Source organism: Bombus huntii, chromosome 14 (genome assembly GCF_024542735.1).
Source record: "Bombus huntii isolate Logan2020A chromosome 14, iyBomHunt1.1, whole genome shotgun sequence".
Classification (NCBI taxonomy): domain Eukaryota; kingdom Metazoa; phylum Arthropoda; class Insecta; order Hymenoptera; family Apidae; genus Bombus; species Bombus huntii.
The window spans coordinates 11308708-11524851 of record NC_066251.1 but is presented as its reverse complement, the minus strand read 5'-3'; the positions used below and the strand labels follow the sequence as shown (position 1 = coordinate 11524851).

At 36.1% G+C, this 216144-nt stretch overlaps 7 protein-coding genes, 1 long non-coding RNA gene and 1 pseudogene across 20 annotated transcripts; 2 read left to right on the top strand and 7 right to left on the bottom strand.

Moving 5' to 3' along the window:
- Nucleotides 1–10729: 10729 nt before the first annotated feature.
- On the bottom strand, nucleotides 10730–28265 carry LOC126872963 (uncharacterized). Its single transcript, XR_007692271.1, has 3 exons — nucleotides 27866–28265; nucleotides 14231–14421; nucleotides 10730–13936 (listed from the first exon to the last, which is right to left on the bottom strand). It is a non-coding gene; the product is annotated as an uncharacterized LOC126872963 (long non-coding RNA).
- Nucleotides 28266–51614: 23349 nt separating this feature from the next.
- Nucleotides 51615–51733, bottom strand: LOC126873595 (5S ribosomal RNA; annotated as a pseudogene).
- A 22671-nt stretch (nucleotides 51734–74404) lies between these two features.
- LOC126872938 (zinc finger protein 484-like) lies at nucleotides 74405–80942 on the bottom strand. Its single transcript, XM_050633222.1, has 12 exons — nucleotides 80924–80942; nucleotides 80086–80318; nucleotides 79839–80012; nucleotides 78909–79097; nucleotides 78498–78826; nucleotides 77920–78161; nucleotides 77635–77815; nucleotides 77338–77575; nucleotides 77118–77258; nucleotides 76921–77040; nucleotides 76654–76809; nucleotides 74405–76587 (listed from the first exon to the last, which is right to left on the bottom strand). Exons 2-12 carry the CDS (start codon nucleotides 80305–80307, stop codon nucleotides 76354–76356), a joined length of 2226 nt encoding a protein of 741 aa, XP_050489179.1. The 5' UTR covers nucleotides 80308–80318; nucleotides 80924–80942; the 3' UTR covers nucleotides 74405–76353.
- A 726-nt stretch (nucleotides 80943–81668) lies between these two features.
- On the top strand, nucleotides 81669–85400 carry LOC126872940 (glycerol kinase-like). Of its 6 annotated transcripts, XM_050633227.1 has the most exons (10): nucleotides 81669–82116; nucleotides 82384–82642; nucleotides 82757–82974; nucleotides 83049–83261; nucleotides 83348–83458; nucleotides 83529–83785; nucleotides 83892–84097; nucleotides 84209–84346; nucleotides 84417–84494; nucleotides 84563–85400. In XM_050633227.1, exons 1-10 carry the CDS (start codon nucleotides 82036–82038, stop codon nucleotides 84658–84660), a joined length of 1659 nt encoding a protein of 552 aa, XP_050489184.1. In that variant the 5' UTR covers nucleotides 81669–82035; the 3' UTR covers nucleotides 84661–85400. The 6 variants fall into 6 exon arrangements, 5 of the variants coding, with proteins under 5 accessions (XP_050489184.1, XP_050489183.1, XP_050489185.1 ...); XR_007692259.1 differs by lacking the exon at nucleotides 84563–85400 and having other exon boundaries at nucleotides 84205–84346; XM_050633226.1 differs by having other exon boundaries at nucleotides 84417–85400.
- LOC126873437 (testis-specific serine/threonine-protein kinase 3-like) lies at nucleotides 84824–86451 on the bottom strand. The gene is made up of 5 exons (XM_050634278.1): nucleotides 86293–86451; nucleotides 86036–86208; nucleotides 85778–85927; nucleotides 85426–85707; nucleotides 84824–85322 (listed from the first exon to the last, which is right to left on the bottom strand). Exons 1-5 carry the CDS (start codon nucleotides 86449–86451, stop codon nucleotides 85208–85210), a joined length of 879 nt encoding a protein of 292 aa, XP_050490235.1. The 3' UTR covers nucleotides 84824–85207.
- Nucleotides 86452–86991: 540 nt separating this feature from the next.
- Nucleotides 86992–88066, top strand: LOC126872956 (RNA-binding protein 8A). Its single transcript, XM_050633247.1, has 4 exons — nucleotides 86992–87180; nucleotides 87330–87476; nucleotides 87619–87880; nucleotides 87961–88066. Exons 1-4 carry the CDS (start codon nucleotides 87120–87122, stop codon nucleotides 87989–87991), a joined length of 501 nt encoding a protein of 166 aa, XP_050489204.1. The 5' UTR covers nucleotides 86992–87119; the 3' UTR covers nucleotides 87992–88066.
- Nucleotides 88067–88556: 490 nt separating this feature from the next.
- Nucleotides 88557–90568, bottom strand: LOC126872949 (26S proteasome regulatory subunit 6A-B). The gene is made up of 3 exons (XM_050633239.1): nucleotides 90345–90568; nucleotides 88867–90000; nucleotides 88557–88794 (listed from the first exon to the last, which is right to left on the bottom strand). The coding sequence occupies exons 1-3, from the start codon at nucleotides 90384–90386 to the stop codon at nucleotides 88684–88686; spliced, it is 1287 nt and encodes a 428-aa protein (XP_050489196.1). The 5' UTR covers nucleotides 90387–90568; the 3' UTR covers nucleotides 88557–88683.
- A 1927-nt stretch (nucleotides 90569–92495) lies between these two features.
- LOC126872936 (alpha-catulin) lies at nucleotides 92496–173403 on the bottom strand. 5 transcript variants are annotated; one of them, XM_050633219.1, is made up of 14 exons: nucleotides 173174–173402; nucleotides 163539–163705; nucleotides 162486–162546; nucleotides 139520–139709; nucleotides 117824–118101; nucleotides 114346–114588; nucleotides 111697–111960; nucleotides 110763–111014; nucleotides 110318–110477; nucleotides 110016–110134; nucleotides 109552–109881; nucleotides 106178–106384; nucleotides 104971–105461; nucleotides 103313–103445 (listed from the first exon to the last, which is right to left on the bottom strand). In XM_050633219.1, exons 3-13 carry the CDS (start codon nucleotides 162498–162500, stop codon nucleotides 105054–105056), a joined length of 2466 nt encoding a protein of 821 aa, XP_050489176.1. In that variant the 5' UTR covers nucleotides 162501–162546; nucleotides 163539–163705; nucleotides 173174–173402; the 3' UTR covers nucleotides 103313–103445; nucleotides 104971–105053. The 5 variants fall into 5 exon arrangements, with proteins under 5 accessions (XP_050489178.1, XP_050489176.1, XP_050489177.1 ...); XM_050633220.1 differs by lacking the exon at nucleotides 163539–163705; XM_050633217.1 differs by lacking the exons at nucleotides 162486–162546; nucleotides 163539–163705 and having other exon boundaries at nucleotides 173174–173403.
- A 2385-nt stretch (nucleotides 173404–175788) lies between these two features.
- Nucleotides 175789–189373, bottom strand: LOC126872933 (myosin-IIIb-like). Of its 4 annotated transcripts, XM_050633209.1 has the most exons (17): nucleotides 189207–189373; nucleotides 187931–188265; nucleotides 187487–187768; nucleotides 186787–187371; nucleotides 186337–186728; nucleotides 185920–186248; nucleotides 185268–185774; nucleotides 184911–185197; nucleotides 184491–184765; nucleotides 184002–184369; nucleotides 183768–183878; nucleotides 183435–183688; nucleotides 183149–183357; nucleotides 182957–183037; nucleotides 182334–182498; nucleotides 182080–182101; nucleotides 177621–177777 (listed from the first exon to the last, which is right to left on the bottom strand). In XM_050633209.1, the coding sequence occupies exons 1-17, from the start codon at nucleotides 189220–189222 to the stop codon at nucleotides 177766–177768; spliced, it is 4230 nt and encodes a 1409-aa protein (XP_050489166.1). In that variant the 5' UTR covers nucleotides 189223–189373; the 3' UTR covers nucleotides 177621–177765. The 4 variants fall into 4 exon arrangements, with proteins under 4 accessions (XP_050489163.1, XP_050489164.1, XP_050489165.1 ...); XM_050633206.1 differs by lacking the exon at nucleotides 182080–182101 and having other exon boundaries at nucleotides 175789–177777; XM_050633207.1 differs by lacking the exon at nucleotides 182080–182101 and having other exon boundaries at nucleotides 175789–177777; nucleotides 183771–183878.
- Nucleotides 189374–216144: the final 26771 nt, after the last annotated feature.

Here is a 216144-nt window from a genome sequence, read left to right as displayed (position 1 = left end):
ATAAATAACGATACAGTAGGGCTAAGGATCATAAAACAAACGACTTTGAGGAAGTGAGATATAAATACAAAAAAAAAAGAAATAAGCGAGTGACGAGTGAAGATACTATCGTCTAAAAAGATCTGGTAAAATTGTAGATACGGGAAGAAAAGAAAATTGTTACGACCGTTCGCGGAGAGACGCGGTCGCGAGGAAAACGCGTCAGCGAGAGGCGTAAATTCTCGCTACGATTCGGTGAATCGACGCCGCTAAGTAGTCGTTCCCCTGTTTCGGTTGGGATAACAGAGGTAGTTGATATGAATATGACACAGTAGTAAGTTATATTTCACCGTTTATTCCACAACTTATAACGAGGATAGTTACACTGGTGCGTATGTACGAGATGAATGACTGAGTGATCTGCGGGTGTGTATACCCGCTCGAAGGATGTTGACCGTTCGAAGGATGCAAAAACAGTACTCTTGGAAGACGATGCTGTCTCGGAGGAGAGCTAAGGATGAGTGTATCTAGCGCACGGGACCATCGGATTTGTTGGTGCCGATGTTATTTAGGAGAGTGAGGGAATAAGCTTCGTTTTTAATTGGTTAAACGAAGGGTCTTAACCGCCCTCGAGAGAAAGTTGTTAGTGGGAGGAAAGTTGCAGCGTGCGTGACAAAAACTGACTTTCCCTTGTTAAGCCGTGGTAGACAATAGTCTCTAGAAATTCCTCCGAACCAGATGTTTGTTTCGTTTGAAGGACCTTTTCTAGGAAATCTATGTGATTTATGGAAGGTTCTTGACATCATGGAGGATACGCTGCGAGTATCCGAAGACATCTGGTTGCCATATTGCCCGCGGTGTGTGGCCTCGGCTAGGTAGAGTGTTACGCGACGTAACAAAAATTAAACAGAGTTAATCAAAAGAGGAGGAGGGAAAGTGTAAAAACTTATTCGACAAAGTTAAAAGTCAGCCATAGAATAGATATGTATATAATAGATGAAAACGCTATGACATAATAGAGTGAACTACCAGTAAAGTGGTAGATACGATAAGATTTGTAGAAGCGAAGAATATTTAAGGGAAAAGCGTAAACGAAATAACGGAGACGTCGAGATGTCCTGAAAAGTGAAACTTAGTAATAAGCTGAGATGAAAAAGTAAAGGAAATGAAAAGTTTAGAATAGCAAAGTAAAGAATACAGAAAAATGGTGCGTGAGAGGAGAATATGTGAAGAGAGGAAACGACCAAGTGACAAACTAAAGGAACGATTGTTGAAGATGATCGGAAAAAATGATTGGTGAAAAATGGAGATAAAAAGAGATGGAAGGACAGCGCACGCTGGAAGTTAATGGAAAGTCGAGGAAACAGATGGAGAAGGCTCAGAAGAGACAAAAACAAAAGAAAATGGAAAGAGGGGATGCGTGAAGAAGATGGGAAAATTGGTTGAAAGTGGTAGAAAAAAAGAGAAGACAAAGACAAGCGGAACAAGAGCCTAGAGAAATAAGTGGTACTTTGTTATCGTTCAATTCTCAAAGAACTTAATTCGCTTGTTCTTAAATGAAAAAGAAATAAAAGAACCGTGACTTTTGACTATACGTAAATTAAAGAAAATTGGAATTAAACTGGGTTCGCATTAATCTAGTAGCATTCCAATCCAGTGATCCAATCCAGCATTGGATTGCAATCGTACTAACGCAAACAGTGTTTTTATTCCAGTACAATGCATCATTCCAGCAAGTAATCCAGTCAAACGATTGAATTGAAAGTCCGCAATAATGGATATCGACCGATTTCTAGTCAAACCACTGGAATGCGATCACTAGATCCAGCGACTGGACTAATGTAAATCCAGCTTTACGCTATCCTTTTTAAATATGGCATTGTGACTTAAATTAATTACCGGCGACTACGAACGAAGAAGAATCGAGATATCGTTTTCTTCTTTTGTACATTTCCTATCGTAGTTAACATTTCATTACACAATTCATTGCATAAAAACAACGGAAACCGATACAAAGAACGTCTAAATAAAACTAAACGGAGGAAGGTGGAAATGAGAACAAGAACAAAATTCAAAAGTTAAAGAGGAATAGAATGAGGCAGTTCTTGGAAGGATAACAGGGTAACCATCGGAAAGAAAAAGGAGGAAATAAAAAGAAGAAGAAATGCGCGAAATCAAAGCAAAAGACAAAAAAAGAAGTAAGTGGGAAGCAACGGAAAAAGAGAAGGGACAGGAGAGAGAATGGAAAAGTTGAAAAAGAGAAACCAGTCTTGATCTAATCGCAAAGACTGCAGTCCTTCAAAGGATAAAAAGCTTCGGTAATTTGCACCGAAACGCGGACAAGGGGAAACGTGAAAGACAATTGGTATCGCGAAGGTTGGTCGACGTCGATTACAAACAGAGAAGAGAAGAGAATTCCGTTCCACAGAGGAAAGTGCATTATCGTTATTAGATTTATGAAATCTTAATATGCGAAGATGTTGGTTAAAGCTTGATTGGAGGGAATCTCGGAGTTGGTGGTTCGTCGTCAATCAGTGTGGAATACCATCGTTGAAACTGTTCACCAACTGTGTGCGACGACTAATTTGTATTGTGATATTGTATCAACGCACGGCGTTGAGTATCGCGTATACGAAATTTTCGTAATTTTGAAATGGAAAATATTTTCGAATGCGACACATTTGTGAAATTTCATATTCGAAGATAAACACGAAGATGGTAAAATTTGGCTGCAAACTTGAAAATTAAAGTATTCGTAGATTTAATTTCTCGTTTTATCAAAAATTCAAATACGTTACTACATTATCAGTTACTATGAACAATGACCCGTATTTTACGACTTTATAAGAATTATTTGTTGTATCTTTTATATTAATTTACATTGTATATTGTATATTTATATATACATAATTTATAGATACAATATGTTGCATCTTATAAATACGCCAAGCTGCGTTAAAGAGACTTTGATTATTATTTTTGTATTATTTATTTAACTTTACTCAAGTAAAATGTCGTTTGCATATTTATTAGCTGTTGAACATTATCGATCAAGAAATTAACTAATGTATGAGATTTGTTTGATTTCAAAAAGAAATGATAATCAAATCGACGCTTATTTCTCAAAGCAACTCGTATTATCAATCAGTAGTGAGATTTAGTACGCTTTAATGATTACAATCGTTAAAAGTCAGTACGCTATCAAAGGAATCTTTCGAGAAGACACAGCAGTTGCGCATTGACACTCTGCGTTTCCCCTTTGGACCTTCACCTTCACTACGTTCCTTTTTGGTCAATAATTGCTCACAAACGAATTTCTCATTGAATACATATTACTCTAACTACGACCAACTTGTATTACTTGAAAATTTTCTCTTCTCCTGTTACATTACTTTTGTTGATCAAAATAGATTTTATATTTTATGTTTGGGAATAATTAATTCGATTCCATTATTGGAGATATTTACAGAATTATAAATAGATATATGTTGAAGAAAAAAGTAAAAAATCATTTCGCATGTATGATCAGTCGAAACGAGTTTTAATATAGGAAAGATAAAATCGTTTGAATCTTTCGAAAAACATAATGGAGATGGAAGAAAGAAACTTGAAATAAGAAAGAACACTATTGTAAGTTTAAAATAACTTTGTAATTCATTATATTATATGTAGAAAAATAACAGCGAGTTAAAGCAACAGAAATAGAGGGCGTTTCTCCTCTTTTATGGAACCACCATGGAACACCAACGAACCTGATAGACGATGATTTCATAAAACTGTTAGACGACACCTTGGACAAATCTTGTCCAAGAAGACGGGAAGTTTCAGGCTATCCTCTCGGTGTATTTCCCTCACGCAAGTCTGATTAGGTATCCAGAAAGTTGTAATCACATTAGGCCGTCAAGGGCTGTCTCACTGTTGGCTGAAAATTAATAGACGCCAAGCTCCGTCAAATATACGCAGAGCTCTCTAGGCGCTCTTGATGATAGATTTCATGAAGAAGCCGAATGCCTCTCAGAACGTCGCATACTATTGATAAAACGTGCTCGGTTTATGGATAACTTCGAATCATTGATTTTATATTGGCTATACAATGAGATTAAAATAAATGCATATTTTAAGCACTCATTTTATACATTTTTCTATATCGTTCTCCGTTTTAACGAAATAGATAATTTAATACATTCGTTAGACGAGAAAATTTTAGATATCTTTTGTTCGTCGTTTAACCTTAGACTAGTATCGTTGGGTCGTAGACTGTCTACGATACTCGAGTTACTATTTTGCTTATTTATTTTATTCTTACATGGGTATATATATATATATATATATATATATATCGCGACAGGATAATTATATCAAAGTAGTTAAATATTCAACGAACGACACAGAACGATTATGTTGATCGAGGTTATTTCGTATCAATACATTAGAGCATTTTCCTCGGAAAAGATATCCAAGTGACATGAAAACTACCGTCTGATGGATAACAGCTAAGGAACAACTTGCATGTCATTAAGCAAGTTAGGCAGTGCTGAAACCTAATTAACTCGTTTCGATACTGCCGGCAGGTTCGTGTTTCGCAATTGTTACAAAGAGCGTAGTAATTTCAATCTGCGACATTTGCTCGTGAATCGAATAACATAATTAAAAGTTAAGCAGTTAGAATTTTCAGTGAATTACTCAAACGATATTTCTTTCACGATTAGCATTCACGAGTTTCGTATCATGGATTTCTTTACCCAAGTAATATTAAAATAACTTGGCAATAAAGACACTTTCCATTCGAACAAATGAAAATTCTATTATGACACAAATAAACTTTTCGTACAAATACTTTGACATTTTCCTACATTTTGTTTCACATTTACGTACGTAATTGGTAATTTTCGAAAAAATTTCGAAAAATCTTGTGATAATTCGAGGTATCATCTTAACCAACTTTAAAGGGGAACAAGTTTTCAAATTTCTCGGTTTCATCGATTATCACTATCGATCCGATTCCTAAAATGAACATGGAAAATTCGGCTATATAAAAATATCTACCGGTTCATGTATTCCTCTAGAAGAAACTGTTGGATAAATCCGCCAAGTTCAACCCATTCAATCCCCGAAAATAGAGTTGAACTTATTCTGAAATAACAAGAGAAACGTCATGTGCGAAAGATCTTAGCTTTGGTCAGTAAAACGCGCCCGAAATACGTGAGAGATTGTTCCTATTCTTTGTACGAGCCAATTTATATTAATTCAGTTTCGATATTACAGGAACAAAAATTGATCAATTGATAAGAAGTGATTTTTTCTTATACAACTCAATATAATTAAGTTGATTGAAATTGGCAAATTCTACTCCTGACGTTGAAATATGAATTCTTTCGTACCGCTTCTTTCGATTGTTGATGTATTTCACGTGTAATGGAAAATTATGAAACACCAGATACTAAATTAGGAATAACCAACAATCAAAGATCTAATCGTCCCAGTACAAAATAGTTTCGTTACCGGTAGATCTGTAATAGCGAACTTATAGTACTAGCATCATCTCCTCGATTGAAAATGGCTATCAGGTTGACTCTATTTATGTCAATTTCAGAAAACCCCCTATTTCTATTTGCTATTCCATTTTATCTAAAAAATTAAAATCAGTTGACATTGGAGGTTGTTTACCATCTTGGTTATGTAGTTTTGTTAAATGCAGACGTTCAAATTGTTAGATATAATCGCTCTTTTCCTATAACAATTAAGATTAGTTCTGAAGTATATCTGAAGGATCTCACCTTGGAGTTCTTCCATTTGATATTTTCGTTAATGATATCGATTTAATACTTCAATCCTGATTCTTTCTCTTATATGCTGATGATTTAAAAATATTTTTTAGAATTAACACTCATACTAACCAATTATCATTGCAGAAAGATTTTAATAGACTGGAACAATGGAGCATACGTAATCGTCTATTCTTCAATATCTCTAAATGTAAAGTTATTTGTTTCTATCATAAAAGATCTCCCGTAACAGTTAGCTATACTCTCTGTGGTATCAACTTAACATGTATTCAAACAATTTGTAACTTAGATACTTACTTTACTGACAACTTAGTCTCTTTCGATTACCACATTCGAGTATTACAGTTAAGAATCCTACAGCTCTTGATCTCACAAATATTTAGAATATCAAAATTAATCTACAACATTAATACTTAATTTGAAATTTGGCTCAGTAATTTGGGCTATGCTACAGTAATATGCTCGACTGAGTACAACATCGTTTCCTTTGATTAGCAGCTACTCATATGAACTCTCCCATGCAGACTACATCTCACAACTATAAGCCTGTTCTATTCTAAGAATGAAGCTTATGACGTTGGAAAAGAGACGAATTATGTCTCATATTTTATTGATTTCTACATTTATCCATAGAATCATACTGATTGCCCAAAACTGCTGTATCTTATAAAACTCTATGCTCCGACTAGAACCATTATTCATCTTTTTTATACATATCAATCGCCTTTGTAAACTGTGCAATAAGTATTGCAAATCATATTTTTCGACAACTCGATGTTTTAAGGTATTTCTCTGAGTACAATTGCGCGCAAGAATATAGGTCGCGATGCGTCAGAAAGTGCATATCAGCACACGTGGGAAGAAAAAAATTTTTTGGAAAAACTGAATGCTTTACCCTGCCTCTAACGTAGACACGCGTGGAAGTTTTATATCTGTGCATACGCATATTTTATATTCATTCAAAATTACATCGATTTGCATACCTCGTACTTCTTTTAACACAATTTCACGTTATATATTAATTTTTTGAAAAGTTGCTAAGAAAATTTTCGCTCCAAATAAATGAGAATGTCGCCTTGGCGGCGGCTTAATGTAAGGATTACGCATTAAACATGGAAACTTTGAGGATCAATATCTCGATTTCTGTACCGCTAGATTTCCTTAAATTTTAACTACATGTGCATTTTGAACATGTAGTTAAAATTTGAAGAAATTTTTAAGGAACTCATTTCCTCGGAAAAATACCTTAAAAACTCGTTTATCAACACCCTGAACTACTAATATTATTCCAAAGGACTTTCCCTCGTATACATAGATGTATATTTATATACGCATATAAATAAGAATGAAATTTTTCAAAGAAATTTTTTTTACAAAAAATCTTGCAATTTTATACTTTTCCAAGCGATAAAAATTTCAGTTACAACATAGGAACAAGGCACCACAATTAACGACGATTAATCGGTTAAGCAAAACTGGAATAAAATCACCACAATATACATAAGTTTGGTGAAAAAGATAAGAAGATAGGAAGATAGAAAGAAAGAGTCAATAAAAGAAAGAGGGAGAAAAAGAGGAATCGAGCCTAGACAAAGGGAAAAAGCAGATAACTAGAAGCGGGTGCGCGCGGTTCGTACAATTGACGACGGGCACGGAAACGAAACTCCATTTGCTCTTCATTTTCCGGGGTTGCGTGGATGATACACACAGGCCCGAATGAATACGCCGGACTATAGCAATTACCGCCGCTGCGAGAATGTACGGATCGTCGCAACGTGTTAAACGACACCGATTCCAGTAAAGTTTCTTTGATGTTGCGCCCGCGGATTAGCCCGTGTACGCGCATTTAGGGGCTGCTCGCAAGAACGCGGCTGTTCGAAATTTCGTAATGCTCGTAGAACTTGAAACCAGGACGTTATCCGGCTGTGAGTCCTATTCCAGGAGAAGTAGTTTCGCGTTGATTTTTGTCGGTGAACGGATGTTGGAAGTTTAAGGACTCTCGGAATTGATGACAGAGAATCTCGCTTTGTTGGGGCGAGAAATAGTCGAGCTAACAGGGATGAGGAAGAATCCTTTGGAATACCGGTGAAGTCGACGTTAACGTGGAATCGGGATAAAAATGTAAAAAAGTATTTTCAATGTGTTTTTCTGCTTAAAAAACGCGTTACTTGTAATAACGAAATTTTATCGAGACATTTTATCTAATATTATCGGAAAGTTGGCATAGAAATTTTAAGAAAATTGTACGTACGGCAGCGTATTTGTACAGAATTATTGTTTTATTAAACAGTATGCGTACTGTTCGTTCCGTAACCTTTAAAAACTCTTATTTTACAATAAAGCGTTAATTTAATAGTTTAAATAATGGTACTGATGGTTAAAAGAGTAACGAGAATATTACGCAACGTGTCGCGAAAAATTGCGCCAAGCTTTTTTACAGCGTTTAAGGACCCCCTTGAAATTTAGTAACTACAGCAATTATCGCGTATGATGAAATACACGGGCAGACAGTCGCGACGAATTAAGCGGGTCTCGGAGTTTTCTTTGATGTCGCACGCACAAACTGCGACGGAACTTTAATAATAATTAGAAACGGTTGTGCGGTTTGCTAATGACAATCACCGGTTGTATAATAAGAAACTCATAGAATATTAAATAGTTTATAATCATATATTAGGTACTTATCGCATGTAGGCTGCACAATTTTGTTCAGTTATCGACTAATTTTTCATCGATTAATTAATTTTCATTGTACGCCCTTTCCTATTTCCAAAGACTTATACTCTCGACTATTTCGAAAGTCTCCCCACATTAAAATTAAATATTTTATCTCGATTATATAACTGTTCTATCCGTCACTTAACATTAACATACCAATGGTTTTAGCCCCTGGAAAGCTTGACAAATCCTCTTAAAGTTTCTTTGATGCTGCGCGTGTCCTTATCCGTCGATTCGAGGGCATTTATGCGCGTGTTTACGAGCAAGGTATTTTCATGAAAATTCTAGAAGAATACCAGTAGCAACGGACGGAAGCAACAAAGACGGAATATTTGAAGAAATCGTCGCGGAACGATTGGCGATCCCGTTTCGCGGGATTAAAGAGCGTTCTCTGGTTCTCTGGGCCCAGAAAACGAGCGACAATTAAAACTGGAAATCGCGTTCACCGGATTGCTAATCATAAAGATATTAAATTTAAATAAGCTTTCGCCGGTTTACGAAGTGACCCGATACGAGGTCCAGAAACCAAGAGGATGTTTAAGCGGCTGTACTAATTGGACACAGTTTCCAGCGGTCACTCCCTGTCCGGTCGTTAACAATTTTTCTAATTAACTTTGAAAATTCCTAGAAAATTGACCCGTCGTCTTTATATATGGTGTTAAGATAAGCAATGTTTCCCAGACTACCGTATTAGCTTTCTCTGTAAAGGGACATAGCGTGTGCGTCTATGTAGAAACAGACGAAAGGAGGGCCAAGATATCACTTAAAATCTACATACATCGTCCTCCTGCAGACGAGTTTTCGGTCTCTAGGTGGTGTCAACGAGTAAAACTTCAAATATATCGTAGCCCGTTAAAAGCGGATGAAATTGTCGTACACGGTTAGATCCGCCTCCTTACAATGGCAAATGTTATCGATTTAATTTCCTTTTCCAAGCCTTCTTACGCCTTTCCCCAGCTCACCAACCACAACCCTTACTCTCGTTTTCTTCAATGGAAGGAGGATGAACATTCCCTCTATCGTTTCGCTTCGCTCTTTATTTTTTCTCTCTACTCGCTACATGTTCAACAAGATTGAAAGCGACTTGTGATCTTTGAATATCTTACCAAATTACAGGGAGACCGATGAACAAGTTTGAATGGTTTCTCTTTATTATACCATGTTACTTTAGTCTGATTATCTTTCTGCTGTCTTTGCTTTTTCTTGTTTTAATGAAATATAATAGTTATATCTATGTAATTAACTATTCTCTTTCTGTAATACGATATAGGATCCCCTAATTCATTTTCGTTACAATCTAAATGTACGTCTTGCGTTGAAAGATGCAACTGCGGTTATTTATGTAAAATTAATATTGCTAATGTCGTCTAGTACCGTGTTGATTGATGCACTACAAATCTCAAAAGAAGATTTATACAAACTATAATACATTACATGAAATTTGCATTCGATCCAAGTATTATCTGGCTAAATTTTTCATTGATCGATGTATTCAGAAGGCTATTTCAAACATACTAGAACGAAGCGATGGAATATACATAATAAAAAACCGTCCTCCGTCATTTTCAAGTACATGCCTATTGATTTTCTCACAGGGAATTACATAGTTCGAAATTAAATCGATAACAGCTCGAAATATTTGTATATTTTAAAACCGTGCGAGACTTTTATTATTTTGTAACTTTGCAGTTCTTCCCATGTAAGGCACACAAAGATTTGAACAAGCGTCGCATCGTTTCGTTTACTATCGTTCGATGGTAAATGCTAATTAGAAAGCACAGAATTCGGATGATACATTTTGTAGAAACGTCATGAAACGGTTCTAGAAAGTCGATACAAGATACGAGCCTGTTTAATATGTTATTAGTTAGTTATAACCGAATTCTTCGGTTTCGCAACTTTCGTATGTCTGCTCAAGTTTTCTTCGTTTTTCTGTCGGTTCGCCAACAAAAATTCCTGATGCACGGGAAAGAATGGAAAGAAAAGACACGCTTACCGTGCTTTTTGCCCGCGTTATATTCTGTTCCATGTGCGACAAACTCCGACAGCGCATCTGAATTTTCGTATGAAAGGAAACACGCGGTCAGACCTGTTATGTCCTCGTTACTAGGTTAGGACTTTAGAAATTTGCCGGAAGCCACACCGACTTTTGTACTACCTATGCGAACTAACTTTTAACAGAGAGTGTATTTCTATAAGAGTAACGCAAACATTACAACTTAATAACGCGAATTTTATTCGTTCAATTATATTTAGAAGCAGATTTTAATAGTTTCTACGTTTTTATAGTTGATATCTTTCTTCATTTCTAAATACACATAAAGTATATACACAGCGTTCTATTTTTGCTGTTCTTATAAATATCACACAGTTTTGTGAAAATCGCAATAAGAACAATATCTTCATTCCCTTAAGGTTAATGAGATTAAAAGATCGATTTGGTTTCTTTAAACACAAGACGCTAACATATACTCATTCGTATTCTATAATGGTTTCGAAAATTTGGATCTGTATCGATGGATTGAATATGAAACATCATTTAACGAAGCATTGATAGGTTAATCGACGATAATTGTAATACAGAAACTTTTCATAATACAGAAACAGGATCGTTGAATTCTAAAGTAAATGATATGGTGAAAATGACAAATGCTAAGAACGAGCAAGTTAGTATAACTATTTCATAATACTTCCAGCTTACTGCAACGATATCAAACAGAAATGCAAGTTTTATTTAATAACTGAATATGGTAGATATAATTAAGAGGGCATATTCCAAGTCGAAGGAATTCTCGAAGCTTCATTTCCAAACTTTGTCGTACAAGATACGCGAAAGGCGAAAACTTGTTCCGGTTGATAATTTTCCAATGCTTGTCCCTTTTGAAAACTAATCGTAAGTTCAACTAATAAAGAACCATCGCGAATATTTTCTATCGATTGCCTTCGACATTTCATGAGAAGATCATTCGACCGAGCTATCTTTTGGAATTAGTTTCCTCTCTTCGCGAGTTCCAATGGCGATCGTAGGATATTATTTTTCCCGGCACTTCGGGATATTATTTAAATTGGAATTACTTTTCTCATTATAACCCACCCAAGAGGAAAATCTTCCTTCCCACTGGCTTACTTTTACTATTTTTCATCCTGGAGGAAAAAAGTTTATCTGTGACAGTTGACAACGCTGCATGGACTTTTCATCGTCCCGACGCGACGCGACGTGGTCGACGATTCCTAACTCTCTCGGGAAATCGATTGATATTTCTACGAATTATTACTAATTCTTATGTTATCTTGTTAATCAATATATTTTGTCACTTACTATTTTTCTTTCTTCCTTTTTTTTTTCTTATAGTTTCAAAGTTGTAGATCACTTTCAATGTGAATGAGAAACTGCTCAGTGTACGTATAATTTAATTTTCTTACGTCTGTTAACGTTGAAAAATATTTAAAGTTGTAAGGTTCTTTAGTCAATTGAACACAAAATTTCTTCATCGAAACAATTTCTTTTTACCGTTTTTGCATCATGATTCAGAATAAATGTTTTATTCCAAATATTTCATTTCGAGGATTTTTTCTTAATTTAACATAGTTCAATTATTTTATAATTATGCTTTATTAATATTTTCCCGAAGTTTTCCAAAACTTGTGCATATGTATGAGAAATTAACAAATATACCTAATAAGTTTAAGAAAAATCAACTTTTTTTCTATGAATCAAAAGTATTTCAAATATGTGTTCCAATAGTTTGTGTATGAATTCATGAAAACAACAAAGTTGCAGCACTCCATTTAGCGAAATGCGTCAGAGTTCAAAATGGCAAGAAACGACTGAAACAATGGACAAGTTTTCTTAGATATATTCAACACTGTTCGAAGCCAATTTAAAGACACTTATCCAAAGGATATCCGTCAAAAAGATACTTAAAGAAAAAAATTTTGCATTTTTTGTTTTTAAATAACTAGGACAGATGATAGAATACATGTCGATAACGATTACATCCTGGAAGAGATTCATAAAATTGCATAGAAAGAATTGAAATGAGAAAAGATTCATTCTTCTAATCAAATAATTTAAGTAATTCAATCTTATACTCTCTCAAGAAATTTTTGTTTAATATTTTCAATAGTTTTCTTAAGGAAAGTTCTTAAAAATCTGAAACTGTTATCTCTGTTAACTGTTGTGCCGTTACTGTGTAACTGTGTCATCAAATAAATCAATTCTTTCCATTCCGCATAGATACTTAGATACATATAATACACATAATAGATAATAAGTACATATAATACAATACAAATGCGCCTAGGAGAGAATCATGTAGTACTGATCGACATACAGAACCGACCCAAAATTAATTCTGGCTTTTTCACCAAATATTAGCATTTTTATTTGTATTAACAAATAGCTATGAGAACTCTTTGTACGTAATACGCAACACTGTATCAATGCCGTGATGTTATTTTAGACGCAATATCTCTATTCTACCTTCAATATGAATTTCAACTCGAATCAGCTGGTACAAGCGATGTCGTCGTGAGTTTTACAAAATTTATATTTAATGGAATCATTTATTGTTATCATTATTTATCAATTTATCATTATATAATAATTATTTAATTAAATCAAAATTTAATGATGCATTACGGAAATAGAACAGCGACATATCGAGCAGCGTCTTACGCTGCATTCTCTGTAAATGAATCTTTGGCCAACAAATGTATTCTTGTGGTTCCACAATTAAGGTTCCATATGACCTTTTACCTTCCCCAAAAATCAAAAGCCATCTTAGGAGACATCATTTTGGTTGTAACCGACCAACTGAAAACAGTTTTAACAGAAGAATTCCAACACTGCATCCAGGAGTGAAAGCATCACTTCCGGTGGTGTATAGCTGCTTAAAGGAACTATTTTAAAGGGGACATTGTACATTTTTCATTAAACGACATATAAATATTTTTACGGGACCAGCCTCATTACTTTCGTGACACACCTCGTATTTCAGAGCCATTGTGTTAATTCCATTATTTTTGTTGCTCTAACACTATTGTTAAAAGTTATCTTCTACAGCTAATATTTTTCAGGTAAGTAAATGATTTTTTTCTATTATGTATAGTATATCTAGTCTATTAAATATAATTTCCACCCCCCCCCCCCAGTTTTGTCATTTTCTTGATATATTATATACATTATAATCTAAAACGTTTCCACGTGTTTATCATGCAGTACCGACAATCAGTACAGACCAAATCTTCTTTATCTGTAAGTTTAATCTATTGGCAATCGAAATTAAATTAGCTGAAATTCCACAGCAGAAAAACAGCAAATGGACAGGGGAGAACATGAATGCGGCTTTGGAACTCCTCGAAAATAAGATGACCCAGAAACAGGATGCTGTGGCTTTCAATGTTCCAAAAACGACGAATGTAATAGCTGGAAACGTGTTGAATGCTCGGATCTAGAAAACATTAATTACTTTGTACTTGTGATATATGTACAAATAAAATTTGAATGAAGATGTGTATTCTAAACTCTAAATTTTTTCTTTAACATTGCTAATCACTGAGACCGAAAAATCTACTAACTAAATAATTGGTCGGTACTAGATGACAATTTTTCATTTTCTATAAGTTACAACATTTTTATTCTTACAAATTATCAATTCTTATTATTGAATCTCACAAGATTAATTTATCTACTTTTATTATGTTCCATTTATATTATAAACTCATTTCTTTTTTTTTATTTTTACCGACTCTAGTCCAAGATATAACAAAGGAATCCAGAATGGTCGGCACCTCTTCTGTACAATATTTGACTCTCCTCTACTATATTTCTCATAATTCCCGCATGTGTACTCCAATGTTTCAACCAGTGCTTGCAATTAATACTTGTTCAAAGTATTTCGTTGATGGACTGCGTACTTCTATCCTCTTACTGTATCTGCAAAATATATCGTATAAATTATCTCCAGAAACAAAAAATTTGACAAACATTTTCGACAGCAAGCTTTCTCGCAGCTAAACTAATGGAACCAAATTTCCATCTGACTGTTCGCAACGTGAAGAAGAAAAGGAAAGAGAAATTTTCTCACCGGCAATCGCGTATTCATGGCGAATCAAAGAACGTGTTATGTTGCGCCACGAAGAAATGACGGTTGTTGCTTTTGAACGTTTTGCGTTTCTTGATCAGCGTGGTGGCTTGCGGAACGAGCTTTCGCGTTTTTGTGGATTGATATATGAGGTGACGTTAACGACACTGCTAAAAACCTCCATATATTAGTAGCAAGTACGCACTGATGTACTATATAATACGACGGCGCGTAAAAACAGTGGAAGTGGCCGAATGTGGATGTGAATGTATCAAGTGCAACACGGTACATCGCGTTTGGTGAATACGAAATTAGGCTGTCATGGGGTAAAAAACAAACAATCTTACAACCAACCGTTGCATCGCGGCCACACCGACCGCTAATTAGAATTCCAAGAACGATCTCAGATTTTCACATTAACTGGAAAATAATTAACGAAAAATTTTATTAGTCTAAAAAAACGACAAATTGTTTATCAGAACACTAGGCAGGATTTGAAAATGCCCCTAATAAGAAAAGGAAAAAGCGAGGACGATCGTTTTCAGTATTAATAAATTTACTACGTAAAAATGTAAGGAAAACATTAGTGGAACTAGACCTACGTCTAAGTAAAACGAAAATTAGCAGCGAAAATATTATTTTTACAGTTTTTCCAGCGTGGTTGCAGTCATATGTATCGTTGCTATTTATATCAGGACATTTATGTTATGACATTTTCTGCGTTCACTAATTTGTTTATCACGTAAAAACTTTACAGTTATAGGCGATATTTAGGTAAATGCTTTTTGATATAAAGTACGATATTTGTCGCGTATTAAAAGGTATACATTTTTATTTATTTATTGTGCCATCATTGATAATTTGTAACATTTGTAAAAATTGTATATCCGAGCAGTAACTGTATTCGTTCATAGATCGATAAAAATAATTTTCTGAAACTTTCTCAACTTCTACAATATTCAACGAGATTATATAATATTTTGAAAATGTCAAGAAGATAGCACGATGCAGTATATATTTTGAAAAATATTTCCATGCTCGTGGTGCGGTTGATTCGCGGCGGGTAAAAAAACAGAAAAAGGAGAGAGGAAGAGAAAAAGAGAAAAAAGGTTAAAAAACAACGCCGAGAGGGAGACATATTTCGACGGTCTTTTTGGTATCGCGAAAAACACTGGCATTCACGGTGAAATCCAGCCGTATTAATGAACGCATCACGCCGGCCGCGTACAGGTGTGATCATTAATTCTGTTAAACGGCGATAAATGACGAGGACGTTAAGTGACGTTGACCCTGTTTTAATAATTGTCACGTGCATCATATATCGACCGAATCTGTCCATATTACGTTACGAGAGAATAAAATGGGTAAAGTCAGGTGTTTTGCACGATGGCCAATTTATGGATAATTTCGATGGAATAACTATTTTAAGTGCGCTTCAATGATCAATTAGCGCCAATAATAATCTCGTTAAAGGCCGAAAGTGACAGGACAAAAAAAGCAGCTGCAATCGCAATGGATACTTCTCTCGATAAAACCACAATTGAACGAAAGATAGAAAATCATATTGCGACAAAAGATTATCATTCATATGTTACGGTAAATATATCGATTTATTAAATATTTACACTTCTTACTGATGTAATATTGCATTCGTAGATAACGAATACAAGCATCGCGTAACTCAAATATGGTTCTAACACAAAATTAAGAAAATGATCGGTAAACGACTACAATATTTACCTATCTATTTCTTAGGTGCGTGGCAAGTTTGTTGAATTATTTCTATAGCGAAAATAATATCGTCGAATATTGGAAAACAATAACTGTGTAAATACCCGCGATCAATGCGACAAAAGAATTTTTTTGGAAGCTATCCGAATAATAGGTTTATCGATGCGTAAATCTCATCATCCCACTCCAATGCTTTTATTTTCTACCAAATCAATCGAATTATTTCTGTGCAATCGGTATATACATACATATATACACATATATCCATACGTTACATTCTGCCATTTTCACGAACAGATCTGTGACTCTAATCGATTAACTCTACTTTTCGTAAACTTCTCAATTTCATTAACCTTGTACACAATTAATATTTAATTCTCAAAAAAGTACAAGAAAGAAGAAAACAGATTACTTCCATAAGTTTATTTATCGTAGGTTGTTGACACAAATAATAAGAAATTCAAGAATTTGTAATGTTGTAATAAGATATGGCTACGATCAAGCGAAAATACATTCTTATTCCTAACAAATATCTCTGCTTCTAATGCTTATATGATTTTCCGTTTCATAAAGTTGTGTCAGTCTATCGCCAATTAAATTTATCATTAGCAATGCTTGCCAAACGCTGTCACATTCAACTTAAAAGGAGTTCAAGCTGCCTGATCGTATTAATAGATTCCCGTGCATTCAACTTGAAACAGCTGACTTAACGCATTAAACGTTGTGTCTCGGTTTAACCAACTTTGCGGAACATTCGATAATAATCGGTAAATTTCTCTCGCGACAGACTGAAAGTTCGTATCAACCATTATATTTCGTAATATACCAACTAGAACGATGTTTTCACTATGTGAATGCATGCTGTAGCTGCATACTATAACCTTTCTGTAATCCCCTGTAATTTAGTAGCTACACTTCCATATATCTACATATATATCTCTTAAACTGCAGGGAAAGGTAAAGTATAATGAAGAATCACACTCTTTGATGAAACGTCTTTTTACGATGAACGTGAACGTGAACGTGAGAAGTGAACAGACTAATCAGTCTTAGTGATTAAGTTATCACGATCGTTTCTCCTTTTACCGTTCCTTCCCGTCGCATGCCGTAAACCGTAAGCATACATACACGCGCTTCGATCAAAATCTATATCGCAGTGTGGTATCAATCTACAAACATTTTTGTCGAACCAACAGGCGACGTCGACTGCCAAGGCAACAAAGTATGCGCAATTTACTTACAAAATCTTACTTAATTCGAAAAATTCGAGGCTTGCACGGTTTGGAAATGCACACTGTTGTCAAAATTAAAAATTTCAAACGTGAATATTACAGTCGAATGATATTTGGTTCAAGTTCGACGTGTAAATATGAACCAAGAACGAAACACGCGATACGCGTCAAGTCGGTATAATAACGCGACAAAAACACATAAGTACCATTTTGGTTCGCTTCAGAGAGGCACGGCGTCGCGTTTCTGTATGCCAGTGACGGGGATGACTAGTACTGTACTGTACGTTATGGGGCCGCTGATACTCCGTCTATAATTCATCGGTGTTCGAATGCCAATCACCATTCACGCACAAATCACTTAATAGAAGACCGAGCTCCGTTCGTTCGCAGATGTTGACAGCGACCGCAAACCGTATAAAGAGTCATAATGTGAAAGCAAATTTTGACAACTAATTCTTCGCATCGCAGTTTTTTTCGAGGTTTTGTTACTTAATTCGAGGCCATATGTTCCATGTTACTTGTATACGATATTCGATCAATTAAAAATACAAAAATGTAATCTGTTTGCTGAAAAGGTGAAACGCAGTGAAACGAAGGTAGAAAAGCTACTTCCTCGCCGATTTCGATAATTTTATAATATGTCATAAAGCTCAACATTTTGAATAACTTTTTCCTGCACGTGTCACTATTGATTAGCCATAGTTCCCGAAATAATCGCAAAGAACTATCGATACCATTACAGTGAATTCTGTTTATATATGGTGACACAAGACATGTGGAACCCATTTCAGGAACTGACTGTATACCTAAAAACAATGAAAACAGTTCATGTAAATATAAGGAATTTTCTGTTGTGATTTCGTGTTATCTGATCACATTTACAGAAGATGCTCAAAATGACCAACTTATATTTCGAGGTAAGCCTTTATCTACACTCTGGATGATTCCTGGTATTTACTGAATTCATTGGAAGGCTTGTTCTATTCTGAACCTTGGTATTTCAACATTTTCAATAGGTGTTTCGTACGCAATAGATTCGTCATATCTCATAAACGAAGACAGGGCATATATTTATATAAATTTTTTATATTTATTTATATGAAACGAAAGATTGGCCAACAACCAATTTTAAGAAAAATTTGACCCAAACCTGGAAAAAATCTCATTTTATTTATTGCCACATTGCAGAAAACAATGTGCAGTGGGCCCGCTAACACGGACTTCGTGTCGTACCCGTCATAAAACTGTGACAGACCTTGGCAATTACAGGTAGAATTCAAACCGATAGTTATATATACTAAAAAAGGTTGTTCAAGATGTTGATTTCCGCAATATATCACAATAACGGTTTCACCGTTAAAGAAGGATCGTGTGCACATTGCGAATTCCGGACAACTTCTCGCTACATAAATCTAAAGAAATTAAAATTAAAACTGTTTTCGTTCCGCGCAATTATTTTGCGCGTTAGATTGTATGCGACATTCTACGCGCACCTCCGCACAGAAAAACGGTCGTATCTTTTCCTGGCAAGCTTTTGTATTGTTCACCCTCGAATTACAGTTTTCGCTGGCGTAATATAAACCGCACGCCAGGAATCACATAGATCCTGTAACAATACTTTCTTATTAATTACGATAACAACTATTTATCCTGCGTTATTATGTTCCATAAAGAATGACAATATTAATTACACTTGACTGCGCTACGCAGTTACCCCATTCAAGGCTAACCGGTGGCATAGTCGGTAAAACACTATCTCATATGTATCGTATTGGCGCGACTATTTAATTTTATAAGTAATGCTCTCCGTTAACAGTGCTTAATAGCAAAAAAAAAGTATTCATCAAATATGGACGGGAATTTTTTCTTTTAACGACGAATTTCCGTTTTTAGTGGAGTAGATACGAAGAATGAGGTTGCAACAAAAAATTATGTACAATACTATATATAAATTTATATGTATTTTGTTTCTAGATTCGAATGTCGTAAATTTAAACAGCAAGGATAGGGACGTCAAGTCGATGTAACTTTCGACTATCGGTAAGTACTGATTACCGATCATTTTATTGTTTGTTTATTTTATTTAAGGTCGGTTGGAAGACCAAATTTAATTTTGTATTGGGGAAAAGTACTGCAATTAAAAGGATGATCTACAGGCAGAATACAGGTACAGTCACTGCACTTATTTGGCTCATTTTTAGTTATAAGATAAGAGTTTATCAGTTTAGTGTGTCCAATCTTAAGTTTGGTGAGAATAACTTGTTCTTTCCTATTCCAAAGAAGTGCTGGACTTTTATCAAGTATTTTTGTTACGTATTCTATGTATATTGGATGGAGGTGCATTCTTCCTATAATCGTTTTTAATGTTTTTTATCCTAGATTTAAAGAAAGTTTAGAAATCTCTAGAAGGATGATAACTGTTGTATATTTTTCTGAACTTTTATTATTGAAACATTAGAACAGCGACTGTTGGAAGTATTTAAATAAGTTGACGAAGTTGCAATTATGACATCTTTAGATTCTAACTGTAGGTCATAAGTTTCCTCTGTAATATCTTGTACTAGTGGATCATTTATATTGTTATCAAAGAGAATGAGCTCCGAGTTAGCAAAAATTACAATTAAAAATCTTTTTTGAATATCATATTTGATATAGTTTGTGACTTCTTTAATAACATAAAATATACAAGACCGTTTTGAATACTGTTTTGATAGATTGAACTGACTGCATCAAATAGATGTAATTAACTTGCAACCCATTGAATTTTCGAATCTGGCACATATAACATATATTTTTAGTGTAGCATCAAAATTAATTAGTTTAATGGTCGAGGTGTTTGGTTGAGTTTTGAGAATTGACTTATTTTCAGTATTAGGATCGATGGAAATTAAAATATTTGGAACGTGAAGGATTCGTGGACATGTTTTATAATGTCGTTTTTCGAGAAGTGAAGGCATTTTGATTTTGAGATCATTTGGCACTTTTTGGGCTTTAATCCTTGAAGGTTGCGGATAAAAGTGCTTTTCGCAAGAGGAGCGTTTCTGTTTTACTAGAAAAGAGGATTTGGTATGTGCTATCGTGTTGCTGTGTAGTTATTGTTACAAGATTTAGAGCTAGTGTCATTTGAGGGAACTCGAGAGTGAAAATTTCCTTTGCTTAAAAGATTACAGATTTGTGATTAATGCAAAAAGCACCAGTGATTATCCGTGCTCCAATATTATTTATAGGCTACAGTATACTTAATATCCATTTCTTTACATAATAGTAAATCAGTGAATCATAGTGCAATTTCGAGCGTATTAGAGCTTTCAAAGCGATGGAGAGGGCAGTGTAATCAGCCCTTCTCCAATTCTTTCCTGTAAATATTTTTCATTAATATAGCTAATCTTTTAGCTAGTACAGCTGATTTAAACTTTTTAATATGAGAGAATCGAGTTACTTCTGGCTCAAAGATCAAACCTAAGATTCTAAATTCTTGGCTTTGCTTTAGTTCTACATTGTCTAAGAAGAGCTTAATTTTGCCTTGATTACGGACAATTCGCAAGTGACTAAAAATTAGGAAGGTAGATTTTGTCTTGGAAAAAAAGAATCTAATGCTTCAGAAAATTTTTGGAGATTATCAAGAGCTTTCTGCATCGATGATTGAGAAGTTTCTGAGGGATCTTCCAATTAATAATAACGTAATATCGTCAGTAAACATTGTCATTTTTAACGGTTTTGGCATTATAGTTGTTACTTCATTAATAACGATCAGAAATAATGTTCTGCTCAAAACCCACCCTCATAGTATATTATTTAAAGATATTATATTATTTAAGACGGGCTCTAATAAATCTTTGATGTAAAACGTTGTTGATACTGTTGAATATATTACCTGTAATTTTTTAGTTAAAAAAATGTCTGATAATCATATCTTTCCATATTGTATGTTTTTTCAAGATATGTAAGCACACAACATGATCGTCTTTATTTTCTCGAGAAACCATTATGTACATTAAACCCATTTCTTATGGAGATAGTATATTGTCTATTTCTAAAAACCATTATAGTCTTCTGTTTAAAATTTTTTCCACAAGCACAATTTACATAGACAACAAGTTAATAAATCTGTATATAATTATATATACATAATATCAATATGTAATTTATTATCGAAATTATTATAGGAATGTTGAATGTATTTTTTAATCCGTTGGAGCATATTTTCAATACTTTTTTCTCAATTTCCTTTAATTGTTTTCTTCTTAAGTTGTTTGATTGTGTCGGTTTTACATAATAAGCATATCTTAATTTGCGATTGTATCGTTGATTTTATCAATGCTAGAGAGGTTATTGGAGTTTTCAGTACTGTCAAATCTTGTCCGTTTGATAGACCGGTTTATTTCTAGTAGTATCAATTTTAAGGAGTATATCTGTATTTTCAGTAGCTTGATTTGATCGAATGATGCAGCCTATATGTTACTGATTTTTTTAATTTAAAGTAGTTGTATGCACTTACAGCTTCTTCTGATGCAATACCTAATAAGTTGATGTTATCGCTCTCCGTATTCGTATAGTTTCTTGCTAAATATCCCTTTTATTAGCATAACAAACATTTGAGTGCTTTGAAGGATGAAAAAATCCAATGAACGGCATTTTCGTGTTCCATTTTGATTATCTCAGGTAGTTTGTGAACCTGCTCCGAGTAAATGTAAATATATCTATGAAAACTGAGAATGTGTGAAGAATTTTTCTCAATCATGTTTGCTCTTAGGAATATTATAAAGGAGCCTTTGTGCATATTCAAATTGCAATAATGTTTTCTAGTAGTATATGTAGATATCATTGGATAGACGTTGGACAGTATGATTATCTTGTACTTGTTTAATAACTGTCGAACTTGAAGACTCAATCCATTTATTTCGATGATAGCGTAGTTGTTGGTAATTTCTTTGGCTATTCCTTTGACAGCAAGAAAAACGCAAATTTTTTTATTGGAGATTCTTGAAATAAAACGTACATTTCTTGGATTTGTCATTTTCCTAATTGCAAATGCATAGTTTTTTCTTTGAATTCTGTCTTTGGCTTCGATAGCTATAGCTTTATCTTTTTTTTGCTAAGCAGCCACCCTGAACGACGTTCTTGTAACCGACGATTGACTGTAGGAGATTGAATGGAAACGGTACCTATAGGTAAATGACTTCCGTAATCAGAGGCCATTTCACAATTTTCCTGTACCGAGGTGCAATTTATCTAGTGAATGTATATTACTTTCAGTCACTCACTGATCACTAATCACTAGTATTTTAAATTCACAAACCGTATATTACTATGGAATCACTTCGACAATTAACCGAATGCACAAAACTTGCGGAGAAAAGAGGGCATTACTATTTAGTTAGTATTATTATTTAATGGAATAAAGTATTATTCCATTAAAATCTATGAAACTCTGTTTACGGTCAGTATGCACAAGTCTGTGTTATATTACTCTGCGCTATCATTTATCCTTGTTGTTGCTATCACTAGTGAGCAATTTGATTTAACTAAAGTCATGACGAATTCTTTAATCAAACATAACGAGTGCTGGGTAATAGGATGGGAAGGTAATATGAAGGAGGATGGTTACAGATAACAAGGACGACTTAAGACGAGGCGACGCGCGACGAAAGAAAGACATAATCCGGATTATGCTTTCGTTTCGAGGATGGTAGATTCTTAATTATCGGATTTGGAAGTATATGAGTATGTATGTATATATGCCAGTTGAGTCTAATAGAACTGGGACTCAATTAAAAATTACATGGCCCGGGATTAGAATTCCAATAAAGTTTCAAATTATTGTTCAGTCACCCAGATACAGAAACGATTATATGTACTTACTATGTATACGTATATGTATAGCAGATATCGTCGGTTTGTTGGAAAAGTAACATGACCGAAAGAAAAGTGAATTTTTCAAGAAATTGGGCTCAAGTAGAAAATGTATCAATTAAATTAATCAACCATTTAACAGTGAAAAATCTATTTTCCTTTACAATTTAGCTGAAAAGCTTTGAATTTCGGGAGTCTCTAATAAAAGATGGTTTACGCGTATTGTTTAGTATTAAGGAAATGATTAAAATATATATTACTCTCTGTGTATTATATAATCGTAATTTTATATAATCGTATTATTACCCATCATTCGTAAGACTCGCATAAGGACTTAATGGCTAATATGTACATTAATTTGCTCCGGTTTAAATTACTCGAAACTTTCAGACTACAAATTCAAATATATTCATTTGCCAAAATTGTCATTTGCCAAAAAATATCAAAATTGGACAATTGCTGATTGGGAACGTGTAATTTGATCGCACGAAACAAAAGTTAACAGAATTTTCTCCGACAGAATCTCATGGTACTGAATTCGCAGAGGCGAATCTCTCAAACCACGACATGTGAAGCAAACGGCAAAATATGAAGGTGGGTCCATTATGTTCTGAGAAAGCTTCATTGCTTTTGGCGTTGATCCACATTACATCGAATTAGTGATATTATGAACCAATACACATAAAAAAGATATTTTGCAGCAGTACCGTTTACATGCTGTTGAGAATATGCCAATTGCTGAACAATGTCTAATATTCCAACATGATCGAAATTCGAAGCATACAACCACAAGCGTACAGGAGTGGTTTAAAAGACGCAAAAATTTTTGGCTTCGGAATGTCCCGCTCCAATCCCCAATCTCAACCCAATTGAGAATCTATGGTGATTAATGAAGAGACGTCTGCGAATACGATGCACCGTCGACGTCAATTACAAAATTGGAAAACAGAATTCAGAAACACTGGAAAAAATATCTTCAGAATATCATAAAACAATAGAGCATTACAAGGCGAATTAATTAATACATTAATGTAATTCTAAAAGCGAAAGGGTTATGGACAGGATATCGAGAATATATTTATTCTGAAATGTTGCATTATTAAAAAGGTGGTGTAAAATTGAACCATTAATTTTTTTACAAATTAAAAAAAGCAGATTATTATATCAATAACATTTACATTTACTGTAAACATGACATTGTACATATCTTTTCTTTCATTTTTGTTCTTACTTATAACAATAAAAAAATGATGTATACAGAAACTGCGATTATTGGTTCAGTTATACTCTTTACTGTATATCTTTTGTGGGAACGAAAAGCACTTTGTTTTTTCTTAAAACGATAGTTCATTGAAGTTTAAAGATAACGTTTCTGTCCACAGTTCAAGTTCCAAATTTTGCTTCACATGTTATAATATATGACATATTTTTACATATATAACAATAAAATATGATAAATAGATGACCCAAGCCGATTTTAGAATGCGTCACATATACGTGTAATGCAGGGATAGTGGAAAGCAACTAATTCGTCACATATGTGTGACGCGTTAAATAGCTACATAGTTAAATACCTATATTTGCCAACTACGCAACGTTACAGTAAAAAAGTTAATAATGCACCATGCAAATGAAACAGGAATAAAAACGAAAAATGCACGGTGAAAACGAACAACAGAATTTGTTGCATATTACGTACTGTCTTTAAAATGCTTGAATTTAAAAGTTTGAATGGAAAATTATTGTACCGTGAATATTGTATCAGGGCAAAATCCGTCTTCCATTTCCCATGCGTTTTAAATAAACTTTTTCTCTCCTTTCTCTTTGCCTCTATTGGATTAAAAAACTTTTTTAACATTCATTTAATCAAACCGAGCGAAATATTTTCCAAAGTTACAGGGATATCGAATTAACGTTTAATTATTTTAACGGGCAATTTGCAATTTCTTTAATACAATGCAATTGTATGTGAGTTGATGATACGCTTATGTGTAATTTTCTACGTTTGCGATACAATTACTATACAGCCACTTGCAATATGGAATACAATTGTCACGATATAAATGTACTTGATACCAATTACTTAACAAACAAACTGAATCCTTCGTTTCATTTCGTTTGTTTCAAAATAGATGAGATTTTAACTTTTTTACAGTATCTTTGCCGAACGAAACATTTATTTGAGAAAACAAATAATGTTGCAAATACGAAAGATTTCGAACATGCTTGCTGTTAATAGCAACAAAGAATTTCGGTAGTTTCGAACAAAAAATACGTTATAGATAGTAAACGATGAACAAAATAGTAAAAAAAAGAAACAAAAAACTTTTATTTTTCAATGCACTTATTTAACATGGCAAACTTACAAACTCCCCAGGTACTTCACATGGTTCTAATAACAACGAACTTCCGTTCTTGTGAAGCGCGGCAAAGTAGAAGTAATGAATCCAAGAGGGCTTCTTAAGCTAGTTGAATGTTTATCATAGTCAAGTAAATATTTAACAATACTACGAGCAAGCTTTTAACCTGTAGGTATACACCGAGCGTGGGTCATGAATCTGCTGATTTATAACGTTATACTATATGACTAAACTAATTTTTAAATGACTAGAAAAAATGGCATGACTTCGCACGTAGTATAATTGTATGATGTAAGTTATTCGTTATTTTATTTTTTAAATTCTTGGAATTAAAGTAGGAAGCTCTTCTTCTCGAAAGGATTTGAAAGAGAATCTTTTCGTTTCGTTTCGTTTTTCTGAAAGAAGTACATACTTTGGGAAAGAGACAAGATTTTCAAAAATAAGATAAAAAAAATTAAAACTGATCATGTGGAATCGAGTAAAAGCCATAAGGTCAAGTCGTAATATTACGACTATATATATACATAGTAGCTACTTGTACAACGTAATGTAATAAAACGTGTTAGGAGGTTGACTATTCCGGCAAGGCACTCCGTGCGTTGAGAATCGAAATAAGTTAAACTTGTTGAGTAACTGTTTGATTGTTCATTCTGAGATGAACAAAGAACTAATGGAAATGACACATAAGAGACAACATTGCTTTCCAGAAAGCATTTTCTACTTTTTCAAAAGATTTATGAAAGTAGGTCAGAAGACATCAGCACGATTAAAATTGATTTTAAATCGCGATTGACTTTATATCGATTTGTTGAACGTGTTGTTCCCTGTGAACCCTAATCTTCTTACAAATAATTAAAAAAAATATTTTATTACCTTTGGTTTTTTCGTAAAATTACACCCTACACAATCTAACGATAGAACCAATTCGATGGTATCTAAGTATCGAAATACTTGAACACGATGCTCCTTCTTCCGGTTAAACAGTTTCTGTTTCAACGACCGGAGAAGTAGAATCGGCCGTTCCTCTTGAACAGGCAGATAACGCTGAAAACCAATAGACGAAGGTTGGCCGACAATTTTTTGGAGATCCGGTCCGGTCCCGTAGCTCGTGAAAGGTATAAAGATAACGGGTCGTTCGAAATGACATACGCGACGCGTACGTCTTACGGGTCACCGTCGTCCCACGTAAGAACTCGTTGCGATAGTTGGAGGCTGACGGGTGGCGTTCGTCCGCGCGGCCGCCGACTCAATGTACCAGAGGAAATCGCTGACTTATGGCTTGAAGTCGTAGCTTTTTTCATAAACCCCCAGTCAACCCCCAACCTCACGTCTCTTTTACATTGTACCCAGATTTCAGCGATTAATTTTGCCCCATTGTGTCGTGGCGCATCTCTCGCCACTGCCAACCTGTCCACCCACCGCTCTCCTTGCTCTATATCTCTCCCTTTCTTGATCGCTCTTTCCACCTAGAATCCCTCTCTCTTCGTTCTCCGCGCTGCTACGTGGTAGCAAGCGTTTTCAACCGCGGACCAACCCTCACCGACACATCCTCTCGACTCTTCCCGCTGCCGCTGCGATCTACAGCCTATGCCTACTTGCTCTCTACAGCTGCACAGTCCGCATTGTCATTGGCAAACAAATCTCAATGGTAGTATTAAAAGTATCCGCTCTAATGGAACCTAGTATCCGTTCTACAAAAATTCTCGTTCCATCTGTACGTGGTTCCCTTTCCACCATCTCTCCTTCTGTCTGTCTGTCTGTCTGTCTGTCTGTCTGTCTGTCTGTCTGTCTCTGTCTCTGTCTCTCTGTCTCTCTGTCTCTCTCTCTCTCTCTCTCTGTCTCTTTCTCTCTCCCCCCCTCTCTCTCCCTCTCTCTCTCTCTCTCTCTCTCTCTATCTATCTATCTATCTATCTATCTATCTCTCTATCTATTCTCTATCTCTCTCTCCACCCTTTGTTTCGTACGCTAACCGTTTCTTCCTCTGCAGCACACAGTGCTCTTTGCAGAGATCGTGCGCGTGTCCGTCTGTGAGTGCGTGTTGCAGAGAGTGGGGAGCACGTGCACGCGACCTGAGTCGAACGCATGCGAAAATTTCTGCTAACGTCGGGATAATTATTCACTGATAGTCGCGTGGTAATTGTCTGCTGTAATCTATGGTTAAACGTAAGTGGTGGAGTAGCGGATAGTACGTGGGCGTCGATAGACAGCTCGATCTCGAAGGACTCTGTGATTATTACGTTGCCGTCGACTGTTTCGCTTCCAAGCTGCCGCCAGACTCCAGAGAAATCGATTTTCCAGGGAATCGCGCGTTGCGGAAGGTTAGCGATTGTGACACGTACGACGCACGTTCCCAACGAGTTCACGAGTACAGAGATAATTATCTGCGCGTATTCTTTATCTCTTTATTATCTTTATTACCTTGTTTTTACGTTAATCGCGTCGTTCCTTATTGTAAGATTTATTAATATTATAATATATAAATTCAATGAGTTGTTAAGAACTGTATTCCGTTGGATGAATATCTTTTTATATGAAGCGTAGAATGAAATCTCTTTCCTCGTCTTAAAAACTATTAGCTGGTTCTCAATGCTTCCACCGTAAATTAAGATAAATTACGTAAATGATCTACATTTTTATATACTTTCCATATACATATGTATATAAATACATAAACATATGCAGTCTAATAACTACACAGTTTCATGTTTAAATAACATCGTGCTAGAATTTAGAATGACTAACATCGATTCAAACAGTAATCGACGCTTTAGTACCCGTAATATATCTGACGCACAAGTGTAAAGACTCTTTGATTATGGCGACTTATCGCTCGGGGGTGCAATGGCAGTTGCCCGTAACCATTGTTTCCACCCTCTTCTCCCGAAATGTCGACCCATTGTTTAGATTTTTGCGCGAGAATCGAGGCGATCTTAATATGGGGAGATGCTTGACGTGGTTTGAATGCACGAAGGAAAGCATTCTTAGCTCTTCTACCACTGCCTTGTGCCGTTGCTTGTCGTAAGAAAGCAGAGAACAATAATCCCTGTTTCTTTCTTTTCCACGTTTTACGCGCGAATAAGTATGAATCTTTTGAAACTAAGACGCGGTTTTCCTTTCTACGAATTCGCTACAGCTCCCCTCAAACATTATTCACTTCGTTATATCTGTGATAAGAATTGTGTTAATATCTTCGACAGCCCGTTTTCTTTATTTCTTATATTATGCCACATGATAAGAAGAGAAGCATCCAATATTCTGGCGGCTTATAGTTTTCATCGAGAAAAGTAAAAACTGCTTAATCGACGATGTAAGCTTTGAAAGCAATCTTTTTGGTGTAAAAGTTACCATTGTGCTTATGAAAACCTGAAATATGAAATTGAGTAAGCATCCAGAATTGAATTATTAGAGATACATCAAACTGCCGGATGACGCTTATTCATTAACCGTAACCTATGTTGATCGATTATTTTGCATTCGTGTCAAACGGTGAACGGTATCATAAGCTCGTTTAATCTTCCAGTTTATACTTCCATATAAGTATTTTATTATATAAGTATTATATAACATAGTATATATAATAAGTATTATACTACATAATTCTTATACTTTGAAGTTACCAGTTTGATAGTACTTTATCTTTTATCGTCTTGTATATATGCATACGCTTTTATATATATGCATAACACATTTTGCAGTTGTATTCGTTTCAACTTTGGATTTCAAAACTTCAACATCACCTTCCTTCGTTCCCACTTCTCCCCTTTTTCATAGAAGACACACAATATACACGGGTAAGAATCATTTCATAAAAATCCCTAAGAACAGAACGGACAACAGGAAGTAAAACTTACTCGGGCTCGATTATCGAAGTCTCCCGGAAGCGAGTAAATCCCGAATAGGTCATTCAACGACAGCCATAGTGGGACCGATAAATAGTGTAATTGCGCCTCTGTCTTCTTGCTCTTTCGTATATGCGGCTAGGTTCAATATCCATCCACTGGAATACAGATGCAACTTCCCATAAAACGTCAGGATCTCACCGAGATTGAGATCATAAGATAGCTGACGGTTTTGCTGAACTGATGCGATGCACATGACTTCAGATCGGTATCACGTTCGCAATGTTTCTGTATAAACATAAATACCGTCGATATAGTTTGCCACATTAAAATTTATCCGATAATTTCTAGACATCGCGTTGTTACTTTCATTTTAATCACTTTATTTATTGCATTGAGTAAAATCAATCTATTAGTCACGGAATCTGTTATAATAATTAAATCGTTCGATTTCAAATGCACTAACCAAGAATTTTCTACAATTGCGAAAGTGCAATAAAAAATGGAAAATTCGTTAATACAGAAATTATCATGTCCAAAGGTTAACTTGTCTTCAATATTTTTTGAACATTTCGAGTTTTAAAGTTATTGTGTTTTTCATATTTTTCCTCTATGATCCTCGATCGTAATTCCAGATATAAAACAAAATACTATAAACCACAAATACCTATATCCACGATTTGGCGTCTACGTGAAATAACTTATTTCGTATTGTATTAAAAAACATGAAAGTAATAACAATAATTTTGAATATCGTGTTTGTCTTTAATTTTTTCTCAAAGACGTTACTCCTTAACATTCCAAGAGAATCGAAACGCTTGAACAACGTTTTTCACGAGAAATTACGGAACATTTCCAGAAACGATGATAAAGGAACTCAATTAAGCGAATCCAAGTTCCTCAACAAAAGTAGTCCGGTAGCGGTTTGAGTCGTCGAATTAAAAAGGAGTCTAAAGGATAAAACATTCCGCGACAGAAAATCCGAGAGAGTTCGATCGCAGAGCAACGAAGAGGAAAAGAAAAAAGAAAAGAAGAGGATGACGTAGATATTGGTATTGATTCGATCGGCTCTCTATTGTTCGTTCGTAGTTTTCCGGCCGCTCTCTCAGGGTTGATCAGACGACAATGGGCTCGTTAATTAAACAGGACAGTCCTTCTTACGCGTTACCTGAAACTCTCAGAGTTCATGGGTGTCCTTTAACTCACCGCGACACAGACAGAAAGCTCTTATGCAAACCGCAGAGTCCGAGCTGCTCCGAGTCGGAAGAAGCTTATTATGGTCATTTGCCTTCCCATTTAAGTGAGCGTACTGAAAATTGTCATCAACCCTGAAACGAGCCAACTACCCCGTCGTACAATGTACTATCGAGTTCCTAGTAAAACGAATCCGTAAAACTATATACCTATAATATAACTATATAAGTTACCACCAGACACACCAGGTCTTCGGCGGTTGCTCCCTTTCTAGATTTTAAGTGAGTCGTTTACCTACACTATCCAGCACACTAATCGTTGCTTTGCTTGATACTCAATCTTTAAGAAACACAAATTTCAAGATGAACAACCAAGTTCTTATTAGAAGTCCTGGTAAAAATTATTTAAATTAAATTTGAAATTCTCATTTTATCGGTAAACTTTACACATATACGACATTTGTTAAGTAGTTTCAGCTCGTTTCATTATCCTTAAATCAAAATTTTGTTGATTTAAAATTTGCACGTAACGTTCTTGCCGCAATCGTAAAAATCATTTTTGACATATATATATATATATATATATATATATATATATATATATGTCGGAGATGAAAGGAAAACCGGAGCCTTCCCTTTGCAATTTTGAGGAAGCCTTTTAATGCTTTAGCCTAGATTTTATCATAACTGTAATTAAGCAATTGTCATTTGTAATTGTTTGATATTTGTGAAAGCGAAAGTGGGTTCGAGGTGACAACTGATCGCCGAACGTAGCCACGGTCACGGGATAAACGTTTTGCCTGACGAAGCTGTGGATCGGTTGTATTGTTCTCCCTAGAAATCACATAGAATTGTACTTTAGAGATGTCGATATAATGGGACACACGTTGTATTAGGAATCAATCTCCAGACAGAAACTGCCTAGCAACGGCGTTTGGATCTTTCTCGATGTTACCAAAGAGTATACAACAAACTTTTGACAGAAATTGCCTAGCAACAACGATTGGAACCTTCTCGATGCCTCCAGCGAGCATATAACAAACAAATGCAGTCGTATAGCGAAAAAGATTTTCATCAGATATTCATTCGTGTGATCGCCTTGGAAAGTGATACATCGAGCAATTTACCGAGTGTCTCAGCAATCGTATTTTTGTGTTTAAAATTATTCTACGCATAGTAAAGAGTTATCCCGTTGGCCGTGGATTCGTTTGAACCCCGGAACATTGTTAATAGCGTTAATTAAATTCATTATTCGTAAAACCTATCAATCGTTAATCTCATTATTCTTTAAATTTATTATTCGTAAGACATATTATTCGTTCCTCTTATTATTCGTTAAACTTATTATTCTTTAATCTAATCATTAGTTAAACTTATCGTTTGTTAATCTTATCATTCATTAAACTCATTATTCATAATATTTTGTAAAATCTTGTATATTCGCGTAAATATAATCTCTGTTTCGTAAAACAATGGCTAATTCAAACGAAGAATCATTACGCGCCTTAAATCCTAATGTTAACCCGACATATATATATATATATATATACATATATATATGTCGGGTTTACATTAGAATTAGGGTTAGGGGCGTGAAACGAATCTTCGTTTGGGTTACACGTTGTCGTTATGCAATAGAGAAGACGTTGACTAGTGCAAATACGATTATTATAGAACCGGACAAGTAACCGCGGTAGTTAGGTACTCGAGAAACTAATGACAATGATCCTAGGTTCAATAACGAATCCGCCGTCGACGGGATGATAGATGAACGTACTCACAAAATCTAAGTCGGACGCGTAATATTCACTGGTCGTAAAGGGTTACTCCTTTCATCAATGAGGTCGCGAGCGAGAATGCCTTTCCCGTCCCGATGATGCCACAGAGGAAAACTATAATGGGGTGTGTCTAAGGATACGAGATCATCGGATTCGTCGAGAAAAGCCTTCGTTCAGAAAGTAAGGGAAATTGGCGTTGCTGCTAATTGGTCAATCTCCATATCGGTGGTTAGAAAAAGATGCTAGCCGCCCTCGAGGGAAAGTTGCTAGTGGGAGACGCCGCTCGTTGAAAAATAGGTCTCCCCTATTTTCCCGTAGTTGGGACAAAGACTGTTTGTCTGTTTGAAGGACTTTAGTTGACTAAATCTTAAGATTTATAACGGGCCCTCGAGCTAGCCGAACATGTACTGCGGAGACGCATCGACATCTGGCAATCATCTTACTCGAAGAATAGGATCTGCGTGTGGCGAGCCACGGGACAGAAACCGTTGGAATGTTTACTCTCGCGTGTCGCCACGAATATTTCTTTTAAGGAGAGCTATAGAATTACTCCATACCTTTGTTAGGCAAAGCGTTCATCCCGTGACCGCGGCTACGTTCGGCGACTGACTGTCGCCTCGAGCCCAAGCTCATTATCACAACTCTCGAACAACTACAATATATATATATATATATATATATATATATATATATATATATATATATATATATATATATATATATATATAATGAAACGAGCTGAAACTACTTAACAAATGTCGTTTCAGTAAAATGGAAAAAAGAATTGGAAGTAAATAAAGGAACATCTGCGTCAGCATTTTTCTCGATTTGGAAAGTGAACAATCGTGGGAAAAGCGATTGCGGGGATCGAAATGAGGTTCGCGTCACCTCCCGTTCACGCGTCACAAAGCGTTGAATTGATCTATCCCGCGCGTGAGAAGTCGATCGGCCATAAAGTTATTAATTTCACTCCCATTTTACTTTTTCTTCTTTTGCTTCAACCTGTCTTGCAGAACGGTAAAACTGTGAGTCGGAAGTCATCAATTTGACACGTACCTTGTACTAAACCAATGAAATCCAATGATAAATTATTATTCTTGGTATTGATGATTTATACGCCTTGAGGTGTCAAGCAGTGAAATAAAATCCAAAGAGACGAATGTCAGAAACATCGCATTTATTATTTTCAAATTTGTATCGATTTGTAACAAGCTTATGACGAAAATATCCCCGTTTCTGTCATCCGTCGATCACTTTTAAAATATAAAGACATAATAGAAATATTATAATAAGTGATACTACAATGAATAATACAGTCATATACATGATATTATTAAAAAATTGTGCGTAGTCAGAGCACCCTATGTGTTTCAATATTTGAAAGAACTAAAATAGGAAACTTTAGGGAAATATTTAATCCAATTAACACCTGACTGATTTATTTTAGACGTTATACAGCTATGTATCTATAATAAAAGTCTATAATAAAACGGGATCTGCAGTAAAGAAATGATATAGAGAAATAAGGAAATTTCAAAGAGAATATTTTCAGTACATACGCGGCCGGTAATTTTGCGGAAAATTAAAAATTGGAAATAGTAAGTTTGTTGCAAATAAAAAGAATTCTTTTTCCAGTGAGGTCATGATTAATAACCAGAAAACAGACCAGGAGAAAAGCATTAAATTGCATAAACGACCCTTGATACGATACACCATTGTAGGTAAACATTCTTTTCTGTACGTTATTTCAAACGTTATCATCTCATAAGCTTTAATAACATATTTATTTTACAGAGAATCGTTGAAATGCATACGACGGAAATTTCGCTGAAAACTTGAAATCGGAAGTCAGTTGAAAATTAAAAGGTCAAATAAGCCGGGAATCGTTACTACACAATGTCCTCTTGTAAATTTCAATAAAAACACGCCCCTAAATAATCCTGGAAACGATCTTTGCCCTTTAAACGTCCGGCACATTTATGGTGGGTTTGCCGGACGAAACGCAGTTGCAATTAATGTTTACTCGAGTAAATTAATTTATTTGACTATCTTCCTTAGAAGGAACAATAAAGTGTATGTTTTTTCACCGGTGCGGCGCAGTGACTGTGTTCACCCACGCGTGCTGTGTAATTTCCTCTTCTAGTTTATAGGAAACGTAGAAAGGGGAACTTTGTCTCTCGTTCTGCCGCGCACATTGTGTAACAGGAGCGAATTTTCAAAGAAAAGACTCTCCGTGAAAGAGAAGTTTTATATTGCACCGGCTATGTAATGTGAGAAATCATAATTATGCGTTTCTCCCGGCAACAATAGCTGCTTACGTGTCGCGATCGTGTGACTTTTAACTATGTACTACCACCATCTCCTTCTCTTTTTCCAATGTTACGAATTGTTAGCACACGAGTCGAGCAATCGTTATTCAACGTCAAAATATTTCCTCTTTTAAATATGTATCCTTCTAACATAATACAAATATTGTATTATGCAAATATTAACTATGTTTGTTCTTCTTTATTTCTTTTCTGTTTTATAAAGCTGGCAGTTAATAAGACGGAAAACGAAGGACGAACGCGTCTCTCGTAGATGGAATCTCCCTCCTAGCCGGATGATTAATTTTTCTTTTTTGTTTCATCCTTCAATTTGAAAAAATGATGAAATATCTGTTTTCAAAGAGCATAAATTTTGCAATAACGCAGTGTCCGTTGACCAAGTCTTTTTTGTAATTTGCGAGAAATATTAGCCTGCGAAGTGAATATTTCGTGCCGTTCAATATTTAGTAAGGTAAATATTAAATAAAGCTGTAAGCTTGCAAATGAATATTTCAAAGGCAGAAATGTTTCGAGAATCGATATGATTGACGTTCTCCGTTCATGTACTTATTACGAGAAAAATGCATATAATTACACAATATGCGTAATCGAAATAAATGAAGCAATGACCTTTTTATTCGATTCTTTTATTCTTTATCGAGATAATACAGTATGTTGCACGAAGACAGTCATTGTTTAAACACTGTTTAGCATGAATTTATTCAATTTCTGTGATATAATTTCGAATAAATTTCAAGCATAAACTGAAACATGTTAGACACATTTTGCTTTTTATCGCAAGACATAATTCAATCAGTGATAGTCGTTATTAATATTTCGTGAAGATCGTTTAACCCAATTTTGTCTTACTGGCGGTAGGTCGTAATCAACTTACTTCGTAAATTTTCAAGACCTATAAGGCTCGTCTTTTCTTTTTTGCGATCAGTTTTGCGATCAGTTTCGCGTTCATTTTGGTATTAAATTCAAAGCGTCGTTCTTTAAATCAAATCCTAATTAACAATTGCTGGGACGCAAGGTTTGCGACAATCCTTGATTTTTCCCCTTAGCTTTCAAATAATATGTCAACAACCATACCGTGCGATATTTGAACAAAATCAGCCCTTTTCTCGAAATTCAGGTGCTCTTTGCACCAAGTTGAGGGAAATAAAAAAATAATTGTGGCTGCGACGAATCGGAGATAGCTCGAGAATGATCTCAGCGGTCAAGTTCGTCGCGAGACAGAAGGTTTCAAACTATCCGCGACAAGGTCGGGGCTAAGGGATGGGTTCAGAGTTAAAATCCGACGAGATAATATTTCGATGATATGCCGAACCACGTCACAGCTGCGGCACACGAGCGACGGTCCCTCATCCTGCGTCATACAAGATTGTTAAAGCTGAGATCGGAAGGAGAGATTGCGGGAAGCTGGCTGTGCAAGGCCGGACCTGGCGTGAGGCTAGTAGTGAAACAGCTGGCACATACTGGCGATGGCGACAGCCCGCCCGTCACTAACTCAACCTGGATACACACGCGCCATGTGCGCCAGATACAAACTTCATTGATGTTGGGTGAAAAGAACGACTGAGACTTCCGTTATGCCGACGACGCGCCGCTGCCTTTGCTCGCCTTCGGACGCTCTCTCGGACTTGTTCCGCTGGATTAACACCTTCACCACCACCACGAAAAGAAGATGCTACGCTGGTACTTATCAATTGCTCTTTTCAATCTTTCCTTCCGGTTGATATATCAACGATAAATAACCAAACAACAGGTCTCAGTATGAAGCGTGCGTTTTTTCTTGATTCAAATATATATGCGTTTCTCTTACTCATTAAGAAAAGTACATAGTTTTCCCATCGAAATTCACAATGTCTCTGATAGATACTACTATCTTAAAAAAATGTTGTTCTCTTCTAGATTCTATAAAGTATGGAAAATTCTACGGAATAAAAGCAATGTCCACTTCAACAAGCGTTTTAACGGTTAACGGTTTAAAGAACGAAATTCTGTGGCTGTTGTTCACATTGTATTACAATTAATAATATATTTTATAACAAATTTTACTAGAATTGTATAGAATGTTAAATTTATATGTATAATAAACCTATATTCACAGATGGGTCGGCAATTTTTTCCAAAATAACAAAGGAACTCTTAACACTTTCCCGTCGCATCGTTGGTGTGACACGCAAAATGAATCTCACATTTGTTTTAATAAATGCCTTTGCAAAAACAGTTTCGCATGTGCACAGCTCGCGACTTTAATTATACATCGTACTGTTGTCTAATGAAAAGTGTAGATAGGTGAAACTTCTCATTTATTTCACCTACAAAACTCTGCTTTAGCCGGCGACTTCTCACAGTAGATTAGGCACATGCTTTGGTCAACCACGATCCGCGTTATCAGAATAAAAACAAAGGGGGATCTTCTCATTTCATGATTCCCCATTCGATAGTGCGAGAAATAATGAAATAATGCGAAAAATCTCTCCCATAATCGCCAATATCTATCTTTTCCAGCTAACATCGAGTAAATTGAAATATTCCAGTTTATTGATTTTACAATTATTCAATGGTAAACCGTTTTCTATTTATTTCTGTTTCTTCGCTCAAGCTATTTATTTTCCTAGCTTTAACGAATTACGAACAATTAAATTTATGCATTTTATTTCATTAGTCGTGTCCATTAATCGTTTTTTACAATGTAAAGTTTAAGTCTAGTTGCACTCATTAAGTCATCGATTAATAGCAATTGCAAATTGTATCGAATAACAGTAATTAATGTCTTAACAGCAATGAGTAAATAATATTCGTATAATTTTACAAGGACTTCTTTGCCCAAGTTAAAAGGTACAAAAAACCAAGATATATATACTATACATTCAATTTCAAAATGTTTTATCGTGTTTAGGAAAATGATATATTTAAATTTAATACTAGTTTAAACGATATTTATAAATATTTGAAAAAACATGGAAAAATTGTTATCAGATGGTAGGTTAAATACGAATCGAAGACTAAGGAACAGGTGGTTCTGATGAGCAAATTAAGTGCATAATTTACGTAGGGAATCTAACCAAACGAGACTCACACGAGTAGTATATGGAATTGATATTGCCGGCCATTTCTCAGTAACGATCCATTCTCTCTCTTTGAAAAATGACCATATCAGGGATAAAATTAAATTAACGAGGAGGCATTAAATTTCCGTACAGCTCGATGCAAGCTGTAGGAATCAGACTTTAGGGGACAATTGTGATTGAAGTAGCTTGTCGCCTTCAACGCTCGATAATATTAATTCAAATATTCACATAGAAACGTAACAACGGTTGTAGCTATTATAATTCTGGTAATGTTTTAACATGACATGAATATTTTTTAAGTATTTATATTATACTTTAAAGTCATGTCTCGTTAATACTTTGCATAAACAATTTGTAGTAATACGATGAAGTTTTCATAAAGTATTGTATTTCTAACTATTATTATATGTATATTTTATTATTTTATTTATAATTATTTAATTTATAATTATTTTATTTATAGTCTTTTGATTTATAATCTTTGTAATTCTTCGGCAATTAAATTTCCCCAATGATACCAATAATCTTAGACTCTATAATACTAACCATCGTAAGCTTAAATAAGAGAGTTTTTCAAGGGTCGAGATTTTTCCAGGCGCTTATCTTATTCTTGTCAATTTTTAACACAACATCAGCAGTTTTTTTCTAAAAGACGCTCCGAAATAAGGCCGCTTTGCTGTTATAGGTATGACATGACTCGGTTTTCGACTTTAAGTAGTGATTTCGTTTTGCTGTCTACACTACTACTGTTCCCCTCTTTCACTATAACAGTTCTTTCGTCATCGGGCAAGACCCGTGACAGTTAAGGCGAAGAAATGCATTCCGAAGAAACACGTACTGATCGTAAAGCTTATACGAGGATTGCACAGGGCAAGCGTAGATGCGACGACGGTGTTACATCGTAAAGCTTTGTAACGATGTTATACTTATTTACTGCTGTCAAATTTTGTACCTTTTTCTTAACAAGACGGGAATCACAAAACGTCCACGTCGAATTCGGAAATTTTTCACATTTATTATGGTGGTGTACGATGCCATATCGTTTAGTACGTAATTGCAACACCATCGCATCAAAGTTAAAAAATAACTACGAAATATATATATTATAGAAAAAACGCGACAAACTTCTTAAGATTCGATTTTTTTAGATTTTGCTTCATAGTTACGAAAGGAAACTATCGTTACTAAAATCGTTGAATTATCGTTGATATTGTTTTGGTTTCCATGTGCAGCACATTTCATTTAATCTTATTTTTTTAATTATTACGATTACTCCAATATTTCGTTACATACTGCTTTTTACGGAATTTCACATTTATATATTAAGAGATTGCAATTGAAGTTTTCAAATAGTGTGGACACGAGCAGAATTTTCGATAGATTTCTGCTATATTGCGCGAATTGAAAGCGCAAGATTTATGTAGGGCAAACAAGAGTCCTGACTGGGGAAAAAAGAGAAGTCAATAAACAGAATTATTTATCACACGTGTGTCAAGGCAACCTTACGAATCTCTAAAGGACACGCGTCCTTTCTGCGTCTCGTCGAGCTTGTTTCCGCCTTCTCGGTTCGTAAGGTTCTAAAGAACGAGCAAAGAAGGAAAAATATATAGGAAGGTTGAAGAGAACTTCCATGTACGAGGCTCTTGGTGCGTATACTACTCTTTCAAATTTGTCGAATCTCCTACTTGCACGCGTCTTACAAGTGCGAAAACACGCAAGCCCCGTGATCTTACGGAACGATTATAATAATGGAAATTTATGAAATCTAGGAAAAGGCAATTAAGAGAATGAGCATTTCGAAAGAACTTGATTATTCATTGCCCCCTAGACGGCGAGTTTATTATTTCCTCAAACTTATTCTTTTTTTTTTCGTGAAAGTTGCAGAGGGTACGGCTCTAAATCTCTATCTTTTATGTTTGAAGAAGCCAGGTCGTACGTGGACAAGTGAATGTGACGATTCTTTTTGTTAAATATGACAAAATAAATTGGAGAAATAAAATGAAAGAAAAAAAGAAAGAAAGAATGATGTGTAAAATACGAGCGGTATGTGGATTCCTTTGCAGAATTGTCAGTCGGGCTCCTTCCCCGGTTTCCCTGGGCTTGATCGTTATTCAAATTTCACATAGGAGTGTATCCGACTTTTCTGCATACTCTTACGTATCCCGGACGTGGAAAAGTCACAGATCGGAGGCTGAGAGAAGAGAAATAGGGTGAAGATGTCAGAGCGGAGCAGCGTCACCACCTTACTTTTTCGGTATTTTTGAAGGAAGATAGATATTCACTTAACCCTCCGAATCCTCATCATTCATATATCTACATTTTATTTATTCTATAACACAAGTAAGTTGACATCTTAGGTTCTAATAGCGACTAACGTTAATATATATTTTAATACATCAGCTTGTAATACCGATTGTTATACCGATGATATGATCTTTGATTTCATTCCTGATTCATTTTGTAGTTCGGTTTGTCACAGATACCCTGTAATCTTGATTTGTTATACCGATCTATAATTACTTTTAATTCTCGGTTATCGATAGAAAAGAATCTATATAAACGATCTAATAGTCTATAGTACCTACTCCATCTGTAAATCTAGTTTACGAATCTATGTAATATGTATCAATTTTCCTTTCTCGATCTTAATGCTCGCTCTCTGAAATGAAGTGTCGTTAATTCTGATATTATCTACTATAATCTAAAACGGATGAATCTCAATGGAACGAAGTAACTGAAATCGTGAGACAAAAATATAAACTCTCCGCAACGATCCAATCGAAAACTAAATCACTTCACCGGTGACCAACCCCGTCGAGAACAACTAGGAATAAAGGTAAACCTAACTACCTAGGTAGCTGCCGAAAAACATTTAGGATTCTCCGTACAAGGTTCCGCACCCTCGCGAATTACATTTACAAGAGCTAACAGAGGCGGGCATCGTGTCTCCGACTTGCCAACACAGGATACGCCTTATTCGTCCAAAGAAAGCCCCAACGGAGTTCCTGAAGGTAGATGAGGGTGCGATGCGGCTCCGTATACCTCTATCGTGCGTACGTCACCCTCGTACAACAGAGACCGTCCACACCGATGTTCACACACGACCGTTCCTCACATCTGTGTCTCGGGCTTTTACTGGTCTTAGTGTTCCATCATGCCAGTCGTCAGGGCGGCGGCTTATCTCTACGAGCTCTCTTCGAGGAGACTAAAGTGGAGTGAGCCATATCCTCCCACTTCTCTTTCTCTTGGCTTAGTCGTAACACAGCACCGCACCGGCGCGGCGGCGAAGCAATGACGTTTCGGCTGCTTTTATACCGGGCCACCGATTTCTCCGACTCCAACCTAGTGTACTTACAATTAAATAGTATTTATCTGCGACGAATTATCATCACCCATCCGTCTCTTCTTGCTCGATGATCCACTGCTGCTGGATAAAATAAAGACAGATTCCACCAACCGTCCACTTATTTCGGGATTAAGCCACCGAATTACTTTCAGATTTAAGTCTCGTCGATGAAAATTCTAAGGTTTCAAATATCTGAAAATATTAGATTCAAGTTTCGTAAAATTTCCGAATTTTACCAAAATACACAATCGATGTTGCATTAGATAAATGTACAGATAGGACATAACCTCTTTGATGTCGATGATTTTTTAATTTTGTCGTATGCATTAACGTTCCGTTACTGGCGATCGGCTTTAGTTTCCGAGATATTTGAAAAAAAAACTGTCGCTACTACTGTAGAGAATAGAATACTGCTAGAGTAGTACCTACTTAGAATAGAGCGTCTGTAGCAGCGTAAGATGTAAGCGGCCGGATAAACTGACCTGATTGAAATCTTCTATTAGTGTATGCAAATGAGGATGGGGCAAGCTTAGGATTAGAGCCAAGATAAAAATTCGTGTACAACGTGCATGTGCGAGATTGTAAGAAATGTCTGTTATAACTCAATAAAAAATGATTATCATCAATGTATTGTGTTTGGATTTGAGTCAGTATTTTCAATTCAGCTATCGCGAAGCAGTTGGCAATGATTGCACAAAATGATAAACATTCTATTTCATAAAATAATATCAATTATTCTATTATTATTATTATTATTATTATTATTATATTATATTATATTATTATTATAATTAATTCGTTATTATTTCAAGCAAGCATTTGCGACCGCCTCGCGACGGATTGAAAATACTAACTCAAATCCGAACCCAATGCATTGATGATAATCATTTTTAACTGAATTATAATAGCCATTTCTTGCAGCCTCGCATATGCAGTTGTGTTCGCGGCCTGTAAGCTCGTCCGACTTTTGTGCATAAAAAAAAAGATAAGTGGCCAGCGGCCGGCAATGAATGCTGACGCATATATTGCCACAGGCGCATAATTATGGGCAAAATTCACTGTGTGGTACCAACATCTTTTTACGAATATCTCGGAACTAAACGAGACCGCCGACTATATGTATAAGAAAAAGTTGTTTAGTATCATGCCTCCATTACATATTAAAAAAATTATCGAAATCAGAGAGGTTGAGTTTTGTCTGTAGATTTTATCCTTTCATTTTTTGGAATGCAGAAAATGAATCTCCATGGCCTCCATGAAATTAATCAGCTTGACGTATTAGAAAATTTCTGAATTTGAAATTGACACGAAATTCCTGGTATTCGTTTCAGGCGATTGATTTTGAACTTGACAGCAGAGATACATATTTACCGAGCTTTAGATATTTGCAACTTTTCATCGTTGATAAACTGTGATTTTCGTGGCGCGACGAGGAAAACAGGCGAATGGTTCTTGACGAAGTGCGTGTCAGTGAGATTAATTCTAATACGAACTTGATTTCATTCGATGAAATTTGCCGCACTGTACTGTAGATTATAAAGTGTAAAGTATTGAGCTATGAAAGTTGTTGAAGTCTTGTTACGGCGCGGTGTGGCAGTCTTATCATCTGTAATAAATGTTTATGGCACGGACAGGTCCATTCCCTTCTTTAGGAAATTTCGAATTACATGTCCTTCCTGAGCTGTAAGCCTAATGACTCCGAGGTCAGATAAAAAACCCCAGGAAAAGCCCAGTTGGAAAGGCACGATGGACAGACGAAATCCAACGGCTGGTAGGGAGAATCAACAACGTAGGAGGACAGTTCATCATCAGACATCGTAACGTGTGGGTACTTCACTCCCAACAAGATCTTATCACCGCCGTGTTCATAACATCACACTTTACTTTTATACAACAAGTGCAAATACAGTGCTAGATTATTTTAACACTCGATCTATTAAACCTCCTTCATCTTGAGTGTTAGTTTATTCGGGGTACGCTATATCGACCGATCGGTTTGACCTGACCGGTTACTCTTTAGTCGAGAATTCGCAACATATTAATCTTTCGAGCCGGATCAAGGTGGATCACTCGAATGATAACAATAGTTCGCAGAGCATCACATCGAACCTCAACGCTTCTCTACTGAGTCCACACAGTGCCACATCGAACAAGTCCTTGATCTCAAACGTCTCCCTGGAGTTACTCTCGCCTCCAACGAAGCCGGCACACTCGCCAATGTCAAACCAAGTCCCACTTACGGACGCCATGGCACCCAACGTCCCTTCACCAACTATGGCATTCAGCACAAGCAAGCCGAAAGAAAGACGAGAATGAGAAGCTCAAACGAACTCACAACACGATCAAGGATCTAACATTTCGAAGTCACACTATCGAAGCCTTTCGGGAGATAAACTATCAGACTACGACGAAAATTAGAACCCTCCCGGGCAATCAAACCGTTTGACCTGGCCTCCCACTGATGAACTCGCCAAGAAGGACGAACCAGTTCATTCATTGCATAGTCCCAGCATGGTGACACTTCCCGGAAAGAAACAAGGCCTAATGCTGGCCAACTCAGAGCGTAACTGCCCCCTGAAACCAGAGTCTAGTCTGGAGAATCCGTTTAACGCTAAACCAGCGGACGCTATCGCACACAATGTGGCACTAATATCAAGGAGGCAACTTCGGAACAATCCAACACCGGATAAAGATCGACACAATGAAGCAGGATGGCTACAAACGCCTGCAGCTGTAAATCCTAATCTACTGCATCCAACCGAAGGAATCTGAACAAACGGAGGATAAGATATCTCTGATTTTGCCTTTCGCGGATAATTGGGCCAAGAGACTCTACTCTAACGAGACGACAAAGAGTCTACGGGTCAAGCCAGTACAACCACCAAGGATCATCACCAATAAAACACGATTGTGGATGGGTCAGCGGGGGGAGTCATGTCCCCTAATCAACCGTAAACATCTTTTACACCTCCACCTGTAGATCCGTATCTACAGATGGACCTCGCTCGCGTATGGGAAATCGACGAGGGACCACCAACGAAATACATGACTAAGACCACAACAGACCACTCCTCAGACAACAGTTACTACCTGCCACATCACGACTTAATCAGGGACAAGAGACAAACTACAAAACTCCAGGATCGAGGCGTTCCACGACACTTCCTGGGCCGCGGTGCCCAACGACACTTCCTGGATAGTGGATTCCAGCGGGGAGTTTATGAGCAACGAAGAGGATGACTGCTATCCGGATTGCTTAAAATACATACAGAAATTCAGCGAATTGAACGTTAATTTACATCGATTACACATCAGATCTACAAAAATTAGCAACCAACTTAGCCCTTTATCTCTAGGGAAAGCAATGACATATAACGAGTATTTGAAACAACTTGCAACCTTGGATTCGACTTTAAAGAAGATCAACATCGAAATTGATAAGCGTAAATATGCACGAGACGATCTACTCGAGGAAATCAGAAACTCAAGAAAGACATGCTATTCGTACTAAAGGAAGACAACACTCATCCCCTCCAATGGCCTATGGGTCGGATAATAAATCTGCACCCAGGAACTGATGAGGTCATCCGAGTAATTATAGTTATTCACTACCTACACCTTACCTACTTACTTAGATTACAATCTAAAGATTAGTTGAAGTAACCTACCTAACCATAAATCACATCTACGTAAAAAACTAAATATTTGCTTATTCTATCTACGTAATAATATAAATCTAATAATGGGAAAGGGAAGAGATATTGTATGGAGTATGAGTCCTCTTCACTAGTAAAATTCTATGAAATATGTGTAGGCGATAAAACGCGGAAAAAAACTCTCTCGAGTATCCGTGTCAGTCATCGCTGTACGCGGCAGACCGTGCGCCGATAATCCAAACATTCCCCAGCATCGAAACGTCAATGATCAGTTCGTCACATTAAATAGCTAAGTAAACGAACGCGACTCGTTCTTTTTTTTACCATTATGCCCTCTCTCTACATATGTATAATTACTTCCTAATTGGTAAGGCTCAAACATTATTTCGTAATATCTAGCACTTTTCGTTTGTCCACATCCTTTATTCCTCCTCATTTTTTGAGTCTCTAGCATACATATTTAAAATATTCTATACTATAAAATATTCAAATATGTAAATGAAATGTATTTTCTGTAAATCGATGAATCTGAAACAAACTCATGCACTGGATTAGTATTTAAGAAAAACTGGCACCGCTGAAATAAGAACATGAAATTATACATGAAAAATGAAGTACTAATTATCAATTAGATTGACTCACTCTAGGAAATCATTTATATCTTTTTAATCAAAACTAGTGAGGTGGAGATAGTTATAGTTGTGGTGATACTGCTACTGCTGGTGTAGAGGCCGAGATAGGTTCTGGCTGCTGGTGCAGATGTCGCTGCTGGGGTACTGGCTGCATGTCGAACTACGGTCGCCGGGATTTGAACCAGGATCCCGAACGTTCGTAACCTCAGGCGCTAACCACTGCGCTGTTGTCGTCCGACTCTATTTGGTGTCGAGTGCAGCTACACTAGAAAAATTAAAAGCAAAAGTTTTAAGTTACTAAATTAAAACTGAATTAAAAATTGAAAATTTGAATATTATGATAAGAAAAAACCCGATTATTATAAAATCACTTGCTTTGTCTTTTAACATTTGCTATCTGTTATTTCTTATTCAACATAATGAACCGAAAGATATGCAAATAAATAATCTTTTGCAAAATTTTTGTTACAAATGATCGATGATCGCGAATGAACTTCGATTCATGTAAACAAAATTCAAATATTTATAAAATCCTACATTACTATTAAAAAATTGAAAATATTATGGTCGAAAAAATTGTAAAAATTATGGTTCTAATAACGAACAACCACTAGTATTTATTCCAATAGTAATAAATTCAGTTTTAACTGACACTTAAAATAAATTAGCAGGTACTTTAAAAAATAATATCAATTTAATGATTTAATAAAAAAAATTTCAAGCGTCCATAGTAACATGAAGATATTTCATTATAATATTTTGTTACACGTATCGATGATATCACTCACAATTTCATACGTGTATATATATGTCGGGTTTACATTAGAATTAGGGTTAGGGGCGTAAAACGAATCTTCATTTGGATTACACATTGTCGTTATGCAATAGAGAAGACATTGACTAGTGCAAATACGATTATTACAGAATTTGACAAGTAACCGTGGCAATTAGATACTCGAAAAGCTAATGACAATGATCCTAGGTTCAATAACGAATCCGGGGTCAGCGGGATAACAGATGCGCTTTCTTCCAAAGCCTAAATCGTACTCGACTTACTTGGCTACGATGGAAGTGTAACTAAACTAACTCTTTGTTAAAACGTGGAATATCCACCGAGCGTACAGACGCTAACTAACAAGCTAATCCGACCTCACGAGAGAATGACTTTCCGTCGCAATGATGCTGCAGAGGAAAACTATGATGGGGTGTGTCTAAGGACACGAGATCATCGGATTCATCGAGAATAGCCTTCGTTCAGAAAGTGAGGGAAATTGACGTTGCTGTTAATTGGTCAGTTTCCATATCGGTGGCTAGAAAAGGATGCTAGCCGTCCTTGGGGGAAGGTTGTTAGCGGGAAGCATCTTCCGTTGAAAAATGGATCTCCCCTATCTTCCCGTAGTTGGGACAAAGACTGTTTGTCTGTTTGAAGGACTTTGGGTAACTAGATCTTAATGTTTAACCGTTAATTTACTACTAATATTTGTAAAACGGAAAGTTCTCAAAATCAAACGCGAAGAAGTGCTTCATATCTACGATATCAATTAATTTATCATTTACAAAAGAGAAAAAGAAGCAATACACGGCACTAATGGCGAGGGATCCCAATGCAACCATTTAGGAGGTTACTAATGAACGATCACGTTTGTACAGCTCTTGTAGCTGTATCGAGTAATCCGGGAACAGCCTGCAACGAATGCAGTCAGAGGACTTTGAGAATTTTGTAAATGTAAAAAAAATAATTTAAAATCGCGATGGAATAATATCGTAACGCTAACTTTTAAAGTGAATTCAATGAAAATTATTTATTATATGAATATTTACTATATGAGAAAGCTATTTCAAATATTCTGGTCGTGCAACTCGCAACACTATAAAATTAATTAAAAACTAACATGTTCATAATCTAATTTTAAATTCACTAAGGAGTTCTAAAAATTCATAATAAAAATTGCAAAAGGTAATCGAGATATCGTAACTCTATTCGCAACTCTAAAGCAAACACGATTATCATTTTATCGCAACTGTAATTCAAACCACAATCATTCACGACATTACTAAGAGCAATCGCAATTTGCCCAATATGATAATGGACTGATATATACACCGGCCAAAAAAAAACTACCACTGCTACTACTATAAGTACTAAAAGCGAGCATAGTGACAAAATGGTAACAAGAATAACTTCCCATGCTCTGGATGATCCAGAGGATAAGGTCATTCCACCGGTTGCTCTCTTCTATGACATTTTGCCGTGTCTCTTCGGCTCATAGCCTCTTCTTTCTTCGGGCGCAATGCACACTGAAACTTAAATCTAAACTCGAGTCTGTCTAATCGCAAACAAAAAGAAACTTATAAAAGTGAAATAAAAATATAAACCGCGGAAACTGATTCAACTGCACATGGACTGATCAACGATCACAGCAATGATCGTTACCCATACGCATGTGCGTGTTCGAGCAATAGATGAACGTTCGAACCTATTTGCAACCACAACCACGAAATTTGAAAAATCGATAAGCAAAACCAGGCGAGAACATGCCCTACCCGTACCAGTTTCACCGTCGATTTCAAATTAGATTTCCAAAAATAGGTTCGTCATTCGAAAACGCGCCTACCCGACCAGAGACTGTGCCAACCTGTCCTATCTACCTATAATTAATTAACAGATACGCCAGAAAGATATTTATCCTACCTAGTCCTATATTTAAAACATAGCAAAACAACACACTCACTTCACGATTCTCACACAAACACTTAAGAACTTACACAGAAAGAACGTCCCAGAGCGCCTCCGACATTCGAGCTTAACATACAACATGCACACTCTAATTTACGTACTATTTCCCTAAAATCGACTCACGAAGGCTAGTGACCATTACTCAAAACATAATAAAACACGTCTAAACAAATTATATTGTTAAAATAAATGTAAATAAACTTTCAATTATAATTGTAATTGACAGCAACATTAACAGTTATACTTAATTGTGTAGAAGATGGATATTATCACAAATTATGATTGCATTGATACAGAAATTGAATTAATATATGTCTCAACATTTTTAATATTTTAAGTCGCAGCGAGTGAGAAAATCGACGCAATTCCATAGCCTAACTACAGACACACAATGTGGAAAATACGTCGTATATGATACATTAATACATCTTCAATCACTGAGAAATTTTTACATTAATTATGGTCACCGTGCCCAATGTCTTTCTCTCATTCCAGTAGAATCTGGACACTTGAATGAGATCCTGACAATGAGCGCGGGAAGGTTAAATCTGAAAATCCTGATCTAAAAAGATGACTAGTTTGTCTAATTTGTATTTAACAGACTTAACAATATTTAAAGTATTTAACATTCTTTGATTTTATATTTTATTACTTCGTTTCAGACTATAATAACTTTACTTTATTAATTTAATAAATCTGAAATTTTAATATTACAAAAAAAAATTAATTGAAAAAAAAAACTAAAACTCATTGAAATGGAATAATCGACTCTAAACATATTACTAAGATAGAAATAAGGCAAAAACCAGGCAATCTTTTCATCACAGCACATTTTCGAAACTGCAGAAGCAGTATCATACAGATGTATTCGTGTAGATATTTGCCATTTGCAAATATTTATACTGAATACTAATATAATACATATTTATAGGTACCATGAATACATTCTCAAATTCATATGTTTAAGCTAATTATTTAAAAACTAATTATATTAGTCGCGATGTGCAGGAAGACCTATTCTAAACTAATAAATAAAGATTTGAAAAAAAATGTTATTACTCATGGGTATAAAAAATATCCGCGCTCATTATTCTGGCAAAAAATTCTGCATAATACAACCAGTCACCTGTGCCAGTTCAGACCTTTCATCCTACGACATGATTGAATGACTGCAGGAACAGAAATGCATGCGCTCACCATTGGAGACAGAAAACATACCATCGATACTGCACTATCCCAGCGAATATCATCAGGAATACTAGCATCAGGCAGGAACCTTTGAAAATCCAATGGTGGAAATAGAGGTTATGAAAAATTTGTCACAAAACAAAACATAATATGTGACTGCTGATTATTTGAAAAATTGGAGATAGTGAAAAATGGAAGCTTATTAAATTTGTATCTTTAGTAATGATAAAGATTGAAATTCTAATAAGCTGTAATAAGTATGCAGCAAAATGAAACTCCAACATTAGAATTTGAAATCAAAAAAATTGAGAATTCAGTGACTTTTGATACGTATCAATTTTATTGTAATTGAATGTTAACACTTTAAGACTTTATTTCAATTAAAAAAGAACATTTATAACCTTTTAAATTATCAGTCAGTTTTATTTTGTAATTAACCTCTTAGGTAATTTTGTGTGGGACTGTTTCTCTGTACGATAGAATTTGACGCGAATTGCGCGTAAACGATACAGCACTGTACTGCTGTCCTCTACACAAGCACATTGGAAATTATAATTTTTCTTAAAGATATGATGCATATACTTTAACTTCAATAATTTACTTTAATAATTAATAATACAATTGAGTGTGATATGTTTTAAAGCGCGGTACGACACATAGATCCACGTTACAGTTTTCACACTCATAGCGCGATAGTGTTTTTCAAATTACTCTTCGTTTTCTATTTTGAAGCGATATTTTGAGTTTGAAGATTTTAAAAAATTATAAAGATACGGATCGGCATGTTAAAAAGAGCATCTAATAATGATACATTTATTTTAATGAAAAGCAACAATTGATAGTGACACTGGCGTATCAAACACAAAGACTATATATTCCATCTGTATATTTTCAACACTGTTATAAAACGTTGTAAGCAAAAAAGTGTGAAGCAAGACAAATGAAAAAAATCATTTAGTTCAAACGGTGAGCGAATGAGTCAGTAGAGTGAGTCACTATAGTGGCGCATCGTACCTAAGAGTACCAAGAAGAGTACCAAAACTTCCATGATGGCCAATCCAAGCGTATAAGGAGGAAGCCCTGGAACCCGCGATAGCATTCTATACCTGTAGTCACAGATTACGGCGCGGTGTGCCGCCTTCACACACCGCACCTTGTGACACTGAGTCTTACCCTCCAGCGCGTAAGATCTACCGGAAAGCGAGGTCGACGCGCGGAGTGCTGTCCAGGATTCTTTCGGGATGGGATCCCGTACCCTCTTCCGCTCTGCCGTGCTATGGAGCATTACGTGCTCACAGAAGGAAGCAACCACCCCTCGCTTACCAGTATGACCTTCAGGGCGGCGAGAGATCCGCCCCTCGGGCAATGCCACAATGCGTGCTACGGCGACCTCGTGTCCCTCCTCCAACAGTGATGGCATCGCGTGGTCGCCTCTCTGCGTCTGCCCTCTGTATACTCACGGAAGCCCGGTGAGTACCTGTGTTATCCTCTAAGTCAGCGGAACTCTGATCCCGCTCAACCAAACGCCCCAATTCGGCTGCACGGTCTCGACCTGCCGCACGACAACGCCCGTCTCCTCGAGGCTAACACGCCAGGCATCTAGCAGGGTCTGCCGAGCCCTTGCTCTCAGGACGGCAAGCACCGGTCTATATCCCGCACATCACCTCTCTTGTGCTAAAATATATATCCTGGCACCTGAAGACCTAAAGTTGGGGAAACCCGGAAAACAGGGAGACACCGCAAGAATCGCTCCCGAGATGGTGTACAATCCTCTCGCCATCCTGATAGTTATCGTCCGGTGCAGCCTCCCAACCAGCTAAAGGCTAAGACGATTGGCCATCACGTCCCCGGCCCAGATTGGAGCGCCATACAGGAGCCTCGATCGCATCGCCCCGGCGTACAGCCGTCGCACTCCAGCATCCGGCCCGCTCCGTGAGGACAGCAAGCGCCCTAAGGCGTTTGCCGTCACCTCAACAGAGGACATCAGGCCATCAAAGTGGGCGCCGAAGGCCCGCGGCTGTCGAGAATAAGCGCCAGGTACTTCACTTGAAGGACACCTCCAGCCCCTACCCTAATCGTGGCGGCCACGCCCGGCACCACCACTTTCGCTTCGCCAACGCCACACGGAGTTCTCAGGCGATCACCCATCCAAGTACTATCCGTGCTCGGCGCTGCTTAACTTTCCTGATCTGACGGGAACGAGTGCACTCGGCGCGGTAAGGGCGTTGGCTCAACCTCGAGGCTAACTTCTTGGCAACCCCCTTCCACAGACAGGCAGGGATATCCGAACCTGAGGCCACCAGCCAACTCCCCCTCGAAGACCCACCGTTCCGGATTCCTCCACGCGCGGAGTATCCTGGGATCGCGGCAGCTCTCCGCCCTTGAGAAAGAAACTGCCGATGACCACATCTTGAAACTGAGGGTCCATTCCCTCCGTCGTAGCAAGCGATCAAGGGCGGAGTTTATTCAACACCGCCCTGTACAGGCGGCCCCCGTGGGTCGGAATCCAAGGTGACCAGGAGCTCGTCCCAGGCCCGTCTCTTTGCCATCAAAATGACCCTGTAGAGGGCGATTAAACGTGTTGTTGATTAATGACTAGACGAGTTGGATACTGTAAATTCGCACGTTCGTGGGGAGACGCGATCTCGAAGAAGCGTACCAACGGGAGTCGTAAATTCCCGTTACGATTGACTAATCGACGCCACGAATCGTTCGATCCCTTATTTCTTGTGGGATAATAAGGGTAGTTAAATTGACGATAACGCTACTATTAACAGGTTATTATATATTTGCACAATCCAACAACTTCGGTGTAATACAAAGTGAATGGTTGATATAAGCTGACTACGAAGGAGTACGACCTGAGACTCTGTCCGTGTTGTCGCGTACGATAATGTATTGTGTTGACTGACTGTATTCGACTTGTTGACTGAATTGAGTTGATCCTTGGTGAAGACTGACTTAAGCAGATGTTTGATCGAGACTCGAATTACGTGACTGTGTAGAATAAGTAGATGACCTTTCTAATGATGTAGAAGAAGTAGAGTTGACCCTCCTGATGTCGTAGGAGAAGTAGTTGACTTGACCGATGTCGTAGGAGAAGTAAGTTACAGCGACGATGCTATGTCGGAGGAAAGTTGGCGAGGGGTGTGTCTAGCGCACGGGACCATCGGATTTGTTCATGACGTTTTTGGTCAGGAAAGTGAGGGCAGTATGCATTGCTTGTGATTGGATAAACGGAGGTTGGTGGACTAAGAAGGGTCTTAACCGCTCTCGATAGAAAGTTGCTATTAGGAAGCATCGTACGTGAGAAACTAACTTTCCCTTGTCAAGCCGTAGTAGACAATAGCCTTTAGAAATGATTCGGAAAACAGATGTTTATTGGGTCTGAAAGACCTTAGCTAGCAAATTACTGGGATTTATGACGGGTCCTTGAGGCTATTGAAGGTACGCCGTAAGGATGAGCGGACATCTGGTGTCCGTCTGGCCCGCGGTGTATGGCCTGGTCCAGGTAGAGAATCGCCCGACGTAACAGATACTTAGTGTAGTGAAATGTATGTAAAATTATTTGCAGTACAGAGTTAGTCGTCAGTCTCTCAGTGTTGCTCGATATGCGTATACAAGGTAATGCTTACGTTCGCTCGATACTAATTTGCTATAAGAATGCTCGATACTGATTCCTGAAGATCGTGTTCGTTTATATATACTGGTCGGGGGAGTACCGGAAAGTTTAAATTCAACTTCAGTTGACGGCTGTGCGCAGCGGTTATATTGTTTTGTCCGGAGTTTGTTTGTTATTACATTTCGTATATCATAACGGTGTTAATACTCCGAGGCAAAACAACAATATGGGTCAACCTCGATTCGAATCGTCCTATGATTCATGTGCCACTACACCCCGTTACAAAGACACACGCGCCTCACGGTAGGTCCCGCGCAGTGGGCTCATCCACCGCCTCCTGGGGCTGGCACGCGTGTACCGGTACCAGCTACGAACGCATGCGTCTCTAAGACGTGCTATATCGCCCGACTAGCGGCAGACCTGCGTGAGGTATACACGCTTCGCAAGTGCACGTGCACGTCCCGCCTTAGCCTGCCCGCCTCCACCTCCGCAGGAGGACCCACCTCTCAAGCAAGGACTTCCATGCCAGCCCTAGTCCCGGCAGGCCCCCCGGCCCCCGCGTCCTGGACAGGACCCCTAAAGGTCACGTTCGTCAGGATGTAGAGACGGTTCCCCGTTTCCCTTCTACCCCTTCTCCCCCTACCCCAGCGGGCTGCGTCGCCGTCAGCCCACCGGCGCGCTTAGTGGGGCGGAGGGGGCGTCACCTGAGCGAACGTCCTCGCCTTATCTCGGGAAGTCGACCTCTCTTCCTCTTTGGCACCCTCGTTAGGAGCCGCACTTCTCACGAACGGCATGGACGCCACTCGTAGAGGTCGCCAATGTCGGAGCGACTTCCTTTTTGCGTCTCCTCCTCCTCACAACTATTCCAAACTCGTCCTCGTCCGTCGATGGTTCAGCCGTTGACTATGGGAGGTTAACCGAGGCTGAGGCCGGGGCACGTAAGGGCACTTGAGGTTTTTAGAGGTGAAGGCGATCCTCTCCACCTCCTTCCTCTTCTGCACAATTTCCGCATAATAATTCCGCATAATTTCCAATGTCAAGACCGCCGACTTTATGTCGGCCACGCACTCCACGAGTTCACCGCCGGCCTCTTTCTTTTTTCGGGGGTCACAATGGGAGACTCCAATTCCGTTCCTAAGACCATCTCCTCCAACCCCACCTAACCCGACTCTATTGTAGGGAGATTCTCTTAACGTCGAGGAGGGTGAGATCTGGCGACATCTCCGCGGGGACAGGAGCTCATCCCAGAACCAACCCCGATCGCTCGCCCATACGGTTCCGTCGGAGTCTTTTCCGATGACCGCAACACCACGGAGCGCACCATTCCTCACCAGGCGCAGGAACACAACTGAAGGCCTGGTGGTCCATCGCCAAAGTGCCGCGGTCACAAAAAGGGCGACGCAGCGTGACCTGCTTTACAACCCTCATTCACGCACCGTAAACGTTATTGCTGTTTGCAGTGTAGCGGCACATGATTTAAGCGTCAAACGTAAACGAATTCGAATTTTCCGGTTCTCCCCTGACCAGTATAAATAAACGGACGCGATCGCAAGGAAAGGAGTTACAGTCAGTTATCGATCAGTTTTCAACCAGTTATCAACGAATTATCAGTGATCTAATTAACGAGTCAATAGCGATCCTATTTTACGACTTATACACTGTCTCAGCGAATCGGTTAGTACGAGCGTCTTTGCGAGTATTATCTGTATAATAATTTATCATTGTAAATATATTCGATGGTTTCAACAACGAGCAATCACGCCCATTAAAACTTACTGACCAACCACCTTTTACACATAAACCTCTACAGCAGTCATGTGCCATCAATTTTATTTCATTTTTTCGCTGGGTCGTCATCATGAGTTTCAGTCCGGACGGGGTACTCTTTTGTACCCCACTCCGGTCAAAGCCGGTGCAGGGTGACGGCGATTCCCAACGCGATGGTGATCTGAATGGTCTTGATAGGCATGGCGGAATAGAACAATGACTTATTTAATCGTCTTTACTTTCATCTTAGTATTCCAAATAATTAAAAAATTATCTATTATGAAATATGTATCAAATATATTTTAAAACAAATATAAATTGTAACCAAATGTTACAGCTGTCTTAGTTAAAATAATTAAACATCACCAAATTTCCATGAAAATTCATCGGATTGATCATTGATCGTTGTTGCGTCCATATATTAATATTCCTGATTCTTCTATATTATCCCTGCTATCGATGCTATAACCTGTACAAAAAATAACTAGAAATTAAAACAAATGTATAAAATAATTAAATGAAAATACAATTAAACTCAAATTTTCATACAAAAACGTATCATATAAGTTAGCAGTAACAATATCATTTAGTAAATAGACGACTGAAGAAAAATTAAAACAAAAAATGTCAAAAAAAACCGCTTAATTTAATTATCTTAATGTTCAATGAATCGTTAAATGTACATGTATTTATTAAACGATATTAATAACGAGATAGAAACTATAGTAAAAAAGTAATGAAGAAACGGTGCCACCGAAAACACGCCACTTACAGGTTAAAATATTATAGGTTATCGGCACAAAATGAGACAACTGAACGATTACGCAACTTCCAAAGCGTTGTGAGGTTGCACGAGTCAGAGGCACAAACAGATGCCAACGCCCATGCCGCGCTGAGTGCACTCGTTCCCGTCAACAGGCTACATCCCCCCAGAAGCTTTCCTATACCTAGACGAAAAAAACTACCTCCAGGACCAAAATAATATCCCAATAATCTATCACATAAAAAGAAAGATAGGGATCAAAACTATACTCTACGAAGAAAACTTAAATGGACAGACCGCAGACATTAGGTGGAGATACAACATGGCCCTGCCCCAGAAAGACACTAAAGACAAACACAGAAAAAACACAAAAAAATATTGGTGGATACCGAATCCATAATAAAATAAGAAAGCCATTAAACCGACAGAACTCAATTCTGACACCGTGTAACACAGGTGTAAACTGTAAATATTTGTAAATTTTGTAAATAAACCTATTTGACATCCCCCTCCCCCGCCCCCTCTCTCTCATCCCATCCCTCCCCAAAGTTACACAACACCCAAAAAGTAGACTACCGAAGCGTCCTGTTTTGCGACCAAGTTTTCAGGACAGAAAAAAATCAACGAAAAACAAAATCATATAAAAGCTCCGCTCCCCAACGGCTTAAATCCAAAGATTGTATTAAACACAAAAAATGTAAAGCGCCGACACATAATATAAGTATGGCTACGTCGTACCGTCGCGTATCGATACCTTTGCCTAACACATCATTACCAAAATTCATAGTTTATTGTGAATATCCAAATGTATTAAAATATATCTTGGTGTAATAAACATTATTTGAAAAAGCACTGGTTCCTGTCAGATCACGAAAGTTAAGCAGCGCCGGGCACGGATAGTGCTTGGATGGGTGATAGCCTGGGAACTCCGTATGGCGTTGGCAAAGCGCACTGGGTCCGCCCCCCCTCCCCCCGGTGGGATTCGGGCTTGAACGCTGGCGGCTCAGCGCCTCGGGGCCGCCAACAGTCCGGTAGGGGAACCGGGCTGCCTGGCATGGCGATTCCGGCAACGAGGCACGGTGTGATATGGTCACACACCGCTCCATCAGCGGTGATATTGAGTGCGGGAGGGGGGGGGGGGGCGGTGTGTCGCTCGCACCGGTTCCCGGGCCTCTCTGGATCGCAGCCGGGACAGTCATCGTGGAGGTTTTAGTCAGTTGGAGTCCATGAGCTATAAACAATGTTAGGAGAAAGCCTAAGTGCCGAAAGGGTCGGGAAACTTCAATAGGCCAAGTGACTCATCAAAGTATCGTCGGTTCTTCAGTCGAATAGTTACGCCGAAGAAGGCGTACGTGATCATGATCGCAGACGATTACGGAACACGTACGTGATGGAGGTATGAAAAGGCGGCAAAGGGATGCTTAAGGGAAAAAGACGAATTAATCGGCAATCGTTAATTGAGAATCGAGTTGTGAGGAGTTAGTTAGTTGCGAGTGGGGAATTGAGTTGAAAGAGTTGAGTAGACGGAGAGAGTTGCCGAGTTGTTATGAGTAGTAAATTATTAGTTGTGAGTTGTGAATTATCAACTTAATTGCCTTAGTTATATTACACTACTGCATTAAGTTCACGTTAAATAACCATCGTTTTCTGTTTAATCCACTGTAAATAGATCCATTTATCAATAAATTTATCATATAGAATAGAAATCATTGAAAATCCTAATTTCTAATATTTCTGAATAAATAATCCTATAGTACAGAATGAGCTCACAATAGGTATCTATCTCATGATTAATTAAAGTTAAAATACACGCATCGTACGGTATCTCACGACATCCCACGGCGTCCACGGCACCCGTAGGGAGAGGGATATTAGTTCAGTGTACATCACCAAAACAGTTTTGAATAATCCAAACTAGACTACATTAAAGTAGTTTTTAGCTTGATATTGTTTTTCAAATAGTAATACTCGGAAATATTAATGTATGTCATTTCCCAATAGCAATCTAATGCTATTAAAATTAATGTTACATTCATTTTCTAATATTCAGAATAATATTTTATGTATCATTATTTGGAAAACGATACCAATTAGCGCGACCCATCACGGAGAGGTAACTACACTCGGGTCTCATTTACGTAAAGAGTTTTAAGCATCGGCAGCAGAAGATGTAACATTATTTTATAGCAAAGTTTTATTATATAGTAATGTGTATTGAAATTTATTAATTAGAATAGGTATAGTATCATTATGATCGATGAAACCAAACCATGCAACTGACCAATTGTACCACTCATGAATGGATGATGAAATCTTGTTGCCTTCGATCAAATTGCACTTACTGCCTCAATTCCATGAATACGGTTTGATCTTTGGCTTTGAGTGGATATGAAGAATTACATTCCATCCATAGACGCTCAATAGTTAGACTTTGCATTGGCACTGATTATTAAATAGATTAATTAATTAATTAAATAATTAATTAATTAAATTAAAACTAAATAGAAATAAAATACCATTCCGAAGACTTCAATGATTTCGTTCATATTAAATGAAACAAAATAAATCAATAATTTAATCACTGCGAATTGATGGTATATAAATTAAGAGTATAATTATTTTTAATTAATGGAAGCATATTGTTATAAATTATTGATATAATTGTTAAAAGTTAATGGAGTAATTGTTTCAGATTAATAATAAATTGTTATAAATGAGTAGCGTAACTATTATAAATTATTAATTTATTGGTTGTAAATTAATAGTTTAACTGTAAGAAATTAATAGATTAAATGTTGTAAAGTAATAGTTTAAATATTATGAATTAATGGCATAAATGTGAATTACGTAAAATTTGTACGTAAATAACTGGAAATTATTAGGTTATCGCATAACGAATACTATTTTCTTTGATAAGGAAAAATCTTGTTTAAAAGACTGATTCTTGTATCTCTTGAATGGACTTATATTGTACATTGTACATACGTCCAGATATCAATAGGTTTCGTCATCTATACCGGTGGTTTTAGTAATCCCTGTCTTTCTCATGCCACATGTATATCGTCAAACGAAATCCTTTTTTTCTAAATATTTTTAAATCTAATCTTCTTATGAGATTAATCTACAATCTAATCTTCTTATGAGAGTAATCAGTATATGGCTTCTTTACGTGTACGATTGATGTAATTGAAGTTACTTCCCACTGGGAATTCCTCATTGGATTTCTATGTATCGTTTGTAGTGAGGTCTTGGGGTTGTTTCCTTTCCAATCTTCACGAGTTCGTATAATGTATCAGCTGTACTGCTTTTGCATTAGAATGTTGTTGTAGTCGTGCACTGTGTTTTGTGGCCTATTTATTGACTTCATTTTTTATTTCATTTATTCCTAAATCTCTATGGATGTAATCATTCCCCTTGTACCTTGCTACATTTATTATTTATTATTAGTGTCTTATTTTCGAATCGTAATATATTTAGGTTTGATTTACTTGTACAACTCCATAATTGGATACCATAAATCCATATGGATTTTATCGCCGCATTGTACAGAAGTAATTCATTGTATAAAGATAATTCTGATTTCCTGTTTAGTAGCAAGTACATTGTTTTTAATGTTGCGCCTGATTCGCACCGTGAGTAGGAGGTAAAGTGTTGATCCTAATACGCTGCCTTGTGGAACTTTTGCTTTGATTTTTTGTAGTTCAGTGTAGTCATTTTCTGTTCTCACTATAAAATAGCGATCGATTAAATATGATTCTATTAATTCGCAATAATTTTGAGGTATTTGTTGCTTTAATTTTTACAAAAGACCTTCGTTCTAAATTTTGTCGAAGGCTTGTGACATATTTAAGAATAATGCTAAACAGATCTTCATTCCTTCCAACCACTTTTCGATAATATTTGTTATTCTGGAAAACTCAAATTGGTGTCTGGGATATAGATTCTGCTTTGTAACAATTGACGTAAGGGTTTTCAGGAGTAGCTTTTTGAAGAGTTTAGATATAATCGATGGAAGTGATATTGGGCTGTTTTTGTTTATTTCTTCTACTGCTTTCGTTGGTGATACGTATTTTATGGAATTGTTTTTCATCTTTCGTCTTTCATTTTTCTCTAATCGACTGATTGCGTTGAAAAACATTTTTTAGGCGCTCAACGAATATGTTTGCTTTTCGTTTATCACTTCTTTCAATTCTCTCATAATTGGAGTCAATTCTCCGCCTTGTCGCTTATTAAAGATACATATATATTTATAATCTTTTTAATTTCTTTATTGCTTCCCACAACGAATAATCGGTTCTCTCGTTATTTTAAGACTTTCTATGTATTGGCTTATGAACTCATTTTTTATTTTTTGCATTACCTTTCCTAGTTTCAGTAATAGTCTATTAAATACTGTTTTATCTTGGGGATGTCTCGATTCTTACCAACTTTTTCTTGCTCTGCGACTTTCGATGATTAATTCCTTAGCTTACCGTCTCATGGACTCCTACATTTGGTAATGCTGCCCATGTTACTTGTTGTGACTTTCAATCGCGTCATGTATCATCCGCTGTTTTATGTTTTGCATTTAGTATTATTCTGTCTTCGAGCACTTCTCCAAATCGATCCCAGTTAGTACGTTTATTTGTTAATGCCGGTTAACGAAAATTTAGAAAGCGAATAAATCAGTCACGACGCGATATACAAACAACTCCGGTTCATTCCGGTTTTATTCGCTTCTTAGCTATTACATTACTTGATAAAGAAACGCGATTTGTAAGCAAATCCTAATGACAATCGCTAATTTTCCTTTTTCTTCTTCTTCTTTTTTTTTTTTATGTAAGATAGGTAACGATTAGGCTAAGGTAGGATAGGCGTGGCTCGATTTCTCGAAATAGAACGTCCACCGCGCTATCGGTGGTTATCAAACAGTGGTGATTGATGAAGCTCCGGCTTTTATAATAATTACTCGATTATCCTCGTATTAGGCCGTAATTGTTTACCGCAATTTGGACGGCTAAACATGCAGGGAAGGCTACAGTCGACTCATATTTCGAGACGAAGAGCAACACCGTGCTCTCTCTCTCTCTCTCTCTCTCTCTCTCTCTCTCTCTCTCTCTCTCTCTCTCTCGATTAAGCGTAATTGATTGTTGACGGTGAAATCAAATAGCGATTCTGCTAAAACATAGTTGAAAATTATTTTATATACGACGTTCATACTATTATGAAGTTACTTTGAATTAGTTTGGGACGAATATTCACATTTAATCTAAAAATAATATATATTTTGACAATTTACGGAAAGAAATATCTTCGAATATCAATTGCTTGTAATGTCAAGAATCGGAAACTGATTTCCTTTAGTTTTAGTTTAGAAAGTTAAGAATTATATTTCTCGGGAAAATTCCTAAAATTAATGATGTTTTCTTTCTCATACAAAAACGATATTATTAAAATTAATATAAATACAAAATTAGTGAAGAAGAATAACGATACCCAAAGATGTGGAGTTTTTATGGAAATTTCTTATTGTTGCATGGTTCATTTCCTTTATGGAACTTAAGGGATTTACGAGATTGTTTTAAACTTCACCCTACATGCCCTTCATCCTATTTAGATATCCTTTTTCGATCAAAACTCTGACAGCTTCTTCCTACAGTACCTCAATGGAGAAAATCTCTCTCAATCACTTCATCTTATCTCTTTACTTTCCAATATTTTACATATATTCTACCTTTGATACTTCAATTCAAAGAGAAACTTTACATCGTTGCATCGAATAGGAATAGGAAAGATAAAAAATGAATTTCAAACAATGGTGATAACAATTCGAGTAGTCAATCAAAAATATCAGTGTATCTTAAAAACTACAATGATAAAAAAAGAGAAAGAATTAAAAAATTTCTTGCCTTATAAAATCTCTGTAATTACCAGCGGAAGAGATAAGAAAAAGAACTGGAGCTTGAGGTGAAAGATCGACCGATGGCTAGGTTGGAAAACGATTTTCTTTTCCGTCCCATCTAACTCGTTCTTTAATGACCCAACTGTGTGTATAAACTCTTGGTAACCATTCTATCGTTGACCAAGACGTTATACACAATGTAAAAAGTACAACAAATGTTATACCACAGAGAGAATAGAAGCTCTAAAAATTCGTAATTTTGTTCTAGATCGTCTGGATGTTTTCTCGATGTTCTCTTGATAAAGTAGTAGTAGTCGAAAAACAAAAGAAAGAAAGGAAGAAAATGACAAAACCTGCGAAGCTTGGAAGAATAAAGGCTTGACGAATAGTCAGAAGTAACTAAGTGGATAAGCGGTAAGTAATTTGAGAAAGTATGATAAAACGGATAAGATTGACGGAAAGGGAAGATGATTCGTGTTATCGATAACAAAAAGGATGGAAAATAAAGAACGAAAAAAAAATTGATAAAAATTGAAGCAGGCAAGAAAAACTTGTCGCAAATTTGATTCCGCTATGGTGTCTCGTTCAATGAAGTACCTAAAATAAAGTGCAGGGAACAAATAAGTCGGGAGAAGTGAACTAAAGACTAAAAAATTTGGAAAAAATATCTAGAAAAAAGTAAATATATAATAACTCTCGTTTTGAGCACAAAATCCCTTCGTAAAAATACCAATTATTTTGTAAACAGCATTCTAAATCCTCTTATTTAATTCTCCTATCTAAAATTGAATAATCGTTAGCATAAACAATAAACGTAGAATTTCGGAGGCAAAATCACACCTTATTCGATGTACGTACTTCAAGAAACGCACTATTACGGTTAACACGTACGATTTCCCTCAAACGCTGATGATATTTAATGCACCAGTGCATTACACGCTCTCGTGCACGCAGGGAAGAAGCCACAGTCTGCCCCGGAGGTAAAATAATAAAACAATGCCTGATGTATTTCGATTATATACGTTGAAGCAGAATGGTGAAAGGAAAGTAAGAGGGTGAGATCGAGGGAGCCCCGGTAAAGATATTAGGTAGCAGGTTCGAGGAAGCACGGAAACCCCATCAGCCCGTAGCTCGTAAATTTCTCTGAAAGCTGCCGAAACTCTCCTCCAGTAGGCCTACATAAGAATATACTGCAGACTAGTTGCGGCTTGAATCCACAACTCCTCCTCCTCTATCCTAGTTCTCCACTTCTGCCAACGTGACATGGCCTTTGCAGCAGAGTAGAAGCTTCGTGTTACTTATCGGGTCCTTCGCCTTTTTTCCATTCGTTTCTTGGGCTGATCCACGTTGACTGACGAGACTCGATCAGAGATCCTAATGTCGAGTCGGCTCGGTGAACGACTGACAACGAAAACTTCCGCTGGAGGAACCTCTCATTCTACAGACAAATCATACTCGGCCGAAGGTGCTCGACTCTCTTACTTTGCACAGTTTGATCAAATCTTTCTCGAATCTTTTTCCTTTTTTTCTTTGATTTCTTTTATCGAAAATTCAATTATATAGAACTTGCCTACTCCTTTAAAAGGAATCCTTTGTGGCTTAACTCGCCACGTGTGCTTTAAACATTGTTATTAATCAAAGCAAAGGGTGACACGTCTCGCTCCTTTTTTACTATTATGCGTATCAATAAATTCTCGATTCTAAACTGTGACGTTTCTTATTTTATTTTCTTTTTATACCACGCCCGGTATTTATAACAAAACTTTTGACAGGACTAAGTAATTTAGCATAAAATATTATGTCTTGAATTCATAAAGATCAATGAATAAAACGAACAAACTGAAAACGGTGATCATGTCGGATGTGTCCGTATATACCATGCGTGCGTGCGTTAACCATTTTATTTTCAATTTATTTAACAACATCAAATATTTATCTGACGATTGTCTTGCTTCTAAAAAAATCGGTACGTACAATCGGTCTCATAAATATTCGAACTAGTATTATGATAGTAAGATACTAGCATAACTTTGACTTTTATATTCTACATCTGAAGTAAACCCAGATAAAACAAGAACAATGTTTCGCAGCATGTTGAAATACTACAGTATATAGATATCAGAAAGCAAAAAACTTTTAACTTAAGACAAACCGTTGTTTACATATTAAAAGTATTCAAAAATATTCGAGTGCTTTATAAATTGACGTTAAAAAAATTAAAATGGCAACTTTTTATAAAAGTTTAATATTTTGTTCGATGTTGTCCTGTAACAAGAAAAGTTATACTCGCCTGTACAGGATAATCTTATTCTTTAACGTTACTTTATCATTAACAAGATAGAAAATAAGATACAATGAAAAGGGAGGAAAATAATGAAACAGAAAACTCTGCGAATGTTTACAAATTCTTGAAGAAATTTACAAAGTTCCAAGGCTTTCTTTGTTCGGTATTATACAAATATTAAAGGAAAACTTATTATAAGGGGATGTTTTTAACCTATAAATCTATAATGTAATATCGTATCTTGCGGGCATGTAAATAATTACCTTGAATAAAAAATATCCCGATAAGAAGTTCACCTGAATATTAGCGAATGAGCATGCCAGCGATCATCTTGATATGTGAAAATTATTTCTCTAGGAAGCTTGATTTTAATGGACTACCCGGATCGGAAGTTTTCTTACAGCCTGCGGCTACGTTCAATAAGTCCTCTCCTGTTCGTAATTTTCCATCGATACGTCTCGTGAATACAGCGTGTTCCATAGAGCATGCTTAGATGGAAAATTGAAAGATATTTAACCTTGGACTACTAATACATTCTCTACTCATTTTTGTCTTAGCTACTGTTCAGATATGGTATCTCTTTGTTATTTATTCGGATACTTTCGGATACGTAATTTGACGGCACGGGGAGCCGAGGAGTATTTCATCGTTACTGCCAATACAGTTTCACAATAATTTCAAGAAAATCAAATTTCCTATAAAGCATGTTGTAAGAATTGTATGCGAAAAATGAATTTTATCAATAAATAACGGACTGAACGCAAAACGCTCATACGAATTCAAATTTCCTGTTCGTTAATGTGAAAAGAATTTTCATTTTATAATACTACACATTTTATGAAACGGCCTATACGCGGACGAGCGTGCGACCCAAGCACACGAACAAAGACATTCAACAACCTTTTAAGAAATTCTTCAGAAAAAGTTGGCAAACCCTCGCGGATACGTAGAAAAAAGTCTGTGCACCTTATTCTTACACTTTACAATGCGAGAAAACTGCCACATGAACAATGTATGTATAGCAAAATAGAATTGTTTAGATTTTCTACTCACGATTATTATTATACGAAGCGCATTCTCTTTATTATTTAATATCTGTCTCTCTCAAGGAAAATATTCAATTCTTCTCTTTATTATGATAGAACAACGTAGGTATGCATATATCGCATACGCATGTCATAGGGGTAGAATTCAAGGAAAAGATAGCATAATTCTGATTATTTTAATTCGATGCAGCATCCCTCTAATCGACTCGCTTACAAGAACCAACGAATCGCCTGTTTAAGTATTCAACTTCATTAATTCGTTGATCCGTCGCGGCGTGACGCGGCAGGACATCGAAACAACAAAGGATTGCCTCAGATCAAGTCTCCGGCTTGTCCCCTTTGAAATTATTTTACAGCGAACGAGGAGTTACGAGAGGCCTTTCGAGAGGGCGAATCTAAAGTCGATATCGAGTTCCCCTTCTGTCCCCGTTGCTGAATAACATGCATTAGCTTTTCGCCAGATTAGAGAGGAACCGGAGGAGTTTGTACCGTCCAGTCAGTCTGGCTCGTAACCCCGACGAAGATAGCAAAAAGAAGAAAAGACAAAGACGACCAACAGACACAAATCCGGAAGAATGGGAATCGAAGCGAGGACAGCGAATAGATAGGATTAGCATATTATTTACTCGTGATATCCGACCAGATTTGGACACAGTCTAAACTTGAAATCTTCTTTCGAGGGTGGATACTTTTCGCGGCAGTCTCGCTTCATTAAAACTCTTGCATCTCTCGAAGAAATTCCTTGGACACGTTCGTGTCTCTGGCATCATACCCTTCCTTTTACGATGATCTACCAGGGATTTTCCTTTCGACACTGACGAAAGGCAAGGCGAAGTGACGCCTCTCCAAGATATTTGCGAGCGTCAACGTGAAGCACGTAGCAGGACAATCGACCGCGCCGGTGGGAAAAGAAAGTCACATTCATTCCGAGTCTAATTTACCGTGCAGAAATCGCGGTGAATGCCATTAGCGCCGGCAATGACCCCATGTATACCAAAGAACCTTTATGCTACGTGCCTGCCAGGTGGAAAGTACGAAGGAGCCTTTGGCTCCGAGCCCAAAGACACCTGAAATTAACGCGCTTCACGTCCTTCTTAACGAGGTAAATAGGATTACATGATGAGATGTGCCGATCGATTGTTGCGGTTCACCTCCTTTCCACCCCTACCCTCAACGTATTTGTAATAATTTATTAATTCGGCTGGAATTCATGCAAGGATAAATTCATGCGAGGATAGTTTATAGAGGTAGTTTATATAGCAATAGTTTACGGTTGGCTCAAACTTCTCTACATTAAGTATCGCGTATAGAAAGAATAGTAGTTATCGAAAAATGTATCGATCAAAGAACGTCTGCGACAATTTTGAAGGGCTCGTCGCTTTATCGTGTTTTGGAGCACCTCTGGCAAACGAGTGATCATCTGGAGAAGACACTAGTTCAACTTTCTTTCAATTGGAATCCGTGATTTCGCTCAGAGATAAAAAGGATAAATTACTTCCCTGGCGAGTGAAAAAATTCAATTAAAAATGGGGAAACTGCGGACGACAGATGGATTCAAAGGACTAAGCACACATCTGCAGGCTCCGACGACATTGAGAGTAAAACGTCGCCATCGTCGTAGTAGTCATCGATGCTCTAGGTATGTGGACTTTTGCAGAGATTTGCAAGAAATTCCTATAAATTTCCTGTCCGTACGTCCTTGACAATTCTTCTTGACTTCTCGCGGCGATGAATATTTCCTATGAGAAGCCCAATCCTCATTCTCGAATCTCGAAGAAGGAGCCAGTGATCTCGATGTGTTCGTCGATATAATTACGTCATTGCCAGCCGAGAATAGCTTTGCGAGAAAAAGAGAAAAGAGAAAGAAAAGGGACATCCACAAATTTTACTTTTTCTCGAAAAGGGAGTAGTTTGATGGTCGAGTACCAGCTCATCGGTGCGATTCATTATCGGGATCCTTATGAATATGAAGGACCATTAATAATATCCCACAGGCATGATAACACGCTTTTGCACTAGCTACCGCGATAAAAAATGTATGTAACGCGGTGCGATATACGTCTACCGAGCTTTCCGTTACTTCTTACACGGTTCCGTAACGCGCAAAACCTACAAAGGCTTTGTTTTGCGATAAATGGGAACTTTCTGTATAAAGAACTGCTATTACTAATATTGGTTGAAGATAATTTCAGTTGCTTGGTTTGGATTACTATAGCCAACGGTTTCGCGAAATCTTTTGAATACCTGCTCTTAGAATGTTAATTATTCTCAAATTTTCAATCTGTCGGATATTTCCCTCGGTATTGGAGAAATATATGATAGCATAAAAACCCTTAATACCAATTCTAGTTCTGGATATAGCGGCATTCAAAAAAGCGGAAGCTTTTTTAAATTCTGCGCATTTATCATGTCCAGGAAATTTCTGTTTTTCGGCACTTTTTTGGTATCCTGAATACTTTGTATAATTAATACCGATCCTAGAAATCAATGATTTACCTCCTGTTACAAGTTATAGACCAATTTGCATTCAAAACGTTAAGCCTAAAATTTTCGAAGATTTCATTATTTGTAAGTTATCTTTCTTTTGCAAAAATATTATTATCAATCAGTAACATGAGTTCTTTTACGGATGTTTCGCTGCAACTCATTTGGTTAATATTATCACCATATTTCGGTTTCCATAGAAAACGGTATGCAGGTTGACGTAATTTACATTGCCTTTCATAAAACAATTGAAATTGTTAATCGCTCGATACAATTATTATCTCTAAACTTATTTCTAAATTTCAAACATTTGGTATCAACGGTAATCTACTAGCATGGCTTGCTGGATGTATTAGGAACAGAGTGTGAATAGTTAAATTTGATAACTCTTACTCAACATTCATTAATGTTAAATCTTGAGTCCCTCGGGGGTCTCATCTCGGACCCTTACTTTTTAATCTAGGTTTTCCTACTTTGTAAATATTTGTTATTCACTGATGATTTAAAAATCTTTCATTCTATCTTCAGTCCCACGTCTACTCCCTTAATTTACAATAACTTATCTAAATTACAGGACGGGGTGTTTATTGAACAAATTATGCTTTAATATAACTAAATATAAAGTCGTAAGGTTTGTTGTACGTTAAAGAAAGTTATTTATATCTGTTCTCAAAACAATACAATTTTATGCTCTCCTGACTCGATCCAGATTCTTGGTATTGTTTTCTCCACAGACTTAAATTTTATCGAATACTATAAAAATATATCTCGTACCTTTAGGTCTTGAGGATTTATTTAAAGAACCTCTAAATTTTTTCCGGGTATGGGCACTCTTAGACTATTGTATTGTTCCTTAGTTAGACCGATTCTGGAATACGGTTTCATAATCTGGCCTCTCTATTATAAAACTCCCTACTATAATTTTATTCACCTTAGTGCTAGATTTAATAAATCCTTCCTATCCCTCGCCACGAACATGTCATAATTACGAACACTTAATATCAAGTATTAACTTTACAACTTTTAAGAATAGGAGAAAAGTATTAGACGTCTTATTTGTTTATAAAACACTCAATGATTTAATTACCTGCCCTAACATTACACAAAAATTGTAACTTCATTCCGCTTAAACACTTGCGTCATTCTGAATTATTACGGGTCGATTATTATCGTACATTGTATGGTTATTTCAACTATATTAATAGAATGATTAATTATACATATATGCTAATAACACATCTTCTGATCTTTTCTATCAGCCGCCTCACATACGTAAATATTTGTAAATATTTACAACCTCATATCTCACCTTTATTTTTGTCTGTCCCCGCGTCTCTGTGTTATTTTTCCTTTTATACTACTTTGCATTTCATACCTGTATAACCTTCTTTTCTCTTTCATAATGAGTTTTTCCGTTAAATAAATAAATAAATAAATAATCTTCGTTCTCTTGCAAATTCAAATGTTTAAAAGCGTTTCAAGTACGAATAATATTTTATTGTTATCGACAGATATTTTATTAATTGTATTACCGCACGTAACGAAAAATTGTATTTTGAATTGGCACTCGATTTTGTTCAGACATCGTCGATAATTAACACATAATTAATTAAACGGTTAAATCTGAAATGCAGAATCTGGGTCGAGAAATAAAATCACTCAATATATGATTAAAATACATCGCAACAACGTTATTGAGAATTAAATGTTAAGAGTGAAAGAAACTCGTGTAAAAATTCAGTTGAAATGCAAAAAAATTTTAAATATGGTATAATTGATGTAACTAACGAACCATATAATAGAATCTATCTAATACGCGAACTGAATTAACGCGAAAGTAACGCTTATATTAAATTTAATAGATCTCTAATTTCAATATGAAGGAATGGATGTGAAATATAATTAACATTTCTGAAAGACGCGCGATCTGTAAAATATCCTGTAATTTCGTCATGACCCCGAATGTCGAAAATGCTAAAATCGATTTCCATATTTTATTATACCCACGTGTGTTCTCACGTATCGTTTAGCGTTATTGTAAATATAAACATCCTGTTTGTCTGTATCTATGAAATGGTCGTAAAAAATTATTCCAAGTTTGTATTGAAAATACATATCCGATCGATATGCAATAAAATAAGAGTTCGAAAGTTCAACGTCAATTTTTTAAAAATTAAACCGTATGTACTTCTTAAAATGTTCTTCGAAGTTGTAAGGTTCAAGTTAACTGTAACTAGTGCACGAGTCTTTTCACGATGATTACTCATGAAATTAATTTTGTGTAACTTATTTGAATGAAAAGCAAGTGAAATTGATAATTACTTGCTCGAAAAACCATCTACATAGATTGCTGTACGGTGGGAAAGTTGCAGAGAAAAACGTGATAAATCCATTTTCCATTTTGTATATGATTTTAAGATTCGATAGTTGTCGATAAATCGCATGTTACCGAAATTGCCTTTCTATTTCATTTTCGAATCAAATATGTATCCTTACTATTCTCCTGAACATTGCAAAAATGTATCAACTATCATAAGTTACTTCAAAACTTTCTAGATTCATTAGCTACTTTTATTAGCTACTTTTAAAAGCCTTATATAATTATACCTAACAATGTTCGAAATTATGTTCGATGGTATCAAAAATGTTTCAGATAAAAGTTAAGTATGCCTGAAGTGTTATTCATTTATAAAAGATGTATATAGCTCTCGAAATTCTATACAACTTTTATTTAAAATATCTCCCGTATCATCTGTAAAATGAAAAATATTCCCAGATTACTAAAACTATTTGATTAGAACATTTGATTGATACTTGATTGATAAGCGTTTATTATTATTATTAATATTATTATTAAATTAGTCAATACTTTTGTTGGGTTTAGATGATAATGATAAAATCCGCAATCACTTAGATGCCAAACCAATATTTGATAAGATATGTTTTTCTTTGTTTGAAACATTGTCATTCGTTACGTCAGTCTATTTTTACGCAGTGTTTTCTTGTAATTTTTGTTCCAAGGAGCCCTTTATTCCCTTGGAATCTCTAACGCGAATCCGCAGGGAAAAAAAGTAAGTCGCGAAAATGGTTCATAAATCTGGCGAAGAGCTCGAACAAATGTCACGAAAATCTCGGGTGCCAGCAACTTGAGCCATCGTATGGCGTGATACGTATTGAGCTCTAGACGATGAAAATTCCGACAACATCCAACGAACTTGTATTCTTTCGGCAAGTTTTCGATCCTACAAGTACACTTCACTTACAAGTAAATCAGAATAGGATCAAAGGATCCTAGGATCGACTCGACATATGGATAGGTCGGGCCTGTGCTTGTTTCTACCTCGTCGTATGTTTCCTCGTGACGCTTTTGTGTATCTTTCATGCACGACGTTGGTAAAAAAACAAATCTCTCGGGAGTTTCGCTCATTCTGCACGTGATACTTGAAAAAGACGGTACTCTGAAATAATACACGTGTACATTTGCATACTCTGTACACGTAGCGTAAAAATAAATGGAAGAAAAAATGGGAGAAACGAGCAAGAGGGAACATCGGGATAGAAACGAAATCGTAGAAATACGAAGATAATGCATATCGCCGTGATTAAAGATATGATGACCTCCAAACAGGAGAATACCAATTGGACATTGATATCTGCATTCGATTAACAAATCAAATTTGTGAGATACTTGCTCGGTAAATGAACTTATGAGCGATTTTCTAACTTTCAAACGTTCAACTTTTAAATCTCCGAACATGTCGCCATCTGTCTATTCACGCTATACATTTTTTAATATTACTGACGTACAAATTATTAATTCGTAAAATATTTTACAAATATCTTAAAAGTTCCTGCGAGTTAGGTCTTCGTCAGGGCCAGCGCAAGGCAGGTTCAGCGGTTCGCCGGAACCCGGCCCCGCGTTTTGAGAGGCCCCGCGATCTACGAAAATTAACCAATTAAAAACACCGAATTTGATTAACTTTTTATAGAATGATGATTAAGTTTAAAGGAATGTAGCGGCACATGAGTCACAGGACGATTCGAATCGAGAGTGACTCGTGCTTTTGTTTTGCCTTGGAGTATTAACATCGTTACGATGTATAAGATGTAATAATAAACAATCTCCGGACAAAACAATATCGCCGCTACGTGCAACCGTTAACCGGAGTCAAATTCAAACTTTCCGGTACTCCCCCGACCAGTATAAATAGACGATCATGCTCTCCAAAAAGTTAGTATCTAGTATCCTTGCAGCGAGTAGCATTGAGCGAGCGACAATCAAGACGTATTATATTAACTCTGTATTGTTGTACTTAGAGTGATTTTTAAATATACCTGACTATCACAAGTATTCACTCTGTAGAGGTTTGTGTAGAGGGCGATTGGTCGGTGAGGTTTAATGGACGAATTGCTCGTTGTTGAAACCGTCGAATATATTTAAATTGATAAATTAGTATACAGATAATGCTCGCAAAGACGCTCGTACTAACCGATTCGCTGAGGCAGTGTATAAGTCGTAAAATAGGATCGCTATTGACTCGTTAATTAGATCGCTGATTATTCGTTGATAACTGGTTGATAACTGATCGATAACTGACTGTAACTCCTTTCCTTGCGATCGCGTCCGTTTATAAATAAACGGTCCGTTTATTATAAATAAATACTGGTCGGGGGAGAACCGGAAAATTCGAATTCGTCTACGTTTGACGGTTGCATGTAGCGGCGACATTGTTTTGCTCGGAGTTTATTTTTTCTCACATTACAGTCTTGATACTCCGAGGCAAAACAACAACATGATTTGAATTGTTCTCTAAATCATGTGCCGCTACAACTCGTTTTGCCATTTGAATCAACACGTTTGATATCCTCCACAGGAGTGACAAAAATCATCAAAATTCAGTGTAACTCCATAAAGTCCTTATATCTTGGAAACTGCTTTAGATAAAAAAATCCAGGCGCTTTCAGAGAAATTTACTTTTTAGAGAAATTAAACTACATCAATAGTTTTTTGCAAAAGTCATACATGATTACAGATTTTGTACTTTCATTGAATTTCTTGCCCCTTGAAAGCGAATTATGGATGCGAAAAAATATTACTTGGATTTGTTTAAAAAACTGCTTATAAAAAATATATAATATGTAACAGCATTTATAAATAAATAATTCTTCGTAGTAAAATTTAAGTGTAGGATTTGAATGTGTCTTCAGGCCCCGCAAAATTTTTGAACCGGCCCCGCAAAAGGTCACGCCGGCCTTGGTCTTCGTTTATCATCACGTAATTTACACGTATTGTAACGTAGAGATGTAGAAAGCTTAGAGAAACGCTGGTGCTTCCAAACTTCTTGTTGATAGTATATGTATGTACATACATATATCTAACGATTTTTTTCATCTTTAGCTAAATTTTCATCCGAGAAAGGACCAAAATGTCCCTAGAATTATTCGACGAGCACGACATTCAAGTTCGTCAACTTTCCTTGTTAAAATAACTTCGCAAATTGCGATACCGCTACCATTATAAATAATGTATTATAATATTGCCATTACAGAATGGAGTTGGAAATCTTTGGTAAGATTCATTAAAGATTCATTTTGGACACGGCGTTTAATCGGAGTAGAACACCGCGATAATACATACATTTGCATGCAGTGCGTGTACAGAGGAAGAAGAAAAAAGCTTAAAGAAAAAGATTCGGATTGGGAAAACAGAGAAACCACAAACGGAAACATACGGAATCTTCGTGAGTGAAACAGATATTTTGCGGAAAGATAAAACGACAATGAGGGAATGCAAAAAAGACATGTTGATATTCCGCCACTAACGACGCGATATTTACGAGAGCTTTTTGCCGTGCAATTAACCAATTTATGATCAAGTTTTTCCTTTTAGTTTCCTTTATAGTTAGTGATTATTATTAGTGATTATTAGTGAATTAAGATAATTGAAATTTCGTGCATGCATAAGAGTGTTCTTTTCTCGACAATTTTGCAAACATCTTATTTTCATTAATTTAAAGTTACTTATAATGTAACAAAAATGAAATGATCAACGTTAATTTCATCAATAAACATATTATACGTTTTTGTGCATTTAATGAAACATTGATGACACATTAAAATCACGGTTTTCAGACAAGGCAATTCAATTAGACTTGTCGATTAATTAATGTGAGAAGCGTCGTGTATTCGTGCACTTGTGGAGAATGAACAGAGAATTCCTAGGCATCTTATGCAAGTAAATTATTCTTTCAAAGGGAAATTGCTGTAGATCTTTTCTAAATTTACACAAAGTTTCGATCTTATTAAAGCTTTTACTTAAATTAGTTTAATTCGAGAAGGGAACATTTCCTATTATTGGAAGATAAAAAAATCTTACGATTTTACTTCATGTTAGCTCTCTGTTTAATAGTAAAGTTTTAGAAAACTTAAATTATAAAACGTTTTTGAAAGAAATTCTTGTAATATCCTTGTGGACTTTAAAATTTCGACAGCAAGATATAAATTAATCCAAATAACATTTTTGTTTAATCGATTCGTAATTAGCCATGTGTAATTCTAGAAATCATGATTATTTAACGGGAGACTACTGAGATCTCATTCTTTTGTGAAGAATTGAATATTCTTAGATGTTATCGCGTTAGTTCGTTTTGAAAGACCGAACTGGATAAAGAGGCATTAAGGGTACGAATTCTCAACACAGAGACTGCCGGATTCGAATATTATTCACACTCAATTTAACTTATTGAGAGCCACGAGATGCTGCTTGATGGCTCAAGCTACAATAGCGTAACAATTAATCGCTGAATGGAGTATCTCAGACCTCCGTAATTTCCTGTCATTTATCAAAACCATCCCCTTAGCGTTTCTGCAAAACACATGCACTACTACTGACATCTATCATTGATAATTACGGTAAGAATTGATCCCAGAGTTCATTTAACGAATTGTCTCTAAATGACTTATCTTGAATGTTAATCATTTAATAGCAAGTAGACTTTCATTTGTTTATCATCGCAAATATTGCTAATAAAAGAATGAAGAAAAAGACAACGACTAAGAACATTATAATTTTATTTAATTGTACATATTTGTATTAATATTTATAAAGAATGTTACATAACTAATAATACATAGAAATTAAATACATAGTATGATGCCATGTCTATAACAAATATTATTCTTATACAGTTTGTCATAGGAGATATTATACATAGAAACGATGCAATATATTGATTTCAAAAGTTCAGAAAGGCGATTCGTTCAAATTTTGTATGGTACTTTGAAGCATTTAAATCTTAAATTCTCTAATTCTACCGCTAAGGCAAGTTCTTGGGTATTCTTCCGAATGGTCTCTGAGCAGAACAAAATTCAATGAGTATCATTGGGACGAGGTAATTAAGCTTGAAATATAAAATTTTACCTTTGAAAGGTTATACGTTCGAAACATACTATTAAGATACTCCGTTCGACATTTTTCACGAAATTAACGGCAGTAGCATGATATGCAACTGTGGATAAACTATTCGAATAAACTGAATCATTTCTACGTACAAATCAAGCCCTTTCTTCTTGCCTTTCTTCCAATCACGAAAACATAATATGTACTCACATATCGTTGCTCTCTTTGATAGTGACACATCTAAAAAAAACTTCAAATTTACTTTTATTCAATAGGAAGCCTATACTATGTTTCTATTTTTATCATGTTAAACCGTATATTTATATTTTTAACTACCAGTTTTGCGTCAGATGGCAAAATCATTACGTATACCGTTATCAACCAGGCCTTAGTCCTGCAACAACACTGGCCCATCTTCATCTGTTTTATAACGCTATAAATGGAAGGTTGTACTACTTTCGCGAATAGTGGCATATCTCGTATTAAGTAAGCCTTATAATATTGTTGAAATGGGTTACAAAGATTTCTTTGTAAATTTTAAAACGCCCTCTTTTAAAGTTTACAATTTTTTAATTGTGCCACCATCAAAGCAAAACAGCGATATATACTTACGTAATTCTCTTACTGGTTTTTGTTTCACGCATAGAGATATCCTTAACCATCTTTATCCTAAGCCAAAAGACCGAAACATCAATAAGCGAAAAGATTAAAGACACATTAAAAAATATCGACATGAAGTTTGTATTGACATTAAACGCTTTTGAATGTAATATACATATACGTACCTCATTCATACCCATATGGTTATATGTACTAATTGTCGAATGCACCGTGTATCTAATAGCAGTGAAGATCTATTACATATAGAGACCTGCATCTTCCAAACTTATAATATCCCGAAGCTAAGATCTTATATTTCAAATCTACTGTCTCATCCAATGATATCAGCTAAATTTCGTCTCGTTCGGTCACGGATGCTTTTCGGTAGTATAGCCAACATGTTTGTTACGAACTACAATTTATGTTAAACGCGTAAAAAAGTATTGATATCAAGAAAATTAATACGATACATTTAGTGAATTATGATGGAAGTTATTAGAAAATATACAAACATATCTACTAATAGGCACTATTTACTAATTTAGTATGAAACTAACCACTAATTTTCGTTGATTTAACTTGAGTAAATTGCTTATGCGCAGTGACCATTATAAGATAAGAAAAGATAAGGGTCATAAACATAAAACGCGGCTTAAGAGAAATAAATTACAATTAAAATGATACTATTGACTGCTTTGCGTTATAAATAACCATATAGAATATCTAGTTTGATATTACTATTTTTAAACATCATTTTCATGTTCTCTGAGCAATTTCTTCCACCTTCATTTCCATAAAAGTAAATTGAAAACGTTAAATGTTATATTGTATAATGAGTTTAAGTTTTTTGCCTTTTGCATCAATTACAGCTAAATACAAAATTCAAGTTTAATCGAAGAATAATATAGCAGTTTCTTCAAAATTACACGTACTTAAACTTAAAGATTTATTAAGAAGCGGACTCCTTATTAAGAAGCTATAGTACATCACAATGATACAAAAATTCACGTGTTTTGTACTAAGCTTAACCAACTTCGGCCTTCACCACCAACCGATGTTGGAAATCGAATTTGTACTAATCGTACAGCATTTTTCTCTTCTTCCGCTTCTTTGTACTCTGAGGTAGTTGGTACAACTATTGTTTCCCCATCTTCCGTTTCATTATAGTTATATACCTCTTCTACTTGCTCCGAATCTTCAGTTTTACATTCCATCACTTCATTTTCAGCGAAGTTCATCTGAAAAATATCATCTGTTTTGATCTGCACGATATACTACGTTGTAGCATATAATTTGGTACATACTTCTCCATCAACGAGATGATTTACTTCCTCGTCCGCAACATTTTCCTCTGCTGGAATATTTAATACATCTTCTTCATTATACATTTGATCCTCATTTTGCTGCTGTATGATAACATGATCTTTTAACTCTGTCACATATAGTTCAGTTTCATCCAACTAGAAAATAATTAAAATATAAAGGGTATTAGTTACACCTTACAACATAAATAAATATATGAAAAATAAGAAAAGCATAAAGAAAAATGAAAAACAAACTTATTTAATTACCTGGTCATTTTCCGCTTCATCTACTAAAAGTTCCACGTTGCCATTAGAAATTGTTATGACTTGATCATCTTCCGTAGTGAGACGCGGTTGATTCACCACAATGGTATCATTTAAGTGTCCCTAAAAAATATTCGTGTCGTATTAGTACTGTCGCAGAATTTACAGAATCTCGTTGTTGTAATATGATATCAGCTCACCTGAGTCTGCATATGAGCATACAAGGAAGGTTTTCTCATAAAACCCATACCACATACTAGACATTCATACGGCTTTTTATCACTGTGTATAAACCGATGCGCATTTCTATTATCTCGACTATTAAATGCTTTACCACAAACCTGAAATGTTACAATACAATTCCAAAATTAAAAAAAACATCGTCGATATTAGATAAATAATCATTTTCAGTACAAGTACCTCGCAGAGATAAGGTTTCTCTCCAGTATGTATACGCATATGTTTTTTGAAATGTTCGGGATATACAAATGTTGCTGTACATATATCGCATTTGTACGGTCTTTCACCGGTATGAGCTGCTTTTATATGATAGTCTAATAATCTCCGCCGTTTAAATCCTTTTCCACAATCGTCACATTTGTACCGTTTATCATTATAATGCGTTGCACGCTTGTGCGATTGTAAATTTGATCGTTGACTAAAACGTTACGAAAATATTTTTTCATTATTTTTACATTTGCTAATTAATAGACATACCTAAATGTAGCTCCACAAAATTCACACTGATATGGTTTCTCTCCAGTATGTGTCCTTTCATGGTCCCTTATTTCAGCTTTACGGGCAAATGCTTTACCACATACTCTACATATGTATGGCTTGTAACCAGTATGTACTATATTGTGTACTTCTAAATTATGTGGCGAACCAAAGGCTTTTCCTGTAATTATTCCCATGAATACCAATATATTTTTGGATATATAGGATATATAGGATATATAGGATATATAGGAAACTGAAAAAGGAAAAAATAATGAATCATACCGCACTGGTGGCAAACGTACTCCTTTACACCATTATGAGTTCTTTCATGTTGATTAAGATTTTGTTGGCTCAAAAATGTTTTGTTACATTGTGAACACTGATAAGGACGAGGTCGTATTTCATGTGTTTTTACGTGTGCTTTATAAGTATATTTTGAAGCAAAATCTTTACCACAATTTTCACATACATATGGGCGTACACCTGTATGTGTATTAATATGTTCCTCCAATAAATTTCTAGAACTACAAAAGTAACAAATTGCAATACACACTAGTTTACACTACGTGAATACGTAATTTAACACTAGAACTACCGATAGTTAACATGAAGCTATTTCTACCAAAACCAGTCAAAATGGCTGGTCTTTAAAAAATATGTAATAATAGAATATTTTTATATTTATTGATTTATTACTTTCTTACAGAAGAAATTCCATGTTATGTAATACATTTTTGGTATTATTAATCCCTCTGGGACTATGATCTCTAAACGAGGGTTGATACATTTATAAAATTGTAGAACTGGTCATTTTAACTGGTGTGGTATTTCTAGCGTTAGAAATCGTAGTTTATAACTACCTGTATCGTTTACCACAAGTTTCACACGGCCAAGATTTCACTTGTGGATAATGTATTCTTTTATGAATCCTAAACAACCGCAAATTACTAAATATTCTATTACATATTTCACACTGAAAATCTCCTTCCTCTTTAGCAACATGATCATCAAGATGAATAGATAGTTGATTTCTCTTTTTAAAGTCATCCCCGCATATGTCGCAAATATATAAACGAGTTTCGTGCACACTCCTTACATGAGCGATAATAGACTTTGCATCTCCTACAGCTTTATCGTCTTCATTTGTACATAACAAACAGCTATATATAGAGCCATCTCTAGTAACAATCTGGAAAATAAATGAATAATCGCAGATTATCATTTCACAGTAATATAAACTACTGTTGAACATATTATTTGTCATTTCTTACTCGCTCTTGGGGAGGTTCAATTTTTGGTGTAATTTTTGCCCGTTTTATCCTCTTTCTTTCTTCAGTACCGCTTGTTTCTGGTATGGCCTCAACTTTCAGAATAATTTCCTCTGGTTCACAAGAAGGTTCCTCTTCTTCTTCCTCTATTCTTTCTTCTTCCCCTTCTATCTCTTGAATTTCTGATTCATCCTTACATAAATTTTGAAATATTACACATATATATGTGTATATATATGTATATATATAACTGGAACAATCCATAATATTAAAATGATAAAGGATAAAAAAGAATTTCATTAGGAAAAATTTAATGATTTCCAATGTTGTATCGCATGGTACATGTGTCTTCTCCGAAAGTGAAGGTATTTCAAAGATTTTAAGCTTATATCTACTTTCATAAATGGAACTATATATTTTTTTATACACCATTCAATGCATTTTTTAATTCTCTACAAAGGAGAAGGTATTTGGTTTGAGAAATGATTAATTTAGAAAATATTTTAACTTGATGAAAAACAAGAAAAACATAAACCAAAAGCTACTGTGTTGTTCTTCTCTAGTAACAAAAAGTTTTACAATATTAAGGTTAAAATATCTTTTAAACCAATCATTTTTCGACCCAAGTACCTTAATACATTTTTGTAGAGAATTAAAAAGTACATCGCATGGTGTATAAGAAAAGCATAGTTCCATTAAAAAAAAAATAGAAATGACCCTAAAATCTCTGAAACGCCACCACTTATATAAAAGGCACAGGTACCATATGATGCACAACTAAAAACCATTTAATCTCTCTTAATAAAATCTTTTTCATCTTCTACCATTTTAATGGTATTGTTTATTCCAGTTGCATGGATATCCTGTACATATATATATTATAATATTTATAGTATATGTATATGTATAACTAGTTTTTACTTTATTCATTACCTTTTGTATATATCTAATTTCTCCATCTGTATCCTGACTTTCTGTATTTTCTATGTAATCATGATCATTATATTCTTCTTCATTTTGCATATCAGATATCTTTTTAATAGTTTTCTTGTAGTTATTAAATAATTCTAATTTTACCTCTGTCAGTCGACTTTCAAGTTCATCAATCTATAAATGCCAGTTATTTTTTTAATTACCCTTGTATAATTTTATATGAATCAATAATTGATATCTCATTTACCTCATTAAATAATTTATAACATTTTTTACATATGACAAGAGAATGTACATTCTCTTCATTCAAATCTGTTTCTAAGACAGTACAAATGGCATCTACAAGTGATTTTTCTGACGATGTTACAGAGTTTTCATTAAAGATTCGTATACTATTCCTAGTAGATACACCAACTTTACTGTTACATATCAAACAATGAGTACTATCTTTTTCTGAATCAGCTGTCATCTTTTTGGCAACTACAAAAACAATACAGATATTAAAACATTGGTTTAAAGTCTCAATAAAATCATACAATAAATTGCATGTTAGTACTAATGCTGTCACTTAGTGTATATATAATCATTCCTTCCTTTTTAATTGGATACATTAGTAGTTTTCAATATAGTGTTTAAAATATAGTATATAAAAAAGTAAAAAATGTTTAACATAATACATAAAATTATACCGTTATTCTAATTAAAAAGAGCAGTTGCGATAGTTTGCATGTCGCGGAATAATTTTTAGCTTTCATGATCGAGCAATGTGAGCAGGGGCAAAATATCCGTTAAAATAAAATTTTCTCGATGGTCTCTTCTTATGTAATAGCACGCACGGTGTATACCGAATATTGAGAATAAGAATGCAACCATCGATATCGTTGTATCCTCGAACAATAACGTATCTGACAATTCATTCTGCAAGCGAAGGAACAAGAAATAATGTGTCGAAGCACGATACAATGAGATTGCTTCCGTTATAGCATGGAACGAAGCATTCTGTTCTTCGCTCGCATCGATAAGTAACCGCTAAAATCCAATAACCCTAACAATAACGTGCGAGGAACAGTAAACAAAATATTTGCCTGCGTTCCTCGTCAAAATGAAGCCTTATAATAAACGTAAAAAGTTGCCAGCACTGACTTGAAATTTTCGTGTCTCTGTTCGAACGATTGGCAGCGAGCGAAACGGTAGATGGGTGTTGATGCCAACGCCATTTAGGTCCTCATGACAGATAGAGCGGTTGGTTCCGATGAAGGTATTACGAAAAATACACGCCAAAACGGTTGCTACTTTTTAAAACGTAAACGACAATTTGATGTCGTCTTCGCGTTAGGTGGAGGTACGCGATTGCGTATGCACGCGTTGAATGCCCTCTATCGGATCCTTTCTACGCGTAATCCAGCCATATTTTACAAAATTTCCAATCTTACAAAATTCATAAAATTTGAAAAAATACACTAACAATATTTTAAAATATAGATATTGTGAGGTAAACGTCTATTTAGCAAAAATTTTTCATTACTTTATAAAGGAAAAGCTTATTCGTTTGACTATTTATTTTGTATAATACTACTTTTTATTGAATTTAAGTGATCTAATTGGAAGATTTTCAATTGATATAACAAAATATTTTTGTTATTCTCCTTTCTATTAAGTTGTACAGATTAGTAACTATATTCGTGAAACGTATTTAGTATAATATTTCTGCATGTAAATGAAGAAGGATCATTTTCTTCTCTTGGCGCTTTATCAAAACATTCCATGAACCAATCACAGTATTTTCTTCATAACTCGTTTTTTACTCTGTAGATTGACGTTCAAAATAAGATATACTTTATGAGATACCTTGACCACCGATAGTTTTTAAGTAGTAGTGTACCATTCTATGTTAAACATATCCATAAATGGAAACCGGTAATCAGTTTGTGAATGCGACATACATCAATGTATAAAAGTTGTTCTTTGACGAGAAAGCGATCGATGAAAAACTGTCAACAACGTGCGGGTGGTTGAAAGCACTTATTTTTACGAATGATTCCTTCAGTACCTAACCTTATAATGTCATATTAATCTGAAATCTTTCACTTGCTAATTTCACATTCATGATTGTGACACTTCATTTAAATTGCCGGCTGATAGCGAATAAACAAAGACTTGTGATTACTAATAAACCGTTCGAGCAGTCTTTTATGAGATGAACAAAAATGAGTCGTCAAGTAGATATGGACCCCTCGTCGGTGCAATCGATGAAGGGACAAGTAGTGCTAGATTTTTGGTATTAAAAATTTGATTATCATATAATTAAATTATTCTAGTGTAATATCTCTAATGTAATAAAAATTTATAATATTTGTGATAAACAAAGTAATATATCGTTTGGGTCGTAATATACATTACATTTATTGAATCTACTTTTACTAATATATTGAGGAATGGCTTGGTGATTAATTGATCCTTCCAAAAAATATAAATAACGCATCATTCGATGTACATTCTTTATATTTTTATTAATGATTTACTAATGTGTGTACTATTATTTTAGGTTTTTGCTGCGGATACTGCCGAAGTATTAACATATCATCAGGTTTCCATATCACAATCATGTCCAAAAGAAGGATGGGTTGAACAAGATCCTATAGAAATATTACAAGCAGTCAGAGAATGTCTTAATCAGACTATATTTAATTTGAGGCAACTTACCATTGATCCTAGTGATATAGTTGCAGTTGGTATAACAAACCAAAGAGAAACTACAGTTGTATGGGACTCTATTACTGGAGAACCATTATACAATGCTATTGGTAATCATTGATCCAAAATTTTTTACATACATTGTTTTCAATCATATATATCAATATCAACAAATCAATAATTAAATATTAAGAAAAATAAAATTTAAATTTACTATCTTATAGTATGGATGGATATGAGAACAACTTCGATCGTGGATGACATATTGAGAAAGATACGTAATCAAAATAAAAATTATTTGAAACCACTTTGTGGCTTACCGATTAGTCCATATTTCAGTGCTTTAAAATTAAAATGGTTACTAGAAAATGTGCCTCGTGTTCGTGAGGCTCTAGATCAAAAACGTTGTCTCTTTGGTACAATTGATTCTTGGTTAATTTGGGTCGGTTCAATAATAATTGTTTATTGTGAAACGCATTTTTATATGAAAAATAAAAGCATTTTATTTTTTTGTAGAACTTAACTGGAGGGACAAGTTTTGGTGTCCACGCCACTGATGTTACAAACGCTTCGAGGACAATGCTAATGAATATTACAACTTTAAAATGGGATCCAACATTGTTATCATTTTTTAATATACCTCCAGAAATTTTACCTGAAATCCGTAGTTCGTCAGAAATATATGGATATATACAAGATGATATTTTATCTGGAGTACCAATATCAGGAGTTAATATTTCTTATAATTAATATGTTTATCAATAAAATAGTAATTATAGATAAATATTTATACGTAAATATTTATACACACACAGTGTTTAGGTGATCAGCAGTCAGCGTTGGTAGGTCAAATGTGTTTACAAAAAGGACACGCAAAAAGCACATATGGCACAGGTTGTTTTCTCTTATACAACACTGGAACTGCTGTAAGATTAACTTTAATATTTTTCAAAATATTTTCCTTCATACCTTGTATATTGATAAATTATTTTGAAGATTGTAGATTCGTCTCATGGATTATTGACAACAGTCGCCTATCAGTTAGGACCACAAGCAACACCGGTATATGCTCTTGAAGGGTCAGTAGCCATAGCTGGTGCTGTTATTCAATGGCTAAAAGATAACCTTGGTATACTGTCTGATATAAAAGAGTCTGAATCCCTTGTTGAACAAATTCCTACTGATAATCGCGTTACATTTGTGCCTGCATTTGCTGGATTATATGCTCCATATTGGAGGAAAGATGCAAGAAGGTAAATAACATGATAATTAAACATTATAATTATTCGTTAATATCAAATTAGAAATCTTAATTAATTTTGTTATCACATATCCCTTGCAAAGTATTTAATATTTCAGTGTTATATGTGGAATTACTGAAGACACTAATAGTACACATATTATAAAGGCAGCTTTGCAAGCCGTTTGTTTTCAGACAAGAGACATTTTAGAAGCTATGAAAGAGGACACTGGTTTAATTTTATCTAAATTGTTGGTAGATGGTGCTATGACTACCAATAATTTGTTAATGCAAATGCAAGCAGACATTTGTGGAATTCCAGTTGGTAAGTGGATTCATTTTTCATAAAGACTTTACCTTTTCTGATTAAAACAAATAAGAATAAAATATACGAGAAAAAGAAATACCTGATTAATTAAAAAATTTTACAAGAAAGTGAGGCCTTTAATGTGTGAAACTACTGCACTTGGAGTTGCAATTGCTGCAGGAAATGCAGATGGTATACGTAAATGGGATGTGAAAATAGACGCCGCTGTACCAAGCGACACCTTTCTACCTTCGATAACTGAGAATGGTAAGTTCAATATCTTTTCGAATTTTTGTCTCATTCAATTCATTAAAGATATGAATCATGTTTTATTTAGAACGAGATATATTATATTCTCAATGGAAAATGGCAATCGATCGTAGTTTAGGTTGGGAACCAGTAACTGATACCAACGGTATGTTTTCATCTTGGTCTCAAAATTTGATTTTGTTAATTTACTTGAAACATTACGTTATTTTACAGACGATACAAAGAATATCCACAAAGCAACTGCTCCTGGTATTTTTGTGATAAGTACGATACTTTTGCTTATGATTGCCAAGTATCATTCTATGTTATGACTGAATGAGTACAGTACTATGTACTGTATTTGTCTCAGATTATGCATTTAGGCAGGTCCTGTTTGCTAATAAATATTTGGACTATTATTTGATATTAACTATACTGGTCATATTAAACCTTGTAAGTATGAAGAATGAACTAAAGAACAAATACAAATAAAAGTGCCATAATATTGTGATAATTTTAATATTAAACGAAATACGGAAAATCAAGAAAATGTCCTTTGGAGTTTGGAGATAAGAGACTTGGAATTTATTTCAAACAGCGGTATCGATTGCTGCTTTCATCTGAAATGCTGAAATTAGATGACCGAACGTCGGTAACTGACGCTTCAATACCAGTCGCATGCCTTTTTGTTCCTTTGTTCTTTTCACTTGCTATTTTCTTTATATTCGGTACTATAGGAATATCCTTCGAAATTATATAAAATATATTACTAACCATTAGCGCAACATATAAAACAAAGAATTTGAAATATTACTGTTAAAATGTCGCTAGTAGAGGTCTGGGCGGTAACAAGAGACGTAGCAAGCCAAACATCATTTCTTATGTGATCAATATGCAATCGTATTCGTTGCGATACAAGTATTCGTGAGATAAGTGAACGACAAGCTTGAGACACGTTTGGTTCTTTAGGAAATATAACTTTATTTTGTACTTGCTATATCGCAAAAGAAAGAAAATGAAATAACATGGTAGAATTCTTACTTAAGCGAATAAAATTTTAAGTTGAACTAGATTCTATTACTTTCTCTTTAATGTACCTGGGTACCTTTAGAAGTTGGCTGTAATTTGTATCATCAAATGGTAGTCGACCATAAACCATTGCATAGAGTACTACTCCCATGGACCATACATCAGACAATTGAGGTAAATATGGAACACCCTTTAATATTTCTGGTGAAGCATAAGCATAGCTACCGCAGAAAGTTTCACTTAACGGAGCTATACCGTTCTTCGATTTCATTTGTCCACGTGCGAATCCAAAATCGGATAATTTGATATTGAAGTTCTGATCCATTAAAAGATTTTCGCATTTGATGTCTCTTAAATAAAATTATGTAGTTAAATGTGATATGCGACATTTAATATTTTTTCTTTTCGTTAAACTTTTACCTATGTACAACACCACGTCCATGACAATAATCGATAGCTTCTAATAATTGCCGAAACCATCGACGGCTACGGAATTCATCGATAAACGTATCATGCCTTATCATATCCAATAAACTACCGCATCGAGCATATTCCATAATTATATAAACGCTAAATATTAAGTATTTATATGGATTATATATATGATCAGTGAAAAATATGAGACACAATTATGTTTTTAAATGATATAATGATAAAATAAAAAAAACGATAACTAACCGGTGAGTTGTTTCGATTGCTTGAAGAAAACGAATTAGATTTGGATGTTTTAAACCTTTAACAACTTCTATCTCACGAGGCAAAAATTTTTTTAAATAATCGCCGGGTGCTTGAAACTTTGAAACAATTTTTACTGCTACTTGGCAATCATGCCGATTAGATTTGGCAATCTTTCATTACAATTTTTTTTTATCAATAATTGACTAGTTATTAAATATTGACTTTTTTAATATCAATAAATGGTTTACATAACATACTTTTACAGTGGCATACGAACCGGTACCTATTGTTTTACCAAGAATGTATCCGTGCGATTCAAGGATAGTTAATTTCTTTTCTAATTTTTCGTCATTTTTACCTTCCACGGTTTTTAGTAAGGATTTTGGGGAGTTATCTGTTATTGGTGCAGTTGCCATGTTATGCGTAAACAATTACTGTACTATATTATAAATTCAAATAATCACTATGAACACATTATTATGCTATTTTCTTTGTGTTTTTACGTCTGTTTCAATATACGCAACGATGTCATTTTACTTGTTAAGTTACATGTTTTAATGAATCTTTTAAGGAAAATTGGTATTCCATAATTTGTCAATTTGAACGCTATTGAAATTTGGCATGATGCTCGTCATATATATATCCAGTTTAGCAAACATTTGAAATACGATTGTTATTGATATCACGATGATTTTATGAAAAATATCATAAAATAATATTTTTTGTAGTTTATGGGTTTACGAGTTTCATCATAAGCAATTTTTAGAAGATTACTACATATAGTTTATAAAATAGTTTTATCTTATTATCAATAGTTTAATTTTTTCAAAATAAAAAAAACAAAATTAGGGATATTTATATCTTACATAAATTATTTAAGGACGATGTTTTCTAAATGATAGAAATAAAAACTGGTAAAAACATACATCTAGAATCTAGATAATGTGTACTTAGTGATTGTCGACTATTATGTGTAACGTGAGTCGTGAATCATCGTGATTTGTATCCATTACATGGTGGTAAATACAGTGGTACGGTATTTGATCAAGGTTACTATTGAAAGAAAACATTTAACAATTTAATTATGGCAGATGTGTTGGATATTGATAATGCAGAAGAGTTTGAAGTCGATGATGAAGGCGATCGTAAGTTTAATATTTTATCATGAGTTATACATAAGCGTGTGACATTTGTTATAACCTCTTTACTTCGTGATTTCGTTTAGTATGATTTAAGTATATCTTTATAGTAATAAATAAGAATTTTTGATAATATTCCTGCTTTCATTTATTAGAGGGTATTGCACGTTTAAAAGAAAAGGCAAAAAGGAGAAAAGGTAGAGGACATGGTGCAGAATTGGTGTCCACTCGTGATGATGTTGGTCATTATGAATCAATGAACATTGTTGAGGAAGACGATGATGAACCAGGTCCACAAAGATGTAAGAAAGCATTTTAAATACTTTATATTTAACAGAGTATTTGTATAATTTGTTAATAAAAAGCTATTATTATAATAAAAAATAATAAAAGTGAAATTATTAAACATTTAATTTTGAGATATTTATAGAGAATTTATTATAGCTGTAGAAGGATGGATTTTATTTATAAATTCAGTACACGAAGAAGCACAGGAGGATGACATTCAAGATAAATTTTCAGAATTTGGGCAAATAAAAAATTTACATTTAAATTTGGATAGAAGAACAGGCTTCTTGAAAGGATATGCTTTGGTAGAATATGAAACATTTAAAGAAGCTCAAGCAGCAAAAGATGCTTTAAATGGGACAGAAATCTTGGGTCAACCTATTTCAGTTGATTGGTGTTTTGTAAAGGGACCAAAGAAGTAAATATTTATTAAAAACTTTAGTATAAAAGTATTTATTAAATTTAAATTTGACTAATAAATTAATTTTTTTATTACAGAATTAAGAAGAGAAGTCATAGAAGACGATGAAAAAGAAGATTATCAAGAAAGATTTTTATTTCTCTTATGTATGACTACTTTGAATAAAGATCGTTTTGTACTTGACAGATATTGTAAAGACATAAAATATTATAAATATAGTTTGCAGAAAATTTCATAAATTGTAGAAGTTCTATCCATTTATAATTAACATATTGAAAAGGATTTAACTTAGATTTATAAAAATAGGAGCTTATACAATTTAAACATATATATATTTATTTAATATAAATTTGCCAGTAACTAAACTTTTAGTATTGTACATAAAATTTGTGGATTACAATAGCAGATAATTAAAATGACAAATGTAATTTTGTTTTTCCATTTTCAACAAGCATTTTTAAATTTATAAATCGAAAGTTAAGTATATAGGGTGGCTCAGCTAAATCTACTTTGTTTATTGTTGTAGGAAAAAGCTTGTCAGGACAAAGTTGTAGTATTTCAAAGATGTCAGACTATAACATTGTCCTCAGTTTTTTCATAGAACAATAAATATCTAAGTTATTTGGGTAATCCCATTTAGCTGGGCTTTCCTATACATATAAAAACATCCACAGGAATTTTAACATGCTCGTATTGAGTCGTTTATTTAACAAACGAGGTTATTTTGTTATTGATATTTAATTTTGTTTACAGTTTCTATAGTCATTTATTATAGAATGTAACTTAATAAATAAAGCACATTAGGCATAATAGTTGAGATTGGCTTTCTTCTTTGCTTGAACTTCATTAATAGCTTCCATTAAATCTTCGTGTGTAACTGCTGTTGCATTGCGTCTTAGTGCTATCATACCCTATAAAAAATGAAGAAAAATTGATCAATGTCTGAATTATATTATTACTATCAAATATTATAATATATGTACCGCTTCAACGCAAACGGCTTTACATTGAGCGCCATTAAAATCATCGGTAGATCTTGATAATTCTTCAAAATTGACGTCCGGAGACATATTCATTTTTCGCGAATGAATTTGCATTATACGAGCCCTAGCTTCTTCATTTGGATGCGGAAATTCTATTTTTCTATCCAAACGACCGGATCTCAGTAAAGCTGGATCTAAGATATCTACCCTATTTGTAGCTGCTATCACTTTAATATCTGCAGTAGAACTAAATCCATCTAATTGGTTTAATAATTCCAACATAGTACGTTGCACTTCTCTGTCACCAGCTTTTTCAGAATCAAAACGTTTTGTTCCAATTGCATCCAATTCATCTATGAAAATAATTGCTGGTGCTTTCTCTTTTGCAAGCGAAAATGCATCTCTTACTAATTTTGCACCATCTCCGATAAACATTTGAACTAGTTGGGGTCCAGCTAATTTCAAAAAAGTAGATTTTGTTTGTGCAGCACAAGCTCTAGCTAATAAAGTTTTGCCAGTTCCTGGTGGTCCATACAATAATACACCTTTGGGAGGTTGGATACCAAGATTTTCAAATTTCTCTTTGTGTGTCATAGGTAAAACAACAGCTTCTATCAATTCTTGAATTTGTTTGTCCAAGCCACCAATATCTGAATATTGTTCCGTAGGTCTTTCATCCACTTCCATAGCCTTCACTCTTGCATCATATTCAGCAGGTAATGTTTCAAGGACAAGATAGCTATCCTTATTGACACCAACTAAATCACCAGGTTTCAAAGCTTCCGCATCAACCAATCCAATTACAGGTAGAAAATATGTTTGACGAGTAGAAGTTTTAATAACTGCACATTTGCCTTTCCTTTGTGCATCTAAATCAACAACCGCACCATCTTCTTCTCCCATATTTTGGGGATCTACATCTAGCAACTCTATAACATTAGATACTAAATATGGTAAAGTTTTATTTACTTTAATTTTTTCTGTATTCTCTTTAATTTTGTCATTTTGTGCCTGAAGTTCATGAGAAATACGCATTACTTCGCTTTTCATAATTTTGATCTCATTGTCTAATAAACGTGTACGGGATACAATTTCATCTGTAGACATTCTCCAAACATCTTCACCCAAAGCTTCCTAGAAGAACAGTTACAAAAATATTCATTTTTTATTTACCATATATAATTAACTTGATTTTAGATAATGTAAATTGCAAGTACTTTTAGAAATAAATTTATAATAGCTTTTTAATATTTATTGGCTGAAATTTTTGAATATAAATAAAAAATGATTGTATTTTTTGCAATATTTTCTTGTTTCACAAATATTTTACTAATTGTAATAAATCTAATTTATATCAAATCTTATATGTTAAATACTATACGAATCATATCATATAAAAAATACAGGATTCTGGAAGATAATTTAGATATGCTTGTCATTCCACCTTAACCTATATGAAGTAAATTTGCGATCTATACCTCTCCATCCTCCCAGAGAGATTTGTCCTCGAGGGTAGCCATTTATTTAAATAAATTTATTATTTTTAAAACGACAAAAGTTCAAAATCTTTTATAAATTGATGCGATGCGCAAAGTTTACTGAATTATGAAATTCACTAACCACTTGCACTAAATTCATAAGTATCTACAATCTACATATATGTAAATATAAGCAAAAAATCAGCTAAAAAATGTGCACTAAGAATAGGGCCCTCTAGCAGGTAGCAGCTGAACTATATGCACATTTTCTGGCACTCTTGGTGGGAGAAACATACATATGCACAACGAGAAGGGAAATGTACATTCGTATCGGCGACTAGTGAAAAAACATAAATTGTTTAAAAGTTTAAATAAATATTACAGATAAATTGTTCTTTTTATTGTAATGATTACGGAAATGCCACTTTGAGATCATCTTGAAAATGATTATATAATACGATAAAAATGAGATTATTTATTGTAAAATAATTACATAAGATGTATTTAGAAAGAATTTCAACAAATCCGAATAGTTTAACAGCATTTTACAATCTTGTTATTTATTTTATGATTATTTCCTAATATAAAATGACTATTTTGACCGATAAGTCTTTTGCTCTCGAATTTTCTTAAAAAATGGCTCCGTTTTCAAAAATTTCAAAATGTTTCAAATATCTCTTATATAATTTTACTCTCTTAATACTTTTAAGTATTTACCAATTTTCTTGAACGTTTCTTAAATAACTTGTTCCTTAAACTTGCGAGAATTAGAAAGAATTTGAGGTTTATGGCTGTTGGAAGAATTTAAAATGATTAACGTTTTGTTAACTTATAAACCAAGTATATTTTAGTTATTCAATTCAATTTACAGATTTACAATAATTGTACAATTGTACAATAAGTTTATAATTTTCTGTATAATAATTTGTGTAATTGTGTCAATTTAAATTAATTTGATTCCGTTACTTGACTAATGGAGCTAAAACAACTTCTCTCATGTGAAAATAACATAATTACAAAACTTATAAGTGCTCGTGATACGGCGCAGTGTTTTGCCGCTCATTTTTGAATTACCAATTCACTATTAATCATAAAATAGTAAGCACATGCTTTCCGGTCAACTCTATATGGAGTACGAAGTACGAATGCACATTTCCCCTGTCGCCATACATTCGCACGTTTCCCCACCATTAATCGTTAGAGGCAGTAATTCGTGAAGCCTATTTTTGTCTGAATTTTTCCCATGCTCGTTGACGATCTTCCTATTCATCTCTGATACCTTGAGATTCTTTCTATGTTGATGACGTTTCTGTGTTTTCTTAATCTATGCTTCAATAAAAGTAGAAAAATTCTTTTTTAAGAATATTTTTACTGTTTTTCGAAGGAACATGAAGGACGACAAATACTTATATAAAATAAAGTATGTATTACTTTATACTCTTGTATAGTAATATAGGAAGAAATATAGGTAAGAGGAATTTAATACTTTTCTATATGGAGTAACGAGATGCATCGACCAACGAATGAAGAAATGTAATTCTATTAAAAAAAAACATTGTCCTCCATGTATTCACCTGCAAAGAAACTAATAACATCAAATTATGCCCTTTTCGGCGTCATTCAACTCTCGTTTGAAAGCTTCTTTCATACAGCAAACAATTTTGTAATAATTTGAAATTATGAAGTTAGGTGTTTTATTCTATTTAAGTCAGACCACCATACGTGCTAGGGAATAATTCTCTGTTTATTTATTAATATCACGTTATTTACTTTGATCTGACCGCGAAATGCAGATATATTGTCCATAATGTTAATGGAAAGCCAATGGAATTTTATCAATATTTTTCAAGAGAATGGTTCAAGTACCAGCCATGATTCTGTGACAAGTTTGGTTTTCGTGATAAGTAGAATACGATGCAAACGAAGAAAAATTTGATCTTGAATTTCAAGAAATTTTTTTCAACAGATTCTCACCGACCCGAAGGTGTAGAAGTGGCCTATGCCAGTGACGATAAAATATATTATTTTCTACTGTACGTTTTTCTAAAAATGTATTGTAATTTACTTATTTGTGAAACCTAGATATTTCTATTTAGAAGATAACAAGATGAGGCGTAGAATATCATTCTTTTATTTTTTATTCCATCTAGAAATTTTGGGAATTATCGATAGATCTGACATATACAATGCTTTTTCGTATCCCGCATTTTGTGAGTCATCTGATCCTCTTACCATTATTTTATCTCGAACTCATAATTATTATCTTTATGTTTTTTTGTATATTAATCAATTTTTTTTAAGTAGAATTAAATTATGACACGGATATTAAATTTCTAAGCACGGGTATCCATCATAATTTTTGCGTATATATTTCTCACTAATTCAAAGCTTGATTAAGGAAGCTTTCAATTTTTTGGTTACAATTATTTATTTTCAGTTGTCCTCTGCGGCTTCAATACATGAAATACTTGATATACAATAATCCAATATACAATGATTCAATAATGTTCATTAAATACGAAGTACGAAACCTATCTACGCTAAATTCATCTACGATCGATATCGTATCTTTTGCCGTATATCGTCGATATAAATGAAACGTTCGGTAATAAATTATCGCAGGTAGGTAAGCGTTTTTTTCTTTTAATTCTCAATATTCTTTCTCATTCTCTCTCTCTCTCTCTCTCTCTCTCTTTCTTTCTCTCTTTCTTTCTCTCATTCTCAACTATTACGCAATTTCACACATAGCAGCTTAAAGCGTAAAACCGAACCTACCATGGATAAAACGAACTTCCTTCTATTAAAAAAATCTACAATAGAAATCTCATATCTCAAATCTTGCGGCTGTTTCTCCGACCGCTCGCGTTCTTATTACAAATTAATCTTTCAACAAGGAAACATTAAGCATCGTTGGGAAGACCGTATGAACTACGAAGGCGTGTGTTCAGACGAAATTATACGAAATATTCTATAATTCGCAAGTTTTCGTCGTCTTTGAACGATCTATTTCGCTAAGAAGTCACGGCAAAGAACGAAACGAATGCGACGCCGTTTGAAAAATTTACCCCACATCGTGCTAGGGCCATTTTATTTCTTTCTTTGTATTTTTTCTTTTTTGGTTTTTTGTTTTAGTGACAATCACAGCCCCACGTTGAACAGTCGAATGAGGAGAAGAGAAAGAAATTAGTGGCAGAATCGATAATACCTTTTTTTTAATGGCATTCGATTTCTCACCCCTGCTAATTTAATAATCGAACCGAACCGTATAATTCAGTGATCGAACGATCACATTATTATAGGTTCTTAAATTCCTGATGCGATGAATCGTTAGAACTGGGAAAATTAACTGTTAAATGAGCTCGATCCATTATTTCTTTAATCTATTTTAGAATCAAGTTGGAATATTCTATTCGCACTAAATAGACGATACAGATTCTTACTATTCGACTCTCACCGCAGACTATACAGAGACGAACTGGAAGAACGGTAGATAATATCGATTGAAAGAAGTAATTGAAATAATATTATATTTATATCATATCTTCGTTGTTGTTAGTGACAGAAATATTATTCTTTTCACTTTCTTCAAATAAAATATAGAGAATAAACTGTATGAAAATATGAATATTTAGTCATTCGGTTAAATCTTCCTAATAAATTGAACGCTGGAAGTTTTACTATATATCGGTAAAAGAAGAAAAGACTGTTAATTAATTGTAAGTAAACTAAACATCAGCTGTTTCGTGTAGGCAACAAATGAATCAATTTGACAACTTCCCCTTGTCTCTGTTTCCTCTAATTATTTCTTCGTCCACTCCTGAATCAAAATGATCAAAAATTCACTTCGTCGACGTAAGATCAGAGATTCACTCGCGACACATAGGATTACGACACCCCGCTTAAAGATATACACAGGTATAGATATCAAAAAGAAAGATTCTTCATGAAAATGTTGTCGAAACATAAGTTTATCCTTTTTCTTTCTGAAATGGGTGATCAGATTCGTCACGAGTTGGGGTGAAAACAACGGCGTGCCCTTTTCGATTCTTCGTTACCCTTTCAACATATGCGATTTGCGCGAATGCTTGACGTTAGATTGTCATATAAACGTTCAAATGCATGTGGTTTTCTTCTTGTATTTGAACACGATCGAGTAGAAAAATGGCACAAAAAAATGGAAACTTAAAAAGTTAAAATAGCGAATGTAGTAAATTATTTCTATATAACAAAAGAAAAAGAAGTGATACGTAGTTGCAATTTATTAAAAAATGGCATAAGTTTCCGTTGAAACATATATCGGAATAACACACGACCCGAGTTACATGTAATTTTTAAATATTATCACCGCTTGCCGCGATTAACGTTATATACGCTTGTTGAGGGACACTCGGTACGAAAATGATTAGACAAATATTGAAACATCCGAAAAATACGTCACACGATTTTTTTCTTTGTTGTTAAAGGCGTTACAGAGAGAGAAGAGATTCTATACGACTACGGCTTCGTGCACATTTACTTCGTGTTCTCAATTAACCGTTTAGTGGATACTGAAGTTTTGTCAATCCCGAGAGAAGTAACGTTAACAGCTACGTATACATATGCATATACATATACGTATATTTTTTATTTTTTGTATTTCTTTTCCTTTCTTTCCTTTTGTAAATCGTGTTGCGCAACACATGTTCGACGACTTTAATCGCAGAAATTGCAATTGTGTTTTAACATCGATCAGTCGCAATAATAAAATGTAGAAAAATCTATATTTTATTTTCTCGCACTGAGTCCACGCGTTGTATAATAATACCTTTGCTCTTTTTTCTTTAAACGTTAAATAATTATGCATAAAATTGAATAAAAATAAAGCGTACGACTTATTTTTGGCGTGTTTGCGCGAGCGTTTTTCCTTTTTCCTTTTTCTCTTTCAATTGTAGATTAAGAATCAAATCTGTTGAGATACATCAAGTAAAGACAGATTTAGCTACCGAACGAACTCTATTCAATAATCTATCGATGTTTTTTTGTAGATATATTAATTACTATAAGCTCATAATATACACGTATAGTATATATACTTGAAGAGAGCTCTCGAGTAATTTTATGAAATACGTTATACAAAAAGTTACAATTAAAAAGAGAGGATCGAATAGTACGTCTTATTTACTTCTTTTTCTTTACATTAATTAATGTCCGCGTTACTGATATATTATCTTTTTATGGTTACAATGTACGGTCAAAAATTTAGTAGTATCTGGTATGTAGTTTTTTATGTGGGAAGTTGCAAGTGAGCGAGAAGCAAATTTCAGAAATTAAAAAGTTAGCGTTGTTGGCGCAACATCACCGATTCTCTTTCTTTTCACCTCCCTCCCTTTTTTTTAAAAGACTATGAACTATATTTCAACATTTTTTCTGAATTCTTATTAATACATTAACATATTGACAATTATGATGGAACGATAGCTATAGTTATACCTGGTTTATATGTATATCGAATTATTTAGAACAAAAATTATTTCTATAATACTAAAGTGATACCTATACGTTTAAATTTATCTTTTTTATTAGACATTTAATATATCAATTGTTATATTCTATGTTGGTTTAAAAGACTATTTTGTACTTTGTTATAAAATTACGTGAAGCTCTTTTACATTGTTCTATTGTAATATTCAAACTATTAAAACTCCAATTAAAAGAAACACGCTTGTCATATTTGTACTCACTGTTCAAAGAAAACTATCAAATATTATTAAATGCTCACAAAAATAATAGTCAAATCATATATCACATTTCTTCACATTTTTTCATATAGTTCATAATTTCTTAAGGAAGGAGAAAGAAATAGTACGATCGTCGCATCAATAACACTGACTTTACTTTCACGTCGTTTACGATCAAGCAATCGTTCGACTCAACAAAGATTGTCTTATTCGACCAGAAAAATATAAAAAATTCCTGGGGAGTCTTAGATCGTTTACGATCTAAACATCGTTCGGAAATTCAATTACGTTGCGATTGAATAACGTCAAAAAATATAGACATGCTCCTGTTATCAAGTGCGCACGTTCTACTAGAATCTCAAACATTTGCTAGAACAAACGTGAAAGTAATTACCCGAAATTATTGTCATCGATATTTATCTAAAATCTGACTAACGTAGGACCAACAGATCAGAATGACCGATGTACGAAGCATGATATCTACATCATCTGCTCGATCGTTAAAAAATGGAAAGACTAAGATTGTAGAATCGATTGTTCGCATTTAAATGCGATTGTCTAGTAACCTAGTGACTTTTGTATTAATAATTATTTAAATGTTTACTTGGTTAATAATTTGGATGCAACCGTGATCGATCGAATACTCGGAGAATGATATACCGGTTGTCCAGAAAGCTTGTAATCGTCTCCTTCAGTTGGAGTTTTAATACATCGAAATGAGTAAGAAAATGTTTTTTATTTCTCTAAAAATCGGCACGATCTTTCCGAACAAACAAAACATACAACGTAGATTTGAGTCAAGAATACGCTAACGGACAAATTTATGGAAAATAGATTCAAATAAAAATAAAAGATCTCAAGGAATTTATAAAATAGAAAATTGTGCGATAAATTAGGTATAAATGGACAACTTTTACCTGTTCTTTTTTTAGAGTTATACTAATGGATCGATTAATTGAAAAGATGAAAAAAAAGAACAAGGAGAACAACAACAACTCGGACAAGAAAAACATGCGAATATCTGATCGTTCACTTTTTAAATCTACGAATCACGTTTTTCTTCGTTTCAGATGCTTGTCACAAGGCTACTTGGTTTTCTCATACCGGCTTTCACTCATATTATCTTTCAGTTTCTTTTTTCGTTTGTCGTTTTCTTTTCAAGAAAAACAGGACACAATGAAATATCAATCATTGATAATATTACACCAGAGGCACGAAATAGTCCAACTAACAGCAATCATCGGTATTTAGTATTTAGTATTCACGTAATGATACATATTATGCGTATTATGTATATATAGATGGACATTAAAATTTTCGCTATGTACATCGTTCGTTGCCAGTTTTATGTTCTGTTTTCCTGTTTTTGTCGAGAGCATAAAACAGTTACAAAACGAACGTTGTACAGGATATAAATAAGTACATATGTATGTATTTTGCGTATACAGGCGTAACACGCACGTGTGTGGTTTCCAGTAAAAACGTGTTAACATTTAGAAGAAGATAGGCACAATCGATGGGAACGATGAGCTCCTGGAAAATGTATCTCGCGCGTTGCTTCGTGTGACAATTGTTGTTTTCGTCAACGAATTCGATCGAACCAAATCTAATGACGATTAACGAATACCTCGTTTCTTCTTTCCTATCAGCTTTTCTCGCCGATTTTTTATTTTTTTCTAAGATGTTGAATTCATTTTAATTTACATATATGCCGACAAATTGGGATTGATCAATGATCGAAACGCAGATAACACCTAAATACAATATCGTTTATCCACGAGTAGAAACTTTTCCTTCTTAGGGAGGTATCTAAGCTACGAATTGAGGTAGAATTACATATGGATACATATAATAGAATTACAAATTCGAGACAATGTATAAGTACACGGAGGTGGGGAGAGAGAGAGACTAACGAGACGTTCGAACAGCGATGAACGAAAAGTGTTCGTCAATTGTTTCTGGAATACGAATGCCAAGCTTCTGGAATATACCATAGTGTCACGACTGTGAATGCTAGCCATATAATCATTATTGTTGCTGTCAATATACTTAACGATATTATCGATACACGTTACACTTATCAACTGACCTCTATACAACAACTAGAATTTCGATCAACTATATATTTACTATCACCATTGGTATTAATGTTAATATACGAACTCCACTTCAGATAGGAAACAACGAAGCCGATCCAACGCAAAACTGTGCTATCAGATCTCGAATGAACGCACTATCGAAGATCATCGTTTCGAATAATCTTAATGTAGAAACCGAATTCACGAGAGATAAAGATGTATTTATATTCTGAAATCTGTTGGATTTCTAATAGAAACACAATAGAAATATAGAGAGAGAGATACAAGGTATATGTATACGTATAACGAAAGTTGTAGAAATGGCAATTGGGATGGTCTTTAGTTGGGATAATTCGGCTAGAGATGGACGTTGCCCAGAAGAGATAGACCGCAGATGACTTTGCAGATTCGCAACTAAAGAAGTAAAGACAGAAATTCGTTTCGTCCTCTAAATATTTTGGATACCTTTGCATATTTTCTTCGCGCAAAACGTATGGATCCAATGTGGCGTCTAAGTTCAATTCTACTTGTGAAAGATCAGTGTGCGTGAAACATATTCCTTGGATAGTATGGACTACAACATTCGTTCGAACTTTAAAGATATAACTAACGGTGGAATTATTTGAAAAGATTCAGATCAAAATTGAAATGCTTTCCTTGAAAGCCTTGTATGTACGGTAACTCGATCGACAAAACACCTTCATGCCGAAGGGAAAGTTTGGTTTCCTCGACCTGAGACCTGAGACCTGAGACCTGACGATAGAGCTCTGAAAATAGTTTCTGATTATTAACGATATCTATGATTCACACTAACTTGATTCGGTAATGAGATGATCAACTGAACGCTTACGCGGAAACTCGCTTCTCGGTTTCTCCTTATAAAATATTTGTGCTGTTTTATAGAAAAGAAACTTAAGCTTACCCCCTTAACAACTGATCGAGCTCTATCATTATCATATACTCTAAAAGACCGCGGATAAAGTATGATACAGAGTTTGTACAAACGCGTCGCGTACGTGTGTTACAACTTATAACAAGTCGGTTATTATATTCCTGCGAGGTTACGCGTACGCAATACGAGAACGCGGATTCGCGTAATTACACCCTAGGAACATCTCGAGGATCTATCAACGAATTCTCATCGATCGGAGGCTTCGTCGATATCGCATGCGTCTCGTTCGCCTACGATCGATCGTTCGCAACGTTACATCGATCATATTTTCAATCTCTTTTGATCGGTGAAGTAAAGTCGATCGATATTTCCGTAAAGAGAGTACATTAATATCGTTTCAAATTATCGCGATTACATTCGTATCTGGAATATAGCACGACTTTGCATCATCGACATCTACGACCCGTTTCTCTTCATAAACTCCTGTGATCGGTCACATTCTTTGTGCCAACTCTGTATACTACATACAGAATCGATCTTCTATATATATATATATATATATATATATATATATATATATATATATATATATATATATATGTAAGTACGAGAAATGCATGACTGGTCGACATTTAGCTCGCGTATAACTTATGGCTCTATGTACAATCGATTTTTACGTTTCAGTCGTCTGTCGAATGCAACGTTACTAATGCTAATGCTAATCGTCAAAGTCGTTACTTCCGTGGCAGAACGACTGGTTTATTTTTAAATCTCTTTGGGCTTGGCTTCGTCTGGTTCGTTGAGAGGAAGCTCGTTTAACGTCTTTCTGTGGTCTGTATTTACGAATACGCATAGAGACTGGCGGAAGATGACGGGAACGGACTCTGACTGTTAATCGGATCCAATGAAACAGAGCAACGATTCGTGCTCGTGTCTTCCGATTTCTAATGTCGACTTTCATAGCGTACAAAGAACGCATGGGACGATATGTCGGATCAATATTTATACGGTACAGCGTAACTGTATATAATCGTAATGCATAATGCTCAATGTGGATAGAAATTTGTTGAACCGTCAACTGATGAAATAAAAAAACGTAGGGAACGTTGCTCGTGCACAGTCACCGATCGCGATGATTCTTCTCCATTTCGGTCCGCGTCAGGTCAAACCCCAAAGTCAGATCCCAAAGTCGAATCTTGATTATTTTCCGTTTCTCCGACGAGAGGGAATGAACAGACGTTTCGTCAGCGGTTTCAAAGACGACTCTGCGTGGAAGTGTTACAATTACGAGCACGATTTTCATTTTCATTCGTCGAGGCGGTTGGCTTGACTCGACTCGGCCTGATCAAATGTTAATTTCAACACGAAACACGCGTTTTTGGAAGAATGAAGAAATACGTTGACGCATATAGGGTTTGATCGAGTGGAGCAATCGATTCGTTTTAAGTTAACGGAGCTCGAGCCACGAGATTTCGGTTATCGTGCACGTCTAACGGTGTCTTTGCCACAAAGTACGTCCCTGACCGCCCTGCTGCCGCCCCCAGGTCACCCTCGATAACCATCTCCTGCCCCATCATTCAAGCTGTGCTCTTGTTCTCGTGATTTCATCATTCACAAAATCTGTAGCCTACATCCGATAGTCAATTATTAAATTATCTGTTATTCGAGAGTGTAAAAAGCAAAAGTCTCGGATCATGAAACGAATAGTGTTCGTTCTCGCGCGATATCTCTTTGCGTGGAATTTGATTACCCTGAGTTATTTTTAATCGAAGCTTTTAGCGTGTCAAATGTCCGAAGTTCAGGAGAATACCTTTATACATATGTAGAAGGAAGCGATTTGAATTTAAAACATAAAGAACAATCTCTTTGTGAAATTAATCCTCTATAACTTGAAAGTAATTTATGTTTAGTAACATCATATCGTCTTGATCTGACGACTATTGTTATAAATAAAAATAACGCCGAACGAATATTTGGTATAGTATTATAATATAAAATCGTAGAGGTTTGCGTTCTCCTTAGCTTCCTAGTGCGACGGTGCAAAAAGTTTGAAAATTCAAAGAATCAGATTCCAGGCTTCGTCACGCATAGCCATTGTTCAGGTAACAAGCGAGACTGTTTGTCTATCGAAGCGTTTAATACCTTGCCATACGTTAATTGGCGAGATATTAGTTAACTGCTGAACATCAAAAGCGAATCTTGAGAAGCGTAATGCCTCGCAGCACGTTGCGTTAACGATGAAAGATACATGACGTGACGTGACGTAACGAAGAGAGAAAGTGGGGAAATTTGTTGAAAAATCAGTTGGTGAGACGCGTAAGCGGATGTTTAAAAGACATTTCGATCGAGTTTATTGTCGTTGCACCAACTTTTCTACATGGAAGAACGAGTTTCTTTCGTTTTAGAATTTTCTTTTTTTGCATATGGAGTCGTTCAGAAATTCTCGAACGAAGAGACAGAGAGATGATTAAAGTCAGTGCAGCAAAAGACAAAACAACTTGTTAACGATGAAACGTGCTGCGTTGAAATGTTTGCTTCGCTGCCACCTGAATTACACGTATGTATATCGTTCGATATATCACGCGGAAAGTTGAATGGATTTTAAAACAGCGGCAGCAACAGCAACATATATGACAATAGAGGCATTGCATACTGTCACGGACGAAGGGAACAAGTTACCTACGCAGATCGTTGTTTCGGCGAAAGGACTTTTCGAACAAAAGCCGCGTAAAGTGGCTTCTGTCAACGGCGTTAATTATTCCAAACAGTTTTACCGTTCGCTCATCGGACGTCGATTTTTCTGATATGGCTGCATTATTGCCGCTGTGAACATTGAATTTCATCGCACAACTCGACGATGCTTTAGATTCTAAATCGCTCGTCTTGTTCGTTTTATTCATAGATACATTGCAGGATAAAATTTACCGCATGATGAAATTCTAAAGAAGAGAGTAAAAAGGGCACAGGAAAAATTGTTCGTTTCGAGTGACGTTCAGTTTACGTTCCGTTCAGCCGTAAATGGGTCGTGTTCGGAGCAAACACGACTTTAAACGTACGCGTCGAAACACGTTTAAGATAATTTTATGCGATTACATGAAAATTTTGGAAAATAGAAATAGCCGTTACTTTTCCAAGGAAAAAGCTTTTTCGTATATCTTTTAAAATGCCAACGAATGCGCTTTAACATTCTTTGTGTTCTTGATTCTTTGCACGGTTTGACGCGTGCGTTTTTTTGTGCCAAAGCGTACCTAAATTTCTCGTGATTCTCTATTGGTTCCTGTCATGCGTTTCATGGCAGTCACGCGAAGCGACACGGAACCGTTTCTCGAACGGAAAACCCGTTTCATTTTCTATATTGAGCAACGCAAAGATTACGCGTGTACCGTGGCTAATCGGTGGAATACATGTAGCTTGTGCTCGAAGCAAATTACGATTGAGAAACGTACACGTCGATAATCTAAATTCTAAATTTTCTCTTTAAAAAGCAAACGCGCTTTCAAAATCCACTCGTCGGATGCAAATACAATGTGCTCGTAAGAAATTACACGGTCAGCTTATCTCCTAGATAATCCTTAGTTAATCAAGGAACCAGTCGATTGGTAATTTTGGATAGCACCGGTAAAATTTGAAATAAGATTGAATTCCTTCCATTCGTTAATCGAAACCTGTAACTTGTAACGAAGGTTTCATCGAACTTTATCGTTCGTTTCGGCCAACTTTTCGGAAGGACGATTCGACCACATTCGTTTGTTCGATATTCGTTCCTCGACGTGATTCGATGAACGTCTGTTCTTTGTTAAAAATTGTAGACTAGAATAATCGCGTGTGTTCGAAAAATATTAGTTTGAAAACATTCTGTTCTTTCGATGGGATTTCTCGGATCTATTTGTAATATTTTGCTACGACATGACTTTAGATAAACATATTTTTTAACAAGTAGAAGATAATTATTCAAACGTATAGAATTTTTTAAATTCGGCATTTCTCTCGACGAAATTGACATTTCGATGCTACGTGTATCATTCGCGAAATAAGGCTTAATGAATAAGAAACTTTGGGAACCGAATAAACATAAACGATTGGTTGGTACGATTGGAAATCCCGTCGAAAATCTGTAAGATTCCGTTGGGATCTCAAAGGGAATCGAGGGAGCCCGACGTGTACGTTTCGATGGGGCAGGCGAGGGTTCTTCCTAGAAAAGTAGAAAGGAAACCCGAGTGCGGCGAGCGTCCCCCTTGGCCCGTCGGGCCATCCCAAACTGTCAGACGGACGGGTCGCTGCCGGGGGCGGAGCCCGTCTTGCTGCCGTCGACACCAGCACCGCCACCGTCGCCATCGGCGCCTGCACCCTCTCCGCCCCTGTACGGCGAGCCGCCGGCCCCACGCGCCGACAGACCTCGGAAATCCAGGTTGTACTGAAAAATAGATCCAAAACTACAGATTATCCACTCTGTACATTTTTTCTTCCTCTCCGTCGATTCTTCCTGATCACGGAGATAAGCATTGGACTAGCTTCTCGATCGATACGTCGGACCAAAAGTACTTTGGCAGTATACCCTTTAATTATCCTCGCGCATCTATTTATCGCAGACATTCACAGACATTCGCAGACATACAAAGTGTATTTATTGCGCCACCTCTCGTCCATGATCTTCAAGTCGATATATATATATATGTATCTATACGTGTAAGAACAATTAGAAATACGTTGTTCGGTAAGATTCTTGTTCCTCATTGTTAATGGAATGTCATATCTACGCCAATCGAGCGCATAGATGTTTAAAATGTTGACTTAAAGCCTTTTGACTTAAACGTAAAAGAATAATCAAGATATCGACTCGCAACAAAAAGGTTCGTAAGACGATAACAGCTGGCCGGTTTTTATTCGTTCGTTTTAATCACATGTAAATTCAAAATACTTTCGTCCAGCGTATCGATATTCCATTTAATGATCGTTCGAAGTGTTTTAGTTGCAAATGGGTTCGTTAGCGGTCGTAATTGTTAATGATGCACTGCGATAATGAAGAATGAATCGTTATTTGTTTATAAAAAGTTGGTGATTTGGAAAAGTCGGAGGCCGTTATGACAAATTGTTACTCTAATGAAAATTGTGTCAATTAATTTGATATGTAAAAAACAAGCGTTATATTTTGCAGTTTATGGCGTGTCAGATATGATATCGATAGAGAAAGAAGAAATAATGAATTCTGTTACACGGTGAAATATGGTATTTCATCCATTTCTGTAAAGATGGCTGAAAACAGGAAACTAGATTGATTAAAAGTTCCTCTTCGTGCCGTGGACTATGTCGAATCGATATTCGACGGTGTCACTGTGTAACTTGTCGATCGAAGCGAAGCTGTTCAAAAATTGGACCATGAAAAAAACGTCTGCAAAGTACAATAAGAAAAACGAGAAATCGAGTCAACTTATTAGGGCAATAAAACAAAGCCTACGCGTAAAATGCATCGTATAAGAAAAAGCGGCACCGGAAAGGGGGAAGGGGAACGCGTTTGTCGAACACGAATGATGCGAAAACGATCGATCGTACTAGATAGAAGATGGAACAATTGGATCGTTAGGTTAACGGTATTGCAATGTCATATCGCGTTAGATATTTTACTGTTTCATAGAAAAATTTTGATCTATTACTTCGAGGACTAAATTCGAGGTGTTAAACTAATCGGAAATTACTGTTATTTTAACTTCATGGAAACCGTGAAATTCGATTAACCTATTTCCCGAGCAGGGTGTACATAATATTCGAAGCTCGAAATGGAAAAGTTCTTCGATCGATCGTAATTCGATCATTGGCGTTCGCTCGAATAGATAGCAACGAGGCGAGAAGCAGACTGACAATAAGCGAGAAAGCGAAAGGAAAAAGAATGAAAACAGAAAACGGAAAACGGAAAACTCAATGGGTGGAAACCAAAATCGAACCTGTGTACAACAGAAAGAACAGCGCTTCTGTAGCTGTGCGTGAAGAACACGTGCGACCTTCGGGGTGCGAACGAAAGTCTGTGTTATCTCGGCAAGGTGGCGGCGTGTCTTAGGTGCTGCAGCTGTGCCTGTTGTAGCTGCAGCTGCAGCAGCTGTAGATTCTGTAGGCAATACGGAGCCTGCGGCCCGCAAGTGGAAGTCGTGATGGGTGTCGAGTATGGAAGGACCGATGGATGAACGAAGGATGCGGAATTGCGTGTAGCAGTACTGGTAGAGGTGGTATTTGGCAGGGTGTTGCAGTTGAAGAGTGGAAAGCCCAGATTCGCACCTCTTAGAATGTTGTGTAACTGGGCCGAAGTTAACGGATAAGGTTGTACGTAGGGACTGGTGGATGGTAACAATTGCGGACTAACTGGATACAAGCAATCCTCTTCAGCTAGGCCAGGTATCGTCGGACTGAGCTCCATGTACTGCGGCATCGTGACATTGTGCTATTCGACGAATGCATGGAAGGATACATAGAACATACTTTACTGCGTCGCTTACTATATATATGTATATTATAATACTGTGTATTTCGTTTGTGCGAATATTTACTTTAGCTTTGTTTTGCTTCCCAAGCAAATAAATTTAAAATCTGACAAGTAATAATTATATCGGAAATACACAAGGAATATAAACTGGAAAATTTTCTGATAGGAACAAACGAGGTGTAAATAAATTGTTTTTGTTGTTTCTCCTTGTTTGAATCCTCGTGCGAAATGCTCCGCGTTAAGCGAATATAGTTAAAAAGGCAAGTATTACACAGAAATATCTTCTCGTAACTTTACAGTATTACATGACATAACAGCTAAACAATTATGTAAAAATGAAAACATATCACTTTCGCTATCGCAAAGCTAGCTACAATAAAAAATACTGTCCAGTCTTTTGTTCCTTCGTTCAACGAGCTATTTCTACAATTTTAATCAAACAAAATACCTCCTACAAGTGCGAGGGAACGGTAAAGACTGAACACACACATACGTATCTCGTTCTCGAACCAAAAAATAAACGGAGAAAAAAGAAAAAGAAAAGATGGAAAGTGAGGGAAATACTAAACAAAAGATAAAAATGTAACGTGACTAAAAGGGCCAATTGGTGTGGTTGACGCTAGAATTTTCCTTGTGCATAGTATAAGATGAAATAACACGCGAGCGTATCTTACCTTTGTGGCGCAGACGAAACACGTGGTCACCACTTTCGAAATCACGTTCATTAAATTTTTTGTCTCTTGTATCACGTTATCGACTTTGGTAAAAGTGGCGGCTTTTCCAACGGTGGGATTCTTCACGGTGAATTGAAGCTGCTGTACATACGTTGGCACACGATCAAGATTTTCCAAGAGTTCTTTCTTGTGCGGTCCGCCCGGTACCTGCACCCATGCACAACATCGTATACAATCTTACGTCTTCGTTCGTATCGCAAGGCAAACGTGATCGTGATTCGTTTCCAACGACTTGATCAGATATTTCAAATCTAGAAAATTCAGTTATACCGATGCTATGCGAATTTTCATCAAATTACAAATTTAGCAGATGTGACATCCTTTTTCGACTTTTATATTTGCCATATTAGCATGTTATGTATATCTATAATTCAATGTTGATCTAACTCGAAGCATGGGTCGTGTCTTGAAGATAAGAGAAATGTTATACATATTTGTTATTTCTGTGCAAAATCTTCCTATGTTATCGAGAGCGCGTGATCGTTAACCAATTGTGGTTTTTTGTGTTGAAAATTTCTACAAAATATAGATTAGAGTCATTTTTTAGTACCTAAACATTTTTGCGCAAAACACAAATTGATTGTATAGAATCGTATGAAGGACGATTCGATTAAACTATTATTTTTATATGTTTTCGCTATTTCATTACCAAAGAAACGATGCGATACGATACGATACGATACGATACGATCCAATTTCTGTTGGAGAATCGTTGAAAAACAATTACATTTGCCCTGCGATATCATCGTTTTACATTTGTAGCGTAAGTCGAATAAATCTTTAAAGCAATGCCTGATTCTATTTTTTATCGATTGACTAGTATAATAAATACTTTAAAATACGTATATCTCGGATATTTGTAAAAAGATTGCATCTAGTAAAGTTAACAAAAGAGATATGCTATTCGTCCTAATAGAACACAATGCAACAAGTTTGAAAAAAGAACGTGTCAGTTGTTCGAAAACATTAGAGAGTGACTGTGTGAATGAAAGTGAATTAGTACAGACCTTGTTGTTTTTGCAAGCTTCTCGAATGAAAATTCATTTTGAATCATAATTAAGATCAAGCCATACGCTTTTCTCAAACGATCGCAGCTAAAATGAACTTGAAATAAATAATTAGTCAAACGTATTTCTTTTTAAATTTGAGAATTTTTTCATAGAAAATTATTTCACGTACTCCTTTCGATGATAGAGTCTCGAAAGTGACGAAGAATGAGTGACTTTACGTGTCTTTATGCGAATAAAAGGCGTAGTAGTATTAAGTGATGCGTCTTTCAATTAGAAGCAAGTTACATGAGATTAAAATACTTTTTTATACGAGTATGTGTATTTTAATCTTAATTTTTTGTAGCGAACAAAGTAACAAAGTAACATCGCTCTATCGGGAGATCCCATGAAAATAGAATAAAATTTCATTTTAGCTGCCATTTAAGAATAAAGTGTAAACAAAAGGTCGAATCGGAAGCTGGCAAAAACTGAGACATAATAGTCATGCCCCAGATAGTGGAAGGAGGGGGACCACAATGCACATAGACGTCGTCCACAGACGGAAGCATTCCCGTAGCATCTAAAACACACCTTACTAATCGTACACAAAAAAGTCGTAAATGTACGTATACAAAATTGGTTTTACCCACAAAATAACGATCATAGTTGATTTGGTGGCATGAGACGTGAGAGATTCAACGGTATGTCTACATTTCAAAATGAGAGTCACGTTCCTGCTGCAGAACTTATACATACTTCGTTAATTACCAGCGTCTGAAAAAGTTCTGTCTATTGAACTGATTAATCTAAAGAACTCTTACTTTCTCAGCTGGAGCTTTCTTAACGAACGTAAAAACAAAACACGAAAAATATTATAAATGTAATCGTAGTTACATACACTTTCAAACAACGAGACTCGAATATACTTGCTCATTTCAAATCTCGATTGTATGAAACTTGACATTAAGAAGAATACTTATCTACCGATGCGACAATGATCGTATAGCTACTTTCAATATCAATCCGTAACGGTATAAACACGCGAGCTATAGAAATTATTTCCGATTACCAAATTGGGAACAACGTAATCGTTTGATTGCCTAGCGAAAATTACTTTACCGCCATGTAAGTCACTATGAAAAATGCAACGTCGTTCCTCGTAACGTGCTTTCTTTGTCGGAGAACGAACAAAAGCAATGTATGAGGTACAAGTATACTACGTCATTCGAGAAAAACGATTGTTTGGGATAAATCATACCAGGTATCATCGCACGATCTTGCATAGCACAGTACTGTTGCGTATAGTAAAGTAATAGAACAATAAAAAGATAGTGTGTAGTGATGTAAAGAGAAACACGGAAACACTTAACAGCAACTGATGAACAATGAGTTCGCAGAAAAATGAGCGGTATAATGCACGGCAATGAAAACGATTTGTACAAGGCGAACGTGATCTCTATTAGCCCAACAAGGGTCTAAAGTAAAGAGAGAAAGAGTTACCTGGATGGAGGCATTCAAAGAGCGAGGGTCAAAAAGGGGTTTCATAATACAAGAATATATATTACAAGGTTAGCTTTTTTGTTGAGTTTTGTTTCAAGAAAATATAGAAAGATCAAAATGGTTTTGGGTAACTATATATATTCGGCCTAGCTAGGAGGGTCGAAAGGGCAGCAAACGTGTTAATTCGAACATGTCTAATGCTAATAACTTACGGCCGAGCTACCCCCAATCCATTTCTAACATTATTCCGTATGTTATATTTTTCCCATTGATTAAAATGTTATTTATTCTTGAAAATATCGATCAGACACAAAAAGAGTACTTATACAAACGTATGATACACCGTGAAACAAAAAGAGGAATTCGTCTGGATTCGACGTAGCTCTAGCGTAGCAATTACATAAAAATGAAACTCAATTAGCGAAATCGAAGTAAAAATATTCCCAATATAGCAAGGATCAAAAAACTCGGAATCAAGTCCAGTATAGAATCCGTAATAATAATAATGATGATGATCATGAGAATAATAACAATAATGATAATAGTAAACAGTAATGATAACAAATAATAATAATAACAATAGTAATAATAATAACAATAATAATAACAATAGTAATAATAATAACAATAGTAATAATAATAATAATAAACAATGATAAAAGAGTATGATTATAAAGTAAGAGTGATGATGTACGTGTATACGTGTACGTATAGGTGTTTCCTGTACTCATACACGTATATACATAACATCTGAACATCAGACCAATTAAAAAATGTGTATCAGTTTTGCTCTGAGTTTACGCTGCCTTAGTAACTGATACATACCTGATAGCTGAATTGTCTCACAACCTTGTACAATCTGTTCGCCTCCTCGGCGAAATACTCAGCTTGGGTGAATAGATCTTGTGTAGTTTTCAACGCCCCTTCACCTCTGGTGAACTGGTACATCGAGAACGCCATCGAGGACATGTTCTTCGCGCGTTTCACGATGTCGTTGTTCTCTTCCAGGGCACTTCCACTTTCCTGCCATTTCTCTGTTTCCGCATCCATCTCCGAAGTGATCAGCTTCATCTCCAGACCTGCCTTTGCGATCTTAGCCTGCTCTTCGCTGTCCAATTTTACCGGTTTCAGTGGTTTGCTCGTTGTACCGTGTTTCTGAAATAAACAAAGATATTAATCTTGTCGGATGCAAATTCGAAATTATAGATATTCAGGAATATTAAATAATAATAATAATAAACTATATCGAGTCAACGATTCTAAACCATAATATGAACAAATTAACTTACTCCAGGCCGTGGTAAGGACATGTAAACTTGTTTTTCAGGTCGGTTTTGATTCAATTCGAGTACGTCTTTCGCCACGGTGGTCACATCAGTCATAAGCCATTGCCACATGTCGGCGAACACTGAAACACGTATCGGAATGAAATCCAGTATTTTTCTCCATGTCCTAGAGATTCTAGAAAAACGACAATGACTTTGGATTCAAGGAAGAGTTTCTAAATATATGTATCGTTACGGAAAAACAAAGAGTGGAGTGGAAATTCCTGAGCGGAATACTAGCGATTAATATGTTACGAGTAATCTACCTTCTAGGTTTTCCTTAGCGATTTTACTGGTAGGATGTCTCGCTAAAGTATATGCCGCTGTCACCACTTGGGGACCGTATATTCTCAGGTTAATTTCGGTAAACTTGGCTGAAACTTGCAACGATTCCGAGAGCGCAACGTGTCTCAGCATTTTGCACACCTATTAATCGATATATTCGAAAACGTGAATTATAGATTGCTAATGATATCGTTTAGATTTCGATGGCATTTCAGAAAAAGACACTGCCTACGATGAAGATTAAACGAGCTTTACCGATTAGCTGATTTTCAAACACCTTTCATTTTTTGTTTAGTATTTGATCTCAAGATCGAAAAAGAGTAAATTTTCTAAAGAAAACTGTAGAAAAGCGAAAAGATTCGAAATCTAAAGTATGAGACTTTTTCAATGAAATATTCGATCTTGACGTCAGAATCGAATACTTACTTCGAGAATGTGTTCAATGTATTCGCGAAATTTTTCGTTGCTTTCTTGAAGAAGATATCTGTCATTGGCCAAAGCGACGTTCCTGATCGTTGAAACAAGTTCCTGACCCGCTTTAGTTACCTGTCCAAGATCAGCCGCTTGTTCCATCGTGGTCGTGCATAGCTGCTGGCGAAGATCCCTGGTGGTACGTAATACTCCTAAGACAGCTTGCTCCATCTCAGAACTTGGAGAACCACCGCCACCTTCGTAATTCTAGTACCAGATAATAATAGTAATAATAGTTTTACTATTTTTCTACTCCTTTGGTATACGTACAATTATGATTTTAGCAAAAGAAATTGTCTCTTTGGAGGTATTCGCGATTTTAATCAAATTCAAACATCATTACTACAAATCCACCACCGCAGTGTCTTGATACCTTCAGCGGTAGACTATTCCTTTCTTGATGTATCTTTCTTTCATTCATATGATCGATAGAATGTAAGCGAGCATAAAATATTTCATTTAACGTAGCCTAAAAATGGACGGTACGTGTTCAAAGTAATTACTAATTTCACGAGAATATGCGTCGCGATATTTCTCACAGTCAGCGACAAAAAGAAGTGTACCTTCTCTTTCTTTTTAAAGAGGGAATCGCTCGCATGCTCCCTCGTATCTATTCACCGGGGGTAGACTCTCGTAACTGTGATTCAGTTTAGCACGATCTTTCATTCAGATTTATAGCGGAATGTCAGCCATTTTTCAGATTATTCTTCCACGGGAATGAATTAATCCGGTATTATATGAACTTTCTGTACCAAACCTTTTTCTCTCTAGCAAATCCACGACCATGACATCATTTTTTCCTTGTACTTTTAGGCGGAGGTAGATCAAAGAGACTTACAATTGGTAGTAAACTTTGAACAAGAGATCTGTTAAAAAAATTGACCCTTACCATACTGTTGCCGATTCGCAGGAGCGTGTTGAGTTCGAGTTGTGCTCGATCGCAAAGCAGAAGGATGTTTTCTCTGTGCTCGTGGGTCGTGTATGCGCTATCAGTGAAATCCTGCGTTCTCTCAATAACGGTATCTAACGCGGCGGTGAGGGTCTCTCGACAACCTGGTCCTAGGAGAGTCATTCTTGTGGTTTCAACGAGTCTTTCGAAGTGTTTCAACGCGGAGAATGCCGTGCTACTGTCCCAATCCTCTTGCTGTGGACTCTGGAATCAGTCATCGATTCAGTAAAAGATTCTCTCTGTTCTTCCAGTAATATACGTACTATTTTCCGTCTCTGGATTTACGTTAACGATAATTCAATCTTCGACGTACGCTATCGTTCGAAAGTTCTCAGTTTGTTTTAATATTCTTAATATTCAACACCTCTTTTAATAAACAATTACTACGCAAGTATGTAAATGTACATTAATACGACACAAATAACGCGGCGTTCGATTAACTTTATTATTACGGTATTTATGTTTGTTTTTTATTCATACGTTCGCGAATGTTGCTTTTAGAAATCGCTTAAAAAAAGAAAAAACATGCTTCGAGTTTAATTGCGCATGTAACAAACAGTTGCTATATTTACACAGGAGTATGACTTGTATATATGTACTTGCTGTTACTATGTAGTAGCAAGATATCATGCGAAACTTTAATGGTACGCCATACCTAAATATACTCTTGCCCTAAGGTCAGCATAGATACGTGCAGTTGAACCGATTGCTTTTAAGCAAGGATAGAGAGCATTCGACTATGCAATATCCCGGTGGCGCCGATTAACTATGCATTCTTCTAGATAGCAATTACTCGCACTAGATCCTTGAACGTGACCGAGCACCTCTATTCGCATTTCTTTTTAAAGCTTAATAAAGCTTAATAAAACTTAAGCTTTAAAGTCGGTCAATCTGGACGTTATACATTTTTCGCTGATACTTTAAGCTTTCATCCATCCTCTACTTAGCTCTTTTACGAATATCGTGCACTTTCTTCCAGCGAGAAGACGCTCGAAATACGTTAATACACGTATACCGTTTACACGGTAAAATTGGAATTTTATCTTATTTTCGACGAAGAATGATAAAAGTTTTAGGTAAACCCTCTTATACATCGTGGTAAAACTTGCATGAGAGTTGGTCGGTGCTTTAACACCTTTTTCGGAATCAGCAGGTTTTGGTAAACTATGCTAATGTGTAGCTCTATCGTTTTGTGCGAGATATGTGTTTGGAGTCATTCGTGTGACTTTATTATTTTTATATATAAAAAAGGTTTCTCTTATCATTTGTTTCTCCTGTATAAAATAATGTTCAACGTATTTTCTGCGGTTAAGGGTTGTCGTATTTACTATCAGCTTAATAGCAGAAAATAAATTTAACTCTCGAGGATTTAACCCTCGACGAAACAATTCCCTATTGTTTTATTGTCCCAATAGGGATGAGAAGATTTGGCCCGTCTTCCATATGTAACTGGCGAGAAATTGAAATTAATGCGCTACCTGCAATTTGGCACGTGCCGAAGAACGTACCACAACGTCGTTTACGATATTCACTTCAGCGTCGTTTGCTATGCATGGTTCTTATGTGTGGTACGATATCAATTCGCATCACTGTCAATTTACCGCATTAATTTCATGCTGAAGATGTTCCTTAAATTTCGAAAATGCCTCGACCGTTCATACAAGAGCATGTCCGCCGATCCGTCGATGGTGCCGATATATCGGGTCATACGTGAAGTTCAGAATGTTTGTAACTTTCTCCTATTTTATCGAATCCTATATTCTGAATACGAACGTATTGGGGAAACATTTCTGTACTACGAAATATACGAAGTTGCCGATAGTGATTTGTATTTTAATAAAAAAGATTTCTTTAAAATGTCATTAAAAAAAAAGTAATATTTAAGATTTCTATTTAAAATTTAAGATATTATTCCAAATTTCTGCATTAGCTAATACTTCCTTAAAATGAAAAAAACTTCTTTTTCTTTTTCTTTTTCTTCTTCTTTTTCAGAAATGAATTTAAATACGCGACGACCTTAGGAAGAGACCCCTCTGGTCCGACTTTGTACAGATTTCTTCTACTTACGAGAGAAATTTAAGCATGACCATCGCTACTTCGGTTTTTACAATTTCTGGCGAAGATAATAATTATTTCGTTGTTTTATCGCATACTATAAGATGGCCAAAGTTTGTCAAGGTCTCCAAAATTTTACTCGATCGTATATTATGTGTTAAACATGAGTTAGAATTTGGCAAACGAAAGCTCTTTGGATTCGTTCCAAACTTTCGAATGTATTTCACTATAAATGTTTCTATCTACGTCGTCGCATGTTGTTACATCAAATGTATATTTACGTTTATAGGTGATGAGGTATAACAACATTCGTGGTTTCGTGGCGTCAAAATTCCATGAATATATAATTGCGGTGCAACAAATCTTTGTCGAAACCGTATTAGCACGAATCTGTATTATATATGCATGCAACGAACCTTGACCTTGCTATGTGTTTATTTTTACAAATCTGTACGATCTTTATACGAACGTATTTCCATCTAAATATGTATACCTTTCTCGATAAAAATAATTGTATATTAACTAATTGTTTACCTGGGAATTGGAATAAGACTGCGATTCACTGCAATCTAATACTCCGTCTTTGACCACGTAGTGTATCAAGTCCATGGCTCTTCGCATCTGACAGAAAACGGTGTCTCTGTTTTCTCTGGCAGATGGACATTCCGGATGCCTTAAGCAAGTTTTACTAGACGTGAGCAACATCATAGTGCTTCTCTCTAAAACTTGGCGAGCCGCAGCCATCTGTGCCCTTCGTCTCTCGTCTTTCAAGTCATTCTGGAATTTTGAAACATTCCGTCCATTCATTCCTGTTCGACGTGTTGCTATTTACTTTGTATATCCGTAACATCGTGAACGTTATTCATATAATTAACGTGACTTTGTAACATCTAACGAACGAATGTCTTATTTAATAACAATTATTGGTACGATCCTATTATGATCATGTTGTAGTATCGTGGAAAGAATGTCTAAAAATGACCCGACGAAATATGTACAATGTTGCGAGAAAGCCTAAGTGCCGACAGGCCAAAAGGGTCGGGAAACTTGAATGGGCCAAGCGGCCCATCAATATATCCTCGATCCTTCAATCAAATAGTTACTCGGAAGAAGGCGTACGTGACCATGATCGTGGACGGTTACGGAACATGTACGTGGTGGGAGTATGAAGAGACGACAAAGGGATGCTTGAGGGAGAAAGACGATTAATCGTCAGTTGTTAATTGAGAGTTTAGTTGCGAGGACTTAGCTGCGAGTCGTCAGTTGAGTGGAGAGAGTTGAGAGCAGAGGGTTGAGTCGAGGGAGAGTTGAGATTAATCATTAGTTGCCGAGTTGTTATGAGTTGTTAATTGTTAGTTGTGAGTTGTGAATTATCAATTTAGTTGCTTAGTTATATCACATTACTGCATTAAGTTCACGTTAAATAACCATCGTTTCCTGTTTCAAGCACTGTAAATAGATCCATCTATCGATAAACTTATCATATAGAATCATGATTCACATTATGATCATGATAGGATGATAGATATGACATGTAACACAAAGAACGAGATTCGTTACAGAATTTCGCTATTGTTGTAATTAAAAAAAAACATGTACCGGAAATTTAAATTTTTAAATTTAATCGATATAAGCAAATGTATGTATATATATATGTCGGAGATAAGAGGACACCGGTGCCTTCCCTCTGAAACCTCGGGAAAATCCATAAAAACATTGCAATTAAAACCTACAGTTGTAATTAAGCGATTTGCCGTCATTCTGCCCAGTTGTATTTGTGTGAGACTTGTGACAATGAGCTTGGGCTCAAGGCGACAATTAGTCGCCGAACGTAGCCGCGGTCAACGGGACGAACTCTCCATCTAACAAAGGCATTGAGTAACCCTATAGCTCTCCTTAAAAGAAAGATTTGTAGCGGCACGTGGCAGTAAACATTCCAACGGTTTCTGTCCCGTAGCTCGCCACACGCAGATCCTATTCTTCGGGCAGGATGTTTACCAGATGCCGACGCGTCTCCGCAGTACGTGATCGGCTAGCCCGAGGACCGTTATAAACACTAATATCTAGTTACCTAAAATCCCTCAACAGATACAGTCTTTGTCCCAGTTACAGGAAGACAGGAGAGACCTATTTTTCCACGAACGACGTCTCCCACTAGCAACCCTCCCTCAAGGGCGGCTAGCATCCTTTTCTAACTACCGATATGGAGATTGGCCAATTAGCAGCAACGTCAATTTCCCTTACTTTCCGAACGTAGGATGTCCCTGACGAATCCGGTGATCTCGTGTCCTTAGACACACCCCGTCATAGTTTTCCTCTGGGGTATCACTGGGACAGAAAGTCATTCTCTCTTGCGGTCTCATCGACAAAAAAGAGATTAACGCCAGCGACTATTAACACAGAATCCGACTTAGATCTTTGCGAGTGCGTACGGCTACCGTCCCGTTGTCCGCGGATTCGTTATTGAACCTAGGATCATTGTCATTAGTTTCTCGAGTATCTAATTACCACGGTTACTTGTCCGGTTCTATGGTAATCGTATTTGCACTAGCCAATGTCTTCTCTATTGCATAACGACGACGTGTAATCCAAACGAAGATTCGCTTCACGCCCCTAACCCTAATTCTAATGTAAACCCGACATATATATATATATATATATATATATATATATATATGTCGGAGATGAAAGGAAAGCCGAAGCCTTTCCTTGGAAATTTTGGGAACATCCTCTAGTACCTTAGCCTAGATTTTATTATAGTTGTAATTGCTTAAGATTTGTAATAAGCGAGATTGGGTTCGAGGTGACAATCGGTCGCTGAACGTAGCCACGGTCACGGGATGGATGTTTTATCTAACGGAGGTCTGGAGTGGTTGTATGTGTTTTCCGAGAAATGTGGTTGTGACGGCATGCGGCCTCGAGAGCGGGCCGAGCCACGTGTGATGTTGCCTCGGAGGTGCCGATGCAATGGGACATACATTGTATTAGTAATCAAAACTCCAGGCAGAAACTGCCTAGCAACGGCGTTTGGAACTTTCTCGATGCTTCCAACGAGTGTGCCTAGCAACGGCGTTTGGAACCTTCTCGATGCTTCCAAACGGGTATAGAAAACAAAATGCAATCGTACAGGGAGAAAAATCTCCACGAGGCTGGCATTCTTGCGATTGCCTTGGAGAGTGATACATCGAGCATTTTCGACGATCGCATTTGCGTCTAAGTTAGTTTCGCTTAGTAAGGAGTTATCCCAGTGACCGTGGATTCGTTTGAACTCAAACATTGCTAATAGTATTATTTAATTTAATTATTCGTAGATCGTATTATTCATTAGGCTTAGTGTTTGTTAGACTTATTATTAGTTGTACTTATTATTTGTTAAGCTTAGTGATAGACCTGTATATACGTGTAAATAAAATCTCGGCTTTGTGAAACGATGGCTAGTCCACATGAAGAGTCGTCGCGCGCCCAAAATTCGAATCGTGATCCGACATATATATATATATATATATATATATATATATATATATATATATATGTATGTATATATAATAAATAAATATATAATACATATATTGTATATAATATAAATATATAGATATATAATAAATATAATAGATAATTTATTGACAATTCGACACCTTACGGTGGCTGAAAGATACGGAAAGTAGCGAAAGATATTCTCGGAATACTAATTATGAAACTGTCAAGAACATGATTCACGGTAAACGAAGCAAATAAATAAGGGTTAATGTAGTAACGATCAATGTTGTCCTGTCTCTTACTCGTACGTCCTATTTAACGTGACTAACTCAGGAATATTACACATCCTAAAACGAGCTTTCAAGCATTTATTGATAACAAAACAAAGGAGAAGAATTCTTATCGTATCCATTCCATGAAACACTATCCGATGGAAGCAAACGCGATAGCAAGGTTAGAAAAACTTCTCTAACACAGTTATTAATAAGATATAATTTATACATCGTATAAAGATACGATCAAGTTAATTACTTACTTGACGATCACCTGTTAAGTGTGCTAATTCCACCATCTCCGCCCCGAACTGGCTAAACGCCTTCACAAATTCGGTAAAGTTTGAAACACTTTCGAGACGGCCAAGACTACGAGCCACTTTCTTCTTTGCAAGAAGAAGTTGTTTGACCACGACGATGTCAGCCAAAAGGAGGACCTTGGTTACAGAACCAAGAAGGCATCTTGCAGCTCTGACAACAGACCCTCGGTCAGCTAAACTGTCTTCTGTGGCGCACTCGCATAATTTTTCGATAGCCGAGCCTGCAAATTAAATTACATTCTTCGTTGAATTTATTCTGCAATTATAATTACCGCTTATTATTTTTTGAGTCGATAAATTAATAAATTTTTTAGATATTTGCACTCTATACTATTTTTCTATTCGATTTTCTCTTAAATTAATAACATTATACTTAATGCACTTTAGATTTTTGTTAATTTAGGATAATGATATCACGATACAATCATATTTAATAAAATTTGAAGAATACATTTTTTCATCCTATGAATAAATCCACCGCTAAAGATAACGTTAATATGATAGATTTAAACCTTTTCTGAAAATCGAAGAAGACCGCAGAGATGAAATGCCTAGTTTTACGCAATAGATATAGCTGTTATTATATGTATTAATACGTGTTTGTCGCAGATAAAGATGTCTAAAATCAGAGTGGCATAATTATGCACAATTAATCACTTATTCATCAAGCTCTTTTCCTTGAATAACGCAACTATACAATTAATTGCAACTTCAAGCGTTCTATCCACATTTTATATAACTATGAACCTGATTTTAGTTTTAACAACTTTGTTATCGGTATAATTGCGAATATTTAATTTTTCAAAATGATGAACATAAAGATATGAATTACGAAAAGCGAGTGAAACTGGAATTGGACATTTAATCGAGCATCTATAATACAAACGCATCGAATACAAAGTACAAGGTTAAGAGGATTGCATCTACATGTTCTCGGATATATACGTAGGATATTAGATGTAAATCAATCTCTTGCACGCGTACACATTATACCTACGATTTCAAGTCGTTTGGCTGTTGCTACTATACAGTTAGCCGCCGATATCATCGGCCTCCGACAATCGAATTTCCTTTCATCTAACACGATGAATATTTATTATCTTGTAGAACGTGTTCAACGTGTGACGAAGAATATTGATGATTACATTTGCTGTTACGTCGCGTAACACTCTACCTAGCCGAGGCCACACACCGCGGGCAATATGGCAACCAGATGTCTTCGGATATTCGCAGCGTATCTTCCATGATGTCAAGGACCTTCCATAAATCACATAGATTTCCTAGAAAAGGTCCTTCAAACGAAACAAACATCTGGTTCGGAGGAATTTCTAGAGACTATTGTCTACCACGGCTTAACAAGGGAAAGTCAGTTTTTGTCACGTACGCTGCAACTTTCCTCCCACTAACAACTTTCTCTCGAGGGCGGTTAAGACCCTTCGTTTAACCAATTAAAAACGAAGCCTATTCCCTCACTCTCCTAAATAACATCGGCACCAACAAATCCGATGGTCCCGTGCGCTAGACACACTCATCCTTAGCTCTCCTGCGAGACAGCATCGTCTTCCAAGAGTACTGTTTTTGCATCCTTCGAACGGTCAACATCCTTCGAGCGGGTATACACACCCGCAGATCACTCAGTCACTCATCTCGTACATACGCACCAGTGTAACTAACCTCGTTCTAAGTTGTGGAATAAACGGTGAAATATAACTTACTACTGTGTCATATTCATATCAACCACCTCTGTTATCCCACCCGAAACAGGGGAACGACTACTTCGCGGCGTCGATTCACCGAATCGTAGCGAGAATTTACGCCTCTCGCTGACGCGTTTTCCTCGCGACCGTGTCTCTCCGCGAACGGTCGTAACATTTGGTCCTTCGAGCCGGATAATCAGTGGCAGTGGATAGTTTTGTCACCCATCCGGTCGAAACATTCGATCTTTCGAGCCGGATTCAGTGACAAGTGATAAGTGTGGACACGTAACCGGTCGAATCATTCGATCCTCAAAGCCGCATCACGCGTCAAGTGAAAAGCGCATACCAGTGACACCCACTATCATACAGTGCCACGTGAATCCAACATAACCAGCAGCGGAAGCGTTACCCCCCCAGCGAGGTCACTAACGTCAAGGATCGTCACCCTTGAAGAGGTATAATTCGGTGGTTAAAACGCAACCACGCAACCTCCTGCCGCAACTGGACAATCTTCAACAGAAGTAAGTTATAACCATCCACTCTCAATTATCTAACAAATAATGGCCACCGGTAACGAACTTACCGCCTTGCGTCGACGCCGGGATTATTGCATCGGCCACTTTACACGCTTATCGAAAAAACTGGACGAAATCGAACAATCCGGCTGTCCGTGAGAGAACGAGCTAATTCAAATCAAAACTCGTCTGGACACATACGAAACGGAGCTCCGCGCCATTCAAAATGAGATCGTAAGCATAGACGAGGAGGAGTCCGCGCGCGGCTTCGAAATAGCCGACGAGTACGAGAGACTAGAACTCCGATTAATTACTCAACTGAGCAACCTACGACTAACTACGACGTCACAATCGACAAACGACGAATCAGCTGCCGGTCGCGAGTCTGCTTCGCTTAAATCACCGGAGAATCATTTTCCTGGACATAATGCGAAGACGCCACCTTCGCCATTGCCACAAGGGCCCACGGATAAGGGAAGTAACAATGACTTAAACAAAACACGCAACGCTAGTCAAACTCCGCCGACGGAGAAGATCGCATCGACTCGAACGCCGACCTCGCCGCGAGTCACGCGCAATTCATTGCACAATACTAGCAGCGTGTCACCTACACGCGACTTGACGACAACCAAGTTCGCGTCCTCATTATCTCAACAATCTGATACAACGCTGCCGAGCGCCTTAAATCAGAAAACTCTTCCCATTCGCAACTCATCGTATCACACTCGCAACGTGTTACCTAAACACGGCCTGACGACAGCCACATTAGCATCGGCAGGAACTGAACAATCGGATTCAACGCTACTAATCACCTTGAATTTGACAAGCTTCAACGAGCCTTTGGACCTGAAGAAAGAGAGGGTCTCACCAGACGACAAATCGTTTCCGAGCTTAATCTCCCACAATTTGTTACAGAACATTCTATCTGATCCCAACGATTCTCTACTGAGTTCACAGAGCGCCACACCGAACAAGTCGCGTGTCACGGACTTCTCCCTGAAGTCACCCTTGGCTGCAACGACGTTACCACACTCTCTAATGGCAAAACAAGTCCAAATCACGACGCCCAACGCTTCTCCTCTACCAAGAATCATCACTAAGAGAATGCGATTCGAGCGGGTCATCGGGGGGAGTCCAGCCTCCCAATCAACCTCAAACCGCCGCACCGCGCTTGATGAAACTTCACCAAGCATCACTGACGTTCCCTTCGACGATACTTCCTGGGCCGAGGTGTTTAACGACACTTCCAGAAGCAAGATTCACGACACTTCTTGGGTCGTGAATTTCACCTGGAAATCGCTCGGCATCGACGAGGAAGACGGCGATCTAGACTACAAGGGAGACAACATGCCAGCCAGGCAACGGGCCTTCGGCCGCATCGCCAGGTTCACCCTGAGGACGACAGCATCATCCGGACGGCGGTGGCTCACACGGCAAGGAGCATCTTGGATCGAGGTGCCACGCAGCTCGTCCCACCATCGAGCCAAGCCGACCCAGCAGAATACGGGTCATCAACAATCAACATGGAGTTGGGCGGCAGCTCCAATTAACTCCACCTTTACAGAACTTTTGATCGGTACCCTCTCAACGGGGGGAGTATGTTACGTCGCGTAACACTCTACCTAGCCGAGGCCACACACCGCAGGCAATATGGCAACCAGATGTCTTCGGATACTCGCAGCGTATCTTCCATGATGTCAAGGACCTTCCATAAATCACATAGATTTCCTAGAAAAGGTCCTTCAAACGAAACAAACATCTGGTTCGGAGAAATTTCTAGAGACTATTGTCTACCACGGCTTAACAAGGGAAAGTCAGTTTTTGTCACGTACGCTGCAACTTTCCTCCCACTAACAACTTTCTCTCGAGGGCGGTTAAGACCCTTCGTTTAACCAATTAAAAACGAAGCCTATTACCTCACTCTCCTAAATAACATCGGCACCAACAAATCCGATGGTCCCGTGCGCTAGAAACACTCATCCTTAGCTCTCCTCCGAGACAGCATCGTCTTCCAAGTGTACTGTTTTTGCATCCTTCGAACGGTCAACATCCTTCGAGCGGGTATACACATCCGCAGATCACTCAGTCACTCATCTCGTACATACGCACCAGTGTAACTATCCTCGTTATAAGTTGTGGAATAAACGGTGAAATATAACTTACTACTGTGTCATATTCATATCAACCACCTCTGTTATCCCAACCGAAACAGGGGAACGACTACTTCGCGGCGTCGATTCACCGAATCGTAGCGAGAATTTACGCCTCTCGCTGACGCGTTTTCCTCGCGACCGCGTCTCTCCGCGAACGGTCGTAACATTTGCTTTTCTCATTTTTCACTCGAAAGATAAGCTGAACATCGGCTGCTATAATTGAAACTTCGAATTTCGTTTCTTAATTTCTTACCATATATTTCTACGTTTGCCGCGTGTCCATTTTCATTATGTCGGCAACCAAATAGTTAATTTTTCAATTAAAATTCTGCAGATCCAGTGACCGCTATATACAGCAACAGTTGAGTCTTTTTCTGAAAACTACGCAGTCAATTTGTACCATGTAGTAGATTTTTTTACCGAAAGCCGGTTATCACAAATATATCGCGGAATATGCAAAACGATTAATCGCAAAATTTTACGGCTATAACATTTATAATCAAGTGCTTTTAATTATCTGCCAGACGTGTCGGTGTCTGTAATTTCCTGTAAAAGCAACATAGCATGACCAATTTTATTCTTCTCACGAGAAAAACGAGATTTCTCAATTTAAGCTGATGCTGTGATAGTATTTCCCTTGCCCGCGTAATTTCTACCCAGAGCTTCCCTGCTTTCCAATTAACATCGTAAGAAACTTAACTACAAGTTTACGATCGTTAAATTGTTTTTCTTTAATGTTAACTTTCATCGCGGTTATAAATCGTGTGCATTTCATGTTAATGCGAATTACGAAGCTTGCGCTTTTTCTTTTTTCCTTTCAAATCTGATGCATTTCGGTGTTCTGAAATAGTTTTTAGTTTCTTTTAAAATTTTTGTGTAGAAATGTTGATTCTTGATGAAATGATATGCAAATTATAGGTATGATTGAAACGAGGTTCGTTACAGGCGTGTTCAACTTTGGTTATAAATAAATTCCAAAGTCATATCTACACGACACAAGAATGACACAAATTCTCTGATTTTTGTCTGAGATAGAATCTCGATTCTAAAGACGCGAACTCTGAGATCCACTTTATAAATCTCTATAGAATTTCTTTCGGTCTTCGTATTTTGTCCATGTACAATTTTATACGCGTTACCGCTTTTTAATTTCTTCAGGCACCGTTTTATTAAGACCGCTAAAAATTAAAACATCTAAAAAAAATATACGCGCCTATAAAGATTGTATTTGTCTGAAGTATATCTTATCTTTGATCGTGTTTCGATCAAAAAAGTATTACCTAAAAGTACAAATGTATGTAACTCAACGTATTCTCCGAGGTTAATATATTAATGTTAATAATACATAATAATTAATAATATATAATTACGTATATGTCGTATCGTCATCGTAATACGGGTCCGGGTCGCTATCGAAGTAAGGGTTTGAGGTATGTAATGAACTTTCATTGGAACTATCCATCTTCTTACAAAGTTGAAGTAACGTTTATTAACACAAATACGGATGTTACAAAGTTTACAAGAAATCGCGATGATTAGGCACTAATAACACTGGTCTGAGACTCGATAACGAATCCGCGGTCAATGGGATAGTAGGTTTAATTTTTCGTCAAAGTCTAAGTTGAAGCTTATATCAAACGTGGAGTAATCACAGATACTAAGGCGTTAGTTAACTCGTCAATGAGCTCGTACACGAGAAAGAGTGTCTTTCCGTCACGGTGACACTGTCGAGGAAAACTATGATGGGGTGTATCTAAGGGCACGAAATGATCGGATTCGCGGAGCGATGCCTTCATTCGGAAGTGAGGGAAATTGACGTTGCTGTTAATTGGTCAATTTCCATATTGGTGGTTAGAAAAGGATGCTAGCCGTCCTTGAGGGAAGGTTTTTTTTTTTTTTTTTTTATTTATTTGTTGAAATTACAATCAATTCTCGCGTTGAGAATTTTCAGTAATTTTTCTGGCGTGGCGCAGTGACATGGCTGTTTATTTACAATAAGTTAATACTTATTATAGATAGTTATAATTTATGATCTATAAGTATTATAAGTAAGTGCATATGCTTGATTTGGATAATTAAATGAATCTAACGTTTAGGTCTAGCGGGTAGTGCCTCTTCAGCCTGCGAATCTGGTCCGTCGTATCGAGTAGTCCAGTGATTAGGGGGTTTCGGTGTTTGTTGATTCTTTTGCTGTATCTGTTGCTATATTTTGCTATTTCCTCTTTGACGGTGGGTATCTTGAGGTCGCGGTGTATTGTTTCATTGGTTACATACCAAGGTGCGTCAATTAGGGATCTTAGCGTTTTCGATTGAAAGCGTTGGAGTATTTCGATGTTGGAGTTACTTGCTGTTCCGCATAGTTGGATTCCGTAGGTCCAGACAGGTTTTATTACGGTCTTGTAGAGGGTAATTTTATTCTGTAAGTTTAGTTTGGAGCGTCGGCCCGTGAGCCAATAGAGTTTTTTTAGTTTGTCCTTTAGTTGCTTCCTTTTATCTGAGATGTGTGTCTTCCACGTTAGTCTCCTGTCCAGGGTCATGCCCAGGTATTGAGGGAAGGTTGCTAGCGGGAAGCATCGTTCGTTGAAAAAATAGATCTTTACTATCTTCCCGTAGTTGGGACAAAGACTGTTTGAGAGACTGAGAGACTTTAGATAACTAAATCTTAATATTTATAACGGTCCTCGGGCTAGCTGAACATGTACTATGGAGACGCGTCGGCATCTGGTAACCATCACACCCGAAGAATAGGGCCTGCGTGTGGCGAGCCACGGGGCAGAAGCCGTTGGAATATTTACTGTCGCGTGCCGCTACAAATATTTCTTTTAAGGAGAGCTATAGAATTACTCCATACCTTTGTTAGACAAAGCGTTCATCCTGTGACCGCGGCTACGTTCGGCGACTGGCTGTCGCCTCGAGCCCAAGCTCATTATCACAAATCTCGAACAAATACAATCGGATCGAATGACGACAATTGTTTAATTACGCCTATGATAGAATCTAGATTACGGTGTTAAGGGATTTTCCCGAAGTTCCAAAGGGAAGGCTCCGATGTCCTTTCATCTCCGACATAAATATTTTTGGAATGTTGTGGAAACCCCCAATACCCTAGTCCAGACTTTTACTATAGCTGCTCTTAAGTAATAAAACTAAGAAATAGTTGTAATGTAATACAATTAGATAGAATGACGACAATTGTTTAATTATGGCTATGGTAGACTTTAGATTACAATTTTACGGGTTTTCCCGAAGTTCCAAAAGGGAAAGCTCCGGTGTCCTTTCATCTCCGACATATACATATGTACATACATTTGACAAATATTCTAGATAACGTCAAATATATAACAACTTCTTTATAAATATTCTCTGTGGAAATTTACTTCGTAAACTATTTGAAATTTAATTTCTTTCACTTTCTAACATCGTAAACCAGTTGCGAATCTTTCGAATGTGTACTGCCATACAGTATTGGTAGATATTCCACGCAAATATATATAATAATGCAATGTTTAATTAATCTTATGTTCCATCAATGTGACCTAGTTGCAACGAACGATTATCGTGGATATTTAATCGCCGATTGTATTAATGACTAATCAATTATCGAATCGTCGATTAGACGAACGTTTCGCTATTAAAAATTTCTTCGTGAAATTAATATTTAGGTCTGTTCTTAATCCTAGTATCAATCAGCTTTAATCGTTAATAACATTCGCTTAATATAGTATAAACATAGTATGCGAATAAAACAGAACGTTGATTGCATTTCGATCAGAAACCAATGACAGACGATTAATATTTTGAAACAGCGATTTATTGCGTAACACGTTGAGAAATGAAAATAGAAAAAATACTTTATGACAGGATTAATGGTTTGATGATAAAGAGAAACGCGTAGTAGTTGTTCTTATGAAACAAAGTTCAGTTTTTATTTTATTGAAGAGTTATCGCAGAAACTATGTCATTTTAATATCGGAATACATACTTGTTCCGAATCTTCCTCTTCAACTAGAAAATTTTATCTTTTTGTTTCTTTTTTTATTTTCCATGGCCGCTTTTCGCTTACGGCTCACTGCAAAGTAGCGCAGTTTCACGTTTCACGGACACCGAAGTTAGGATCGTTGATACGGCCATAAATTTTCACGCCTAGCCAATGTCGACAAAAATAAAGTTTGAAGATGTGTCGGTTCAGCTGAGAAGAATAGGAACCATCTACCATAGTATACAAAACTTTTATGGGGTGTAACGTTTCTAAGAGAATTCGTCTCGTGCTACAGTTATTTTGTAGGCTTATGATATTATTCGCGTCGACTTATACCTTTCTATATTGATGAAAAAGTCTGTTACTACTTTCGTATAATATAAAAGTTATCCCAAAGCTCTCCGTTTACTCTGTAATCGAGAACATTACAGTTATTATAGATTCTTTTAAATCCGTGAAATAGAAAAATCCGTGCAAGCATATTTTTAATAAGGAAGAGATTCGTATCTGAATTTCCACATCTTACCATTAGACTATCGATCGACAGTCACATAAAAACATCTTTTGGTTTATATTGTCGAAGGTGTTTAACGAAGCGTTAGCAGATAGCGTTTTTATACTCCACTATTTTATCGAGCACTCGAAAGCACGAGCAGCAAACGAAGTAGAAGACTAGATACGCTGCTGAATCGCCGGCTAAATCTATCTTGTTGCCTCCTCTCGACATTTTTCGTTATCTATGATTAAATCCTAATTCGATCGCGCTCGATTTTCACAAAATCATTTCATCTTTTAAACTATGGAGATTTTGACGTTTTATATCTATTGTTTCTTAAACTTTAAATTTGTGAATATACATATACCTAACATTACCTATACAGGATGAGTCACCTAAGAGTTTAAGCTGAAATATTTTCGATACTACTAATTATATCGAAAAATGTTTCAGATAAAAGTTGAATGGCATATTCTGATGTTATTAGTTTTACAGTAGGTGTACGCGTGAAGATCATGTGAAGGTTAACTTTGTTTTTTTAAATGGAGTCATATATTTTTTAATACATATTAATCGATGCAGCTCGAAATTCTCTATAAAAAACTGTTGATCTATTTATATCGAAAAATTATTAGTTTATCAGATATTCTAACTTTTATTTCGCAAAACTTAACGTATGAAAGGCAAGGAGAACAAATACAAAAGTGGTGCCTCGCGTCTTTCCATATCTTTCAAGCGATAAGTTTTACAAGATAAAAGTTAGATGTATCGTATTTTCTTGTTACATATTCGTTTCGTTCAAGTTTAGCGCGACGTTATTCAAAAAATTTGACGATTCGTTGCGCGAAATGTTTCACCGTTTATACTCTGATAGTAACCTAGAAGAGATGACTTCGCGTAACGTAATCAGTTCAGCTGCCTTGATAGAGAAACCTTAGGACGCTTTATGCAGATCGAAAATCAAGTACGCCATGCAATCCCCCTTGACCCAATTTAACAATCGCACAAGTGCATTGCATTGTTCTGATTCGATATCTTTCGTACTATTTTCTATCGTATCTTGCGAATGAGCACATTGTTCGACAGAAGGGAAAGCTTGCGCGCACCACAACCAATGTATTAATCTAAAGTGCCTACACCATCCTATGTACATACATATTTTTTACGTATACTCGTCTCACTAGTTTCCCATTGAACTACGTTCCAACGTTAACGAATTTCGATATGTAATTCATACAGTTGAAAAAATTTACCTCCGTTGCTCCCTGTCCGCGTACATTCTATTTCGATTTTATCTACTTTATTGATTTTATTACAAAAAATTAACGCTTTCAACGATCATGTATGTAGGAGTAGGACGAATTCAGTAGGTTTTGATTGCGTTTCGACAGTTATTTGGGTATATATAACAGCGGTACATAAACAACGCAATTGAATCGTCCTGCAGTTTCTCATGTAAATTCGAGAGCATGAGATTACAGATATCGCAGCACCGCAACAATATAGGCGCACTGCGTATAACCCAGTTCACCGATTGGTAGATCGGTCCCATTGATCCTTTGCCGTGACAATAGACGTAGATAAATCAATGACTCTACAGGGTCCATTTCTAGATATTATTAATTAATAGGTATTAATATTAATTAATAGATATTATTAATTAGATAGGTCTAACACCTGCCGACGATGTCAAAACCATTTTGCAAACTATTTGTGTACCGTTGCGAGTACGTAATTATTATGCAGGGCAGCTAGTGAAATTACTATAAAGCAACGTTCGATCGCTGTTACGATAATTAAAATTTCAGAGGAATTGTCATAATCGATAACTTGGCGATAATAAAAATATTCATTCGTCGAGCCAAGTTTCAACGTTTCATTTGGTTCGCCGTCTATAAATCTCGCGACAAATTTTCAACTTTGTCATTGTCGTTTTTGACGGTGGAATACAATTATATAATCATCAATAAAGACATTAAACGAACAGTGTGTCTCCAATCGTTCTGCTCACTCAACGAATTATTGTATTATCGTATACGAGTTAGACCAGAAATTATGAATATTATGAGTACACGAGTATATCGCAAAGAAAGATGCAGTTACCGAACTTGCATCTCCGATGTATGCGGAATTATTAAGCCACAGAGCTATCGAATGTACACATATGTATACTTACACGGAATATCGAGTGAAATACGCTAACGTTCCTTCCGGGTTCTTGATTAATCCTTTGGGAACATATATTACATATGTTGCAATATGAAATGCACTGCCAATAGTGTACGTGACGCATGGCACAGATATTAAATGATTCAAGCTCCATTGAAGATTCGTCTTGCATACGAAATGAATCGAATGTAGCTGAAAATATGCAACTGTGTTCACGTTGCGTCTATTCTCGAATTTATTTTCCTCGTTCGACAACAGAAATGTTACATCGTCTAAAATAATTGTAATCTAAAGCAAGAAGGCAATTTCTGAACGAATTAGTCGTAGAATAAAGTAGCGAATGGAATAAATCTCGTTGTAAGTTTTAATTTACTTTTTTTTATCCAAAGCTTTCATTCATGTTTACGATTAAGCGTTTTGTTGTTTCTACGAGTCAACGATAAACGCGCTCGTGATTTTAAATCGTTGAAATATTCGAAACGGAATTTAGGAAGAGAAAGCGGGCGAGCTCAGATTTATAGACGTACGATTTAATTAAAAACGATTTACTACAGGTTTATTTTTTGCGATGTTACGCAAACGTAGTTTTAAGCGTTTAGTATAACCTTATAAAAAATAACCGCTTTAAGGTTCACGCTCGTCCAAGTCTTGCGATGAAAATACTCCATCACGCTTGCTGAGAGCTATAAGTGGAAATTCAGCAAAGCTTGACTTACTTAAGAATCGAGGGATTTAATGGTCGAGTCGAGTCGAATAAAACCCTGTTTTTCGTAAGTGTGTTTAAATTGTTGGGTTCGTTAGAATTTTCGCGATCAGTTTCAGTTAAAATCGTTTTGAAAAGATATCTCAAAAAATAACGATCGAGTAGAATTAAACAGATGCTGGAAAAGGAAATGTTTTGGAAAAACCTAAGTCTGGTTATATCGATGTCTGGGGAAACCATGCTCCCGGCCTGGTTATTAGTTAGAAAATACTCAGGGGTTAATAAATGTTTTACACGTTGACTTGACCCGATCTTAAAAGGTAGACGGGATAAAAATAGCAGAGTGCCGTCTATCGTAAGAGTACACAGACTGTGGAAGAAGTTACCGTTCATCGTTGATCGATGCAGTTATTAGTAGACGACGACACAGCAACCGCTTCCTTCGAGAGAAAGGCAAAATTGGAACTTCCAAATATGTATGTGCTACGCTTCTCGATTCCTTTTTGGTTAAACCCTGACTTGTACGATATAGAGTAAACTTATTATATTTTCAAGAAGGAATAGAGCGAAGACGTTAACCAACCGAGAATTTGGTATCGCACGTACTTACTACTAAACCGAATGAAGAGTAATTCTTTTGGTTTCACATTCGTTATGCATCATTCGTGCAAGCAAATCCACTAAATTAGCATAAAAGAAGTCACTAAAAATCATCGTCTAAAGCCCAAAAGGAGAGGAAAATAAAACATAAACCAAAGCCAGTGATATTAATTCTGAGCGTAATTTATCTATGAATCTACCTATAGAAACAACAACGTTAAAATGCTAGGTGGTCAAAGAAAGGAGTTGGGTGGCAAAGGCGATCGCCTGCCTATTCCTTTGTCTTTAACAAGAATATCAAGAAGATATTATAAGGCTTTATTCGAAAAAAACGATGCTGTTCACGACGATATATCGCTTGGCATTTCGCCACTTTCTCCAGCCGTGTTGCTGGCTCTGCCTTACTTGCTTTCCGCTCTTTCCGGCTCAACTTTGTCCGTAAAGCACTCCAAGACTATGAAACATTTGATACAGCTCTGTTCCATGGCAAAGACTGCAATTGGAGGTTAAACTGTCTTGACGCTCGCTTATACGCTCTTTCTCCGGGCGCAGACACTGCAATTCAATTCCAAACGGTTCAACGAGAAAATTCTTCTTCTACCTCCTCTTTTCTTTTATATATATGTCGGAGATGAAAGGAAAGCCGAAGCCTTTCCTTGGAAATTTTGGGAACATCCTCTAGTACCTTAGCCTAGATTTTATTATAGTTGTAATTGCTTAAGATTTGTAATAAGCGAGATTGGGTTCGAGGTGACAATCGGTCGCTGAACGTAGCCACGGTCACGGGATGGATGTTTTATCTAACGGAGGTCTGGAGTGGTTGTATGTGTTTTCCGAGAAATGTGGTTGTGACGGCATGCGGCCTCGAGAGCGGGCCGAGCCACGTGTGATGTTGCCTCGGAGGTGCCGATGCAATGGGACATACATTGTATTAGTAATCAAAACTCCAGGCAGAAACTGCCTAGCAACGGCGTTTGGAACTTTCTCGATGCTTCCAACGAGTGTGCCTAGCAACGGCGTTTGGAACCTTCTCGATGCTTCCAAACGGGTATAGAAAACAAAATGCAATCGTACAGGGAGAAAAATCTCCACGAGGCTGGCATTCTTGCGATTGCCTTGGAGAGTGATACATCGAGCATTTTCGACGATCGCATTTGCGTCTAAGTTAGTTTCGCTTAGTAAGGAGTTATCCCAGTGACCGTGGATTCGTTTGAACTCAAACATTGCTAATAGTATTATTTAATTTAATTATTCGTAGATCGTATTATTCATTAGGCTTAGTGTTTGTTAGACTTATTATTAGTTGTACTTATTATTTGTTAAGCTTAGTGATAGACCTGTATATACGTGTAAATAAAATCTCGGCTTTGTGAAACGATGGCTAGTCCACATGAAGAGTCGTCGCGCGCCCAAAATTCGAATCGTGATCCGACATATATATATATAGTTAATCTGTCTATAACACGTACTTTGCGGACTTGTATTGTAGGTTGTAAAGCACGATCTAAAAATTTGAAAAACCTCATATATAGTGCGAAGCTTCCTGCGAAATTGATATATTACGCAGCTTAGCGACAAATACGAGCTTTTCTTCTTACCGTTTGAAACAAAATTCAAGGTACGAGTCATCCTGCTATAGGAAAATCATTTTTCTTACACGTTCCATGCTCCTGTGAAGTCCGTTTGGTATCGTTCCATCTTCATAAGATACTCGTTAAATTGGCGAAATATTAATTGATTCGTGAATGAAATCGAATGAAAGAAGTGTAAAGGAGCGAGTCGTTTAAATCTTCCGTCCAGGCTCTACCATCTTCAAACTTTTTAGCATCTTTGTTTTTCTACTCCTCTACTTTAACTCCACGCCCTTTGTCCTTTCATCTAACATCGTCTACCTCTCGACTTTCGACCTCGTACTACATTTTCTCGCGTTACTCGTTTTCTTGATACCACCTGCCTATTGTTCCACGCTAGATCTGAATTTTTCAGCGGCTAGACGAGCTTAACAAGCGCGAGCAACATGCAAATATTTGTTCCGTACAAAATTTTAAAGAAGATTCTCGTAGCTTCTTTGTCTTTTGGAAGCTCTGTATCCTATTGATTCTCGTGAAAAAGAAGCAAAATTAATCGCGCAATCAAGACCTTCATGAAGATACTTTCAGATTTCATATTATACACGGAAAATCCACAGAAAAAAATCTATCGATTGCAGGGATGTTTTCGTTCGAGAAAATAGAAAATAAACGTTTCGCTTCATCGTCGTACGGTTAGCATTTAAAAACCAAGATTTTCATTATACGAAGAAGGAATTACGTGCAAGTATGAAATTTATATGGTAGATCGGAACAGAAAGAAGGGACGTGAATGCTACTTTTGAATTTATCGACAATTATTTCGTTTTGCTAGCGATTTAAACTAACTGGACTACGGGAAATTTAGTTGGTTCCGTATAAAAGTTATTTCACCCGGCGTGCAATGTCGCTCGTAAATACAGTTCGTATCTGTAGGAGGCGGTCGCCGTGGCCAGCTGGATTCATCCAGTGAATTTTCGAGTCTGTGTATTGTAAATTATCGTTTACCACGGACGCAATCGTTCTTGCAGACGAAATCGCCGCAATTTCCTGTAGATCCACGTCCAGAGTCGCCGCCGTTCCTATTAGAGTCCCAATTAGCTATTAATCATGGTCTAATTACCATTGCGGGCTTTATCAATTCGTATTTTCCATTGGGACGAATCAATCGAATTTTCTCTGAATTTATTCGCTAATTTAACAAATTATCTGAAAATAGAATAATCTGTAATTCCAAATACGTAACTAGCACCGGAGCTATTCGATTTGTTCGATAAATAACCACGTATTTGAAGCTGATATGATTTTCAGTTAATTCGTTTTAGAGTTCGCGTCGCGTCATGTAAAAAACATTTGAGCGTATTCTCGTCCCAAATATTCAATAAGACTACATAATTTAGTGAACGGTTGCTTCGAACGATATGTTATGGCATTTATCGGATGTTTCAAATAAAATTAAGCTCGATGGTGTTATTTTACCAAAAATAACGACGCATTTGATGTACTTTGTTTATCGATTCGAATTAATTTAATTAAAATATTTGGTTCGGAAATTATATTCATACGTATTAAATTGTTCGCGAAATACTTAGATCCTTATATTCAAATATAATAGTAGTAGTAGTAGTCGAAGTATAGAATATATCGAATTTTTTAACAGAAAGATGTTCGACATTTATGAATGGATTAAGAAGATGAAATGTGAAATCGAGCCAGCACATGAAGATTTATTTAGATACACTGCGTGTCATGCCGCATCCTCGTGCTACACCGTGGCGAATTATTTCCGGGATATCGTTCGTAAAATAAAGATTTGTCGTAATCAAGTTTATGCCTGATTTTAGCAGAGACTAGCGTTTTTTCTTTGACCTTCGTAAATTTTGACATTTTCAAGATAATCTTCCAATTCCAATAATTTTCGATTTTGCGTTTCCGAATTTAGAATACTTCATATTTTATGAAATTATTAGAGCATATCTACGTATTACGTCGGTAGCTGCAGAATTTGTTATTGATTCATAACACGTAGTATAGAGATTGTAAAATTAAAAAAACTCGTGGCGATATTTTTCTGGTTGTTTTTCATCCAGAGAAGACGTTGCTCAAGGCTCTACTTGGCATAGCGAAAAATCTTTCAAGGACTAAGGAATATGGGTCATCGCGTACTCGCTTTATACATTCGAGATATTTTTTGGCATACACCTTGGAAAAAGGCACGAAGGAGACCTCACGTTATGAAAATATGTTCCTTGATTTATGCTCAAATTATGTAAATGGAGTATTGAATGCCATTATTCAAAATGCAAAAATACGATTCTTTAATGACTTTGTCCGATGTTACACGGGAAAACATTCAACGTAGCAAATGTTTTCTATCCTCCCGTGGTTCCATGAAATAGGTGAGTGCATTATATTTTATTTGAATTTTACATTGTGCTATTTTACAACCGTACTTTCGACAGCGAATTTTTGAAACATTTTCATCTTTTTTCCATCGAAATACATCTCCATTTCTCTTTGACGATTTTACCAGATCATTCGTTTGTTCTAGTAAAATCGGAAAATATTTACGAATGAGTTCTACAAAACTCGAAGTTAGTGCGACAAAATCAGAGAAAGATTTTGGTCAGTTATATCGTAAATCGATATATCGCTTAGTTCTTCGGACTTGTATGTTTCAGCGCAATGAATCAATAGAGGACAGATATGTTACTAAGTACTTTCTCGAGAATTGTTTTGCCTTGAGCGGAAGAGGATATCGCGACTTTTTCTCCTAGTAGTATTCTTACCGGTGCCTTCCGTAAAGTTGCATACGCCAGTTTGCATTTATGTTCTTTCAGCGACGATGTTCAGAGTTTTCAGCCAGAGGCGTTTTTTTGTACGTTATGTTGCGATTCGGAAAAACGAGTGGGAGAAAACGAAGGATGAGAAAAGAAAAACAGACGCAATGCTTCAACATGGAAGATATGCAAGTATATATAACACCACAAATTAAATGTTATTTACGCATCATCGATACTTAAAACTCTTAGTGATTATGAGTATAGCGATCGCAGGCACGTGTAATCTAACAATGTTCGTAAATACTATGCGTAAGTTTTAACAAGACGTGACAATAATAAATGGGTCCCGCTTGCATTATCACAGCTTTGACAGATTTTCAGATCTACAGCAGTCATCGCTTCGAAGGGCATCTGCATGGAGCAGCCATAGAGAGGACGAAGCTGTGAGCATGATCGAAATCTCCGGGAAAACTGGAGAATTCGGACAAGGAAGTTAATCAGAGTGAAGGGCTAGTGCCTGTGGAAAAAAGCGCCGAAAACGCGTCGCGCGGGCCATTTAAAAGTGGTAGTGACAGGTAGTAGTGACAAGTGCGGGTATAAGTGGCCATTTTGCGCGCCCAATGGGGGAAAAAGGACACAACTGTGGGGGAGGATAAAGAGGCGGATGAAACCATGAGAGGAGAGGGCGAAGTGGAGTTGACTGTTGAGCCTACACACGTCAGCACCAGAAGTATAAGGAAGGCGGTCCCTCTTAAGGAGGGGTTCTTTTGCCCTGCATTGCCTGCGGGGAGCCTACGGATCGAAGCGCCCCGCGCGAAGAAAAGAAAGACCGGCGGATCTCCCGAGCTCCCCACGGAATTGGCCGAAGAGATGAGGACATCTACTACAACGGACATAGGAGCGCTACTGCTCCGTCGAGCTTCTGAGGTGACCAAGATTGCCAAAACATCTCGAAACCTAAAGGGCACACATGAGAAGATGTTGAGAGAAGCGGCGGGATCTACTGCCGCTGGCGCAACGGAGATGGTGAGACGGATGGACCCCGTCCCTGGCGCCTTCGAGATAATGGAAGGATGCATAGCGGCATTAGAGACGGAGAACGAGGCGCTCCGAAAAGAGCTGACCTCAAGCTCCACGGCAGAGAAGAGCAGCGAGACAGCGCGTCTCGGCGCGATCGAACGCAAGATGGAGGAGCTAGGCTCCTCGCTGATGACTGAAGGGAAGACAAGCGGCTGCCATGGAATGGCAGACCGTCGAAAGAAGAAACAGGAAGAAGAAGGAGCCAGTGGAGAAACAACCGGTGAAGATATCTCCCGGGACAGGGGTGAAGAGCCCGAGGAAAGCCCCAGAGAGAGGATTGGAGAACATGTGCAGAGGGGGAGACAAGCTGCCCCCCCCCCACATACACCGCGAACATCGGCGATAACGATCACGCTGAAGGATAGATCGGGCCAATTCTACGCGGAAGTGTTGGCCACGGCCAAGGACAGCGTCTCTCTGGCCGAGGTCGGCATCAACGCGGTAAGGATGCGTAGAACTATGACGGAGGCGTCGTTCTGGAGGTCTCCGAAGAGAAGAGGGAGAAGGCCGCTGCGCTTGCACTGACCCTGGATGGGCTTGGGCTGACCCGGACCCTGGATCCGAGCAAGGTCCGCATAACGACACCCTTCCGAGCCGCGGAAACAAGACTGATTAGAATAGTCATTTTGGCCACCAAGGAGGAAATCAGGAACATCCTGGCGAAGGAGAGTGGTTGCAAGGCGGAGAACGTCAAACTGGGAGAGATTCGCCTCGCTCGAAACGGTCTTGGATCCGTGTGGATACGAGGCCCGGACGGTACAGTGAGAAAACTGGCCCAGGCTGGCCATAGGATGGACGATAGCGAAAGTCGAAGCCATCGAGCGAAGACCTTTGCAATGCTAAAGGTGCCTGGAGATTGGGCACATAAGCAAGACATGCACCTCCAAGGAGGACAGGGGGCACCTGTGCTACAAATGCGGCGACTTGGGACACCAAGCCAAAGGATGCACTGCCGCGAACCCGGAATGCCTGCTATGCGAGGCGCTCGGAGCACCATCGGTACACAGGATGGGAGGTCCAAGTATTCTCATCTTTGGTTACGGGTGCTTTCCTGAGCGTAAATTTAGCGCTATGCAGTACCCGGGCACCCCTAGGGCCATAGGAGTTGGAGTTACGCCCAACCAGCGCACAAGGCACTCAGTACCTTGCTACCTGGACTAGCTAAGCCTGGCAGGGGCTATCGTTCGTCTCAGGTCGAACGGGGCGCTTTCTAAGCCCTTTCGTCTCTCCAGGATGGTTCCGGAGCAGGTGGGACGCTGCTCACCCGCCGAAGGCCATTCGGGGGAGCCAATACCCCTTAAATCGGCCCTCTTGTCAGCATCTTGACCATCAACCACTGCCACCACGAGTCCAAACCCATAATTGGTCGAGCAGAGGGGTCGTATACCACACCCGTGGTACCATCCTAAGTCATTGATGGGGCTATCATGTGGATGTACGGCCACAACACTACCGGCCGGCGACTTGCTAACCGTGCTCGGCAGTTCCAGATGGGACTCATCCTTGGCATTAGGATCGTGGGTGTGCTACTACCCAAGGCCACGTAAAGAGAGTGTAACCGTACTTAAACGCCTTACACTCCCGGCGACCTTCCCTGCGGTGTACATAGAGGACTCACGTAAGCGGGACGCTTGTCCCGACGGTCCTCCCTGGCTGCGGGAACGTGGGTTTGCCAGCCCCCATAGACTCACATAAGCAAGTCCTCCCTGCGGGAAAGATGGGGGATCCGGCCTGCGCCTCCCCCCCTCCCCCGAAGAAGGAAACAAGAGGAACCACCCGCGTATCCACGGTCGCAAGTGGCAACGAAAAAGGCTCGTCGCTGCAGAGAATCCCCGATCCTAAGCTCGCGAGCAAGGAGGCTGGCGCGGAGGAAGCCATGGAAGCAATGACGCATCCTTCAGACGGTCAACTTGGGACGGTCAAGACGAGCGCAAGACCTGCTCTACCAAATCATTCGGGAGAGCACCTAGGTCGCCCTAGTGGTGGTGACCGAGCCATACAGAGTTCTGGATGCTCCGGACTGGGCCAGAGATACGGACGAAATGGTTGCTGTCACCTGGACATCAACGCCGGACGGAGTCCCGCTGGAGCGCGGCAACGGATACCTCGCGGTAGAGTGGGCAGGAATGGTGGTGGTGGGCGTGTACGTGTCACCCAACAGCGGATGGGGAGTTCTTGGACGGGGTTGGCGATTGCGCCAGGCGGCGCCTTCCTCGGCAGGTGCTCGTCCTGGGAGACTTCAACGTACATTCCACGGAATGGGAAAACCCCAGGACCAAAGCGCGCGGCCGCGCGCTGTCAGATTGGGCCGCGGGACTTGAACTCCTGTTGGTGAATAGGGGCTCGGCCAGCCCCTGCGTGGCGTGGAGGGGGAGCTCCGTAGTTGATCACATGAGCTTCCCGCGATGCATTCAGGCGGATTTCAGGCTGAAGAGTGGCCGAGGGGGTCGAGACACTGTCGGACCACCTCTGCATATTCATGGAGGTGAAAAACACACTTGGACCTGGAATGGTGACCGCGGGCGATGGCCGCGGTCCACCGAGAAAAGGACGCGCGCGCGAACCACCAACGTGAAAGATTAAAGAAAGGGACGACGATCTGCTTCGAGCGGCTGCAAAAGTGGCTGCCTGGAACTGGGAGGCCTCGACGACGCCGACGGAAACAAGCGTGGAGGAGGTCGAGAACCGCCGCCGAGTCATGACGGCAATATGTGACACGTCTATGCCGCGAACCACGCTGGACATCGGGGGAAGCAGAGCCGTGTATTGGTGGATTCCCGACATCACGGAGTTGAGGGCGTGATGTGTCCGGGCCTGAAGAGGGTACCTGAGAGCCCGCCGCTGGCGACGATGCGACGAGGAAGAAGTCTTGCTGCGCAAGCGTACCGCGTGCTACGGCGCTCGCTACAAAAGGAGATCAAGATCGCGAAGGACCGTGCCTGGTCGGAACTGGTCGAAGCATGGATAAGGCCATACAGAACGGTGACACGAAAACTTCGCACGAAGGGCCCTCTGGCAACGACGGAGATGGAGCCGGCGCTGTTGCTGCAAATCATTGGGACGCTCTTGGAACGGTGATTATAATATTTCCAAGTTCCCAACTACTTTCTTTTACTTCGTCCCGCTCTGTACATCAATACATTTAACATTTTCGAAATTTTGCGTCTCATCGACTGACTTCGCATCGCGTTGGATCGTACGAAGTATACTACAAATAAAGGAACTACGATATAACGCTGCGTTATCGTGAGTTTCGCAGACAAGTAAGGTATTATTAGAGATTTTATTTCCAAACGAATAGAGCTACTGGCGAGTACCGATGCGACAATGTTGCCGATTGTCAAGAAAGCAAAGTAGACCGAAGTCAAGCTGGAGTAAAACTTGTTGGAAGTAACAATGACAAGGTCTCTCTGAACGTCAGCACGAGCTTGAGTGCCTGCTGAGAGATATCCTTTCAACTTTTAGAAGCGACAACTCCTGACAAACGTCTTTACATCTTCAAGCGGCTTTAAAATCTTCGCAGAATTTTTTAGGTCACCTCTATTTGCTTAAAAAGTTTTGGCGACGATCTCTCGATGACCGATTACTAACGCGACAAATACGAACTTTGCGCATCATGTTGCGTGAAAATCTTATATATATGTAGATGGTCTTTAAGCCAGTGTTAATGGACGGAAGAAATAATTTCCTGCATATATGTATTTCCGGCACGTTAACGTACAGAAATGGAAATTAACAATTTTTTATTATGAATTATGTTCGATAAAAGTCGAAATCTGAAGAAATAACGCCTGCAACGTGATTTCTCTAGTCTCGACTCATTCATTATACGCATATAACGGCAAATCAAGTATAGTCAATAATGGTTTATAGACAGATTGCAGACAATGACTTACCAGCATCTCTTGCTCTCTTGCACGCCTGGTACATATCCTCCCTGATCTCTGGATTTCCATCCGCGATGGTTTCGCCAACAGTGACGAACCTCTCTACTGCCAGATTCACAGCTTGTCCGACTCTGGCAACAGCACGGAGACTTCTGTCCGAACATAGCGGACGTTCTCTGTGCGACACTAACGTAGAAATCTGGAAAACGAAGAAAGATGAATTGGTAACATCGGACAAGCAATGTTTTAAGGATATCGCCACTTTTACAAACTTTGAAGTTACTATGTTTCTTAATTACTACGTTCGAGATCGACTACGACATGTATCTTGAAAAGAATTACAATCGAAGATAAGAGCTATCAGAGAAGTAACTTTGTTTAAACAAATGAAAAAATATAATATCCCGTAGAAAAAGCATTTCTTTGGAACACGATAGAATGTTCGCGTGGCTGCATAGGTGATAAAACGACTAGTGAATTTTTGCAATCCAAACGATATTTTCCTAAGAAATTATGCTCAACGGACTCCTCCTGTTAACGAGAATAAAATCAGAGTATACATTTGCTTGGTTAAATTCTAGTCGTGAATGAAACAGCCATTTAAAAAGCAGCTGGTCATGCAGATTAACTCCGATAAATTGGTTGAATTTCCATGAATATAATATATAGATTCATGCATCACACACAGAGACCGATATGTTTCATAGAAACGAACGAGGTTTCTAGTTTTTCCGCACCAAGAAGGATTTATTGATCATTTCATTATATTGGTATACCTTATAACGTTTCGCGGGTACGAAAAAATGTCCACGAGGAAAAACTCGTGGATATTCGGTATTACTTGAACTTTGCATAAATAAATACAACTCACAGGAACGCAATGTGAGAAAAAATATTTTAAACAACTTCATCAGATACTATTTATGTTTTGAAAAGCTAATAATAATGTATATCCGATGCCTTTTTCATTAGATAAAAATACTATTCTCGGTACATAAAAATTACCGCTTCGATACTCATCGTATCAAGCACGTTTCACTCGATTTGTGCCCATCGAAAGATTAATCGTAATTAAAAAAGGTCACGCAACATCTTGACCCGTGTTTTTTCTTAATTACTAACCGTTGCCTTGTCTTTCATTTAAATTTTAAATATTAAACAGAGATATACATGTGTGTATACCCGTATATATGTAGATGTACTTCACAAATTCCTGCGAAGCAATACGATATACGTACTTCGGTAGAATATCATCGATTTCGAAAAGCCATGACACGACGCGAAATAACTAAAGGTGCACGAGTACGAGGGGTAGAACCTCGTTATTAACCAAGATTCGAGCTAGCTCTAATTATTAATGTTGCATCGTGGTGTGTGACACTCCGAAAACCAAGCATCTCTGCGATATGCGCGTGAATTCATCAACTGTATGTTTAGAATGGAAAGCATCCACGCTCAGATTGTATTGTCTGCTGGCTAACGACCAGACAGAGATTTTTCTTTCCTCGCCTCCGTATCCTCCACGTAAATACCGAACTTTGTCTGTATTCAGAAAAGCTGCACGAGAGTAACCCCGTTAGCCAGCCTATAGTTCTAGGCATCGCCGGATTCTCCCTGTATATATCTCAGTTTCTACACAATTAGACAATGTATTTTAGCCGACCCGTCCTCTTTAAACGATTTCGCTAATTCAACAATCGGAGACAAGTAGATAAACGTTAGGAAAAACTGTAGGGGTATAGAGAACGGAGCCAGTTTCCAGATTGAAGGAAGCTCAGCTCAGAGGTAAATCGAGGGCAGGAAGAAGAATGCAAGGATAAAAAGAAGGAAGGCGAACGAGGAAACTACGTGGTAGGCTAAAGAAACGTATCTAAAGAAATAAAGTGTGAGGAGGGAGAAAACAAAAACTAGGCCAGAGTCGGAATAATTGTAGAGATTTACGAACAGTTGAGAGAACAACAATTAAACGCCTATGTAAAGAGATAAAAAGACTAAGAAAAGGAAAATAGTGAATCAGACGAAGACCGTAGAGCATCTGGATGCCAGGCAAAGGGTCAGGGAGGCAAAAGCAGCAGCGATGGAAGAAATGAAAGAGAAATTGACAGGAAGAGAAAAAGGGGGAGCAAGGGCTATCGGGAAAGGGGTGAACTGAACTCAGGGGTATTGTTTCGCAACGTGAATGCGCACAATCGAATGATCGCATATACATACTTGCGCGTACACATTGATGTAGGCAAGAGTACAAATACCAACACCGAATAACAAATACCGATGCAATCTCTGCCCACGTATCTACAATCTATATACATACGTACATACGCGGCATTCGGTTCACGATTCGTATTCGTGGATCTGTACTTTGGAGCATTGTTAAATGTCCTGTGTCGAGACAGGTGCAAGGTGACGATGTGCGACGATATGTACAGCTCGTTTCCTCTCAATGTGTTCATTGTGGTCGACTGCGTTTTTTTCGTTTCAAACAAGAACTTATACCTCCCAAAACTGTCGAGCACGTGGAAGATTTTAATACCGCCGTGGGGACAAAATGAGAGACTGGCCAAACAATGAAGACTGTTGACTGATATTTCAACTGTGAATCAGTGAGACAGCCTCACTGGTTCGTGTTTTTCCCTAGGATCGCGTTTATTTCCGCAATTGCTGCCGTGTAGTTTCCATGGAAAGGATAAAGGACATCTCTGTTATGATATGACAGTATCTCTTTTTTTACTCTTGATACTATGCAGTCTCAAGGCACTCACTAACAACTCTTCCGCTAAATATGCAGGTATTTCACGAAGTTCGGTTGTCATCGAACTTCTCTCTATATCGCTTTATATGCAACGCCATAGAAAACAAAAATCCGAAATTTTTAAATCCGAATTGAAAAAAGAGATATGAACAGACACGTGGATCAAAAAATTAATATCTTTCGAATGATAGACGATTTCGTTTTTCTTCTTCTTACGATACACAGTTATAATATTAATAAATGATGCGATTATCGCAGATTCTTTTATCCGTAATTTTCCATAATATATTATATTAAATTAGGTTCGGGTAAAACTATACGAGGAGTGCATACTTCTAATCGTAAGCATTAGTGTATATTTCTATTACAGTTAAGAATTTGTCGTAATTTAAGATCCAATCACTCTGAATTCGGGTAGAAAATTCTAGAGAAAATTAAAAACTAAAAATTGACGAATATACGGCCTATACGTCGGAAAATAAAATCGACTGGAGAATTCTCCAGAATTTAACATATCGCGTTCTTGAATGCATTAATATCACAAGAATAACATCGGTTCCTAATCGAAATTACTATTTAAGAATACTTTTAATCTCTGATACTATCTAACTTAACATCACAATGAAAATTTTCCACCGTAAGCTCGCACGGTCGCGTGGGGAAGGAACCTCGTAAATTCATTAGTTCGATATAAGTAGGCCACACATCCAGCGACAGGACGGAGAACAAATTCTTCGCATAAGTTCATCTTTCCTGCAATAAGAAAGTTATTGCATACATGGAATTATGCGAACCGCATGTAATTTGTTTATTAGAAATCTTGGGTGGTTCTTAGCTATCAATCTCATGACTTCCGCGATGAAATTAATGGAATTAATACCTCGAGCAGGTGCTATATGTAGGAAAATATTAGAAATCTAAGAATAAAATGATTAATAAAGAAATAATGCAAAGCAACTAAGTAATTGTAAAGCCAACAGACACGAACGATATTCTTAAGCTGTTATAACTTTAATTCGCTTAGATCATTTGCAAGGGGACTGGTTATAAAATAAATTCTATTTCCTATTAATATCGTATAAATAAAAATTTCACGAGTTAATTAGTTGGATAGCATTGATCGCATCCCGAATTTTATCTATCGCGGATAAAATATTATTTGATGTTGGGTGTGCGATAATACACGGTATTTATGAGAACCTCTATGGCGAATATTTTGCATCGTGATCTTGCGATTCCCGAATGTACAAAATTAGCGCGAACCATTTATCAGTCAGTTTGCCGACGTTATTAATAATAGGTTTGTCGTATTAATTCGAATTCAAGCCGAACAAGGCTGATGCATGATGATTCCCGTGGTAGCTCGAATTAGCGTTAAATTTTCCAGTATGCTGAAACCACGAAAAGGATTCCACAAATTATGTGAAGCATAACGTTGCGAGTCGCACGTTTTAATCAGTTCTGCAACTCTACTCAGTTCATTTTTCTATCTAAAAAGCCAAGTTCACGAATTAACCAAGTTTTCTCAACCCGCGAATTCCTTTTACGAACAAATTTCTAAGACTTCCTAATTAATGTCCTCGATTTTGACACGTTTCTCTAACGTCCTCGTGAATTTTCGTATTTCTGTCATCAACCATACTCTTCTGTCTTTGTTTCCTCTTTTCTTTTTCTCTGTTTCGTTCTTAAAAAAAGATATTGATGCTGTTAGGAGGACGACTGGTAAGGGAACAATTGGTATATGTATTAATCTATGTGGACGGTATGTAACGCTGGCCGTTTAGGTAAAATCGGTAATTTCGCACAATAAGCGATAAATACAATGTGATAATAGTTAATCGGTGTTTACACATGCATCGGCTTGATTTATAAGTAATGTAATTAACGGATTAAGGTAACTGTAGTTAATATGAAACACGTTGTAATATCGAACATGTCAATGACGCTGTTACTGATGATGATGTTGATATTTGGTGATATTTATTTTGTGGCGAAAGTTAAGAACATGACAATAATAGCGAGAAATGAATCAAATGTATTTGCTGTTTTCATTAGAATCAAGAAGAGATTGCACATTCATTTTCGTGTTCAACGCGTAAAAGACAAAGAAAATTGATGTAATATACGATTAAAAAATGAAAGATATTTCTTTACAAATTTCTTGTGTTCCATGTTAGGTACTACTTTTTTAATCCACCGCATTGGCTCTTTTTATATTTCTATATTTCATATTTTTTATTAGCTCAAGATGCTTGAAAGAACATGTTTCTCTGTCCAGAAATCAGCAGTTTCATATTACGTGTAGTTTTAGTTACCATAAAAAGAAAGCTATTGTTTTAAATGTCAATATATCATATAAAATATGAATTAATTTTTATTATATAAATGAATCCAATGGAAAATTGGTCTTCCTGTTAAAAGTTGTAAATGACGTGAAAAATTCCATAAAAAAATGGAATCGAATAATCTAAATATTTTAAAACAATGCAACAGCTACATAGAAAGCAAAGATGGATAGTTATTGTCGGAAGGGATGGTAACAACGTAGAAATAAAACGTATTCGGATGTAGAGTTAATTAAGAGGATAGAGCCTCTTAGAACGAGTGGCCATCAGTGTGTGCATGATCTAACCTTCGATATTTCCTCTTGATTTTCCCCCTTTGGTCCCTTCTTGTACGTATCATACGATTACTCAGGACAACCCCTTGGTTTCTACTTCTACCCTTATAAAAGATGCATGAGCTGTGCTTTTACATCGTTCACGCCATCCGTCACAGTTCTTCCTCATTTCGCCATTTTCTACTCAATCGCGGTTTAGCCATTCGTATGACATAGTTTCAAGACATTTTTTCCTTTCACTAACATTGTTTATGCATTATTTACCTTGTCGGCGTTTTATTAGCGAAATAACGAAACAGCGAACGGCAGCTTATTAAAGTTTGAACATCCGGTATAAATCATTCGTTTCGTTCCCTTGAATCTTAATTAAGATGAGGATACAATTTTGGTTGGAACCCTGATTTTTTTTTCACTTGTTTTATTTAAGTCTTTTTCTCTTGTTTACTAATCTTGTACGATAAGCGACGACTATATTTGAAATTTCATGTATTGATCCATCGCGAAAGTTAAAATTCTTATTTATTTATACTTTTATATTCTTACTAAAATACAGTAAGCTAAATAAAAATTTTCGCAATTGTATACAACTTTTCTGGCGTTATATTTTATAAGCGTATGGCGTATAACTTTTCTTTGGCGTTTTCGTTGAAAATATATCGTAAAAAGAAGAAACGTTGAAGAAATGGTAGTATAGTTTGAGTCATAGAAAATCTCGGAGAAACAGTGACAATGCTTATTCAGCAAATTTTAATCGCGGAAGGGTTCAAGCTAATTCCATGAGACTGAAAAAGGTATAGAGAAAAAGTAGAAAAATTTCGGAGACTGTAAGTAAAAACGCGAAAAGTTTCGGATAATTAAGCATTAACTACCGAATTATAAATGACGATGAATCTTTTAGCTTTAATTTTTAGCTCTAGTTTTACTCGAAGAAACATTTTACCGACACCAACCTAATAGCAGCAGCTCCCTTGGTCTCGTGCTTTTATTCTACAATGTAAATTTTAGCTCCGTCGAAATGGCACGCGAAGATTTTCCTTGGAAATAGCTGAGCATGATGCCGATTTCATCCAATTTTCCTGCCATCATGAAAACAAACAGAATCGTGATGGGAGATTCGATGTAATCCATTAAATTGCTCAAATGGAAAAGCATTACGTCAGTTTCACTCAGATAAACGACGGATGACCAGGAGTTAACCAGACGTCGTTCTACCAGTGCAGTCTATTTCATTGCCGTGAAACGAGAGTTTAGGGAATCGATGGAAACGAATTACTCAGTCAATTTACTCCTGTCATGCTTCTAATTTTCGATGCTTATCTAGTACACTGTCGTTTGCTCTTTTTATTATAAATCTAAGGGCAGCGTTCGAGGAAAGAACGAAATTCAGAAGAACGAGGTTCAGAAACTATCTCGAGCCTCGCTCTACTTCTGGCTAACTGGATCCCACCAACCAATTCCACCTTCGCAGAGTTAAGCATATCATTCCTTCTCGTTTAAAGTGAACGAGTAGTTAGTATATCACAAGGAATTTTGTATTGTTCTTTTGATTATCTACATCAAGGGGACAAATAAGTAAACGGAAAAGAATATACCTTTTTGTCGAGGGTGGATGAAATGATTCAAGTATAATAATAATACTCCAAGCTCCGTATATAATAATAATAATTGATGATCACAAGACCCACATCTCAATCGCAAAAAAATCGTACGTTCATAAATTAAGTTGTAGCACAACTAAAATCGCAGACTATAGTTTTAAATTTATCCATAACACCTTCTTTGTAACAAATGAATTGTTACGAAGAACAGTGCCCGATTGTAATGACAATATTGTTCACATTTACATTGAATCTTGATAAAATCGATTTGTATAAGAGATGTAGCCTTAGTTACATATTAGACTTATATGTATACTATGTAAGAAAATGCGAAGTTCGAACGTTCGGGCTGACAAGCTGTCTTTCATCATCCGCACGGTGTGTGGCTCAGTGGTCCTGACGTCTTACGATTGCGATTGCCTGGGTTCTAGGAAGAGATAGCGAAACCACGTGAGGGTGTCGAAAGTATACCCTCTCCCTCGTTAGAGCACAAGCTAGCGGGCTCTGACCTTTTGTGCGGCTGCGACGCCGAGGGTATTCGACCATTTTTTGTACAATCGTCACCACGGACGAACGTAAAAGCAAAATCACGCGAGTTTATTTTTTTTTTTTTTCGAGCTTACAGAACGTGCTGTAAGCGGGACTAACGTGAATTCCTTTTTAGTGCTTCTTACATATCAGAAGTGGGATTCGCTTACGTGCTATAATGCAAAACATTTCACAGTGATCGCGTGCAGTGCGGAGTGCGAAAAAGGAAAAAATGGAGAATAGAAAAGGAAAAAATGAGCGAATCGGTAGAAATACGTAGCGGTGCGTCCGTTGCGAGCTCGAGGAACATGATTCTTTCCCGGACGTTTCGTCGGTACGACGCGGGAATGCGGAGAACGTGGAAAATGAGGACCGAGGAGCGCGGTTGGCATGGCTGGAACGATTGGTGGAGATCCTTCGTTCGCGTCCGCGTTCTCGATCGTCTGCCCGCTCGCAACCGCGCTCTTGATCATCCGCGCGTTAGCGTTCACGCCCGCCGCATGGGTGTCGTAGGACCCCGGACAAGGACGGTCGATTAGAACGTTTGGAGCAAATGCTCGTGCACCTGAACCACAGCTCACACTCGCGACCGCGCACACCGACGCATACCCGACCCGGCGACGAATCGTTAATCCCCATATTCGTCTCCATGAAAGACGAAGTTCTAGTGATTGAACAATGGGTCTGACATGTGGATGAACTTGCCAAGTGGTATGGTTGGGTCGGTAATGCGGTTGATTGCCACGCGACTGTGACGCCAGGAAGTGGTATGACACTCGCCAATATCATCATCACCTACGCGCAGACGAAAGTACAGCTGGTGGCCCAGTTCTTGAAGACGGTGCCATTTAGCCGTCTGTTCAAGGAGGTAGCATCGTATAAAGCACGGCCTGGGCAGAATTTAGGAGATTATTGTTTCCAGAAGCCATGCAAATTGCGAAAGTTAGATATCGATATATCTGATAAATATCAGGCGAATATGGTGATCGGTAGTATACCGGACGACGCTGTTGCTCGCACCGTCAGCTCGGCGAAGCATTCTGACCCCAACGCATTATACGCGTTTATGAGCACCCTTGGCGACATGCCGTCACGAGGGCGGGTAACGCGGGGTCATCGAGTGTCAATCACGTCGAGAGAATCAAGGCCGCGTTCGACGGGCATCGACGGGGACCGTCGGAAGGAGGCGGAACGACCGGCGACGATCAAGAAAAGAGGAAAGGGGCGTCTATTGACGACCAGTGGTAGGTGTCACTGCGGTGCGTAGAGATGGAATATATCGCGAGGCGGTGCCACAAATCCGAAAAGGAGGGTGATACTAGCAAGCAAGTAAATACTCTCGACCGTATAAAACCGGTGCTAAATTTATATGGGATTAGCATAAGTGTCAACGGGAATCGGATAAATAGTCTCGTTGACACGGGTAGTGCGTGCACCGTGATGCACTCGTCGGTAGCCAGGTAGTTAGGTGTTGCGACGAGGGTTATCGCGGATGCACTGCCTCGAATGTTTGCGCGAAAAACGGTGGTGGAAACGCGTGATGATCGCGATCCAAAACGTGAAGACCGACGTGGACTCGTTCGTAGTTCCTGACCTCGTCATCATCAGACAGGACTTCAGATTACAATATCATGTAGTCATGATCAAACGTGGGAACCGCTTGATACGGGGAAGGATATCGGATTCTGCGACGTGATCGCGAAATTCAAGTTGTAATTTGATAAGATTGAAAAAGAAGCGCATGGGAAGTGCGTTACGTTGAACGACGAGTTTCGTTGTTGCACGTTGTCGTCAATGCGCGACTTAAGAAAAACATACGAAACGGCGCTCGAAATTAAGCGCGTAACGGACGCGCCCGTCGTATACCGTCCGTGTTGCCTCGCGGAGCTGAAAAGAAGGACCAACGCGAGATGATCAAGAAATTGTTGGACAACAGAATTATTTGAGAGTCGGACTCGCCGTATGCAAATCCGATTACCTTAATGAAGAAAAATATCGGCAATTACGGGATGTGCGTCGATTATCGAAAGCTAAATGCCAGATCGATCGATGACCAGGTCGCGACAAGTTTGGGGATCCTAAATATTTCACGGGCCTGAATTTGGCATCCGGATACTGTCAAATTTCGATGGCGGAAAACTCCATTGCGAAGACGGCATTCGTAACGCCAGAGGAGCACTATGAGCTTTTGCGAATGCCTTTCGGACTAACGAACGTCTCTGCCACGTTCTAACGGCTTATGGACGGCTTATCGTTGTCCCATACCTAGACGACGTCATTATCCCATCGCGTACGATGGACAAGGGGATGGAGTGGCTGTGGCAGCTACTGTAGACATTACGAACGCACGGACTCACTCTCAACTTGAAAAAATGCTCTTTCTTTAAGACGAAGATTGAGTACCTCAGTTGAAAAATTAACGAGGAGGGAGTGCAGCGGGGACGATGGAAGGTCGAAACTGTGCTGCAGATGAGGGTGCTGGCAACCATCAAGGAAGTGCGGCAATTGTTGAGACTTGCAAGTTTTTTCAGGAAATTCATTCGGAATTTCGCAAGGATCGTGGAGTTGATTACGTGACTGGCCAGGAAGGATGTTCCGTGGTGTTGGGGGGGGGGGGGGGGGGGGGGGGGAAGGCAGAAACAGGATTTCCGTAAAGAGAAGATAAAGAGAAGAACCTAACCACGATGATTTTCGACCCGAAACGGTCAACAGAACTACCTACGAATACGAGCTCCTTAGATGTAAAAGCAATGCTTATGCAGAAGCAAGAGGGTGGAGACATGACCGTCGTCGCCTACTTCAACAAACAGATTACGGCGGACCAGCGCACTACCACTTTTACAAGTTGGAAACGATGGCGGTAGTATTGGCGTTACGGTACTTCGGAGTTTACCTACTCGGCTTTACTTTCAAGGTAGTCGCGGACTGCAACGCTTTGAGAACGACATTCTCGAAGAAAAATTTATTGCCCATGGTCGAACGTTGGTGGTTGGACGTACAAGAATTTACCTTCGATATCGAATAGTGCGCCGAAACGAGAATGGCCCATGTGGACGCCCTCAGTAAAAACCCGCTACTGATATTGGATTTTGCGTACGTGGATATCACAGAGGCCGATTGGATAACGGCGGCTCAGTTGCAGGACGAGCAACTGGCACACGTCAGGAAGATCCTGGGAACGAGTGATCGGAATCCTAAAACAAAACACTACTTCGAGGAGTATACTTGAAAGACAACAAGGTATTCAGACGATTACCTAATAAAGGAAAGGCATGTGTGGTGCCGAAGAACGCGCGCTTCCAGATATGTCATCTCTACCACCACGACGCGGGACAACTGAGCGCAGAGAAGACGTTGGAGCGCATAAAGCGAAATTACGAAATTTGGTTCACCAAAATGCGAAAATTCGTCGTTAAGTACGTGAAAGCGTGTATTAATTGAGCACATTATAAGCACACCGGGGGGAAAAACAGTGCAAGCTAAACATTTACATTTATATATATATATATTATATTATATTATATATATTATATAAAACATACACACACATATATATAATATATATAATATATACAATATAAAAAACGAATAATTTAATCATACATGATGTACATTCGAGTTAATATTCTGAAAATCCCTGGAAACAAGATTATCTGTTAATTAAAATTCTCTAGAAATTTAGGCTCTCTTTATTCTAGGCGTACTAACGTATTCGTCGATGTTCTTGTAAAGAGAAACCTGGCTTGTCACTAAGATGACAATTTTGCATGATGCTCCTGTTCACGATACTGCTATGTAAACAAAGATACAGCGTGCAGGGTTAACGTAATCCGTTTATCCATGATTGGATTCCAAGTGATTCCATAGATATGCCACGGAAAACGATTCGCCGTCGCTATAACGACCTGTACCTCGCTGAAATCGATGCCTCTGACGATTCGATGAAATCGTATTGTAAATGATGTGATCATCAACATGTGACAGTTCATTCGAAAGGGTTGGATTATCAAATCTATACGTTAATATCGTAGAAATGTTAGGAATTTATCGATCGATGATCAAAGATACTTTGATTCTTTGTTCGTGACAGTATCTGAATTGTTTTGTAACAAAAGCTGATATCAGCGAGAATATTTGCGACATCGTTATGTAGAAAAACATCTCTATATTCTTTAATAAAACAGGATTACTTCCAAATTAATTTTGAATATATAACACAACGCTACTTTTATCGTTTTATCTGGATTTAAAAAGGAATACAGAAATTGTCGTGAGGATTGGTGGAATATTTTTAAAGCGATCAGATTTCTTTTCAGACATGTATAAAAATAACTTCAGATCGAAAAAACTTTATGCTCAACTTATCGGAGGAGAGATTACATTGCGAATATCTTGAAACATTATACAAACAGTCAATTGATGTCAATTTCTAATTTAATTACTTTAACGAAAATGGATAATTAGAACTTCATAATGAACTATTTAGAAACTAACTACCTCGTTAAGTAATTGTCACTTTGAAAATGTAGGATATAAAACATTCATGTAATTATATCGTCTAGATGTAACAATTATAAAACGTTCAATATAAGTATTGTTACTTAAGAATAACGACCAGTTTCATAGACTATAAAGAAACGATAACGGGTTAAACGGATATTTCTTTACGAATATAACTCTCTATTATTTACATTCTTTTAAATGATATTCTTCTACGTTTCATATCATGTAATATCTACTCTCTAGATTACCGTTAATTTTTCGAATGTAAAATAGCGACAAAATGTATTCAATTAAGTAATTAATAAGATAAGAGTTTAGAATGTGAATGTATTATAGATACGATGCAAGTCGGAAGGCATCCTAAGCCGAAAAGGAATAGTTATAACAAAAAAATAAATAAATAAACAAAATGAATAGTAGTCTTATAAAAATATAAAATAAAAAAAAACTTATTAAAATAAAACTCATAAAACTTACAACTTATGAGAATAAGTTACGATAGGGTAGAATTCCTTTTATCGTGTCCCGCTATTTCTAAGTAAAGATTCTTTACGATATCACTAGACAATTCCGTTCTATATTTAAATTTATCGAAAACTTGTGTGTTACGAGTAGATCGATCAGTGCCTATCAACGAAAAATTATAGAAACGCGTAAATATGTATCGATACACGAGAAAAGAATATTCAAACTTAATAATTCAATAATTCAAATATTAACTAGCCTTACGTGTTCTAAATAATGAAGTATCGTGAGAAACTTGATTTGATTTTGCACGCAACATGTAAATTTTTTACTTGATAAAAGTAATAAATGCGTTCGTTTTAATAAATTGTACATATAAAAGAAGAATAAATATTTCAAATTATATCGTATTTAACCACTTGGAAATTGTATAGAATATAGTGTCATTTTCCGTTGTTCTCGAAATAAAATGACAACAACAAAGATCGAGCATTAGAACATGTTGGACATAGGGTCTAATAATTTTTCTCGATATGAAAAATATCTGTTTGCTATGTCCCTGAGAGAAAGTAATAAGTAGGGTTTAATGGTAGACTTGGTACGAAATTCGCTTCACCGAGATGACTTTGCCACACCAGCATAGTTGCCTTTTCTCAAGGAGAAAAGACACAGAATAGCGGAGAAAGGGCGGTTTCCTCCGTTGCGGATTCTCCCTAAAAGTGATAGGGTTCGAGTGTTGATCGAATCCAGATAGCGGCTGACGAATCTATGAGAACAGTGTTGTGAATAGTGCTTAAAGATACATTTAATCAAATTTTCACCATTATTCCCACGATATGAAGATTCACGATGTAATCAATGGTAGATCAACTAGCATAATTATAAAAAATTTTTTAATTCTCCATTTTGCAGCATTTTGAAGCAAATTGTACTTTTCTATCGGTATAAATTATCTTAAGCTCGGAGAGAAATACGAAAGAATTGTTGTTAATATAAAAATGAATGATCGGCACATAGAACTTCTTCCAAAATACTTCGACGGAATTCGCATCGTTGAAAGTTGTTGAAATATTCATAGTTGATTGGATTTTCATCGCATCGATGACTACAGATATCTCTTTTAATGTGATATCGCGATCACTATCAAATCATGTTCATTTCACGTACATCTCGTCCCTTGTTGAAATTCAAAATGTTAGCTGTGTCGCAAGTTGAAATTAGAACTAAATAAATCTTTTATCGCGGTAGATACTATAATATCCTCAAAGACAAAGTTATCTTAGATACGAAACGCGATAATATTGACCACAATTCTAAGCGAAAAAGGATTGATAGTTCTAGATTGGAGGTGGAGATTAAGAACGAAAATTGAACGGAAATTACGACGAAACTGCTCGGAAACTGAACTTTCCTCTGAAACAAGATATTCCGTTACCAAGATCGGTAGAATTAGGAAAGCACCTATTTCGTACACTTCGATTTCAAATTCTTAGAGTGTTACACCAATCAAAAGATAGCTTAGAGACGTCGTTATTTTGCAGAAGCAGGGCCGTCGTTTCATCTTTCTATCTTTCTAGATCTGTTTTCCCACTTTATCTCTTAATCTCGTTTATTTCTACTTTTTTCTTTCGGTTTTTTTATTTGACACACGTTTACTGACAAAGTGATGCATCGCATACTTTATGTTCTTTATGATACGTCTAACAGATTTCCGTTAAAATACAGAATTTCTAATAGAATGTTTGTGAATGAAAGTTTCACGGAATTGAAAATATCACAGAATTTTTAAAAATCAGTATGACTTACATATAATATAATATATTACATAGATCGCTTCGTAAATTTTGTTGTTTTTTATTATCGATTTTCAACGAAGTATTGTTACCTATTGCTATCATTAGCCATACCATTTTATACCATACTATTTTGTAGTTGTCTATTTTCTCAGTTGGTATTTAATTTACGATAAATGCCAAACTTCAATAAGGCTAGGAGGCTAAAAGAATAATAGAATCCGAAGATCCAAAGCAAGAGCATTTGCGAAAATATTAATTAGGAACATTGTTTTTGAAATCGCGGTAGGGGAATGTTGATTAACAAATTTTAATCGAGCTCCAAGTCATTGAGATTTTAGCCAATTTAGAAAAATTGCTTCCTAAATGACAGGGCTGAAGGAGAATATATATAATATAATATAATATATAAGGAGTAATCGAACTCGTAATCCTCTAGTCTTAATCCTTTATTTCATGTCAAATTTCTGATAAAGAAACAAAACCTATGAAACTACATAATAATCGAATTGAAAGAATTCCTCTTGCTTGCAAAACAGTTTCATTTCTTATCGTATGTTACGATAATCATGATCAGATGTAATAATTCAGTTTAGTCGTGGACTGTATCGAGGATTCAGCAAGAATTTATCGAGAAAATTTTACCTAACCGATGGTTTCAAAGCTGTTCTACCATTCTAGCTTGTTTTCTCACTCTTGTGTAAACGCTTAAGGGAATTATATTTTTAGATCAATCATCGCGTTCCATTCCAAAATGAACGTTATCGTTACTGGACTTGTTGCTGGTTTCAAATTCATACGAAAAATATTTTAACTTAATTATGTTGGGGAAAGAACAATACGAAGATTATTTATTTTCAATCTATTAAATAAAATATTAGTTTAAGTTGACAAAGAAACATCGCACTTTCGCGCAAAGATCTGCTTTGTGTTGCGACCGTTTGATATAGATGCAATGATAATGATCGTATAACCATCGCGAATTAATTATAGAGATTTGAGATGACCTTTCTGCGATTCTTTTTATCGGTGGAAATCATAAAGGACAGTAAAAATGCTGTTGCTTGTTTCGTTAATGTAATCTCCAATCTTTAGAGTATTATTCGATTATATGCTATTCAAAATTTTTTGATCACAGTTAATGGAAGATATATGTTTCTAGTAATTGTGTTCATAAGAGAGAAAATAAGGTTTTCTCTCAGATATAAAATGAAATACTTTGAAAAAGAAATATCACTTGCTTGTGTGGTACTTGGACGCATTAGCTTTTATCTTAAAATTGCTCGTAACTATTTTTATTTTTTAAAAACGATCGGGAAGCATTCGAAACTTTATCGATTTTTATAATTTCGTTTCAATCTTTGCGACATATTTTTTGAAAACACATATTTATCGATTTATCACGATTTCCACTTAGACTTCGCCGATACAACTCGATCTTTGTTTGACGTGTCACGAAACAATGGAAATTTCGATGCGGCAGATTAAAAGCAAAGTACTAGATTATCGTAAAACATACCTGACGATCAGGAATCATGTCACAGTCGTACATGCTTCTGTCACGTCGATAGAATGCGGCAGGCATGTAGGCAATTATAAATGACGATCAGGCTCGAACAATTCGATCTTCGTCTCCTTTCTTTCCCTTGTTTTATTATTTACGATTTAATATCTACTTTTATCTTTCTATATATATTACGAACTCTTTTTATTATTATTCCTGTCGATTTGCCTGGTCGTTCTCTCGCTAATTTCTTTCTCTCTGTCTTTTTCTCACTCACACTCTTTGTTTCTATCTTACTCTCGGTATGATCAAAATATACTATGAATCATCAACATCGTTAAGATATGTATGCTTTTCATTTATATATATGCATATATACATATATATAGATAGATATACAGATATATATATGTATGTATATTCATATATAGATTTCTATATATAGAGATATTTAATCTCTCTCGGTGCAGGTGATGTCGTTCGTTAACAAGTGTGTTCTCTGCTTCTTCGTTAGAATTACGATAATTTTTACAAAAATCTCTTTACTTCGCTAATATGACCAGTTCCGGAAAAAATGGGCCCGGCTTTCGAGCCGAAGAAAAACAAAAATAGACGTTTATGTGTGTATATATATATATATACACACACACACATACACACACACACACACACACACATATATATATATGTATATCTGCAGGAAGATCACTGTTTTTAGGCTACTGCCACAGGCTCAGGACTTGTCTCCGACGAAGAGTGGTACGATGAACCCCACTTTTAAAGTTTGTCGTCGCCCTTCAAACGGGGTTCATGATCCGCAACACGCAGCGGACTAACTTTCCACTGGTAACTTCTCTTGCGTATTAACAGTTTGCCGTCCACTAGATAGCACGATGCCAGATTAGCGTGAACCGGTTACCAGATTTTCACATGGTAATGGAAGGGCATTGGTTAGGCCTCGTTCTTTTTCTCCTATGATTCAAGATGAAACGACCAAGTCATTGACGATATCGCGAGTCGTCCAAGTTTTGCCAAATCGATTTCCCACCGATCACAATAACCAACGGAATTCTTCGTTTCTCAGAAATGGTGTCAGACACCAGTGGTCGAATATCCTCGACTTCCGTCGGCTATGATAACATTTCAAGTAATCTCGAACCTCTATTTATTGAATCCCTAAACAACGGTTTCGCATGCAAGATCGTAGGTTGCGGAGTCTCGATTGGTATTTTTCGAAGCAGCGAATCTTTTTTGCAGGAAGGAAACCGACACAAGGCTTAACTCCCTTCACGGGCCATAATCTCTGTTTGCCACGCAATTCTTCGTCAGCCGATCGTGAGACAGTTATTCCTCGTTTCTTTTACGGTGCAACGCCTGGTTTTGTTCGTTTCCTTCTGTAACTGTGCCGTGTGATATAGAGGTACGAAGCGACGACGGAGGAGTAGCGGAGCGACGAGAACGGCGATGACGACGATGAGGAACAAATTGAAAACGAAGTCGGCGGTGACGATGACGACAAAAACGACAAAGATGAAGACGATGACCACTCGTTGCGTGTGTGCGGCACGGTCTCTCGCGTACGCGTGTACACAGTGTGAGTAGACATGTGGGTGCCTCTGCGCGGTTGGTGTTTCCTACGTGTGCGCCCGCGTACGTCTCCTCTCCTTATATTATGTATGTTATATTTTTCTCTCCGTATGAGTATATTTTTATGTATCATATATACAAATACACCGTGCGTCGTGGCGAATTGTTTTATGCGTGTGTAGACTCATATGTGCAGAAGAGCCGTGTCCACGAGTGTATGGCTTGTATCTGCGTATCCAAGAATATGCGTATGTGTGCATGTATGTATGTATGTATGTATGAATGTCGTGTGTTTGACGAGTGTGCTGCGAGAACGACAGACAGAGCGCGTGTCGCTTCGAGAAACAGGTACCGGCCTGTCGAGTGCCTAGGGGAAGACTGGACTGGAAACCGACACGGTGGCAGCAGGACCACGGGGGCGAGGGTGTTTCTCCCTCTTCCATACCCTCTCTCCCTCTGTCGATGTTTCTCCACCCTCCGTATGCCCTCCGTGTGCCCTCGCTGCTTCCTCTCTTCGTTACTGGTGCGCTTCCTCTCTGTTCTCTCTCCCTTTCTCTCGTGGTCTCTGCGTGAAACGTTGGAGCACAGGCGCGCTGACTCTCTCCACCGACCGACAATCAATACGTCGGCAGGCCCGCACTTTCGCCCGCGAAATCGTAATTTTCACAGTTCCATCGTTCTTCCAGTTCCCGTTTGCCGATTCCCTTCTGCGTCGCTGGGATTCATCTTCGTTTTCCCATCGTCCTCCACCACCGACCATTTTCTATACCAGATTTCCACGTTCAACGTTTCTATCGTGATTATATAGACTGGAATCTTACCTCATTTTTTTATTTTTTCACTTTTTTATTATCTTTTTTCTTTTCCGTAATACCCACTCGAGCGTAAAAGCGCGGGAATTTCTTGGTTACGGATCGACGGCGACGAGGATAGGAACATTTGCACCGCCAGTTTCGAATCTTTTGTTGGTTCGTCGACAATAGTCAGGCTTGGTTGTTGTTAATTTTTCTCAATATCGATCTTTTACCTCGATATCGCCTTCGGTACACTCGAATCTTCGATCGGACCGAATACCGAAATTTGAACGCTGGTTCGACCTATATTTCTTTCTTTTGGTCGGGAGATACGATAGGCGTTGTACGTTGTATAAAATTACATTTGCGTATATCGGTGAAGCGAAGTAATTTTGACAATAAGCTATTTTCTATGCGACTAAGCACGTTCTGTTCTTAATACCATTCCTGTAAGCAATTTGTCCAAAAGGAAATATGAACAATAAAGTCGCAAAAAATCTTTATTAATCGACATCGCGCAGGGGATCGTCGTATAAATTATACAAAACCATAATTCTTATTTATGCAACTCGTGCTCGTAAATCTGAAGCTGCAGTTCTTCACATGTTCGATGAAAATCTGATGACAGATATTCGATTATTGAACCATTAAGAGCATTTTGCACCACTGGCGTGAGTCAACCAAAGATAAACCATTTTGCTCGCTGATTTTTTCTTATCACAAATTTTCTATAGGCGATACGGATAACTTAAGAAAATATCAACATGAAACGAAAGCGCGCGTTTAACGCTGTTTGGCTCGACTTTCGTACAAACTAATTATTATCGAGTCCGCGTATTACTAGCACTTGTTTGATGATGATTTAATCGTTTAGGAAGTCAAACAAGTTTGAAAACGAATTAATCTAGATGACGACTTAAATAAAGCTTTTAAAAAGTTCTGCGACCAATTTGAAGCTCGAATAACTTTCAGACTGGTATGTAGTATATACTAGTATATATAGTATATAGTATAATTTTAACAATTATTTAAAACGGTCGAAATATGTTGACTTCATTTCCTGGCAAAACAATATCGATTTTTTTCGTGCTAATGTACAATTTCAAATCGCTCACGCATTACTATTTGTAATAGATTGAGATTACTACCTTTTACGTTTTTTTCCAAAATTGGTTAATTTACATTCAGCTTCGCTCAAAAGCTTCTTAAATTTAAATGTACCTACCATGTAGGAAAGTATCGGAACATAACAGTGAGTTTTCTCATCGTTGCCCGTACAGATAAATAGGATTTTAAATAGCAGCAAAAGTAGCGAATTTATCTAATAATTTCTATACAAGAAGCGTCTTTATGAAGCAGCGCTAGATAATATTGCTAGAGAACGGGAATTACTATAAGACCAGGAAGTGCTATATTATTATAATCATGGAACAGCGATCTTATATATCTCCTTGCAAGGATAAAATGAAATCGTAGAAGCCAAGCGTTGCGAAGGAGATTTCGCCGCAACGAAATACGAAGGGACATGACGTAGAGTTAAAAATATATTTTGCGAATGGCAGGAAAAGAAATCACATGCAAAAAAGCTAAAAATTCAAGTCTAGTCTCTTTAAATTATACGAACTAATCGTGTATACCGTCACCATATAAATTACCAAATCCGTTCTGTTTCTTCTTTTATTTTTCTCATTTCATGTTGAAGTTAAATACGAATAAAAGAGAAAAGAAATTTATAAAGTCGTAATACACAATAATACGTTTTTCAAGCATTTTCTTTGACGATAACACATTCAGAGATATAAACAAAATTTCATTTACATTTTGAAATTGGTACAGGAAATCAATCTGTACAATTCAGTAGAAAGAGATTGTGCGTGATCGGACATATGTAGTTACAAGATTCATACGAGACGCAGTGTTTGAAAATTTAACACATTTTTTTCTGTCTAGTTTGAAAAATTGATTTTTAAAATATATCTAAAATTATTCGGCTTTTAAAGAATGGTTCAACTAAGAAATGACGTATTTTTATCATTCTCTTTCTTTTCGATGTAAAAAGGTAATGAAAAAATACGTATCAAATATCTTCCGTAATACAACATCACATACAAATAGATTCCATCATACATTCACACTTACAAAGCTTCTCTTTCTCTCTTTTATAATTTCCAATATATGTATTTCGTTACAATACTTTTGTATTGTTCTCATTATAGGATCTTGTTTGTTATTTCGATAAGAGAAAAAATGGATCCTGTATAATTGGACCGGTAAAGAAATTTCAGAAAAGAAAGTGAAGCTAAACGCCAAAATGAGACAAAAGCAGTACGATTTGCAGAAGAAGAACACTAAGCAGGAAACGTGACTGTTGTACATATTTGCGGTAGCCTTACGGCTCGAAGGTTTCTTCCACTTGTGGAAGCACGTGAGAAATAAGAAAAGAGTTTTCAGAGAATACTCTATCGTAAAACTAACGCTTTTATTGTAATTCATCGCAAACGATAATGTCTTTTCTCTTTTACGATAACAAGAAATTCAATTTTTTTGCATCTATCGAGGATTAATATTTTAGATCCAGCTGCTACTCGATTATACAGTAAAAAATACATAAATAGAAAATATGTTTCGGAGTAGTAATGAATCAGAAGATGTGAACTTTGCAGGTCTCGTAGGGAGTAGGAAGTCGGTTTTTGTTTGATTTTGGTTTTGATGATGGAGTGCCAATGTATCTGTATCGACTAGATATGTACGTACCGTGCCATATGAAATATTAGGAGAAGCAAATACCTTAAAAGAAGTCATCGAAAACGTCTTTCCACGGAAATCTATGTGCGATACTTTCCTACACACTTCGCACGATACGTGAGAGAAAACGAGAAATTCTATGCAGCTGGCTTACCTATCACTTCTACTTGATTAAGAAGAAGGTACATATTGTGCGGAATAAACTTAATACCGTTTTATATAGGTACGTGTAAACTGTCATGTTAGCCATCTTCAGAACTTTTATTAACAATTTTAATAATGCATAATACGTGAGGTGAGTCGATCAACCTTGAAGCGAATAAATTGAAGTTGCATTTGAGAAAAACATTTCATATGTTCCAACTTAATATTACGAGTAATATTTAATTAACTTTCCAGGGTAACAAACAGCTGTGAGCTTTGCATTCGCACTTTCATTTTCCGAATTTCTACTGCATATATGTAATATGTATACTATACGGTGCCACGGCAGCTCCTTTTTATGGACTTCTTATAGTTATAACATACTTCAGATGTGTCACATACAGTCGATGTTTTATGTGTCACTAGGAAAATAATTAATGGAGCACGACTTCGAATCGCCAATTAATGAGATACTTATTCACAGGAAAACCCTTCGATTTAATCCTTTTCGAAGAATTTACTGTTTGCGATCAGTGCTCTTTTGCCCACTGTACTGCATTGGCTAATTTGTACGAAGAACAAAAAGGAAAAGCTTTCGTCTTTTAGAAGAAGCAATTTTTATAATGAAATTTCCCTCGAGCAAGACAATGGACGCATTGAATTGTATGATAATTTGAGGGAACATCGTTTGGAAACGGGACGTGCTCTTAACGGAATTTTACTTTTTTATTACATAGATCTTATGTTCTAAATAAAAGAAAAGGAAAGGAATGAAGAGGAAGGAAAAGAAAGGAAAGGAAAGGACAGTAACAAAGAAACGAAAGTAAAGAAATAGTTAAAACGGTTGTAGAAAAGAACGCAAAAGTAATTATAATAATAAGAATCGACAGGATGTTAGGTCGGAAGAATATTTAATAGATATTCAGCTATTTGTTATAACTCTGTCAAAAATTGCAATTTCACGTAGTATAAAACGTACGTAAAAGTTCCATTTGATCAAGTTACGAAATTACACTAAGAAAATCGAATTTAAGGGTTTTTACGAGTATGTCTTTGAAAACATATTCTTAAAAGAAATTAAAAGTTGAAAACTTTTTTCAAGAGAATTCAAATACCTGTTCTTCTAATTTGATTTTATATTACTGTTAGACATTACTGCTAGGTATGTTAGAAAAAAATATCGTTACACGAACAACGACTATTAAAAGTTAATGATACGAATTCTATTTCAAAATTGAGAATTTTCGGCCACTTTACAATTACGACACGACTTGCGTCGAAGTAAATTTCAAAGACATAAAATTTGAGAGGACAAAAGAGGAAATTAATATTTAAAAGTTGTACTACTTCACCGAGGAGCATCGAAAAATCTCTCCGACGAAAGAAGCGATTGTCCTTCCGACGCATCTAGCGAGTGAATACTCGAAACTCTCCAACTCTAACGTAATATAACGTAACAGTATAGCAAACCGAGCTTTATATTGAAATCATGCTTCGTTCGTCAGATAGACTACTCGAACAAAAGTAGCGAAAACAAAAATATTCGATAATATATTAGAAAAACACAAATATGGCGATATAACGGTTACAATTTTCTCCCTCTTTTTTCTAATCATACACAACAATCGACAATTAACGCTTTCTACGGATCTCTATGCCAATGTAACAAACCATTTCCAACCATTTATGCTTTGTTATTCTTTTTCGTCTCTAATTACATCGATCTAGAACAGTATTGCAACAAATTTTTGCGAAAGCTTGGAAAGAAATATTCAGTTGAATTCGGTTTTCTGTCTATTCCTTTCTTTCTTTCTCTTTCTCTAATACGTACACGTAAACAACATCATTGGATAATACCTCTAATCATCTAGATAATTCTAATAGTGTTACACCACATGTAGGTAGCGATTATGTATCGGTGGAACAATGTCCACTAAAAACTTACCATGGAAGAACCCATTATACCTACGAACTCAATTCGCCTGTCGAAGATTGAGAAGAAGTGCCTAGAACACATATATCGTACATTCACGTTGAGTGAAAAATCATGATCTCGTGCAGCCGCGCTGATTTCTTGTTCGTTCTACTTTCTAGCGTAAAAACAAAAGCGACGCTATTTTCCCCTGTACGGTATTTCTGGCCGTCGTCGCGTCGCGTTGCGGCACGGCGCGTTGCGCCACAGAGCATGAGTTTTGATTTTATTTTCGCGACGAGGATTTTGATATTCTCCAGAAATAACGTCGTATATCCCTTCCGAAATTCGCCATAATGTGAAATGATATTACCCCAGTATATCTTTGCCGCGTTATCATTGAATAATATTTACGATATTATTATTACGTGGAAATACACACTCGAGATACGTCAAATACTTCATACGAGACAAGTGATGTGATACCTAATAAAGTAGTCTTCCCTGTAGAAATGGAGGGCAATAAAGTATGAAGGGAAGCTGTCGCGAGAAAGTTTCATTATAAAAATATTAATCGCCGTAGTAAAAGGATTCTTACATTTAGTACTTGCTTCATGTACCGAAACATGAATATATTTTTGCAATTTACTCTTACTCGTGCTCTTTTCTGTTAACATGGTAAAATGCTATTAAAATATTCCGCTAGAAATAATACCGAAGAAGCAAACAGCTGAACATTTCTTTTTCAAAGTCAAGAACAAGTTGCATCTAAAGAGAAGAAACGTTAACGGTCAAGGTTTCGAAGAATTAAAGAGTGAAAATGCAAAATTCAACTCGTCTTGGGAAAATTTATTCGCGATAAAAAATGGAATACGAATTTCATCGGATAAATCTCGTATATCCAGAATCGTTCAAAGTTTATACCGGCACTGATGATGTTCTGATAAGTGAGCTAAGAGTATGAAGTACGAACGAAACATAAGAAAGTTTCGAGTTTTCTTTTTCTAGGCGACCTACTTCGCGAAACGAGACAATCAAATTTGACATTTTTTTTGTTTGATATGTTTGTCATCAACGAACACAAACCTGCTATTATTGTGTAAGATAAATCACATTTTTCTCCCTCCGTTGCCTTCTCTTCATTTTATCAATATCCCTTTGTTTCCTCGTTTACTTTTGTTCCATAGCTTATTCATTGCACCACTATCACGCAGAAGAGAAATCAGGCCGTTTCGTTCTTCAGAAACGTCGTCCTAAATAAGACGTCCAAGGAAAGGATTACGTTCTTGAAATTCTGATTACACTATTGACTCTTGTAAAAATAAATAAAGCAATAAATAAATCTTGAAAAATATTCTAAACGATCATTTGGGAATCGACGAAAATTCTTCAGTAAATCTTTTTCGATTAAATAGTTTGAAAAAGACATTATTGCTCGTAAAGTTATACCGGCCGTGTAATTACGAAAAAGGAAATGTCGACAAAATTTTATTTCTTCTCTTGCACTGAAATTTTAGTCACAGGAAATGGAGCCGAATTATCGTTGGACGTAAAAATGAGGATGTAAAAGTTTGCTTAGTGAAGAAGGGAGCTAAAGACTATTTTAAAATAATTATAACTTCCTGATCCAAAAATTCGTACAACCGTATTTCATAACTTCATATACTATAACATTTATGAAGTTTCCAATGTGAAATTAATTTTACGGGTACCACAATTTGATGTTTCAACAGGCAGTTACCATTAGATAAATGACATTTAATTAAAGCAAAAGATATAAGCACGAACGATACGCCTTTTGCACTGTTCCAAGGAATCTGTGCTCGTTACTATAAAATTAAAATTGTGCAAACTTCGCATAAAAATTTCCAGATTTCCATTTTGTAAATTATAAAGATTACCCGCGCTATTAAATTTTTAAAAAAGTTAAGCGCAAATCGTTACAAATTTGAGCTTCACCATTTAAAATTTAATTTTTTATGAAAAATGAGGTTAACAATATTGTAAAATATTAATATACCTACGTAATTTATAAAATATTGCTACCGTATATTATATGCGAATGATTGTAAGAAAGATGAATATTGTAGCGAATACTAGAAAATGCAGGTTTTGATATTAACTACGATGTAAAATGCAAAATTTAACCGTTTTATCGCGTGTCATTGATTTATGCGCGGTTGATGCGGAGTATTATGAAATCTCTGCAGTTTGGAAATTAAAATAACGAAAAACAAACAACTTTGATATTTCTCAGTTCGCCAAGAAACTATACAACGGTTTAGATCTCTTTACCCTATTCAGATGCTTTCCTCATTGTCTGTTCCAGTTTATCTCTCGTAATTTATACGTTTCTTCGGTATTTCGCGTTTTCATTGCCAACAAGAGCCAACTTTTTCATTGCGGAATTGGGGAATGTTGCGGTATGTGTAGGTGTATAATTCACTTGATTGTGATCTGTTTTTATCAAAAATTCAGTGGTAAATTGTTATCCTTAAACAATTACTCAAATTTGAATTTGCAAATACGAAAGAATCATTTGTTGTTTGAATTCCATGCTAGAGATCATAACAATTCGAATATCGACGAATAAAAGAATAATAGTCAAGAATAGTCTAAAGTCATAATTTAAGTTTTTAATAGTACATTCTTCTAGATATTCATATAGATTCTAGAGATTCATATTATACTCGAATGCTTTGAAATGCAACTAAAAGGTCAGATTAGTTTAACGTTAATATCAAAATAACGTTTCGATAGAAACGAAGTAAAAATTGTATGAAAAATGTTGATGCTGTAATTTAGCTGATCAAAAGGTATCGGTGCTTTAACGTAATGTCTTCTGGACATTCCGTTTTAATATTAGATGCAGTGTCAGGTACTCACTCTCGTATCACTTTGAAACTATTAGGTTCTATTAGGTGAACTATTAGGTTCACAAAATGAAACAGTTTATATTCAACCACTGATGCTTGTACTTCTCTGCTCTCGATTCGTATCTATCGATTCTATTTCGTTTTTACACTTAACTTAATTACTTTTTCTTTTCATTAATTATCGAATACGAGATATAAAAATAAAAAATATATGATAATAATATATATATATATATATATATATATATATATATATATATATATATATATATATAATTGGATTGGTGAATTTTGAATTTGTCAAATTCGTAATCGATTAAAAGATAACAACGCAAAGATTCCACAGATTTTACTTCTTCAGTTACGATTGGCCCATATTTTCTCAGCCTACGAACTTTGTTGCAAACGCTTCGCACTTATGCAATCTCGATTCAGTCTCCTTCAGAAATCCAGACAATGTGAAACGTCGTGAATACGTTTCGGATTTTCATTGAATGATCTTCCCTCAGACGTTATTACGATCGGTAAATCAGTGAACTTTCTCGACAAAGCCACGTCACTTGCTTAGATTTCTCCTTTCTTTTTTTTATTATTCTTTTCTTTCTATCAGAAAGTAGAAGAAAAGATTGGAGCAGGCTGTCTCAAGATGTGACTTTTTATTTTTTATGTAAATTGTGCTACAAATTTTTCGAACCCAATATTTTCGTTAATTTATATCTATTACGAAAGAACTTAATAAGTACAATTTTGATTATTTGTAATCTGCTTTATAAATTTAGTAATAGCATCTTTCCTCTGCTTGTTTAGATTAATAGCGATAATGAAATGTTCTTTCATTTATGTTTATTTGTTCCCCTATTTTTGTTATGACTGGAGATCATGCAAAAGCGTTGTGCGACATAAAATCCTTATACGCCATTCATTTAAGATAAGTAGTAATAAGTAGAAAAGGCTGGTAACTTTTCATTCTAGTACAATGGTCACCGATACGTGCAATTTATTGTGCTGGATCTAACACGACCGACGATAGAAACGACGATGGACGTTTTGAGGTGGTGCGCGTTGAAGATTGAAATTTGTGGCATTTCCTTTTAATGGACTATCACGCTCGAAAAACCGCATTACACTGCTTTTAATATAATTTCTGCGATGCTATATTCTGTCTAAAGCCTTTTATTGTGGCTAGGCGGTTAAGAAAGATCTCAATGTTTCCAGTTATGGGATTTACTACCATTTGATCATGTTTTTAAGCGAAACAAAATCATGTAAGATAAAGAATAGATACCTTTTTATAACTTCATCTTGATTTTGATTATGAAATGGCGATCGAAACGGCTTACAAGAAATGAACCGAGTATTTAATTTATGGGAAACAAATTTTCCTTAAACTTCGTTAACTCGATATGTGCGTTGTAGGTTTCGGAAAGCTCGAATGAGCTTTTGTTGGAATACAATTTTACAAGGGACATACATATATGGTAATCTGATAAACTGAATTTAATTTATATATATGTAAGAAAACAATTGAAAGTATTGGAGACTATCTGAGAAAATTCAGGTTGTTGCTTCGTACAAACTTTCGCCATACAAAGAGACAAATGAATACGAAATGTGTCACGTGAACAGCTACAACTCGTTTCCTTTGAAACTATTGCAGAAATATCGGCATATCTTTTCTTTTCGTTTTAAATTACATGATATAGACAATTAACTCTGGCATAATACTAGGATTTTATCATGTTAATGGGGTATGGAATAATTTGAAGTCCAATGTATACGGTGGATATTAACCCTTCTTAGCTTTAGCAAAACGTTAATCAAACTTTCACTATCACTGGATAGATAATATAGACCGACGGTCAATATTAGTTTGTTCAATGGCTTCTGACATGTTTGCTTTGCATGCAGACGAAAAATATGTACGTTGCATAAGCAGATATATTACTTCCGAATTATTTGTTGATTTGTTTACGTAAAGAGATTATTTGTAATTATTTGTTTACGTAAAACTTCAAAGAATTGTATTAGATCCAAAGTATAAATACAAGGAGACTACACTGATATCAACTAATTATCTCGCGCAATAAATTCTGTTCTTTATGGACATATTGTATAAATGAAGGACATTATTGGTTTAATTAGAAATTAATGTGATTCTTCAATGGGAACACCATATTGAATATTACGGGAACCCTGTGCAAATCGTTAAAACTCCAAGGGCAACAGGAACGTGAAAAAACAGGAGGCGGTAATGAAAGTAGTGGGAAGAATTTTAATGAATGATTAAACTTCTTGAGCACATAGCCTCAAGTTGGACTCACTGAAAGTTTCTTATGTATTTCAATTTCATCATTGCTATCATTCTAAATTGCATCATTCTAAACTTTTCATAAATATATCACAAAATACAAAAGGTAAAATGCTCTAAGGAAATTTCAAACTTTATGCAAAAAGATCAATGATGATGTTTGATGAAAATGCTGTAAGCGCAATATAAGCAAAATGAAAGAAATTAGAGTAAAAAATTGTAATGTCTAATGACAGATCTGCAGGTATTTTGCTTAATGATGAAATTAAAAATCGAAACAAGTAAATAAGTACGTATTGTGCACAATACGTGACGAAACTACACTTAAACTGAAGAGTCCTCTTGTTGACTAGAAGCTTAAAATTTATTAGTTAAATCTATTAACAATGTAATATATAATAAAGATATACTTTAACTGTCTATAATCTTAATTGATTTGGAATTCGTATACTTATAATATAGCTACGTTTTCTACATTTATTATATTTTCCTATGATTATATACATATATATATATATATATATATATATATATATATATATATATAAAGTATTACTTATATATAAATTATTTTTTAAAGTAAAATTCGAGCACTTGATGCTCGGAAATAGACAAAATTTGCAAAATTGGGATCGTTTCAATAAAATCATTTAATTACCGTTGTATTATACATCATTATTAAATTTTCTAAAACGTTTGAGGTTTATAGTGACTTTGCCGAGGATCTTAACGTCAATGACTGCTTTTTGAGGTCGTAAATCACAGTTCACTGCGCACACATGTCGGGAAAAGTTCTGTCTTTCAGTGTCTTCAATCGTTAACATCTGAACGATCGAAAGTACGAAAAGTAATTTTTCAGTGGAAAATTTACCGACGAAGTCACCGCTTAGGATCAGTGGGATTTGGTATGTGCACGAGAAAATTGCTTCTCGTTATTCGAACCTAATCCAGAATCGGTTTGTTGAGAGAGACAGTAGGCCGAAGTATTAACTTTAATACGCACCACTTTAAAACTCCTTTAATGAGAAACATAAATTAAGAATCCGTTTTAAGCAGAAATGTAAATCGTACTTTTAAGCCTATGCGTGTTTATATTGCGTCTTTTGCAAACGACTTTTATGAAATTCCTATTCCAAATTTTTTTGAGCACAACAGACAATGGAGTTTACAATTGAAAAATTCCGGGATATATTTTAAATACATCTTCTTATATGAATAAAAATAGGAAATGTGTTTCATAAAATCGTATAAAGATGAAGATATAAAGCATAAGCAACTCTGTTTATGTATGAAAACATGAAGGAGATATGTCCGTAGTAAAAGAACATTTTAAGAAGATTTACGACCAAGTTGAATAAGTTTGTTGAAATACTGGCAAAATATCTTTTGAGGTGTTTTAACTCTTTACGGCACCATTTATCTGTCAGAGTTTCTCGTGTGTATATATATATATATATATATATATATATATATATATATATATATATATATATATATATAAGCATGGACAGACACTGCGGAAGCTGTGGTCGTAGTTACTGATTGTAACGTGTCAGTAATGGGTCACTGTGGGGTTAGGTCGAAGATCGAGGTTAATTGAAGTGTTCGAGTGTGTCACTCGAGAAATTCTCACCAGATATTGGTGGCTTACGAATGTGTCGCCGACTTCTCCACTAAAAATTCTTTTTTATTCCTACCTGACAACCTGACAGATAAAGGCTACGATATATTCCTAGTATTATAACGTACTTTTATAAAAGTAAAAGGAGAGGGAGAAGATATAAAATTACTAAAAAAGTTATTAAAGAAAATATAAAATTATTATTTTGTAAGAAGTTCACGAATCATAAGCAAATGTTACACTACAGTAATAGACATCAAAGTAAATATAATTATTTATAACAATTCGAAATAAAGCAAGGATAAAAGGAGTAAGGATAACAGACAATAAAATTTTACATTTACAATGGATTTGAAATATATTCCGCGAAAAAAGCATTTGAAAAGATAAATATCGTGGAATAACTTCAAATATATTAAAAGTATGCAAAGTATTCTGGGAAAATGTCGAAAGATAACATAAACCTGAATAATTTAAAGTTCAATCCTATCTTCCTAATCAGTCGAGTAAAACATATTGCAATGACTTCATAAATCTGCCACTTAAAAGTAACCTGTCGTTATATTCCTTACTTACAAAAAAAAGATCTTTCGAAGTTGTAAAATAGTTTAATTTTGTAGGTAAAAAACGTACAACAACACTAATAAGCATACAACCATAGGAATTATATGAAGTAATACATACAATAAAAAAAGAAAATTGGTCGAAGATTTCTTTTAAAATTTCGTATGGAACTAAAATTTTACGATGTTGGTATCAGTCGGCAGATTATTCTATAGTTATTGTCTAATTTGCATTTACAATTGACACGAATGATGGACAGCCTGTAGTCTCAATCTTAACACATTGATAATATTAAAACCTGAGTTCAACAGTGGAACTACGATTAATTGAAGTGCTCCAGAAATTTTTCTTTAATTTACCTTCCTTAATAGCGATGACGTGAAAAATACCATACCCATAATTACTTTTTGACTTTTAAATTTACTTTATAATTATTTTTGAAATAACAACAAAAATTCATGAATTCTCATACTTTGTAACTTGTCAGTTCTTTTAATGACTTTTATTCTTAGATTTGAATGACAATAGAAAAATCATAACAATTCGACGATTTTTTAAAAAATTAATTGCAACAAACTATCATCTTAAAAAGATTAAACAAGGAAATTTATTTTATAATAATGATCGATCGATTGAAGATCCGTGGAAAAACCTGAAATAAGCAGGGGAAAGTGAAATGAAAGAAAGGAATGGGCATTAAAGGAAATAATCGTGATTACTAACGAATAAAGTAGGCGATGGTCAATAAAATATTAACTGCAGTTCAACCACCACTCTAACACCGGATGGGAAGAATAGACTGTACGAAAAGTATAGGTCGAAGGTCTCTGTCAGAGGATAGGAGGGGATAGAAAAGGGAAAGGGAAAAGTAGAAGAAAGATAGGGAAAGAGGTAGGAGGTGGCTAGACGGAGCTCTAACAAGTGGCTGCAGCCCGTAACGATCGCCTTCTGTGTCATGCACCAGACACTCGCGTGCTTTCTCTATCCTAAGAGGTTTAACCAATACACACCAATTTCCCGTTTCTTTGTGATCATACGTGTGCACTAACATTAGGAAATATCGCTTAACGTGACACAAAGGTCGTTCATGACCGACTGATATTTCGCTCCCTTTTGACTTGAAATAATTTTCACCGCGACACGCCCGCAAACGGCGGTTGGTTAATTGGACCGATCGATCACTCCTATTAACCTGACTACCTATAAAGCATTTTGTCACATATCAGTTTTTTTAAACACGCCATTTTTGCATTTTGCTCCTAATCGTCTAAGTTCTCTATGGAAGTTTTTGAAATCGAAAAATCGTTCAACGATACTGATAGATTTTTCTAAAATTACTCAATATCTTCTTAAACAAAATTTTATAGTAATACTATATAATTAAATATATTCACGATCATCGATATTTGTGAATCTACTCAATATAATCATTCAGCTTTCGTGGTATAGAACTACCAAGGCAACCATCTGAAGCTGCTATAAGTAACGCAAAAAAAACTAGACCGTTGATTATTAAATTAAATGGATTTTCGATACAAAAAATTCACTCGAATCTGTTTATTTGCTCTTCTGCCTTTGTTTTCTTATGAACAAAGTGATTGTGGGATTCATGTTTGATTATTTTGTCTTATAAAGAGGTGAAGATTTCAGATGACAGCGATACAAGATTATCGTCAATTCAGATTCCTTTTAAAGCCACGTACCCTTTGAAATATGCTCAAAGAGGAAAACGAACTGTGTTTCATTTGATTAAAGGAGCAGTAATCCTTTGATATTTGTTTTACAAAACATGATTAAATTGTAATAATATTTTTCAAACCTTTGGTTCGGCGTCTTTCTTTTAGATTAATATAAGTTCCAAATCTGTTAATTATCTAACGTTATTAAAAGAATTTGCCGATTTGATTAAATTTACAGTTATATTTTGATAGTGTATAAGAAAATTTAAAGAATCTTATCCAATCCGACTTGCTGCAGGGAATAGACACGATATTTATAGAGAATCAATTCCACAGCTATGAGCAGAGACTATTATAAACGACTGAAAATCTTTGTGACCCTTTTTCATTTCAGAAATCAGCGACAGAGGCTAAAGGCGTTTGTGTCATTAATCACGGGACTAAAGTTTGTCACGAAATGGCCTCTGTAGTTAAACATATTTGGTTCTATTTTTCACTGTACTACGCATTTTCTTTATCTTTTTTTCTGGTTTTCTATTTTGTAAAATCGAAAACGAAACAGGTTGTTGACGGAATATGTTTTTGTACTTGGACTGATTAGATTTGCAAATGTTTAGGTTTTATTGAAATTATAATTTAATCTAAATGTGTATTTGCCATGGTGATATAATATGGTCGGTGTTTTGTGTATTAACCCGATCGAATTCATTCGATTAAAACTTTTCACAAATTCGTCCAACGTGCTTTGACTTTTATAGAATGATTTTGTATGTGTGCTTCCTAGCGTGTACCGACGACCATGTATACAAATTATAGGGTGCATACCGCAATTACACACAACGAAAAATTCGTCATAATTTTATGAAAACTCAAAATTGACGCCGCGACACGAAACACAAGTCATGTGACTTCCGATATATGCACACACACACATACATACATAGATACATATATATATAGACATGTATGTAGCCATGATTAGAAGAGTGAGAATAAAAAAGGTGGATAACAGAAAGAGACAGAAGAGAAAGAAGTATGTATATGTATGTAGTACCAAAATATCTGTTAGTTGGAGCGCGTGGCAGCCCGGTCGCTGGATGATAGAAAGCACATGCCCGGCGTGAGAACTGTCAAATACAGTGATGTTTCTATTGAAAGTAAAACCATGGAGGCCTAAAAAGGGCACTTCCGTTAAGATCAAATCGATATCGCAGGAATGGTTAATGCTGCACGTTCTCTGTCGTAAGTAACACTTAATCCCCCGCATACACACTCTTTATGTATATCTATCCCGCTCTTCAGAGCAACCGGCACGCTTGTTTGTCCTTCTCTCACGTCTTACGAGTTCTACTCTTTCTCTGTCGTGTACACGGTTCTCTCACTTACCTATGAATACATGCATCGTTCGCGTTTGTACACGCTCTTACACGTGTATGATGGTACACGTATACGCAGAGTGACGTATAGATGAACACGCACACAAGCATGACTATTCTATAGGTGATACCGAATACCGTGCAACGGTGCAACAGAACGTAACGCATCGAGGTAAGCCGGGGTAAGACCTTAACCTAGCGCGGTTAAAAGCCAGGAATGTAAGCGGCTCAAATAAAAACCAAGTGATTAGAGCAAACAAACATTCTTTTTCTCCGGTTTCCGATAAACTGTCTTACCTGCTTTACTAGTGGGTGTAGTGTCTGTTCTATGCTACGGGTCTTTATCTCTAGGGTGGCTGGGTCTACGGGGTCGGGTGTCGCCATGATTCGAACACAACTCCGAGCTCCGTAGACTCGAACCGAGCCTAGAGGGTTCGTTGCACCCCTCTTGCTTCTCGTGCGTCCACACAACCCTCTCACAACACTCGTGCGTTTCCACTTATTTCCCTAGATGCCCCTCTATTCGAATTACTAGCCAATCGTTGCGTTGCTAATCGGCGACGCCAGCGACATTCAGTTGCAACGGCGATATACCTGCAACTTCTCGTCGTGTAACTATGCAACCAAGTTTCAAGAAGCTACGGTAGCACCATCTTCCGAGTTCTAATGGAGTTACCGCGTTTGGATAGTGCTCGTTTATTGCTCCTAGTTCTCTGTGTTTTAATCGCTTTTAAATCGAAATTTTTCTATAAAACTGAAAGAAAGACAAAGTACAGTACGCGTAGAATACAGCGAGGATGAAGTTTTCGAAGCAAGAATCAACGATTATACCGAAAAGAAGGTATGCAGTTTTGAATCTGTTAACGGCTTGCGCGCCATTAACAGAAATATGAAAATGGAGCATTGCATTAAACGCTTCGAAATCTCTTTTTTAATATATGTTATATTATATTAATATATATTATATTATATATAATATAAATTTCAAACTAATCTCATTGACAAAATACAAATTTTATTAATATATCAACACCTTACACCTGTACGTATGATTTACCGTATTGTCTGTCGTTACACCTACGATCTCTCACTTCTATAGATATATTGTGTGAACTTAAGAAACGCAAAAGAACACGAATGAAGCGAGAAAAGATAAGAACGAAGTAGTAGGGTAAATATCGTGTTACCCCAAGAACGAAGTGTTAGGGTAAATATTACGGTACTCCGAGAACGAAGCGGTTGGATAAATACTCTTACCTCGATACTGAAAAAGAACGTTACAAATAAGTCCAACAACAAATGGGGTGATGTACCCCGGCACAGAAAACATACATATATTGAGAAGGTCGTAATCCGAATCAAAGGTATTAATGGCTCACTTCTTGAATACCTAAGGAAGAAAAAGGTGTACGAAGTCCAACAACTTTTGAAGTGTTTGCGAGTGTTGCTTGTGAAAGATATAGGAGTGTTTTGACCGAAGAGTTGATTGCAAGTGAAATTCGGTGACGGTGATATTGTCACGACCGGCACACTTCAAACCCGATGGGCGGATGATGGAGATAAAGATGTGGCGGCACTAGGCGACAATGTATATCTATGTTCTAGAATGTTCTAGAAGAAGGCGTGCGTGCCAACGATCTCGGACGTCTAACAAACGCGCGGATAGTGGGGATATTGAGGGGTGACGAAGAAAAAAAAAAACAGATCCAATCGAAAGTCAAAAATAAATTCTCTTTTTTTTTATATTTTATTTTTCTTTTCATCAGAGATTTCCTTTTTTTATTTTACGTGACAATATCGAGGAGGAAAACTAGTGATGGGTGTGTCTAGAGCACGAGACAAGTGGATTCGTTGATTGTAATTTTCGGTAAGGAAGCGAGGGCAACGACCATCGCTACTAATTGGATGAAAAAAAACTGATATGTAAGGATGGGCGATGGTCGCCCCCTACCAAAGATCGCTCACGGGTGAAATCGGCCTTCGAGTGTTGTACATGAAAAAACCCGCTTATTCCGTGTTTTACCGTAACGAGCAATAACTCTGTGGCGGCACTCGACGACGGAACTTTCCGACGGTTTCGCGACACAAAGTGCTATACCATTAAAGCATAAGGCCGATATGCCTAATGTACCATCGATATCCCTACGGTTCTTCCGCCAAATATTCGGAAGAATGCATACGCGGCAACGGTCGCGGACATCTAACAAACGCGTGCGTAGTGGGGATATCGAGGGACAACGAAGGAAAAGGATCCGTTCGGTTTTGAACAAAAGATTCATTCTGTTTCGAACAACGAAGTGCGAAGAATCTGACGTAACAGCGAAGCAAACACATTCGAGAAGCGTGATTGTTGATTGTTGACTGTAAATTGTTAAATAAACTTTATCGTTGAACATCGAGAGTATTTCCTGGGCACTTACATCCACCTTCACCTCAATCCCAAGGAGCGTCTTGACTTAAAGAATACATTGTAGAATTAAGGACCTCGACAGTATATTGACAAATAATAAAAAAAAGGCTAAATCTTGGAACGGCAATAGACTTGATCGTAGTAAAGAGGATTTTATAGATTATTAAATGATTTTATGAATAGGAAATGATAATATATGTTTGGGTCACAGGACGTAACATGTTGAAAATGTAATATTGAATATTGAAACTGTCATAAAGATTTTCATAAAGTAATTTTGACACAATTATCGCGTTATTTTATCAACAGAAAATTATCCAACTGTTCTTTCTTATAGAATTAGAAATTCTTATAGAACTAGAAATAGAAAATTCAGTAAATATTTCATAAAATAAATTTGCGACTTATATCAAAACATTAAATAATAGTTCCGAAAAACAAAACTCGAAATAAATAGAACCTATATGTTTAAATAATAAATGTAATAATAAGTAGAAGTATATTTTTGCTTCTATCAGAATTTTATTTACAAGCAGTATTTTCGAAATACATACTAGTATTAGGATTTAATAAACATTTGACAATAGCGACTAATTAAGACGTATTCGGAAACATTTAATAGGACGAGATGCTAATAAACAAGTTTATCAATAGATTATGTTCGTAGTCGTGTTTGAAAGTTATACGTACGCGTCTAAAACATAAATATTACGGTGAGACATTGTCAGAAGTTTGTGAACATTTATTTTAAAGCTATCGAACACATCTAACTCTTGTAAAGCTACACATGACTAGTTCTAAATGAACGATATTCTTGAGATGTATTTCGTTAAGCAGCAGCAGTTGATTGTATCAAACAAATCAATATCTCTTTTTTCATTTATTTGATACAAAAGATCAAATTATTGAGTCGAACGAATAATGAGAAATAAGTATTACTTACTACTACTAATTTACTTATTACTACTAACATAACTCGATAGATGACAAACGTGTTATCATGAATTACAATGAATTAAATTCACAGAATCTGTTGTATTTTATCATTATTCTTTCGTCACAAATGAATTCTTGATACTTTAAAAAAAATTCAAAGTTCTACGAATAACTAGTATTCACAAAATTTAACGAAAACTAACTAGTTCGCATAAGTTTGAAAATTATTAGATACGGCTAATACATACACAATTCGTCAAACGATCCGACTCGCATATTTTCAGCTTCATATGGTAATAATACTGAAAAATATCGGTTGATAAAATTTACGGATTATTAATACCTTGCCTTATGTTGCGATATAGCCGCGTTATATTAACTAGATAAGAATTATTTTGTAGTTATACTTTTTTCAAATCTTAAATCTTCTTCGAGTATCTTTTGCCATTTCTGTGCTTATGTATCCCTAGAAACATATTTTTTAGGGAATTCGTATATGCGATCGATAATTATTCTACATTGTTTAATGACAGTCTAGGTGCCCGTAGAATATCTGAAAAAACATGTCTAAGAAAGTTATTTTTTCGCGTTAACGAGCTTATTTTGATTTGGTGCGAGCGGTGCTCTTCTTTTCACGTGTTTCTCAGTAACCTTGTCCTTTGATACCGAAACTCCGTTGCAAGCTAAGCTGCCGCCCTTCCTTTTTCTTAAAGATTCCGTAGGAAGGTATTCAGCTGGTCTCAATAGCTGCCGGAAATTATACGGTCCATTGATATCTTCTGGATCGTAATCTACCTTAAAGATTTCTCGTTGCTTCTGAACGACGATAGTAGGTTTGAGGATTTGTCTGAGATCAGCTGGGATCCCAAACGTATCCTTACCCAAATCTTTTCTCGCAGCTAATCGACCATTGATGGCGTTCTGACAATTAACCAATCGGTCAATTCCCTTTTTGCTGTCTACGCCAGGTGATCGATGTTTTCTTAAATTGTCATTTTTTTTCGTAGGCTGTATCTCCTTTACATGACCATTTATATTATTCTTAAGACCATTGTTTAATTTCGAAGGTTTGATCAAATCATCTCCCACGACCATTTTATTTATGAACAGACCATTTTCACAACCACTAATGATATTTCGGTATCCGTTACTGCAAAGTGGGTGTCCATTAACTTTGACCAAATTGTTCGCCGATGAATGTTCATTAACCGAGTTTGAATGGCTATTGATTGTGGTTTCGTGTCCGCTCGCGGGGCCGTGATAATTATTTAGAGGGACGTGCCCGTTAACAAACGCCGATCGTCCGTTTGTAAAATTATGACCTCCCTTAAACAGGTTCTGATGAGCATTTGCAGCATGATGTCCATTGACGATACGCTGCTGCTGACCACTGATAGATTGTTGACGGTCATTTACACCGTTGTATCTGTCGATGTATTTGAATCGTAGGCCATTTGAATGGTTGATATTCGAAGAGTCGACTGTAGGTTGTTTACAGCGCGAATATCTTTCAGGGAACCGCAAGTCTTTGCTAGCCGTGTGATTAGTCCTTGTACTGTAAAGAAAAGAATTGCTTTAAATCGAAGATCGCCTAAGATATCGATTTTTCGTTATCGATTTCGAAACTACCGATTTGTAAATGAAACTCGAAGAATGAAGATAAATAATGATCTATCGGATAATGGTATCGGAATATGTACTTCAGAAATAGTATAGGCATTTTTTAATTCGAACGATAAAAATTTTATGGAAATGTCGGATAAAGTATTTATTTTTCAAATATTTCTTCGATCGTACATGTTTTATTTTTTTGTACAGCTTTTTACTATCTTTCTTATATTTTAATTAGAATGTATGCACCAGAAAATAAGTTTTTGTTTTTATAAATTACATAATTTAAAGTAACTAAAGTATGTTAGTCAAAAGTGTATTAAATGAAAAAAAAGATACATCCGTGAGATCTGATATACTTCGAATCGCATCGAATCTGTACATATATAGCAAACAATTCGAATCACTTCGAACGTGATTCGAAGCTTAAAGCTATTGATAATCTTGATAATTCTTGAGTCTTGAGTCTTGAGTTTTGGTATATCCTGGTCGGTTTAGCGTGTTTTAGCGTGTTTGATAGCGTGATGAGTATTCAGTATCTTATCACTTTTTGATTACCTTGGTTCAAAGTTCATTGATATAAAATATTATAAAAAATTCAGGAATATTGAGTTATCATCAATACATTTATTTGTTACTCGTTTCTATACTTTATAGCTTGCGGTACATATTACGAGTGTTGATATCTAGTGAAAGCGGGGAAAAAAATAAAAGAAAATAGAAATTTCTCAAATTTGGGAGAAAATTTATGAAAATGATAGGTTTATTGTGTATATATATTAATTGTTTAATAACAAAATCGTATTTAAAGTTAATGTAATATTGTGTAATCCACAATGTAATATACTATATATAGTATAAAGTAACAATTATATTTAAAGTTAAATAAGTTTATAATTATAAATAATAATATTTATTTGATATTAAAATTGTATTCAAAGTGGCATGTTTTAATGTTTTGTTTGCTATTGATCATAATTCCTACCTTCGAAAAATTTCTTTTGCGTGGCATTTATGTGGCAAAACAAGACAAAATTGCTTTTGCTAATTTTGTCAACATTGGGATATTTGGATATGTTATTTTTCCAATATTGTAATGGATCTGAATATCTATTAATACAACTTTCCGTTATAGAATCTTCACTAATCAAATTTTATCGTATTATTTCGTTGTCACAAGACGTTCATAGTGATGTATTATTAAGATCTAGGTGAAACATTATTAAGGATTATCAGTGTTTATCTCAAACGAGGTACCTTCAATATCAGCTACATCTGAAATCTGATCTATGATTAATGTCTTTGCTCCTTCAGCAGTTTCACTAAACATAAATTCCTCTTGAGATATTTGTTGTTTTAATTTTATGACTGAAAGATTCTCACTGTTCAATTTAAGACAAACGTGTAATTGCTTCATGGCTACAATAACTTTAGAAATCGAGATATTGGATCCAGTATTGAATTCTATGATTAGAAAGAAATGGTTGTAACATAAGTAAAGTTTTAGCTAATGTATTTTGCTCATTTCTAGTTAGTAAATCGAAAGAAATGGAGGAAAGAAGATAGTGTTGATGCCATTGCTTGTATTTATTCTAATAATCCATTAAATATTTCGTATCTTAAATTCAAACGTGTCTCGATTTTTAAAATTAATTTATATTTTGGTATGTTCAGTAAATTTTGCATTTGGAATACTTGTCTTTTGCTAAGCAACTAGATTTAAAATAAGATTGTATACGGCGACGTTTTTGATGGATATAGTTAGATGGATAGTTATTTAGATGGATAGTTATTAAATTGGGAATGGATCCGAATGACTTTTTAACAACTAAATGAAGTATGTGCAGAATATCAAACAGTAAATATACAGGTAAAACTGAAACTTTCTGATTTTGATGATTTTTTAATATGTAATGGGAGCATGATTCTGAACAATTTTTTCCTATACGTATGATCGGCAGTCTCGCTTAGTTCTCAAGATATTCGCAAAAATCTGTCGATACCACTACAGTAAATTCTGTTTGTGGTTGTGCGCCTGCAGTAGCGTATGCGTCAGTGTTGGTTGCCGCTTATCTTCTATTTATAAATCAGAGTCGGACGAGCTTAAAGACCCCATGTGTAACTACATATGCGAGGTTGCAAGAATTGCCTCTTATAACTTAGAACTCAATTAAAACTGAATATCATCAATGTATTGGGTTTGGGTTAGACTTTCCAATCTAGCCGCTACGAGGCAACGCCGTATTGAAAAGTCTAATCCAAACATGATGCATTGATTGTATTCACTTTTAATCAAGCTAAATTATAACAGACGCTTCTTACAGTCTTGTGTATGTAATTGTGTACGGGACCTTAAGCTGTAAGCTCGGCCGATTTTCGTTTATAAACAGAAGATAAGCGGTCAGCGGTTGGCAACCAAACTGACATATACACTGTCAAAGTGACGCGCAACTAGAAGCAGAATTCAATGTCTATTACCGGCAATAAACTTACAATATATTTCAAAATTATCGAAATCGGAGATGAGTTAACTTTACCTAAGTTTTATCCCAGTTGTAGTTTTCGAGATATTCATATAATATTCTTGCTGAACTTTTTACTTAAATGTGGCCTCACGTTTCTCTTTCTAAATACAAGTAAATAAGAATCTCAGCATAGCTACTAGAGAGCATGTATTTTAGTAAATGACAAACTTTCTTTCTTTGATACTTTGATTTTAGATTTGGATTAAAAAATCCATAAAAAACAATAATCGTTTCATACATTTTTATGGTAAACTATTCTTTATACTAATTAGAAAGATTTCGAGCTATATTATTTTACCGTGAATCACTTTTTGATCATTTAGAAAGTCTATTAGTTCTATTAATGTTAGTGAACATAAGGAAAGTCTGTCATTTACCGAAGTACATGCTCTCGAATAGATAAGTTTCTTCTTTATTTCCATGTGTTTAAAAATTGAAGCCCGAGAAGTGGTATAAACCCATCGCAGCACGAACGTATAATATAAATATAATCGTATCCGTACATAAACTTATATTAAACTAAAAAGTTTTAAGAATATATATTTATATGAATATCTCGAAAACTAAAGCCGAGCTGCAGTTATATGAATAAACGACGAATAAGTAGGTACATATGAATAGGTGAAACTGATCATAACATGTGCCTAATGACATATTTGAAGATCATTGAAATCGGCGAGGCGTGCTCTGTTCGATATACGTAATTACGAAGCATTATTATTAATATTTATAATTATTAACTTATTTACCTTAAAATATACTTGCTACTTTATACTGTATAGTATATTATATTATCTTTTGTATTATACACAATATTATATCAATTCCATCAATACGATTTTGTTATCTAATAACTAATAACTAATGTATACGCAATAAACTTATTTCTATCATAACTTTTGTTCTAAATTTGAAAAACTTTTCCTAGTTTGTTATATGTTTTTCCTCGCATTCGCCAGATTTGTATCAGTATTCGTGATATGTATTGCAAGCTATAGAAACGAGTAACATAAATAAATGTATTTATGATAACTCACATTTTCTGGATTTTCTTTAATATCTTATGATCAATGATACTATTTGAACCAAAGTAATAAAAAAGCAGTAAAACATGAATACTCATCACTGCAGTCTCATGTAACACGTTAGTCGATCATGCACGTTTGTTATCCGCGTCTACATTACTATTATACATAACTGCAATATACAGTGGGTGGGATCAAAATGTGTTGTTGAGATTTTCATTACTGTTTTCTTCGTAATTTCGACCAATTGCAACATTTTTATAATTTTTTGCGCGTCATTTAGTAAACTAATCCTTCTAACTCCTCAAAAGAGATCAAGTCGTCTGGCCCAATTTTCAAACAGTTGTTCCGTTTTAAAGTGTGTAGAATGCTTTCTACGTCCAGTATATGTTAAGTCACATCACGTTATCAAGCCCTATCGCGAGCCCTAAGACTTTCAAGACATCGAAAACGATCAAGACTTTCAAGATTTCCAAGACGATCAATTATTTAACAAGGGTTTCAAGACTTTTAAGCTTCGTATCCTGTTCGAACTGATTCAAAGTATCTCAGATCCCATCACTAGATACGCGTGTAAGATAAGTTGGTTTTCTCTGATATTTACATAAAATCTACCTTAAAACGATTTCTAAATGAAATTAAATCTTTGAGACAGGTATGATACATACTACGGATGGCATAAGTTTATAGCTTTACCTGGAAGTTTGCCATGATACCTCTGGCAAGGTACAGAAACACAACGAAAGATTAGTAAAACTCGATTGCTATCGTACAATGATTAATTCAACGATATTGCCTATTTACAAGAACAATGTATTGCGAGTTTGACAAGTAAAGAAAGGAACGTAATGATAACTGTCTGTCTGAGGGGGAGTGTTTCCATTTTAAATTGAAAACTTAAGTTTAGGCAAGAAGACAATAGACGTCTAATTGAGAAAGTTTGACTTTACCCCACTCTGCCCGAGTTCTCTTGTTGCTGATCCTCGCTCGGATTTCTCAAAGCTTTGTGCCATATATCCGAAAGTTGTTGTTCCGAAGCTATCGCAAAGTCTCCCTGAGCTTCCAAACGTTCTCTCCTCTCGGTATTCACTTCCAGAATCTGCCCAATTCGACTCCTGAGATTAGAAATAAAGCAGTAATTTTCATGCACAACATGCGTTCCTGCTTTCTACGTCACTGTTTTACACAGGTATAGTACACAGTTCTTTGATAGTAGGATCCGCTAAAATCTTGCTGAAGTTCGAAACTGTTTGTTCGCTTTGTAGATGTGTTGGCAAGGGACACATTTTCAGTGTAATTAACAATAAGATTCATGGTACAAGGATAATACAAATAGCTCGTTTATTTCGAATATTTTAGTGAATTTATGGCCTAAGTGCTTTAAAAGGGTATTCTGTATTCTAGGATAGAATAGGATATTCGATAAAAGATTATGGGATCTTCAGTGACGATGTTAAAGTAGATCTCTACTGCCTAGGACTATGATATTCGAAAAAGAGGTCGAAGAAGATTTTACAAATATCTACAGGTAGATAACAATTTGATAAAATCTCCCTGGTATCTACGAATATACCTCGTCAATGGGTGAAGGTCATTTTCTAGCTGTATCAACGGTAAGTCCCAGCCAACTTCTTCTTCTTCGAAGTCCGAACCACTTCCGATGCGAGTGCCAAAAGCATTGGAAAATTGAGCATTCGAATTTCTCATTCGCTCGAAGAAAATGAGAATGAATAATCGATCGCGTCAGTGCATTATGTCTATTTACCTGCTCATCTCATCCTTCAAGTCACGGTAGTACTTGATCGTTTCCTCTCCATCCACTTGATTGCCACTTCGATATTGTATGATCGGCTGCACCATGTTGAATCCTTCGGGTCGAACATAATCCGGTGGTGGTTCTTCTATCTCGTTTAATCGCACTCCTGGCTTATTGTGACGTAGATTCTTGTGCACTTCTTGGTTTTTCATATGAACCTTCGAACCCATTGGAATAAATGAAACATTACGCGCAAGTGGAATCAAAGTTTTTATCTAAAATTTCATTTACTCACGTTTTGAGAAAATTGTATGAGATCAGCTTGCCTTAATTTATGATGTACCGGATCTTTTGTCGGAGGTTTCCTTTTTTTCACTTTCTCCTTTTTGTACCACCGTTGGACTATAAACGCTGCTTCTTCGTTCTTTAAACCTTCGCGCAGTAACGCTTTATGTGCCTCAAATTTATCATCGTAGTTGTTCAAGATCTTCTTGAAATGTTCTTCCAGTTCAGGTCCAAAGCGTTTGCGAATTGTGTATCCTCTGAAATCTAACGATAAAAAGAATTTGTTACATTAATTTCTATGAAATTCAACGTAAATTTATGCTTTTATCAGGATTAATCTTACGACTTTGTATGATAGCTGCAGCATCATCTTCCTTCAACTCTTCTTTCGTAGTTCCATCTTCCTCGTCTTCTTCTGTCTGCTTCTCAATCTCCACCTTCTCTTTCTGTTCCTCTGTGAAACATATTAAATCGATTCGTTTTATATTCTTTTCAATGTACAATGTATGTTGTGAATTTTATTCCCCGAGAGAAATCTCAAAAAAAAAGAAAAAAAAATAGGAGGAAACTCATATACCCTGCATTTTTTGTAGAACAGTTGCTTCTTCTTCTTCTTGTTTCTTCCTCATTTCCTCTAAAAAGTGCTTCCGCGACAGCCAGCCACGAATATGACGTTGTAGTGTTACAACAGACACGGCGAATTGCCATTTTTGCTTCTTAAATCTGATCCTAGCGAGCCATCGACGAACACACGATTGAACCATAATGATTTTCTTCAGCTGTTCCTCGTACATCTTCGAAAGGAACTCGACGTGATAGTATTTCAAGAAAACTTTTGTTCTGCCCAATGCCCATCCGTCCATTTTCAAACGGATCAGGAAGAGACGGCAATTGTCGCGATTCGCTACCACACGTTCGTCGTATCCAAATGCTAAGAAACAATATCTGAAACATACACAATTTTTTAATCGAAAATATTTAAAACAGCCCGTTTAATTTTTAATACTTAATAAAGGGTGATCTATGAACTTTGATTAAATCGATATTTCGAAATTGAGAGGAGTACCTTTTTAGAAATTCGTTGAACGATATTCTATGCGAAAATCCATTTTGTCTGATCCTTATTGTCTCCAAGACCCCGGTATATCTCAATTGTTTCACGACTTTCTCTTTATCGAAGAATCGTGGGCTCTTAGAGTCATTCGGTTTTATGCATCGTACGAACTGTGGCGACCCAGACACCATCTTTTGGAGTAAGTCCATAAGGGAGTAACGGAAGTAAGTTGCTACGGTTTGTTGAGCTCTGGATTGTGACGCCAACCCCCGACTGGAGTACCGTTCCTAATGCAATTTACAAACAAATTTTCATTCAAACGAAATTTCCAGCAATTTTCAATCTGTAAGATTATCACTGTGACGGCGTTGTCTTCGAGTTGTCGGCGTTGTCAAGTCTGTATAGTTTAATCGAGTAGCTAAACCTAGATACCTTCGTATTCTGATTCGACTGTGACAATTTTTTCGAATCAGTCTCGTGAACAGCCGAATACAAGTTGCCAGTTTTCGTGATCGGACATTGAAACAAGAAACGGACCATATCGTACTGAGATTGCCTGATCAGCTGGATTACTTCAGGAGGTAGGAAATTCCTGTTCTTTTCTAAGAAGCCATCCGCTTGGTAAACTACGCGACCCGCAAAATGATGGACTGCGAAACAAACTGCGTCCGATTTTGGCCTTACGTAGAACTTGGACTTGATGTTGTTGTGAAATTTCTCTGTAATATATGCACAATAATTATCGAATGCATTACTTTTGTCGAAAAACAACAAATTGGAGATTCGTACCGATTAGGGATTTATTGGTGGCTCTGGGAAATCGACTTTCTTCGTCTAATAAAGCCAAAAGTCCCATAGGTTTGCTGAGTAACATATCTAAAACGGGTCTGTTGTCAGAGAACTCGACCAAATCTACCGGTATTCCTTCCGCCATATATTCCTGTTGCTCCCAGGTGAAAATATGTTGATTGAAGTAATATTGTATCTGTTCGTTGGCGATGTTGATGCAGAGTTGCTCGAAGGAGTTCCTCGGAAAATTTTCGAAGCCAAATATATCCAGCAGGCCGATTGCCAGCGGTTCGTAATTCGGTGAACGATTGAAACATAGTAAACAGTTGATTTGATTGACCATCCAGTCGAACAATCGACCATACAATCCTTTTGCCATCGCGTCTCTAGCCGCACACGCTTCGGCTACCGTATTGTTACGCGTGATTGTTTCTCCCCTGGTCATAACGGAATTTGATGTCAATGCTTCTAAAAGATCATTTTCTTCCACACCGAGTAATTGCGAAACTGAAACGTGTTTCGAAGTTTATAAATTCCATAAATTCTTCTTCTTCGAAAGAGTACTTCTTCTCGAAAGAAAAAAGTAAGAAGAAAAGGAAGGAAAACGAAAGAAACGATAATTTAGAAGAGATAAATTTGTTGGTAATATTACCTCTGTGTAAAGGTGTTGTATCAATCACGCGGCTTTTGTTATCGGTATTATCCTCGCTGGCTACTTCACCAAACTCGATATCGCCCAGATGAAGTATCGCAGCCAGAATACGATATACTATGTCCACTTCGCTATCTTGAAATCCCAGTAATTTAAAACCGACTTTTAGTTGTTGAAATTTATCGATATGCGTTTGAGATGTTTGACTCTGATCTGTCAAATATCGATGATGCTTTCGAAGGTTCGAATCCAGGTAGAATTCTGAAAGACGATTGTCTGCCTCCAGACCATCGTACATGTAGTAAAATATATGGAAATTGCGTTCACCTCTGTGTGAATTAACGAGATCAGAATGTTAAAATTATTACATAGCGTACAACGTACATATCGACAAATACATGATATACAGAAACTTACTCAGCTTGAGCTACAACGCGAGATTGCTCTAACAAATACACGTATATTCTGGCACCAGTGACTTTACCACCTTTAGTCATGGTTAAGTCAAGATATTTGCCAAATCTCGATGAATTTGCGTTAATCCCAGTAGTCGCATTACCGAAAGCTTCCATTATCGGATTTATCTGAAGAATTCTTTCTTCCAAATTACGATTAGGAGCTTTGCTAAGGTAAACCAATTGTTTCAGCAGCAAATTCGCACTTTCTGTTTTTCCTGCTCCTGACTCCCCGCTAATTACAATTGCTTGATTTTGTCGTTGATGTAGCAGTGCTTGATACGCAGCATCGGCGACGGCGAAAATGTGAGGTGGATTGTCCGATCTTGCTTGGCCTTTGTATCTCTTTTGTTCCTGCATAGATAACTTGAAATTTAAGAAATTTCGATAAATAGAGTTTGATGATACTTACGATGCCTGTATACAGTCCCAAATTTGTGAAAGGATTAACAGCTACAAGTATATCTCCGATATAAGTATATATCTGAGTTTGTTCATATCTGTGTTGTAACTGATCGACGATTGCATCCTCCGACAACATGTCCAAAGCAGCCAGGTCGTCCATATACATCTTTTCTGGTCTAGCTTTCCGATCGGTCTTCAATTTGCCGTGTTTGGTCGTTACTTCGGGCTGTCTATGAACTTTACCTTCAGCTCTTTGACGTCGGATCTCCTCTTGTATTTCGTTTCTAATCTTTTCCGCTTTCGACTCGATATTCATCAATAAAGGATGCTCTTTTAGTTCGCTTGCAAAGGGCCTGTGCTCGAGATCTTTCACCAAACATTCCGTGATGAAGTCGACCAACTCTGGAGAATGGATATCTGGATTCTTGAGGGACGGTGGTGGATTTCTGGGGATTTGAAAGAGTGCCCTCATAGGGTGCAGTTCAGATAGGGGTGGATCGCCCTCTGCTAGTTCGATTGCCGTGATTCCAACTGACCAAACGTCGCATCGAGAATCGTAAGAAGAATCAAGTTGTTGTTCGCAAGCTATCACCTATTCGTAATTTGTGAGATTTCACATTGATTAATGTCGTATTTTGATAAGACGATTGAAACTTTTAATAATTGAAAGTTGACGTTAACGTCGAAGAAGGAATTTTGGAATTTACCTCAGGTGCCATCCAGTACGGTGTGCCAACCGAGGTATTTTTTCTGGCGAGGGTAGCAACGAGATGCGAAGACACGCCAAAATCAACCAGTTTGACGTGTGCATCTTCGGTAAGCAAAATATTGTGTCCCTTAACGTCACGGTGCATGCAATGATTGCTATGTAAATAAATTAGTGCCTCCACCGTTTCTGCGAGGATATAACCTATTTGGTCGTCCGTTAGGCGCCTTCCTTTTCTTTTCAGGCCTTGAACGAGATCGGTCACTGACCCTCCGGTGCACAACTACGATCGGAACGTTTTATAATAACTCGTTTGAATTTTTTTTTGGAAATTTCAAAGCGGTATCAAATAACGTTTAATTAGGTGATGATATTGATGTATTCGATTGTATATTCGTTACGCTTTCCTGTTTACATTATGAGACGAAAATTAGTGCAACGATACCTCCATGACAAACCATAATTGATCCTCTTCTTGAGCAGGTTTAGCTCTTTTCAAGAACAAACCACGAAAGAGAGGAATATTAGGATGGTGGCTTAAGTCTCTCAGCACCAGATACTCTTCTTCGATTTCCTCGATATTGTCGGCGACGTTCTCCAAAATTTTAATTGCAACTTTATTGCCAGATTCGTTGCAATACGCACTGTAAACCTCTCCATAGGTTCCTTCTCCGATTAATTCTTCCAAGACGAAGCGATCTCCAGGATCTGGTATCACGTCAAAATTTACGTGCTGACTCAGACCGTGGTACGCCATATTGGTCCCACCACCGGTCATTTCTGAAATAGGGAATTATATTTCTACATTTTATTTGTACAAGTAAAATTAGTTAATTTGTCGAAATTTACCATCTTATTATTAATAATACACATTAATAATAATACATAAAAATTATATTAATATCTTTATTACGTTAATGCCTCCGATTATTATTACGATTATAAATTTCAATTCTATTGGGATGTAATGAGTATGGTATACGATAAATCATGAATGAAGTTAATAACATAACGTGCAGCATTTATCGGTAGTTTTATACGAGATGATTCCTTGTTCAAGTCTTATAGAAAGTTGCGGTGAACCACGAAGAGAAATGTTGTCACTGTCATACCGTGTAAGTATAGGGCAATAAAAACATTTCTTGGAACTAAATCTTTCCATAGAAGAGATAGATAAAACCTTATTGAAAATAAGCTACATTTTATCTTGTAATACTACAAAAGAGCAAATAGATGAAACAAAATAAAGTGTGATCATCGAAGAAGTAAATTTATTTAGTGTTAATAATATTGAAAGATTGATTTTTACCGAAGCTTTAGAAATCAAATGAATATGCAGTCTTGCTAAAATAGATATATTACAACGAAGATTTATATATATCAGCGTAGTTAATTATATAATATATTCTCTTATGGTAATCGAATTTACGCATTGCCAACTAGTTACACGAATGAAACAGACAGAAAAATTTCAGTTGCTTCGAAACATACGCGAGTTTGAATTCACGATTAAATTAATATAAATTTCTTTGGTTAAGGCACCTATAACAATAGATAATAATCGACGATTATGCAACTCTATTGTTTTATAGACTAATAAAATTTCACTGAGTTCAAAGTATAGAACACTTTCTCTCCCTTGTCGAATTTACCAACAACTGTTCCACTGCACTTTCTATATTGTTCGCCAAAATTTTTCCTTGACGTGAATTCTTACTGACCAATTATATCACCCATTTTGGTGATCGTTGTTCACGCTGGATATTTTAAAATTCTGAATGCCTTATTTAAGGCCCTAAATAACTAAATGATGTGCCAGTGATTATCAATAGACACTGTTAACTTGACCAAGTGTGAAATACGACTGGGTTGTTCGTCTTCTAACCAGATACCTGTTAACTCCTTAATAGGATCAGGCTCGGTAGGGCCGGCGCACTTGTGCTCACTCTCAGAAATAGGTCTCATAAGAAGACCACGCCACGTGCTCCTCTGTCATTTTGATTTCTGATATTAATTCCATAATAGTTTGAGCATGCTTACGTATATGCATTATGAATCTGATATGTACCGTGTGTGGTTTTTATATAAGTAGATAAATAGATATTTTAGTCTTGTTTCACGTAACTACCAATACGTAATAAAAGGATACTAATAGGAAAACTATTATTTTTTCACTGATATCATTTGTTTCGATCGGAATAAATTCATATACCTGATTGTCGGATTTCGTCTATTTTCATTTTCGAAATTATGTTAAACAATGTCGTTACGTAATTTTATTTTTCTTGTATCGCCTATTGCAGGGACATGCGTAAAACAAGATTGAGTCTAATTAATTGATAATGAAAAGCTGTTTCTTGCTTCTGCATATATAAATCCAAGATATGATAATAAGTAACTTATGCCATTGGATGAAGCCATCTAAGGATCAAAGCCACTCACTCGTGGTTTCGAATGGCATTTTATGACACTAAATTAAACAGGACATTTATAGATCACGGGTGTCAAGTGTGTAGTCAATGATACAATGATAGATTAAGAAATTATCATATATAGATTAAAGAATAGATTAATCAGTTTAATAATCAAGTTGGAAAAATTCGATGAACTCTATGGAAAAATTATGGCAAAATTATACACAAGAGAAATGCAATATTTCGTGTTCTCGAATACGTACATGCCGAAGAGATGTTTACGAATGAACTAAATGAAGTAATTATAAAGATTTGTAAAATATAATTCTTTCCAAAAAGGAAAGCTAATGTACAATTAAAATGTCTATATTGATTTGAGATGTAAATGCAAGAGCAGGCTAAAGTATACAAATAATTTCGTAATATTTTAAGCGAGCATGCAGGTGCTAATTATCGTGCATCGCCATTGGCCATCCACAGTCACGTTCAACGTGAAGTGTGTCAAACGCATCCGATCTCTGTTTGCGTTTGGCATTTATGGAATAATTTGTTCGTGAAATTACGTTATGCATTTTAAACATCGAATTGCCGAATTAAATGTGAATCCGTGCAAAGTTGTATGAACCATTCTTTTAACTATTTCTATATATTACCTATATGTATATCGCAAAATTTGATAATTTATAATTTCACATAATCCCTTTACATTTACACCTACATATAATCTATTCTCATAATTCTTGAATTCTTTTAAAAATATGTAGTCAACTGCAACTTTATCGGTCGCTTCCGTTTGAAGAATACTCTTTGTTCCACTCTTCCTTTCTCTCTCTGCCTCTCCCTTATTTAGAATTTAATAAAATTCTACTAAAATTTCAAAATTTTTCAAACTTCTTTACATTTTACATGACAAGTCATGTCCGTTTTTGAAAGGAAAGAAATACGTTAAAAGGCGTTTATATCTTCTATAAACGAAACAAATGTACCGACGTGCCATAAAAGCTTTGCTTGCTTAACGATCGCGTATGACAAAAGGCTCTTCATTCTTCCTGAAAGTATAGATACTACTTACATACACTGTTCGAACAAATTTCTTTTGTTCAAATATCGGATCCAATTTTGAACATTTATCCGAAAGAACAGCAGTTGCTGAAAAAAGTTGGCGATCAGTGTCTTCGACCTAGAATATGAGAATCCTGTCAATTTCACAGATCGATGATTTCTCTTCTACGAACATCTTTTTCCTATCCGTTTCGAAAGTAGTGTCAATTTCGTACCATCGATCATACTTATTGTTCTTGATTATGATCTCGTTTCTTTGACAAGACAAACGATTTGCCATCGCAATTTACGATCATGGTATTGTTGGTATCGATACGTTCGAACATAGTATCACTGCTAAACAATGGTCATTTGCCGCGAGGGAAGTCACGTGGTACGATAGGGGTATTAGAGCGAAGAAACCCGACGTGAAATTGGCTTAGAGTCACCCCAACTGTAAAGTAATGTCTCTTCGAGCTGCATCATGATATTCAACTACCTTGGACAATACTTGACTACACCTAATGTGGTGTATAAGCCGGTCAAATCACGAACATCGTGGCTTCTCAGTTACAACCGTGTTATTGGCTACGAAAATTTCATTATTAACGACTATCAATTTCAATTATGTCGCATTTTCGTCAGGGTTACTTCGTTACAATTTACGTGGTTTCCTATGATGAAACTTTCCATCGTATATTTGGCAATTATCGACGCTATATGGGTTACAGTGACATTTATAATGAAATAAATTGAATAAAACACAAAACGGCGTGACGAAAGTTAACTGTAATTGCACGTAAATCTGTACAAGATAGGACGTATCTAAAAACCCTTGTAAATCATTTGTGTTTTATGTCAATTGCGAAACCTGTTAACATTTTTGTTACTAGTTTATAGGAGCTATTTATATAGAACATGAACTTCAATTTTGAATACTTTCAACACATTGTCTGGACAGCACAGAAATTCTCCAATTCTTTGAATATATGAACCAGTGTCGTGTGTTGTAGGAGTAATATATTAGATAATTAATTAGAACAAAAATTATTGGACAGAGGAACTTGTTATTTTTACATTGTTCAGTAATATTAGACTTAAACATCTTTCGAATGACAAACTAGATGAAGTGAAAGGTCAGAGGCCTTTCCAATCATACACGCCGTTCCGCTGTCTTAATCCTTTCAGCGTGACGGTGTAACGGTACAGTGCGTGCTATCAATGGTTATACTACTGCTGCGTAATGTTTAAACCACGCACCACTCTAAACAATACCACTGTGAACTAGATATCTGCGTTAATTATTTCAAATGTGATCTCTTTTTTAAAGGAGTTACAGATCCCACGATCTCGTATAGACATATACATAATCGTACATTGTTTAAGAACACTTGCGTTCTAGTTTACACAATAAGCCAGGAATATTCTATGATATTTATTATAATAGCTTATTATCGTAGTTCGTAAAATTCAGCTATTTACCGTACCGTACAATAATTTGACGGGAAGCTAGCTGGTTGCTGCAATTACGTAAAGAGCTGCAGATTATTGATTCTCTTTTACCTTTATCACGAAATCACCCTACCTTGTTGTTTGCTTAGGTATTCTCTTTTAATAATTTATTTATTTTCTCAATGGAGTATGTGTTTGGAATATATTTGTCCCATTTTGTGTTATAGGATGATCTGCTGCACACTATGACGGGTAACGGTATATAATACATGTCATGTATGGATCGATGATGTCTAGCGTCACATTGATACGCGTTTTAATAAGAAATTAGTAAAAAATCAAATAAAATAAAATTACCTATCGATTATATTATAATTGAACGAATGATTCATCGATTACTCTCGTATGCTTTTGATACGCGAAATAGAAACTCGTACTTGCAGCGTAACAATTTGTATTTAAATATCTCGGATGAAAATATACATATTTGTAAGAGAAACGGCACGTTAAACGCGCTAGAGAACCCTATGTAAATAAATTATAAACTTTAAAGGATCAACTCGAATTCGTATGACAAGTTAGCCTGTCTTTAACCATTGACAGGTTAGAATAACGATATACGACAAGCTACGATCGTGGCAGGTATCATTTATTATCCAGCTAAGCGGCGCGACAGTGTAAATCAACTGCAAAATTTCTCTGCAGCAATGGTGTAACACCCGACGACTCCGCAAACTGATCCGTGACCGACTTCGCTTTCCGCATAAAGCCCTTTTTATGTGGTTTGATATTTTTTCATCGCGATATAAAATTGGATCGTGCTTCCTCGATATCGATACCGCGTTGTTTGTCGGTGCAGAATGGAACTGCGATATTAATTCCGGTAACCGCGAAATATTCGTTTCGACAGAGCGCGTACTAGTGAACATTGAAATTATCGGTCTGCCTCGTGATCGTTTCACCATGACCATCGTCATCGAACAACGAACGACACATTTTTACCATCATCTTTTTTCTCTTTCCTCCGTCTTGTTTCTTCTTCGAGGACTACATTTCTAGGGAATCATATTCTCGCGAAGAATCACGTCGACCATACCTCAATAAGAACGTGAACCGTTAAAAATCGCGGTCGGCATGAATCGGCAAAACATGCTGCGATTTTTTTTCGTATTTTGCTTTTCACATTTCCGCAATCCATCTCACGAATTGTACGTGTCACGTTACTAAGGATCGCAATTGAACTTACGATATTTTAAACCATGTGTGGATGGAAGTTTGTGGCCAGTCGAAACGGTTATTGTTCTTATTACAGATTCTTGTGAGAAACATTTCCTCAGCGATGATGTCAATTTCTCTATCATTCGTATGATTTCAAGTTAGCAGAGCTTTTATAATAATAAATTCCGAGTACCCGAACAAACAACTGTGAAGATGAGCTATTTTTTCACAAATTACACCGTATGTGCTTATTATCTAATAAAGAGTACATATTTTGCTTGCAATAATTCGTTTTAATTTCTGTAAAGTTGTTTTGAAATTGGCGATTCATTGATGAATTCAGTATGTTACGCATAAAAAGTAATAGATTACTTCATCTAAATCATCATTACGTGACTGTTGAAAAAACATACGTGCACAGCGTTTTAAAAGATGCATAGAATTTGCGCCGTGTCGGTGCCATCGGTGACTCCGTAAAAGTGTGCTAATTCCACAATAATGCGAAGCCCTACTTTCTAACCTTTGACCACTATTTGCTTCCATACTCGCTACGCTCGAACGCGACCATTGTAGTTTTCTTATTAATCAGCCGTAGGAGGAATGTGAATTATTGCACAAATACCACTCGATACTATTTCCATCCGCTACATATGAAGAAACGAAATATAAAGTAATATAGTTGGTTATTTCTTCCGCTTAGTAGGTTAAATCTCCGTTACTCCTATTTTATGTCAAATGTTACACTTTTAATATAAGTTGTGTCTGAGAAAGAAACTCGCTTTAATAAAAACTCTAATTCGACGCAATTAATATTGTTGAAAGCGAGAAAATTTGCAAGCATTACGATTAATGATTAGCATTATTTATCCAGGAAGTTTGATATTTAGTTTCTCGCGGTAATTTTCCGGTCGGAAATCTCGTGCTTGACGAATTCACATAACGTACTTCCTATTGTATCCGTCGCGTCGGTTAGCTGCCCGTGATGTAAAATGCAAGAGTTCTCATGATGTCAGAATATTTACAAGATTGTTGAAAAATATTCCGATTTTAAATTTCATTCGTATTGCAACTCTACTTTCGAATGAACATTCGAAATGATATTAATTGCAATATAAATACAGATCCCTTATTTAGCAGCTCTTATAAAATTCAAGTGATACTTGTAGTAAATCTCGATCTTTAAAAATCGGTAAAGATACTACACATACATTCTAGCCACGATAACTGATCCCCAGACGTGTTATCAGATCCTCGATTCACGGTATACCGGTTTTCAAATGTTATTGGAGGAGAAACACGACATCGATACACGATACACTTCATTGAATTACCTTACTGAAATTGCATGTTCTAATTTCGGACGATAGCGACTCTACATATATAGTACAATGTAAGCTTGCATTTCTTAGAATGTATACGAGTCTTCGCAGTTAGAATTTACAATTTTATAGGTATCTTAATAAACCGAATAGTTAATTCAAATTCTGATATTACTTATCAACCAGGTAGGCACGTAAAGACATGGAGAGTCTCTGAATAAAGAATCCGAACGACGAATTAACTCGTCTTTCTCGGTTAATAGATTCAAATCAATATGCAACTAGCGCAAATATCGTACGAAACTGCTTTGAATATTTCAGTAAAATTTATAACTTCTTTTCCATAACCGTTCCATATGTTTTAAACAACGCTTTCACCCATTCTACTTATCTAGAAAAAACATTCTGCGTGGGAGAAAGATTCATAAAAACGACGTGGCACGGCGCGGCGTTATGAAATTATTGGTAGGTAGCTTTTAGCAGCGCTTTGCCATAGTGATAATCAGACCGCCTAGAAAACGTAGCAATAGCGATTCAACGAGCCATTGCTCGGTTGAAAAAAGACTCCTTTAAGACGGTGAACGGAAGGCAGACGAGTAACAATTTCTTTTAACGATCGAAATTTCCAAACGAACCACGAAGTACCGCTCTATTACGCGCGTCCAGCGTGCCGAGAAAATTCAATTACAACGTCGGCGGACTGATAGGACAGGCATAGTTCTGACTGGATAGTCGAATGGATCAGATTCATCGCAAAGTGTAAATTGTGCAATACACTTCCTACGGAACGAGCCGCGTCGATAATTACACTGGTCTTCTAATGACTGAAAATCCTCGATGAATGCAATCACGATTCCTTTCTATGGAAATGAAACACCCACGATCATTTGAATGTGTAGGCCGAACAACGTCTCATGTACTCATGGATAGACTCATGATGAATAGACCTCAGGAGACTCTCGTTATGCTTCCTTATCCGATTTATTTCTATAGTTCAGTTCCTTTTTGTAGTGCATGTAATCCATTATCGTCTACGTATTTATAAGCTTTAGAATCTAATTAACTTGAATCCGTTGCTAGTTTATATCCCGCTTGCTTTTTCCTCCAAGTAGGATGTGGAAGAGTGGTACAGAAGTATGTGGTGTCACGTTGCAGTAGCTAGGATGAACAAAATAGTGACAACCGGAAAGGAAAAATATGACAGATGTTCCAAGTACTAAGATAATCTACCTGTGTGTATCGAATGTTGGTGTTACGTTTTATAAGAAATCAACATGAAAACTGTTACATAAAAAAAGATATTTGATTTTGTTACTACTTTGCTGGAATATATCATTAATAAAAAAACATGTGCAACCGCTGGTACAACTATCGTGAATGTATGAAATGCAAGTTGAGATGAACGAGTTCTTTCTCTAGATACATTAACAAGCGGTGTGGTAATTATAACTATTGCAATTCAGGCATTTTTTCTCGTATTCGTAATTTGAATGTCGACAACAAAACTATGAAAGATATTTGTTTATATTTTTCTTATATTACTTTAATTAAAATCGTTTACGTATAATATAGTTAGATACATACTACCGGTCGGTAATTTTAACGTTAATAGGCGTAGAATATGAAAAAGTAATCTGTGGTACGGATGGAAATGGAATGTAATTATGTGATAGACAACAATTGCACTAACAACCAAGGAAAGTAGTGTGGAAGCTATATAATTAACTGCGGAAGAAAGTCAAACCGCGTTGAAAAGACGACGATCCACAGGAAGATTCAGAGCTGAACGATCGTTTCGCAGATCATTGATCTTAGTTTCTAGATTGTCTCTTTCCCTTCTTGCCAAGTGTAATATAACGTTACTATAAATAAACCTCCAAGCTACCAATTCTATCTAATGTTATATTCCATTTTATAAAACTAGCAAGGCATAAAAAATATTGTATCAATGTAGCGAATTAACTCGAAGTTAATTATATTATTCGCGTTAAGAATAAAATTTAATCGATTATGATAATTTCAAACAATTATAGCAATTATAGCGATTATAGCAATACATGAAAAGATCGCGGTGATATTTTCTAATTTTTCTGTCAGCCTGTGATATCCAAAAACACATAATTTAATGTAATTTCATTTCATTCGTGTAATTTAAGCTCGATATACAATTTTCTTGCAGTTCGCAAAATTAAACTGAATTCTAAGAACACATGCTTTCCTCCTTGTCAGTTCCTCTACCAAATGACAGTGTAATTAACGACAATTAGATGGAAACCGGCTAGCGAAAAAAATTCTGCTGCGAAAGTGACTTTTCTATTACGAAACAGTACGAATATTTCGTATCAATTTAACGCAGCTACTAGTTGCAGAATTAAGAAAGGTACTCGATGGATTTATAATCCGTGAACACGGATCAGCGATCCTGCTCTTACGTTTCTATTTAAGTTTCAATGATTTTATTAATTCGTTTGACTGACCCAGATTGTGAGATTTACGCAACGTTTCAACATTCTATTTTATAAATCACGCGAAAATCTAGTTTAGATGTTGGTATCGATCGCAGAGGAAGTGGAAATGCACTTCCTGAATGCAACGAAGCACACGAAAAGAAAAAAAAGAAAATTAACGTAATAGAATGCAACAGTGTGGCGTGTAGCGGCGAATTCATCATTTTCTTTTTTTATGTGTCGAGTGTCACAGAATGTTACGTGATTCTCTCTGTATAAATATAACAGTAAAATGACAGCAGAATATTTCTTTGTATTTAACCGACCCGATATGGAAAACATATAAGACTACTTTTATAGTATTAGTATGAATTCTTTATACTACATCCTTATCTATATTATATACTATACCATGATATAATTCTAAAAAAGGAAGATTCAAAAATCGCATATTGAAACATATTTTATTACTAGTTATAAAATAGATTCGATAAAGATAACTTTCGAATTATTATTGAAATAATTTCGCGTGAAAGTGCAGATGGCAAAGAAAGGCAGTGAAGTGTACCAAATATACCTTTGCGATACTCAAACACTAATAAAATCATTCAATAAATGGATCAGTATGGCTCTTGTACTTTCTTTTACATAATAATTTCCTTAGTCCTTATAAGCATAGTTTGGACGTTTGTTTCCTGTAATAATTTTCACGTAATCAGCGATCAACAGTCACGTTCTTATAGAGAGGCAAGATGTACCGGTCATCGTTCCACGTAAATGACCATTCATTTCTCCGATAGCGTTGCTTATTTTATAAGTAGCCACTCACTCACTCGATGTGAAATTTTTACTAATGCATTCCTGACAGTAAATGAATCCTGACGTAGTAAACACAGTATATAATATCGACCATTGCAATTTTTTATCGTTATGTATTTGATTACTTCTATCGAAGAACAAAATATAATAAAAGCAATAAATAATTTGCGTAAATATTTATTTCGTACGGAATGCTTCATAAAGGATTGAAACGTCACACACACACACACATACACACACATCGTATACACATACATACATATATAAGGAATATTTATTTGTACTTTATTATCACATCATATGTTTATAATTTATCAATATTTCTCATATTATTTAAGGCTAATAAGTGTTATGTACTACGATATTTGATTAGTTCTATCACTACAGAACTAACCAACTGGTGCACATGCGTGTATTTAGTAGTATTTCTGCGCCCGTCGGTGTGTTAATATCAAACTTAAAAGTAAAATGCCGCGTAACGAACTCGGATACGAAGAAGATAAACAATTGTACATAGAGAATTGGATATGTACCATGGCTGGAAGTAAATTTCGATATTCAGAATTTCTCCATAGTGAAATTTCTCTCAGGCTGCGAATGGTAAAATGACATCAAAATATAGTTCGAACAAATTATGGAAAGTTACGAGCGTGTGGATATCATTTTTCCATTCCCAGATTGAAAGAAATTCTATGTGAATGTTAAATTTTCCTTTTGAAATTATTTTTTCTTTTTCATTTCTCCGAATTTGACTTTCCTTTTCGATGGAAATAGCAGAAAAGAATAGGATCGGGAATGAACGAGTTTCGCATGTGGGCGTGGTTGAAAAGCTTCTCTTTCGCGATTCACAAAGGCCTGCATTAACGTTTCAGCCGATTTATAACCGGTTCCATTGGTTATTGCCATTTCTGTAATGCACGTGGGTATCAGAAGCACCCTATAGCAACTTGCCCAGTCTTTCTACCTTTCTCTGAATATCTCCGATATTTGCTTATTTTAAATATATCTGGCAAAGATCGTCCTTGACCTTTTGGTTGCGATCGCGTTCAAGGTACATACTTACTTATGTGCATGCCTATTTTCTGACTACGTACCGCCGTATTTAATGTTTGCATGTAAAAACCAACACACAATACATAATGCGATATGTCTTGATCACTTAATACTTTGATAAATATTTATAAGAAATACGATTTGAACGATCTGACACGTTGTTTGTTTCTTCGGTGAATGATCTTTTATCGTGTTCCAGTTTATAATATCGCATATATATTGTATAGATTTGTGATACATATCCTGTTTACATACCTGAATATATAATGTAAAGACAATTCACTTTATCGATCACTAATCCTACGATTCGATTGTATCACAGATCTATCATAACCGCTAACCTCTACTATATAGCGTGGCGCTCGACCGCCGCGTAGTGTCATTTAACGGTTGCGAGCAAGAGCGATGCGTAGCCGTAGCGTATTGTATTGTTGACTTTAGTCGAGGCTCGGTCGTAGGGACATATTTGGCGGCTGTCGAGTAATGTAGTCGAGGCTCGTACCAAAGATGTTAATATTTACAAGGTTGATATATCGATAAATCTCTCTGTTTTACCTTTTAGTATGTACTTTCGAGGTAATAACACGTACTCGAGTTTCCAATATTTTAATTAAAGTCACTTGCTTATTAGAACACCTAAATACGCATTTTAAATGTAATTTACTTTCTTTGTGATAAGCAATTACATATTTCTAAAATTCGATCGTATTACTCGATTCCATATTTATCATCGTACAATATTTAATTTAATTTATATTTATGTTAAATGTCGAATATTTTTTTTTAATCTGCTGTTCGATAAACAAAAATTGGTTTATCGATCATAATCCTAAAGAACAAATCGTATCTATTAACGATTGATTCCGCTGCTTATCAGAGACCAAAATGTTTCTTATAAATAATGATGATCGACATGAAAAGACTTTAAAATTGCAGTTTTAATATTTTCATAGTTTACGCTTTATGGCGTGAATAAACCTACGAACCGTTTCAGCTTGTAGCTCGATTTTAATTGACGCGTTTGCGAATGAATGCAAGATACGTGTTATGTACGTAGCGTGCAAAGCGCTCCTTTAACGCATTCGTCATACTATAACATTTACACGATTATTATTACAATTAATGAAAACGTTACGATCGCGAATGATACGCCTATAAGAATTAAAAATAACGTAATGTGGATGAATTCTGTAACGCGTTCCGTGGTACATACCGCGTATATATGATAGATCGAGCCTTGTACATAATGCAACAGTAAGAAACCAGTATATGTATCATGAGAGAACTCGCATTATTTTAAGCAGATCACACTCTGGGGCAGGACTATCACGGTAATTGATTTAACGTCTCGATTGTTCAGTTACATATATACATGTATGTATATAATATATATTGGTCACTATTTAGGAAAAACGTAGGATCTAAACGACATGTATTAAAACTACGTAATATTCTAGTATTATACGACTAGGACCTAATGTTTTAACCAGACGATTCTTTCATATTTCTTTCGAACTGAAATTTGCCAAAAATAGAAAAACTCGATTAGGTTGAAAATGGTTCAAAATACGCGGTAGAGTAACACCAATTAAAATCCAAATTCGACCAATTATCGATCGAATAAGGCATTCGTATCGAACGATCACTCTCATGCCGAGCATTTTTGTTATAGTGATGTATGTACACTTAACCATGAAATATTTGTATGTCGATAAACATTTTACGATGTCGCTTACCCGAATCATTGATTGAAGATCGATTTGCAGAGTGACAGGAGTCCCCGTGGTTCGCGAAGAAGACTCAGGCGAACATGATCAGGGACGCGGAATTTGAAACCAGTTGCGTGTCGATCGTAGAAAAGAAGGACCAGCTTAAAATCCCTGTCGGAGGTAGTAAGTTCACAGCACTTAGCCACGGTGTGGTTGTCTAACCAGTACTCCGGTACTGTACGTTCGAAACGATACAGACAGGATTGGCGAGCGAAGAGCAGGGCACGCGAGTGCTGCCTCTGTCTTCGGCTGATGCTCGCTCCTCGCTACTCGCTGCTACACGGCCACAGGAACCACGTTGGTGCCCCCTCCTTTTCTCAGTTTTTTCTTCTTTACTACGTTGCCTCTCACAATGATCCGTTACTCCTTCCGCTTGTGTCTGCTAACCTTATCCGATCGCCCGTTCGTTCGTTCCTTCGTTCCTTCGTTCGATTGATACCGAGATTTATCCAATTAATATGAAACAGCCGAGTCCCTTCAAATAACAATTTTAGTTTTCCTTGTTACACGATATTTCACATTTACACGATCAAAACATTTTCAAGTAAAGATATCGAGGATTGTTCTGTAGTTAAAAAGTTACGTAAAAGATTTTTTATCGTGTTTTTTTATCCATTATTTTGACCTCATAATCCCAACCTAACCTTGTGCATAATAACGTAAACGTGGTTATAGTTAGACCGCGAATGTTTATGCAAATTTATAGTTTCGCTGCCACACAAGTATACGCTTTAAATATATCGTAGATTATCGTAGAATTTGATAAATGTTATTATCCCTCTAGACACCAGAATTCATCGGATTTAAAAGATATCTGCATATATTAACACAGTTGGTATATACCTTTCACACTTTTGTGTTTCGTAGGATATATCATCTAGGCGATTAAATTTTCATAATTAGCTATGGATTACAGTGAATCCATGATGAATGAAGTAAATAGTGTTCCGCGGTTCTACCTACCGTTATTCTTCTTTTCGCTGGATTTTCCTCTGTTTCTTCTGCGTATTTTCCATAACTGTATTCATGCAAAATAAAATGCTAATAATAAATGATAATAAGATACGCGTAAAATATAGAGTGAATTACTTTAAACGTCTGTCGATTGGACTATACGATTTAATATCTAGCTTTTCCCATAATTCAAATATGTATGGTCAAATAGAGAGGCGATTTTGTACGAAAATGTAAATGAAAAGCATAGAATTCTGACGAAGTTTTATTTTCGATCAAAAATTTACTTTAAATATTTGCATCACGTTTATATTTATTGTAATGGATACCGAAAAGTATAGTATTAAGTGACGATAACGATAAATTGTATTATTTTGTAATAAAGGTAGAATCGCCCAATTGTACTATCACTGATAAAACATCCTGTATATTCTACTATACAATGGAAAAAGAATAAAAGGCCAACAGCTTCAGTTTCAGACTTTTTATGAAAATTTCTTTATCCATCATTAATATTTGTTTCACTCGGTTTATGCAGTGTTTTGTCGCATTTATTACCTCAAAGTGATTAAACTTTCTAGCAGGATGATTTATCGGCGAAACTCAATAACACGCAGGGATTCGTGCGAATTTTCTTGATGGTAAGTTATTAGGCTATGACTATGACACGTTATATCGGACAGTTTCTTATCTAATTCCACGTACCAAGTAGCGCGTCAACATTTGCAAACGAGAAAAAAGAAGGAAAAAGCCTATCTGGAAAAATTGTTTCACGATTTGATGCATCAGTGCGTTCTCTAACGCGTTTTCATTCTTCTCGATAGAGTATTAACCGACACTGTACCATTCGTCTCGCAATTTTTTTGAAAACCGCGTGTTTCAGGAAGCGTGAAACATTACATTCGATAAACAAGATATAACATATGTTTGTCTTTCGTTCGGATCAGTTGTAGTATACTTATATATAATATGAGTATGCAAAATTTTAACAAACTACGATAAATGTTTTATTATGTTATATTAACGCGTAAGAATATTCCGCTGTTATATTTTTAAAAGATAGGAACTTAATTTCCACGGTTAATATAATATTACAGCGTTTTTATCATTTCTCCACACTTTTACAAACTTGGCAATTTTACATTATGACCTTTTTCTACATACAACAGGTAGTTAGAATAATTTCTGAGCTTATATTGTTACATTTATTATTGTACAACCATAATTACAGCGATAAAATCTCGGTTTAGATTTCACGCTAACTGTTGTTTCGTTGGGGTGACTTTTTCTTTAATAATTTTGCATTTCCTTTAATATTCGAATAATTTTGCATAAACACAAACGCTCATTGTAACGTATATGATACGTAACGTCGTGTCAAATTATTCGTTTAATTTATCATCGTATGTTTTATGCGATAACTCTCTTGTTACGTATTTTTCATCAAATTATTTTATATTATATTTCAAACAATTTTATTGCAGTTATAATTACTATTTTATTATTTGTTTTAGTATCGTTCGACAATAACAGATCATAACATTATTGATATTTTTGCGCTATCATATGTAAGCTATTTTACTGTAAGACTTTAGTTATCTATGCAAACAAGATAGGTTACATTCAGTGAATTAGGGACAGCGATGTTTCGCAGAACTTAATTAGTAGAAGATAATCAATAGTGCAATATAAAGAATTGCGAAAGTTTGTGCAAACTCGTATTCCTGCCATATAATCAAGCAAACGCATAATAAGTAATTATTAATTAAACGAATTTCACAGAAGAGAAATTAATGTTGCAAGCAGCGTCAATTACAGAACACAAATCAAGAAGAAATTATAACGAATTAAATTGCGATTAGCGTAAAAACCTGTTGAATAGCGGGATGCTTGTAAAATATTTGCAGTGAACTAGACGGTGGAAAACAGTTTCTGAATGTTTGTATTATCTTTAATGATTCATGTGCGTAAGTTTAGATGAAGTACCTCAAGTATCTGCCTACTTAGTGTCTTCTAGAAAAGTACTTAACACAATGGTAAATCGTTGCATTTTTGCTAAAGACTGTGCATAGTTCCTTGCTTACCTACTCTTGAAAATCGATAGTTTCTTTGTTAACTTAAATATTACATAGATACACATGAATCTATGTTTTTTATCTCGACTGTCTAATGTACTGTCATCAAATAATTTGTTATTTATTTTATAATAGTTAATAGCTTTTAGTTTTAGATATCTTTTAATGGAAGTAGCAGCAAACCGAACTGAGTACTGAACGAATAACGATAAATGTAAAATGTGTAAGATTTTTCGTAACGCACTTTTTCATAATACAAATTAACGATATTTTCAAAATTCGTTTAATACTTATTCTCTAGAATATTGGTTAGTTCTTTACATGAGGTGTTAAAAAGTATCTTCACTATGTTCGGTATAACGTCTTTCCCAAAATATTCTTCTATAAATTCTCAGTTAGTATTAATAATATAGAATTATAAACACGATTATTGCTTTAGCATGGATGATTATGAAAATTGGATACAGCGGAGAGAAATTTAATATTTAAACAATAAGAAACAGTTTACCACGAGACTGTTGTTATTTAATAAATTCTTAACTATAAAATAAAATTATGAAACGTATTACAAACGGAACGTTATTAGATTTGTAACAAAAAATTTATTTGATTAAACTAAATAATATTTTGATTTTTTTCTACACACACACGTATGTATAATACCATCGACTATTCGGTTACAGAGAATAAATAATGTATGTACATATGTATTTACGTTGATCTCGTTTACCAGTACATGATAAAGTGAAGGCTAATTAAATATTCAAAATCACAGGTAGACATCTATATTCGTACAAGAGAACGTCTTATTGCACTTAAAAGTATTCGTATCGATATTTCTGCTGCGAACTTAAATTAGTAGCTTTCATCATTGAGGTTTAAGGTCATCATTTGAGGTCAAAAATTCAATTATATGTTTAAATATATTTAGAAATATACAAAGGAATTTATGTAATTTCTTCTTATTTTTAAAAATAATATATTAATATCTGAAAATCAAGTTATAATGTAGATAAATACCTTAAGAAATCCAGCATAAATGAGAATAATCTATTAATATAGTATATATGATATACTAAATTATTTTATATTTATGATTGTTTGATAAATATTTATTTATAACAATTTTGGACGGTCGATACTTTATTAACTTAAATTTCCTTTTGCTACTTTTGCTTATGAAATATCAAGCGTGTTTCGCATCGATTTTCTTGGTCCTCTGTTTAATACATTTATGACCAAGTAGATGGAGCAATGTGTTCTACGAAACAGTTTTCGTTTTTTGTAGAAATCGCTTTTATCAATATTTAAGCAACCAAACTGATTTTTATTAAAATGCTTATATTACTAATTAATAATAAATTAATTATCCTGCAAGAAGACTATGATACATTTTTTACATTTTTACTTTCATAAAGGGAATTTTTCTAGAATTTTATAAATATAATAACAAGTAAAATAAATGAAAAATTTACTGCAGTCTGCCAACTCCTGCAATTCGTTCAACTAAGTTTTATTAATCGAGTTTCGTTATAAATTGTTAACTTATCTTGTCGTGATAATACGCATGATATCGTACGGAATTTTTCAAACTATTCTTTTTACGTACAGAATAGTATAAGTAATATAGTCTTTCATATCTATTTGATGTTAATAAACAATTATTTGTTCATAATTAATGAGTAACGTACTTCTCCACATTTCCTTTAATTTCTTATCATCTCCTGAGTTTTCTATTTCTCTATCATAAACTTTCTATTCAATCGGTGAAAAGAAACTAAATATATACTCTTGCAATACAAAAATTCGAAAGATACATTTTTACTTTTGACTTGATCGGTTTTCACCATATTCGATAACAACATCTGCTTCTGTTTACCTTACGTCAGGGGACGGATAAGGATGAAAAAGCACCATATGTTGTGTAGATTAATCTTCCTGGCTCGTGTATGGATTAAATAGCAAAATTATGAGTAATGTTAGTACTATCTTTAAAAAGTTCATATGTATGTATGTAAAAGCTAATATTTAGCTACTTTTTTTTACATTGCTTTTTGTTTCGATATACATATATGCTTAGAATCGTATTCATATCGATTACATTTTAATTACTTTTGGGGGGGGGGGGGGAGTTTCTCCTCGCTTTGGCAATCAATTATTACACGTCTCACGGTAATTCTCATATAGTGAGTATCATCTTTCATTGGTAAAGAATGTTATCATTTGGATAATTTTAATTCAATCTCGTAAAGAATGACAGAAAATCGTCGCAAATGTCGAATATAGCGATACGATTTGCCAAACCAGTCGAAAAATAAATTTCCGATCCGTTTGCCGTCCCCTATTCCCGCATCTATCAAATAGTCATCATCTGACTTACAATTTTATCGATCGAGAAAAAACGGTCTCGCAACGTTTCAGTCGTCAGCTGCTCGTTCTACACACCCCTTGCATAAATTGAAGAATCCTTTCACAGTCGGCGAGGGTCCCACGGAATCGGTTGATCCCACAGAAACGATAAATTCCGCTTAGCGACTTGCGACAAACTCCTAATTTCTCTGCAGGACATCGTCACCCATGCGTCACTCTTCATTTCACAAATTCACGGTAGCAAAGCAATAAGCTGACCACCCATGGCTTCTCAATTGATCTGGACAATGCGGGACGCGATCGAATTTGTTTAATTTTTTCCTTTTCTTCCTTCTATTTGCTTCTCCTATAATTAGTGTTTTATTCTTGTTTTTATCTTTTCGGAAACAATTCGTTTATCTTGCGTTAACCCACAGTAACCGGATTTCATTCGTGTTCAAGTTTAATAGAAACAACTATTGAATAACTACTAATAAATTGGTCGCTAGTAGTGTGATTATGTAATAACAAGATGCTGATTGCATCGACGATGAAATGACGAGATATAATTAGCTGAGAAATTTTGCCATGCACATAATTAGTAATTAGTAATTTTGGGATGATAATAAATATGTTAATAACTCATACTTGTACCAAACAGCAGTAGTTTTTAAAACTAAAAATGGAAATTTCAAATTTTTCTTTATAAACTACAGCAATTCGGTTTATTCTCTTTTGGTATGAGTATAGAGCGATATTCCGAAACGTATTATTGCATTAAGCACGATGGTATTAGTTACGATTTCTAGATATTCGAGAATGAATCTCTAACGATTAATTTGATCTTCCTAACGAGCGGTTTCTTGTCTTTGTGTACTATAAATCGGATTATTAATCATAATTGATCGCCATTTCTGTATAGATATTTACATATGTATATATATGTATATATATATATATATATATATATATATATATATATATATATATATATGTATACAGGTTAATATTATTTAAGATAATTGTAAAATATGGGATATCGAAGACGATTTTTTAAAGCTTATTTCGAACGGGATATTTATTGAATTATCCTCTTATTGAATTACATAGGGTGTTTGACAACGCTTACTGTTAATCAATACTACGATGGTAGCTTCCAATTGCTTTAATTACCTTTACTGAAATTGTAGATTGATCGTTACGTGTTCCACATTTATACTAACGGCACTTAATCAATAACGTTTGAGTTTTCATAACAGTTGTGTTTTTCGTGGTAAAGTAGGTTATTATGCAACACGTAAACATTTCAAAAATTCACTCGGATAAGAGTCTCGTTAAAAATTTGTTAAAGTAATCAATTTAACTCTTGTTATTTCTGAACATTGAACTTCTTATAATCACTAATATGTGGTTTATGGACGTTTTAACGCTTCGTATTATATTTTATATATTTATACATTTTGTTACTTTTTTTACGTATAATAACGCTTTGTAGCGTAAACGCTTCGATCGGCCGTATTCAATTCATAATGAGAATCGATGATTTCTCAATGAGAAACCCCCTCCCCCCTCTTTTATACAGACTTGGGAAAAGACAGAAGGTATCTCAATTCTATGCGTATATTTTTTTTTATATATTTCTTCGAATTCTCCTTGACCAATAAAGGTGATTCTGTTTGCATCTCGTCGGGCACGTTCTTCCGTTCGTCCAATTACAATATTTTTTGCATTTATTTTTTGTAAACTACTTTTTTACAAAAATGTATACAATTTTTGTGTATGTTTATCGATTACTCACAATTGGAATGAGTTTTCGGGATGAAACCTCCTGCATCTTGTAGGGATACCCCACCGATCAGTTTCGATTGAAAAATTTTTTCACCGATTACATTGCGTTGTGTCTGGTCGTTTATCCACAAACTCGCCGCTGGAAGCGACGTGAAATTGAAATTTCTTTACAAAATTGCCTCCGGAAGCGTACATCGTGTGCTTCTGTACATAGGCTGGTCGTTCAAACCTGACTTGACCCGTGTCATATCGCTTTAAATAAACGTGGGTCGTTTCATTACATATTGGTTGTAAGAAGTAGACCGCAACAGTTTCTTTGTGAAAGAAGTCGTCGTAACTTTTGCATATTTGCAAGTGCACTTTCGTCATGCGGTTTATTGAGAATTTATGTTCGGTGCTAAATCAGATATGACTAGGCCGTCTAAACCTTACACACGACCAACGGCGACGCAGTTTTGGCTCTTTGCAAATTTTTTTCGCTAAGATCAATTACAACCCTATTTAATATAGTTGCGTGTAATTTATATATTGCCAAGTTTAAGGTAATCATCTTTCTGCACATTATATTAATGGTGAATTCGCAGAATGAAAATTGGTGCTATAATTAATCTTTGCTGGACACCGCTGTAGTTGTATAAAACATCAATGCTCTTCCATTGAGGATAGTTGCATGACGTCACCAAGGAAAAGTACATTTATGCCATCAAACAGTTTTTCATTGGTCTCGAATTCCTGTAGTCTTGAATGAATTATTTGCAAATTTATATAAGATATTATTTATATCGCTGATTATTGATACCATCAATAGTCAGGTATATAGGTCATAGCAGTGGCTTTCGCAATGGGTAAGGAGAAAACAGAATGCAGTTTTTTCGAATATTTGACGGGTCATAATGCTAGTTAAAGAAGCTACGTCGATAATAGACGATTTTATTATCGCGTTGACTGCAGGATTATATCAGCGTTTAACAGGTCCGACAAACAATTTTAAAATGGACGATTTGCCACTGCGCAGCTCTTCCGATAATGAAAAACAACATTTCTTCCGTACTTCCATAGTCCCGTTTTTAATATCTTTTTCAATTATTGCAGAAACTGATTTAAGTAGATTTTTCCATTGAATATTAAGACTTCGAATGCTATTAAAGAACACACTTCCGGCATTGCAACTATCTCTTACTGTTAGTCTTTATATAAATCTACTGGGTCATCGTATATTGTTTCATCGCCATAAATCATGATTGGATTTTTTGAACGTTCATTATTAATTCCTTTTTCATCTACAGCAGCCTGGGCGAGCGCTATTATAATAACTTGCTCCGCATGAGCAAATTGTTCGACGGTTGCGCTTCTCAATATAAGCTTCAACTCGTATTTACGTCGCAGGAAACATTGGAACGAATGTTACTTACGAAGCGAAACTATTAAGTTATAGAAATATACTTCTCCATCACGGTTCAAAGTCTAATATCGATGGCGAAGTGCAGCTGGTTTAATCGTTATTCGCATGCAGAGCTGGGCAGCCTATACAGTTGTTTGTTCGTTAATAAGAATTAAGAATTGAAACATACAATAAATCCATAGAATTAAATTACCGTCATTTTAATGTCAGTGAAAACTATTTTATGTTGGATTCGTGATATTGATCGTTACAATAAAAAATGTGAAATAACAATTTTATCCAAAAAAGTATTAGCGACTTCAAAATGCACTGAAAAGTGAAAAATAACTTTCTTTGTATTTATACAAATGAGATGCGCTGAAAAGCATGAATGATATTTATTTACATTTTATTTACACATATGTGCAATAACGCTTAACATCACTCATTTACTTACTAAATAGCATATTTAATATACTGCAATCTTTTCAAAGGCGAGGCAAGGGACAAGTTTGGTATACACATAATTCTATTAGCTTGTACATTATTAATATATACATTAAGCGTAATTCTTATCAGTACGGATACAAATAACGTTTTTCACTTTGGCCAAGACTAAAAAATCTTCTATGTAACTTTGTGCTATAATATATTTCGATTTAATACAATTAAATATAAACTTGTGGAAATTTGAATAATATGAATATAAATGAGTTGAAATTTTATAGGATGGCGCTAAAGTATTGTATTGGAAGCATTTTACGGCATTTACTACCGTTTTCGAGAAGGTTGCAGTATATTGAATATGCTGTTTAGTAGGTCAATAAGTAATGTTAACCGTTTTTGCATATGTATGTAAGTGAAATATAGACGAAATGGAAACTATGTCATATTTTTTCGCGCACCTCATTTGTATGAATACAAAGAAAATTATTTTTCATTTTTCAGCGCATTTCGAAGTCGATAATACCTTTCTGGAAATTTTTTTTTTTGTATTTATACCCCTTTTTGTATTTATATTAAAAAGTATACACTTTTTTGTATTTATTGTGTTTATAAATGAAGAACCCATCAATTCTCGTTTTATTGTACATTCCAAGTGTACACAGCGGGTCTGAAATGGGATATTTTAAGGGTTTCGATGAACTAATATCTTTGGGTGACGCGCCAAATCGTCAGGGGGTAAATGAAAGTGAAGACTTAATTGAAACGTCTCTGTATATGTCATCACAACTAAAGTTAGTTGCGTCGTCCGTTTAAGCAAGTTACGAAGCCAAGTATTCCTGCCGCACCGTAGGAATGTCATGAAAGCCAATTCAATTAGCCGAGTGAAAAAAACCTCTCATTAACTTCCCGATAGCTCGATATCCGGTGTACTCTCACATTCAAATAAAAAGTCTAATTTAGCTTTCCTCCATTTTATGTTCGAAACTTACAAATTGCTCACTTTCGTAATAAACGTTTTCTCAATCCATCGCAGTTATAAATTACAAAGTTTTTTAATTTTATCTGTTTTTTTATATCTTTTTTAAGATATTCTGCGTACAAAATTTCCTAGTTATATCTATACTTATCAAATAATTATTCGATCATGCGTGAATTCTAATTTACATGAAGTATAGTAAAACAGACGTGTGTTAAGAGAAAAAACATTTTATTTGTATATTTCATTCGAATATTTTCTCTTTGTAATCATATAAAATTATTATTTCTTTGCAATTCAATATTACTTCATTATGTATGGAATGTTAAACAAAACATTTTAATTATTTCAGCCTTTGAGAATTATGTATGGTACGACTGATTATTCATTCTTTACGTTTCCATTGTGTACATTCGACGTCTTCTAAAAACTAATTAATTAATTATGAAACTAATGAATATATTTCGTGAAACATACACAACATTAGGAAAATGATATGCGGTCAAAATTGCTACTAACGAAGTTCTGGGTATACGTATACATATGTAGAATGAAATTCTCAAGATTCTACCATTTAAAATGTAGACGGCACTATCTTTTTTTATTCCGCGTTATAACATAGGCGCTTTTCTGAATATTCGCGACATATTATCCAACCATTCTCGCCGTAAAATCAGATAACCGGTTGTCAATTTACAGCTACATCACGAACTGTCTTCGGTATGAGTAAGGAAGAAATAATTGGACATAAATCCATCTGCAACGATTCGACGTGGTCATTACGCGAGCAAAAGCGTGGCCCGACTCAAGTGCAATGCAAATACAGGCCACGTACGCAACCGCATCTACTAAATATTACCTGGCCTATGCCTGAAATATGCCAGTGATGATAAATAGGACGCGATAAGTGGCGAGTTACTCGTAGGCGATAGTGGACATATTCGTTAGGGAGGTCACGGAAATTCGAGCACTCAATATGTGCTTCGAGCAGGCGTACGCCATGCCAGGAAAAATAATGACGTGTTCCTTTTGTTTGAGCTATTGATATTATATACTTCAAGGGTTTCCTTGTCACGGATTCTAATTCGATATCGAATGGTCGAGTATCTTAGAAAACAGCAGGGACACTCTTCTATCCCTTTTGCAAAGAACTCGTTGCTTTTATAATATTTTATAGTATATCAAAGGTTCGATTTTTATGAAATAATTTTTTGGTTGTTTGGTTGAAAAAAAGTTTCAGAGATCGGAGTAGCAGTAATTATAGGGAATAATCTTGATAAACGCTCCAATGTACCTGTAAAAATTGTTGCATTTTTTCTACAATATTTTAAGGGCATAGAGGGAAAGAGATTGTAAAACAATCCTTAAATGAAATAACAGAAAATGTTTCAGTGGTGGATTGCAAGAAACGAGAACTATCAAGGATAGGATTGAAAGAATCGCTAATGATCATAAGTAGCTTAAAGAATAATTGGTCCGCTGTTCGCGTTGCACGGTGTCATCGATCACACAAGAAATCCGTAAAAAAAAAAATATATTCCAATTTCCTAAACATCAAAGGGTGTATTTCCTTCTATTTACGCTCAAGAGATGGTTTTCGGGGCAGAAAGATCGACGAAGTGTATTTTTTTATCTTTTCGCTACCGATTGAAAACTACGAATGTTTTGTTTCCTTTTTTTTTACTCTCGTCCTCTGACATAACAAAAATTGAACATGTTCCACAATCACGTCGTTTAACGTTCACCGAAAAAATATGCGACGAATCAGACAGAAAATTCGAATCTTTGCACATCTAGTGCGCAAATGAGATTAAATATGTAACAATAAATATAATAAGAAGCATTCTTATTCAATACTAAAATTGCTTAAAATAATAATAATAATAATAATAATAATCGACGAGAAAAATTGTATTGTTTTAATCCATTAAATTTTTATTATATCGTTCGACATATGGTTTATTTATTATAAAACTCAAACGGGATAACAATTTCTGAAAGTTTGAATAATCCTCTAATTATTTTTCTTTCCTGAATGTTCTAATATTATACAAATGAAGGGTATACGTTTAAAAATTGGTGACAGTGTAGTTAAAGAATGATCATTTTGCGGTCCTTTGATCTCAATTGGTACGCGAATAACGCTCTCATTTTCTCATATCATCGAATATTGAACTAGCTTGAGCCACGATTTGTGGGGAATCTCCAATCATAGCAGTGTATGGTTAAAAACCACAAAGCGTCCCAACGAGACTGCCTTATCTGCCTCGTCAGATCTCAGCAACCTTTTCAGAGGCTCGTTTTCTCAATTCGTTTTTCTTTCTCCCTTCCTTCGTGCATCCACGTGCCAAAGGAAGGGGAGAAACACTAGTTTCCTTTTCTTTCATCTCTTGAAACGGAACAAAATGTCTCTGTGATGATAAGTACGGCGCACAATTTATGCATATAATTTATGATTAATATACATATGTAATAGTTCAAAGACGTATCACTTTTTGAATAATTATAACACAGTTATTCTGGTCATCTCAAGATAGGAAGCTGCACGATTTCTTAATTTTTTGAGTAGATAATTAATATTTTAGTTGTATTTTGACGCTGGTAGCAAATATATGCAGACATAGAACTATGCAGGGTGGTTGGTAACTGGTGGTACAAGCGGAAAGGGGGTGATTCTACGCGAAAAAAGAAGTCGAAAATATAGAATAAAAATTTTTTTTGTAATTTCTTTTTTATTTTTTTTTAAATCTACAGTGAGATCCGTTATAACGTACCGCACGTGTACCGAGCGAAAATTCAAAGTCAATTTTCTCGAAAATGAAGCCTCAAACGAAAAATTTTTATTCTATATTTTCGACTTCTTTTTTCGCGTAGAATCACCCCCTTTCCGCTTGTACCACCAGTTACCAATCACCCTGTATATTTACATAAATATTCGCGTTCTTTCTATTAGTTGTAAGGAACATTGCTGTGATATTTTTTTTTATATTTCCTCGTTCACCCTTCCTTCAAGGCACGCTATCGAAATGTGTTTGTGGTATTGCTGGAACATCTGCATTATCGCCGGTAACATCTTGCTCGTCGAAGTCCGGCTGTTCGTTAAATCAGAATGCATTGTACCGACAAGACAAGGTTCGATATAGGAAGATTGCTTTGCGATAACGTCAACCATTTTTAGTCCCCCTTTTTCTGAGAATACCGTCCATCTTCGTGTCGATCCTTCTTATCGAACGATCATGGAGATTGTAATTTATTTATATATTACTCACCATCCAGAGGCAGTATTTTCATCACTGTTTCACAAAGAACATTCTTTTTTAGAATACACTTTCGCACTGAATAAAAATCGTTAGGTACAATGCTTCGTAGTTTTTCACGAGTTAAGGTACATCGTACGACATCGCAGATGTAGAGGTCTGTATAGGTTCCCAAGTCCATTATTTTTTTTCTTTTTGCATTAGACAGACGTTTGTACCAAAGTTTATCAGAATGTTTCCGATCTTACGGATAGAAATACGCCGCATAAATGAAGTTAAACTCTGCTTGTTTGTAAATAACCCTACAACAGTCGTAAATAACATAATTAAATGCTAGCTACGTGTTAAATTAAACGAACTGTGTGTTCTCGGTCATCGCGTCGGGCGTGATATCTATCGGCGATTCGTTTCCATCGAGTAAGAACGCAGCTTTCAGCGTACAATTTTGTCAGGACGGATGTGAATGCTGTTTAACGTTACATTTAACAGGATTATTACTTAATAACGTGTATTCTACATACCGTGCAACTTCGAAATATATAAATATGCATTGGCTTATGGCTTATGAGGGTCGAATACACGTGCTCGTTCATCCGAGTTGGAGTTGTATCGTTATGCTAACGAGTATGGTCGTGTTTCACTGATGTACGTGCTTCTTTTGCGCGCGCGCACGTGTGTGTGTCGGTGTGTTCGTATATGTGCAAATCGATATAGAATCATAAAAAGGGAAAAGGAAGGCATTTCGTGACATTGGAGTTTATCAGTAACGAGCATTGTCTTGAATAGTCAAAATATTATTCGAATAATATACCTAAGTATATTCTTACTACTAGGGTCTTTCATCGAGCTACGCGAAATGAATTTCACGTTACTTAATTTTTGGATTTTATCGTGTACGAATGTTAAATTAATACCACAATTCAAATTAATGCTGAATTAATATCATAACCGTTATACCAAAAATGAACCGTTCTATGTGAGTTACCAAAGAACTTTGGAAGTTGCACACACGGATAACGTTGTGCAACGAACTGCACGGTAAAGCATTGTTTGTCGAGCCATTAGACAGGCGCGTGCAGCTACTATTTTTGTAGTTTAATTTACTGTGCAACTTTTACGGTATACTCGTTTCACACTTCTTCTCCGCGTCGTTTTTTTTCGAGACTGTATCATTATTTTAAATTTACAGTTGGTAATTTTGACATTGATCGTTGCAAATCATAGAGTTATTAATCGCGCGATGCGAAAATATCGAACCACGATTAATATAGGTAACATCGTAACGCTTAAAAACATCAACGAATAATTACATGTCATTTACTTTGTCAGTGAAGGCAGACGATAATTTTCATTGCTCAAAAATCAAGTTCCTTATGATTGAGAATCATGAACGTGTATTCCATTTATCTATAGAAATTGTAAATTCATTAGGTTTGAGGTAACGAATGCTACAACGATGGTTAAGTAACATCTTTAATCGCAATAAATATTCTTAAATATTCTCATAAGTGTTGTGTACTTATTCCAAAATACGCATATACATATCGCATTTTAGTCGTAGGAGTTTTAAAACAAGTTTAGCCTCACCGAGTTTGTTTCTTAATTATTACTTGCTATACATAATGTTATAAATTAAATCGTTTTTGTAACTAGCCAAATTTACAGTAAACAATATTTATCAACTATTTATTCATCGAAATACGTAATTTCAGAGTATCGTTATATTGTTGTATTAATTATTTATTAAAGAGCGATGTGCACGACTCGTAATTATAGTGCTGTAATTGAATATCGCAAAACTTAATAGTAATTTATCACGAAAATAATAAGGATACTAGGATATAATCAAAAGATACGCAAACCATTGGACGAAATTTATTTTATTAGTTTCTATTGAAAG

Bases quoted from the DNA above. Each gene is read 5' to 3' on its own strand.
- LOC126873437 (XM_050634278.1), bottom strand. From the start codon at position 86,451: ATGGCAACTGCACCAATAACAGATAACTCCCCAAAATCCTTACTAAAA. The intron at 85,708-85,777 runs GTAAAAGTTTAA...ATTTTATTTAAG, and splicing joins GGACGTGGTGTTGTACATAG to AGACATCAAATGCGAAAATC. The intron at 85,323-85,425 runs GTACATTAAAGA...TTTGCGATATAG, and splicing joins CAACTTCTAAAGGTACCCAG to CAAGTACAAAATAAAGTTAT.
- LOC126872956 (XM_050633247.1), top strand. From the start codon at position 87,120: ATGGCAGATGTGTTGGATATTGATAATGCAGAAGAGTTTGAAGTCGAT. The intron at 87,181-87,329 runs GTAAGTTTAATA...TTCATTTATTAG, and splicing joins AGTCGATGATGAAGGCGATC to AGGGTATTGCACGTTTAAAA. The intron at 87,477-87,618 runs GTAAGAAAGCAT...AATTTATTATAG, and splicing joins TGAACCAGGTCCACAAAGAT to CTGTAGAAGGATGGATTTTA.
- LOC126872936 (XM_050633217.1), bottom strand. From the start codon at position 173,260: ATGGCGACACCCGACCCCGTAGACCCAGCCACCCTAGAGATAAAGACC. The intron at 114,589-117,823 runs GTAAGTAATTAA...TCAAAATTCCAG, and splicing joins ACTTAACAGGTGATCGTCAA to AATGACTTGAAAGACGAGAG. The intron at 110,478-110,762 runs GTAAGTATTCGA...ATCGATTAATAG, and splicing joins ACATTGAACACATTCTCGAA to GTGTGCAAAATGCTGAGACA.
- LOC126872940 (XM_050633226.1), top strand. From the start codon at position 82,036: ATGAACAAAAATGAGTCGTCAAGTAGATATGGACCCCTCGTCGGTGCA. The intron at 82,643-82,756 runs GTAATCATTGAT...ACTATCTTATAG, and splicing joins ACCATTATACAATGCTATTG to TATGGATGGATATGAGAACA. The intron at 83,459-83,528 runs GTAAGATTAACT...ATTATTTTGAAG, and splicing joins TATACAACACTGGAACTGCT to ATTGTAGATTCGTCTCATGG.
- LOC126872933 (XM_050633206.1), bottom strand. The intron at 185,775-185,919 runs GTAATATTACCA...AACACGTTTCAG, and splicing joins TACAACACCTTTACACAGAG to TTTCGCAATTACTCGGTGTG. The intron at 182,499-182,956 runs GTATATTCGTAG...TTCTAATCTCAG, and splicing joins GACCTTCACCCATTGACGAG to GAGTCGAATTGGGCAGATTC.
- LOC126872938 (XM_050633222.1), bottom strand. From the start codon at position 80,307: ATGACAGCTGATTCAGAAAAAGATAGTACTCATTGTTTGATATGTAAC. The intron at 78,827-78,908 runs GTAAGAAATGAC...TTTATTTTCCAG, and splicing joins TTGAACCTCCCCAAGAGCGA to ATTGTTACTAGAGATGGCTC. The intron at 78,162-78,497 runs GTAGTTATAAAC...TTACTTTTGTAG, and splicing joins ACTTGTGGTAAACGATACAG to TTCTAGAAATTTATTGGAGG.
- LOC126872949 (XM_050633239.1), bottom strand. From the start codon at position 90,386: ATGGCTACCCTCGAGGACAAATCTCTCTGGGAGGATGGAGAG. The intron at 90,001-90,344 runs GTATAGATCGCA...CTGTTCTTCTAG, and splicing joins CTCTCTGGGAGGATGGAGAG to GAAGCTTTGGGTGAAGATGT. The intron at 88,795-88,866 runs GTACATATATTA...CATTTTTTATAG, and splicing joins AAGCCGTTTGCGTTGAAGCG to GGTATGATAGCACTAAGACG.